This window comes from Dromiciops gliroides, chromosome 1, assembly GCF_019393635.1.
Source record: "Dromiciops gliroides isolate mDroGli1 chromosome 1, mDroGli1.pri, whole genome shotgun sequence".
NCBI classification, from domain to species: domain Eukaryota; kingdom Metazoa; phylum Chordata; class Mammalia; order Microbiotheria; family Microbiotheriidae; genus Dromiciops; species Dromiciops gliroides.
In genome coordinates, this window is record NC_057861.1 from 433648628 (window position 1) to 433936985 (window position 288358).

The following is a 288358-nucleotide window of genomic DNA, read 5'->3' on the forward strand; positions in this document are numbered from 1 at the left end:
AAGAACATTAAGTTTAGGCATAATGAGGGGCAGAAACCCAACAACTTCTGTATACTCTTACTGGTAAGAGGTTTATGGGAAGTATCATTTTTCCCAGGTAAAAGGAAGGATTGAAGAATCATGAGAAATAAAAGTCTCCTGTAAGACTTAACTCTTCTCAGCAATACAATGATCCAAGACAATCCAAAGGACTCATGATAGAAAATGCTCTCCATAGCCAGAAAAAAGAACTGTGGAATCTGGATGCAGATTGAACCATACTGTTTCTACTTTTTGGGGTTTTTGTTTTTCACTTTTTTGTGGTTTTTGCCTTTTATTCTGATTCTTCTTTTACAACATGACTAATGCAGAAATATATTTAATGTGATTGTACATATATAACCTATATTAGATTGCTTGCTGTCTTGGGAAAGGGGGTCGGAAGGGAGGGGGAAAAATTTGGAACAAGAAATCTTATAAAAACAAATGTTGCAAACTAAAAAAAAAGTCTCCTGTAAAAGAGCAGGGTCGGGGGGCAGTGAGGTGGAACAGTGGATAGAGCACCGACCCTGGATTCAGGAGGACATTTACTAGCTGTGTGACCCTGGCCAAGTCACTTAACCCCAATTGCCTTACTAAAAAAAACCAAACCAAAACCAAAACAAAAGAGCAGGGTGGTCTCTGTTAAGCCAATGGCAAAGAAAGGATCTGCTACCGTGAACTGAATATAACTGTGAGCAAGTGAAGCTTTGCCTGGCTCACTAGACCCACTAAGAGTGATCTGCCTGCATAGAATTTGCTGACTGCCTAGATGTATCTGTTTTCCATACTGAAAGACATGGTGAGGTTATTCTTTCTTCACTCTTTCTCCCATCTCATTGTTGTCTGGACAACTGGCATCTCTACCCTCAAGGGTTCTTTAGTCCCCATTTTAGCTTTGTTCATTTGCTATAGGTCGTTTCATGGGGGAAGGGAGAACAGGAATATCTCCAGATAAAGATTTTTGTTGCATTATGATGGAACATTTGCTAACAAAGAGTAGACTAGGGGGCAGCTAGGTGGCGCAGTGGATAGAGCACCGGCCCTGGAGTCAGGAGGACCTGGGTTCAAATCCGGCCTCAGACACTTAACACTTACTAGCTGTGTGATCCTGGGCAAGTCACTTAACCCCAATTGCCTCACTAAAAAAAAAAAAAATTAAAAACAAAGAGTAGACTACATAGTGGAGGCAAGGTCAACAGGGAACCTGAGGCTAACTGCCTCAGACTTAACTAGGAACCTAAGTGACAGTTCAAAATAGGGACTCCACTTCCTAAGTATTTGAGAGCTCTCTATAAGTTTATTACTTCTTCCCTTCACCCAAGATTTCTTAGGAAAGGGTGAATGATTATTTGGGGATAGGGGTGGTATATAAGTTGGGGGTAGGGGAGAATTTCAGATCCAGACTGAACTAGATGTTTGCTCATGTTCCTAATAATTCTGAAGTTATGGGATTCTTGAATTTAGAGCCCAGATACTGATCCATGTATATTGTATTTGAGCCAGAATCAATAGATGTAAATCCTACTCTTAGCCACTTTGATGAGAAAGTTCAGTGTGGCAGGCAGCTTGTCATATTTAACTATGATGCCAAATCTGTTCAGATACCTACAATTGGACTTTGTCATTCTATGTGTTCTGGGATGTCATGATTTAAAAAATTTTAAAAATAACACTGTTAGGATACTCTTGAAAGTCAAACATTGGAATTTAAATGATTAGAATACATGCTTAATCATTATATCTTATTCTGATGATTTGACAGAAGGAATTTTGAAGGGGAATAGTCCTGGCAGAAATAGTGGTCTCTTCGTGGGGGGTATTTTGTATGTGATACAAAATGGTACATTAATTATTACTTTAATGAATTCTTTCAGAAGGGAAGGGTTGAAGTGTTGTGGGTCCATTGTTCAAGAGAAAATGATGTTCAAATTAGCATTGGGATACAAGATAGGGGTGTTAAATGTTTCCATTGGGACAACTGATTAAACTGCTAAGATAATCAGCTATGATTCTAAGGCTATCTCTTTTCATACAATTTTTTTGGGGGTGGGGCAATGAGGGTTAATTGACTTGCCCAAGGTTACACAGCTAGTAGGTGTCAAGTGTCTGAGGATGGATTTGAACTCAAGTCCTCCTGAATCCATTGCCAGTGCTTTATCCACTGTACCACCCAGGTGTCCCTCACACAATTTTTATACAATTTTATACAATTAATCCATATGTCTTTATCACTCAAGATACTTTCTAAAACCCAAAGTTTTGTGCAGGGTCTGTGACATTGCAGCCTGTTAGAGAAAGATAGTCAAAGAGAGAGAAATGATCTCTTTAGTAATCCATCTAAAATCATCTGATAAATCATTAACATGTATTTGTCATCATATGCAAAAAAGAGCAATTCTTGATGTACTTTAAAACATGAAATTTTTAAAAACTCAGCAAGTATCCATCTCTTCTTGCCTTTTGTGAAGGTGCTGGTGGGGAGTAGTTTGGGAGAAATCTAGTAGGTTTTAACTGATCAGGAAAGAGAGTGGGGTCCTAGTCAGAGTTCTGCACAGATATGTTCACCCTAAAATGTCTGTTATTATATTAAAAATATTTACTTATATCCAATGTTGTAGTCATACATGTAATATGCTTCAAAATGGGGGAGGGCAACTAGGTGGATAAAGTGCCAGGCCTAGAGTCTGGAAACCTGAGTTCAAACCTGTTCTCTGACACTTCCTAGCTTTATGATCCTGGGCAAGTCACTTCACCCTGTTTGCCTTAGATTCATCAACTGTCAAATGAACTGGAGAAGGAAATAATAAACCACTCCAGTATCTTTGCCAAGAAAATCCCAAATAGTGTCACCAAGAGTTGGAAATGACTGAACAACATCAACAACAACATGGAATTCTGCATCCATATCCTCATCATGCCATTCAATGGACCAGCTGCCTGGGTGCCTTCAGTCACTGCAAGAATATGTTCTGGTCCCATTTAAGCAGCCAAGAAGAACCAAGCCCAGGATACTCCACAGAACACAAAGCAACAGTAGGACTCTCTCTGTTTCTAACATCTGGATGGTCAGATTTCTAGCTCAAACCCTTCTCTTCCTCCTTTAGTCAGATGGGTTTGGTAGAACTCCAGAAGGAAAATAATAATTCCCAGGGGGAGATAAATTACTCTATAATATGAGAAGCAAAAGTAATAGCCCCTAGTAGAAGCTGCCAGTACAGCACCAACTCACAGGACAGCCATTGTTGTGCAGAAGCACAACACCCTCAGAAGGTATAGAACCTCCTCCTCCCTGATATTACAGTGGGTGAGGGTAGCAAAAATTGTGGGGGATTTTCCATATGTTGTCACAAGGTAGAATGGGAGAATTTTCCCATTTTATGTTATTTAGGGGCATGACGTAGATGGGGAAGAGCGAGTTCTCCCATTTGAAGTCATCTAGTATACAGGTCTAATAGTTTAAGTGGCAATATGGGAGCTTAGCTTTTGTTTTGGGTAGTTTGGCTGAACCCTAAGCTTGTGTATATGTGTATTTATTTTTCGGGTGCTATTCTAAAAGCACGAATGGCATGCTCAGGCTGACATTAGCCTTTGTGGAAGAAGCTGGGGACCCTGCTTCTAGGGCATGATGACATGGAATAGAAGGGTCCTGCTCCCTGCCTTGTACAATACACAGACATTCTGCACCTGGTTCCAGTTATCTAACCATATGATGAAGATTGAGGCTTCTAATTGGTGGTTGAACTGGAACTGGCATATATTCAATTGACACTAACTTACCAAAGTGAGATTTTGCTTCTTTTCTGCCTGGCTATGTTCAAGTGGGAAAGCAAGGGCTGATATCACCCTTTGGTGAGGAGAAAGGCCTCAGACTTTTATCTCCCAAGGGGGTGAGTGCCATGTTTCTCATGTTCATATGGCCCTACTATTACTTCTATCTCTTTTGTTTCTTTTCTTCCTGGTTTTAGGTGAAGTATTGTAAATAGTTTTGACTTCATGAACTTCTAACAGTTGGAATAATTAGTGCCCCAAATTAGAAAGTAAGAGTTTATGTTGGAACTTGCCATAATCTGGACTGTGGGGCATCCTGGGAGATTGACCTGTTTGACTCAGATCAAAGGCAGTCAAGAGGAAGTTACAAAGATTCATCCTTTGGTTATACCAAATTTGGAATTAAATTTAGTTTTGTGAATGTTATATGGAAAGTGCTTTAAGTTTGAGCATATTCTCCCCAGGGACTGAAGTGATATAGGGAAGAGTGTGCCCCAGCGGTTGAGGAAAAGTTTTGTGCTTCTGTCCTTGCTTCTCAGTAAGTATACCTTATTTAAGATAATTAATTTGATTATCAAACTATATACCTTGATATTTTGTGATTTTATGCAAAAGTGGTTAATGAGATGGCAGAAAACTTTAAAATGTGAATTTCTCTGATATCTGAGATTTATAGGGAACTGATATAAACATATAAAAACAAGAATCATTCCCCAATAGGTAAGTGGTCAAAGAATATGAACAGGGTATTTTTCAGATGAAGAAATGCAAGTTGTCAACAGTCATACAAAATAATTCTCCAAGTCACTAATAATAAGTGAAAATTAAAACAGCTCTGAGGTTCTACCTCAACCATCAGATTGGCAAAGATAACGAAAAAAGAAAATTATACTTATTGGAGGGCTATAGAAGGATAGATAGATTAATGAACTCCTGGTGGAACTGTGAATTAGTTTAAGCCTTCTGGAAAGCAATTTGGAACTACACTCAAAAAGTTATTAAACTGTGCATACCTTTTGACCTAGTAATACCACTACTAGGCATAAACCTTAAACGAAGTCAAAGACAGAACAAAGGAGTCTATATGCACAAAAATATGTATGCACTTATGTTGTAGCAAAGACCTGGAACAAGAGCAGGTACCTATCAATTGAGGAATGACAACAAACTGTGGTACATGAATGTGATGGAATACTATTGCTCCATAAGAAACAGTGAATAACAGATATGGAGAAACCTGAGAAGACTTGTAGGAACTAATGTAGAGTGAAGTGAGCAGAATCAGGAGAATAATTTAAATGATAACCACTATAACACAAGGGAAAACAATTTTGAAGACCTCAGAACTCTGATTAACACAAAGACAAACCAGGACTTCAGAAGACTGACAACGAATCATACTTACCACCTCTTGTTAGAGAGGTGATAGACTAGAGATGCAGAATGAGACATGCATTTACATATATGGCCAATATATAGTGTTTTTTTCCCCATCTACTATACTTATTTGTTATAAGAGAGGGTTCCTAGGATAGGGGAAGAGAGTTGATGGGTAGTAATGGAGATGCAAAAAAGAAAGAAAGGAAGAAGAGTGCATCAATGAAATATTAAAATACATAGAGAAGAGCAAAAGGAAGTTCAGAAGGCTGTCACAGATGAGCTGGGCAATTTTGTTATTGTTGTATAGAGTGTAGTAACATATGCTTAAAACTGTATGTGATAGAATTTCACATCATATCCTTTTGTTTTGTTCTTTGAATATTAAACTACTCATATTTTAAAAATTAATAATAAAAACAAAAATGTGTGAAGTACTTTGGTAAGCTTTGAATAGGAAAAGCTACTGGTATAGTATACAGATTTGGATAAGACATGGTCCCTCCCTTCAAGGAGCTACTATAGAGGGGACCCCAAACATCTTAGTTCTAATTGCACTTAACCATGTTTACCGAATGAATGTGCACCTAAATAGTGCACAGTAAATGCCACAGCTTTGTAGCTCTGCATGCTGATAGAATAAAGCCTGCTAATTACACATTTGTCTTTTCAGCTCCAGCCTGACTCATAAAAATCATAGCCACATTTTAAAAATTAAAGGTACTCTCACAGGTTGGAATTCTTTTATGATAATCAATCATGATATGAGAAAGAAGTTAATACCCTGTCTTGTCTAACCATGCTATTTTTTTAACCTGATAAACTTCACTGGCATAGGGGGCATTTATCAGTGCAGATCAGCACTTGCTCTATAATTTTTAATCTTGACAGAGTCATCTGGGGACACAGTGAGGTTAAGGAATTTGCTCATGGTCACACAGCAAGTATATGCCAGAAAGAGGACTTAAACCCAGGTTTTCTTGACTCTGAGATCAGCTGTCTATTCACCACCCCTCTTGCCTCTTAACTATGCTAAAACTATCGCCCCCCCTTCCCCTCTTCTTTCCAAAGACCTTTATTAAGCACCTACTGTGTATAAAATACTGTGCAAGGCTCTGGGGTAACACGGTTTATTAAGATATGGTCTCTGTCTTCATGAAGCTTATGATTGTAGAAATTATATGTTAGAAGATAAGCAAGGAATATTTTTTCTTTGATTGCATGCTTTTGTCACCCCAGTAATATGATGGATTTAAAAGAAAAAGAATCCATGAATCCTCACAAAACTCTGATGGTATTCAACAGTGCTTGGTATTTGTGTCCAAATTTTATATATATTTTTGCTGATAGAGATGCTCATTGTAAAAATTATTGTAAGATTTTGTACCCGGGAGACTTGCATTTCCACTTCTAAAATGTTTTTTCACAGCCTCCTGATCGACAGCTAAACTCTGAACAACAACAATAGCATATATTGTGCAGTCTAGCAGGGATATCTTGCAAGCATCCTGGGGAGAAAGGCATTATAATTAAGAACTAGACATGTCTAGACATCTGATTTTCAGCTACTGAATGCAAAGTGTTTTTGCAATCATTCTCTACTGATTTTATGGACTTCATTATAAGACGTCTCTTCAGTAGTTTACAAGGTACCCAACCACAGGTGTCATGAGCAATTCTCTAGAGGATGTTCATCACCAAATATTAATAATCTGATAATTTTTTACACTTGTACAGTACTTAAAACTTTTCAATGTACATCTATGATTTACCCTTCTTATAAAATTAAGCTTTCATTTTAATTTCTATTTAGATAAAGGCATACATCAGTCTACAGTTATAGTTAGCCCATATATAAATGAATTATACTGTGATCTTAGGCTCCTAGGCAGATATTATATCAACAAATAGTATGGTGATTTATGGGTGAAAAATATTAGCTGCCTGAATGGATCTTTCTGTCAAATATAGAACCCTAGGGGAATGGGGCTGATGAATATCAATGATAAATGAAAATCAATAGATCCCAAAGGAAAAACCATATTGTGATGAGGACACACTTCTCCCACACAGTCCAAGTTGTGATGAAAGACAGTAAAACCAGGAATACTTCCAGGTCAAACAAAAGTTTATTGAAATACAAAACCCAAAGTGCAAAGCAGGAAGGGAAAACTGAGTTCATAGTCAAAGTTCCAAGGTCAGAGTTTATATGTAGCCTTGAGAGTGAGTGACTGCAAAGGGGAATAATTCCTGCCTCTGTAACTATTTTTGTGTGACCTTGGGCAAATCACTTAACCTCTCTGGCCTTTAGTTGTTCATTATAAAAAGAGGGGATTGAACTAAATGGACTATGTATCCTTTCTAGTTCTAAATCCCCATTCTGTAATTTACATTTGTGAGAAGAATTATCTCATGCATTCATTGTGCTATGCTGCCTTTCAATCATGCTGTAACACTATTTTTCTCCTTTGCTTTTTCTTCCACGAACATTTATTAAACACCTACTATATACAGAATACTGTACAAGGCATTGAGGGAGACACAAAATTTATATATGATCCCATCCTTCATGGAGTTTATGACTGTAGTTGTTAAATATTAGGGTACATGTTTAAATGATCACATGCCAATCACTGTAATAATTAACCATTTTATAGCTATGTATATGCATGCGGGTGCATGTGTGCATTTCTATTAGTGGTTCATAAACAACTGCTACTTGCAAAGATGATCTAAATTGATATGAGAGAGGAGAATGGATGGAATTTCCTTTTGGAGCAGGCAGGCTTAGCAATGGTGAGAGATCTAGTAAAGTGGAAAAAGTTAAGCTACCTTAGTTGAACACCATCAGAATGGTTAAGTCTTGTGATATTATGGATCAGGGACAGTGTTTCTACCATCTAGTTCTGAATACTAGATAGAATTCCATAAACAGATGAAGATATCATAAAGACAACAGCACCACATCCTAGCAAACCTTGAAATGGTGAGTTCATGAATTACTGTGTGATCAGACAAAAAACTGAAAGGTGGAACCTGACATTCATTAGAGCCTACGTTGTCCTCCATTCGTTACTTCTTTTATTTGGATCAGGTTGTATGCCTCTGAGATCTGACTTAGTGGATATCACTCACTACCCCTGCCATTTGGTGAAATATGTTAGCTATCAAGAATAAAGTGTATCAGTCTGAGATGGGGAGACTGTCCAGAGATCTCTAGTTGTAGTGAAACTCTAAATCCTCATTTTTCTTAATAAGAAATAGGACTCCAGGGGAGAGATGGAAGGTTCAATGAACTCCTTCTGTCAATTGTTGTCTAGAAATTCCTACAGAGTCAACAGGCCTGGTTAATAAGTATTCTGGCTGTCCAGAATAATGATAGCTACCATTTACATAATACTTTAAGGTTTACATAGGTTGCTTCATTTGACCCTCACAACAAGTCTGCAAGGTAGGTGTTATTATTCTGCCCATTTTGAGATGAGGAAAATGAAACTGAGAGAGATTAGGTAATTTGCCCAGGCTCACACAGCTACTGAGTGTCTGAGACTGGATTTGAATTTAAGTGTCTCTGACTTCAAGTCCAGCATTTTTCCCACTTATGCCAGCTAGAATAATCTGACATTTGGTTCATCAGATGGCCTATGCAGGACTAACTTCACTGCCTTAACATTGTGGAAAAATATCCTGTTAGACGCTCCTGGTCCTGGGGAGGAAGTTTGGGCTTAGGTCTGGTGTGGAGTTATGGTTGCTTATGACATATCTTCTCCAGATAATTTTTCCAAATATAGTTCTACTGAGTCCTACAGAATAATATATTGGTTATATACCACCTGACAACAAATTTCCAGGTATACTGGGAAAGGAAGGGAGAAAGAGAATGTTATATTAAGATTCAGTACCTTAATATGATTCTCTACTTTAGAACTCAGGGACTATCCCTTGGGTCATAGGTTCTGACCAAATGATTACTGCAACTACTACCAGTAGGGAGATACAGAATTTCAGGGACATACATTCTCAATAACCTGGAAATGAATTTGTAGTGGCTTGAGTTCCTCAAAACTGGGACTCCACAATGCCAGGTAGGGATAGAATTTAGTTTGATTTTGATGGGCAGGTACATATAGGTTATAGGGAGGAATGTGAAGATTGTTGGTCTGGGGCTTGGTAAAAAGGAATCCCCACCCTCTTTCATCATAATATCAAAAAGGCTAGTCCATGAGGAGTTCCATATCTGGGTCACAAAAGGGCCTGGGTAACATGGGTGGGCCTAACCCAGTGTCCCACAAACTGAACACATTCTCACCCCTGTCTTTCATTAAACTACCAGGAGGAAGCCTGGGCAAATGAGTACTTTTTGTTGCTCCTGAGTGAATATAAGTTCTTTTTGAACAGGTGTTATTTCATTTTTTGTTTTTGTATCTCCAGTTCCTAATGTAAAAAAAATTATTAACTGTTTACCTAACTAATATGTAAGCTTATAACTGTAAGCTATATGAAAAATTATAACTAGCTGAAAAATTATAACTGACCTGTAAGTCCTGCCATGGTTGCCATTCTTGTAAAAATTATTTAAGGGGCAGCTAGGTGGCACAGTGGATAAAGCACCAGCCCTGGATTCAGGAGGACCTGAGTTCAAATCCAGCCTCAGACACTTGACACTTACTAGCTGTGTGACCCTGGGCAAGTCACTTAACCCCCATTGCCCTGCAAAAAAAAAAAAAATTTAACTGGGTCCTAATCTGTGAACTCCCGGCTGGCTGGCTATGGGGCTATTAGTTACCTACCTGCCTGGGGGTTTAAAAAATCCCCCAGGTTCATTAAGCCCCGTAAGGGGACCCAACCTGTAAGGGCCTGACCCTTCCCCCACTGCCTCTCAGACTGATAAGCAAAAGCCTTTTTTTTTTTTTTTACTTAAAGCACAGGGTTTATTTATGAAAATAAACTTAAGAGTTGAATACAAAGAAAAGAAATATATGACCTGACTGCCGCCACCCATGCTCACAACCCCCCAAGCACGTCTCCTTTCTCAGTCCTCTTACTGACCCCCTTTCTCAGTCTTCACTACGTCCCTTCACTCTTCCTCCCTATGACCTTTTTGCATCTCTACTACATTCCCCTTTCACTACCCCCACCTCCCCTTCCTGAATATAAACCCTTCTTTCTCACTGGATCCTCCGCCTGAGCCATGCTCACAAGCACCAAGCTGGCTGAGCCCAAGGCTCAAGGGGGCCATGCCCCTCCACATACCCAGGGCCTCCCTACGGGCCATGCCAGAGGTCGGTCAGGGTGAGCCCTGAATCTCTGGGTATATCTCTTCAGGGAAGAGGGAGCTGGGCCTTTCCCCAGCTGTCCAACCAGGTTGACTGCTCCCGAAGGCTCCAAGGCCCATGAGGCTTCTCAGCTCAGCCTCTGAAGCAGAGGGGAAGGGGCTCCAACCTCAGAGAAAAACCCTGAGAGCCCGGGGCTAATTTTAGCTACCCACACTAAGTATAATACCTGCTATGTAGAAGGCACTTAATAAATGCATTATCTCAAACTCAACATATCTAAAAGATAATGTATTATCTATACCTCCAAAACTCTTTGAAAACAAATGTCCCTATTTCTTTTGAGGTCCCTCTCCCTCCATCATTCTAATCACCCACTTTTGCAAACTTCAGCTCACCCTCACTCTCCCACATATCAAATATCCATTGAGTTGCCTAGTCTTGTTGATTCTCCTTCCACAATATCTTTTGTATTTACCCCCTTCTTTCTACTCTAGTTCAGGCCCTCATCACTTCTCCTTTAGACTTTTGCAATAACCTCCCAATTGGTTTCCTTGCCTCTAGTCTCCTCTCTCCATCCATCTTCCACAGAAGTTGAATTTCAGCTCTCTTACTACCTAAGTGATTTTGGGAAAGTCAGTTCACTCCTCTGATCCTATTTCCTCACCTATAAAAAAGGAAGAGGTTGAACTTGATGATTTCCATGTTCTACTCTAGCTCAAAATCTGTATTCTTTGTTCATCATCTTTAAAATTATGGTCTCTCAGGCCACTCAGACCTTTGAGATCTAGTATCCTGTTATCCAGATGTTACACTATCTCAAAGCGTAACTCCAACCAATATTCATTTTGGCAGCTATAACCTGTTATAGCCTTTTAAAGTCATGGAATCTGTTAAGGTGAACATATACTAAGGGAAGCAGTAGGTTTAGAGGATAATGATTTGTCCCACATGACTTCTTTGCTCTAGTATTTTTTTATGATAGAGGAGTGCCAGCCAAGTCCTCCACCCTATTTCAACATGTGGGTATTACCACGGGCTAATACTAGGTGTAATCCATTCCTCATTTATACTGGCATTGCTGAGGGGTCAAAGAGCTGCTAGACTTGCTCTCATGTAAAATTATGTCATGTTTTCATTTACCATAGCCTAAATTGTCCATGCAAATTCTCATTGCTCAGATGCAGGATCATAAATAAATTAGATTGGGCCTGAAAGAAACAAAGTAGGAGACTAGGAAAAATTGTAATAAAGAAGGGAAAACATGTGTGAATATAAAGCAATGAGACTAATTTTCAGAAGAGGTCTATATATCATTACTTTAATAGTCATACCTTGTACAATGAACAGCTTTTCTTTGGGACATTGAGTCTCACTGACTAATCTGGCAAGGATGCATCAATCAAACAATCCATTGATTTAGTGACTATGCAGGAAAGGATGATTAAAATTCTGTGGGTTAATATTTTTTGAATATATTAGCGCAGTTTGGCTTAAATTCCGATGAACAATGCTGGTGTGATTCTCCAGTGTTTTCTTTCCATTATTCTTATTCCCTTTCCTAACTTTCCTTTCTAATAACTCTGTGCCTTTTATCACTTTAAGAAAAAAAAACTCCATCTCCATTTTGGTATTACAGAACATATTAAAACTTTCATTATGAAAATGGTGATGCAGTTATACAGAAAAGAAATGTCCCAAAAAACTGACTAGAAAACTTGCTGAGAAAAACAACTGTGGGATGCCATCCAAAAAGATGTAAAGTCAGCTCAGCCCACCTTCAGAGAAAAGCCAGCTGTCAATCAGGATATTGGAAAACACATAAAACCCTGAGGCTTATTACTCTATTACCTTTTGTCTATTTTGTACTCTTCCCTCTCCTGTGGCTAGCAAATTCCCCCCACTAACAAGTAGTATGGCTTAGTAATTAGGACTCTAAGATGGCAGAAGAAAGTCAGTAGACTCTTGGAACTCATGACATGATCTCTCCAAAAAAGTAATTAGGGCTCTAGAGCCTGAACAAGGAAGACCTGGGTTCAAATCCCATCTCAGACACTAGGGTTTGTGATCCTGGGCAAGTCACTTAATGTTTCTGTATCCTAGTTTACTCATTTGTAAAAGGTTAGACTCAAATTCCTTCTAAAGTTCCTTTCATCACTAAAATCTATGATCTTAATTCTTGACCACCAAGCAGGTGGTCCCTATTATTCTTTTTTTTTTTAAGTGAGGCAACTGGGATTAAGTGACTTGCCCAGGGTCACACAGCTAGTAAGTATTAAGTGTCTGAGGCTGGATTTGAACCCAGGTACTCCTGACTCCAGGGCCGGTACTCTATCCACTGTGCCACCTAGCTGCCCCAATCCTTATTATTCTAAACATCTACTGCTCTAGATGAAAGACCCTGTCCTGTAATATCCCCTTCCTTAATCTCGTTTTGGTTGTTTGTTTGTTGTTTTGTGAGGCAATTGGGGTTAAGTGACTTGCCCAGGGTCACACAGCTAGTAAGTATGTAAAGTGTCTGAGGCCAGATTTGAACTCAGGTCCTCCTGAATCCAGGGTCGGTGCTCTATCCACTGCGCCACCTAGCTGCCCCTACCCCTCCCTTAATCTCATCTCAATCCACCTGAGCTTTATATATTTCCTCACTCCTTATTCCTCTTTGACCACCCTTTCTACTGTTTGCTCTGGAATTTTGCTTTTGTCTGCTCCTCTAACATTCCTTCTTTTTCCTGCTGCTTTTTGAAACCTGGTTTTCATTTCCCCTGAAATTACCATATTCCTTACCACCCTCTCCAGTGCTAGCCACTACTTTTATCATCTTCCTTGATTCAAAGAACCAGTAGGAGAAGGAATTTATATATCTTCCTTGTTTCCCACTGCCACTTCTGGATCTGGTACCATCACTCGATAATTTCTCAGCACCTTTCTTGAGTCTTGTAGGTATCATCTAAACCTCCTGGGCATTCTACTTTGTTCAAGGATTTTAGCATCTGGCCTAACAGTCAACTTTTCTTCCTGGTCCATTGCCATCATACTTAGCAATTTTAATTCTCACGTCCATGACCTTTCTAACTCCTTTGTTTTTCAAGTCCTTAAACTTAACTCCTATGTTCCAAATTTGCCATTTACTTCTGCTATCCAGAGGGATGATCACACCTTAGACAGTACTATCACTAAAAACTATACAACTCGAAATCTTAAATTTGCTTCTCTGACTACTTCCACCTCAACATCACTTATATTCACTTCATGATCTTTCAGTCACTCTCCTCCCCACCTCTTATCTATGTTCACTTTCTACGCTTCAGTCTTGAGCCTATGCTTGGCCATCTGGGCTCTCCAGAAGACCTCCATTAAAGGCAGGGATTGAATAAGTAAGGAGAATTCAGGACCCAATATCTCCCCATTCTACTTTTGTTAAGAAATTGTTTTTTTCCTTATATCAAACCTAAATCTGACTCTGAGTAATGCCCATTTTCCTTCCTTATTGAATTTCATGACTTTTAAATTTTAAGCCAACAAAGCTATATTTTTAATATCTGAAGCATTTCTATATTATAGGTACATATAGATGAAACTATACTTTTCTTTTTTCCTTTAAAAAAAAGTATTGTATTTTTTCCAATTACATGTAAAGTTTTCAACAACCGTTTTTGTAAGATTTTGAATTCCAAATTTTTCTCCCTCCCTCCCTTTCTTACCCCCTCCCCAAAACAGCAAGTAATCTGATATAGGTTACACAGTACAATCATGTTAAATGTTGTGAGAGAAAAATCAGAATGAAAGGGAAAAACCACAAGCAAGAAGAAACAAACAAAAACAATCCAACAACAAAAGTGAAAATAGTATGCTTCTATTTGCATTCAGAGTCCATAGTTTTTTTCTGGATGTGGAGAGCATTTTCCATTATGAATCTTTTGAAATTGTCTTGGATCATTGTATTGCTGAGAAGAGCTTATGTCTATCACAGTTGATCATCATACAATGTTGTTGTCACTGTGTACAATGTTCTGGTTCGGCTCACCTCACTCAGCATCAGTTCATGCAAATCGCTCTAGGTTTTTCTGAAATTTGCCTGCTTATCATTTCCTACAGAACAATAGTATTCCATTACATTCATATATATATATACCACAACTTGTTTAGCCATTCCCCAATTGATGGGCACCACCTCAGTTTCCAACTCTTTGCCACAAGAAAAAGAGCAGCCATAAATAGTTTTGCACATGTAGGTCCTTTTCCCTTTTTTATGATCTCTTTGGAATATAGACCCAGTAGTGGTATTGCTGGGTCAAAGGGTAGGCACAGTTCTATAGCCCTTTGGGCATAGTTCCAAACTGCTCTCCAGAATGGTTGGATCAGTTCACAGTTCCACCAACAACGCATTAGTGCTCCAATTTTCTCACATCTTCTCTAACATTTATAATTTTCTTTTTTTTTTTTGTCACATTAGCCAGTCTGATAGGTGTGAGGTGGTACCTTAAAGTGGTTTTAATTTGCATTTCTCTAATCAATAGTGACTGAACACATTTTTTCATATAACTATAGGTTGCTTTAATTTCTTCATCTGAAAATTGTCTATTCATATCCTTTGACCATTTCTCAGTTGGGAAATGATTTGTATCCTTATAAATTTGATTCAGTTCCCTATATACTTAACATTGCCCTCTATTTTTTCATTCAATTGGATTTGCTTTACTGTGTCTTGATTTCTCATAAGGTCACTTAGCTTCCATTTGTTCAATCCTAGTTCTTAGGCAATTATTTTCTTCAGACAGCTTTTTTTATCTCCTTTTCCATTTGCCTTTTCAAGCTGTTGACCTTTTTCTCATGACTTTCCTGCATCGCTCTCATTTCTCTTTCCATTCTTTCCTCCCTCTCTCTAAATCTTCCTTCTATCTCTCCTACTTTCTCTTCAAAGTCCCTTTTGAGAGCTTCCATGGCCTGAGACCAATTCATATTTTTCTTGGAAGCTTTGGATGTAGAGGCCCTGAGGTTGTTATCTTCTTCTGAGGGTGCACCTTGATCTTCCTTGTTGAAGAAACTTTCTATAGTTCTCAACTTTCTTTGTTTGCTCATCTTGCCATTTTTTACTTGACTTTTAACTTCCTACTGGGGGGCCCTGCTTCTAGGCTACACTACTGTCCCCAGCTTCAGAGGGTCCCAGGTGTTTGGGTTTGAGAGAGGGCAGGTTTTTCTCTCGCCTGGCCTGTTCTCTGGTCTGAAGATAACCTCAAGCCTACTTACTAAACAATCAAACAGCAAAGCTTTCTGTGGTGTTGTTCTTAGCTTCGATGAGCCTGCGCCCCTCCCCAACCTGGGCCTCCCACCACTCAGGATTTCTTCCTGGTTCCCTGCTGGGGAAGGACAGCTGAATTCCTCCCTAGGTCTTGCTGAAATCCCTGCACTTTCCCCCGGGCCAGCTGTTCAGCCCTCTCACCCAACCACAAGCTCAGTTCCAGAAGATGCTGGTGCTGCAGCTGATTCAGTGGCTGGGGTTCCTCTGGTGCGGCATGCCTGGGGTCTTTGTTGGCGAGATCGCGGGGTTGGATTTTACCAGTAGCTCAGCATGGTCCCCCTTTAATCTGTCCGTGGCTGGAAAAAAATCTCAGCCCATATTTTTGTGGGGTTTTCTGCTCCAGGGGTTCTTTTAATGCTGTTTTTGGGGTAACTGTATCAGGAGAACTCTGTGTGTTTAATGTCTTTCCTCTGCCATCTTGGCTCCACCCCTCTCCCTATATACTTGAGAAATGAAGCCTTTATCAGAAACACAGGCTGTAAAAATTATTTCTTAGCTTTCTGCTTTTCTTCCAATCTCTGTTGCATTGGTTTTGTTTGTGCAAAACCTTTTTAATTTAATGTAATCAAAATGATCCATTTTGCATTTCATATTCTCTATCTCATCTTTGGTGTTAAATTCTTCCCCTCTCCATACATCTGACAGGTAAACTATTCCTTCCTCTTCTTATTTGCCTATGGTATCACCTTTTATGGCTAAATCATGTACCCATTTTGAACTTATTTTGCTATATGGTATAAGATGTTGGTCTATGCCTAGCAGTTTTTGTCAAATAGTGAGTTCTTATCCCAGAAGCTGGAGTCTTTAGGTTTATCAAACAGTAGATTGCTATAGTCATTTACTAATGTCTCTTGTGCCTAACCTATTCCACTGATCCAGCACTCTATTTCTTAGCCATTAGCAAATAATTTTGATGGTTGCCGCTTCATAATATGAACCTACACCTTTCTAAGGCTTATTTGAGAGCCTTTACTAGTTTGTTGAAACAGGCTAGGCTGATGTTTTCATAAGCCAGTAGAATCATAGAACTAGAGGGGACTAGAAGTGCTGCACAATATAGAAACCAAAGGTCAGAGTCTGAGAAAGTCTTTCACAGAATCGTTGCCCAAACTGGAAGGGACTCAGAGCCCATTCTAGTTTCACACGTGTGTGAACCACAGTAATTTCCATAACATCTCCAACAAGCACTCTCCCACAGCTCTTCTCTTCTATTCTGTGACTCTGGCCTCCCCACTGTTCCATGAACAAGACACTTTGGCTCAGATGCAGGCATTCTCTCTGGCTGTTCCCTCTACCTGCTATACTTTCTCTCCTGTGCTGCAACTACTGACCTTCCTGGATTCCTTTAAGTTACAACTAAAATCCCACCTTATTTTTTAAAAATTATAAAAGTATTTTACTATTTTCCAGTTACATGTAGAGATAGTTTTCAACATTTATTTTTATAAGATTTCTAGTTTCAAATTTTTCTCCCTCTTTCCCCCCCTCCCCAAGACAGCAAGTAATCTGATATAGGTTATATATGTACAATAACATTAAACATATTTCTGCATTAGTCATGTTATAAGAGAAGAATCAGAGCAATAAGGAAAAACCTCAAAAAAGAAAAACAACAGCACTAAAAACAAAAGAAATAGTATGGTTCAATCTGCATTCATATTCCACAGTTTTTTTTTTTTCTTCTGGATTTGGAGAACCTTTTCCATCATGAGTCCTTTGGAACTATCTTGGACCATTGTATTGCTGAGAAGAATCAAGTCTATCACAGTTGATCAACACATACTGTTGATGATACTGTGTACAATGTTCTCCTGGTTCTGCTCATCTCACTCAGCATCAGTTCATGTAAGTTCTTGCAGGTTTCTATGAACTCCTCCTGCTCATTGTTTCTTACAGCACAATAGTATTCCATTATATTCATATACCACAACTTGTTCAGCCATTCCCCAATTGATGTGTAGCCCCTCAATTTCCAATTTCTTGCCACCACAAAAAGAGTAGGTATAAATATAAAATCCCACCTTCTACAAGAAACTATCCCCAACCCCTCTTAGGTCCAGTGCTTTTCCCTCTGTTAATTCTCTCTTAGTTATCTTGTATGTAGCTTGCTCTGTATACATTTGTTTGCATGTTGTTTCCCCATTTGATTGTAAGCTCCTTGAGGGCAGGAACTATTTTTTGCCTCTTTTTAAAAAATTGATTGCCTTGTACAACGCCTGGTATATAATAAGTGCTTAATGATTGGTGAATTGAATGTTAGGCACTGCCCCCGCCTGTTCCAAAAGACCTCCCCATTTCACTTTTAATTGAGTTAGTTTTTCCTTTCTGTCAAACTTAAACCTGTTCCTGCTCACTCATTGCTCCTTCCTACTCCTGTGCTCTGAGGCCAAGCAGAACCCCTCGAGCCCTCCTCCTGTGACAGTCCTTTAAGCAATCCAAGGCTGCCATGTATGATGCTGCTTCTCATTTTCCCCCACTGATCCCCCCCCCCCCCCAAATCCTCAAGTCTCAGAAGAGGTCAGCGTTGGCAGTCCACAAGACCACCGCCACTATGTCAGCCACAGTGGGCAGGGCCCAAGCACGAGGAAGTCTCACGAAGGTGGCGAATTCCGAGAAGCGCCCGCCCCTTCTCGTCACTTCCGGATCTCCGAGGAGTCGCTGGTTTCTAACTGGGCTCTACTCAAGGAAGTACTGTCGAGCCCAGAGTCTTCCCACGTGCTCCTGACTCTACCCAACCCCCACCACATTCCCCCTTCGAGACCCCGAGGGCAGCCGAGAAGTGTGGGCCCACCACTTTTTCCCGGCCCCACCCTCCTCTTCGTAAGAAGCGGAGGCGTGCGCGCGCTCCTCCGGCTTTTGCCCCCTCCCCTTTCTTCCCAGCCGCCCTACTCCTCCTTGCGAGGAGCCCAAGGACGAGCGCGCGCCGCCTCTTCCGGCCCCCGCCGTTTTGCAGGAAGCCGAGGCTCGAGCACGCTTAAGGGGGCGGGCGCGGAGCCTCTCGCCACGTCTCTTTCCCGCCCCTCCCTAGCTCGCTGGTCCCGGTGCGGTCCGTCAGTGTATCTCGAGGCTGTCCTCGAGGTTGAGCGCGCTGACGGGTCTTGAAGAGAAAGAGGAGGGAAAAGGGGGGGACTGCTGGGGCAGGCATGGAGGAAGAACCGGCCCGGGGGTTAGACTGGGACAGTGACGAGACGATGGTGGAGGGCTCGGTGACCGAGAGCGAGCGGGAGGATGAGGAGCTGCCCCTGAAAAGGTGACGGCCCAGGCGGCGCCCTCCTCACCCCACGGGGCCTAGGCTTGCTCGGGGGCAGGTGCGGGCCGCCCATCTCGGCCAGCGATGCGGTTCCAGGCGCTGCGCTTGAATTTCACAGCCGACCGTGTGGTGTAGCGGGCCGAGTCCGCCCCAACCGAGCCACGGGGCGGGGGAGAGGGGCTGCGGGCAGAGGAGCTGGGTGCAAATGCTGCCTCTGCTGCTTGTTCCCTGTTAGAACGGAGGCTGGTCATTTAATCTCCTGAGCCCTGTCTTCTCATCTGTAAAGCAAGGGGCTGGGGGGTTTCGCGGTGCCCTGTGCGGACTAAATGGTCTCCGAGGTCCCCTCCAAAGCTATGGTTTATCGAGGGAGGCTCACTTTCTGCAGCTTAATTTTGGGCATTGTACCCTAGTACAAGATAGCCAAAGTTTTCCATCAAAGGATGCTTTCGTGTGTGATGGGGAGTAAGTTTTGGCATATGCAGAGTGCCAAAGAGCGTCATCACAGTAGCATTGATATCTTTAAGGTTGGCAAAGTGCTTTATAGATACCTCATTTTGTTCTCAAAAACAAACAAAAAAACCCCCCAACACCAACCCTAGGAGGTAGGTGCTGTAATATACATTTTACAGATAAGAAAACAGGTAGGCAGAGAAGTGAGTTGCCTGGGTCACACAGATAGTTGATGACTGAGGCCAGGCGAACTCAAACCTGGGAATGATTGGTGGTAAAAGGTTGCTACCAAAAAAGCCAAACTTGTCACAACCTAAGATTTTTTTTTTAATTTAAAAGTAAAGTCCTTTCCTTTTTATTTAAAAATAGAAAAAAATTCTACGAAATTTATCTAAAGCTTCAGGATGTTATGGGCTGCCAACCTGCCAGTGATGGACCTCTCAGATCTGCAAACGATCTGTTATTGTATGTGATCGCTGGAACCTATCAGATTTTATATTCCTCTGGTATATATAGCCTTTGAGAAGCAAGTTACCTCTAACACTACAATGAAGCAAAAGTAGAGCAGCCAGCAGAATCTAGGTGCCTTTATGCTATGAAACCTTGCCGTTCATGGTGTATCAAATCTCTCAGCTCTGACTAAAAACTAAAGCGACTCCAGTACGATGAAGATGTCCAATTATGTTAGATATCACGCCCTTGCTCTGCTAAACAAGCATTCGGCATGACCCATGTTTAAGGTTTTATTCTGCTGGTAACTCCAGCCCTAAATTTTATTGATTTCTGCAGTGTTTATAGCTTTCTCAGATACTGCTGCTGTCTGAAAGCAATTATTGGTGGTCAAGAAATAAGAATAACCCCTTACAAGCAACTGGCTGCATAGTAAAATGGCAGGTACCCTAGCAATGGTCAATAATTCTTAGTGGTGATTTATAGGGTTAAAAAGAGAGAGAATTCTTTTATCACATGACATCTGACTACTATTTGCCAGCCCTGTTCCCTGTACTCAAAAATGTAACATTGAGAGGCACTGAAAGATGCTTTCTGATTTAATTCTTGTATAGCTTAAACAAATTCATATTGTAACCGTTCATTAGGACAAAGGTTTGTATATATATATAATGCCTAATCCTATCTCCTGAAAAAAAGGGGGATATAAAGTAAACATCTGCTACAATATGATTTTTCTATATTGTAGGATTAATCCTGTACTTCAAACCTTTATATAAGGAGATTATGTTGTATTCATATGTGTACTGTTTGTAAAAATCTTCTACAAAGGTTGTTGTTAAACATTTAAAGGAAGAGAGAAATAGGAAAGATAATTTGGGAAATATAAGAAGACTTGGAATTAATAATCAAAATAAATAAACTAAATGAAGTAGCCTTGGGGGCAGGAAGGGAGAAAGTCAAACAGAAGGATTTTGTACTGATTAAAAGTAAAATGCTGCTGCATACTATTTTTAGAATTATCACACTAAATCAGAGGCTAGTACTATGAGGATTGCCAATTGTTAGGCATTACATGTTCTTGTTTTGTGTTTTTTCCTCAAAATAAACTTTTAGACTTCATAAAAATCACGAAAACTCATATCTTAGAAAAATGATTCATTAGAACATTTATAGTTTATTTTACAAAAAAATAAAGAAAAAGAAAATAGAATAAAAAAACAGATGAGAGTTAACTCTTATAAATGGAATTTGACAAAATATACACCTCGAGTTTTTAATCTTAAAATTTCCTCAAAAGATGCTTGTGGTAATTGAGAAATTTGAAGGAGAAACAAAAAACAGGAGCCACTGGCCTTGTTGGTACTGGTACCTGTGCATCCTTTGAAAGAATGCTCTCCTCTCTTCCCCAAAGAAAGACATATTTTGTCACATCCTTTTAAATACCCAGAGTAGAATAGCAAGAGATTTTTTGAACAAAAGATTACTCTTCTATCTCCCATTTTATTATAAACTTCTAATAGTGGAGGTATACATTTCTGAAAAATATTTTGGAAATGGAAATCCTTTTTCCAACTGAGTTATACATTTTGAAAAATGTTAGTTGGAATGGTAGACTTTGGTTACTATATTGCTTTCTTGTTAATCTAAGAAAAGTAGAATAATTTGTGCCTTTTGTGTTCATTGGAAGGTTATTTTTTGCTCAAGATTCATCTTTTATATCTGATCCCAGTTTTCACTCTGGTCTCAGAGGAATATATGGAGGTAAGAAAGAATTCTTTTAGTAGGTAGAGCCTTTTATTCTAATGGGTACTTTTTAATTAATCTGTTATAACTTTAAATAGTTTTCTTACAGGTTTTTGCAATTGATCCTGAGGAAAAGTTGTTCCATTGCTTCTCTGTAAGGGCAGATAAGGTCGGAAGGCACTCTACATTAACCCACATTCTACCTATTTTTACAGTGGAAAACATTTTTAATATACAGTCTCCTTTTCCTAGGCTGAAGTGAAGGTCCATAGGAATGCCTAGGATGGGGGAAAAGTCTCTTCCTCCTTGCTACTTCACTCACTGAGCACTGAACTGACTTTAAAAATTCCGACAATTCAATTTGTTGACTAATGAGATGGGGGTTGGGGAGGGAGCACATGAGGTAGGGGGGAGGTGGGAGGAGACTTCAGAAACATGCATTTTTCTATTTGCTAGTTATAGGCAGCTCCAAGGTTAAGATTTCTTCCTGTGACTTTTGACATCATGAGCTTTAAAGGGTATGGAAGCAACTTTTCCTAAACATTTGTGTGTCTTTAATTCTTTCTGCTCTCTTGGCTCTATCCTTTCCTTGGTAGACAGGGTTATTTAAATATGATGGAATAGCCACTAAACAGGCTTCAGCAGATCAGGGTTGCTCCCCTATTATGAGTTCTATGATCTTGTCAGATACTTATTCAACAAACATTTATTTGCTATATATGCAAGGCACTACTCAGTGCTAAAGGTAAAAACAAAAATTTCTGAAACAGTCCCTGCCTTCAAGGAGATTTACCTTCAACTGGGGGATGCACCATGGGCATATATAAAATATGTTCAAATTATTCAAAATAATTTCAAGAAGGAAAGAGCACTAATACCTGGGGGAACAAGGAAGGTGGTGACAGCTTGGTTGTTGAAGGAAGATAAAATTAAGAAGTGGAAGTGAGGAGGAGCTGCATTCTACCTTTGCAGAAGCATGACAGTGGGGGATAGAATTTTGTGTAAAGGAGCAGCTAGCATACCAATTTCACTGGAATGAAAATAAGACTGCAAAGGTAGGTGGGAGCTGTATTGTATTGGGCTTTAAGTGTCAGGTTGAAGATTTTCCCCTAGAGGGAATAGGGAACCACTGAAGATTTTTGATTTTCGAAATGAAATAGATATGTTTTAGGAATAAAGAGGTTTTAAGAGGAAGGGGACTAGAAGCAGATCAATTTGGAGGCTATGGCAGGAGTCCAGGCAAGTGGTACAAGGCATCAGAATTATAATGAATACCATGTGGTTAGAGAAGAGATGGATGAAAGAAATGTTATGGAGATAGAAAGCTGGGTAAATGATAGGATATGAGGTTAATGGGATGAGAAGGCAGTAATACTGAAGCAGTATACTAAGGTTGTGAACATGAGATATCTATAAGGATGGCAGTGTCCTCAATAGAAATAGGGAGGTTTCAAGGAAGGGTGAGTTTTGGGGAAAATTTCTATTTTGAACATGTTGAGTTTGAGGTGCATGGAAGAAATTGATAAAAAACTTAATTTCATCATTTCTATAATGAAGTTGATGATACATATTCAGTTTACCCCACAGGGTTGTTGTGAGGAATAACATGATATCTATAAAAAGACTTTTGTGAAATGTGCTATACAAAATGTAAGTTATTAGTTTTATAATTAAGGACTGGGGTGAAGAACTTCCATAAACCAGGCTGGACAAACTCCCAGGGTTCCAGACCACTAAACAGATAAAATTTTAGCAGGCCACCTCTATTCTCTTTTGCAATCTGACAAGATGCAAAACAGTACAGTTTACCCCCACAGACTTTGTTATGTAACAAGTTTATTATAAACTACTTTTTAGTTTGCTTTTTAAAAATTTTGGAACTTGTATGACTACCTTAGCTAAAGTATAATTTTGATAACTATAAAGTCATAGGCATAAACTCTTTGTGGATACTTTAGTATAATTCTGCTCTGTGGCCACTCTTAATCCCTCTTAAAAATGCATGGAATTGGTTTAAAAAAATGAAATTCTGGGTGGGACAACAAAGTAATCGTAACTTGACATAATTCTTGTCCGCAGTTAGAAGAACAATTTAAAGTACTTGTCCTACTGGTGGTGAATCAGTAGCATTTTTTTCTTCCTCTCTTTAAAATTAATTGATTGGGGCAGCTAGGTGGCGCAATGGATAGAGCACCAGCCCTGGAGTTAGGAGGGCCTGAGTTCAAATCTGGCCTCAGACACTTAACACTTACTAGCTGCGTGACCCTGGGCAAGTCACTTAACCCTAATTGCCTCACTAAAAAATAAAAAAGTAAAATTAATTAATTGAAGAAATCATTTTGAAATATCCCTTCCTATAATGACAACATAAGGTTAAATTTTAGTACTGAGCCACTTTGTACCAATTTTGGCTCTTGGTGCTGGATTGCCCTTTTCCCAGGAAAGGTGCTGGATAGTCCACTGTGGGAACTGCTAACACCATCCATCATTTGCTCCCTCCTTTTTGGGAAGATCTCTAAATAGTAGCCCTGGGTAGTTTGAATAATTTGTTTTAGTTGCCCTAGAAGAAAATGGGGAATAGAATGACAAATAGAAAGCTGGAGTGGCTTTCTGTACCCCCATAAAGTTTGATTGTATGGGCAAATACAAGTGGGAAACACACTGCCCAAGCACTGGAAGAAGGAAGTGATAAATGCTATAGACTAAACCAAACCAAATACCTATTTTGAGTGGAACTAGAAAGAGGAAATCTGAATGATGGGGAGTGGCAAAGCAGAGGAGTAAAGGGTAAAAAGGATCCAAGGGGGCAGCTAGGTGGCTCAGTGGATAAAGCACCAGCCTTGGACTCAGGAGGACCTGAGTTCAAATCCGGCCTCAGACACTTGACACTTTCTAGCTGTGTGACCTTGGGCAAGTCACTTAACACTCATTGCCCCCCAAGAAAAGAAAAAAAAAAGTATCCAAGATGCTCACTGGAATCTGAAAACAACAAAAGTGACAAGAGGTATCCATGACTGAATTGGAGCTACTCTAGCAATTTGAAGGCTCTTTGTACATGTCTGAGGAGTTTTAAAATGAGGAGATAATCATTTTCTCCTATCCATTTTAGTTCCTAGATTTGAGGGCAAAGGCTTACCTAAATGAGTGATTATGTGACAAGTCAGGAAGCATTAGGAAAGGGAAAAGGAGAAAACTCATACACAAAACTTAAATTTCCAGTGAGATTTATTCAAGGATATTCTGTACAGAAGAATGGGTCAGGAGGACTGGAGATGGATGAGGGGTAGTATGACTCTCAAACTCTGTGACCAGATTGGGGTAGTTGTGTAGTAGCGCCCAATATGGCTTCTTAACTTTCCCCTTTTGCACCGGAAAAATTCTATCTCTGGAGTGGGGGCGGGGGGTAACATATTTCTATTTTAGGAATAATCCCCCCTTTCTGAGAGTTCTAAGATAGTGATAGACATTTTGAATATTGTAATTGGTTGAAGGGGATGAGAATCATAGTATTAGAATGTCCCCCTCTTCTATTTTGAAATGGACTGAGGAAGGACTTTTGAAGGACCTTATTTGTTGTACTAGATGCTATGAGACTGTGTCCAGATGGAAATTTACCTATGAAGGTATAATTGGGGAGAAGGGGAAAACCTTTTTGGTTCTTTTTAGGGATGAAAACAAAAGGAAGAAACAATGAAAGCTACATAGAGTTACACAATAATAGCTAATTGATTATGGCATGAGTGTTCTGAGGAAGTTCTATCTCCTAGTTACCTTATGTTATTCTCTCAAGTGAGTATTAAAGTCCCTCTAATGAAGTTTGCTTATAGTTTTTTGTTTTTTCTCTTGAGATTAAACAAATGAATGCTACAGGGGAGGAGAAAACAAACTTCCAATATACAAAGCTCCTAACATGGAGTAAAATACCCCCAATATGAATATAGTTATGAATAAATTAGTATATGCTTATATATTCTTTAGTAAGCAATATTAATTTATTTGCATAACTCAGAAAAATGGCAATTATAACATTTTAAGAAGCAAACATATATCCTAAATATACATTATAAGATAGGTTATAGGAACTACCAAATAAACACTATATAAAATGGTTTGTGATGTAAGGGAAGAAGAATGTAATCCCCTGTTCCCCAAGTCGGTGGATGTAATCACAGAAAATAGTCATACACAATGAGTTTTTAATGTGTAAATATTATGAGGTGTGACCAATTCTGATTGAATTTAGAAAGGAACATCTTGATTGGCTGAGGAAATAAATTAGCTGCACCTTTGTGGGTTTTGAATTGGTAAGCCCTGAGGAGCTCAGGATATTCCAGGCTTAGAGCAGTTGTGGAATGAAATTTCTATAGTTGGGGAGGAGAGAATTTCTTTTTCTTCTTTTCCTCAAAACATCATGTCATTAAGCAGCAGAGGAAGAGATACTCCTTTTGGCAGTTGAAGGATGGGAAAGATTGTAGGCCAAAAGGAGACTGTATCCAGTGGTAAGTAGGTGAAATAGAAGACACGATAGCTCTTAGCAAAGTCATTTACTAAGATGGTATGACAAGAACAGTACAGCAATTAGCATTCCACCCATAAGCCTGAGGCCAGAGGGGTACATGGCATTGAAATACAGATCTTGGACAGATGTGAATTCAAACAGTCATCCAAGGGAAGAACCAGCTTCAAAGAGCATGACCCCTGCCAATCAACACTTGGGTGGGGGAGAAGAGCCAGTATTAGCCTGAGTGAGTCTTCTGTGAAAGGAAAAGAAATACCAGACACTGATAGTTGCCTTTTCCAGGCATGTAATCTATACAATTATTTTATTACCATTGGATTTGGATTTTGACCCCACTTTTCTCATGTATTTTTGTGGGACAGTATACCTCAGGTTTAAAGGGAGAATGTTTTTGTAATTATTATTCTTGCCATGCCATCTTAGTAAATGCCTTTGCTAAGAGCCCTTTGTATCCACTGCTTTGATTGTTCACTGGAAGCACACTGGTGATGGCATATAAACCATGGGTTATCCCAAGAACCTGAGGGCGCAGCTACCTTCTTGAGACCCGACCCCTGAGTGCATATGCAAGTAGGGGGAGTAACCTAGAGGGATACTACAATACTAATCATAGTTTAAGGGACCCCACAACAATAATCCCTGTTGGGGAGGGAGGAGTGTAGCAATAGAACAGAAGAATTAATGGTGAAAGAGTGATGAGATGTAGAGTACTGAGAGGTAGGAGCAAATTTTGGGCTTACCTTCCTAGGCTTCACTCAGGATAGTAGTATATTGCATAAGGATTGTCCATCTAGCTTTCTGGCAGGTTGATGATGTCTCACTTGGTGGGGGTGGTCTCTTGATTCTTGGACTCAGAACCATGCCTTTCTGTGTCCTTTATTCTATAAATAAAAATATTCTTTAAAGATTTGTGGTTCTGAGTGCTTCTGAGGGAAATTGATAGTTATTCTTGGGGAAGTGCATGATATTGAAGTTCTTAGTTTACATCTGGGTGGAGACAGTGAGCCAAATAAGTTAGAAGTGGAGCTCCAAATGTACCTGAGCCCTTTATGCCAGGAGGAGGCCTTTCATGTAAGAATCCCTACTATATTAAATGTATATTTATAAAAGTATATATGTTAATGAAAGACTACACTAAACCTGCTAGATGTGAAGGAAAAAATAAGTATTTATATAGTGCCTACTATATGCTGGGTATTGTGCTAAGTATTTTACAAATGTCTCATTTGATCTTCATAACAACCTATGAGGTAGGTGCTCTTCTTATCCACATTTTTTACATTTGAGGAAATTAAAGCAGGCTTGTATAGCTAGTAAAGTGAGGCTGAATGTGAACTCACATCTTCCTGACTCCAGGCCCCAGACTTCTATTCACTGGGCTACTTCACTGTCTCATAAATAGATGAATAACATCACATAAATGTCACAAATATATAAATAACTTTAGATAAATACTAGCCTTTAGTTTTGTTTCACTTTTGACACCACGTAGCACACAATTTCCCCCCATACTCTTTCTCGATTAAAAAAGGAAGGGAAGGTAGTCAACCTGTGCAAAGATTTTGAGACGGGAGATTAAATACCTTGTATGAGAACCACTAAAAAGGTCAGTTTTTCTGGATATTAGGGTACTAGAAAGGAAGTGATGATTGAGATATAAATAAGGATTAAGAGGAGGGATGAGGATAAGTTGTTAAGGGCTTTAAAGTTTATATTTGATCCTTGAGGCAATAGAAAGCTGCTGCTGCTACTGTTGTTTCACTCCCTCTCTGACTCTGTGACCCCATTTGGGTTTTCTTGGCAAAGACACTGGAGTGGTTTGTCATTTCCTTCCCCAGTTCATTTTTACAGATGAGGAACTAAGGCAAACCAGGGTTTAAGTGACCTGTCTAGGGTCACACAGCTAGTAAGTGTCTGAGGCAGTATTTGAACTCATGATGATGAGTCTTCCTGATTCTAAGCCCAAGGCTCTATTCACCTTGCCAACTAGTTGCCCTGGAGAGAGATGTTGGGGTTTATTAAGTAGGAGATTGCCATGGTCATACCTATGCTTTAGGTAAATCCCTTTAGCAGCCTTGTGGAGAATGGATTGGAATTGGAGAAGCTTTTAGCTGGGAGATCAATTAGGAGGCTTTTGAAATAGTCCAGTTGAAAGGTGATAAGGGTTACATTGAGGGGTAGGGAATGGCTGTATGAGTAGGGAGAGGGGGTGGATATGAGAAAGATTACTATAGAGTTAGGAATGACAGGACCTAATAAATGTCATTAGATATGTGGGACAAGTGAGGAGTTGATGTCCCTGAGGTTTTGAACCTGTGTGCCTGAGAATTAGGAAAAGGGAAGTTTGGAAGGAGGAAGGTTTTGAAAGGAAAGATGAGTTATATTTTGGGCATATCAAGTTTGAGCGGTCACATTCACCCTATAATATCCACTAGGTAGCTCATGTTACATGATTTGAGAGAAACAAGGGCCAAATCTGATGATTAATAATAATCACAATCATAGCTAGCATGTTTATAATGCTTTAAGGTTTTTAAAATGCTTTACATAGGTTTACTCATTTGATTCTCACAACAAACCTTGTAAAGTGGTCCTCTTTACAAGAGGAAAATGTGAGCTGATGAGATCAAGTGAGATAGTGTACAGAGAAAAGAAAGGATGGTCTAGCAGAGTCTTGGGGTACATCCACAGTTAGGGGGCATCATATGGATGATAAGCCAGCAAAGAAAACTGTGGGGTAGACAAAAAGGTAGGATGAGAATCAGGAGACAGTAATGTTTTTTTTTTTTGGGGGGGGTTGTTTGTTTTTTTAGTGAGGCAATTGGGGTTAAGTGACTCGCCCAGGGTCACACAGCTAGTAAGTGTTAAGTGTCTGAGGCCGGATTTGAACTCAGGTACTCCTGACTCCAAGGGCTGGTGCTCTATCCACTGCGCCACCTAGCTGCCCCGACAGTAATGTTTTTAAAACCCAGAAAAAAGAATATCCAGGATGAGTATGTGATCAACAAATTCTAATTCTGTAGAGAGGTCAAGAAGGAAGGGGGAATTAGAAATAGCCATCCAATCTAGTTAAGAGATCATGGATAACTTGGGAAAGAGCAGTTTCAGTTGAGTGATGAGGTTGGAAGCCAGATTGCACAGTATTTGGAAGGGGAGAAGAAGTGGAAGTAATGAATATATAGAGAGCTTTTTGTTTGTTTGTTTTTAAAGGAGTTTGTCTGAGAAAGTAGAGATAGATGTTAGAGGATATGGTAGGATATAGAGAGGTATTTTTTGTGTGTTTTTTTTTAAGGATGGATAAAATGGTCATGTTTATTGGCACTAAGGAAGGAAGAATCCACAAGGTAGTGTGATAATTGAAGATGGGGAAAAGAGAATGGGGGTAATATGCTGGAGAAATTTGGAGTGGATAAGGATTGATGGTACTTTAAAGAGACTGGCCTTGGTGAGGAGAAGTGCTAGTTCTATAAAGTAAAGAAAAGAAGTTAACTGAACAGTAAAAAGAAAGTTTTTTTTTCTTTTTCTTTTGGCTAGGGTCAGTTTGCAAAGAATTGGAGAAGGTAAAGAACTAAGGAATGGGTGCAGTATTTAAAGATTTATTTTTAAAGCCAGTTTCATGTTACAAATACCTAGAGAAATAATGACATGTTTATATGCTACTATAAGGGCTTATAGAACTCTTCTCATAATAACTTTGTGAAGTAGATAATACAAATAATATTATCCCCATTTTTCAAGTGATAAAATTAGGATTCAGGGAAATTAAGTGATTTGCCTAGGATCACACAGATAATCGGGACTCAAACTCAGAGCTTCCTGACTTCAAATATAGAGCTTCTTCCATTACACCATTAATATCTTTTGTATGAATATAATGTTCTAAACACTCAACACAGAAAAATGAATGAATGAAAAAGCATTTATTAAGTGCTATGTGCTAAGCATTGCAAGACAGTCCCTGTCCTCAAGGAGCTTACGTTCTAATAAGAGAGGACAATACATACCGAGGCATGGTGACAAAGGAAGAGTGTTTTGGTCATGGTAGTCAAATTCATAAATGGTAAGTGGAGTCATTTAGCAAACAATTGAAACATTTCTTCCAGGAATGGCAATGTTGATTTGATTATCATTCCCTGAGCTAGAGGTAGAAGGGAGAGGGGGAGGCACAGCATATAACTGTTGAAAAGATGAAAGAGCAATAATGATAGCAATAGCTACCATTTATATAGTGCTTTAATGTATGTAAAGCACCTTATAAATATTATCTAATTTGATCCTCACAACAACCCTGAGAGGTAGGTGCTATTATTATCCCCATTTTACAGATGAGGAATTTAAGGTAGATGAAGGTAAAATGATGTGTCCTGTCAGTTTTTCGTGGCGTACTGTAATTTGCCACCACGTACATTTTTCTCTTTTCTCTCACTCTCTCTTTGTCCTCACCCTTTTACCATTCTTCCCTGTCTATGCTTCTGAGTGACACTTGAATCACAGCTAGGGTTATTTAAGGGCTAAGCAGATTGCTGGCTTTTAACCTAATGCCAACTCTTGCTGAATTTACAGTTTATGATGCAATGTCTTAATGGCATATTCTTTTGAATGCATTTACCAAGGTGATAGAATACCAGGGAGCAGTTTTATGTATATAACATTTTATGACATGGAAGGTATTTTAACATTTTTAACTTCTAGCTGACTTTTGGATGGGATGTGGGGTGGGGCAAATTGGATTATAGGGTGTGGTGGTAAATGTTTAAAAATTTTATTCATGACACATTTTTAAGTTTAAAACTCATCACTAACATTTTCCCTTACTTTGTTAGACAGTCCACAAAACAAAACAAAAAAATCAAGTCCTGATTAGCTTTTGGGATTGCTGAGGTATAAATGCTCACACTGAAGATTTAATAGTGGCCCTCAAAGCCGTTTGGTGTTGGCTTGAGCACATTTCTGGAAAGATTTTCTCTTGGCTTTTCTTCCCCCCAAGAACAAAGAACACAGGGATGTATTGGCTGGGTACTACTATCGTGTTGATTTCCTAATATCAGTTCCAAGTAACAAACACCCTGGGGAGATTTTTTTCTGTATGTAATTTGAAGGTACTGTGTCCTCTGAAATTTTCCTCCTCAATATGGATTCTTGCCAATCAATCAATCACAAGCATTTATTGGGCATTTGTACTAGGTGCTATGCTAAGTTGGAGATACAAAGTGACAAAGTTCCCCTCCCTAAAGGACCTTTAACACTGTAATGGAAAAGGTAGTACAATAATAAAAAGGCACCTAAAAACAACTGAATAGATGAAAGGTAAACTTAAAGAAGCCCCTTGAAGCTATGGGCCATAGGAAAGGCCTGTTGCAGAGAGTGACATTTGAGCTTAGTAATTTAACCTGTAAATGTAGCCATTACGATTCAGGAAGACTAGAGACTTGATTTCCCCCCTATATTATGAGAAATTGTGATTGGTGTTTTCAGTCATAGCAACTCACAGAAACCAACTGCTGAAGTCAGTCAGTACAGCCATTTTTCAGTTGGGTTCGACCCTTTGTGACCCCTTTTTGAGGTTTTCTTGGTGAAGACAGTGGAGTGGTTTGCTATTTCCTTTCCCAGCTCATTTTCCAGATGAGGAAATGGGGCAAACAGGGTTAAGTGACTTGCCCAGGGTAACACAGCTAGTAACTGGTCAGATTTGAACTTGAGGCTTCCTGACTCCAGGCTCATCACTCTATTCTCTGTGCCACCTTGCTGCCCTAATTGCTAATGAAGCAGTTCTCAACCTTTTTGGTCTCAGGACCCCATTTCATTCTTAAAAATTATTGTCTCCTTCCCCACCAAGTGCTTTGTTTATGGGAATTATATCTACCCATATTTACTATATTAGAAATTAAAACATCTTATTATTGTGAAGAATTTTCACCTCATCCATTGACCCACTAAAATGTTCTTGGGCACTCCTAGGTGTCTGCAGTTCACACTTTGAGAAAGACTATGCTAAGGCATGTGGGGTTGCAACCAACATTCATAGAGGGGTCCCCAGAATTATGAAATCCTGGATCTTTGGAGTCTAGAAGTGTTTAAATAAATATGCTAACATATGTTTGGAGCTTGAACTAGGCCCCCTAAATAGAACCCAAACACATTGTTTTATCTGAGAAGTAAATCTTCAAGTATTGAAGGACACAGCTCATACATCTTTACTACAACAGAAAAAGAAAGCGCTGAGGCTTCACTTTTGTTACATGTCTTCCTAGTCGATGATTAAAATTTGGTCATAGAAAAGTGACAGTTAACAAATCATGGATTACAAAATGAAATTTAAAAGTACTTAGGACCTGTGGTGAACTCCTTGGGTCATTGTAAGAAGGAAGGAACTGCTATAAATAATTTTGTGTTTGTGTCATTCTAGAAGCATCCTCTCCAGAGATTCATCTTGTGTGCAAACTCAAAGAGTATTTACAAGAGCAGATGAATAAGCACATGATAAAACCAGTATGTAGAAGAGATTTTTATTATTATAGATATGTAGGACTGTTGCTGAGTTGTCACTGATTAATGTTTTGAAGCACCAACTGGTATTTTCTTTTGTGGAAAATGTAGAGTGAAAGTGCCTTCACTCTTTCCTGTTTTTGCCTCTGCCCCTCTTTTCCCTCTTATTCAGTTTTCTCGCTACCAGAGCCATAACTATTGATTTTTGCACTCAGGACAAGAAATGTTTGTGAGGGGCAGGAAGGAGGTTAAGAAGATCATCTGGAATGTGAACACTTTTTTTTTTTGCAGGGCAATGAGGGTTAAGTGACTTGCCCAGGGTCACACAGCTAGGAAGTGTCAAGTGTCTGAGACTGGCTTTAAATTCAGGTCCTCCTGAATCCAGGGCCAGTGCTTTATCCACTGTGCCACCTAGCTGCCCCTGAATGTGACCACTATTAAAAGGAAAGCTGCCCCCAAATAGTGGAAGATACTTTTGGGAAAGCTGCTATCTGGGAGTGGGGTCAAATTGGGGAAGAGTTCATGTATGATGTGGCTATTTGGGGAGGAAACTTGTAAAGATCCTCATTTTAACAGTGTATTTTTGTTAACTGAGTATTATGCTCAATTTTTTTCAAAACTACACTGAAAGTGCTATTATTGCCCTCTAAATTTTGAAGTCCTGGGGCCAACCCTTGGTCACCATACCCTAGTTATTGGTCGTCTTGCCCCTCTTATCTTTTTCATTCCATCCTCTATGATTACTGTGTGAAAATTTGTTGTTCTTTGCTATTACTTTGAGAAAACTTGTTGTAGAATAAGATTAAGTACTATTTATTTTTCTCTTCTTCCTGTCTTTGTTGGGAGAAGAAGAAGAATAAAGGTAATGGAAGTGATTTTAGGTCATCATGATATTTAATACTCAGAGTCATAGCTGGCTTGATCTATATGTGAAGCATGCTGGATACATTTTGAGGAGTGTGACTAGAGAGAGAGGAAAGAAATAAGCACTTATTAAGTGCCTGCTAGATGCCAGGCATTGTGCTGTCTTTGGTAGACCTCTGCAAATATAGCTCTCCCCAGTCTTTAAATTAAACTTTAAATCAGTAACACTTAAGCCTGATTTTGTCCAAAGATTAGCACACCAGTCATCTTCCTGAGAGGTAGGTATCTGGACAGGTAAGTTTTGATTTGGGGCATAAAATTGTTTTCTAGGGAAGGGAGAAGGAAAGTATATATGTTTACATATTTGCTTACTAAGTAGAATTCTTTTACATTTGGTTATATATCATTTACCTGAAAAATCCTATGATTATCATTGTTTAAAAACATTTATCATGTGAGAATGGAATTTTAGACATTTAGATTTGAAATATTATTTATTTATAAAAAAGAGTGGGAACATTAGAAGTTTTTTCTTATTGAAAATCTAAAATCACATTTGTTCCTACTATCTTAAATCAACAAATAGACTTCTAAATAAATTATTCCTTAATGTTAAGAACAAATATGGACATCTCAGCCACGAAGGACTCTATGGAGAAAGAAAAAGAAGGTTATTGGCAGGAGTTATCTCCTTTGAGGCTAGCTTGTTATCTACATTATTTTTTGTACTTTATGCAGATAAAGGTCATGTGAGTAAGTAAGGCTCAACAAAATAAGTGGGCAACTTCTTCAAGATGGTTGAAATGGCATATTGTAGGATTGTAAATGCATTGTCTTATATGACCTCTGAGGCTTCTGGTAACATTTTATAAATATGCCTTGTCAGAAGTCTTTTCCTGACAAACCTTTTTGGCTGCAAAAGTCCAGCTGACAAGGAATTCAGAGAATAATTTCTTCTTCAGAGCTGAGGAACAATGTGGTATCACTAAAAGAGGCAGCAGGAGAGGCAGTAACTTAAAGCAGAATCTTCAGACAAGTAGGAGATATCTGGTTTGGTCTTTTGGGACCACTCAGAAAAATTTAAGCCACAAGCCTTGCAGTAGGGGTGATATGGACCTAGAGGCATAGAAAGGAGTATCATCCCCATATATGTTGAAACACAGAGAACTTGCACAGATATAGATATGATGTATTTTTATTGCTTATTTCCATGGTTCTATTTAATATTGTTCAGGAAGTACTTAGACATTCGTAGTCTTAATGGCTTTATTTTTGTGATGGCATGGCCTTATCTAGGTAGCCCAAAGACAGGACATCTTCAAACAAAAGTCTTTTTCTGTCAATCCTTTTTTGGCATTTAAAGTAATTACTTTTCTTAGGAATGGAGGAACAGTGTAATATTGCTAAAAGGAGGTAGTTGAAGAGACATTTGATGGTACATTAAGAAAGCATTTTATGGAACACCCCTTTCCTTTAGAAAATGACAGAGTAATATGTTGCATAGCATGTTCCTGAAAACTGGACACATTTAACCCAATATTTAGAACTCCAACACATGCTTTGAAATTAAAGATTGTCAGCATTAAAAGATTGAATTAATATGTTTACAATATTATGAAGTTTTAGCTTAATATACTTCAGTTGTGAGTTTTTTGTTTTTTAGTTTTTGCTTTTTACCACAAGAGGATATAACTTTGAAATCTTGGAATTTGATAGCAAACCCATGAGTAGGATGAATACCCAGAACCAAAATAGATGAGTTAAAATCACATGACATCTTTTACTTGCTTGCCCCTTTCCTTCCTAGCCCCTAAGAGCTCCTCAGAGTAAAAGAAAGGCTTAAAAATAAAATCTTAAGGTTTTTTTTTAAATTTGGTGTACATTAACTAAGTAGATAAAACTACCATTTCTTTCAGCTCTCTGAAGGGGGAAATGAAACTGAATTGTCTCAAGCTCTAACACAGTGAGTAGAAAAAAGTCCCTGTCCAGTTATATTCTGGGTAATATACATATGAGTGTACAAAAATCTATGATATTTCAGTACATTTATGATCTCATTTATGTTGGATACTCCCATGAATGAATTAATGAATGAAAGACATGTTTATATGCTTACTATATCCCAAGCATTGTATTAAGCCTTGGGGATACACATAGAAAAAAAAGAAAACAGTGAATTCATAGTCTGGGGTCAGAGCATTTGGTTTCCAATTCTGTCTCTGACCCTTACTCCTTGTATAATCTTGAGCAAGTCACAATGTCCCTGGACCCCAGTTTTCTCATCAGTAAAATGGGATTGGGAGGGGAGTGGGGTGAACTAGATAGCCTCTAAGGTCTCTTCTTTATATTCCTCATCTTCTTATAGTATTTCATTATATTCATATGTCACAAGTTTATTTGGCCATTCTCCAATTGTTGAACATTTAAATTGTTTTCAGTTTTTCATAATGAGAAATAATCCACTAAATATCTTTGAGCAAATAACTTAAAAATTTTTTGATAATGCTTTTAGGGTATATTATCAATGGAATAATTGGGTCAAAGGGCATGATTAGTTTTGTAATTCTTTTAATGTACTGCCAGGTTGTCACCCCTACCTGCAAAATTCCACTCTACCACAGTCGTTCTGCAAAAATTGCCATTCTACCACAGCCATATGAGCATCCCTCCCCCTCTATTATGAAAACTAAAGGAGTTTGGAGTATAAATTGAAGAAGGAATTAATGGAATTTAATGAATGTAAACTCCACATTACTATTGGACATTAAGGAAAGTAAGGGGAAAGACTATAATGATTTCTTTTATTCTGCTAATTGGTCACAAACATTTTTTTGTGATTTTTCAGATTTGTCAAAAGATGACATTACAATATATTTTTCTACCAGTCTTATCTTTTCACATGAATCCATATTAATATGAATATTAGTAAAATCAGTATTCTTTCCTATTTATCACAAGTTGTTACTTTGCTACTTACTATTTTGTCAGTGAATAGACAAATGTTCTGTATCAGGGCTATTTTAAAGCATCATTTCTAAACATAGAGAAGAATGTACATTTTGTTACAATAGCTTAGTAATACTATTAAGATCATAGTTTGATATAGAACTGGAAGGAATCTTAGCCATCATTTAGTTTGACTAATTCCTTCATTTTGTAGATAAGAAAATTGAAGTCCATAGATTTGTAATGACTTCTTTAAAGTCACATGATAAGCAGCAGAGACAGGATTCAGACTCAGTATTTCAGGATGTCAAATGTAACAAAGTTTGAAGGATTCCTGGTATATAATGCCAGGGCAGGTAGTAGCACAGGAGAGTGAGTGCTGCACCTGGAGTCAATAAGACCTGAGTTCAAATCCTGTTGCAAATACTAGCAGTGTGATTTCAGGTAAGCCACTTTAACTCAGCCTCAGTTTCTTCTTTTATAAAATGATGGTGATAAGAGCAATTACCTTACAGGATTGTTGTATAGATCAAATGAGATAACACATGTAAGGTACCTTGAAATCCAGAGAGAATTATAGAAGTGCCAGCTATTGATTTAAATAGTAAGAACAAAAGGCTACTTGATTACTTTTACATTATACATTAGGCTGACAGAGTGATATATTGGCTACTTTTTCTCTTAACTCTCAATTTTCCAGATATAGATGATCCAAATTATAGATTAACTTTATCACTTATTTTTCTTTCTTTACTGTTTCCTCTGGTTTCTATTTTATATTCTATTTCATATTGTTAAGATGAACTTTTATATCATCAGTGACTTTTTCATACATTGAGCCCTATAGATCTTGACCATGGAGAGATAAATAATTAAACTGGTAATTCAGAATGGATGAATGGGTGGGTGGGTGGGGGAGGAGATCCCCTCAAGAAAAAAGAAAAGAAAAATATCCAAAAAACCTTAGGGCCTGGATAATTTGATTTTTCTTGTTTACACTCTCTCTAAATATTTGTTTGATAGTCTGCTCCACTTTGACAATCACTTAAAATGGACATTGAAGTAAATTGGTAGAGTAATAGAGTGGATAGTAGGGCTCAATAATTCTTTCAATGGAAAAACCTCTTGATATTGTATTGGAATAACCATTTTTACTGTCCACTGTCTTTTAGAGATGAGATGGATTACTCACTCTTCACTGAAGAAGGCCCCCAAGATGATCAGGTGTTGGACTCTGAAAACAGTTACTCTGCAGGTATGTTGTTCATGGGAATTTGAAGTTTGACTTTGTCTAAATATAGAAGTGTTGAGTGAATTTATTTAGAATACTTCTGTTTTTGCCATCCTGTGTAGAAGGATATCTTGAGGAATTAATCAACAAACATTTATAAGGTGCCTAGTATAGAAGATATAGACACCTCCCTATCTTCTTCTCCTCCCACCCCTCAAAACCAGTTCTTATCCTCAAGGAACTTGGAATCTATACAGTGTATTAAGTGGTGTGGGATGTAAGAGAGTGTATAGAGTGTATATTATACATTATGTATAACTTGAACATCTCCTGCTTTTCCCTCAGCTTCAGTCCTTGACAGTCATATCAGAATAATTTTGAGGTAGCATGCAAGCCTTAGCCAAAATATTTTTCATGCATTCAGGCAAAAACATTTATTGAGTACTCACTATGTCTAAGGCACCAAGCGAGTGGAGATGAGGGGATAAGATGTCAAATAATAAGAATAAGAATAAGTCATGATCCTGTTCTCAAGAAGGTTATAATTTAATAGGCCTATTTCTCTCCCTCATTCTGATTCTTTCCCTACTCAGTGTAAGAAGAGTAACAGAATTCCCTTGTCCATGCCTCAAATCTTTTACAACTCCAGTGGCCCTCTACAGCTGACCTGTTGATTTCTGCTGCTGTTGGGACACTATTGGCAACACCCTCACTGCACTTTTGAAGTTAAAAGCATGTTGTATTCTAGTTCCCTAAATATGTTGTGCATGCAAGGGGTGTCACTTTATGGTGCTCTGCTAACCTGAGCTTATGTGGCTAGAGAGAACCACAAAATTTTGTAGTTGTCCCTGGCCATATCAATCAACAGGCTCCTACTTTGTGCCAGTCCAATTAAGCTCCTACTTTGGGCCAAGCACTGTGCTAGGGCTGGGGAAATGAAGAAAGAAATTAAACAGTGCCTACCCTTAAGGAGCTTATATTTTCTCAGAAGAGAAATGTACACATTTGAGTTCATATGAAATAAATTAAGGTAATGCAAGAAGCTCTAATGAGTCAGGGAGAACCAAAAAAAGCCTCATGAAGGTAATTACATTTGAGTTGAGCTTTGACAAAAACTCAGATTTCTGAAAAGTGCAGGTAAGAATAGAGAGCATCCTGGGCATAGAGGACAGCCTTTGTAAAGATATGAAGATGGGAGATGAAAGAGCAAAGGCCAATTGGATTGAACCAGAGTTCCTGAAGCAGGGCATTTCCCTGCTCCTTTCAACTAGACAGACTGCATTTCCTCACAGAACTGTGGATCAAACCATTTGTAGTAACAATTTCACACTATTGATTTCTAAAGCTAATCCCTCTTCAGATCTGCACCTTATTATACACTCGAAGGTCAGAGATCACTCCTATTTTGGAATACAGACCAGTGATTTCATTAGCATAGGGAATTCCTGAAGAGAAAACTCCCTCCACCAAGACTGATCAACACCTGCTCTGCAATTTGCAGTCTGAGAGGTTTTTGTGAGGCACCAGGAGTATGTGACCTGCCCTGACTCCCAGGTCACCCAGCCAGACTATATCAGAGGTGAGACTTAAACCTCATCTTCCTAATTCTAAGGCTGGCTTTCTATCCATGATTCCATGCTACTGAATTGAACCATGAATTCCATATACTCTTACATTTAGTTATTACACTTGGATATTTGTAATAAAATAGCTGACTGGCATTAAACAAGTGGGTTGTTTTTTTAATTTTAGATAATTAAATTAATTAAAATACTGATTATTTTAAATTGACATATTTGGCATTTCTGTATTATGTCACAAGAGTAATAACCTTATATGTATTCCATCTTAAGTGATGGAAAATGTACATCTTCTTTACAAGAATCTTGGCAAAGAACAAAAATCACTTCACTAAAATACCACTCTAAGGTCTCATTGTGATGTGGGTGCTCAAAGGTAATGCCAACAGGGCCCAAGATCAGGAAAGTATCCTTACCAAGCTGGAAGAACTTCAAGTATAGGCCTAGTGACAGATTGGGTGTTTGCCCTCTGAGGCCAGTCTAGCTACGGAGAGGCTGGGCAACCAGGGAGTGAATGCTTATCAGTCATAGATATTCAGGAAAACCTTTGACTAAGGCTTAGAGTGGGGTCACAAGCTGCATTAGTGGAGGGAGTACTCTCCTGAACCCTCAAAGAGTACCTGAAGATATCATGCATCCTTTAAATATTGAATAAATTAAAGAATAAAAGCAGCATTTAAAATATTGTTTTTCTTCCTTTATTTTCTACATGGTACATTAATGAACTTTTCTAGCCTGGAAATTGGAATTTCTTACAAATATTTCTTTAAAATTAATAATATTAAATTATTGCAAATGATTTTATATGTGATATATGAAATATTTAAAGTCTAAATGATTAACATAATTATTTTGGTAGTAGTAGTTATTAGAATCAGGGAAGAAGGTAAATGCCTTTTAGGGCTCTTTCTTTTTAACTATTTAGAGAAGATGAGAAGAAAGTAGAAACAGAACTATTGAGTATATGATTCAAACTCGTTGTTTAGGACAATATCATCCATAAACTCAGAACATCACAACTGGGTGGGGGCAGAGCTTGGGCATTGTGATATAGAGGAAAGATCATTGGCCTTAGATTTAGGAAGACGTGTTTGAATTTCAGTTTCTAGCTCTGTGTCCCTCAGCAAGTCATGTTACTTCTTAAAGGATGTTTCCTTGTTTGTAAAATGTGGGCTAATAATATGTTCATTACCTTACAGGATTGTTTTGAGGATCAAATGAAATAATGTATGCAAAATACTTTGTAAATCTTAAGGCACTATATTAAATGCCCACTATTAGCATCTGATCCAGTTCCTTCATTTTACAGGAAGGGAAACCCAAAGGTAAAATTCAGAGTTAGAGACTGTTATGTAAGACCACCTTGACAACAGATAGTTTAGAGAAGTATTTCTCATATCAGCATTAGATATTAAATGCGTGGAGATTAAGTTGCAGTTAACGCTTCCATTAGATAGAACCCCATTGCTTAAACACATAGAATACTTCAGCAGGAATCAGTAGGTGGATGTTCCCCACAGTTTGTCACCCCTCAGGCCTTTGATTGAAAGTGTCATGGTCATTAGCCTTTCAGCTAATGTTTTGAGCTGATTTCATGTAGTGTGGTGAAAGAAAAAAGAATGCATTTAGGGGAGCACTAGCACGGTGGAGCTGACCTTCTCAGGCTAAAGGAAAACAAAAGGTTTATATACTTATTCAGTGCCTTGGAGAACATTTTACAGAGCAGTTGGGATTTCTGAGGAAACACAAGTAGTGTTCTATCAGTTTAAATAATGTGTTCTGAATTTAAGCAGGAAATTGTGTCTCTGCTTCACTCTGGCTATTTAGATAAAATGCAAACTGAAATAAATTGAGGAATATAAAAATAAAGCTGATCTTCCCCAATGCCCCTCCCAGATTATACAAAAATCTTTCTTTCCATATCTCCTACTACTCCCCTTCCAAATTATATTCCAACCTTATTCAGTAAGCATTTCTAAAGTACCTATTATGTGCCAGACAATGGGAATATAAGTATAATAAATGAACTAATACTCAAAAAGAGCTTATATCCTAATAGGGAAGAGAACAAGGACATATATAAGTACATAGAGAATAAATATAAGGCGAATCAATACAAATAATTAAGAAGTAGTTGAAATTAAGGTATTGCTGTGTGTCCTTTGTTTCTTGAAGAGGGCCATGATATTGGTATGGATTTAAGTGAGAGAGGACTGTACAAATTCACCAACCTCACTTTCTCCTCCAGAGCCATGTGCATCCAGTGGCAAGATATATATCAGGATGACTGGAGATGGCTCTAGTGGGGTTTAAGGCAATTGGGGTTGAGTTGCCCAGTCACACAGCTAGTAACTGTCTGAGGTGAGATTTGAATTCAGGTTATATTCTTCTGGACATGCAACTAAATTCCTTTTGTCATTCTATAGGATGCTGCTTGTGTAAGCTCTGTTACTGGCTGCCAAGCTGAACTAGAACTTTATTATATCCACAGTGAAGGAGAAACTGGAACTGAATAAGTAGGAGTGGATTATTTTTGTTTCATGTGGTAAAATTAGGATGGTGTCAGGCCAAGTCTACATAGTTGAGCTTGCTTGAGGATAATTGAGGCAAAATTAATGTTTTTTCTCTGAATTACACTCCCCCAAGTTTTTATAGTTGTGAATATCTTGCCTTAACTGACTCTTCCTCCTTTCCCCCTCTTTCTTTCTTTCCTTCTTTCTTTCTTCTATGTAGATAAACTATTCCAAGAAAGATATTTCAGAAGAACCTGCCAAAGCTTTTGGGACAGAAATGATATGGCAGGGGATAAAGTTTTAACATAAGGACAAAAATACATGTGCTTTAATAAAGTTTATTCACCCCCACCCACCCAAACTGTTGCTCTTATTATAGGATTTGATGCAGAAGATCTTGGATTTCTACAAAGGCCAGAAAAGGTTAGTCTGTATGTGCATCCTAGGCTACTTATGTATGGCATAGATTTAGAGATCTAAAAGAGAGCATTTATTACTTGGCGCATGACTTTTATTAACAAATTTTAATCAGTTCCTTATATATCTTGGAAATGAAACCTTTATCAGAGAGGCATGCAATAAATATTTTCCCTAGTTAATTGTTTCCCTTTTAATCTTAGCTGTCTTGATTTTATTTGCACAAAAACTTTTGGATTTTATGCAATCAGAATTGCCACTTTATCTTCTATGATCCTCTCTAACCTTTGTGAACTCTTCCCTTCTTCTAAAATATTAATGGTAATTTCTTTCTTTCTCCTTTAATTTGCTTATTATGTGACCTTTGGAGCTTATCTAAATATATGGAGCTATGGCTAATTACTGCCATTACTTTCCAGTTTTCTCAGCAGTATTTTATGAAATTTATTTTGCTTGACTGTTTATTTGTTACAAGAGTTTTATTTTCCTTTTTTATTTTCAGTAGGGGGAGGAGTGAAAGGGAATGAAAATAAATACTTGTTAATTGAAAAAAATTAAGAAAAATAAAATAAAAGGGATCTTGATAAGTAGAATCTAGTTTATTCCTTATTTCAGGTAGTATCATAACTGAATCATCCTGAAGAGAAGATAATTTATTCTTTTTTTTGTTTGTTTTTTTTGCGGGGTAATGGGGGTTAAGTGACTTGCCCAGGGTCACACAGCCAGTATCAAGTGTCTGAGGCTGGATCCGAACTCAGGAACTCCTGAATCCAGGGCCAGTGCTTTATCCACTGCGCCACCTAGCCGCCCCCTAATTCATCCTTTTTAAATGGCATCCAGATACTTTAGTAGTAATTAAATTTATAGTTATACTCCCCCACTGTCAGGAAAATTTTCCTTACCATGTAATTTGGTACATTGAAGAGACCACTGAGTTCAAGTCCTGGTTCTAATTTACCACATGATCTTTAACAAATCACTTAAATTCTCTGAACTTCATACTCTTCATCTCTAAAATGAGATAATACTTATACTGCTTGTCCCATAAGATTGGGATACACATCTCAATAGAGTCTTTGCTTTCTTTTGACTAAGGGTTTCTGGTTCCTAACTTTGTTTTACCTATTAATCATCTTCATTGATTTTTCTGTCTATTGTATGATCATAAGCTCATATACTTAAAGCTAGAGGAGACCTTAGAGGTCATCTAGTCAAACCCCTCATTTTATAGATGAAGAAACTGAGTCTCTGAAAGTTTAAGTGATTTGCTGGAGTCACATGGTTTGAGACTGAGTTTTAATTTTAGGAAATATTCCAAAGTCATTTAGAACCAAGTTTTGTACATGAGGTCAAAATGAGTTTTCATTTTTGGTCCAAAATGAGTTATAACCACAAAATAAGGGGAGAAAAGTGCTAAATTGTGTGGAGCAAACTATAAGTAAAATAGGACTGGAGAGAAAGGAGAGGTTTATGTGGGCTAGAGTGGTCCCTCCAAAAGAAGGCTTTATGGAGGAGATAAGACTTGAGCTGGGCTTTAAAGGATATAGACCAAGGTCTAGGTCTTGAATTTCTCTACAAGTTTTCCATATCATTCTGACTTCATGCTAATTTACACTTCAGTTGCATGAATACATATGGGAATATATTCAGGCTTATAACAGGATTGAGGTTATCTATGTTTCCTCACTGAAGGTGATGGAATATAAATAGGGGATGGAGAATCAATGGATTTATATTTTTCTTATTACATCAAATTAACAAATAGCCTTTGAGGGTCTCCTATGTGCAAAACACCCACTTTACCACATGAGAAGGCCATGGAAGTTGTATTCAGCTCTTTAACATTCATTCTATTTTGTTTTGTTTTAATTTTTATTTAATATTTTATTTTTCCTCATTTACATGTAAAAATAATTTTTAACATCCATTTTAAAAACTTTGAATTCCAAATTCTCTCCCTTCCCCCCCCCCCCAAGGTAAACAATTCAATATAAGTTATACAGGATGGGCCAAAAGTCATGATGTTTTAATAACTGTGAAAAACCTTTTTCCTTATTTTTTGCCATTTATAAGATTTGATTTTTCACATGTAATATACCTATATGTACTGTATACATGCTATGGTATTATAAATTGAAAACAAAAAATAAATGAGTTATTAAATGTTGAAACCCCTTCATGACTTTTGGCCCACCCTGTATGTGTGTAGTCATGCAAAACATTTTCATATTAGTAATGTTGTGAAAGAAAACAGATGAAAAAACTCAAGAAAAATAAAGTTAAAAAATTATGCTTCAATCTGTATTCAGACACCATCAGTTCTTTCTCTGGGGATAGATGACATTTTTCATCATAAGTCCTTCAGAGTTGTCTTGGATCATTGTATTTTTTAGAAGAGCTAAGTCATTCACAGCTGATTTTCTTACAATATTACTGTTGTTTTGTACACATTACATTTCATTTTGCATCAGCTCATGTAAGTCTTTTCAGGTTTTTCTGAGAGTATCTTGCTGATCATTTCTTATAGCACAGTAGTTTTCCATCATAATCACATACCACAATTTGTTCAGCCATTCCCCAATTGATGTGCATCCCCATAATTTCCAATTCTTTAACACTAGAAAAGAGTTGCTATAAATATTTTTGTAACTATAGGTCCTTTTTCTTTTTGTTTTTTATCTCTTTCTGGATATAGACCTAGGGCAAAGATTATGCATAGTTTTATAGCCCTTTGGGAATAATTCTAAATTTCTCTACAGAATGGTTGAGTCAGTTTACAACAGTGCATTAATGTCTCATTTTCCCCACATCCCCTCCAAAATTTGTCATTTTCCTCTTCTATCCTATTAGCTGATCTACTAGGTATGAGGTTGTACTCCGGAATTGTTTTGATTTGCATCTCTCCAATCAGTAGTTAGAGCATTTTTTCATATGGCTATAGATAGCTTTGATTGTTTCATCTGAAAACTTCATATCTTTTGATCATTTATCAATTGGGGAATGACTCCATTCTCTATATATTTGAGAAATGAGGCCTTTATCAGAGAAACTTGCTTCAGTGTTTTTCACAGTTAACTATTGCTAACTGTATTTCCCTCCATCCTATTCCCTCCCCCTGTTTATTTTATTCTCTCTCTCCTTTTACCCTGTCCCTCCTCAAAATCTCTCCCACCTCTCCCAATCTGGCCTTCCTTTTATCACCCTACCCCCTTCTTTTATCCCCTTCCCCTTCTACTTTCCTTTAGGGTAAGATAGATTTCTATACCCAATTGAGTGTGTACATTATTCCCTCTTTGAGCCAATTCTGATGAGATTAGGGTTCACTCACACACTTATCTTCCCCTCTACTGTATAAGCTTTTTATTGCTTCTTTTATGTGACATAATTTACCCATTCCACTTCTCTCTTTCCCCTTTTCCCAGTGCATTCCTCTTTTACCCCTTAATTTTATTTTTTTAGATATCATCCATTCATATTCAACTTATATGTATGCTCTCTGTATATATGTGTGTGTGTGTGTGTGTGTGTGTATATATATATATATATATATATATATATATTCCTTCCAACTGCCCTAATAATGGGAAAGTTCTTGTTACAAGTATCATCTTCCTATGTAGGAATGCAAACAGTTTAACCTTTTAAAATCCCTTATGATTTCCTTTTCCTGTTTAGCTTTTTATGCTTCTCTTGAGTCTTATATTTGAGAGTCAAATTTTCTATTCAGCTCTGGTCTTTTTTTTAGGAATGCTTCAAAGTCCTCAATTTCATTAAATGTCCATTGCCCCCCCTCCAAAATATTATGCTCAGTTTTATTGGGTAGGTGATTCTTGTTTCTAATCCTAGCTCCTTTACCCTCTGCAATATCATATTCAAAGTTTTGTAATTCTTTAATGAAGAAGCTGTTAAATTTTGTGTTATCCTGACTGTGGCTCCATGTTATTTAAACTGTTTCTTTCTTGATGCTTACAGAACTCTTGGGAGCTTTGGAATTTGGCCATAATATTCCTGGGAGTTTTCATTTTGGGATCTCTTTCAGGTGATTGGTGGAATTTTTCAATTTTTATTTACCCTCTGGTTCTAGAATATCAAAGCAGTTTTCCTTGATAATTTCTTGAAAGATGTCTAGGTTCTTTTTTTGATAATGGCTTCCTAATAATTTAAAAATTATCTCTCCTGGATCTATTTTCTAGGTCCATTGTTTTTCCAATGAGATGTTTCACATTGTTATATTTTTTCATTCTTTTTGTTTTGTTTTATTTTTCTTGATATCTCATAAAGTCATTAGCTTCCATTTGCTCAATTCTGATTTTTAAGGAGTTATTTTCTTCAGTGATCTTTTATACCTTCTTTTCCATTTGCTGAATTCTACTTTTCAAAGAGTTTTTTTCTTCAGTCATTTTTAGTGCTTCTTTTTCCATTTGGCCAATTCCACTTTTCAAGGCATTCTTATCCTTGTTGGATTTTTGTGCGTGCCTCTTTTATCATTTAGCCTGTTCTGTTTTTTAAAGTGTTATTTTCTTCAGCATTTTTTGAATCTCCTTTACCAAGCTGTTGACTGTTTTTAATTTTTTTGCATAAACTCTCATTTTTCTTCCCAATTTTTTCTCTACCTCTCCTACTTTATTTTTGAAATCCTTTTTGAGCCCTTGCATGGCCTGAGACCAATCCATATTTTTCTCAGAGGCTTGGGATAAAGCAGCTTTGATTTTGTTATCATTTTCTCAATGTGTTTTGATCTTCCTTGTCACCATAGTAACTTTCTGTGTTTAGAATTTTTTGTTATTTGCTCATTTTCCCAGCCCATTTCTTGACTTTTTACTCTTTTTAAAAAGTAGGGCTCTGTTTTCATGGTGAAGAATACACTGTCCCAAGCTTCAGGGGTTTTGTGCAGCTGTTTTCAGAGATACTTCTAGGGACCTGTAAGTTTTTAGTTCTTCTAAGGTGGTATGATCTAAGGAGAGGTGTGTTTACTACTCTCCTGACCTGTGCTCTGGTCTGTGAGTAACCACAAGCCCTCTTTTATGTCCTGGAACTGTGAGGCCTGCTCCACTGAGGTCATAAGCTCTGGTGTGCTAGTGCTTCTCCTCACCCTGAGGCTGCCACTCAAGGCTGAGTGAGTATGAACAAAGCAACAGAATCCTGCCCCCAGTGCCAGGAAAAAGACTCCTGTAATTTCCTTCTGATCAGTTGTTCAACCCTCTTACCATCTGTGTGCTGAGAGTTCTAGAAGCTGTCACTACTTCTGCTGATTCAGTGACTCCTAAGGCCTGCTCCTGATTTGCTATGGCCAGGTCTGTGTGGATGGCACTCCACTCTCACTCCAGTACAACAGACCTTTTCTGCTAACCTTCTAAGTTGTCTCTGACTGGAAAAATATTTCATCCTATCCTTATGTGGGTTCTGTGTCTCCAGAAATTGTTTTATGGAATTATTTAAAGGTATTTGGAGGAGCTTGGGGGCAGAGTTCAGATGAGTCACTGCTTTTATTCTACCATCATGGCTCCACCTCTTTACCATTCATTTTGGAGACAGTTGCTTCTTTCTTTCTTCCATTAACTTGGGATTACTTTTTAAAGTTCACAAAATAAATGTTGTTCTGTTTATATTTGTCTCTATGGGAAGCTCTATATACTTATTTCATTTTCATTGTTTCAAACATTTTTGAAAATCCTATTTTGGAAGAGCCTGGCAAGACTTGCAGTTTTTTTGAAGATTCTCAGTGATGTCAAATAGCCTTGTCTTAAGACTGGATTTGGATTTTAAGAAATAGCCCAAAGTCATTTGGAACCAAGTCTGGTGCATAATAAGGTCAAACAGTATTATAATTTTTGTTCTGAAATGAGGTGTGACAACAAATAATCAAATTAATTGTGTATGATAAGATGTCTCTAAAAGGAAAGTTCAAAAAGGGAGATCCAAAAATGTTTTGAATAATAGTAGCATTGTTGGAATTAGGTTATCATCTTCTGGTGACTACTTTGATTGCTTAAATTCATGAGAATATTTTAATTAATGTAACACCAACTTCAATGCCTCTCATCCTGAGACTATAGAAACTGTTACTATCTTTTAAAGAGGTCGTTGAAGCTGCTGTTACAGTAGAATTATAGAATGCTAGATTATGAAAGGGGACCAATAGAGATCATCTAATTCAGTCCTCTCATTTTATGATTGATGAAGTATAGAGGACCAGGGGTTGGGGGTGAGTTGTTAAGGGACTTGACCAAAGTAAAAAAGCTAGTTGGTGGCAGAACTGGGATTAGGACCCAAGTGTTTTTTTTCCATTACACCATAGCTACCTTCTGGTTGTTATTGTTAAATATCATTATTTGATTATCACCAATTCCTTGTCTCCTCTTTTCCCCTGAAACATTTTGTTTTTTGCCTATTTTACTTAGAATGCTAAGATGAGAAGTGTGGAGAGAATAGGTGAAAAATTTTATGGTTTAAAAAAAAACCCAAACTTTATTGAGGGAGGGTTAATTAAATTGAGGTTTGGAGCCAATGATACTTGAGATTATCTATTGATTTCACTTATACATTGGATGTCTCCCCTGTTAACACATGTAATCAGAATTTGCCTGAAAAGATAACTTTCCGTCTGTGCTTTTCAGCCAGACATTTCCACCTTGTATTCACTGCTAATTGCTTAATTACTTAGCCTAGTAGACATCCCTATATGTTCTGGATTACTAGCAATTTCAGGTGGTTGTATAAAGTGTTGATTTTATTAATTGTCCTGTCTGTTCAGTGTAGGATATGCAATTTAGTTGGAAAGTAAATTGATAAGGTGGTGTGTGTGTGTGTGTGTGTGTGTGTGTGTGTGTGTGTCTGTGTAGGATAAGTTGTATTTTTTTTCTAGTATTTACCTGCAAGAGTTGAACTATGGTAAGGTTGTTGTAGACTTCTTTTGCATGTGCTATAATACTGGAACTTCTATTTGGAATTCATAGGAATTAAGTGATGGAGATGACTCCCCTGAAATTAGCCTACTCTCAGGTGCTGTTATTACAAGTTATGGTACAGTAAAAGTAAAGAAAAAATCATCAGAGAATATGGAGGGATCCAGTGTATTGTCAGAGTCTCTAAAGACAGTCACATTACCTTCAAGAGAAATCAAGGGAGAAGATATTCCCTGTGAAATGTTGATGCCCACAATAGAAGACTCTTCAGGATTTTCAGAAAGTATTCTGGGTGAATACCCATTTATAGTGAATGAATTTGAAACTAGAGAGTTGTTGAAACCCCTGAGTGATTTGGGGAGTCCCAAATCAATGTCACCTTTAGATCATTTGCTGATCTGTCAGGAAGATGGTCTGTCAGAAGACATGCAAGAAAACGAGAAAAACGATGCATTACCAGCTGAGCTGCTGACAGCCCTGAACACATTGTCGGAATCTATGGTGGAGTCCATCTGCCAAAGAATGGAAAGAGGCAGTGGGCCCTGTGCTGAGGATGAGTGCTTAGGAACAGAGCCCAGCATTTCTCAGACAGATGATGATTGTACACAAATAGCAGGAATGAATTTTGAATTTCAGCATTCTGTTCAGCCATTTGGACAAGGTCCCAAGTTAACTGAGCCTTTGTTTAAGGATATAACAATGCAGCAAGTAAGTACAAGTTTTAATCCTTTAAATTTACTTTTTATAGAAGTTAAAGTAGTAAGCCCTTGATTAAACATTGACTCTAAGCTAAATTAAATTAAAACCATCCGCTACTAAATACCATTACCCCTACAGGGCCATTGTCATACTGTCTCTCATCTGTTGGAAGAAAGATGCTTGTTATAAGCTTCTCAGCCAAAGGTCTTTCTTCATTGACCGTAAATGAGTCTGACCTAAGTAGAAATTCAGGAAGAGAATAGAGGAAGTTTTCTTCCCAACACATCTGTGAGGACTTATTGCTTACTTTCTCCTGGATAGGAATAGAAGAATTTATGATCAGGATTTTCTCCTGTGAGCTCGAAAAGACATTAACTTGTGTATTTTGTGTAATGTGTATTTTCGGATGTGGAATAGAGATAAACTAGCCTACACCATCTCTGGGAAACAGAGTAATAGTTATTTGTATAATTTCCCATGGAGTTAATAGGTTCAAGATTGGTTTAGATCAGGGCTTCTTAAACTTTTTACACTTACAACCCCTTTTTGCCTGAGAAATTTTTATATAACCCAGGGTATATAGATATATAAAATAGGTATACATAATCTTTTACTATTGCCAAATTTTTGTGACCTCCCTACATTGTTATGCAACCCCATATGGGGTTGTGACCCATAATTTAAGAAGGTAGGGTTTAGATGAATTCATGGATGACAGAGCCATAATAGAGAAGGAAAGAAAGCATGGCATAGAGGTTAGAACACTGGAATTGGGATCAGAAGACTTGCGTTTGAATCCTAGCTCTGATACTTATAACCTGTATAACCTCAGGCATGTCACTGAACCTCCCAGGCCTCAGTGTCCTCATCCATAAAATGAGAGGTTAGGCTAGAAGGTCTCTTAAGGCCCTTTCTAGGTTTAAGTATGATTCTGAGTTCTACATGTAATGTCATGATTTGCTGTTGAGGAGACACAGATCACACTTTAGAGTCAGAATCAGGAAAGTATCTACTCTTAAATAAAGAGTGTCTCTTTATGAGAATGTCTCTCACATAAAGCAGCTTGTGATGCTACTGTTAGAATTAAAATCTGAGATTGGACGAACTTTTGATCTCATGTATTATAGGAGCAGTTCTTGAACATTTTGGTTTCAGGATACTGTTCCACTCTTTAAAACTATTGAGAACTCTAAAGGACTTTTGTTTATGTGGATTTTAGCTATTGATATTTACCATATTAGAAATTAACACATAAATTAAAAATATTTATCAATTCATTTAAATTATAATAATAAAATCGTTGCATGTTACAATATTTTTATGGACAATAACTGTTTTCTAAAATAACATTTAATGAGAATAGGGGAATTTTTACATGTTTTTATAAGTCTCTTTAATGTTTGGCTTAATAGAAGACAGCTGGATTCTCATAGCTGTTTCTGCATTCAATCTATTACAATTTGATGTTTGGTGAAAGTATGTGAAGAAAATCTGGTCTTTCAAAGATATGTAGTTGGAAAAGGGAAAAGTATTTTACTAATCAAATAGTGTCTTATATTTTTATGGAAATAGTTTTGATCTTGAAGACCACCTAAAAGGATCTTTTGAGGATCCTTCATGGATCCTCAGACTATACTTTGCTAACCTTTGTATTACAGCATTTAGTATGGTCTACTTATGTGTCTCTGGATGAAGCAGTTCTCTTTTTTCACTTGCCCATTTTATCCCTTCAGGTTGATGCTGTATAATGTTAAAGGAATGTAGAGTAACCCTACTTTCACCCATTCATTCCTTTTGAAATTTAAGATCATTGTTATGATTATCTTACCCTAAGCTTTTTTTCTGAAATTTTAAAATGTACATCATGGGGGGCAGCTAGGTGACATAGTGGATAAAGCACCAGCTCTGAATTCAGGAGGACCTGAGTTCAAATCTGGCCTCAGACACTTGACACTTACCAGCTGTGTGACCCTGGGCAACCCCCACTGCCTCACAAAAAAATTTTAAAATGTACATAATGTATTGACACAATGTTTTGCAACATAATTGTATTTTTAAGTACATCTGTGCAATGCTTTTTCTTTGTTTTTTGTTTTTGTTTTTGTTTTTTTTGCAGGGCAGTGAGGGTTAAGTGACTTGCCCAGGGTCATACAGCTAGTAAGTATCAAGTGTCTGAGGCCAGATTTGAACTCAGGTCCTCCTGAATCCAGGGCTGGTGCTTTATCCACTGCGCCACCGAGCTGCCCCCAAATGCTTTTTTTTGTAAAGAGCATTTTATTTTTATTCCTAACAGGGGAACCCCAATTATCCCTGTTTTCTTACATCTTTTTTTTTTTTTTTTTAGTGAGGCAATTGGGGTTAAGTGACTTGCCCAGGGTCACACAGCTAGTAAGTGTTAAGTGTCTGAGGCCGGATTTGAACTCAGGTACTCCTGACTCCAGGGCTGGTGCTCTTATCCACTGCACCATCTAGCTGCCCGTATCCCTGTTTTCTTTCAAGATTTTCTTTAAAAATTTCCAGCTTTATTTATGTTGGTGTCTCTTTTCTTCTTTAGGATAAAGAAGATCCAAATTCATCTGAACGGGAAACCATAGCACATCAAAATATTGCTTGCTTTAATGGGCTTAGTAAAGAGGGGGATTTAAATTCCATGGAAACTAATACTGTCATGGAAAATTCATATATGTTAAGGAGATCAGCCAGACTGAAAACAGTAAGAGCAGGAGCTACCCTGAAGAATATAGATGAGGCATATAAAATGCCAGAAGAGATTCTACAGAAAACAGACAGTACACTCCCAACTGAACATTTCAGGTATGCCGCGAAATTATGGTTTGGGGGGGGGCGGGGAGGTTTATGGGGTTTTTTTTATTTCACCTAGGCACTGGGTCAGTTTTGCAGATAACTGTCCTTGAGGAGAAAGACATTTTTGGGTGGGTCCAGAGTAAAACAACATCTTTTTATTTATTTTTCCTATTTATGTTGTTATTCAGAGTGTAGCCTAGAGTAGTATATCTATCTAGGTCTAGGTCTAGGTCTAGGTCTAGGTCTAGGTCTAGGTCGAGAGAAAGAGAGAGAGAAAGTGGGCCTCAAAGCCAGAAAGACCTCTGTTCTAGTCCTGACTCTGAACATAATGACCATGTGACCTTAGCAAGTCACTTAGCCTCTTTGTGCTCTAGGCCACTTTTTTTTTTTCATTTTTCAAATATTTTATTTTTTTCCAATTACATGTAAACTATTTTTAACATTCTTTTTTTTTTCATTTTAAGTTTCAAATTCTCTCTTTTATTCCTTTCCCTCCCCCCTCATTGAGGAAAACAAAAACCAATTTGATATAGGCTATATATGTACAGTCTTGCAAAAATATTTCCATATTAGTCATGTTGTAAAAGCAAACACAGATTCCCCCCAAACCCAAGAAAAATAAAGTATTTTTAAAAAGTATGATTCAGTATCATTCAGACTCTGTCAGTTCTTTCTTTGGAAGTGTATAGCATTTTTCATCATGAGTCCTTTGGAATTATTTTAGCTCATTGGATGTCTTAGAATAGCTAAAGTCATTCATAGCTGATCATCCTTACAATATTGCTATTACAGTGTATAATGGTCTCCTGGTTCTGCTCATTTCATTTTGCATCAGTTCACATAAGTCTTTCTGGGTTTTTCTGAAAGCATTCTGCTCGTCATTTCTTACAGCTTAATAGTATTCCATCACAATCATATTCCACAACATGTCCAGCCATTCCCCAATTGATGGGCATTCCTTCAATTTCAAATTCTTTGCCACTGGAAAAAGAGCTGCTATGAATATTTTTGTACATAGTTTCATTACAACTCCACCAACAGTGCATCAGTGTTCAAATTTTCCCACAGATGATGTGCAAATTTAGAGGACATCTCCATACCAAATGTTCACATGGACTATTTGTACCTAACCTGTGGTAGAGCCTTCTAAGCTCATCTTGGTCTGATCAGCCACAGCCTGACACATTGTACATTGAGCTTGTGATGTCATTTTGGTACTCTTCAAGTATGAAGGACAATGATTAAGTATCCCAACTTTCCCAAATCCCTTCCAGCATTTGTCATTTTCTTTTTTTATTTTCTGTTATATTAGCCAATCTGATAGAGATGAGTTAGTACCAAAGAGTTGTTTTAATTTCCATTTCTTTTACCGATAGTGATTTGGGGAATTTTTTCATATGATTATAGATATCTTTGATTTCTTCAACTGAAAAGTGCCTGTTCTTATCCCTTTTTTTTTGTTTTTTGTTTTTGTTGGTTGGTTGGTTGGGATTTTTTGTTTTGTTTTTGTTTTTTGGGGTTTTTTGTGGGGCAGTGAGGGTTAAGTGACTTGCCCAGGGTCACACAGTAAGTGTCAAGTGCCTGAGGCCAGATTTGAACTCAGGTCCTGCTGAATCCAAGGCCAGTGCTTTATCTACTCCACCACCTAGCTGCCCCCTGTTCATATCTTTTTTTTCCTTTACCCTAATTTTTCTTTCTTTTTAGCATTAACAAACATTTATTTTATTTTCCATTTACATGTAAGGGTAGTTTTCAACATTCATTTTCATAAGATTTAGAATTCCACATTTTTCTCCCTCCCTCCCTTTCCTCCCCCCTCCACAAGATTGCAATGAGGTTATATATGTACAATCCACAAGTGTTCTTTTTATCAGTTCTTTCTATAGGGGTGCATAGTAAGCTTCCTCATTAGTTCCTTGGGATTGTCTTGGATCATTGCACTGCTGAGAGTAGTTAAGTCATTCACAATTGCTCATTGAACAACACTGCTGTCACTATGCACAATGTCCTCTCAGCTCTGCTCACTTCACTATACATCGATGTTCATTAGTCTTTCAAGGTTTTTCGGGGATCATCCTGTTTGTCATTTCCTGTAGCACACAAGACCATTCCACTACAATCATATAACACAGGTTTTTCCATCATTCCTCAATTGATGGACATTCCCTTGATTTTCAATTCTTAGCCTCCACCAAGAGTTGCTATAAATATTTCTTGTACAATTTTTCCCCCTTTTCTCTTTTTCATGATTACTATTGTTAACTTTTTCCTTTCCATCCTAGTCCCTTCCCCATGATATTTATTCTATTATCCATCTTCTTTCATCCTATCACTCTTCAAAAAGGATTTGCTTCTGTCTGTCCCCTCCCCCACTCTGCCCTTCCTTCTTTTACCCCTCTCTCTTTATCTCCTTCCCCTCCTATTTTCCTGCAGGGTTAGAGAGATTACTCCACCCAATTGAGTGTGTACATTATTCCCTCCTTGAGCCAATTCTAATGAGATTGAGGTCTTTGAGCTAATTTTGATGAGTGTTAGGCTCATTTACTGCCCAGATTAAATAGATTACTCCACCCGGTTAGGTGTGTCTGTTAGTCCCTCCTTGAGGCAGCTCTGATGAGTTTAAGATCTTTGAGCCTTTTCTGATGAGTGTAAAATCCATTTACTGCCCTGATCCTCTCCCATCTCTTCCCCCACTCCATAAGCCTTTTCCTGTTTCTTTCATGTAGGATTTCACTACTGCCCTTCCCCCTCCCCCAGTGAATTCCCTTCACCCCTCAATTTAACTCTAAAGATGTCATCACCTAGCTAAGTGACACAGTGGACAAAGCATCACCCCTGGACCCAGGGGGATCCCAGCCAAAACCTGGCCTCAGACACAAGACAGTCGCCCTCTGTATGACCCCAGGTATATCCCCCAGCTCCAATTTTTTTATGGTTCTCTAGGGTCTTGTATTTGAAAGTCAAATTTGCCATTCAGTTCAGGTCTTTTCATCACAAATATCTGAAAGTCGTCGTTTTCATTAAAGTCCCATTTTTTCCACTGAAAGATAATGCTGAGTTTTGCTGGGTAGGTGATTCTTGATTGTAATCCCATTTCCTTTGCCCTTTGGAATATCATATTCCATGCCCTCCAGTCCTTTAATGTAGAAGCTGCTAGATCTTGTGCTATCCTGACTGGGGCTCCATAGTACTTGAATTCTTTCTTTTTGGCAGCTTGCAATATTTTCTCCTTGACCTGAGAGCTCTGGAATTTGGCTATAATATTCCTAGGAGTTTTCCTTTTGGGATCTCTTTCTGGAGGTGATTGGTGGATTCTTTCAATTTCTGTTTTAGCTTCTTCTTCTAGAATTTCAGGGCAGTTTTCCCTGAGAATATCTTGGAAGATGGTATCTAAGCTCTTTCCTTGATCAGGGTTTTCAGGTAGACCAATAATTTTCAAATTATCTCTCCTGAACCTATTTTCCAGGTCGGCAATTTTTCCCAGAAGATATTTCACATTGCCCTCTATTTTCTTATTCATTTGGATTTGCTTTATTATGTCTTGGTTTCTCATAAACTCACTAGCTTCCATTTGGTCAATCCTAATTCTTAGGCAATTATTTTCATCAGAGAGCTTTTGTACCTCCTTTTCCATTTGACTTTTCAAGCTGTTGACTTTTTTCTCATGTCTTTCCTGCATCACCCTCATTTCTCTTTCCATTTTTTCCTCTACCTCTCGAATTTTATCTTCAAAGTCCTTTTTGAGCACCTCTGTGTCCTGAGACCAATTCATATTTTTCTTGGAAGCTTTAGATATAGGGGTCCTGATGTTGACATATTCCTCAGAGGGTGCCCCTTGGTCTTCCTTCTTTTTTTTTTTTTTTTAAAGTTTATTACAATGTACAATAGACTAAGATGACACAATCTTGACTGCAGGTGGCAACAGATGTTGAAGTAGGAAATGCAGATGTCACAAAGCAAGAAAGAAACCAAAAGGAATCACCATCTTATCTACACAGGAATGTCTACTTTTTGCCAGATTTCTTAATTCCACCACTGGCAAGTGGTCCCTTCCCAGCAGCTTTTGCTTTTAACTCTTCCAGTTTTTTCTGTTCTTCTTTTTGTTTTTGTTTGAAAGCTATATCTTCCTCATCCATTTCCTTGGTTTGCTTCTTGGGCTGTTTCAGAGGCTTCTTCTTACCACCCTCGCGACCCGACATCGTGCAAGCTGCTCGGCTTCCCCAACGGTCTTCCTTCTTACTGAAGAAACTTTCTATGGTCCTAACCTTTCTCTGTCTGCTCATCTTGCCTTTCTTTTACTAGACTTTTAGCTCCTTAAAGTGGGGCACTGTTTGCAGGCTGCAGTATCCCAAGCTTAAGAAGTCCCAGGTGGTATGATTTAAGGAGAATCAGGTTCTTCCCTCACCCAGCCTGTTTCCTGGTCCTAGATGACCCCAGACCAACTTGCCAATCAACTAGCTTTGTGTGTTGTGGTTGTTAGCTCTGACAAGCCTGTGCCCCTCCCCAACCTGGGCCACTGCTACTGGAGCCTACCTCCTGGTTCTCAGTAGGGGTGCAAAAGCCAAGTTCTGCCTTAGCACCAGCATAGACCCCTGTAGTCTCCCCCCTGCCCAAGGCTCAGCCCACTCACCAGACTGTGAGCTTAGTCCCAGACGACACTGGTGCTTCAGCTGATTTAGAGGCTCTGGGGGTCTGCTTCTCTGGGGAGGCCTTCCTGGGACTGGATCTGTGTCAGGGTGACTGTGGGGTTGGGCTCAAATTCTGTATCAGCACAGCAGCTCCCTCCTTCTGACCTTCCAAGCCGTTCTTGGTTAGAAGATGAGTTCAGCACATTCTTCTGTGAGTTTTGTTGCTCCGGGCATTTTCCTATGGTGTTATTTGGATGTTTTTTGGAGTGATCATGTCATGAGTTTGAGAGCTCACTGCCTTTCCTCTGCCATCTTGGCTCCGCCCTGGAAGTTGTTCATATTGTTTTGACTATCAATTGGGGAATGACTTCCATTTTTATAAATTTGACTCAGTTCTATATATATTTGAGAAATGAGGCCTTTATCAGAGAAACCTGCTATAAAAATTTGTTTTCAGTTGCTCACTTTTCCTTCTAATCTTGACTTCATTGATTTTATTTGTGCAAAACCTTTTTTAATTGAATGAAATAAAAATTATCCATTTTATATATCATAATCCTATCTCCTATTTGGTCATAAATTCTTCCCTTATCCATAGATCTGACAGGTAGATTAATCCATGCTTCCCTAATTTGCTTTATGTTTAAATCTTGTACCATCTTTGACTTTATCTTGGTATAGTGTGAGATGTTGGTTTATATTGAATTTATTCCAAAAAGCTTTCCAGTTTTTCCAATAGTTTTTGTTAAATAGTGAGCTCTTGTCCCAAAAGCTTGGATCTTTGGGTTTATGAAACACTTGATTACTATGGTCAATTACTACTATATATTGTGTACCTAATCTGCTCCACTATTCCACCACTCCATTAGCCAGTACTAGATTGTTTTGATGATTACTACTTTGTGATTCAGTTTGAGATATGGCTAAGTCACCTTCCCTTACATTTCCCCCCATTAATTCCATTGATATTCTTGACCTTTTGTTCTTCCAGATGAATTGTGTTATTTTTTCTGGCTCTATAAAATAATTTTTGGTAGTTTGGCATGACACTGGATAAATTAATTTAGGTAGAATTGTCATTTTTATTCTATTGGCCTGGCCTACCCATGAGCAATTAATATTTTTTCTAGTTGTTTAGATCTGACTTTGTGTGAAATGTCTTTTATAATTGTGTTCATATAGTTCCTTGGTTTGTCTTGGCAGGTAGATTCCTTGGCAGGTATTTTATATTGTCTACCATTATTTTTGAAACATGATCTCTTGCTGTTGGATTTTGTTGGTAATATATAGAAATGCTAATGATTTGTGTGGGATTATTTTATATCCTGCAACTTTGCTAAAGTTATTTCAACTAGTTGATTCTCTAGGATTCTCTATACCATCATATCATCTGCAAAGAGTGATAGTTTTGGGGCGGCTAGGTGGCACAGTGGATAAAGCACTGGCCCTGGATTCAGGAGTACCTGAGTTCAAATCCGGATTTCAGACACTTGCCACTTACTAGCTGTGTGATGCTGGGAAAGTCACTTAACCCCCATTGCCCCGCAAAAAAAAAAAGTGATAGTTTTGTTTCTTCATTGCCTATTCCAATTCCTTCAATTTCTTTTTCTTCTCTTATTGCTATAGCTAGCATTTCTAGTATAAAATTGTGTAATAGGAGTGAAAATGTGCATCTTTGCTTCATCTCTAATCTTATTGGGAAAGCTTCTATCTTATTCTCGTGACAAATAATGCTTGCTGGTAGTTTTAGATATATTTTACTTATCATTGTCAGGAGAGCTCCATTTATCCCTATGCTCTATAGTGTTTTAAATAGGAATGTGTGTTGTATTTTGACAAAATTTTTTTCTGCATCTATTGAGATAATCATATGATTTCTGTTTTTTTTATTGATGTGATGTGTTTTGCTGACAGTTTTACTAATATTGAACCAGCCCTGTATTCCTGGTATAATTCCATCTGATTGTACTATATGATCTTTGTTATATATTGCTGTAATTTCCTTGTTAGTATTTTATTTAAATTTTTATCAGTATTCATTTGGAAAATTAGTCTATAGTTTTCTTTCCCTGTTTTTGTTCTTCCTTATCATAGTCAACTTATACCTGTGCCCTCTGTTTATATATACTCCTTCTATCTTCCCTAATAATGATAAACTTTTTAGTAGTTACAAGTATCCTTCCATGTAGGAATGTGTTTAGCCACTTTCTTATGATTTTTCTTTCATGTTTACCTTTATGCTTCTCTTGAGTTTTATATTTGAAAGTCAAATTTTCTATTCAGCTCTGATCTTTTTATCAGGAATATTTCAAAGTCCCCAATTTCATTCAATGTCCATGTCCCTCCCTAAAATATTATACTCAGTTTTATTGGATAGGTGATTCTTGGTTCTGATTCTTGGTTCTAATCCTAGTTCCTCTGCCCTCTGGAATATCATATTCGAAGCTTTGTAATTCTTAACAGAGAAGCCACTAAATTTGGTGTTATCCTGATTGTGGCTCCATGTTATTTAAACAGTTTCTGTCTAGCTGCTTACAGTAGTTTCTTCTTGACCTGGGAGATGTGGAATTTGGCCGTAATATTTCTGGGAGTATTCATTTTGGGATCTGTTTCAGGTGCTTATTGTTGGATTCTTTTGATTTCCATGATTTCATGATTCTTGAAATATGATGTCTAGGTTCTGTTTTTGATCATGACTTTCTCTCCTTGTCCAATTTTCTAGGTCAGTTGTTTTTTCAATGAGATATTTCACATTTTATATTTTATTCTATTTTTTCATTCTTTTGGTTTTGTTTTATTGTTTCTTGATGTCTCATAAGGTCATTAGCTTCTGTTTACCCAGTTGTAATTTTTAAGGAATTATTTTCTTCAGTGAGCTTTTGTACCTCCTTTTCCATTTGGCCAGTTCTACTTTTTAAAGAGTTCCTTTCTTTAAAAAAAAAAATTTTAATTTTGGGGGGGCAGGGCAATGAGGGTTAAGTGTCTTGTCCAGGGTCACACAGCTAGTAAGTGTCAAGTATCTGAGACTGGATTTGAACTCAGGTTCTCCTGAATCCAGGGCCAGTGCTTTATCCACTGTGCCACCTAGCTGCCCCTAAGAGTTCCTTTCTGCAGTGAATTTTTGTACCTCTTTTTCTATTCAGCCAGTTCTGCTTTTTAGGGAGTGGTTCTCTTCAGTGGATTTTTGTGCCTCTTTTATCATTTGGCCTGTTCTATTTTTTAAGTTATTATTTTCTTCAGGGTCTTTTTGTTGTTGTTGTTGTTATATTTTGTGCCTCCTTTACCAAGCTGTTGACTCTTTTTCATGATTTTCTTGCATCACTCACATTTCTTTTCCCAATTTTTCTTCTACCTCTCTTATTTGATTTTTTTTTGGTGGGGCCATGAGGGTTAAGTGACTTTCCCAGGGTCACATACCTAGTAAGTGTTAAGTGTCTGAGGCCAGCTTTGAACTCAGGTCCTCCTGAATCCAGGGCCAGTGCTTTATCCACTGCACCACCTATCTGCCCCATTTCTTATTTGATTTAAAAAATCCTTTTTGAGCCTTTCTGGGGCCCAAGACCAATTCACACTTTTCTTTGAGGCTTTGCATATAGCTGCTTTGATTTCATGATCTTCTTCTGAGTTTGTGTTTTGATCTTCCCTGTCACCATAATAGCTATCTATTGTAAAGGTTCTTTTTTTGTTATTGTTTGCTCTTTCTTTCTAGCTTATTTCTTGATTTTTAACCTTACGTTAAAATTTGGATTTTCTCCTAGAGTGGAGAAGGCACTGTTCTATGCTGTTTTCAGAGTTAACTCTGGGGGTCTGCAGTCTCTCAGTTCTTCCGTAGTTGTATGATCTAAGGAGAGGTGTGGTCACTGCTATCCTGGCCTGTGGTTTTATCTGTGAGCAACCACAAGCATTCTTTTCTGCCCTGGAACTTCAACCAGAATCCCCACACGTGCTAGTGCTTCTCCTTTCCCTGGACTGCAACTTGACCATATATGGGCAATGCAACAGAGTCCTGATCTGATCGCCAACAAAGGGTCCTCTTTAATCTTCTTGGGGGGCAGCTAGGTGGTTCAGTGGATAAAGCACTGGCCCTGGATTCAGAAGGACCTGAGTTCAAATCTGGCCTCAGACACTTGACACTTACTAGCTGTGTGACCCTGAGCAAATCACTTAACCCTCATTGCCTCGCAAAAAACCCAAAAAAACCAAAACAAAAAACTAAAACAATCTTCTTGTCAGTTGTCCAAACCTCTTACTGTCTGTGGGCTGAAAACTTTGGAAAGGCCACTGCTAGTTCGGTCACGCCAAGGCCTGCTGCCTTATCTGTACTCCATTCTCATCTTAGCAAGACAGACTTTACCTGCCAATCTTTCAAGTTGTTTTAGGCTGAAAAATTGTTTCACTCCATCTTTTTGTTGGTTCTGCTGCTCCAGATTTTGTTTTGAGGTGTTACTTTAAAGTTGTTTGAAGGTGAATTTGGGAAAGTTCAGGTGAATCCCTGCATTTACTCTGCCCTCTTGGCTCTTCCCTCTCCAGGATTAATCTAGGCCACTTTCTAAGACTAAAGTTGCAGAGGAGGTGCTGAGTTGCTTTAGGAGAAGGAATTCCTGATTATCCCAGGTTATCTTTATGTTGAGATTCCTGCTGATGCTTTTTTGTACTCCACATTGCAGACAGAATGGCCTATTTTCATTGAGAATGGAGCTTTAGAACAAATGATAACACAGAAAAGTAAACTTCTACCCTTGGTAGATGAATCCCACCTAGTCAAGGGGGTTGAAAAATACCTATAATTTTGTGGACAGAGACAAGACAGCTATAGGATATATATAGGAATCTTAGGAAGACTATGCTTTCTGAGAGATTCCTTCCTGCCTTCTTGTTCTTTTTTTTTTTTTTTTTTGCAGGCAATGGGGGTTAAGTGACTTGCCCAGGGTCACACAGCTAGTAAGTGTCAAGTGTCTGAGGCTGGATTTGAACTCAGGTACTCCTGACTCCAGGGCTGGTGCTTTAACCACTGCGCCATCTAGCTGCCCCTAGGTTTTTGGGGTTTTTTTTTGTTTTTTTGGATTTTTGCATCCTGCCTTGTTCTTTTTTTTTCTTTTAATTAATAAAGTATTTTTTTTTCCGTTACATGTAAAGATAGTTCTCATCTTTTGTTTATACAAGCTTTACAATTTCAGATTTTTTTTCCCTCCCTCCCCTCCCTTCCCCCTCCCCTAGACAGCAGGTAATCTGATATAGGTGTTATATATATATACACACTGTAATGATTGGAATGATGCCACCTACTGGAGACTTGCTGTGGGAAAGCTCCACTATGAGGAAATGCCTCAGAGGCATTGTGGCTTTTCCTTGGCGTCAGGAAATGACGTTTGCTCATGGGTGCTGTCTATCAAGGCTACCAGCCAATCAACTTGAGGAGCCTCCTATTTTCTGGGAGGAGACAGGAAGGAGGAAAGGGAGCCTACCCGGAGAGCGCTGGGGCTTTTGGGATCCTGACTTGGTAGTGGTGGCGGCAGAGGACTTCACAGGAAATTTGAGGAAAGATAGGAATGCCAGGCTGTTGAAATTCTGTTTCTCAATCTTTTTCTATTTTCCAATAAACCCTTAAAAACCTAAACTCGTTTTTTTAGTGATTTTAGTCAGTTTCCCCCCAAAACTGGGGGAACAGATTAGAATCCACATTTAGAATCTTAAATTACACAATACACACACATATGTATATATGTACACATAATAACATTAATCCTATTTCTGCATTAGTCATGTTATGAGAAAAAATCAGAGCACTGATGAAAAACCTCAAAATAGAAAAAAACAACAGCACCAAAAACAAAAGAAATAGTATGGTTCATTCAGCATCTGTACTCCACAGTTCTTTTTTTTTTTTCTTGGATTTGGAGATCCTCTTCCATCATGAGTTCCCTGGAACTCTTCTGTACCATTGCATTGGTGAGAAGAATATAGTCCATCACAGTAGATCAACACTCAACGTTGACGATACTGTGTACAATGTTCTTCTGGTTCTGCTCATCTCACTCATCATCAGCTCCTGCAAGACCCTCCAGGTTTCTCTGAACTCCTCCTGCTCATCATTTCTTACAGCACAATAGTATTCCATTGTATTCATATGCCACAACTTGTCTGGCCATTCCCCAATTGATGGGCACCCCCTCAACTTCCAATTCCTTGCCACCACTTAAAGAGCAGCTATAAATATTTTTGTACATGTGGGTCCCTTTCCCCCTTCCATGATTTCTTTGGGAAAAAGACCCAAAAGTGGTATTGCTAGGTCAAAGGGTATGCATAGCTTTATAGCCCTTTGGGCATAATTCCAAATTGCTCTCCAGAATGGTTGGATCAGTTCACAGCTCCACCAACAATGAATTAGTGTTCCAGTTTTCCCACAGCTTCTCCAACATTTATTATTTTCCTTTTTTGTCATTTTAGCCAATCTGATAGGTGTCAGGTGGTACCTCAGAGTTGTTTTAATTTGTATCTCTCTAATCATCAGAGATTGAGAGCATTTTTTCATATGGGAATAGATAGCTTTGTTTTCTTCATCAGAAAACTGCCTGTTCATATCCTTTGACCATTTCTCAATTGGGGAATGACTTGGATTCTTATAAATTTGATTTAGTTCCCTATATATTTTAAAGATGAGGCCTTTATCAGAAGTACTGGCCACAAAAATTGTTTCCCAGCTTTCTGCCTCCCTTCTAATTTTGGATGCATTGCTTCTGTTTGTACAAAAATTTTTTAATTTAATGTAATCAAAATCGTCCATTTTGCATTTTATAATATACTCTATTTCTTGTTTGGTCATAAACTGTTTTCCTTTCCAAAGGTCTGATAGGTAGACTATTCCTTTCTCTCCTAATTTACCTATGGTATCACCTCTTATGTCTAAATCGTGTATCCATTTTGACCTTATTTTAGTATAAGGTGTAAGATGTTGGTCTATGCCTAATTTCTGCCATACTATCTTCCAGTTTTCCCAGAAGTTTTTGTCAAATACTGAGTTCCTATCCCAGAAGCTGGAGTCTTTGGGTTTATCAAACACTACATTACTAGTGTCATTTACTACTGCATTTCCTGAGCCTAACCTATTCCATTGATCTACCACTCTATTTTTTAGCCAGTACCAGATAGTTTTGATGACTGCCGCTTTATAGTAAAGCTCCAGGTTTGGTACCGCTAACCCACCTTTCCGTGAATTTTTTTTCATTATTTCCCTGGATATTCTTGATTTTTTGTTTTTCCAGATGAATTTTGTTATTATTTTTTCTAGCTCTATAAAATAATTTTTAGGTAGTCTGATTGGTATGGCACTGAATAAGTAAATTAATTTAGGCAGTATTGTCATTTTTACTATATTAGCTCTGCCTATCCATGAGCAATTGATATCTTTCCAATTATTTAGGTCTGATTTGATTTGTGTGAAGAGTGTTTGGTAGTTGTGTACATAGAGTTCCTGGCTCCCAAGTATTTTATATTATCTACTGTTACTTTAAAATGGAATATCTCTTTCTATCTCTTGCTGCTGGACTTTGTTGGTCATGTATAGAAATGCTGATGATTTATGTGGATTTATTTTATATCCTGCTACTTTGCTAAAGTTGTTAATTGTTTCAAGCAGTTTTTTTTTTTTTTTGCAGGGCAGTGGGGTTTAAGTGACTTGCCCAGGGTCACACAGCTAGTAAGTGTCTGAGGCTGGGTTTGAACTCGGGTCCTCCTGAATCCAAGGCTAGTGTCTTATCCATTGCGCCACCTAGCTGCCCCCTTCAAGCAGTTTTTTAGTTGATTCTTTAGGATTCTCTAAGTATACCATCATACCATCTGCAAAGAGTGATAGTTTTGTTTCCTCCTTGCCTATTCTAATTCCTTTAATTCCTTTCTCTTCTCTGATTGCTAAAGCTAACATTTCTAGGACAATATTAAATAATAGGGATGATAATGGACATCCCTGTTTCACCCCTGATCTTATTGGGAAGGCCTCTAATTTATTTCCATTGCATATAATACTTGCTGATGGCTTTAGGTAGATACTGTTTATTATTTTAAGGAAAGTTCCCCCTATTCCTAGACTCTCTAGTGTTTTTAAGAGGAATGGGTTCTGTATTTTGTCAAAAGCTTTCTCTGCATCTATTGAGATAATCATATGATTTTGGTTGATTTTCTTATTGATGTGGTTGATTATGTTAATAGTTTTCCTCATGTTGAACCAGCCCTGCATTCCTGGTATAAATCCCACCTGGTCATAGTGTATTATCCTGGTGATCACTTGCTGTAATCTCCTTGCTAATATCTTATTTAAGATTTTAGCATCAATATTCATTAGGGAAATTGGTCTATAATTTTCTTTCTCTGTTTTTGCTTTGCCTGGTTTTGGTATCACCACCAAATTTGTGTCATAAAACAAATTTGGTAGAACTCCTTCTTGTCCTATTTTTCCAAATAATTTGTATAATATTGGAATTAATTGTTCTTTAAATGTTTGGTAAAATTCACCCGTAAACCCATCTGGCCCTGGGGATTTTTTCTTAGGGAGTTCATTAATGGCTTATTCAATTTCTTTTTCCAATATGGGTTTATTTAAGGATTTTATTTCCTCTTCAGTTAACCTGGGCAGTTCATATTTTTGTAAATATTCATCCATTTCATTTAGATTGTCAAATTTATTGGCATACAGTTGGGCAAAATAATTCCTAATTATTGATTTAATTTCCACTTCATTGGTCTGCGTTGTTCTTAAAGTGACTTAGTTAACTTCCTTTAAGCTTTGAAATTTCTACCAAAATGTAGTATGATAACCTCTTAATGCTGCTTATAAAGAAAAGATTACATTAATTTTGTAAAAATCACATTTATTTTCCTAGAACACAAGATCCTGCTTTTCAGAATAACAGCGATGAGAAATCTGTGGAATGGAGCAAAAACCAGGTTTTATCAGCTTATAGCTATGACGAACAGATAAGAAAGAGCAGAAGAACTGAAAAAAACAGTAAGTTTTATTTTGGATATCTGTTTGCCAAAATGACCTCCTTTTGACAGAATGGTCACAGACCTCTTTTCAAGAGCAGTAGAATTTAGTAGCAGATCATATTTCCCCTTCTTGCTGTGGTGTTACAAACCATGCAAGCTCTACTCTTTTTACCTATTTTCTCCTCATTTTTTCAGGAAATAAAGTTTCTAAATAATTACAGAATAAACAGTATTAGGCTATGGTTCACATAAAAGCAATCTTAGGTATTTTAAAATAGCAACAGAAAATATTGATGGATAGTATCATATCAAGGCTTTTTAGAGTCTGATGGTAGTAAGTTATTGTTTTGTTTTGTTTTGGTTTTTGTATTCATAGCAGTAGAAGCACTTATGTGCTTAGGTACCATGCAATGATTTTGAATCTGGTAGTGGACCCTGGGAAATTCATCTAAAAAGCCTGTCTGTTCAGTTGAATTGCCATTCTGAAAATAAGACATATTCATTGGTTCAGGCTTAGGAAGTTTGTCAGGACCTAACAAAACTGAGTCAAGGCTTATTAGGAGTATCAGTTTAGGAGACCAGTTAAGGCTTCATATCCTCAGAGACAGAAAGGCTATATTTTATCATTCAAAGTAAAATGGAAAGCTGAAGTAACACATTTAGTGTTCCTTCCTCTTGGTTTAAGAAATCAGATTTATCCCTTAGATTAGGGTCAGGGCCTATGAAATAAGATAATATTTGTAAAGTGCTATGCAAATGCTAGCTATTATGATGATGATTTAGCTGTTGACAGTACTTCACTACTTAAGGATTTATTTTCTTTTTAGGTCTTTTAGAGTTTACTCTTACATTTTTCTCCAGTACCTTTGAGGAATTTCCTTTTGCTGCATAATGAGAGACAGCATGACAGAAAATCTGAATTTGAGTCCTGACTCTGACACATATTATCTGTATGACCATGGGCAAGTCACTTAACCTTTCACTGCCTCCAGTTGAAAGTATGTTACAGATGTGCCACCAATCTGCATTGGTAGAGGAGTTTACACACTGAAGATTCCTTACATGAAATCACAAATCTTGATCCAAACAAATGAAAGAATGTATAATAGCTAGTTATTATCTACGGGGATACCTTTCAATTAAGCTTAATGGTTTAAATAGCCAGTTTTAGGGGTCTTTTGTTGTTGTTGTTGTTTTTTTTTTTTGACAAAACATTTAAGAAAAGAAATTCTCAGTCTCCTCATGATACCTAGACTTAACAGAGAATTTTACAATTCAGCTACTGAAATTAGCTATAGCTTGGTGGTGCAGAGGTTAGAGTATCTAGCCTAGAGTAAAGAAGACTCTTTTTTCTTGAGTTCAAACCCAGCTTCAAATACTTTGTGATCTTTCACAAGTCACTTAACTCCTTTTAACCTCAGGTCCTACTGTATAAAATGAGTTAGAGAAGGAAATGGCAAACCATTCTAGTATCTTTGCCAAGAAAACCCCAAAAGGGGTCACAAAGAGTTGGATGTGTCTAAAAATGACTAAACAACAAAAGCAACAGGGACTTGGCAAATGAACTTAAAATTTCCCAAACTAAATAAGATATATTTGATTTATTTATTAGTAGTATGAAATAACTAGAATGATTTAAATTTAACATATAATTTAAATACTTGAAAGTGAAATATATTTTTCTTATATATGTAAATTCCACAAAAATATCTTAAGTCCCCTGATTTATGTAAATTTTGTAAATATATAAATAGTTATACCATAGGATTGCTCATTTTAAAAATTATTTCCTTTGTCATCATTTTTCTCATCCTCATAATAACAAGTACATGCAAGAATATTTTCAAATAGCAGAAACTTACTGAAATAGAATAAACTCGTTCTTTTAAGGTTTCTGACCCAAGAGCAAGGTAGCTTCATTCCAGACCCCCCTCATCTGGATTCTGAAATTGAATGTGTTACCTCCTTTAGCCCATTGTCCTCTGGTATTCAAATGATGCAGTAGTTATTTTTGTTCACTTAGAAATTTGGTATGTGTTTTTTTTTTCTCCTTTCCTCTACCTACAGGAAAAAGTCGTAGGAACATATCAAAACTTTCAAGTATTAATCGAAGAGACATATATGGAGAATCACCTCTGCATAAAGCTGCTCAGGCAGATGACTCAGTTCTTGTCAAGAAATACATAAAACTAGGTGGAAATGTAAACTTGCCAGATTATGCTGGTAAGTTTTACCCTCAAGCCAAATCAAGAAGACTCATGGTTCCTCATGTGATGTGCTTTGTAGTTTCTTGTTGAATCATATATGATGGTCTCTCTCCTCAAGGATCCGACAATCTTGTGTGAAGGGATAGATAAAGCAGAAATATAACTCATGGATATGATATCAAATGGAATGTAAGTGCAATAAAAGAAGTATGAAGTGCTTTGAAATACCCAAGGCAGGCTTCATGAGTTTTTGCAGACAAGGCAAAGCTGAAAATGGATATTATATTCTTTGTTTTTGTCTGAATTTTCTATAAAGTTTTCTAAATTGTATACTTCCATTTGATTGGGACATTAGGTTTAGAATATCCAAGAATAGTACTCTGGTGTTGTGGAAAGAGAGCTGGATCTGGAGTCAGAGGACCTAGCTCCTTTCAGATTCAATTCCTAAATTTGAACACAGGTTCAAATCTCGAATCTATTACTGTGTCACCTTGGGAAAATCACCTATCCTTTCTGGGCCTTAGTTCCCCTTGCATAAAATGAGAAGATTGGACTAGATCTCTAAGGTTCCTTCTGCCTCTAAAGTGTACATGTGTAACAAAGACAAGGTTCTTTGATTATTTCATCTTTTAAAAGCTGCTACATAGGAAAGGTAACTAAGGACCTTCCACAAATAAAAGCTTCTCTAGGCTGGTCTTGTTTAGATAATAATAATAATGGTCAAGAACAACAACAACCACAAAACTCCCAGGTATTTTTTTCTGTCACAACTGTAAAATTATGTGAACACTACAGTATTTTTTGTCCTTATTTCTACTATGGTTTCAGATTTTTGTCTTTCAGTCACTGTTTTCAGAGAAACCATAGTTTTGTACTCTTAAAAACCATACTTTTTGTATTCCACAAAACTGAGCTTGTTTGGTTCACCTAAATTGATGCTGCTGCTGACTTCCTGTTATATTTTATGTATAGAACATCCCTTCTCAGTGTCTAAAAGTCTTTTCCCAACCTTCTTGGGCTCCACTTCCTCTGGATTGTTTCCCATTCCTGTAGACTGTTTAATGGAATGTTCCTGGCGCTCCTCATCTAGGATTTCTGGGGAGAAGTGAAAATGTTAAGATATGACATGTTTCTTCAGTGATGTGACATCCTATGATTTTATAGGCTTTGAAAGGATTGACCATTTTTTCTGGTAATTCCCTGCTAAGTTCCCTAAAAGTTTTTGGTCACTTCAAAAAAGCATTTTCAAGTGGGTCTTTCAACTTCCTTCATCTCTTCTTCATAATGTTCATCTTTTGCTACATCCTTTATTAACGGAGCCACAAGTAATCACTCTGTGGTTTTAACCTTACTGATTTTTGTGAATTAATTTTTCAGATAAAGAAAACCTACACTGTTTTTATCAATCATCTTCACAAAAGCTTTCATTAAAAGCAAGTTTAATAAGCAGTGGTGGTAAGAAAAATTTCCAAGGCAAACCCATTGGTCAGCTTACTACATTTTTCTTCCCTGGAATCAGTTCTTTCCTTCAAGGTCATTTAAAAATATTATAGTGACTTTTTATGTCTCTGCTGTTCCATTCACTCACATGTACATACACAGAGGAGCAATATTTGGTATAGGATGGGAATAGAGACTGGCCCTGTGATTATATTGGAATAGGTATTGCCCAGGTGAGGAAACTCCACTAATGCAGGTCATCATCTTCTCTGTAATCTATAGTCTTAGAGAGTTGCTTAGAGTGGAGAGGCTAAATGATCTGCCTACAGTTTCACAGCCCGTATCTATCAGAGGTGAGACTTGAACCCATTTGTAATCTGAATAAAATAATCCTTTTGAGATCCCTACAAATAGGCCAAGAACATTTTTATACTTAATGCTTCTCTAGAGGAGTTTCATGTTTTGGACATATTTTTGTGCCCTTTCTCTTATAGAAGGTTCCAGTCTTTTATTCTAGAGGTCAAAAGTTCAGCCTGATTTTTGGAAAACTTAAAATTATGAACAAGATCATTTAGGCCTTTTTAGGTTGTTTAAGTAAGAATCTGAGGGTGGTAAGGTTACTTCAGATGGGGAGAATCACCACCTTCCTGTTCTCCTACCTTATCTCATCACCGAAGTCTGAAAAATAAGATTCATCTTCATCCAAATTCTAATTGTGTGAAACAGTGGCTAGAGAGCTAGACCTAGAATATGGGCGACCTGATGTCAAATCTGACCTCATACACTTACTACGTATCTAGCCAAGTCATTTAACCTCTGTTTGTCTTGGTTTCTTCATGTATAAATGGGGATAATAATATTATCTATCTAGCAGAGTTGTAGTGAAGCTAAAATGAGTAATATTTGTAAAGTGCTTTGCAAACCTTAACATTGTTATCTGCCCTATTAACATAGGTAGTTCTTTATTTTGTATCTAGAACAGGTTTTATGGTTGGAGGTAGATTTGGATATTATATAATATGTTTAGACTTGGAGATAATCCATAGTATGTTTCCTAAGCAAAAATAGCAATTTGTTGAATGGTCTTTTTGTTCTCTCAATATCATAGGAACCACAACAGGTGTGTGAAAAGATCCATGTATCCATCCAGTTAATAGTCTAATACATGTAATGTAGCACAAGCGAGGGGCCCCAAGCCTTATCCTGACCACCAACCGAATAGTTAATATGTTTTTAAAAATACAAAAGTAAAGTTAAAAGTAAAGTCTTAAATTATTGAGATATTAAAGTTAGCTCACTTCATACACAGTAGAAAACATTCAGACGATTGACACATTTGGGAGGCTTACTTTGAATTTGAATAATGCAAACCAAAAGTACGAAAAAGGATTAGAAACAATAATGATCTTTGCCAAATAATGACTAGAACATGAGAAATACATTGAGGGTATCATTATATAAGTGAACATGTATGAAAATATCAATTTTCTCTGTTTCATAGCACATAATAATAATGATAATGATACAGCCCTGCAAGAGCAAGCCAACTAGTGACTTATTCCTACCCTGCTTTCACCACCTCTCTGTTCTGAACCTAATCATACTATATCATTTTGCATAATTTATATCAAATTTATATCAAAGTTCATGTCACTGAGTAATGATGAATAATAAAGAAATTCCATTTGCATTTTAAAAAATCAGCAGTAAAAGATAAATGCACCAAGAAGTTTCCCCATAATAAAATATAAAAGTGCATTTTTTAGCTAGCACCACCCAGGGAAATTGTTGGTGGGATGAGGAATGAGAGTTGTTTCTTCTCCAGTGATTATCCCCTAGGACACAGACTTTTTTTATCATTTCTTCTGAACCCTTCCTCCATAGGGTGCTTATTAGTGCTCAACCCATCCCTCATGGAAAATTAAAATCTCATCTGTTTGATTAGATAACACAGTCAGAAAGACTAACAGACTAGGTCTAATGACCTTAAGTCAGATCAAGGGGGAGAGTGACAGGATCTAGAGATTTGGGTCAAGAATACAGTATCAGAATGGGAAGGCAAGCAAATTAAACCAGAGGCAGAAGCTCAGCAGTGGAAGAAATATCTTAGGCTATTTATTAGCACAACCTCTATCCAAAAAAGGAGAATTTGATTTAAAACATCCAAGCTTTTGCTTGAAGATTTCTAGTACGAGAGAACACACTGCTTCTTGAGGTAATCTATTCCAATGTTGGATATCTCTGTCTAATAGTAAGGAAGGCTTTTCTCCGTGCATAAAGCTGAAATTTATCTCTTTGCAACTTCCATCCATAGCTACTAGATCTTTTGTCTGGGACCAAACAACATAAGTTGAATCCCTTTTCTACTTGACAGTCCCTCAAATACTTGAAAGCAGTTATAGCATCCTTATGTCTTCTTTTCTTCAGCATTGCATTCAGTGCTTTCTCATGCCTCATTCGGCATTATTTTAAGACCATTCACCATCCTCATTTTCTTCCTCTTAACAATTCCAGTTTATCAATGCCTATTCTAAAAAGTGCTATCTAAAACCTAACACAATGCTCCAGTCATTTCAGTCATATTTGAATTTTTGTGACCTCATTTGGGGTTTTCTTGGCAAAGATACTTTAGTGCTTTGCCATTTCCTTCTCCAGTTCACTTTATAGGTGAGGAATCTGAGGTAAACAAGGTTAAGTGACCTGCCCAGGGTCACACAACTAGTAAGTATCTGAGGTCAGATTTTAACTTGTCTTCCTGACTCTAGGCACTCTATCCACTGTACCACTTGACTGCCCTTAGACTTAAGAAAATATAAAATTATGTTAACTTTTTTGACTTAAATTGCACATACTATTGACTCATATTGATATTGCAATCTGCTTTTTAAAAAAAAACAACAACTAAATCTTTTCTAGATAAACTACTACAAACCTACCCTTCCATCTTCTATGTGTGATTACTTTTCGAACCTAGATGTAGGACTTAAATTTGTCCCTATCAAATTTCATCTCATTAAATTCAGTCTATCTTTTTAGCTTGTAAAGATATTTTGGTTCCAGCCTCTGTCATCCAGATTATGAGCTAGCCTTACTCATTTTATGTCCTTTTCAAACTTTATAAGCCATTTATATTTTTATTCAAGTCAAGGATAAAGATGTTAAAAAAACAGAGTCAAAAGTAGATCCTGAAAACATTCTCCTAGAGATCTCTTTTGAAGGTGATATGGATCCATTCATTAAGGATGGATTGTTCCCTTCTCCAGTCTATGACATCTCTTTTGTTTCCATCATCTTCCAGAGATCATGGATAGGGTCCCAGTAATCACATCTGTATCTTATGGTATAGTTCATTTGGGTTCGGTGACTTGAATAAAAAGGCAGAGAGACGCTCTTACTCTTCCCCTCCTTTATCTTGGGATTTCAACTGCCTATCCACAATGTTTCTTCTGTTCATTCCAGCCCAAAGAATACTTTCTTTGCCAAAGAAAACAGAAGCAAAATAAGAATTAAGTAATTCTGTGGTCGATTATCGTCATCCCATCTGCCCCAAGCAACAGTCTTTTCTATTCTTTAATCTTCTTTTCCCCAATATAGCTAAAATGTCTTGTTCTGCATGCAGTCATAGATTTAGCACTGTAGGGAGCCTTGTGGGTATGGCGCTGATCCTGGCCCTTTACTTTAAAGATGAGAAAACCAGGCACTGAAAGGTTAAATGACTTACTTAGGGTCACACATATAGTAAATATCTGAGATAGGATTGAGTCTCATTCTACCCACTACACCAGGCTATCTCCATGGAGAGAAGATGCAGATCATGGGAGTTGTAGGTGACTAACTGATAGGTCAGAGTATCTGAGGAGACATCAACATGTATATTGAAGTCCCCACATATGAGGGCAAGGGGTTGGGGTGGAGAACGCTGTAAGCCAGTTGATGAAATACTTGAGAAAGGAATTACCACTATGGAGGAACAGGTGAGGTGATATCCAAAAAAGCTAATGTTACATTAGTCTGAATTAAGACAGGCATTGTCTACTCTGCCCTGATCAGAACAAATCTGGAATATTGTGTTTAGTTCTAGGTGCTGAACAAAAGGAAGCCCAGAGAAGCAGCAGGAGCCCAGCTGTTTGCTAGGAACTGAAAAATGTTAATTATTCTGAAATAAAGCATTGTGCAAAAAAAAAGTCTTAAACTTACCTTAGTTGTTGACTCCTCTTCATATCTTTCACTATATGATACACAAAGAAATCATTCCTAAGATCAAAGAATTAGAGAATGTTGGAACTAGAAAAGGAACCTTAAAGATGATTTAGTTCAGTCTCCTCAATCAGCGAAGGCATGGAGACCCAGAACCCAATTCTTCTGACTCTTTGTCCGCTTCCCATTCCTCTACACCCTTGTTTGGGTTCTGTTTTTTCCCCCTAAAGATCAGAAATTATGCCAAGAAACAACATAAATAATTAGCTATTGTTTAGCAAAAATTTTAGTCACAAATTGATGTGCCAGTTGTGAAGTTGTCTTGTGTTTCATTTTCTTGTTTAAAAATCCATTTGGTAGATTTATTTGTGAGTATTTAAATTTGAGCAAGCCTTGTTATAGTGTAAATATGGGTATTTAAAAACAGTTGGTTTACTTTTTTCTGTTAAAGTTAGAGACACTATCACAATATACCTGGAAGACAGGATATGACCATGAGTAGGACTGAATGGACTGAGTAACAAGGTGCCCTTGTAAGACTTACTTTCCACATCAAAACAAACTATTTTTTGAAAAGAAAAAACATAAGCTCAGTGGTTGGCTTGAAAAAAGCTTATTAACATGCTAGGTTTAAACATATTAATTTTCCTTTGATATAATAGGCTGGACTGCGCTTCATGAGGCAAGTGTGGATGGATTTTATAAGACAGTCCTTGAGCTGTTAAAAGGCGGAGCTGATGTAAATTGCAAAGGGATGAAACAGATCACCCCAATATATGATGCTGTGTTAAATGGGCATTATAAGGTACTGAAAATGTTTTTCTCTTAGGGATAAATGCTATAATTAAGAGGCTTTTCAAATTAACATGACAAATCTATAAAAGATGTGATTTTTTAGTGTAATTTCATTATTAACAAAAATACTTAAATACTTTAGAATTGAACAAGACTTTAGTAGCCATCTGATCCAAATCTCCCATTTTACAGATGAGGTCATTCAGGTCTAGAGAAGTTAAATAATTTGTCCAAGGTTGTACAGGTCATAGAGTAGTCAGGATTTGAACCCTCTGTCTCCAAAGCCAGAGTTCTTGCTACCACATCATATTATTCAGTTTTTCAAGGAACCATGATTTCATTGGTTTGAGAGTTTTCTCCATTGATGAGGGATATTGTGGGGGCAGCTAGGTGGCGCAGTGGATAGAGCACCAGCCCTGGATTCAGGAGTACCTGAGTTCAAATCCAGCCTCAGACACTTAACACTAGCTGTGTGACCCTGGGCAAGTCACTTAACCCCAATTGCCCCGCACAAAAAAGAAAAAGAAAAGATAAAGGCTGCAAATCCTCTATGCCTTGGTAGCTGATTTTCATGAGATGCAGTACTTTTTAAAAAGTGACCTGTTAAATTTGTTGATGGTGAGAGACTTTTCTCCTTAGCAATTAGGCAATTAGTACCTCTTAAGCTTCTACGTGCCAGGCACTGTGCTAAACACAGGGAATAAAAAGAAAGCCGAAAGACAGTCTCTACTCTCAAGGAGTTCACTTTCTAATCGGGGGACACAACACGAAAACATTATGTACAAACAAGAAATGTACAGGATAAATTGGAGGTAATTAATAGAAAGAAGGCACTAGCATTAGTAATTTAAAGCTGCTAGAAATTTCACTTTGCTGCCACAGTCTTCAATAACTCAGGATTATCTCTATACCAGTAGTTGTCATAGACTGGTCTAGGGACCCCTAGAAGTCCCCAAAACTCTTTCATGGGACCCATAATGTCAGAACTATTTTCATAATACTATGATACCTCAATTTCTAACATGGTAAATAACAATAGATATAACCCGCATACACAAAATCTCTTTGATGGAGGCCCTCAGTAAATTTTTTTTTTGGGGGGGGTGAGGCAATTGGGGTTAAGTGACTTGCCCAGGGTCACACAGCTAGTAAGTGTCTGAGGCCGGATTTGAACTCAGGTACTCCTGAATCCAGGGCCGGTGCTTATCCACTTCACCATCTAGCTGCCCCGGCCCTCAGTAATTTTTAAGAGTACAAAAGGATCTTGAGACCAAAAAGTTTGAGAACCCATCACCATTGAAGGAGGACTTTAATAAAGGATCAACAACAACAACAATAAACGTTGGCATTTATAGAACAATTTAATCCATCATCTTATTTGATGTTCCCAACAAGTTATGTTATTGAATAGTCAAAATTTGGTTTTGAAATTTCGAAGATGATTTGAAGAGTAGATTTATCATTAGTGGAAGCCATTTTATTTTTTAATTATACAACTTGCAAACTTTTAGGTACTCCTATAGCATAGAAGTAGATTCTGATTTGCCTAAGCAGCCATCCAGAAAGGGTGCCCCAGAAGTATGGTTGAGTAATTGCAAGAATCAATCCCTCTCCACTGCCATCCCTTTTTAAACCTGTTGCCTTTCTCTTTTTGTGGGGCAATGAGGGTTAAGTGACTTGGCTAGGGTCACACAGCTAGTAAGTGTCAAGTGTCTGAGGCCAGATTTGAACTCAGGTACTCCTGAATCCAGGGCCGGTGCTTTATCCACTGTGCCACCTAGCTGCCCCTCCCCTTTCTCTTTTGGCTAACTTTTCTCAACCATCACCTGAACCCTTATTCCATTTTGCTTCTCATCTAACTCCCTACAGAGCAGATATTTACAACAGACCTCTCTCCTCATACCAGCTCCTGTGGTGAAATGTCCAGTATAACCTGAGTTTCATTTTCCTCTGAAATGTAAATTAATTCTAACTTCAGTTCTTTGTGTACAAAGACCTACTGTTTATCAAGTGTAATGGTTTTCTGCTCAATATCTGCTTTCTTGTTATTAATACTAAGGAAACAAATCTAACCTTGAAAAAGTTCTGGGGTCACGGGGGTTGAAATATTGCTGTTCCATTCTCCATTACAGGGCTCTTCTGCTTTGGACCCAAGCATGTAGTTGGACCAAATTCAATACTGACCAAGAGCCTAGTCTCTACTGAGAAGGGTTAGGCTCCCTTTTCTCACATTCTTCATTCATTAAAGACCCCCTCTTTCTAGGCCTTAGTGTCATTTGAAAAACAGCAGATAGTGTGAAAAAGGAGTAATGTATATAATAAGACTGGAAAGGTAGGTTGGAGCAAGCTTGCAAAGGGTTTAAATGCCAAATAGAGGAATTTGCATTTGATCCTAGAATTAATATGGAACCAGAGGGGCACATTGAGCTTGGAGTGACATTCTCAGACCTGTGTTTTAGGAACACCACTTTGGCAATTACGTGGGAGATCAGTTGAAGAAGAGAGAGACTTGAGATAATGGGACCAACTAGAAGGCACTTAGATCTAGAGTGATGGCCGTTTGAGTAAAAAGACACAGTGGAGGTAGAATCAATAAAATTTGGCAACTGAGTGGATAGACGGGCTAAGAGAGAGTGAAGAGTCATGGATGATTCCAAGGTTGTGAACTGAGAAGTATGCTGGTGTCTTTAGCATAGATAGCAAAGTTCAGAAGACAGATAGGTCTTGGGGAAAAGATAATGAATTCTTTTTTGCACATGTTGAGTTTCAGATGTCTACAGGATATCTAGTTTGAAATGCATAATAAGCAGTAATTCAGTCAGATAGGTATTGGGCCTGGATCCTGGAAGATTCATCTTCATGAGTTCAAATCCAGCCTCAAACACTTACTGGCTGAGTGATCCTGGACAAGTCACTTAACCCTATTTGTCTCAGTTGGAGAAGAAAATGGCAAACTACTCAGTATCTCTAAAACAAAACAAAAACTGGGATCCTGAAGAGTCGGATATAACTGAAAACAACAACAAAATATGGTTGCCCATGACATAACAGGGATGACTGAATTAGGATGAGCTGTGGCGGATCCCATTCGTGACCTAGTGGTCAAGTCACTGCTGGCTGGAGAGAAGGAACATAGGCCACTTGAAATTTAAATATCAAAACTTTACAAAATTGGCTTAAGTTGGGTTATAGGTTAATTTCCTGTCACTGTCTGCATTGTAACTTTCAAATCTTGTATAGATTCCTTTGACTCTTAGTTCTCTGCTCAGCAACCAATCTTCTTTGTATCAGTTCTTGGATCGGCAGATACTCTGGTACAAACTTGGCCTGGAATTTATTATTGTTATTGTTTTTAAATTTTAGCTTGTTCTCGTAACTTGACTCTTGTCTTCTTGGTACAAGGAAGGGATTACCTCCCTCACAGGGCAGCCATTCAGAATGTTTCCATATTGCAAATGTTTCTAATGTTGCTGTCATATTAGTGCTGTTTTAGGCAGGACTTGACTGTAGTCATTTTTCAAATATTTAAAGAAAACCACCATGTCTTCCTTGTATCTTCTGTTCTTCAGGCAAAATAGCTCTAATTCCTTTAAATGATCCCTCCTGCCATGATTTAGAGATGATTTAGAGTCCTTTTATCATCATCCTGATGACTCTCCTAAAGATAAACTGTAGCTCAACAGTGTCCTTCCTAAAAGGTGAAGATTGTAGCTGAATGATAATAGTAATAGCTAACACTTACATAGTATCTGTTATGTGCCAGAAACTATACTCAATGTTTTGCAAATATTATCTCATTTAGTCCTCACAACAACCCCGGAAGCGGTAGGTGCAATATTCTTGATAAAGTTTCCTCAGGGTAGAGAGTACAAAAGTATTATCAAGTCCCTTGTATTAATCAATATTAATATTCTATATGTGCTATCATCTCTCCATGTTGCATCTAAAGGTATTTTGGATGGTGACTTCATTACGTGCTTTACTGAAGTCTAAGTATATAACAACTTTGGTACTCCTTTGATTTAACAAACCTGTCAAAAAAGGAAATGAGTTTAGTCTGGCATGGCCTATTTCCTTTCAAACTATTCAAAAACTCTAACAATGTATTCAAACATTTTTACCAGAAATGAAAATTGAGCATACTGACTTAGAGGTTGAAGCATTGATTTCCCCCAAATCTATCTCAGATAATTTTTATTGTTCCTTACTGAAACTTTTTCTAATAGGAGAAGTAATAACAACTGAAATTTATAGAGCTAGGTGGCACCATAGTGCACACAGTGCTGGGCCTGGAGTCAGGAAGATTTATTTTCAGAGGTTCACACCAGCCTCAGATACTTACTAGCTGTGTGACCCTGGGAAAGTCACTAAACTCTTGTTTGTCTCAGTTTCCATAAAATGAGCTGGAGAAAGAAATGGCAAACCACTCCAGTATCTTTCCCAAGAAAACCCCAAAATGGGTGATGGAGAATTGGACATGACTGAAAAATGACTGAATAACAACAAAACTACTAAGATTTCATAAAGTGTTTCCCATACACTATTATAAATTATTCCCATACATTGGGAAGCCCTGTGGTACAATGGAAATTGTGCTGGATTTAGAGATCTGGGTCCAAACCTAGGCTCTACTAGTATCTTCCCTTCCTTTCTATCTGTGTGACTGTGGGCAAGTTATCTCACCTCTTTGACCCTCAGCTTCCTCATCTATAAAACTGAGAGAGTTGGACAAGATGACTTTGGAGATCCCTTTTAGCTCTAAATCTTCAATCCTCAGTTTATTAATATTGCCTCTGTAGTACAACACAGTCAGATTACTTTCCATGGTGTTGAACTATCTCAACTCCAGGATAACACTATCTATTAGCAGGGGCCAGCATGCTACTGTCTATGGTACCAAAGCAACTAACTATGCACCAAGGGTTCTGACCCGTGCACCAAAAATAAAGTGTGCCTCCCTCTAACAAACTGCTCTGCTCTCCATAGTATTTGCTTCCTTAGCGTGACAACAGCTCTACCTCTTTTGAAGGGAAGATAGATTAGCTACATCTGTGAAACCTGATAAGAGTTTACCATCGCTTCTTGGATATATTAGCACTAGCTCACTAGATTACTGAACTTTTTTCTTCAGAGTAGTGGCTCTGAAAGATTTAACTATGCATTCATACCCCACATCCCCCAGGGACCTGATCTGCCAAGGACGTTTGTCCACACAAGTTTGTGGTAGGTCCCTCTCCCCTGGAATCATAAGTAGTATGTACACTTCATCTGCCAGGGTTGCTCATTTTAGACCTGATTAGATTTTTTTTTTTTTTTAGTGAGGCAGTTGGGGTTAAGTGACTTGCCCAGGGTCACACAGCTAGTAAGTATTAAGTGTCTGAGGCTGGATTTGAACTCAGGTACTCCTGACTCCAGGGCCGGTGCTCTATCCACTGCACCACCTAGCTGCCCCGACCTGATTAGATATTAAACCGGCCTCAATGTTGGGGACTGGAAACCAGGTTTTCCTACCTCTGCTGCATTTAGGGCATGTGTCATTGAGTGAGGTGCTTGATCTCCCAGTGTTCTTGGTTACTTTCCAAGACTATAAGTTGTAGAGAAGATGACAACCTTCATTGCTGGAGGGGTTTCCTCCACCAGGAGTTCATTATATCAGTGAAATCACAGATCCAGTCCTTATCCTTATCCTAGAGTTGTCTTATCTTCCATGTTCCTGGGAGATGGGGATTATCTGTGGCATCTTCCTTGGTAAATATATATCTGAAAATTTGGAGGGAATTGGTGGCTAATTCACTTGTATGTCAGTGGTCTTTGATAAACATTGGCTCTCATGCTAGTCTAGATTTCTCCCTAAATCACAAGATTCTTAGGATTCACCTGTAGATATCAGTTGAGAAAGCTACCCAGGAGATAGATACCAACCATCATAGTATGTGACCTTTTTTTATTTGGTATATTTTAGTTGGTTGTGCATTATTTTTTAAAAATTAATAAAGTATTTTATTTTTTTCCGTTACATGTAAAGATAGTTCTCAACTTTTGTTTATACAAGCTTTACAATTTCAGATTTTTCTCCCTCCCTCCCCTCCCTTCCCCCTCCCCTAGATAGCAGGTAATCTGATATAGGTTATATATATACACACACATATATACATACATATATATACATATATATACATGTATATATACACATAATAACATTAATCCTATTTCTGCATTAGTCATGTTATAAGAGAAAAAATCAGAGCAATGATGAAAAACCTCAAAATAGAAAAAAACAACAGCACGAAAACCAAAAGAAATAGTATGGTTCATTTAGCATCTATACTCCGTAGTTCTTTTTCTTTTTTTCTTGGATTTGGAGATCCTCTTCTATCATGAGTTCCCTGGAACTCTTCTGTACCATTGCTTTGGTGAGAAGAATATAGTCCATCACAGATCAACACTCAATGTTGATGATACTGTGTACAGTGTTCTTCTGGTTCTGCTCATCTCACTCATCAGCTCCTGCAAGACCTTCCAGGTTTCTCTGAACTCCTCCTGCTCATCATTTCTTTTTCTTTTCTTTTTTTTTTTTAGTAAGGCAATTGGGGTTAAGTGACTTGCCCAGGGTCACACAGCTAGTAAATGTTAAGTGTCTGAGGCCGGATTTGAACTCAGGTACTCCTGAATCCAGGGCCAGTACTCTATCCACTGCGCCATCTAGCTGCCCCCTGCTCATCATTTCTTACAGCACAATAGTATTCCATTGTATTCATATACCACAACTTGTCCAGCCATTCCCCAATTGATGGGCACCCCCTCAACTTCCAATTCCTTGCCACCATGTAAAGAGCAGCTATAAATATTTTTGTACATGTGGGTCCCTCTCCCCTTTCCATGATCTCTTTGGGAAAAAGACCCAAAAGTGGTATTGCTGGGTCAAAGGGTATGTGCATTATTTTTTAACCTATGCCTTCTGTTATTTTCTCCATTTTGCAATTGGGAACATGAGACAAAGGCCCAAGGAAATGGAGGGACTTGGAATAAAAGGAGGAATTTTGACTAAATTGCCAGTTGGCCTCATAGCTTCCTGTTTGGTGCTTGGATTCCCTAATCACGTTGCTTTATGGGCACAGTGCTTGAGTCCTTTTACCCTCATATTTTAATAGCATTATTTGTTTTTTGGTTTTTGTTTTTTGGTTTTTTTAAGTGACTTGCCCAGGGTCACACAGCTAGCAAGTGTTAAGTGTCTGAGACTGGATCTGAACTCAGGTACTCCTGACTCCAGGGCCGGTGCTCCATTCACTGCGCCACCTAGCTGCCCCATAGTATTTTTGGTTTGTTTTTTGCAGGGCAATGATGGTTAACTGACTCGCCCAGGGTCACACAGCTCGTGTCAAGTGTCTGAGGCCAGATTTGAACTCAGTTCCCCTGAATCCAGGGCCAGTGCTTTATCCACTGCACCACCTAGCTGCCCCTTAATAGCATTGTTAAGACTTTCCATCCTTGAATATAGTCATTCTATTACTATACCCAAACAAGGTATATCTGTAACAGGGGAGGAAGCTGATAAATGAAGCAAATACTTCAGAGAACAGCTATGAAGATTCATAAGAATGTCCATTCAGGGAAAAAAATGTTCACACACATACATATTTGTATATATTTGCATGTGTCTATGTGCCATGTGTGTGATGAAGGTGTGAGTATGGGAGAGGGAGGGTTCAGGCAGCACTCTAAAATACACCAGAAAATTTTTTTTGATCAACTGAATCCATAAATTCGCTTAATGAAAGCATGGTACCCCAGATTTTGAGTAGCCCACTTGTAGATGAAAGGGCCAGAAAAAACAATTGAGGATTGGCAAAGACATTGGGCTTGCCCCTGCCTTTCTCTGCCCTCTGATGTGGAAAAATGGGATTGAGTGAGAATTTGACAATGTGAGGACCAACCGTGGTTGAGTTGGTAGAGAAGGGATTCAGCTTTTGAGGATTTGTCCTTACATCTCTTGCAGAGTATAGCAAAGGGAAAGATATTTCTTCTCAACCGCCACCTTTCGTGGCAATGGCATCCTCCCACAGAAGAACATCTAAGGCTGTAGCTTAAGAAGAGAATTTAAGGTCATGTCTTCCTGAACCCCAGCCTCCTGTGTTAGTAGAGAAGAAGTTTAAATTAAGAGAGGTTGGTGGAGAGTTTATCAGAGTCTAAACTCTGAGGAAAGAGAATTGGGAAGGCTTTATTCCTTTTACTTTAAGTACAGGGTTAGGCTTCTGGTTCTTTCTGAAAGAAATTAGAAGTAAAAAAAAAAAAAAAAAGAAAAGAAACTAGGCAAGGGCTAAGGCATTAGCATAACCCCGGCCAGGGATTTAACCTTAGGTAGTAGCTGAAGGTGGCAGAGACTAAAGCAATGAAGACATCTTGCCTATCAAGGAGCAGTTCAGGGATAGATAGCCCTGTTGTTGAAAAGCTATCAGGGGTACTACAGCATCAGAGATATGAGTTTCCCTAACTGTGGGCTCCATCATTTATTAAGCACTTACTATGTGCCAGGGCACTATGCTAAGTACTTTATAAATATTATTTCATTTGATCCTTGCAATAACCCTACCTATGAGGTAGGTGCTATTATTATCCCCAGTCAAGGTAACTGAGGTAGACAGAGGTTAAATGACTTACCCAGAGTCAATGCAGCTAGTAAGTGTCTGAGGCCAGATTTGAACTCAGGTTTTCCTGACTCCAGGACCAGTGCTCTAGCTACTCCACCAACTATTTGTCCTCTCTTTTCTCATTGATGGTATGTGTGTTTACAGAGGAATGTGTCTCAAGGGTAAGGGGGGGATGTTTATCTTACTATGCTATATCAATGAATGTCTTTGCTGTGAGTGACTTCGGTCCTCTGGCTGATGAGCAGATTATTAAAAGGTAAACACATTGATGTTGGCTTATGAGGTATAGTTTTAAGAATTTCATGAACTTGGGGTAGCTATCTTTCAGGGGACCTGGCCTGGGACCTGTGAGTTGGGAAGTACTGTTAGGAAGATTAAAAACACAATAATTATATTATTAAAACCAGGGTCTATTTATAGTAAAATGCTAATGTGACTGTCCTTGCTCCTCTTATCTTTTTTCTACATTCTCCTTCTCTTAGTGACCTCATCAGCAACTGTGGGTCTAATTATCATCTCCATACAGATGCCTTACAGATCTATTGATCATCCTCAGTCTCTCTCCTGAGCTCTAGTTCTACATGACAACTCAAAATGGATATAGAAACATATAAAACTTAATATGTCCAAAACAGAATTTATTATCTTTGCCCCAAACCCATTCCTTTATAAAAAAAAATCCTTTATTTCTGTCAAGAATACTACCATTCATCCTGTCTCTCAGTTTAATAACCTCAGCATTATATGCCACTCCCCACTATCCCTTACCCCACATATTCAATCATTTGTTAAATCTTGCCACTTCTACCTTTTCAGTGTCTCTCTCATCTATCTCTCTCTCCCTATTTACACAGCCACCCCCTTAATTCAGCCTCTGTCACCTCTTATTCGGACTACTGAAAAAAACTGCTAATGGTTTCTCTGCCTCAGGGTTCTCCCCACTCCTAGCCATCCTTCCACATACCTACTGAAGTGATTTTTCTAAAATTGAAGGTCTGACCAAGTCACTTTATTTTTCAGTAAGTGCCAGTGGCTCTCTATTAGCTCTAGAATAAAATATAAACTCCTCTTTTTGGCTTTTAAAGCCCTTTAAAATTTGGATCTAACATATTTCAATCTTCATTATACATTGCTCGTTTTTCTTACATTCCTCAGACATGATGCTCCTCCCACCTCCTTACCTTTTCCCTGGTCTCATCCTTGCCATTAATATACTCATTTTTTACCACTTGCCTCATAGAATCACTCACTTCCTGCAAGACAGCTCAAGCACTACTTTTTGTAGTCTTTTCTGATCTTCCCCAACTGCTAGTGCCCTCCCTTCTAATTGCCTTTTATTTAACTACCTTATTTTTGTATTTATTTTATACATATTTATTTTGTGTACATATGTATATTACATATGCACATCCAGCCAGTTCTACCGTAATACTTGTTTCAACACAATTGAGGTAAGGGAACATTTTGAGCAGAACTAGAATTTTGAATTTGTTTCCATATAAAAAAATCATACCATTTCACAATAACTCACAAACTGCAGCCCTCCAATGCTCACTTCAATAAGCAAACTTCAGGTCTTTGTCAAGGCAAAGTGTCATATTTATTGTATACCTTCTGGTATAGCAGGAGCTTTGAGCAGAGAAGGGTTGGTCTTCATCATCCTCATTCCCTTCTTCCATGGCCTCTGACTGGAGTTGCAATCTATTTAACCTTGCTTTGGAAGCCTTGAGTGCTAATTGAGTGGCAGCACAGGGCCAAGAATGCCCTATCACTATTTATCATAGTATTTATCTTCATTTATAATAATAAATATGGTATTTATTAGCAGTCTAATATACATATAATCGTGCTACAATTTATTAGGTACCTATACATATATACAGATACACCCATATGTATATATGTAAATATATATACATATATACATATATAGGGACACAGATACATACACATACACATCCATGTTGTCTCTCAATAGCATGTAAGGCTGGTGAGAGTAGAGATTGTTTTATTTTTTTGTCTTCTGCTACTTACCTACTGGCAAGTAGTAAGTGTTTAAAAATGCTTATTAATTGATCATACTACACAAATATTATTTCTATATTTTGTACAAATGGGAGTGATTTTGAAGAAACCAGGAACTGCCTTAAGAGAGAGCAAGTAGGAAAGACTCAATGGCCACTTCTTGGGACATTAGCCAATAGTCTTATTCAGGTATGGGTTGGTTTAGATAAAAGCTTCTTAAACTGTGGGTTGTGACCCATTATGGGGTCATGTAACTGTGGAGGTTGTGAAAAATTTGGCAACAGTAAAAGGTTACGTATATCTATTTTATATACCTATATAACCTGGGTCATGTAAAAATTTCTCCAGCAAAAAGAGGTCACGAATGGAAAAAAGCTAAGAGGGGAAGCTAGGTGGCGCAGTGGATAGAACACCGGCCCTGGATTCAGGAGGACCTGAGTTCAAATCTGGCCTCGGACACTTAACAATCACTAACTGTGTGACCCTGGGCAAGTCACTTAACCCCAATTGCCTCACCAAAAACAAAACAAAAAAACATCAAAGAAAGCTAAGAAGTTGTGGTTTAGATGACTATGAGGTCCTTTCTAGCTCTGAGCTTCTGTGGTATTGATCAGATATGTAAATGAAGCAAAACTAAGAGTGCTAGCTAATATTATAGATGACAGAATAGCAATTCAGATTATCTGGACAGGCTGGATCACTTCTTCAAAGGAGATATTTCCTCTTTGTTATTCTGTTGGTCTATAGGTAGATATTGTTTTTAGTAGTTCGGACCCCTCCCCTCACTCTGTACCAGGGGACAGAATTTTTGTACATAGTACTTCTTTAAAGACCATCCCCACCACTATCGCAGAACTATGTGGTCCTTTGGTGCTTGGCAGTGACTGCAGGTTAAAGGTTGTTAAGTTAATTCTCTAGTGTCATTTCAGAGGAGCAGCAATAAGTAAGGGTGTCTGGTACCAACAGAGGATGGTAGCACTTATACACTAGCAGGTATTGATGCTGCACTACAACCTGGGAACATGGGCCTAACAACTTAGTGCAGCTGTTTTCTTCTACGTCATCAGCTAGTGAGACACAAAAAAATGCTTCTAGGTTTTGAGGAGGGAAAGGAGTTTGAGTTATAAAAAATAACAAACGAATGGTTTCTAAATTATTGTTTTATTTTACAATACATATATGTTACAGCTAAGCCCACATGCTGTTGATATTGTTGATAATAATGTGTTTCCTAGCTATAGTTTGAATGTTAACTGGTACATACGCAAAATCTATGTTTATATACTTACTATATATGCATTAAAAGAAACAATTCATGCAAACAAACTTCCTCTAGGTGGCAGAATTACTTCTTCAAAATGGAGCTGATCCATTATTTAAAAATGACTTTGGAAAATGTGCTTTGGATGAAGCTAGTGACCCCCATATGAAGCAACTACTTGAACGTTATGTACATCAACCCAGAAGATGTCCTACAGAAGGTAAGCATAAACTGCATCTCATCATATAGAAACAGTTACAGAAAATTTATTTTCATTTTCCCTTGAAAAGCTTGAAAAATATGCAGTAATTTGATATTTTAAATAATCCTTATATGATATAAACTTTTTTTCTCCTATATAAGATTATAGGTTATTAAAATCCTAGGACAAAAAAATTTGCTTTAGGTGACACTTAGGTTATACTTTCCCCTATTGTTGTATTTAGAGCAATGGTGAAAAGTATGCCAAGTTTAGTTCCTTTTCAGATTATAGCATGTAAAATAAAATGATGTGATATGAACCATATATTTAATTATATTTCCTTTAATGAACATTTCTGAGAGTTATTTTTTTTAATTACCTAGGAGTGTGTACACCCATTTTTTAGCCTTCCCATTTATTCTTTTTTTTTTTATAACAGTATTTTATTATTTTCCAGTTACATGTAGAGATTGGTTTGTTTTTATAAGATTTCTAGTTTCAAATTTTTCTCCTTCCCTCCCCTCTCTTCCCACTCCCCAAGACAGCAAGCAATCTGATATAGGTTATATATGTACAATCACATTAAATATATTTCTGCATTAGTCATGCTGTATAAGAAGAATCAGAGCAAAAAAGGAAAAATCTCATAAAAGAAAAACAAAAAAATAGAAATAGGATGGTTCAATCTGTATCTAGATTCCATAGTTTTTTTTTTTTCTGGATTTGGATAACGTTTTCCATCATGAGTCCTTTGGAACTATCTTGGACCATTGTATTGCTGAGAAGAGTCAAGTCTATCACAGTTGATCAATATGCAATGTTGTTGATACTGTGTACAATATTCTCTTGGTTCTGCTCATCTCACTCAGCATCAGTTCATGTAAGTTCTTCTAGGTTTCTCTGAAATCTGCCTGCTTATAGTTTCTAGTAGCACAATACCATTCCATTCCATTCATGTACAACAACTTGGTCAGCCATTGCCCAATTGATGGGCATCTCCTCAATTTCCAATTCCTTGCCACCCCAAAAAGAGTAGCTATTAATATTTTTGTACATGTGGGTCCTTTTCCCTTTTTTATGATCTCTTTGGGAAAAAGACCCAATAGTGGTATTGCTGGGTCAAGGGGTATGCACAGCTTTATAGCCCTTTGGGCATAATTCTAAATTGCTCTCCAGAATGGTTGGATCAGTTCACAGCTCCACCAACAATGCATTAGTGTTCCATATTTTCCCTTTTTGTCATATTAGCCAATCTGATAGGTGTCAGGTGGAACCTCAGAGTTGTTTCAATTTGCATTTCTCTATTCAATATTGATTTAGAGCATTTTTTCATATGGCAATAGATAGCTTTGGTTTTTCTTCATCAGAAAACTGCCTGTTCATATCCTTTGACCATTTCTCAATTGGGGAATGACTTGGATTCTTATAAATTTGATTTTGTTCCCAATAAATTTTAGAAATGAGGCCTTTATCAGAAATACTGGCTATAAAAATTGTTTCCCAGCTTTCTTCCTCCCTTCTAATTTTGGATGCATTGCTTCTGTTTATACCAAACCTTTTGAATTTAATGTAATAAAAATTACCCATTTTGCATTTCATAATATTCTCTATCTCTTGTTTGGTCATAAACTGTTCTCTTTTCCAAAAATCTGAGAGGTAAACTATTCCTTCCTCTCCTAATTTACCTATAGTATTACCTTTTATGTCTAAATCATGTACCCATTTTGACCTTATTTTAGTATAAGGTGTAAGATGTTGGTCTATGCCTAGTTTCTGCCATACTATCTTCCAGTTTTCCCAGCAGTTTTTGCCAAATACTGAGTTTCTATCCCAGAAGCTGGAGTCTTTGGGTTCATCAAACAGTACATTACTAGTGTCATTTACTACTGTGTCTCCTGTGCCTAACCTATTCCAATGATCTACCTCTCTATTTCTTAGCCAGTACCAAATAGTTTTGATGACTGCCACTTTATAGTAAAGCTTCAGATTTGGTATAGCTAGCCCACCTTACTGTGTATTTTTTTTCATTAGTTCCTTTGATATTCTTTACCTTTTGTTTTTCCAGATGAATTTTGTTGTTATTTTTCTAGCTCTATTAAATAATTTTTGGTAGTCTGATTGGTATGACACTGAATAAGTAAATTAATTTAGATAAAATTGTCATTTTTATTATATTAGCTCAGCCTATCCATGAGCAATTGATATTTTTCCAATTATTTAGATCTGATTTGATTTGTGTGAAAAGTGTTTTTTAATTGTGTTCATAGAGTTCCTGGGTTTATATTATCTACCATTACTTTAAATGGAATTTCTCTTTCTATCTCTTGCTGATGGACTTTGTTGGTCATGTATAGAAATGCTGATGATTTATGTGGATTTATTTTATATCCTGCTACTTTGCTAAAGTTGTTAATTGTTTCAAGTAATTTTTTAGTTGATTCTCTAGGATTCTCTAAGTATACCATCATATCATCTGCAAAGAGTGATAGTTTTGCTTCCTTCTTGCCTAGGGAAATTGGCCTGTAATTTTCTTTCTCTGTCTTTGCTCTGCCTGGTTTTGGTATTAACACCATATTTGTGTCATAAAACGATTTTTTTAGGACTCCGTCTTCACCTATTTTTCCAAATAATTTATATAATATTGAAATTAATTGTTCTTTAAATGTTTGGTAGAATTCACTTGTAAACCCATCTGGCCCTGGGGATTTTTTCTTAGGGAGTTCAGTGATGGCTTGTTAAATTTCTTTTTCTAATATGGGCTTATTTATGGATTTTGTTTCCTCTTCAGTTAAACTGGGCAATTAGTATTTTTGTAAATATTCATCCACTTTATTTAGATTGTCAAATTTATTGGCATACAGTTGGGCAAAATAGTTCCTAATTATTGCTTTAATTTCCACTTCACTAGTGGTGAAATAACCCCTTTCATTTTTGATACTGGTAATTTGGTTTTCTTCTTTCCTTTTTTAATCAAGTTAACCAAAGGTTTATCTATTTTATTGTTTTTTTTTTCCATAAAACCAGCTCTTAGTTTTATTGATTAATTCTATAGTTTTCTTGCTTTCAATTTTTTAAATTTCTCCTTTGATTTTCAGAATTTCTAATTTAGTATTTAATTGGGTATTTTTAATTTGTCCTTTTTATGGCTTTTTTAGTTGCATACCCAATTCATTGATCTTCTTCCTCTTTCTCTTTTTTAATTCATGTAAGCATTTAGAGATATAAAATTTCCCCTAAGTACTGCTTTGGCTGTATCCCATAGGTTTTGGTATATTGTCTTATTATTGTCATTCTCTTGGATGAAGTTATTGATTGTTTCTGTGATTTGTTGTTTGACCCACTCATTCTTTAGAATGAAATTATTTAGTTTCCAATTCATTTTCAGTCTACCTTTCCAGGCTTCTTTATTACATGTAATTTTTATTGCCTCATGATCTGAGAAGGATGCATTTACTATTTCTGCCTTTCTACATTTGACTATGAGGTTTTTGTGCCCTAATACATGGTCAGTTTTTGAAAATGTGCCATGTACTGCTGAGAAAAAGGTGTATTCCTTTCTATCCCCATTCAGTTTTCTCCAGACATCTATCATATCTAACTTTTCTAACATTCTATTCATCTCTTTAACTTCTTTCTTATTTATTTTGTGGCTGGATTTATCTAATTCTGAGAGGGGAAGATTCAGATTCCCCACTAGTATAGTTTTGCTCTCTATTTCCTCTTGTAGCTCATTTAACTTCTCCTCTAAGAATTTGGATGCTATACCACTTGGCGCATACATGTTTAGTATTGATATTACTTCATTATCTATCATACCTTTTAGCAAGATGTAGTTTCCTTCCTTATCTCTTTTAATTAGACCCATTTTTGCCTTTGCTTTGTCTGAGATAAGGATTGCTACCCCTGCTTTTTTTACTTCAACTGAAGCATAATATATTTTACTCCAACCTTTTACCTTTACTCTGTGTGTATCTCTCTTCTTCAAATGTTTTTCTTGTAAATAGCATATTGTATGATTCTGTTTTTTAATCCACTCTGCTATTCACTTCCATTTTATGGCAGAGTTCATCACATTCACATTCACAGTTATTATTACTGTCTATTTCCCTCCATTCTATTTCCCTCCTTTGTACTTTTCCCCCCTTCTTTCACCCTATTCCTCCTCACCAATGTTTTGCTTCTTACCTCTGCCTCCCCCAATCTGTCCTCCCTTTTATCAGCCCCCCCTCCCTTTTTTTCCCCTTTCCTCCTCTGCTTCTGCCCTCCCTTCTATCAGTGCCCCCTTTTTCCCTTACCCTTCTACTTCCCTAAAGAATAAGCTAAATTTCTTTCTCCAAATGAACGTATATGTTATTTCCTCTTTGAACCAAATCTGATGAGAGTAAGGTTGAAACAATGCTCACACCTCCCTTCTTTCCCTCTGTTGTAATAGGATTTTTGTACCTCTTCATATGATGTAATTAACCCAATTCCACTTCCCCTTTTCTCTTCTCCCCATAAACTCCTTTTTTTCACCCCTTAATTTTCTTATATCATCACATCAAAGACAATTTATATTTATACCCTCTGTGTATATCCCTTCTGTCTGCCTAAATATTTATATATATATATAGTTCTCAAGAGTTATAAGTATTATCTTCCCATGTAGGAATCTAAACAGTTTAACCTTATTGAATAACTTTTTTCCCTGTTTACCTTTTTCAACTTCTCTAGAGTCTTGTATGTTAAGATTGAATTTTCTATTCAGTTCTGGTCTTTTCATGAGGAAACCTTGAAAGTCCCCTATTTCATTGAATGTCCATCTTTTCCCCTGAAAGAGAACGTACAGTTTTGCTGGGTACTTGATTATTGGTTGTAATCCAAGTTCCTTTGCCTTTCAGAATATCAAATTCCAAGACTTGTGATTCTTTAATGTTGAAGCTGCCAGGTCCTGTGCAATCCTGACTGTGGCTCCATGATATTTAAATGGTTTCTTTCTGGCTGCTAGGAATATTTTCTCCTTCATCTAATAATTCTGGAGTTTTCCTTTTGGTGTCTCTTTTAGGAGGTGATTGGTGGATTCTTTCAATGACGATTTTATCCTCTGATTCTATAATATCTGGGCAGTTCTCGATAATTTCCTGGAATATGATGTCTAGACTCTTTTCCTGATCAAGGCTTTCAAGAAGTCCAGTAATTCTCACATTGTCTCTCCTATATCTATTTTCCAGGTCAGTTGTCTTTCCAATGAGTTATTTCACATTTTCTTCTATTTTGTTCATTCTTTTGATTCTGTTTGACTGATTCCTGGTGTCTCATGGAGTCATTAGCTTCCATCTGTTCAATTCTAATTTTTGAGGCATTGTTTTCTTTAGTAAGTTTTTGTACCTCCTTTTCCTTTTGGCCAGATGAATTTTTTAAGGAATTGTTTTCTTCAGTCAATCTTTGTACTTCCTTTTCCAAGCTTTTGAATCTTTGTCCTTCCTTTTCCAAGCTGCTGATTCTTTTTTCATAATTTTCTTGTGTTGCTTTCATTTCTCTCCCCATTTTTTCTTCTACCTCTCTCAATTGATTTTTAAAATCATTTTTGAGCTCTTCCAAGAAGGCTTTTCGGTCTTGAGACCAATTCATCTTTCCTCTTGAGGCTTCACGTGTAGGCAGTTTGAGAGCATTGTACTCATGTTAGTTTGTATTTAGCTCTTCCCTTTTGACACAGAAGCTCTTGATGGTAAGAGCTCTTTTTTGTTTCTTACTCATATTGCAGCTTATTTTTTTAAAGTTGAGGTCTACTCCTGGGGCACAAGGGTCACTTTTTCAAGCTTCTTATGCTGGGGGAGATATTTCATATTGCCCTCTATTTTTTTTATTCAGTTGGATTTGTTTTACTGTGTCATGGTTTCACATAAAGTCACTAGCCTAATTCTTAGGCAATTATTTTCTTGAGAGAGCTTTTCTATTTCTTTTCCCATTTGGCATTTCAAACTTGACTTTTTTCTCATGGCTTTCCTGCATTGCTCTCATTTCTCTTTCCATTCTTTCCTCCATCTCTATAAATGTTCCTTCTATCTCTTCTACTTTCTCTTCAAAGTCCCTTTTGAGTGCTTCCATGGCCTGAGACCAATTCGTATTTTTCTTGGAAGCTTTGAATGTTGGAGCTTTGATTTTGTTATTATCTTCTTCTGAGGGTGTATTGTGGTCTACCTTTCCCCCAAAGAAGTTTTCAATGGTCTGCTGCTTTCTCTGCCTGCTCATCTTTGCCTCCTATTTCTTAGCTTTTAACTCTTTCTTAAAGTGTACCGCTGCTTCCAGGACACATGCTGTTCGAGCTACAGTGTGGCCCAGGGGGTGATTTGGCTTCTTCTCAGCCTGCCTGGCCTGTAAGTAACCATGGCTACTTTCTCTCTGACCCAGAAACAGAAGTCTGATTGAACTCTGATTCTCTATGGTCAGAAGCTTGGCATGCCTGTGCCCCTCCTCCACTGGGCCACCACCACTCGATTCCGGCCACTGGTTCTGAATCAGGGCACTTTGCCCCAACTCCAGCAGAGACTGTCTTCACTTCACCCCGGACTACCACCAAACCAGTCTGCGATCAGAGCCTCAAAAGCTGCTGATGCTGAAAACTCTGAGGCACTCTCCTCAATCCTAATTTTTAAGCAATTATTTTCTTCAGAGAGCTTTTGCATTTTCTCTTCCATTTGCCCAATTTGGCTCTTCAAGCTATTGACTTTTTTCATGATTTTCTTGCATCACTCTCATTTGTCTTTCCGTTTTTCCTCTGCCTCACTTTATTTTCAGAGTCCTTTTTGAGCCTTTCTATGGCCTGAGACCAATTCATATTTTTCTTAGAAGCTTTGGATGTAGGAACTTTGACTTTGTTATCTTCTTCTGAGGGTGTATTTTGATCTTCCTTGTCATCATAGAAACTTTCTAGGGTTAGTATTTTTTTTCTGTTTGCTCATTTCCCCAGCTCCATCACAGTCACATAACACAACTTGGTCAGCCATTCCCCAATTGATAGGCATCTTGGAGGGAATATTTTTAAAGGTATCATAAAACTGAAAAACCCAAACCAGCACAATCTCTTCCTACCATTTTATTTTGAACCCAGCTCTATGCCCATCTGCACAGTCAAATAAATGAATAAAACCTCCTTCCTTTTTCTCCTCTTCTATATTGATACATGCCAATTCAATAGACTCATTTTCCCATTGAATGCCAATATTTTGTCATGGTATGTTTTTAATCTTCTTTGTTTTTTCCAGTATAACTTATTAGATTGTTTGCTTTCATATAGCCTGAGGGGCTTCTATTTATATACAAATAGTGACACTGAATTCAAATCCTATCTCAGATGCTTACTGGCTATCACTTAAGGTAAGTCAAGTTAGTGCTCTGAGTCTCAGTTTCTTCATCTGTAAAATGGGAATAATAATAGCATCTACTTCACAAAGTTGTTGTATGGATCAAATGAGATACCTTATGTGAAATGTTTTGCAAACCTCAAAGTGCTATATAAATGCTAGCTACTATTATATACACATTACTGTATATGCATTGTGTTACAACTTGTATTCAACAATTGGCTAAAATCTAACATTAACCTGTGCATCTATTTGATATACATTGTAAAACAAAATAAAAGGAAAGAGTTCCCTTAAGGTAAGAAGTGTTTAATTTAATCAGCAAAGATACAATTATGACATTGAAAGTGTATTCACTCTTCCTCTGGAAGCTTTCTTGTGTTATAGAATGCTGAGAAGGCCCTCAGACTAGTTAATATTCAACATTAACTTCATATTGAACATTAATTGTACATATGACCATAAAGCAAAGCTTATGGAATCCATCTCACATCATGGCAGACTGGCTTTATGGGGAAGAAGCAGTACCTCAACAGAGGAGAGAGAGATTCTAGGAAGAAGATGATATAAGGACATGGCGGAGTCACAAACTCCAGAATTTTTCTTTCCCTTTGGGAACTCTCCTTGAAAGGAATCTGGAACTAAATGTCCTTTCTCTCAAATCTGGAAACCAGAAGATTGAAATCTCTCCTCTTCTAAGCTCTCTCCCAACTCTGTCCTTCATGCAGGCATAGAGCACAGAACAATCAGTCTCCATCAGTGAAGAGTCTTATGGGTTCCAAGTAGTTAAATTTTTTTAGGAAGTGCAGACCCTTTTTACTAGGAATGTATATTTATATCTGTAGCCCCTCAGGGATCTTTCCTTTACTTGCATGTGGCTATCCCAGACAAACTACCCCAGGTTTGAGATGCCCTGTGAGTGCACATCCATTCAAAACTGTAGCTCATGAGCTCACATATAATGCTTGCTTTTACTAGTTAGCCAGTGGGCACAATTCAGAGTAAAAACATTTAATGAAATGGTATAGAAAGAAAAATAAGAGGAGGAATTCCCTCATAAACATTTGTGTTTACATGTAGGGAATATGTATGGCTCCAGTATATGCATGGAGGAGCAACTCATGCCTCTGACACTATAGGGTTGCTGTGGCCTTTAATGATGTCATCGGTAATGCTGCTCCTGTGGGACCTGCTTTCTACTGAGCTCAGGGGGTATACATTCCCTTGTTAGGCATGTAGAAAGGAAAGAACATTTACATGGTGGCTACTGTGTGTCAGGAAGTATGCTAAACACTTTGTAAATATTATCTCACTTGATCCTAACAACAATTCCACAAAGTAGGTAATTTGATTTTATAATTGAGGAAACTGAGGCAGAAGGTGATTGACCTACTCAGGGTCCCACAGCTAGTGAGTATCTGAGGTCAGCTTTGAACTCAGGTATTCCTGACCCCAGGCCTAGTGTATAGCCAGGAATTGTGTCTTGAGTGACCACTACTTGATAATGCTCTGGTGGTTTTGTGGTCACTGCTGGATACTGGACATGAGGTTATACAGGTTCTCTCTGCTTCTGGTTTCTGACTTCAGCAGAAATCCTAAGCTAAAGTACTCTCTTGTTACCATAAGAGAAAGAGTATAATTCTGCCATCTCTCTTTTAGCTTAAAATCAAAGGCTTAAGCTACAACTCTGTTAACAGAAAATTTTGTTTGGCCTTTGCTCTCAATAATACAGCAAATACAGAAAGAGAAATTTTAAAGGAGTTTATTGTCTTATCCAAGGCAAAAGTGTGGTGAATGCAGCCGGAAACAAAATTCAAACCTTCAGGTGTTTTGTATAGAGAACTTTTCATAATAAGAACAGGACAGTCCTGATAAATATACATTTCCAAAAGAAGATGGGCCATTATATCTTGCCTCTTCCTTCACTGCCATGTTGTTGCTGTTGGTGTTGGTGTTGGTGTTGTTGGTCCTTCATTCTTAAAGAGGACCATGACATCAGGGTGATGTTATGACTTGCACTGAATTAGATTTAAGTGAGGGAGGGCTGTGCAAGATCACCAACCTCACTCTTTCTTCCAGAGTCATCTGAGTCCAGTGGCAGGATATATATCAGGATGACTGGAGATGGCTCCTGATGTTTGAGGCAATTGGGGTTAAGTGATTTGCCCCGGATCATACAGCTAGTAAGTGTTCGAGGTGAGATTTTAACTCATATCTTCCTGACTCTGGGGCCAGTGCTGTATTCAATGTTCCACCTACCTGCCCCACATCATAGGGAAGTGAGATTAGAGGTAAGAGGGATGGGATAAGAGTGCATATGGCTATATGCTGACTGGGGTAATATATAGGGCAAAGAGATAGGATCAGAATACGTGCTACTTCTCTTAACCAACTGGTTGACACTTATCCAGAAGACAAGCAAGACTGGAAACAATGGGGTCACTCTGATTGATTCAGCACAATTTCAATAATTCTCTCTGTGGTGCTAATCATAGTGCAGCACCCCATTTAGCCATATATCAATTCTCTATCATTCTGCAACATCCCAATCTCTGTTACCTGTAAATGTGGGAGTTGGTTTGGGAATCCATTCTTTGCACCAAGGGAGGTATTGTAAACATAAACAGCACTTAATCCCTACGAGGACACACAAAAGAAAACCCACAGATACTTTAAACAATGGAAAGTTCTGTTCCCTAAAACGTATCTGTAGCCCATAGACTTTGGCGGTTCAATATAGTCATTCTGTGGGCATTCAAATGTTAGGGCACCCACTTTTGTCTCCCCTTTCATCACAGATTCCGTCCATGATGAATTAGATTCTTGTCAAGAAAGGCAGATAGACTAGAGGAAGGGCCTATGAATAAACACCATGGGTAAACCGTGACAAGCAAATATGCAGCACAAGGGTCTTGGTTCCTATAGTAGCATCAATCCAAGAAAAATGATAAGCCATTTACAGAACAGGTAACAGTTCCATAACATGCACATGACCAACATAATAGGCAAAGTTAACAATAGGTGAATAAAGAAACCCAATTATAGCAATAGATTTAGGGCTGTCGCATCCTTTTGCAACATCCATGATCTTCAGGGTTCTGTATGGATCAGCAGGTGTGTGAAAGTATTTCCTCAACTATCTCAAGGTTCCAGGTCACTTTTGAAGATTTTCTAGATAATGCTGCTAAGTCCTGCTAGTATTAAGACTTTGTGGGCGTCAGAACCAAGATGGTAGAGGAAGGGCTGTGACTTTCAGAGCTCCCGACAGATCCGTCCACATACCTCCAAAAAATTCTGTAAGACAATTCCTGGAGCAGCAGAACCCACAAAAAAACAGAGCTAGACCATTTTCCAGCCAAAGATGGCTTAAAAAGGTGACAGGGAAGGTCTGCTGTACCAGGATGAGAGAGAAGCACAGTGTGCAGTGCAGATCCAGCCCCACTCAGGCCACACCTCTGGAACCTTGGAATCATCAGTGTCAGTGGCTTCTTCTGAAACTCAGCTCACAGATTAGTGAGGGGGTCTAGTAGTTGGCTGGGGAGAAATAATAGGGGTCTCTGCTGGAACAGAGGCAGGAGCTCTGTGGTATTACTCATGAAGCAGACTTGAGTGGCAAAGGCCCAGTGGAGGAGAGGGGCACAGGTACACCAAGCTTTTGACCATAGAGAATCAGATTTCAGTCAGATTTCTGCTTCCAGGTTGAAGAATAAGCAGGCCTATGGTTACTTACAGGCCAAGTGGGCTGAGAATAAGCCTCTCCTTAAATTGTGCTACCTGGGACCCTCTGTAGCTTGGGACAGTGCATCCTGGAAGCAGTGTTCCATGTTAAGAAGGAGTTAAAAGCCAAGAGGTGGCAAGGTAAATCAAAATACACCCTCAGAAGAAGATAACAAAATTAAAGATCCTACAGCCAAAGCTTCCAAGAAAAATATGAATTGGTCTCAGGTGATGGAAGCACTCAAAAAGGACTTTGAAGATAAAGTAAGAGAAGGGGCAGCTAGGTGACACAGTGGATAGAGCACCGGCCCTGGATTCAGGAGTACCTGAGTTCAAATCCGACCTCAGACACTTAACACTTACTAGCTGTGTGACCCTGGGCAAGTCACTTAACCCCAATTGCCCAGCAAAAACAAACAAACAAACAAACAAAACAAAAAAGATAAAGTAAGAGAGGTTGAAGGAGAGGAAAAAATGGAAAGAGAAATGAGAGTGATGCAGGAGGGTCATCAAAAAAAAAAAAAAAAAGGCAACATCTTGAAGAGCCAAATTGGCCAAATGGAAAAGGAGGTACATAAACTTTCTGAAGAAAATCATTGCTTAAGAATTAGGATAGAGCAGATGGAAGCTAATGACTTTATGAGAAATCAAGACACCATAAAGCAGATCTAAATGAATAAAAAAATAGAGGGCAATATGAAACATCTCCTTGGAAAAACAGCTGACCTGGAAAACAGATCCAGGAGAGATAATTTGAAAATCATTGGACTACCTGAAAACCATGACCAAAATAAGAGCTTAGAAGCCATGCTCCAAGAGATTGTCTGAGGAAATTGCCCAGATACTCTAGAAGCAGAAGGTAAAATAGAAACTGAAAGAATCCACCAATCACCTCCAGAAAGAGATCCCAAAAGGAAAACTTCTAGGAATATTATATACAAATTCCAAAGCTCCCAGGTCAAGGAGAAAATATTGCAAGTAGCTAGAAAAAAAGGAATTCAAGTACTGTGGAATCAGGATAACACAAGATCTAGCAGCTTCCACTTTAAAGGATCAGAGGGCTTGGAATATGGTATTCCAGAGGGCAAAGGAACTGGGATTACAACCAAGAATCACCTATCCAGCAAAACTGAGTATAATCCTTCGTGGGGGGAATGGGAATTCAGTGAGAGAGAGGACTTTCAGGCAATCTTGATGAAAAGACTTGAATTGAAGAGAAAATTTGACTTTCAGTTACAAGACCCTAAAGAAGCATTAAACGGCAAACAGGAAAAAGAAATCAAGAGGGATATTAAAAGGTTAAACTGTTTACATTCCTACATGGGAAGATGATATTTCTAACTCATAAGAACTTTCTCAGTATTAGGGCAGCTGAAAGGAAAATACTTAGAGATCACAGGTGTGAATTGAATATGAAGGTATGATATCTGTAAAGCATTTATTTTTTGTTTATCCTTGTTTTTTGTGGGGCAGGCAGGGTGAGGTGGCTTATGTCTGGGGACAGATTTGGGCTCAGGGTCTCCTGGGTCCAGGGCTGGTGCTTTGTCCACTGTGTCACCTAGCTGACCCATGATGATATCTTTAAAATAAAGTTAATGGATAAGAGGAATACACTGGAAGAAAGGGAAAGGGAGAGGTGAAATAAGGTAAAGTAGCTCACATAAAAGAAAAAAGAAAAAGTTTATGGAGTGGAGAATAAGATGGGGAAGGAGTGGGGGAGTGAGTGAGCCTTATTCTCATCAGAATTGGCTCAAAGAGAGAATAGCATACACGCTCAAGTGGGTATAGTAATATATCTTGCCCTGAGGGAAAGTGGGAGGGGAAGGGGATAAGGGGGGAGAGGGGAAGGAAGAGAGGGCAGATTAGGGGAGGGAGTGGTAAAAAGCAAAACACTCTTGAGGAGGGATAGAGTGAAAGAAGATAGAAAATAGAGTAAATATCAAGGGGAGGGAATAGTATGGAGGATAATACAGTTAGCAATAGTAATTGTGAAAGAAATGATGGGCAGAATGCTATCAGAACGATGTATGAAAAATGTAATCCATCTGCAAAGAAAGAACTGATGGTATCTGAATACAGATTGAATTATAATTTTTTTGTTAGTTACTCTTCCTAAAGTTATTTTGTTTGTTTTCTTTCACAACCACAATGTGAAGATGTTTTGCATGATTGCACATGTATAAATTATATTGAATTGTTTGATTTCTTAGGGAGGGGTGAGGGGGAAGGAAGGGAAGAAGGAAGAAAATTTGGAACACAAAGTTTTTACAAATTAATATGAAAAAATTGGGGTTTTTTACATGTAATTTGGAGAAAATTCTGAATAAATAAGCTAATTAATTAATTAAGAAAAATAAACCATATCCTTGAAGAAAAAAAAAGACTTTGTGTAATTTGGTAAATTGTTACAAAATATAATCAGATTGGCCTTCCCAGTAATTAGTCCATGTGGAAAAATCCTATTCAGATCTTATGGAATAAAAGGACTATAAGAAGAACACCAAATTAGGAACCTATAATTCACCTGAAGCTTCATAGAATTTCAGTTTTATACCCAGACCTTGTTTCTGGTGTGGGCAATGCTGCCTATGGACTGAAGAAAGAATCTTAAAAGGATGCATAAGTACCTGACCTGAAAAATTAACCCTTCTGTCCTTTAATATTATCTGATAGATACTTCAAAATAGAAAACAATACCTCAAAATTTCTTTACAAGTATTAATGTAAAATCCTTAATCCAGTTTTTAGAATTTAGTCACTAAAATACCCAAAGCCTATATTTTCCCACTAGGAAGCTACTTGTATGTGTGTGTGTGTATACATTCTTTAGCTAGTTGTGTGTGTGTGTGTGTGTACATATATACATATATATATATGTAATATTCTTTAGGTTTCTAACAGTTTAATCTCATTGCTTTCCCAAAGCTTACTATCCCAGTAAAATTTCTGTTATATTAATTTTTTCCAAAACACTTTTGCATTTTTGCCCCATCCTTTTCTTTGAGGATATATATATGTGTGTGTGTGTGTGTGTGTGTGTGTGTGTGTGTATATACATATACACACATATACATACATACGCATACATACACACATGCATATACATATATTTCATATCATTCTGAAAGAGTAAAATACTTCAAAGGCCTAATGTGATGCATGAATATTTAACTAATTAGCAAGAGGATGGCAAGCCTAACAACTCATTTACTTAGATTTTCAGGATATGGAGTTGATAAAAAAATTCAGATTAAAAGTAGTAAGATCTTTCACACTTGCATCCTGTTATAGTAACTAAGATGTTTTAGTATTAATATATAAATTCATAGGTTAGTATTTTAATGACAAACTTCCACTGTTTACCTCCCTTAATATTAGAAATGTGCTATGAAAGGAAAGGGGAAGGACATGGTTATGATGAAATCAAGGGCACAGACTGATCTGATAATGGAAGGATTTATCAGGAGGGAAGAGGCTCCATATATTTTCTTTTTTTGGTTTTGTTTTTTTGGTGGGGCAATGAGGGCTAAGTGACTTGCCCAGGGTCACACAGCTAGTAAGTGTTAAGTATCTGAGGCCAGATTTGAACTCAGGTCCTTCTGAATCCAGGGCTGGTGCTTTATCCACTGTGCCACCTAGCTGTCCCCAGCACAGACTGATCTGACATGAGCCATAGCTGGGGAAAACTCCCTTAGTTCTGTTTGATTCCAGGTATAAGTCATATTTATCAGTTAATCATGTAACAGTCCCACATTTATTCACAAAGTATCAAAGCCAGGCTCAGAATTTCCCAGGTAGGAAACTTTCCTATTCAGAAAGAAAATAGCAAAATGGGGAAACTGAGTCAAGGAGATCCTATTTTTGTCCACATGAGGTTGTCCCTTCAGTTCGACCAGACACAGACAGCCACCTGTAGTAGTCATCAGCCTATACTCCCTTCTGGCAGTGTATGGGATTCTCCTTGAATGGTGCATTATTGGCTTAATTATCAGTTTAGACAATCACACCTGAAATCAAAATACAGTCTTATGAGAGTTTGCTTCAAATAGCAAAATTACATTAATCACAACTTAGGGTTCGGTTATTATCACTTTTCTCATATTGTAAGAATAATTAATACATATAAAGACATTTATCCTTCATTTATAACATAAGAATAATTTAATTCTGGAATTTCATATATACAAGAATATATGATAGTTGACCCCATACCCTAGAAAAATGTTGACCACAGCAAGCCTCCAGCTTGTACTGCCTGTTACCTCCTGAAGCAAAATGAAGTCTTTGAATTTAAGGTTTATTTTAGCAAATTGGCTCAAAGGTACAACTCCAACACATACTACTTATTAACAGTTACAGTTTTATAAATTTTATATAAAAGTGATAGCCAAGTAATATATCAGATAAAGCTCACTCATACTTGTAGGTACCCCTGATACTTTGGTGGTGAGTGCTTGTGATGGAAGGGCCACCCCAATTTTTCAGTAAACCAATTCATTATTTCAGAATTTCACAACACTTAGCAGTTTCTTTCACAGAGCTGTTAAGATTTTATGACCTCCAAAGGGTATGAACAGGCAGTTTTCTGATGAAGAAATCAAAGCTATCTATTCCCATATGAAAAAATGCTCTAAATAACTATTGATTAGAGAAATGCAAATTAAAACAACTCTGAGGTACAACCTGACACCTATCAGATTGACTAATATGACAAAAAGGGAAAATAATAAATGTTGGAGAAGCTATGGAAAAATTGGAACACTAATGCATTGTTGGTGGAGCTGTGAACTGATCCAACCATTCTGGAGAGCATTTTGGAATTATACCCAAAGGGCTATAAAGCTGTGCATACCCTTTGACCCAGCAATACCACTTTTGGGTCTTTTTCCCAAAGAGATCATAAAAAAGGGGAAAGGACCCACCTGTACAAAAATATTTATAGCTGCTTTTTTTTTTGTGGTGACAAGGAATTGGAAATTGAGCAGTTGCCCATCAATTGGGGAATGGCTGAACAAGATGTGGTATGTGAATATAATTGAATTCTATTGTGCTGTAAGAAATGATGAGCAGGAGGAGTTTAGAGAAACCTGGAAGGACTTGCATGAACTGATGAGTGAGATGAGCAGAACCAGAAGAACACCATACACAGTATCATCAACATGTGTTGATCAACTGTGATAGACTAGATTCTTCTCACCAATACAACGATACAAGAAAGTTCCAAAGGACTCATGATGGAAAAGGCTCTCCAAATCCAGGAAAAAAATATGGATGCTGATTGGATCATACTATTTCTTTTGTTTTTGGTGCTGTTGTTTTTCTTTTTTGAGGTTTTTCCTTTTTTGCTCTGATTCTTCTTGTATAACATGACTAATGCAGAAATGTGTTTGAGGTTATTGTGTGTGTATATATATATATATATATAACCTATATCAGATTACCTGCTGTCCAGGGAAGGGGGGGAGGGAAGGGAGGGAGGGAAGGAGAAAAATTTTAAATTGGAAATCTCATATAAATAAATGTTGAAAACTATCTCTACATGTAACTGTAAAATAATAAAATACTTTTATTTTTAAAAAAAGATTTTATGATCTCCTCCCCACCCCCCCTTTCTCTCTCTATGTGGAGCAATGAGGATTAAGTCATTTGCCCAGGGTCACACAGGTAGTAAGTGTCAAGTGTCTGAGGCTGAATTTAAACTCAGGTCCTCCTGAATCCAGGGCCACTGCTTTATCCACTGTGCCACTTAGCTCCCCTGATTTTATGACCTTTCTCAAGAAGATCTGAAGGAACTTGGCAATTTTACAGTTAAGGAGATTTTACAAGGTCTTTGTTTTTTATTTTTCCCACACAATAAGTTATTATTCTTCCTTTTAAACCAAAATATATCCAATTAAATACTTGTAGATTTTAACTTGATGACAATATCCTGTAATAATTTAACAATTTCACAGGATCCATATCAAAAGAGGAGCTAATTTTCTAATGATGCAGTAGCATCATCCTCTTTTCTTCTTTTTTTTTTTTTGTGTGGGGCAATGAGGGTTAAGTGACTTGCCCGGGGTCACACAGCTAGTAAATGTCAAGTGTCTGAGGTCAGATTTGAACTCGGGTCCCCCTAAATCCAGGGCTGGTGCTTTATCCACTGTGCCACCTAGTTGCCCCCAACCATCATCCTCTTGACAGCATTTCTTATATAATGTTTTTCTAAAATCACACTATAAGAAGATTTAGAAATATAATAATAACATCTACAATACATGAAATAAAACTTACTGCCAGTAAAATGAAAAATTCAGACGAATCTCAATTTTCCCAAGGGCTATTCACTGTGAACACTTCAAATTACAGGGCTAACTACTTTCAGTTGACAAAGATTTAAAGAAACAGACTTGTATTTTCAACCTTCTTTGGGGATCCATGAAGATTTTCTGAAACATGGAAATTGCAAACATAACCTTTGTTATGTAGTAATGAAATTATGAATGTATATTCCTTTGTGAGGGTAGGTGGGAAGGTAAAACATATGGGGGATTGTTCAGACAGTCAGAAATGTAAGCTGGAGGGGAATGAAGACATAGTAGGCTTGGACTTGCTCCTTAAAAATGGAGGATGGGGAGAGGCAGAGCCAAGGTGGCAGAGAGAAGCCAGTAAGCTGCCTGAGCTCTCCCAAGTTGCCCTTAAAAATGGAGGATGGGGAAGAACCACTTCAGAGAAAGAGGCTCCAGAGGTAGAGAGTACTTCCAGAATGAGAAGTCCAGGAAAGGCCTTTATGAGTTGCTGTGGCAAAAACAACCAAGAAAAGCCACCTAGTGGCTACTATTCTGATGATTAGACATTTTTTATTTTGTTTTTGAGACTGGTTCTCTTTTTCTCTTCCAGGCTAGAATATGGTGGCTATTCCTAGGCCTGATCCCAGTATTGATCCACATGGAGGTTTTAACCTTCTCCCTCTTTCCAATCTGGGCTAGTGGCTCCACTGCTAGGGGATCACCATATTGATGCTGGGCTCAGTGAATACACCCAGTGAGCTTTAGTCCTATTGCAGCTCAGAACTCCACAGCTCAAGCTATCCCCCAGTCATATCTAGAATTTTAGCCTTGTGCCACCATGAAGGGCTGAGACTTTTAAATATAACTAGACCTCTATAACGAGATTCACACTTACAACCTTTCCAACTGACAGAACCCTCAGTTATTCCCATTCCGTGATGACATACTTGTGAAGAATTTTAGCAAGGTGTTCAATATATAAAATAGAGATGATAAAATAATTTCTTCTCATTGTTATCCCAGGGATCAAGCCATTTTTGTCTCTAGCTTAGTGAAGGACTTTAGACTTTTACAATATTTGAGCCTTGCTATAGGAAAATTCAGCATGTGGAAATTTAAACTTATTGAACAGATTAAGGGGTTCATATCATTATTACAAAATTATTTATTCAACAAATCTTTTTAAAAATAGGATACACTGAAGAATTCCATTAAAACGGCAAGCTTGCTTTTTAATACATTTAACATGTGATTTGAGCAACATACAACCTTACCATTGTTGTGTCGTTAGATGTATCTATATAAAAATTGTGCTTAATTCAAAATTTCATGTGGTTTTTATCCAATTTCAGCCTTGTCTGTTATTTTATATTTCTGGTTAGTGCTTTGTAAAGATGTTGTTTCATTTAATTATCCTAAGATTATATTTAACTACTAATTGAAGCTGAAGATTAGAGAATGTGGGAACCTTGATTGTATATGCTGATTTTAAAATCAAACATATGTACATAATGTCATTGAGTCCTCCTGGTTTTATTCTTGTTTTCACATAGCTAATTATTTTTAGGTTTCTAAAAGTCTAGACTAGTCTGGTTTTTTAAATACTATATACATTTCAGAAGATAGCTTCTTTTTGACTCACAGAGCTATCACCTTAGTTCAGGCCCTCATCATCTCTTGCCTAGAATATTACAGCAAATTCCTAATTGGTCTCTCTACCTAAACTTCCTTCCCACTATAGTCTGTCCTTCATACCATTGCCAAGCTGCTTTCCCTTAAGTGCTGATCTGATCACATTACTCCCCTGACTTAGTCAACTACAGGCTCTCTCTGCTGCCTTTAAGGTCAATTATCAACTCCTCTGTTTAGTTTTTAAAGTCCTTCATGACCTGATTCCAACCTATCTTTCCAACCTCATGGAATGTTACTCCCTGTCCCACATTCTGCAAATCAGCCAAACTGACCTTATCATTATCCCTCAAGCACAGCCCTTCATCACCCACCTCTCATCTTCTTCCCTTTGCATTATTAGATGAACCCTATGCCTGGAATGTACCCCTTCCTCACCTCTACCATATAGAATCCCTCTTCCTTCTAGACATAGTTCAAGGACTACCTTCTACATGAAGCATTTCCTGATAACCCTTTCTTCATAAACCACATTGCATTTAATGACTTCATTTTTATTTGTATTTATTTTCTTTATATTTATTCTAGATATACTTATATATGGATTTGTTCTCTTTCCCATTAGAATGTAAACATCTTTTGAGTAGAGATCATTTTGTTCATTGTATTTGTATGCCCAGTATCTAGCATAACGGGCCATACTCAATAGATCTGTTATAAATGCTGGTTGGTCAACTGATTGATTGACTCTCTTTTTGTTTCCAGAACAAAGAAACAGAAGTGAACTGTCACAACCTGAAGAGACATACCAGCAGAAGGTAAATCTATATTTAGGAATAAACCTTTTCCTAATGGTATCCTTGTTTTATGATTTGCCACAAAGAAAGAGGACAGTTCTCCTGATGCATTCTTCAAGAACACAGTACATCCAGCCTTATACAATAGACAGTTGTGAGTAATTTTATAATGTCACAGTAGTCCTGTGTACATTAGAACATTTTGTGCTACTAGTTTTGGAAATGGTTGAACAAATGAAATAGGAGGGGTCGTCTTTCTCTTTGTTCCCTTAATGATCTGAGAGTCTTCTAGATCACTTCAAGTTTCCTTTGGTTGGAGGGCAGCATGTGATCCAATGGTGACAGTCTCTTGTGGATTGCCATCAGTACTTGGGGTTGTGGGTTACAAAGGTCAAGAGTCTTCAAATCCAGCCTCAGACACTTGTCACCCTGGGCAAGTCACTTAACCCCATTGCCCCACCAAAAAAAAAAATGACTGGTATGGTTGATACCAATCAGACTACAAAGGTCAAGGGTACTGCTGGTCTTCTTTATGCAAACTGGATTTTTAAAAATTGATTCTTTTTATTCTTTATACCACATTCATTTTCTGTTATGCCCTCATCACTACACACACACACACACACACACACACACACACACACACACACACACACACACACACACACACATTGAACCTTCCCTTGTAACAAACACAAAGGAGAGCAGCTCAGTAAAACTGACTGATAGAATTTTGGTGTTTAACAGATAGCTTCATTTCTGCTCTCCTTTAGAGTGGTGGGACCAGATGCTTCAGAACATTGCCCTCTTCCCACTCTTCTTCATCTATTTCCTTTTTCCTGTCTTTTCCTTTTCTTCTCATCTCTGAAATCTAAAGTGGTGAGTGGAAGGAAGGATTCTAATTCATGTGTGTGTGTGCATGATGACTTGTCTTCTTTGACAGTGAAGAAAGTAAAATTATTCTATATCATTTAATAATTGATTCCATTCTGTAATTGACCCTATTCTGTATGTTTATCCCTTGGTCATTTTTCCGTTCTGTCCAATTCTTTGTGACCCCTTTTGGGGTTTTCTTGGCAGGGATACTGAAGTGGTTTGTCATTTCCTTCTCTAGCTTATTTTACAGATGAGGAAACTGAGGCACATAAAGTTGAGTGCCTTGCCAGGGGTCTCACAGCTAGTAAGTGTCTGAGACCAGATCTGAACTTAGGGAAGAGGAGTCTTCCTGACTCCAGGTCTGGCGCTCTATTCACTGTGCTAACTAGCTGCCCTTATTCTGTGTTACTGCTTCATTTTTGTCAGACCACACTTTATTCTTGAATTAAGCTCAGAACTGCAGTTTTCCTTCAGAGTTAGTTTAAAGGTAGGGTTGGAAGGAAAAGTTATTATCATTTATGCCATTAGTCCCTGGGATATCTGCTTGTTGTCTGTAAGCCCCAGCCAGCTTAACCTGGTACCATCCCCCATAAAGTATACTTCCGTCCTTGCCTGTCCTTGTGCACTTAGAGGAGATTTGATCTTCTCCCAGGAGACAAGAAGACCAATGGTGCTGATCCCCTAAGAAAGATTATAAGAGACAGATGAGTCCCATAAAACAATTAACATTTCTTAATTGTCAGAGAAGGGTGTGAGTATCCATGCCTAAATGCCAACCCACTTTTCTTAGTATAGCAAATTATAATGTTCCCCAACAGCTTTCCTGCTTGTCAGATAAGAGGGTCTCCTATTTCTCATTGGAGTTACGGGCCTTACAGAGGTGGCCAGTCTGACCCACTTGTTAACAGTTAATGCATCACTTAATAATTTATTTTGTTTGGAGCATGTGCCTGAGTTTACCTTTTAAAATTTATTCATGGCAATGGGAATGTAATTCCCAAGAGTTTCTTTCTGGGAATGTAAGTATGCTGTTTGGAATAAGAATGGCAAATTCAAAACCCTTTAGATATGTAACATCATATCGAAGTTTAAGACAGAAAGTGGAGGGAATTTAGTGAATTCTTGAAACTCTTGTTAGCCTTGATGAGGCTCTTCTTAGTCACATCCCTGTATGAGTACAAGTTTTTCACCACTCACAGAGTGGCAAGAATCTCTGGATCAAGCCTTGGCCTTCAGATTGTTGTTGTTTGTCCTTCGTTCTCAAAGAGGATCATGATATCAGGGTGATGTCATGACTTGCACTGAATTATATTTGTGAGAGGAGGCTGTGCAATCATCAACCTCATTCTCTCCTCCAGAGCCATCTGGGTCCAGTGGCAAGATATAGATTAGGATGACTGGAGATGACCCCAGAAGTTTAAGGCAATTGAGGTTAAGTGACTTGCCCAGGATCACACAGCTAGTAAGTGTCTGAGGTGAGAATTGAACTCAGGTCCTCCCAACTTCAGGGCCAGTGTTCTGTCCACTGTGCCACTTAACTGCCCTGGGCCTTCAGGAATGAGGGCTAATAGCAAGTGAGTGGCAATGACTGAGGGGTTCTGGGATGAGTGAAGATATCTCAAAACCGAGCATTTGTAGTCGATAACCTCTTTCACATAATTATACTTTGGGGAATTTATTATGCTTGGACAGACATTTCAGAGTTTATTATAAACTACTCCAGAGTATTCAGTGTATCTGCTACTCTACTTATTCTTGGATGAAATTACATGGGGAGGAGGAGGTGGAAATAAAAATATATTTAACAAGATAGTTTCTGAGGATTCCATGCTGGCAGGACTGATTCTCATTTTCAGTCTCAAAGTCGTGCTGGGATGGGGTTGTTTTGATTTGGGTGAAGAACCATAGCCTCAGCTCCAGTACAAGTCTCTCAATATTCACTTTTTTTTGTTGAACATATAAAGAATATGACCAGGAAGATCCTGGGCAAGATTAACAAAATATTAGGAGGGTTAACAAAATTTTATTCTTCCATTAGTGCTAATATCCCTGTAGAATGTATAAACATCCCCTTTGATACTGGATTTGAGACATTGTTCTAATATTGATATTCTCTCCATGATAGAGTATGAATGACTAACTTTGCCCTAGGTACTTGGGCCTGAAATCACATTGAAGATGATTGACTCATAGCATTTGAGGATAATGGATTAAGTGATGACTCTTTATACACCATTAAAGGGTTGTCACCATTAAAGTTGGTCTATAAAAATTATAGTGGAAAAAATTTGAGATGTAGAGAAAAAGCTGAGATATTGTAATATTGGGAGGGGGGAGCAGAGAGTTTGAGAGCTAAGAGACAAAGAAAGAAGGGAGGAGATGAAGATTCTGGTTCTTTGAATAGAAGCCTGCATAGACCTCTGACCCATTCAGGAAATCTTCTGGCCTCAGAAGAGGAGGGAATGTACCTAGCTCAAGAAATGTGAGCTACTAGAGACAATGACAAAGTAGTATGAATTCCTGGGCCAAGCCCAGAGCTGCAGAAATGAGAGCCATTAGCAGGGGAGTGACAGTGACTAAGGGGTGCCTGAATGGCTTGGAAAATCTGAAATCTGAGTGAGCTTATTAGACATAGAAGGACTTTCTAGACCATGCCCAGCTCCTGAACCAAGACTTCTGAAGAGGAGGAGTAAATGGACAATGCTCAGTTCCTGGAGTAATTAGAAGTTGAGGGCCAGGTATGGACTGGAGCTGAAGAAGAACAAAAGAGACAGCCATCAAGGTAGCTAAATGGTGCAGTGTGTTAGAATACCAGACTTGGACTCAGGAAGAACTGAGTTCAAATCTTGCCTCAAACACATATTAGATGTGTAACCCTGGGCAAGTCATAAACTTCTCGGTTTTCCCACCTGTAAAATGGGGATAATTATAATGCCTACCTCAAAGGGTTGTTGTGAGGATCAAATGAGTTAATATAAATAATGTCTTTTGCACACCTTAAAGTGGTAATAGCTATTATTATTATTGTTATTATTATTACTAATACTATTAGTATATGAACAAAATAATTCTAGACCTTGTACTTATGTGGACCAAAAAGGTCCTGTTGGGAAAGAACGTTTAACTTATTAATGCCTACTGCTTCTCTTTCTTTTTGATGGGTAGGAGGAGAAGAGCTCAATAGAGTAATATTATATCTAGAGAAGCAGTTAACAAAAGGTGATTTGGGGACCTTTGGGGAGGGTCTCTAAGACCCTTGGTCAGTGAGGTCAAAACTATTTCTCATTTCACATTACTAAGATGTTTTCATTTCTTTTTTTAAGTTTAATTTTATTATTTTCCAGTTACATATTACATATAAGGATAGTTTTCAACATTTGTTTTCATTGGACTTTCAGTTCCAAATTTTTCTTTTCACCCTCCCTCCCTCCCCTCCCTCCTCCCCAAGATGGAAAGCAGTCTGATATAGGTTGTATATGTACAATCACATTAAACATATTTCTCCATTAGTCATCTTGTGAAAGAAGAATCAGAGCACAAAGAGAAAACCTCAAACAAGAAGGAAAAAAACAGTCCAAAAGTAGAAACAGTATGATTCAATCTGCATTGATAATTCACAGTTCTTTTTTCTGGATGTTGAGAACATTTTCTATAACGAGTTCTTTGAAACTGTTTTGGATTGTTGCACTGCTGAGAAGACCCAAGTCTCTCCCCATTGTTCATCACACAATGTTGCTGTTACTGTGTACAATGTTCTCCTGGTTCTGCTCCTCTCAGTCAGTATCAGTTCATGTAAGTCCTTCCAGGTTTCTTTGAACTCCTCCTGCTCATCATTTCTTATAGCACAATAGCATTCTATTACATTCATATACCACAACTTGTTTAGCCATTCCCCTATTGATGGGCATTCCCTAGATTTCCAATTCTTTGCCACCACAAAGAGAGCTGCTGTAAATATTTTTGTACATGTGGGTCCTTTTCCCTTTTCTATGGTCTCTTTGGGATACAGACCTAGCAGTGATACTTCTGGGTCAAAGGGTATGAACAGTCCCATAGCCTTTGGGCATAGTTCCAAATTGCTCTTCAGAATGGTTGGATCAGTTCATAGCTCCGCCAACAAGGCGTTAGTGTTCCAATTTTTACACAGCTTCTCCAACACTTATTTTCCCTTTTTGTCATATTAACCAATCTGATAGGTTGTGAGGTGGTACCTCAAAGTTGTTTTAATTTGCATTTCTCTGATCAATAGTGATTTAGAGCATTTTTTTTCATATGGCAATAGATAGCTTTGACTTCTTCATCAGAAAACTGCCTGTTCATATCCTTTGACCATTTCTCAATTGGGGAATGACTTGGATTCTTATAAATTTGATTTAGTTCCTGATATATTTTAGAAATGAGGCCTTTATCAGAAATACTGGCTGTAAAAATTGTTTCCCAGTTTTCTGCCTCCCTTCTAATTTTGGCTGCATTGCTTCTGTTTGTACAAAAGCCTTTTAATTTAATGTAATCAAAGTCTTCCATCTTGCTTTTCCTAATATTCTCTGTATCTTGTTTGGACATAAATTGTTTTCCTCTCCATAGATCTGAGAGGTAAACTATTCCTTCCTCTCCTAATTTATCTATGGTGTCACCCTTTATGGCTAAATCTTGAACACTTTTTGACCTTATTTTTGTATAAGGTGTAAGATGTTGGTCTATTTCTAGTTTCCGTCATACTGTCTTCCAGTTTTCCCAGCAGTTTTTGTCAAATACTGAGTTCCTATCCCAGAATTGGGAGTCTTTGGGTTTATCAAACAGTAGATTGGTATAGTCATTTACAACTGTGTCTCCCATGCCTAACCTATTCCATTGATCCACCACTCTATTTCTTAGCCAGTACCAAATAGTTTTGATGACTACTGCTTTATAGTATAGCTTCAAATTTAGTACAGCTGGCCCACCTTCCTGTGCATTACTTTCATTAATTCCCTTGATAATTCTCGCCTTTTTGTCTTTCCAGATGAATTTTGTTATTATTTTTTCTAGTTCTATAAAATAATTTTTGGTAGTCTAATTGGTATAGCACTGAATAAGTAAATTAATTTAGGGTAGAATTGTCATTTTTATTATATTAGCTCAGCCTATCCATGAGCAATTGATATCTTTCCAATTATTTAGATCTGATTTGATTTGTGTGAAAAGTGTTTTGTAATTGTGTTCATAGAGTTCCTGGGTTTGTCTTGGCAGGTAGACTCCCAAGTATTTTATATTGTCTACCATTGCTTTAAATGGAATTTCTCTTTCTATCTCTTGCTGCTGGACTTTGTTGGTCATGTATAGAAATGCTGATGATTTATGTGGGTTTATTTTATATCTTGCAACTTTGCTAAAGTTGTTAATTGTTTCAAGCAGTTTTTTAGTTGATTCTTTAGGATTCTCTAAGTATACCATCATATCATCTGCAAAGAGTGAAAGTTTTGTGTCCTCCTTGCCTATTCCAACTCCTTTAATTCATTTTCCTTCTCTTACTGCTATAGCTAACATTTCTAATACAATATTAAATAATGGAGGTGATAATGGACATTCCTGTTTCACTCCTGATCCTTTTGGGAAGGACTCTAACTTATCTCCATTACATATAATGTTTGCTGATGGTTTTAGGTAGATACTACTTATTATTTTAAGGAAAACTCTACCTATTCCTATGCTCTTTAATGTTTTTAATAGGAATGAGTGTTGTATTTTGTCAAATGGTTTCTCTGCATCTATTGAGATAATCATATGATTTTGGTTAGTTTTGTTATTGATGTGGTTGATTATATTAATAGTTTTTCTAATGCTGAACCAGACTGTTTTGGCTCTGCCTGGTTTAGGTGTCAACACCATATTTGTGTCATAAAAGGAATTTGGTAGAACTCCTTCTTCACCTATTTTTCCAAATAGTTTTTATAGTATTAAAATCAATTGTTCTTTAAATGTTTGGTAGAATTCACTTGTAAACCCATCTGGTCCTGGAGATTATTTCTTAGGGAGTTCATTGATGACTTGTTCAATTTCTTTTTCTAAAATGGGACTATTTAAGGATCTTATTTCTTCTTCAGTTAACCTGGGCAGTTTGTCTTTTTGTAAATATTCATCCATTTTATTTTATTTTATTTTTTTTAGTGAGGCAATTGGGGTTAAGTGACTTGCCCAGGGTCACACAGCTAATAAGTGTTAAGTGTCTGAGGCCAGATTTGAACTCAGGTACTCCTGACTCCAGGGCTGGTGCTCTATCCACTGTGCCACCTAGCTGCCCTGTCCATTTTATTTTGATTGTCAAAATTATTGGCATACAATTGGGCAAAATAGCTCCTAATTGTTGCTTTAATTTCCACTTCATTAGTGGTGAAATCACCCCTTTCATTTTTGATACTGGTAATTTGGTTTTCTTCTTTTTTTAATCAAATTAACCAAAGGCTTATCTATTTTATTGTTTTTTTCATAGAACTAGCTCTTAGTTTTGTTGATTAGTTCTATAGTTTTCTTGTGTTCAATTTCATTAACTTCTCCTTTGATTTTCAGCATTTCTAATTTAGTATTTAGTTGGGGATTTTTAATTTGTCCTTTTTCTAGCTTTTTTAGTTGCATGCCCAATTCATTGATCTCCTCTTTCTCTTTTTTATTCCCGTAAGCATTTAGAGATATAAAATTTCCCTTAAGCACTGCTTTGGCTGCATCCCATAGATTTTGGTATGTTGTCTCATTATTGTCATTCTCTTGGATGAAGTTATTGATTGTTTCTGTGATTTGTTGTTTGACCCACTCATTCTTTAGAATGAAATTATTTAGTTTCCAATTCATTTTCAGTCTACCTTTCCAGGCTTCTTTATTACATGTAATTTTTATTGCCTCATGATCTGAGAAGGATGCATTTACTATTTCTGCCTTTCTACATTTGACTATGAGGTTTTTGTGCCCTAATACATGGTCAGTTTTTGAAAATGTGCCATGTACTGCTGAGAAAAAGGTATATTCCTTTCTATCCCCATTCAGTTTTCTCCAGACATCTATCATATCTAACTTTTCTAACATTCTATTCATCTCTTTAACTTCTTTCTTATTTATTTTGTGGCTGGAATTATCTAATTCTGAGAGGGGAAGATTCAGATTCCCCACTAGTATAGTTTTGCTCTCTATTGGCGCATACATGTTTTTGATACAAGTATTGATATTACTTCATTATCTATCATACCTTTTAGCAAGATGTAGTTTCCTTCCTTTTCTCTTTTAATAAGATCTATTTTTGCTTTTGCTTTGTCTGAGATACGAATTGCTACCCCTGCTTTTTTTACATCAGCTGAAGCATAATATATTTTACTCCAACCTTTTACCTTTATTTTGTGTGTATCTCTCTGCTTCAAATTTGTTTCTTGTAAACAACATATCACAGGATTCTGATTTTTAATCCACTCTGCTATTTGCTTCTGTTTTATAGGAGAGTTCATCCAATTCACATTCACAGTTTAAATTAACTGTTTATTTGGGGGCAGCTAGGTGGCGCAGTGGATAAACCACTGACCCTGGATTCAGGAGGACCTGAGTTCAAAGCCGGCCTCAGACACTTGACACTTACTAGCTGTGTGACCCTGGGCAAGTCACTTAATCTTCATTGCCCCTCAAAAAAAAAAGAAAAACCTGTTTATTTCCCTCCATCTTTGTTTGTACTCTTTTTTCCCTTCTTTCACCCTATTCCACTTGACCGGTGTTTTGCTTCTGACCACTGCCTCCCTCAATCTGCCCTCCCTTTTATCAGCTGCCCTTCTTTTTCATGCCCCATTTTCCCCCACTTGTGCCCTCCCTTCTATCAATACCACCCTTTTCCCCCTTCCCCTTTTGTTTCCTTAAAGAGTAAGCTAAGTTTCTTTATACAAATGGGAGTGTATCTTATTCCCTCCCTGAACCAAATCTGATGAGAGTAAGGTTGCAACAGTGCCCACCCCTCCCTTCTTTCCCTCTATTGTAATTGTTTCTTTTTGTGCCTCTTCATATGATATAATTAACCCCATTCCACCTCCCCCTTCCTCTCTTCTACCTAGTCTTCTTTTATTCTGTCTCTTAAATTTCTTTATATCATCACATCAAAGTTGATTTAATAACAATACCTTAACAGAGAGACAGATCCCAAGGGTTAAACGTATTGTCCTCCCTCATAGGAATGCAAGCAGTTTAACTTCATTGAACAACCTTCTCCCCTCCCCCCCACCTTGTTTACCTCTATATTTCTCTAGGGTCTTGTATTTGGAGATCAAATTTTCTGTTCAGTTCTGGTCTTTTTCTCAGGAAGCCTTGAAAGTCCCCTAATTCATTGAATGTCCATCTTTTCCTCTGAAAGAGAATGATCAATTTTGCTGGGTAGTTGATCATGGGTTGTAATCCAGGCTCTGTTGCCCTCCTGAATTTTGTATTCTAAGCCCTGTGATCCTTTAATGTTAAAGCTGCCAGGTCCTGTGCAGTCCTGAATGTGGCTCCATGATATTTAAATGGTTTCTTTCTGGCTAATTAGAGTATTTTCTCCTTCACTTGATAATTCTGGAGTTTGGCTACAATATTCCTTGAAGTGTTCCTTTTGGGGTCTCTTTCAGGAGATAATCGGTGGATTCTTTCAATGGTGATTTTATCCTCTGATTCTACAATTTCAAGGCAGTTCTTGATAATTTCCTAGAATATGGTGTCTAGACTCTTTCTTGATCATGGCTTTCAGGTAGTCCAATAATTCTCAGATTATCTCTCCTGGATCTATTTTTCAGGTCAGTTGTTTTTCCAATGAGGTATTTCTCATTTCTATTTTTTCAGTCTTTTGATTCTGCTCAGCAGATTCTTGGTGTCTCGTGGAGTTAACAGCTTCCATCTGCTCAATTTTAATTTTTAAGGCCTTATTTTCCTCAGTAATCTTTTGCACTTCTTTTTCCATTTGGCCAATTTTTTCTCCAATTTGGCCATTTTTTTATCTCATTTGGCCAGTTTTGTTTTTTAAGGAATTGTTTTCCTCAGTCAATTTTTGTGCTTCTTTTTGCAGTGTATCTCTCATTTCTCTCATTTCTTTTTCCATTTTTTCTTCAACTTCTCTTATTTGGTTTTAAGCCTTTTTGAGCTCTTCAAAGAAGGCTTTTTGGTCTTGAGACAAGATCATCTTCCCACCTGAGTCTTCACTTGTAGGTGTTTTGACCAACTCATCTGAGTTTGAGTTTTGGTCTTCCCTTTCGCCATAGAAGTTGTCAATGGTAAGGGTCCTTTTTTGTTTCTTGCTCATGTTGTAGCCTATTTTTAAACTTATCAAGTTGAAGTCTGCTCCTGGGGCACTAGGTTCACTGTTGCAAGCTTCTTACTATTCTCAGCTGCCCTACTCTCAGCTGTGTTGAGTTGCAGCAGTGTAGAGCTGCCCACTGAGCCAAGCTTTGCTGAGCTGAACTGCCAGTTGAGACAAGTAGTGCTGAGTTGCCCTCCCCTTTCACCCAGGTGAGAAAGACCTTTCCTGAAGTCTTCTAAATTCTCAAGTAGCAGGATTGTGTCTTTCTTTTTGTAGGTTCTGTAGTTCCAGAATCTATTTAGAGAATTGATTTAATGTTGTTTTTGAGGGAAATATGGGAAAGCTCAGGCAAATTCCTAGCTTCTCTCTGCCATCTTAGCTCCACCCCTGGAACTTCCGATGTTTTAATTTCTAATGCGGTAATTATCAATAGATATAACTCACATAAACAAAAGCACTATGGAGTCTTTAATAATTTTTTATTTATTTATATTTATGCCTTGTTATTCTAGAGGAATGTATAGGTCCCAGGAGAAGCCTGCACTCACCAGAGAGGGAAGGAGAGTTGTTTTGACTGTTTATGGGCTTGGATATGAGTCCTTTGGGTTTTATGTTTTCTCTTGGATGAAATAAAGGCTGTCCTATATATATTATTAGCCTGAATGATTACATGGGAGCTGACGGATCTCCTAACTTTTCTGTAGAAAGTCATATATAAGCAATGTTTGATGTTTCCAAAATAGAGCTGTCACTGTGCACAACATTCTCCTGGTTCTGCTCACTTCACTGTCATTCCATTGCTAATGGCTCTCATTTCTTCAGCTCTGGGCTTGGCCCAGGAGTTCATACTACTTTGCCATTGTCTCTAGTGGCTGACATTTCTGGAGATATGTACATTCCCTCTCCTGAGGCAAGATGATTTCCTGAATGGATCTGAGGTCTGTGCAGGCTTCTATCCAAAGAACCAGTCTTCATCTCCTCCCTTCTGTCTTTGTCTCTTAGCTCTCAATCTCTCTGCTTCCCCCTCCCAATATTACATATCTCAGACTTCACATAAGTCTTTCCAAGCCTTTCTGAAATCATCCTGTTTCTCATTTCTTACAGCACAATAATATTCCATTACAGTTATATACTACAGCTTGTTTAGTCATTCCCTAATTGATGGGCATTCCTTTGATTTCTAATTCTTAGCCACCACAAAAAGAGCTGCTGTAAATAGTTTTGTACAAATAGGTCTCTTTCTCTTTTGGGAGATATCTTTGGGATATAAACCTAGCATTGGTATTGCTGGATCAAAGGGTATGCACAGTTCTATAACCCTTTGGGCATAGTTCCAAATTGCTCTCCAGAATGGTTGGATCAGTTCGCAACTCCACCAACAGTGAAGTAGCACCCCAGTTTCCCCACATTTTCCCCACATCCTCTCCAACATCCAATATTTTCCTTTTTCGTTATATTTGCCACTCTGAAAGATATGAGGTGATACCTCAGAGTTGTTTTCATTTGCATTTCTCTGATCAGTAGTGATCTAGAGCATTTTTTCATATGACTATAGTTAGCTTTGATTTCTTTGTCTAAAAATTGCCTGTTCATATCATTTGACCATTTATCAATTGAGGAATGACTTGTATTTTTATAAATTCATCTCAGTTCTCTATATATTTGACAAATGAGGTGATACTTGTTTCAAAAATTCTTTGGCAGTTTTCTGCTTCCCTTATGATCTTGGTTTCATTAGTTTTGCTTGTGCAAAAGCTTTTTGATTTTGTACAATCACAATTACCCATTTTACATTGTGTAACGCTCTCTATATCTTCTTTGTCCTAAAGTCTTCCTCTGTCCATAAATCTGACAGATAAACTATTCTATGCTCTCTTAATTTGCTTATGGTATGACCCAATTTTGACCTTATTTTAGTGTATGGTGTAAGATGTTGGTCTATACCTCATTTCTGCCATACTGTTTTTCAGGTTTCCCAGTTTTTATCAAATAATGAGTTTTTGTTCCAAAAGCTTGAATCTTTGGGTTTATCATATACTAGATTACTATAGTCATTTACTATAGTGTAATTTGCATCAATGCTATTCCACTGATCCAACATTCTATTTCTTAGCCAGTACCAGCTTGTTTCAATAATTACTGCTTTATAATACTGTTTGAGATCTGGTACTGCTAGATGACCTTCTTTTGTATATTTTTTTCATCGATTCCCTAGATATCCTTGTACTTTTGTTCTTCCAGTTGAATTTTGTTATTATTTTTTCTAAATCTATAAAATATTTTTGATAGTTTGATTGGTCTAGCACTAAATAAATTAGCATGTAGGATTGTCATTTTTATTATATTGGCTCAGCCTACTCATGAGCAATTAATTTTTTACAATTATTTAGGTCTTACTTTATTTGTGTGAAAAGTATTTTATAGTTCTGGTCATATAGTTCCTGGGTTTATCTTGGCAAGTAGACTTCCAAGTATTTTATATTGTCTACAGTTATTTTAAATAGATTTTCTCTTTCTATCTGTTGTTGCTGGACTTTGCTGGTAAAATATAGAGATGCTGATGATTTATGTGGGTATTTTTTTGTATCCTGCTACTTTGCTAAAGTTGTTAATAATTTAAAGTAGTTTTTTAGTTGATTCTCTAGGATTTTCTAAGTCTGACATATTATCTGTAAAGAGTGATAGTTTTGTTTCTTCATTATCTATTTTAATTTCTTTAATTTCTTTTTCTTCTCTTATTGCTATAGCTAACATTTCCAGTACAATATTAAATAATAGAGGTGATAATGGGCATCCTTGCTTCACCTCTGATTGTACTGGGAAGGCTCCTAGCTTAGCCCCATTACAAATAATACTTACTCGTGGGTTTAGATAAATGTTACTTATCATTTTAAGGTAAGTTCCATTTATTCCTATGCTCTTCCAGTGTTTTTAATAGGAATGAGTGCTGTATTTTGTCAAAGGCTTTTTCTGTATCTATTGAGATAATCATATGATTTCTGTTAGTTTTGTTATTGATATGGTCAATTATGCTGATAGTTTTCCTAATATTGAACCAGCCCTGCATTCCTAGTATAATTCCCACCTGGTCATATTGTATGATCTTTGTGATATATCGCTGTAATCTTTTTGCTAGTATTTTATTTAAAACTTCTGTATCAATATTCATTGTAATTACAGTTTAGAACACAAACTCATTTGTAAAATCTTATGGGGATGGCAAAGGTTATAAAATAAATAAATGTGGTGCATCTAATAGAAGACTGTGGAAGATTGTAAGTGTTTTTTAGAAAACTGTTGTTTTGGTCTGTATTTGCATAGGGAAATCACAGGATCATAGAATTAGAGCTAATAGGAACCTTAGAAGCCATTGAATCCAACCCTTTTTTTTTTTACAGATGAAGAAACTAAGATCCAGAGAGATTAAATGCCTTCTCCAGGGTCACAACTAGTAAGTGTATGAAGCAGGATTTGAATTTAGGTCTTCTTGTCTCCAAGTACAGTGGACTATATTTATACTACTCCACAGCATTCCTTCTATCATTGTAGATCACTGACTCATCTATAATTTATATTATTAGGGAGCAATTTGGGGGTTGTTGTTATTCAGTCATTTTTCAGGTATGTCCAACTCTTTGTGACCCCATTTAAGGTTTTCTTGGCAAAGATGCTGGAGTGGTTTGCCATTTCCTTCACCAGTTCATTTTACAGATGAAGAAACTGAGGCAAACAAGTTAAGTGACTTGCTCAGAGTTACACTGCTAGTAAGTGTCTAAGGCTGGATTTGAATTCAGGAAGCTGAGTCTTCCCGACTCCAGACCCAATACCCTATCTACTATGTCACCTAGCTGTCCCAGTTTAGGGATAAGGTAGAGCAGAGTGACTTACCCATGGTCACACAGTGAGTATGTATCAAAATCAGGACTTAGCTAGAAGTCTACTTGACTAAAGTTGGCTTTCTGTCCATCATACCACACTGCTTCTCATAAAACAGCAAAAAGTGGTGGGTAGAAAAACAAATTTGTACACCAGGGACATGTCAGCCACCCAGATTATTTATCTCAAGCCCTTGGTAATTTATAGACCTACCCCAGCAGATTTATGCTTAGCATGTCATTTCTACTAATTAAAAATAGATGATTGGTACAAGAAAAACAAATTTGTAGAAAGGTTAGCATGAGATCCAGTTAATCCAGGTCATTCCAAGGTTGTTTAAAGATAAAGCTGGGGGCAGATAGGTGGCGCAGTGGATAGAGCACTGGCCCTGGAGTCGGGAGTACCTGAGTTCAAATCCGGCCCCAGACACTTGACACTTACTAGCTGTGTGACCTTGGGCAAGTCACTTAACCCCAATTGCCTCACTAAAAAAAAAAGATAAATCTGGATGGGACAAAAAGCAGATTTTTAAAAAGGAACAGATATATTAGTATTTTGACAATTGTTTTTCATCAGTGACAGTGGCTTTGCCACTAGTACTCTAGTATCTCAGTCATTGATGTACTATATAAGAAAATGGAAATAGTGCTGAAGTAATGAAGACAGGAGGTAGAGCAGCAGGACTAGGCTGAGGATATACAGAGACGATCTATGCTGGAGGCATTATAATTTTTCAGCTTTTGAGGGATGAAATCTTCATGTATTTCTGAGGAGGGGTGGTATTACCATCAAAAAGGCAATCAAGGGAACCTACAAATAATAACTCACCTACATACCTACCTTCTTATATCTATAAAATGTTTATGAGAATGAGCTGTATGTTTACATCATATTCTTGGTAAAAATATGAAAAGGGAATATGTTGGCTCTTGCAAACAGTATTTTATAAGAGAGTCACAAAATTGACAGCATGGTACAGAAAGTATAAAATCTCACTGCATTTATTGTCATTAGTTATAAAATATCATTTGTTTCAGAAGAGCAAAATGCATTCTTTTAACCCCATTTATTTAGAATTGTATTTTTTACCAAAATACATGTGTAAAAACAAATTTTAACATTGATTTTTAAAACTTTGTGTTCCAAATTCTCTTTGTCCCTCCCTCCCGACCCCACCTTAAGAACTCAAGCAATTCCATATAAATTATACATGTGTAGTCATGCAAAACATTTTCACATTCATCAAGTTGTGAAAGAAAATAGACAAAAAAACTTTAGAAAAAGGAACTAACAAAAAAATTAAGCCTTAATCTGTATTCAGATACCATCAGTTATTTCTCTAGAGATGGATTGCATTTCTCATAAGTTCTTCAAAGTTGTCTTGGATCATTGTATTGCTGAAAATAAGTCATTCACAACAGATCATCTTACATTATTGCTGTTATTTTGTATACAGTACATTTCACTTTGCGTCAGCTCATGTAAGTCTTTCCAGGTTTTTCTGATAGCATCCTGCTCATCATTTCTTGTAGCACAATAGTGTTCCAACATAATCTTATCCCACAATTTGTTCAACATTCCCCAATTGATGGGAATCTCCCCAATTTCAAATTCAACTTTTTGGTTTTTTTAAATCTCTTTTTGGATAACAACCTAGTAGTGGTATTACTGAGTCAATTAGTATGCATGGTTTTATAGCCCTTTGGCCATAGTTCCAAATTGCTCTACAGAATGTTTGAGGGGCAGCTAGGCGGCACAGTGGATAGAGTACTGGCCCTGGATTCAGGAGGACCTGAGTTCAAATCCGGCCTTAGACACTTGACATTTACTAGCTGTGTGACCCTGGGCAAGTCACTTAACCCCAATTGCCTCATCACCAAAACAAAACAAAAACCCAGAATGTTTGAATCAGTTTATAACTTTAACAAGAGTGTATTAATGTCTCATTTTCCTCATATCCCCTACATTTGTCCTTTTCTTCTGCTGTCCTATTATCCAGTCCAATAGGTATGAGGTAGTACCCAGAATTGTTTTGATCTGAATCTCTCCAATCAATAGTGAGTTAGAGCATTTTTATATGGCTATAGGGAGCATTGATTCATTTCATCTGAAAACTTCATGTCTTTTTATCATCTATCAATTGGGGAATGGCTCTTATTTTAACAAATTTAGCTCAGTGTTTGAGAACTGAGGCCTATCAAGCAAACGTGCTTCACATTTTTTTTTACAGTTACTGTTGCTAACTTTATTTCCCTCCATCCTGTTCCTACCCCATGACATTTACTCTACTTTGTGGGGCTGTCAGGGTTGAATGGCATGCCTGGGCTCACAGGGTTGATGAGTGTTAAAGAAATTGGGATTATAACCAAGAATCACCTACCCAGCAAAACTGAGTATAATCTTCAATGAAAAAGAGGACTTTCAGGTATTCATGCTGAAAAGACCTGAACTGAATAGAAAATTTGACTTTCAAATACAAGACCCTAGAGAAGCATACAAAGGGAAACAGGAAAAAGAAATCATGAGGGATGTTACAAGGTTAAACTGTTTACATTCTTATATGGGAAGATGATACATCTAACTCCTAAGAGCTTTCTCAGGATTAGGGCAGATGATAGGAATAAATTTAGACAGAGAACACAGGTGGGAATTGATTAAGAAGGGATGATATCTGTAAAGCATTTATTTTTTGTTTATCATTTTTTTGTGGGGTGGTTGGGGTTGACTGGCATGCCTAGGGTCACGGGGTTGGTGAGTGTCTTGTGTCTGAGGCCAGATTTGGGCTTGGATCCTCCTGGGTCCAGGGTGGGTTGCTTTGTCCACTGTGTCACCTAGCTGCCCCATGATGACATTTTTAGGGTAAAATTGGGGAGGAAGAGGGGTAAAATCTCACAGGAAAGAAACAGGAAAGGGTTTATGGAGTGGGAGGAGAGATGGGGGAGGAGTGGAGCAGTAAATGAGCCTTACACTCATTAGGATTAGCTCAAAGACCTTAATCTCATCAGAGTTGGCTCAAGGAGGGAATAACATACACACTCAATTGGGTGCAGTGATCTATCTAACCCTGCAGGAAAGTAGGAGAAGGGGATAAGGAGGGGGGTGGTGAAAGAAGGGAGGGCAGAGTAGGGGAGGGGGCAGTCAGAAACAAAGCACTTTTGAGGAGAGATAGGGTAAAAGAAGATAGAAAATAGAGTAAATATCATGGGAAGGGAATAAGATAGAGAGAAACAGTTGTTAATAGTAATTGTGAAAAAATTTTGAAGCAGAGGCAAGAGTAACATAAGATGATGATTGATTGGAGAATTGATGATGATTGAAGGAAGATTGACAATGATGAGGTTTGACTGAGGATGGTGATAAGGATTGATAGGTAATGATGTTGGCAAAACTTATGGTACTTACTTTGCTTGGCTATTGTGAAGAAAATTCTTTGTCAAGTATAAGGTACTATATAAATGTTATCTATTACTGTTGTTGCAATAATCAACCTCATGGGTTTATTGTAAGGAAATCTCTCTTCAAAGTACTATATAAATGTAGTTTACTATAAAAAAAATGATGAGCAGGATACTATCAGAAAGATCTGGAAGGACCTACATGAGCTGATGCAAAGCGAAATGTACTGTATACAAAATAACAGTAATATTGTGAGATGACCTGCTGTGAATGACTCAGTTATTTTCAGCAATGCAGTGATCCAAGACAACTCTGCAGGTCTTATGAAAAATGCAGTCCATCCATAAAGAAAGAAATGATGGTATTTGAATACAAATTGAAACAATTTTTGGTTATTTCCTTTATCTGGAGTTTTGTTTTTCTCTGTTTTCTTTCACAACCTGGCTGATGTGGAAATGTTTTGCATGACTGCTCATGTATTGCTTATATTGACTTACTTGAGTTCTTGTGGGGTTGGGGAGGGAGGAAGGAAGAGAATTTGGAACACAAAGTTTTAAAAAATTTGTATTTTACATGTAATTTGGAAAATAAAATTCTAAATATAAAATATTAAAAAAAAAAGAAAGATGTACGGAGGGAGCAAGTAGGAGTCGGCCTATTATGGCTAATAATTACATTGTACAAGAAGTGATGTTAAAGATACCACCCAGAATAACAGCATCTCAGAGTTGAGAGGGGGCTACCTAGTCCAACTGATAGATGAAAAAAATTCCTTTTATTACATGCCTGATAAGTATGCATCTAGCCTTTGCTTGAAGACTATCAGGGAAAGGTAACCCACTACCTCTCCAGGCAGTATATTTCAGTTTTGCATAGTAAGAAAGCCCTTCCTTTGATCAAGAATAAATTTACTTTTATGTGGCTTGATCTCTTTACTTTTTGTCATTTTCTCTGAGGTCAAGCAGAACAGATTTGATCCTTCTTCCATATGATAGTCCTTCAGATATTTGAAGACATCTGCCATGTCTTCTGATCTCCAAGTGTTCTCTTCTCTAGATTGAGAAGACTGAAGAAGAGGTCCAGGAGATGTATGATTAGAAAAGGGGTGGGCTGGTTGTTTAGCAAGAGGGATGGGCTAGCAAATGGACAGCCAGAACACAGTGCTGGTGGCAGCATATTATTTTAAAACTTATGAAAACAAAAAAAACTTCATAGCAGGGGCTCCCTTAGGTTAGGCAGACTTCTTAAGGAGGAGTGATGGGAAGAAATAGATAAGAAAAGCTGCACAAGAGGAGAAAGTGTGGATTGGTTGTGATTTGAAGGGAGACCCATATCAATGAGATTTTGAGTTCACGATGGTTCCTAAAGCCATATAGGGATTATTTTGGATTTGTATGGTGATGATCTGATTCTTAGGCTACTTAACTGTAAACAGAAAAGCCTGAGAAAGGACCAGAAATGTGGTTTAGGGCACTTTATAAAAATAGGATCATAGCGCTAGAGCTGGAAAGACCCTCTAGTCTAACTCCTTCATTTTACAGATGAGGAAATTAAGGCCCAGAAAAATCAAGTGGCTTGCCCAAGGTCACCCTGGTCTAAGCCAGGACCAAATTCAGGTCATGCAACAACAATTTCAGTACTCTCACCATGCTGCTCCCTACTGTTTTGGAGAAATTCATGTCTTTGCAACTTACCCTAGGGAGTATATTAGGTGGGGGTGTGCTGGTAAATGTTTAATGAACAGCTTTCGGAGAAAAAAAACACACACATGCATATGACACTGTTAAGTATAATCTGTGCTATTAAATTTTTGTCACTTTCTTAAGTCTAGACAATTGACTAAACAATAAATCAAGTCCTAATTTATAGCATTTGCTGATATCCATGCTGTAAATACTCACATTGAATTTTTTTTTTAAGTGAGGCAATTGGGGTTAAGTGACTTGCCCAAGGTCACACAGCTAGTAAGTGTTAAGTGTCTGAGGCCGGATTTGAACTCAGGTACTCCTGAATCCAGGGCCAGTGCTTTATCCACTGTGCCATCTAGCTGCCCCTCACATTGAAAATTTAACAAGTGGCTCTCTTAATACAAACTGGTTCTAACACATCCCAGATGGATGATGGGAAGTATCTGGCTTAGATTATATTAATTTTCACCTAAGATCTATAAAACACTTAAGATCATCAAGAAGATTGAGAAAAAAGACCATCATAGAGATATGTTTCATTTGTTCAGCCATTTCTAAGACTAATCACACCTCTAAGCCGATCTTGTTCCTATATGTAAACTGCTTTACTTGACTACAACTAAGAAAATTCTCTTATTAAAAACAAAAACATTTATGGCTTAGATTTGGTTTAGGAATGACTTCACAGAAATCCCTACCCTGTGAAAGTCATGCTTTTGTCTTGCTCATTTACTTACTCAAAGGTGTGTGTGTGTGTGTGTGTGTGTGTGTGTGTGAAAGAGAGAGAGAGACACTTATTGAGATTATTAACTTCTCTTGCATTTGAGGGAGGTATGCGATACATAGTTACCCCCAGAGTTGTTTCCAATTTTATTTCCTCTTAACCGTCTTAGTTTCCCTCTCCTTTTTTGGTCTTTTACCTTTGCTTATGTCTCTGTGCATTCCCACTTTTGTTTTTCTGTTATCTCTAAATGATGATAGCTACAGAATAGGTGACTTATAGAGTTGAAGTATCTAACCTAGGAGTATGACAATAGTCTTGCAAAGCCATCTGCTTTGAAATGTGTAGATCCAGTAAAATACAGGTTGTGGTTTTCTTTTCCCATCTATTTAGTTTTATAAGTCTACTATGGCTTAAGTAGAAGGATTTTATTATGTTCAGTAACACCAATAGTACTAAAATACTAGGGGAAAGGGAGCAAAAGACACATCAGAGAACAAAATAACAAACCACACACTGAGCCCATTGTGTTTTGCTTTTATTTCTCCTAGTTGTATTCTTTTCTGAAACATCAGGTTTGGGTTGGCTCAGCAGGCCCTGTGGCCAAATCAAGTTATAACAATTTAATGAAGTAGTAAAGATTTGCCAACAACCCAGTATGAATTGAATATACAATTGTAGCTGAAAATGAAGTTAACCATATATTTTGTTTCTGCAGAAACCAGAATGCAGTCCCAGAAGCACTGAGTATTTTAATAATGAGAACTCCAGAGGAATAAAGGAGATAGAGGTTTCTAAAAGAAACAAAGGGGATTTATTGAGGAATAAAGGAATTGCGAATGAAAATCACCAGAAAATATCAAGGAATCAAAAATTAATTCCAACTAGGAATAAGCAGTCAACTGTTGATCAAATAAGTGCCAAAGAACCCCCAAAGACACATATGCGGGATGACCATGAGCCCAAGAAATTTGTGCCCATGGGAGAGAGAAAAACTCTCTCAGTTCCTAAAAGAACTGAGATGAGTGGTAGAAAGGACAATTCAAGGATAATGGTGGCAGCCTCTTCAAAAAGAATAACTAGATCTCTTGCTCATCAACAGCAGGATCCTGAAACTTTTAGTAACCTTTCAGAAAAGTCTGGTACACTGAATAACTCAGTAACTCTGATGCTAAAAAATCATAATAGTGAAATTTTTTCAGCTTCCAAACTAAGAGGTACTAGTGAAAATGACACAACTTCACTGACTCTAATGACCCAGGAAGAAGCCAGCCAGAGCACAGGGCCAGCTGACTGTCAGAAAGGACTCGATTTCTTAGAATCAGAAATTGTTGAGCCTTCAGAAGCCATCCCTCTCTCTAGGCTTCCCTCTTGTGAAGAAGCCAAGTTACCATTGGCCACTGAAGGAAATGATTGCACTGTTCATCATAAGAAACCTGTTCCTTGTGAGACCAATGACTGTAGTCACCCAAGTCAGAAAAGTGAGAGTGTGACAGACTGGGAAAAGTGTTTCCTTTCCTTTGTAGATAGAAATGTTGACAGTGACAATGATAATAATGATGATGGTGATGGTGGATGTATCTCTGAGGGGACTGTATTGCCCGAAAAGATGACTTGGTTTGTAAATGATGAAAACCAGAGTAATTGTAAAGCAAACTCAGAGCATGAAGAAAAGTCAAGTTCTCAACACTATTTACTTTCTGAAACTCAATCTTTACTCCAGGAAAATGGTTTTCAAGCAGGTAGCCTCACGATGATTTCACAACAGGACATTAACTTATCTGATTCAGATTGCACTGTTATTTCTGAAAGGTACATTGTAAATGATGGACAGAATATTAAAAGAACTACTTCTCATGTTGACCCTGAGCAGATTCCCCTAGCTAGTATAAGGGCAATGTCAGTGCCTGACTTATCAGGGCAAATTAGTGGAGTGGAAATATCCAGCAGTCTTCACCATAATAACAGCACAGCACCAAGTTCTGTCGTTAATCAGACAGATGAGGAGAGAGTGACGAATTTGAGGGGAAAGGAGAGTTCAGAAAGAAACTGCACTGAGAAAACTCAAGAGGGCCATCAGAACAGTACTGAGTGCATTGAACAGTCTTGTGGAAACGAAGCAGCTAAAATGGTAAAAAAGCCATTAGAACTTCCAGGGAGTGAGGCAACTCCAAATAAAAATGTGCAGTCTACCAAAAACATGAATGAGGATTTAAGAGACGCCTCACACCTTAAGAAAGGGATAGAGAAGACAAATACTTCCCAATCAGGTAATATTAAAATTATTATTATTATTTTTATTTTTACAATATTGCAGTTTTTCTTAACCTTGAAATCTTCCAGTGAATTCCATGCCGTATGTAACCAACCTGACAAGTGTGACATGCACCAGTGCTTGCCATGTTCCCTCTCCTGGCTGATAGCTAGTGTGTATATAACACTTTATGGTTTGTGAAGTGCTTTACAAATATTATTTCATTTTATCTTCACAGAAACCCTGGGAGGTAAGTGCTATTGTTATCCCTATCTTATAGAAGAGGAAACTGAGGCAGATGAAAATTAAGTGACCTGCCTAGGGTCACCCTGCGAATAAGTGTTTTAGGTCAGATTCTAACTCGGGTCTTGCTGACTCTAGGTCCAGCTCTCTATCTACTGCACCACCTACCTGCCCAAAGTGTCAGCATTTCCTATGATGAAGACCTATAAAAAGACAGTTGTTACATTGGTATTGAAGAAGTCAGCAATTTCTATCAGTCTTTAACTTTGCTAAAGTAGGCTAAACCAGAAATTCTAAACATATTTCTGCAGTAGAACATTATCTCATTTTGTTCAGTCACAGAATTACAGTATCTCAGATTTAGTAGAGACTCCAGAGACCATCATGTCCATTCCATACCTCCCTTATACAAGCGCTCATCATCTCTTGCCTGGATTATTGCAATAGCTTTCTAATTGGTCTTCTTGCTCTAAATCTCCCCACTCCAAACCATCCTCCACTCATCTGCCAGAGTGATTTTCCTAAAGTTAAGGTCTGACCATGTTACTACCCTATTCAATAATCTGGCTCCCATTTACCTTCAGGGCCAAATATCAAGTCCTCCATCTGCCATTTAAAGTACTTTATAACTTGGACCTTTCTACCTTTCCAGTTTCCTTATACTTTCTTCCCTTCCATGTACTTTACAATCTAGCTACAATAGCCTGCTTGCTGTTCCTTGAATATGGCACTTCATCTGTCCTTCATGCCTAAGAATACTCTTTCTCCTCACTTCTGTCTCCTAGCTTTCCTAGTTTCCTATAAGATTTGGTTCAGATCTCTCCTTCTCCCAGAGGCCTTTTCTGGTCCCCAAACCCATCCCAATCTCTTCACTCTAAGATTATGTTTATTTTTCTCTCTGTGTATATGTATACAGATATCTATACATATATGTATGTATATACATGTTATATAGATATTTAGATATATAAGTACATATACACCCTATGACTTTCTTCAAATCATTGAAAAAAAAGTTACACTACATAGGAGGCAAGCACAGATCTTTAGGGCATTCCACTGAGGAATTCCTTGCAGGTCAAAACTAAACCATTAAAGAAGACTCTTTGGGTTCTGCCACTCAGATAGTTCTAAATTCAGTTAATAATACCATCATCTAGCTTGCCATCAATTTATTTTGTCCACAAGAACTACATGAGACTTCATCATATGCTTTCCAAAAGTTAAAGTAAGCCATCTACAATGTTCACCTGATTTACTAGTTGTTTTTATTCTATCAAAAAAGAAAATAAAATGAGGTTAGCTGAGCATGATCTATTCTTAATGATATATTATGGGCTCTTTGTGATCATCACTTTTCTAGGTGCTCATTAACCATCCTTTTAATAATATATTCTAGAATTTTTCCAGGGATTGAATTTAAGCTCACTGCCCTATGGTTGTCAGGCTCTGTTGGGAAAATGTTTCCCTTTTTCTAGTCTTTGGGGTACTTCTTATTTTTCCACAGCCTTTCACATATCATTAATCATTAATGGCTCAGCAATCCATAAACCAGTTCTTTCAGTACCTTAGCATAATTTCAGCTGGACTAGGTGACTTTAACTCATCAAGGTAAGCTAGGTGATTTCTTATTATCTTATTACATATCCTCAGTGTCAGTTCCTCATTATTCCTCAATTTATTCTGTAACTTTAGGATCCTTGACAGAGAACACAGAAACAAAATAAGGGTTGAGCAGCTTCTACTTCTTTCTGGTCAATTATCACTCTCCTATCTACCCATAGGAAATAGTTCTCCCATTATTTCTCCATAGTCTTTTTTTTCCCTGTGGGAAGTATTTCTCTTTCTTTAGAATTTCATTCTTCAGAGTTTTTTATCCCTTCTGGGAAGACTTCACCATAGAATTCTAGTAGATGGAACATACTGCCTATCTTTTCTCTGAATCCTTTGAAATTTTCTCTTCCAAAATACATTTATGGCCTTTCTCTCCTTTATCACAACTTCTACTATGGAGTGGTCACTTTCCCTGTACTGTCATACTAGATCATAATTGTTTCTAGTGACTATAACTTTCACAGTACAAAAGTTCCTTCAAAGAAATATCTGTGTTTTGGGACCCTTACAAAGTGTGAATTTTTATCATCTATTAATATAACTATTATTTCTCAAACTAGTGGGAACCACACACACCATTAATATCCCACATTTTCCTGTTTTTCAGACAAGGAAATGACTGATAATGTAAACAGAGAGCAAAGCACTGAACGAAGCCATGAGGAGGCAAAAGAAAAAAGAAGTCCAGATACTCACATGCCTAGAAATTTACAACTATGTGAAAAAAGAGTTCAGATTAAAAGAAAAAGACAAGATCTTCAAGAGACTACCAATAGTCAAGATCTGAGTTCCCGTATAAGTACAAATAAGGATTTACAGAATCAATCACAGCAAGAGGATTCTCCTGATCCTAAAACTTCCACAATTCCAGGTTTATTTTTAACTTGTTGTTGTTTTCTTCCAAACTTCTTTATTTCTGAAGAGGTACCACCATTCTTCTAGTCTCCCATTTTTATAACCTATGAGTTATCCATAATTTGTCATCCCCCTTCAGCTCACATATCCAATCAGTTGTCAAATCTTGTTTTTACCTTCACCGCAACATCTTTTGTATCTGCCCCTATGTCTCTACTCACATAGTCACCACCCTAGTTCATTCTCATACCACCTTTTGCCTTTACTTTTGTAAGAGTCTCTTAATTGACATTCCTGCCTCAAATCCCTCCCCTCTCTAATTTGTCTTCTTTACAGCTGCCAAAGTGATTTTCCTAAGATACAAGTCTAACATCACTCCCCAGCTCAGTGAACTCCAGTGGATCCCCATTTCAAGGATCAAATACAAAACCTTGTGTTTTATATTTATAAGCCTTCACAACCTGACTCTAATCTACCTTTCCAGCATTACTAAATATTACTCCCCTTCCTGCACTCTAAGATCTAGTCAAATTGGCTTTCTTTCTGCTCCTCACATTCAACACTCCTTCTCTCATCTTGATACCTTTGCAAACACTGTTGTGCCTCCATTTCTTAGAAACCGTTATTTCCTTCAAATTCAAGTGTCACCTTCTTCCTTAAGCCTTTCTAGATCCCTTGAGCTGCTAGTGTCTATGAAACTCTATTCTACCCAGCTACTTTGTATTTATCTTATGTCCAATTTGTATATTCTTATTATATGTGCACATATTGTCTCCCCTAAGAGAATGTAAGTCCCTTGAGGGCAGAGACAGTTTCATTTTTGTCTTTATTTTCCTAGAACCTAGCACAGTTTGACACCTAGCAGGTGCCAAATAATAATAAATTAAATTAGTAAATGCTTGTAGATTAATTGATTCTGAGGATCATATGAGATGATGATGATGATGATGATGACAGCCAGTATTTACAAAGTACTTCAAAGTACTTTAAAGCACTTAGCAAATAGTATCTCATTTGATCCTCACAATAATCCTGGAAGGTAAGTGCTATTATTATTATTCCCATTTTACAGATGAGGAAACTGAGACCAGCAAAATTTAAATGACTGGCCCAGGATTACCCAGTTTGTTAGTATCTGAGGTCAGATTTGAACTCAGATCTTCCTGAATCCAGATCCAACTCTCTATCTACTGCAAGATCTGGCCATGCTATGATAAAAGTAGTACTGTAATAATAGTACTCTGATCAATGTCCTGACTATATAAGGTTTATAGATATTCACTGAGTGTGTCTTTATGAGTCAATTTTGCTTTTCCCAATGGTCTTAATAGTCAAGTAATATGCCAGTAATTTAGTAGATCTGTGATCTCATCAGTGTGGGTACTATACCTATTGACATATCACAATGTCAGTGCCTTCCTATTTGGTACCATTTGGGTCCATGTTTTTCAAACTAGACATATGATTTCATTGCTATAAGGAGTCTCCAGTTAGGAAGCTCATGCTATCGATGCAGTTCCACATCTGTTTTGCCATTTACAGTCCTAGAGAGTTATCTGGGGGTGCTGAGAGATTCAGTGACTTGCTCTGCATCACACAGTCAATATGCATCAGAGGATATTAGCCCGGTTCTTCTTGATTCCCAGGCCTTCTATCCATTGTGCCATGCTGCCTATTTTTTTCCCATATTCTACTATATATTTTCCATAGAAGGCCTACCCAGTGCACTAGAGACCTTCCTCAAGGTCTTTTCTTTATTAATGTTACTCTGTTCCTCCCATAATATATGAACCAACTGGACTCAGATCTCACATTTAGAGTCTAAAGTCTACTTTGGCATCTCAATGGTTGTGGTAGCCATATGTGGCATTTAGGATACCAACAGTTACTTTTACTGTAGCACCTCTGCCTCCTTTTCCACTACTCTAATATAATCCCTGAAGAAGTAAAAGAAGACCACCCTGGGTTGAGGGACATTTTGTACTTTTCTTGGTAATATGGGTTAGCATGGCCAATGAATTCATCTCCTAGTGGCCAACATCCTGGCGATGAGCCTCACTATCCTTAGTTAGAGGGGTTCTCCAGCAACATGTGATATTTGTCTCTGGGACCACACTCAAAGCCTTTCCACTTCTCTGACTAATGAGGACTGGTGGCCTTCTTTCTAAGTATATAAGCCACTCAGAGTCCTTTGACTATGGGACTCAACTCCAACACTCTGAAAGTGGGAGATCACAAAACCTTCTAGATTATAATCGTACCTTGTAGTGGTAGCCATTAAATACTGATCTGTGTTGACAGCCATTAAAAATAATGTTTCATGATTCTCTATTAATAGTAAGTCATTATGAATGACAGAAAACATTCTACATGGTATATTATCAGTTATATAAGAATTAAATAGATAATTTGTTTCCCCCATCTTTTCCCCTCACACACATTCATATATTCTATATTTGAACACGTGTGAAAAAAATATGACAAAGATAAAAGAGTACAGGATTTTTTTGACCACACCCTTTCAAGCTGAGGGCAGAGTTCAGACTGCTGCCTTTGTAGAGGACACACTACTAAAGTACTTGTACCAGGGCTGCTATGTCAAATCAGAATATCAAAACACTCATTTGGACTCCACTGGCTATGTTACATTGAAACTGGAAAGCTTGCTATCCACCTCAAGAGAGAGAACTGATGAACTCTGAGTGCAACTTGAAATATAATTTTTGAACTTTTAAAATTTTTCTGACTTTTTTTGCAATATGACTAGTATAGAAATGTTTTGCATGATTTCACATGTATAACCTATCATATTGCTTGTCTTTTCAACTTGGAACTCAAAGTTTTTTTTAAAAAATGTTAAAATAAATATTTTTTTTAAAAAGAAATGGGAGAGTTTGAAATTTTGACTGGACCTTATTTTCCTCATTTGTAAAAACAAAGAGGCCAAATTAGCTGACTTTCTAGGATCACTTCCATCTTGACATGTTCCTATGACCCTCTTCATAATGTTCCTCTAGCCTTGGAGCCATCTTAGAACCTGCTTTGTGAATTTTGGGGAAGTTCTTTCTTGAAAGTTAATGAACTGATAAAAAATTATGAAATCTCTGAGGTGGTGGACCTATAATTCTAAGTTCTTATTTTTGAAAAATCTCCTTGGTACATACCCTTTTGGTTACAAAAGACCGATTGTGTCCTTATGAAGTCTGTGAACCATTCCATTACAGTTCTTAGGCAATGAGGAACTCAACTCCAACTTTGTCAGTATTTTTTAAAGCTGCCTCATTGTGGTCATTTGTGCTGATTGTGTTGAAAGATGGGGAAAGATAGTGAGTCAAGTGGGACTTGCTTGTAAAAAAGTAGTGAGTCTACAAGAGTCTGATTTTCCTGAACCACATCCCCTGTGGATCTGTTTGTGTTCCCTTGTATTGTGTGTACCCCTGGGTAAGTTTCAGATGCCTCATTATGCTGCCAGCTGACCTGATTCCTTGGCATAGAGGCCACAGAAAGCCTTGGTAATGGTGAATTTGTCACACAGTCATTGATGATGTCCTCATCCTTGACAGTACTTTTAAAGCTTTTTTAAAATTCTCTTAGGTGTGTTTATGTAAGAAATTGTGGGACTATCAGCGATCACTGGGACCTGAGACTCAAACCATTCTCCACAGAGACCAGCTATTTGAAGCAGGAACAGTGGGAAGCAGCTGTGTAATGCTCTTGGGCCATCATTTTCATCTCCCTCCATCTAAAATCTTAGACTTCTTTTCACCCTCTCTCCCCCCATCCTCCTTGCCAGTGCCCTTTTGTATTGTCTTCCCCATTAGAATGTCAGCTCGTTGAGGGCCGGGACTCGCTTCCTTGTATTTCTATCCCCAGTGCATAGCACAGGCCCTGGTACATAATGAGTATTCAATACACGGTCCATCTATTCATCTCTGTTTTTCTAACTAGCTATCATGTTGGAAGTTTTCTTTTCATTCTCCAATAAGTCTCCTTTATAGCTTTGGGGAAGTCTGAGACCCATTGCTAGGTCCATCCCCTCTATTAAGGTCCTCACATTTAAAGTAAAGTTTTCCAAGTCCTATTAAATATGGCTTGGCTTGAGGCTACAGAGGCTATATCACTAAACCATGTAATGTTCTGTGGCAAATATAACACTTTTCAGGAGTTTTGTTAGTTTTAAAGCATTTCCATTATGATTTTTTAATCATCTGACTGCTTCTAAAGGGCATGAGGCCACATACGCAAATGATATTTCACTAAAGACAAAAAAAGGCCAGGAGAAATGAATTACAGTAAAGCCTCATTAATCCAAATTGTAAGGAATTATGAAAAAAGAAATTTCAGATGGTATGCTTTATTTTTTATAACAGAAAAACAGAGCATATAATAGGCTAGAGAATAGAATTTGCCTTAAATTATACTAGGAATATGAGGTAGAAATTACCTGGTGTTACACAAAATAAGACTTAAACCTATGAAATCACAATGTAACTTTAGGAAAGGAAATTTTTTAGACTACCACTGCCAAAAATTTTAGATCCATTTTAGGTGTCACCACTATGAAATTATTGAGAATAGTGATGAATGTTGCACTAGAATTTTAAATGGTTTTTAATTAGGAAGATGATGAATTAACTTAATGGAAAGTAATATTCTAGATGTGTATAGTGAGATAGATGAAGCATCGCTATTTTTTCCCCAAAGCTAGAATTCAGAATAATGTGTGTGTGTGTGCATTTGCATCAAACGCTCTAGTGAGGTATTTGCTGCAATCATGGATCAGCATGACATGGTATGAAGAGCCCTAGACTCAGAGCCAGAAGACCTGGGTTCATGTACTGGCTCTATATAATCTCCTTATGTGAACAACACTATTAACAATCATGCCATGGATCAATCACCGTCACTCTGAGCCTTAGTTTTTCTTATCCATAAAATGGGTGATGGATGAATGGATGGATAATGCATTTATTAAGTGCTTCCTATGTTCTAGGCACTGTACTAAGTCCTGGGATACAAATACAGTCAATCAAGATAGTCCCTGCCCTCAAAGAGCTTACATTCTAATAAAGAAATAAAAGGGCTATTCCTGGGGTTAAGCTGTTCCCGGGATTAAAGAGCAAGCAGGATTGTGGTTACTTATAGACCAGAGCACAGGCCAGGGGAGTTTAGAATGTACCTCTCCTTAAATCATACCACCTGGGACCCCCTGAAGCTTGGGACAGTGTGCCCTGAAAGCAGTGCCCCACTTTAGAAAAGAGTTAAAAGAAAAAGGGTGCTAGAAACCAAGGAGTTGGGTTAAAGAGGTACATGATGAGGAAGTATGTAGTAGGCCCTGGCAAAATAAGGTGAAAATTTACCTATCCAAAGTAAGATACCCAGTGATGGAGACCAAGTTTCTTTAGGGTGGAGATGGTCATAAAAAAGTGTAATAATATTGATCCCTCTTAGAGGCAGTGTTGCACAGTGGGCAGAGCTGGCTTTTGATCTAGGAAGATCTGGGTATAAGTTCCACTTCTGACATACACTGGCTCTAGGATCTAGGGCATGTCACTTAACCTCTAAGTACCATAGACAAAGACCATAAGCAGCAGACAAGGTCCCAGCCTTTTATTGGTAGAAGGAGTTTACTGGAAGTTACCAATAATATCAATGCAATTACAGGTTTGGTCCCTATCCTTGTCCTGACCTACCTCACGGGGTTATTTATGTGAAAAGTGCTTAGTCCATGTAAATGTGAATTACTATTATTATTATATCCTTAGAATTTACAGCATTTGGCAAAGAGGGTACGGTCTTGCCTGACAAACCTAGTTGTGGGGCAGTAACTAAAGTCCAAAAGAGGAATGCCAAAGGCAAAAGTCGTCTGCATTTAGCTGCCAAAAGAGGAGATTTGTCGCTAGTCAAAGCACTAATAGAATCTGGAGCCTATGTAAACCAAAAGGATAATGCAGGTTTGCATCTTTATATCTTTCTAGTCTGCTTTATAATTTGAACCCCTTAAAACATGCATACGTCATTTTAAATTTGGGCTTCTATAACCAAAGACAATGGACAATTAATATATGCCCCTCCCCATCCACCTGTGAGGCAGTATTGGGACAGAGGGGATGTTGAGCTGGAGATGAGATGGAATGCAATAGTTAAGAATGAAAAGCAGCCAGCTGTGTTCAGGATCTTACAGGGGATGAGAATATGGATCAGCTGGGGTGGGTTAGGAGGAGTACAAGATGACCAGATCCATGGTCCTAGGTAGATGTAAGGGGCTAAAATTCTAGCTATACTATCTAAAATCTAATGAGAGGTTGCCAATAAATTATAAGCCTTAGCAAGAGTATTTAAGTGTTTAAGTATTTATTAAAGAGCATTAGGATCAGAGAGAAAGGTAAAAATCTAACTATTTCTAAGAGACCCCATCATCTGACCCACCATGGCGAGGTCAGGAACCAAAAGAGGAAAAAACTTCTGCCAGCATCCACTTCCTACTTCGTGTCCTCCTCCCAGAAATGGGAGGCTCCTCAAGTTGATTGGCTGCTGGCCTTGATAGTACCCACGAACAAATGTCACTTCCTGACACCAAGGACCTTGACCACATGGCTTACCCTCAGACGCCTTCTTCTCATGGCGGAACTTTCCTACAGTACCTCTCCAGCAGGTGGCGTCATTCCAATCATTACATGGATAAACCTCAAATCTGGGAATTTGGTGGTCCATAGCTTTAGCCCTTAATGTTGACCTAATGGACCATCTCCACCCCTCCAGAAACCCACAACTTCTTGCTGATCAGTTAGAAGGATTCCCTTCATCCCTAAGGCAAGGCTCTTCTATAGTTAGCTTTCCTGTTCCCTTTGGCAAAGTGGAAAAAGCCCTATCTGAGAGCCAACCCTGCTTCATCAGTCACTTCATCTCCCTGGGCATCCATTTCCTGAATTGAAAAATAAGGATGGCCTCTGAGGTCCCTTCCTGACCCAGGTCTGTGATCCTGTGATCTCACAACCTCATTTACACCTTTCCTGATGGTATGCACTCCACTCTAGCATTCATGCATCATCATTATTCCTTTGGAGTCATGGCTGCTTCATGCATTGATTAAAGTTCTTAATTCTTTCAAAGTTGTTTTTTCTTTAGAATTTTGTTAATGTATAAATTGTTGTCCTTGTTCCACTTACATCATTCTGCATTAGATCATTCAAGACTTGCCGGGTTGTCTGAAACCATCCCTTTCTTCATTTCTACATTGAGATCATGAACTGTTTAGATAGTCTCCATTGATGGGCATACCCTCTTAGTTTCCAGTTCTCAGCTGTAACAAAATTATTATAAATATTTTTAAATGGATGGGTCTTTTCCTTATTTCTTTGATGTCTTTGGAGTATAGGCCTGTTATTGGTATTGATAGGTCAAAGGGTATACACAATTTAGAGACTCTTTGGGTCATACCCTGTTTGAAGTCTAGATGTAGAGGAGACAATGAACTTTGAAATACATACATACACACATACATACATACATACATATACACACACATTCACATATATGTATGTATACACATATATGTATGTATACACATATATGTATATATGTGTATTCACATATTATATACAATATTTTTAATGAGATCAATGTGTTCCTGAAAAGAGAGGTATATGCTTCCTTAAAGCAAATATCATTATCCATTTTCATGCTTCTCATATACAGAAAATTCCCAGACTCTATTAATAAAAGAGGATTGTAACAAGGAAATGTTCTTAAGCAGTGATTCCTGCAGGGTGTATGATGTGACTCTAAAGCTTATTTCCTTTGGTTTTGTTAGGATGGACAGCACTTCATGAAGCAGCTAATAAGGGATTTAATGAAGTGATGGTGGAGTTATTGAAAGCTGGTGCTAATGTTAATAGTGAAAGCCTGGATGGGCTTTTGCCCATTCATAATGCTGTTTCAGGCAATCATTTAAAGGTATGGTGCACATCACATTTGCATTTTTGTATTTTTCCCTCTAGGAAAATGGGAGGGGGAATTGATTTTTAACTGAGATATAAAATGTATTCTTAAAATACTGTACATGGAAACCTACTTGAAATGATAAATGAACATTAGAATTTGTATAAGGACTTAAACATAACTGCATTTTAATAAGACTGACTTTCCTATTTGCTTTCCATAGCACAAAGCACATTCTATGTCAGACCAAGCCCAAGAAGCCCAAAGTACAACATAGACATTAAAATACAAGTTACAGATGGTTACATTTCTAGTAAATTCATATTTAACTTCTTTTAAATTATTTGTTTTGCAGATAATTAAATGAATGAAATCCATGGTGCTATTTATCAGAATTCCTTAGTGGGTTTAGGGTTTTGATGAAATGGAAACCAACAGGAGTAACCTGTTTCTTTTGGTTTTGTTATTCTGGTTTTTTCTCCTTTGTTTTCATTCATCACAGCTGTGATAACAATGCAGAAGGAGAGAATTCCTGAAAGGACCCAAGATGTTTCAAGGAAACCAGATTCTAAATACAGAGTCTAGAAATCTGTTAGCTAGAAATTAATGTTTTGTTTGGAAAGCTGGGGTGGAGACTTAGAGAAATAAGATAACTCAAAAGCTTGTAGGAAAAAAAATCTTGGCTTAGTAAAGCTAATTGCATGATCATCCACTAACCAGCACGTGAACACAGAGGGGATTCTTTTGACTATTAACTGACAGTATCTTCAAATATTATCTTAAAAGACCTGCCTGGGGACCTCTGTTTAAAGTATCAGGATGATATGAAGGTCTTTACACCACTGACTACATATAGTAAAAGTGTTGTAGCTCAAGGGGCAAAGATGCAAAATTTTTAATTTGTAGAGTTATAAAGATAGCAGGTCATGGTTGAAAATTAAGAGTAATGCCAGGGGATGGCCTAATGTTTGAGGGTGCTCCCTTTACCCAAGTACTTTTTTTCTTTGAGATATGTAAATTAAGAAAGCATTGGTGGGGGCAGCTAGGTGGCGCAGTGGATAGAGCACCGGCTCTGGAGTCACTAGTACCTGAGTTCAAATCCGGCCTCAGACACTTAACACTTACTAGCTGTGTGACCCTGGGCAAGTCACTAAACCCCAATTGCCTCGCTAAAAAAAAAAGAAAAAAAAAAGAAAGCATTGGTGAAATCATAAGGTTATTTGGTCGAGGGAATTAGAGATGGCAAAGAAGGAAGAATCATTAAAGGAGGTGCAATAATGGTAATTAAGAAAAGTGTTATTGCTGTGAAAATGGCAACCAAGATAAAAAGAGACTCATTATACTGTTCCCTTTTCTCTTCTGCCCCTAAATGCACATGTAAGAAAACCAAGGGTTGAAAATTAACCTCAGTACATTACAGCAGGGCATGATTAATATAAAAAGCACTAAACTGGGAGTTAAAAGACATGTGTTCTAGAAAGGCATTTAACTTCCCTTTCCTACTTTCCTCACATTTAAAAAAAAGAGTTATACCTGTACTAGATTGTCCTCATGATTCCTTCTAATTACAAAAGTCTGTGAATGGTGATGTGGGTATATTTTCTTTGGTGTTCGTCTCTCATCCTCTTATCCTATCTATAACATCATTTCTACTTGAAGAAAAAAATCCTGTAAAAATACACATACATGTGGTATCTCACACCTCTCACAAAGGGTGTGTGCACACATACTTTTTAGGCTGACTTGCTTACACCAGCCTACCCTCACCCTGGGAAGTCTAGGTTCCCAGAGAAGGGTCGTCATCTTAGAATCACACTTAAACTCTTTTAAAGTCCTAGAGGTAATCCCGTTGTGAGGGAATATACATACCTTCTACACCCATCATAGCTCTCCAAACTCCCACAAGCACAGCCACTCACATTTATGACATCATAGATTTTAAAGTTACCATTTACTTAACAATAATTATTGTTGTTGTTCAGTCATTTTCAGTTGTCTGACTCTTTTCAATGCCATTTGTGGTTTTATTGGCAAAGATACTGGAGGAGTTTGCCATTTCCTTCTCCAGTTCATTTTACAGATAAGGAAACTGAGGCAAACAGGGTTAAGTAACTTGCTCAGGGTCACATAGCTAGCTAGTAATTGTCTGAGGCTATATTTGAACTCAGGAAGATGTTGTTTTGACTCTAGGCCCAGTTCTCTATCCACTGTGCCACCTAGCTGTACCAACAATAATTATGTATATTATATAATAATAAAATTACCATGTTATACCATTATATAACAAGATTACCAATTACCCTTATATAATGAAATTGCCCCTTACTTAACAATGAGATAAAGACAATAACATCACAGGAACTCATTTAAAGCATATGTAGTGATAGTATATACAATCCCGGTCTACACATAAACCTGTCACATGTTCCTACCAATATATTCAATATCGATGGGGACAATAGGCATACTATTAGAAAAATCTGTCAAGTAGGCCCATGAGTGTGGAAATCCCATGTGCTAGGAATAACTCATAACTCTGAAAGTATCAATGTCCTTTTTCTGACTCATGAACTGTCCAGAATTTTTTTTGATTAATGCAGCTTTAGTGTTCATCAGATGTTTCCAAATTTGAGTTGAATCTTCCATGCTATGCTTGATTAATATGTCACTAAGCACATTGTCTAACCCAACTATTCAGTCTACTCCTTAACTTCTTGGACTCTAAGCTCTTCCTCTGGTTAACTGAACTTACCCCTCAATAGCAACTTTACTCTATTACTTTTGGCTTCAAGCTTAGCTGATTCAGTTCTGAAATATGTCCTTTCACCTCTTCTATCTTTGTGGGTTCAAACTCTGGGTCCTCTCTGCTAATGACTCTGCCTTAGCTTATGGTTAGGAATCAAATACTCATCTTCTCTCTATGATCAAGTAAATTACATTTGTCCCAAATTGTAGAACAAGTCTGGGGTCCATTTTACCCCGATTAATAATTTTAAAAGCCCTCCACTTCTTTATATATATATATATACACACACACACACACACACATCATTGAAGCATGTTATGTTCTCCATTCACTCCAATATTAAACAGCTTGTCACATTCAAAATGAGCAACTGCTGTCTTAGAACTGAGTTAGACTGAATTTTAATAACTGATTCTTTTAGAACTCTGAGCATGCCTATATTCCAGACAAATAAACTGTTAGAGGCAGACATGTTTCAGACTCCTGTACATAAGTTTTTCTTTTAAACATTTTCCTATACTCTAGAAGTACATTGAGTTCAGAGTTGGATTAGTGTTTACAGGGCCAGCTTTGGAGTCTGGAAGATCTAGGTTCAAATCCTGCTTCAAATATGTATTGGCTCTTTGAGAATGAACAAAGCACTTCTGTGACCCCAGTCAAATCTCTAAGACTAAAAATTAAAGAGGAACTGATGATATACATAAGTGCCTATAGTATGTTTCCATCCCAGATGTTCCCCAACAATAACGAACTCACAGATCCAGCAAAAAAAAAAAGGGTATGTGATATATGCCCTATATCTATCATCTCCATTTCGCTTCTCTTCACTTATATTTTTTCACCCTTTCCCTTTCCTTTCCCCCTTGACAAATCCTATATATTTTTTCATCACTATTGACTTCTACTTCTGATCTACTCCCTCACTCTTCTTTTTATTTTTCTAAGATGGGGTGGGCAGCTAGGTGGCACAGCAGATTGCTTGTCCTGAATTCAGGAAGACATTTTCCTGAGTTCAGTTTTGGCCTCAGACACTTAACTAGCTATGTGACCCTGGAAAAGTCACTTTACCCTGTTTGCCTCAGTTCTTCATCTATAAAATGAGCTGGAGAAGGAAATGGCAAAACTCTCTAGTATCTTTGCTAAGAAAATCCCAAATGGGGTTATGAGTGAGACTCAACTGAAAAATTACTGAACAAAAAAAGGCACTGAGAGAGAAAAATGAAATGAATGAATAAAAAGAATGGAATGAAAATAGAATAAAAAAGAAAATTATGAAGACAGAAGCAGTGCAAATGGCAATCCTTTGTGTATAGCAGGTATCTCACTGGACTTCTTTGATTTAAAAAAAAATCATTCTTTGTGTGGATTTGTTTTAGAGTTGGGATGACCAGGCATTTAATTTGTGGGGTTATCTTTTTTTTTATGTTAAAATGCTATAGCCTGATCGTCCTTCATTTGTAGAACCACTGAAAGCTACCCCAAAGTCCAGACTTGCTCTGTGCCACTGTTCCAACAAAACAATTTTGATAATGTATTAATGGAAGAGGGTTAAAAAATACAGGGCTTTTAAAAAATAAATAGGCAAAATTCATGATTGCCTACATATCATGATTTGAGGGATCCAGAAATTTTACATTTTAAACCCATGTTTAAAATATCTCCATCACCACTTGCCAGTAGAAATTTACTCTTTGGATAATCATATTGGTTCCAAAAGTATTCTTCTAAAATTTATATGCACCTGAGAGGTTGTGAAATGACTTTATAACTGTATAAGTTTTCTGTTTAAATGTTGCTTGTTCAGGAAAAAAGTATTGCTTATTTGGGAAAATCACTTGTCATAAGCTGAAATTTTTGTAACTCCAAGCTTTTTTCCTAAAAAGTTGCTGGTTGCTAAGGGGACCAGTATATATAAATTACTAGTAAACATTATACCTAAAAGGTAGATTCTGCTTTTTAAATTTTTTTTCAGCATAAACATCAATCAATATAATATTTGGAAATATGATACACAAAATAGAATAAAAGAATACACATCTAAGCACAAAATGATACCTTCTTACTTGTATTTATTCACAAATCACTACTTAATATAATCCCATTTTTCTACTTGAATAGAATGCTTCTCAACCTGAATCTCTATACTTTGTTTTGTTGGTTTTGGTTTTGGTTTTTTGGTGAAGCAATTGGGGTTAAGTGGCTTGCCCAAGGTCACACAGCTAGTGTTAAGTGTGTGAGGCCAGATTTGAACTCAGGTCCTCCTGACTCCAGGGCCAGTGCTCTATCCACTGTGCCACCTAGCTGCCCCAATCTCTATACTTTGAATCAAAATCACCCTGGAAATTTTTCAGGGTAGTTTGGCATTAAAAGCCCTTGCAGGCTATTTTTCTTATCATTTGGTGGCTTTACTAACTACATAGTAGCTCTAAAAGGTCTTTTCCCCCTTAAAAAATAGATAAATAGGGGTACTAGGTGGTACAGTGGATAAAGCACTGGCCTTGGATTCAGGAGGAGCTGAGTTCAAATCCAGCCTCAGACACTTGACACTAGCTGTGTGATCCTGGGCAAGTCACTTAACCCTCATTGCCCTGGCCTCCCCCCCAAAAAGATAAATATAAATAAATAAATAATCCATAGTCCTGCTGGCTTCTCTCTTCCTGACTTTACCTATCTCTCCATTTATGCTCACAGTTATAAAAAGATAATATATACATAGTATAGTTTTACATTGGTAGTTTGGATCCTCTGACTCACCACAATCAAAAGACAATTTCTCTTTTGAGAATTAAAATTTCCAGGCTAGCCCACAAAGGCCTAATTCATTTATAATGTACCTGAAAAAAAAAGGAAAAGACCATCGTTTTAATTAAACAACCATTTATAGTAGTTTCTGTAAGGAATGTATTTTCAGTTACAAGTACGGGTTTCAAGAAAGAATTTCCTACTTAGCAGTCTTAGGGGTTAGAGGTTCTTTGTTATTTTTATTTTTGGATAATGGGGGTGAGGAATGGAAATAGACGCTCTCAATGAGGAATAACTTAACTTTCACATCTTCATAAGATACAGAGCTTCTCAAGATCAGTTAATTCGGGAGCAGCTAGGTAGCACAGTGGATAAAGCACTGGCCCTGGATTCAGAAGAACCTGAGTTCAAAGCCAGCCTCAGACACTTGACACTTACTAGCTTTGTGACCCTGGGCAAGTCACTTAACCCTCATTGCCCCGCAAAAAACAAAAACAACAACAACAACAAAAAAAAATCCACCAAGATCAGTTAATTCCCAGCTGTCCTAGATTTGGAAATAAAGAGCAGTGGCCCCATGGATGTTCTTAGACTCCAACTCTGACACTGTGTTCTAATTATTTGCACATCAAGTGTAAGTATTTTTTAGTGCTACTATTATTTAGCTGTTTTAAGGAAAAGTTCCATTTTAAGTTGGTTTTTTAAGGGTAGTATATTGAATAGACTATTCATTTAGCAGAGAAACACATTAATCTTTCTCTCAGCTAACAGTGCCTTACAGGAAATTGTGGTTTCACTGTTCAGACCACAGGACCATAAATAGGGCATCACTCAATGTGCTACTGGTAGAAATACATACTAACTGCAGGCAGATGATAGGAGTCAAAATAATTGAGGACTAAACTTCAAAATGTAAACCTATCAAGTGATGATAGTAAACATTACACAGAGGTATATTCATCCCTTATTAGCCATTAGTACTTTATCAATAATTAATACATCAGATTGTGTTCCAGTATGGCTAGCTGGGACCTATAGGATAGGTATCCTTTGATGAGAAGGAAAGAAAAGGAATAGATTGTTTGCATGGAGTGCTACCCGGTGGGGTTAGAACTGAAAGTAACACTAATAGGAAATAATCTGGGCAACCAGGAATTTGTAGATGTGTAGAAAGCCTGAAGGAGAAGCTGCAAAGAGAGGGTGCTAAGAAGGAAGGAAGAAGATGCTCAAGGCAATTTTTACCCGTTTGACCACTTCCTCCAAAGGTTTCAATAGACTTTCTGGATATTATTTGTTGTTGCCTAGGGAGCCTTTGTTGTCAAACCCACACATATTTGCTGTCTATCCCAGGGTGATTGATGTTAGAAACTTCAGGATGAGAGGGAAGGAATAATACAGGTGATGGGAGAGATCTTTGGAGACATAGGCTGCACAACTGTGACAGTTCTAAAATTATACCACATAGGTAGCTGCTTTGGGCCAGTGTTGAACTGTGATGTTTATTCCTAAGAACTGGTCATTGCATAACTTTTCAAACTTCACAAATGACCAATATGCAGGTCTAACCAATACAATCCATTATTTACCACAGTTCATTTTAATGTATTTAGAGCAACTATCGCAATGCTTTCAAGACCTTTCTGTTTAGCTGTTTTACAGAAACAAGCCATTTTAAAGAAATGGATCCGTTTGGAGTTATCATTGTAGGCATCAAAATGCAGGTGGATGTTTTACTGACCAGAATTCTAAAACTTAGTTTTAGATGTGATGATAGCAGTTATTACTAACGTATTATGAAGATGACAACCTTATGAACCCTTTCTAGGCTGCTGAGATCCTTCTGCAACATGGTTCAGAGCATAATCAAAAGGATGGGGATCAAAAGAGTGCTCTGGATAGAGCAGATGATGAAAAGATGAAGAAGCTGCTAAAGTCTTACAGTGGAAATGAAACTGGAGAGATTTGTGACACTAAAGTCACTGGTATGTAGTTTTTTCTTACAGAGTTTTATATATAGTGTGTATATATGTACATATACACATACATATATATAAAGATGTGTATATGTGTACACACATAGGTATGCAACCCATATAACCATATGTGTCTATACATTGATGCAGACATGTGTACACCTATGTATATGCACATATAAACACACATGTATGTATGTGCAAAGACATGTATTTGTGTGTGTGTGTCTTTGTTCAGGGCAGAGGTTCTTAACTTTTTTGTTTGTGTCATGGATCCCTTTGGCAGTCTGTTGAAACCTTAGAATAATGATTTCCTACCTACATTCATAATTGAAAAAATATAAATTTCATTTAGAGATTAGTAAAAATCATTTTTCCCATGCAAGTTCACAGACTTCATGAAATCTTTCTATAGACCCTTGGCGATCTGTGAACCCCAGGTTAAGAACCGCTGTTTTAGGGAAGCAAAGCTTGTACTCTTTAAAATGCTAATATTGTTGGTTTCTTATCAGGGACAGGTGTTTCTTATATTTAGTTGGGAAAAGCTCTTGCTTATTTTTGGAAATGAGCATTTCTACATTTGGTTGAATTTCCAGCTCATTAGTTCATATTGGATTGGTGTTATATTTTAAAATGAAATTCTAATAATTGTTCCCTGATCCCTGAAATATTTCACACACACACACACACACACACACACACACAAAAACCAATGGGATATGTTATCTCCTGTGTTAGCATGTAAGCTCCTTGAGGACAGGTGCTATTCCTTCAATTGTATACCCCACTACTTAGGACAGGAGTGTAAGTCCTTGATAAATACTTGTTGGTTGATTGAGGATTTCTTTGGGGATGCTTCCCAGACATATGTGGTAACCACTAATAGCTACAATTTTTTAAAGTTCATAATCGATAAAGATTACAAAGCTTTGGAACTTACTTCCTTAAAGTAAGGAAACCGGGGCAGCTAGGTGGTGCAGAGGATGGAGCACTGGCCCTAGATTCAGGAGGACCAGAGTTCAAATGTGGCCTCAGACAGTTAACACTTACTAGCTGTGTGACTCTGGGCAAGTCACTTAACCCCAATTGCCTCGCCAAAAAAAATTTTTAAATTTAACAAATAATTTAAAGTAAGGAAACAACTTTAAATTTTTGGATGCATATGTGTGAGTTTTAAGGGTAGATGTGAGGCATTTTTTCTTAAAACTTGTGGGTTACCTATATTATAACATCTTTTAAAGATTTTTCAAAAAGTCATTAAATACTTTCAGGGCTTCTATTTTCTCATCTATAAAAATAGAGAATTAAATGAGATAACCTCCAAGGTCCTTTCTAGCTCTGAATCCCATAAGCTTATAAAATGCATGGACATTTGAGATTAATCTAATTTTTTAATTTTATGTAGAAAACACCACAGATTATGCCACCTCTTCCCTTACCTTGCCGTTGTAGCTATTTCAGTGTGAGCTGATCTGGTCTTAGAGGAGGGGAGAAAGTATTAGATACTGCTCACTGTGTTTCCATACAGAAGCACAGTGTGGGCTCTGCACTTCATCAATTAGCATTCCTAACATAGAGTGAGTTAGAGAAGAATGGGGAACTTTAATTTTGAGCTTTACAATCAAATAAGCTCCTGGTAAGTATGTCTGAAAGGTTTAGTGAGGAAAATAGTTAAACTCTACAGAAAAAGGAATTCAGATGTCATTCTTTTAGACTTGCTGTTTGAAGGAAGGAAGGAAGGAGACAACCATATATTAAACACTATGTGCTAGTGTTAATCTGAAGTTAGATTTGAACTCAGTTCTTCCAGACTCCAGGATCAGCACTCTCTCCATTATGTCAACTAGCTGCCTCAAAAACATAATAATAAAATCCTAAATAAGGAGTATGTCAAAGAACAAATCATAAAAACAATAATTGAGAGAGAAAATAATAATTATAATACCACATACCAAAATTTAATAGAATTATAAATTTAGAGAGATATATAAGGGACTTTATACGTTATAAAGTTCAATACCCTCCTTTTACAGATGAGGAAACTGAGGTTGAGAGGTTAAGTGACATTTCCTGGATGCAGCTAAATCAGAAATCAGACAAATATAAATCCATATCTATATATAATTGAACAAACTTTATTAATTTAGTGATAAAAGATTTATGGTATATACATTTGTGGCATGTATATGTGTATTTTTGTGTATATACAATATATGTGTATGGGGTATTTCAGGAAGGACTGACACCTTTGGTGTGAGGGCTTGCTGCTTCCTTTTCAGGTTTGCTCATTCACCTTTCATGTCTACTTCTCACCCAACTTTCACCTGTGGTTCCAAGAAACTGTAGCATATGCTGCAGCAGCCATATCCCAGTAACTTCTCAGCCAACCAGCTAAACCAGGTTGGGGATAACCAAAAGGCCTCAAACCATTGGTGGGTTATGGGGATGTCTGCCTCAAGCATGTGAAAACTGCCCCTCATGGAATGGGCAGATGAGAACAATTTGTTACAAGAGCCATTAAAGGAAGGTGAAGCAGGTGTTGTAGAACACTTAGAGTTTGATCAGACATCAGAGACTCCAAGGTCATGCACTGCCTTCTCCAGTCATCCTGACTTTTGTCTAGTCACTGGATTTAAGTGATTCTGGAAGAGAGTGAGGCTGACAATTTTGTGCAACTCTGTCTCACTTAAATCTCACAAGTCTTCATCCCCTTCGATGACATTGGTCTTTTAAAAAGAAGGATGAACAACAACAGTACATAACTACATAGAATTGAAAGGACCAGACTACATGTTAGCTTTGGTTGCGAAAATTTCTAAGTCCGATGAAGAAAAGAAACAGAGTCTCCAAGGTGAAAAGATTAGGTTTATTGAGAGAGGGCCTATCTCACAATAAAGCCGCTCTCAGGTAGGAGTAGGACCTGAAAGATCCCGAGCTGTACCAGGAGATGGTATTTATACCCCATAGACTCCTCCCATTGCACCCTCAGAGAATTGCAAATGGTACAGGAGAGGATACATTGAAACTTAGACATTATCTTATTGACAAAGGCCATCTAGCCAAGGAATCACAAGAGGGAAACATTTAGTCCTAAAGTATATTTCTAAAGAACCATGGTTAGGTCTTTCATCCTGAAGCATACTTCTAAAGCAATAGGCCATATATGTTGATGCTGATTGGTTCCTTCAGCTTAGTAGATACTATTTTCAGGGTTGTGGTTAACCACAGTGCACCTTTTGAAAAGGGACATCACTACAAAGCTGATTCATGACCCTTAGTTGAACATGTGGTCAAGAGTCAAGTTTACAAGTACCACATTGAATCAAAGAATATTCAGAAGACAGAAAAGAACAAGTTACACAATACCTATGTTCTGTGCTAGCTTATTAAATTCCAAGATATTAGAGAATACTTAAAATTGATTAAATCACATTTAGGATTAAATAAACCTCAATTTGTAATCTATAATACTGATTATTATCATAGTTAAATCTCTCATATCTAAAGGGTGGGGGGAAATCTCACTCACACTATTACTTTCTATGTGTACTTGAAAGCAATTCAACTGGATTTCTTGAGATGCATTCTATAATATAGACTGACCACTGATTTAGAAAAGACTTTACTTAATTAATCTGAATCAATATCAGTCAGTTAGCCAATAATCAAACATTTATTAAATGTCTGCTGTGTACTAGGAACTGCACTAGGAGACCAAAAGGGACAATTGTAGTTGGGACACAAAGATAAAAATGAAAGTCCCTTCTTTCAAGGAGGTTACAGTCTGTTATTAAGGGGCAAAGCATGAGCACATGTGAGTGTATATAAAATAGAAACAAAATAAATATAAGGTAATTTGGTGGGGTGTAGGGCAGGAAAATCCTGTTATCTGGGGGAATCAGGAAAGGCCTAATGTACATCAGCTTGAGCTGTGCTTGAAGAGAATTGGCCTAATATGATTGCCTTAAGTAAGATCAAATTTTTATGCTTAGTTGCAGACTTTGTTCAGTGGTGTCATTCCTATTTCCATTACAGCAGGTAAAGAGGAGTTGAGTTCTTATTTCTCCTCATTCTATTTTCTTATTTTTCATAAAAGCAGAAAAACTTTCTTCAAGGTCAAAAAGACAAAAACAACATTCTTGCTGCAAATCTAAACATGCTGGTCCACTTTCATTTTCACACCAAGATTCAACAAGAGAAAGAACTCCCATGGTGAGTGAAATTTATATCTTTCATATTCCTCAAGACAGAAAATGCCAGTCCTGTTGTGCTAACCAGAATTACTTTTGGGGTAGCATTTGCTGAGTCATAAGAAAAAGCTGAAGACATTATTCCATTTCATTTAAAGCATGCAAAAACAGAATGCCAAGAAGAAATTGTATAATTAACTCTAAATTATACATACTATTTATTGGAAGGGATCATTAGTTCACATAATACAGAATAGTAGTTAATAAGCTGATGTTTCCATCACTCACCTTGACTTCTCTGTCCTTCCACCACTGGCTTCATCCCTTAGGGTTTTTTTGGTGAGGCAATCATAGTTAAGTGACTTGCCCAGGGTCACACAGTTAGTGTGTGTCAGGTTTCTGAGACTGGATTTGAACACAGTTCCTCCTGATACCACAGCTGGTGCTCTATCCACTGTGCCACCTAGTTGCCCCCTTCATCCTTTTCTCCCCCAAATGAATGATTGCAACAGTAAGTTCTTATAATATTTCTGGGTGCTATACTACCCCTGCATAGGTGAGCCTTCACTAAGCTAACAGTCAGTCAGTCAACAAGCATTTATCAAATTCTTACTATATGCCAGGTATTATAATAATAATGATTGACATTTACATAGTTTTTCAAGGTTTGCAAAGTGCCTTACAAATATTATCTCATTTTATCCTTACAACACCCCTAAAAGGTAAGTGCTTATTACCCCCACTTTCCAGATGAGGAAGTAGAGTCAGATGGTGGTTAAATTGCTTAACCACCACACAGTTAATAAGTGTCTGAGGCTAGATTTGAACTCCAGTTGTCCGGACTTCAGGTCTAGCACTCTACCCATTCTATCACCTAACTGCTAAGTATTGAGGAATATAAAGAAGAGCAAATGCACCATCCCTACCTAAGCTTAACATGACTATGTTAGCTAAGGTCAGAATTTTATAATTAGTGGCAAAATTTGTTCAACTCTGAAGAAGCTCACATTCTAATGGGGAAGATAAGATGCAAGATATAGTCAAAATTAATGGGAGGTTCAAATCCAGCCTCCGTCAATAGATATTTATTAAGTGCTAGAGACTATGCTAAGCACTTGGAGTACAAAGAGAGGCAAAAAAATAATCCTTGCCTTCAAGGAGCTTACAGTCTAAAGGGGGAGACAAGCAAACAAATATGTACAAACAAGCTATATACAAGAAAAACAGGAAAATAATTAAAAGTGGGAAGGCACTAGAATTAAGAAGGGTTGGTTGGAAAAGGCTTCCTGTGTTCTTGTGTCAAGGAAAACATGCATACATAACTTAGAAAAGAGAAGGCTAAAGCTTTATCTATGTTAGACTTCAGGTTTTTTATGGTTTTATTCAAAGAATGGCGAATATATAGATATATATACACACACATATCTGTTAGCACATAAATATTATAACATGCAGGTTTAGGTTAGTGATAAGAAGGTGGACTTATATCAAAAATGTACACAGAATGGGGCGGAGCCAAGATGGCGGAGGAAAGACATTAAATGCACAGAGCTCCTGATACAATCGCCCCAAAAACATCAATAAAAGAACCCCATGGAGCAGAAAAACACACAAAAATATGGGCTGAGATTATTCTCCAGCTATAGATAGATTTTAGGGGGCCGTGCTGGACCACGAGTAAAGTCTAACCCCACGATTGAGCTGACAGACACACCAGACACGCTGTCGGAGGAATTTACCCCAGAGCCTCTGAATCAACTATAGCACCAGCATCTTCTAGAACTGAGCATGCAGTCAGGTGAGAGGGCTGATTAGCTGTATGGGGTGGGGCGGGGAACTGCAGGGGTATCAGCTGGGACCAGGGGAAGAATTCAGCTGTCCCACCCCAGCGGGGAACCAGGAAGAAATCCTGAGCTGCGGGAGGCTCAAGTGGGAGAAGGGCGCAGGCTCGTCAAAGCTAAGAACCACACCACAGAAAGCTTTGTTGGTTGGTTATTTAGTAAGTTGGCTTGAGGTTATCTCCAGACCAGAGAACAGGCCAGGCAAGAGAAAAACATGCCCTCCCTCAAACCAAAACATCTGGGACCCTCTAAAGCTGGGAACAGGAGTGGAGCCAAGAAGTAGGCACCCCCCCACCCCCACCCCCCCCCCCCCCCCCCCCCCGCCCACCAGTGGAGAGTTTTAAATCACTTAAAAGATGAGCAAGTGAAAAAAGTTCAGACCTATAGGAAGCTTTTTCAGTGACAAGGAAGAAAAATGCACACAGAGACCTTGACTTTCTGGTAACATGCTGGGGAGGGGAGAGGGGCTCTTTCAAACTGACACTGTTCACAGTCAGGCCTCTCGGCTCTGTAGCCATGGAACTTTGACATTCAGCCCACCTAAGGAGAATGCAGCATTGAGGTAGCTTGCTTCCACTGCCGTCATTCTCATGAGACTGATTAGTACAGGAAAACAATTTATTAATTTACAATGAAGGAGATATCTTTCTTGTGACTAGATATTTGTGTTCTCTATCGAGGGCACTACTTTCCTGGTGTCTAGTTACTGGGTGTGAAGTTTTCCATCCCATAATAGGGCCAAATTTGTAAAGTGTGCTCTCTAGCTAGTTAGTCATACCTAGGCATGATGCCTGGAGTTTGGGCTGCTGCCACAGGTTGAACAGGGGCATTCATTTTTGCAGATAAGCCAACCAACTGGGCTTTTTCAAGGGATGACTAACATAGTGATATGATAAAACAACATAACGAAGTTTCATAGTTATACTTATTTTAAAAAACATAACTGATATAGCTCTTTAAGGTTTACAATGTGCTTTACATATATCTCATTTGATCCTCACAATAATCCCAAGGGAGGTACTACAGGTGTTAAAATCCCCATTTAACAGATGAAGCAACTGAGGCTCAAAGTCGTTAAGAGGCTTACCTATAGTCACACTGCTAGTTTATGTCAGAAGTCAGATTTGAATTCAGGTGTCACCAGTGGCTTTTCCACTTATACCCTGCTTCCTCCTTTAGAAAGATAACAATATAAGGCTCTAACTACTTACTATTACCTTCTGCATAGCAAATTTGAGTTCATATGTACTATGGAGCAATAACAGAAGAAGTAAGAGCATGTAGTTATAATATTAAGTAATCTTAGTTAAATTCGGTTACAGTATTATTAACTACCACTTAATTCACATTTCATTGTCCTTAAAAGAAACTTCTTGCTTTCTTCCACTTAACAGTGTTTCTAGCCACTTAAAACCTCAAGTACCCTCTTTCAAATTTTTGAAGCCTGGCTTGCTAAAAAGCCCTTAAAAATTCATATTATAATTCCCAAGACTATTTTTTATTGATTACATTTTACTTTGGCTGCTTCCTGATGACATCTAGAGAGGGAGGTTCATCACATTAGCGGGATGACTCCAGATCACACTGTGAAATTGTTGCTTATGAGAAAGTTTGCTGGGGACATCTAATGCCAACCATCACACGTGGATCTTCATTAGTTGTAATTATTCAGGATAGCACTTCCTTTCATCAGTGGTTTGTTCTTTTCCCGATCTTGTCCCTAGATTTAGAAATTAATTTACTTTGGGACTTGTAAAGTTTTCTTTACTTGTTGTTGCTGTTGAGTCATTTTTAGTCATGTTCTTCATGACCCTTCTTGAGCTTGCCTTGGCAGAGATGCTGGACTGGTTCACCTTTTCCTTCTCCAGTTCATTTTCCAGATGAGGAAACTGAGGCAAACAGGGTTAAGTGACTTGCCAGAATCACATAGCTAGTGTCTGAGGCCAGATCTGAAATTAGTTCTTCCTGACTCCAGGCTCAGAACTATCCACTTCACCACCTAGCTGCCCTTTGTTTATTTCCTACAAATCTGTACATGAGTATGGCCTGGGTAGGGAGGAAGTGGAAGGGGAGGGAAATTCCCAAATACCTGCAAGGAAGTAGAAATGATAAAAAGAATATAGAAATTTTTTAAAGCTTTTAAAATGAGAAGAGAAATGGACACTAATTTTTTTTTAGAGTTTGGAAATTTAGAAAATTAAGTATCAGGGCAGCTAGGTGGCACAGTGGATAGAGCCCCGTATTCAGGAGGACCTGAGTTCAAATCTGGATTTAGACACTTTACACACTTACTAGCTCTGTGACCCTGGGCAAGTCACTTAACCCCAATTGCCTCACCAAAAAAAAAGAAAGAAAGAAAAAGAAAATTAAGTATCTTTCTTTTTTCTTTCCCACCTCTGTCTTTAGTGAGGTTAGTATTATGTCCAGGGGATCTCCAAAACACAATTGTAATCCATGTATACAAAAGCTAAAAAGAATGTAGCAGAATGTGGTCCCACTGAAAAATTTGGGGAGAAGAAGCCTGGGTTCCCTACCACCAACTCCACCATGTCAACTTGTAATGAATCAGAATTGTTCAATGAATGTTTTGGTATTACCAGATGGTGGTGGTGTTCATTTGTTTCAGTCCTGTCCAATTCTTCATGACTGGATTTGGGGCTTACTTGGCAGAGATATGGAGTGGTTTGCCATTTCCTTCTCTAGTTCATTTGACAGATGAGGAAACTGAGGCAAACAGGGTTGAGTGACTTGTCCAGGGTCATACAGCTAGTAAATGTCTATGGCCAAATTTGAACTCAGGGGGATGAGTCTTCCTGACTCCAGGCCCAGCACTTTAGGACACTACAACTAGGTTACTATTTGGACTCTAGAGGTCACAGGAAGATTAAAAAGAACACAATAGAAGAACTTCCTGAGTTGTCTTTTCCCTGTCTTTTATTTGAGGGAGCAAAAAGCTGTACTGGATGCACTTATTTTTGTTGTCTAGTCCAGAGGAGTGACAACTAATTTCCATTACTAAGGAAGAGTATTACGAGGGTAGAGGAGAACTGGAAGCACCATAAACAGAAAATAAGCCCTTTCCTCTTTGGCCCAATATTCTTGCATGTCCCGCCCAAGATTGCCCACTGCTTGACGCTGCTTACTCTCTCTTCACTTAATTGAAACTCCCCTCTCAAAGGATCTTAGATTTAGAAGCAGAAGAGACCTTAGGCATCAGAGTCCGCCTATCCACCACCTTCATTTTACAGATGGGGAAACTGAGGTGGTTAAGTGACTTAACCTAAGGACACACCAACAGTGTCAGGGCTGGGATTCAAACCCAAATCTTCTTACTCCATCCATATTCAGAACTCTCCATTAATACTACATTACTTTTCTGCATCTTAATCTTATTTGCCTCTCTTATTCTTTCATGACTTAGACTTTCATAAACCCTTTGGGTCACTCAGTATGACAATTCATTAATCTGCTATGATCCTAGAAACACAGAATAATAGAGAGAGAGAAGGAAGCTTAGAAGTTATAATTCAACTTCCTCATTTCATCGATGAAGAAACCAGTTCAGAGATGTGTACTCCTAGACAGCTAGGGAAGTTCTCCCATTGTACTCAGTAACTTTTCTGTGACCCCTTGTCCCTGTACTCAAAATTATACCTCACTCCCTATTCACAGTAAACTGATCAAAGGGTTTATTGGACAATACTGATTCGTTACAAGTCTACACGGGGGTGTTGATGGTAGGGAACATAGCTCTCTCCTTACCATATTTTTAGCTATACCACATTCTACTACCAGGGGCATAACTTTATATTAAAAAATGGACTAAAAAATGGGACTCTTTTTAGCTTTTGTATACATAAGTTGTAATTGTGTTTTGGAGGCCCCTGAACATGATCCTAATAACCTTATGAAAGACGAGTGGAGAAGTGCCCAAGATCACACGGGTTGCTTGCTGTGGAATCGAGACTAGAACCCATGCTAAGGGGCTATTAAGAAAAGCTTGGGAGAGACCCCAGTCCCCCTAGACTCTTGTCAACTTCCCCCACCCATAATCTATACATTTTAAGACTGTCTTTGTTCCCAAGCCTACACTAAATAAGTGTTGCCAAACTCCACTAAATGACAAACATAGCCAATGAGTACTCCCAGCTAATGCCAGTAATCTGTTGTGTGTGCTTTTAATAAGTGTTTGTAATTAACTTTTCTATTAAGGCTATATGAAAGAATTAAGTTTTTAAAATTGATAAGAACAGAATGATCCTTAACATGGACATTCACACCATCAATGTGATTTTTATTATATTGGGGTCAGGATTTGTTGTTGCTGCTATTGTTCTGGACACACATCTCCCAAACTATTAAATCATTATTTAAATTATTGGAGGGGGACAATTTAGTCTTTACACTTTTTTCCATCACACATTACTTTTCAGGAATGTGTACACAGTTCTGATCCCTTTATTACTCTGCTCAGTCAACTCCTGTTGTTCCCTGTTGCTTCAAACATCAACTACAGACTCCTCTGTTTGGCACTTAAAGCCCTTTACCACCTGGTTCGAGCTACCTTTCCAGATTTATTCTACCACATTCCGCTTTGTACCTCCTGTGGTGCAGCCACACCACCCTGCATGCTCTTCCTCCTACATAACGCTTCACAGCCTGAGTCCTTGCCTTTGTGCGGGCTGTGACCTCAGGCCCTCCCCTCTGTACCTGGCCCTCTCAGAATTTCTAGTTCCCTTCAGAGTTGAGCTCATGGCCTACCTTCTCTACAGGTTCTCTCCTGAACCACCCAGCTCCTAATGCCTTCCCCCAAATTACCTTGGTATGTACAGGTAATGTGCATATATGTATAGACATATAATGTGGTATATGTATATATGTATGTACATGTCATTTCTTTGATAAAATGTGAGCTCCTTGAAGACAAGCATGTTTCATTTTTGTCTATACACAGAATGGTGCCTTACATATACTAGCCACTTAATAAAGACTTGTTGATCAATCAGTGCATCTAATGTATAGAACTAGATTAAGAAGTGCATTAAATTATTTTTAAATCTTCAAAATTGGTTTACCTAACTGTAGATACCAAAAAATAAAGTGAAGTGGATTCAGATATACTTAGGTGACATAGGGGAACCACCTAGAATATTCTGCAGACCTTTTTTGTTTTTATATAGTTTTTTTTAAGTAAGACTGCTTTCAATTGTTGTATGAAAAAAATACCCCCCTGCCGTATTGAAATTTGTGTTATTTGTATCTGATAGCATGAGTCCATTTGTACCATTTTACAAGACATAGAAGAAAAGCAAGAAAGCCTATTGCTGTTTGAAATAAGAACACCCAAAGATGCTGGTAATTATGAACACAAATTCATTTTTATTAATGTTATAAAATCCAAGGTCAGTTCTAGAATGTATTTTTCTTTTAGTATTAAGGAGTAGCATATGTCTCTGAAAGAAGTTGTTTGAAGAATTATATGTATCAATGTAAAATAAAGTTACTTCTCAAGTCTGACAGTTTGAGTGGGAAAACGGGAGAGTATTAAAGGTGCCATGAATAATGGCTAAAATTTAATGTCTTAAAATTAATGGTTGAAAGCTGTGTCATCACATTTAAATATACAGAGATATGCCTAAACAGTTGGTAGGGACAGTAATCTGATAGCTGTCGAGGACAACTGTCCAGAGTGGTCCTCAGCCCTGGACACATAAGTAATTGAAGAGATACTCAGAATCATGATTGTGGATAAGCCAAGTGTAGAGACACGAAATAAGATAATGTCTGGAGAACAGGTTGTATTTACCTTTGGCTGCTCAACTTCACCTGGTTAAAGTGACCACTGAAGACAGAATGAATAGGGGGATGTGTAAGAGTAGGTGTAACTCATTTATGCACTTTCAGATGGGGCATTCTACATTGTAAACTTTGCTATTTGGTCATCTTCTTCCATAGATATGTCCCTACCACCCCAGCACCAACAGTTTGGGGTCTGATCATTGCTCCTATTCCTTTATGGCTCAAAACTTTAATGAACAATTACAAGCTGTTGAGGATTTTAGCTGTGTTTTCTCGAACTGCTTACACTAGCTCCTTTCACCTGAATTCATTGTGCTGCTAAAGCTGGATTTTATTAATCCCTGAATTGACATTTTATTTTTGTGGTTTCTAGACCAATACAGTGAGAAGATGTTACAGATTAAGGATATTATGGACAGTGTGCTTGCCAAGCAGAAAAAAGAAAGGGATGATCTTGCTAAGAAATACAGGCAAGTAAAAAAGGAAGATTACTTTTAAGATAAACATTTTAAGAGTTTTAGAATATTAACAATAATAATTAAACTTGGCCACCTCTTGTCAAAGATGTGAGAGACTTTAAATGCAGAAGGATACATTTTCAGGCACAGTGTGTGGATTTGCATTCCCTTTGACCATAGTTGCATGATCCTAGGTAAATCACTTAACCTGCCTCAGTTTTCTCATCTGTGAAAAGATCAGAGTGGACTTGATAATCTCTAGGGTTCCTTCCAGCTCTAAATTTCTGTACTCATGATTATAATTATTTGTTAAAAGGAAGGCCTTTTATATTGCAAGTACAGAGTTTTGGGAGGGGAATGGAGGTGATGATGGTGTTACAAAAGAAAAAGAGGAAAAGACATCAGTTTGAGACATCTAAAAATACACAAAGGAGAGCAGAAGGAAGGTCAGAAAGGAGAGTCTACACACAAGCAGGGCATTATAGGGACTACCATGTTAGACTCTATACATGATACTTTATGATAAAAAGTCTTTATGATTAAAAAAAGAAATTAGAAAAAATGATTAAGTTTAGAATGGTTTTCTGGTAACCACATTTTGTATTGCTGGACTTTTTTTTTTTTTTTAGAAAACATTCATAGTTCTTGAAAGCACTTAAAGAGATCACCTAATCCATTCCCCTCTCTCTAAGTAGAGCTATACTTAAATCTTTCCAGAACCATATTTTGAAATTTTCAAATAATAAAATGAAAATATTTTCAGAGTAAAACATTTGCACTAAAAACATTATAAAAGTATTGCCATTAATTTCATATATATATTCTTTTCTATAATAAGCCCACATTTTGTGCATTTTTCTTTTAAAAATTCTGGTTCCTTGTGATTCTGTTGATATATTGTTATTAATGGTCTGTATTTTGTGCCTTTACATAGTTCTAAACTCTTGCTATTCTAAAAGGATTTTGTTCCTACTATATTTAACATGTAAATTTTATGATCCGTTCATGGAGGGAGGAGAGAGAGCTCATTTACCCTCTCCCATAGAATTAAACTCCTTGAGGTAATGGCCATTTTCTTTTTATATTCATGTCCTCAGCACTGAGCATAAAGCTTCACACACATGTGTATGCTTGTTGAATTGAATTTGATTGAATTTCCTTTTACAGGATATTCTTGTTCTTACTTCCCTGTAGTCTAACCTACTTGTATTCCAAATTCTGTATTACATCTTGCTTTTGTAGCTCCTTGGCCTATATACTTTACTAGTATTACCTGTTTCTACTTATATTACAGTGGTATGATAATTAATAACTAGGACAAAGAAAAATAATTACATTTATAAGCACAATACATTTTACAACTTTTATATTTTAAAAATGAAATATGGATTGTGATCATTTTTCTACATGATTTCACACTGAATTCAGAAGATTTTGATAGATATTCTTTAATCCATCATAAAACCATATTTTTTAACATTGAATATTAACTATAAGTCTATCCTTGATTATATAGACCCTAGGTTTTCAGTGGGATTCAAATCAGGAAAGTTCCCACTTAATCATGTTTTCCTCCATTTCTCAGATAAATTTCTTAATCTTTCATAATGTGTGGTATAGTGGAATATTATGTTGTACTAGTACATCTGTTTGGGAATTTATGCAGTTTCATAATAGTTCTGCTTCTCAATATAACAGTATATTTGTTCATTTTTCCTTCAACAAGGATAAGATTTCCAGGCCCTCTGGAAGTTTAAAAAATCCCCAAAACATTTTTGGGGGTGATTGCTTTATAGTCTTATAAAGATACCCACATCTTACTGGTTCACTTAAACTTCTAAGCAATGGTTTTGGTATTAGCTTGAATAAAAAAAGTTAATCTTATTAGTGAAAGTTACTTTTTTCCAGTCTTTGGCACTCCAGTCTTTCTATTGTCTTGCCTGTGACAATTTTTTCCCCTTTATAGTAATGGTTAATAGCTGGGTCTTTTAATTTGTTTGGTTTAAAACATTTAATTTGGTTTTATTTTTAGTTAAAATATGGTTTTTATTAAGCAAGGAAGAAAAGAAAATTTTAACATGCTGCATGCTACTATCCAGCCTATGCTGAATAGGACACCAGATTGTAGATTGTGTGAGTTTATGTACATTTTAAACAAAGGCAGTTAAGGAATTTTGGAGGGAAAGATGATCTTAGTCAGTGAGTTCCATTCTCTAGGGGAGGGGAGAGTGAGGAATTTCAGGATTCAAGGAGGTAGCCTTTGATACACAAATCAGAAAGCATCCTTGTGATAAGCAGTTCACAGTTCAAGGCTTAATTAGGAAATGTCTTGATCAGCAAACTGAGGCAAACACACTTAAATGACTGGCTCAGGATCATGCAGCTAGTAAATAGCTGGGGCTGGATTTGAACTGGGGTCTTCCTGACTCCATATTTGACCCTGTATCATCTGTGTCACTTGACTTTGCCTTGTACACCAAGTGATTAATATTTGAATATTTTGGTTTAACACTTTCAACAACAATTTTTCAATACTCAGTTCTATTGAGTGTAAAGTAAGGTAGGAACTTAGGGAGTATAAAAGGTTTCCCTGAAAAATATAATTAATGATGCAAACTTTGAAAACTTTGATTAAAACATGTAGGCATGTGATTGGTATATTGTTTATATTTTTTTAATTGGGAAGATGCATTAATATCCTAATCTTTTGATATTAGATACAGTATATTTCTGTTGAGAGACATGGGATGATGCTTCTATCTGAAGATTTGCTAAAGTGTTTTGCAAGTAAAACAGAGTAATTTGCAAGTACTGTATGCACTACTCTTATGAGTTTGAGTCAGTCATTATGGATCTTATTTGGACCTTCCATTTTCTTGGTTTGTGAATAAACTAGAATTTCAATCATTAAAAAAAAAAAGCTACAGCTTTGGCTTTTTTCCTTGGAGTAATATCCATTCTGAAAAATGACAGGATTTAAAAAACACACCAAAAGAAAAATAAAGCATGTGGTACTGGCAAATGTAACGATTGGAAGGGCTAAAATTCTAGCTAAACTGTCTAAAATATCTAATGAGTGGTCGCCAATAAATTATAAGCTTTAGCAAGAGTTAGACTTTTAAGCATTTATTAAGGAGAATAAGAATTTGGTAAAGAGAGAAAGGCCTAGATTCCTATCTATTAAAGGGAGAGCACATTTCTAGCTCCCTTCTCCACCAGAGTCCAAAGGAAAGAGCGCGAGAGTGAGCGCCAGTTTCTTCCTTCCTCCTCCCACTAGTCCGCGTCACTTCCTGATGCCAAAGAAAAGACTCCTGGTCTTGCCCTCAAAGACCTTCGCTTCATGGGCAGAACTCTTCTACAGTAAGTCTCCAGCAGGTGGCGTCATTCCAATTGTTACACAAAGAAATAACCAAAGGTAGGAAAAGCAATTCAATCTGGTTTCCTCTGGTCAAGGTCAAATATTCTGACTTAGCCTCATCTCAGTAAAAACATACACATGATCACTGCTGTCACAAAATTAAAACACATCAAAATTATTGCTTGTTCCGGATAATTTATAAACCAATGACATTTGGAGCAAGTTTATTATGTATCATGTACCTGTTTGTATCTTGTCTTTTCCCAAACACTTTTATTTTACCAATACTTCTAAATATCTTCTGTAGTTTTATTCTCCAATTCTTTTGTTTACTTAAACACTTGGAGGGATCCAGTGGATCCATAGACATGAGCACAGCAGCACAGATCACAACCCATACAAAGTGTCAGCCTTCTTGCTCTAGAAGAGTTTAGTAACATGTAGTCCATCCCAAGTAGACTCCATTCTGCTTCTGCTTATAGGGATGGTGTTCCTGGGGTTACATTAAGGATATGAAAGGAAGTTAACAGCACCCATAAGTTTAATTAGACTGGTTCACATTTTTGTCTGCCAGTGGCATGGACTGTCTACAGAACAGAGATTTTGATCTGTCTGTTCAGCCAGAAACCATGTGTCAACTTCTAAAGTGGTTGCCTGGCAAGTCAGCAAATGAGCACTACCCTTAAGTGAACTTTGGGGGATACTTGAGTCTCAACATGGGGAAACACTCTCCTTCGTTGCAACCCAAGATCATGTTGAAAGTTGAAGATTTCTTATAGTTTTTGCTATGGGCATTATCTAGTTATACTCAAATTCTGATTAGTTGTCAATGACCTGATTTGTTTACCAATTAATTTGATTGGTGCCTTGATGAAATAAACTAATGAAAAGGCCATTTACCAAATTTTCCAATTGGAAGTCTCTTCTATCTAGGGGTCCCATATGTTTACCAGTTATTTATGAATACATACATGTTCTTTACCATCCTATGCCATACATATGCTTAATACTGAAAAACAAGTTATGAAAAGCAAATATAAAAACACTTCATCACAAAGTGGTGGCCTGAAATAAAATGAAGTCAGTTATGTTAAAGTAACAAACTTATTCTCCCTACATGACCCCTACCTGTCTTCCTAATTGAGAACCAAAAACACCCCAAATTCCTGTTACCACAATGTAGACTTAACCAAAACAAATTCCTGCATTTGCCATGTTGTATGTATGTGTATGTGTATATATGCATGGGGGGAAAGGAAGAAGCGGGGCAGGAGAGAGAGAGAGTCATATTCTGTACTCCAAGTCTTTTACCTCGCTATCACAATATGGCTAGCATATTGTAATCATTAATCCTCTGGAATCATGGCTAACGATTTCAATGATCAGAGTTCCTAATTATTTTAAGGTTGTTTGTCTTTATTATGTTATTGTCATATAAATTGTTCTCCTGATGTGCTTACTTCACTCTGCATCAGTTCATAGAATTCTTCCCAGGTCTTTCAAAAACCATTTCCTTCATCATTTTTTACTCCATCACATCCACACTTGCTCAGCCATTTCCTAATTTATGGGTGTCCCCTCAGATTTCCATTCTTTTTCTACCTCAAAAAAGATCTGTAAATATTTGTATATATCCTTAGGACTTCCCCTTTAGGATTATATTCAATTTTGCTAAGCAAGTTACTCTTGCCTAATCTTATATAGTCTGTAAGCCTATTTCCTTTGCCTTTTGGAATATCATATTCCAAACTCTCCACTGCATTATGGTGGTTGCTGCTAAATCATGGGTAATCCTGATTGTAGTTCCTTGGTACTTGAATTCTTTTTTGTCTGACTGCAATATTTTTTCTTTTATTTAGAAGCTTTGGAATTTGGCCATAAGTTTCCTAGAAGTTTTCATTTGGGGGTTTCTTTGAGAAGATGCTTGGTTGGAGTCTCCGATTTTTACTTTGCAATCTAGTTCTAAGCAATCTAGATGGTTTTCTTTTAAGATTTCTTGAAATGTGATGTCTAGTCTCTTGTTTGGGTCATGGAATTCAGGTAGGCCAAAGATTCTTAATATTTCTTTCTCCTCTGTTTTCCAGGTGAATTGTTTTTGCTGTGAGATACCTTATATTTTCTTTTTTTTTCTAGTCTTTTGACTTTGTTTTAATATATCTTATTGTCCCATGGAATCATTGACTTCCATTTGATCCATTATAATTTTCAGGGAATGGAGCAGCTAGGTAGCTCAGTGGATAAAGCACTGGCTCTGGATTCAGGAGGACCTGAGTTCAAATGCAGCATCATCCATTTACTAGCTGTGTGACCCTGGGCAAGTCACTTAACCTTCATTGCCCTGCAAAAATAATAACAACAATAATAATAATAATTTTCAGGGAGTTTGATGTTTTGGTAAGGTTTTGTGCCTCTTGTGTCAAACTATTAATTCCCTTTTCAATTCTTCCATAACTCTCACTTTTTCAATTTTTTCTTCTAGTGGCCTCATTTCACTGACAACCCCCCCTCCCGCCCCCAACATTTTTATCTTCTTTAAAAAACTTTTGTTTAGGGGCAGCTAGGTGGCACAGTGGATAGAGCACTGGCCCTGGAGTCAGGAGGACCTGAGTTCAAGTCTGGCCTCAAACACTTGCCAACTTACTAGCTGTGTGACCCTGGGCAAGTCACTTAACCCCAATTGCCTCACTAAAACAAAAAAAAAAAACCTTTTGTTTTACATATTCCAGGACTTCTAGTTGAATTTGTACCCACACTGTGTTCCCTTTTAAGGCTTTGTTTGTAGATGTTTTGGAACCATCTGGGAAGTTCTGCTTATTCAAAACTGCAGGTTTCCCTTTGGGGTAGAATTCCTGCCCTGGTTATATTCCTCTATAGGTCTCAGACTGGGCTAAAAACTGAAACTGAGAACCTGATCTGCTCCTGGAATCTGAACCCCACTGCTGCTGCCTGATTCTCAACCTACTCTTCCCTCTGCCTAGGGCCTGAGATCGGTGTGGAGGTTGGGGAAGATTCCGTTTTCCTTCCTCAGTACACCCTGAATCTGTGACCCAGGGCTAGATAGTGATCTACAAAGCTACCAGTTAGCTCAGCTGTCAGCTGTCCCCAGCCTGGAGGTGTCTTGGTACGTGTATGGGACCTGCATTTGTCCTGGTGAAATTGGAATACTCCCTATGCAGGGCTCCTGACCAGACCCAATCCCCAGTGTCTGCAGACCTTTCTGTCTCCCTAAGCACCCTGGCCTGGCAGTATGACTCTCTGTGACTTTTTCTTGGATTTCTCCATCAGAATTCAGTTGAGTGCATTTTCTGGATGTGTTTGGAGGAATTTGGGGAGGAGAGTTTTCTGTACTGCTTCCTGCTACTCTGCTATCTTTCCAACTCTGTCTTTTCCATGTGATCAGTTATTATTGATCCACCCTGAATAGTAGTCCTATCTCTCTATAGGAGGCCTAATAATATTCAAGGGTTACATGAAGTTAGCTGGTTATTTGAAATCTATCCCTCCACTGATCCTCTTTTCTTCAATACAGTTAGGGTTTTTTAAAGCTTTTTTTTTTGTTATGTTTAGCCTTCTTCACCACCTTCAGGTCATTCTGAGTTTTTATAGAAATATGGCCATACTTTCATCCATCCTCCATTTTATCCCTTTGCTTTTATTTTCTGTAGATACTTACTCAAATGGATCTATGGTCATATCAGTTTAGGAGTTATCTCCAGTGACACAGATAGCAACTCTTCTGTGCCTGTCTATCTCTATGCTACTCTTGTCCGTGTCTTTCCAAAAGTTCACCACAGGGGCTCCACCAAATGTTTTAGGGACTTTTCTTTCTCCCAACATTGAAAGGAGGACAGTGGAGCACTCTAACCAACTATTTGTCATGCTTCACTCTTGCCATGTGAACAGTCTATCTTCTATTTGTGCCATATAATTCTTCAATTACATCTTTTACTCCTGTTCCTCCTTAGAGTTCCTAATTGGTTGTATGTTGACACCTGCTCATATCTACAATTCAATTCTCCCTTGTCCTCCATGTGATGCTCATCATTAGTTCTTCAGGATCAGTGATATCTCAGGTTTTTATGTCACAGAGCAACACCAACTAGTATTTTTATTTTATTTTATTTTATTTTTATTTTTTAGTGAGGCAATTGGGGTTAAGTGACTTGCCCAGGGTCACACAGCTGGTAAGTGTTAAGTGTCTGAGGCCGGATTTGAACTCAGGTACTCCTGACTCCAGGGCCAGTGCTCTATCCACTGCGCCACCTAGCTGCCCACCAACTAGTAGTTTTAAAAATACAGCCCTTTACTGTTCTTGGAAGCTTGGGATCATAAGTGCTTTGCAGTTTCCTGAAAGCAATCTTTCCTAAAAGCAATTTGATGAAAGCAGTGGGTTTTTGCAAAGTGCTCTCCTCTTCCTTTTTAACTCTGGGCCCAACTCACTGTCTATCTATATTGTCTGTCCCAGGTATACATACACTAGAGTTTGGAGATAACTCTAGAGGATTCTGTTCCTATGCATAGGCAATAAATATTCTTTATCCATTCGGTCTTTGACAGGCCAAACTCCTTTGAGTGATTATAGATATTTTCCAGAAGGCTCTGCAATGTCTTAGGTCTTGATGCAATCAGTACAATGTCAAGTGAAAACAAGAGCTTCTGAAGGACTTTACTCTCCAAGAAGAATCGTTCCTTCACTGTGCTAGATCTCAATCAAACTGAGGAATATTTTTGTTGAGCATATATCTCACCCAATTTATGTCACCTGATATTTATCTTTAGGGGATCATTGAACAAGATTATGTCTTACTACATTTTCCAAAGAATTCTGAATGATCTAAATATATGGATGGGAGAAAACTTATTGGAAAAGGGCCTGTAAGATGGTATCTTGTACTACCTAATGGTAGCACAAGTTCCTTAGCCAAAACTATTCAGTAGATTACTTTTTCCATAATCAATAAATAGTAAGAACAGTGCGATCTTATCTGTGTGCCTGTGGTAATACATTCATGAGGGCATTGAGGGATCCATTTACAAAATATCTAAAGGAGAGGAAGACACCAAAGACATGGAAAAAATCTCCAACCTTATTAATACCAAAAAAGTGACATCAAATGCCAGACTATATACCTGCTCTCCATGCCCACACACCAGTCTATTTAAAATCTATACGAGGGTCATCTGTACTCAAATTAATGGTGGTAATAGTAGGGAACAAGTAGGCTTTCACAAAAGATGTTCAACAATTGACTGGATCTTTACTATCTCACAGTTGATTGACTGATAATAGAGAATATAAGATCTTCCATAGGTGTCTTTTAAAAATTAAGTTGGTCACTGATTTGCTTCAACCTCTTTACAAAATTTTCCCTTAACACACTTCCCTTCATCATCATTTTCACTTATACCTATCATTTTTGAGTTTCCCAACCTTCCAAGGCTGATTTCCTTGGTAGAATCTTGGTCACGAGAGCCTAACCATTCTTTATCTGAACTCTTTGAAATCTATCCTCCTGAAATCTAGGATACATGTCTGAATATACCTATCTTCATTTCTTCTATCACAAATTACAGTTGGAATGGTCATGTCTCCACAAGGTTCCCATCATTCATTTCCTTCCCAACAACCAATTTCTCTTTGTTGGTACCAATAAAATCCCTAATAAAAGTTGTCCTTGTTAACTTTTCCACCTTTTGAAGGAAGAAATTATCATTTAGTCAAATAAAGAAATTATTAGCTGCCTTGCTTTGGGTAAAGAGACTGTTCCAGCAGATAGCCAGATAATGGAAGTATCCCATTACTCATATATAATGCATGGCTTTGATCTATGTCTAAACTCGTCTATTTTCTCTTTCCGTGCAATTGGCCTTTAGAATAAGAACAACGCTGCTTCTGTTTCTGCCAGTGTTAATCTTCAGCCAAAAGCTTTTTTTTTTTTAACCTGCTCCCCCTGCCCCAGTGACTTCTGAATTTCCTCAAAGGGTATAACTTCTTTTAAATTTTAAAATTTTTTTCAATTAATAAAGATCTGTTCTCTTTTCCTTCTACTTCCCTTTACCCATTAGAGAGAAAAGGAAAAACAAAATAAAAGTCTTCTAACAAATAAGCATAGTCAAGCAAAATTAATTCCTAGATTGTCATGTCCAAATAGAGGTATCTGTACCGTAAGTACTTCACTTCTCTGTCAAAAGGTAAATCCTTCGTGGCAGCTAGGTGGCACAGTGGATAGAGCACCGGCCCTGGAGTCAGAAGGACCTGAGTTCAAATCCGGCCTCAGACACTTGACACTTACTAGCTGTGTGACCCTGGGCAAGTCACTTAACCCCTATTGCCCTGCCAAAAAAAAAAAAAAAGGTAAATCCTTTACATGAGTTCTCTAGTATCATAGTTAGTCATTGAAAAGATCAGAGTTCTTAAGTCTTCCTAAGTTATTTTTCTTTATAATGCTATTGTTATTATATAAGTTTTCTTTTACTGGTTCTTCTCATTTCAGTTTGTATCAGTTCATATAAGTTCTTCCTCTGAAACGATCCCTTTCATAATTTCTTATAGCACAATAACATTAAGTTATATTACCTTCATATACTATAATTTGTTAAGCCATTCCCTGATTGATGGGTACCCCTTCCATTTCTATTTCTTTGCTATCACAAAGAACTGCTATAAATATTTTTGTAATATGGGGTATTTCTCTTTCTTTGATCTCATAGGTTGTTGATGATGATGATGATAAATGGCATTTATATAATACTTTAGGGTTTGTACAGTGCTTTACAAATATTATCTCATTTTATCTTCACAACAGCCCTGGGAGGTAGGTGATAGTATTATCCTCATTTCACAGGTGGGGAAACTGAGCATGAGATAGGCCAAGTGACTTGCCCAGAGTCACACAGATAATGTGTCTGAGGTCAGATTTGAATTCAGGTCTTCCTGACTCCAGGTCCAGCATTCTATCCACTGTAATGTATAGTACTGACCCCCTCAACTTTCTCCTCTTATCTATAAAGTTCCTTTTAAATACAGTATACTGTTCCAAAGGCATATTCCAATTATGTGGAAAGTCTCAGTGCTATCTGTGGGGTCTAATTTGACTCCATGTATTAGGATCTATAGTTTCCTAGGTTTTGTGCATTTGTACATAGACATCTGAGGTCATGAGTTTTATTGCTGGCTACTTTCTTGGACTTTGTCTCTTAAGATTTTCCAGATAGCTCTATTGCTATTTTTTACCTATGTTCTACTTATGCTTGGTGGACATACATAAGGCAGTTTTCCCCATCTCCCTTCGTCTTACTCTAAAGCTATTTTCATTTGATTTTCAAGACTACAGGCGAATATAATCTTGTTTGCTCTTCTTAATTGTCCTTCATTCTGGAACCCACTATTCCTATATTTTAAGCCAAAGTTAAGAAATCCAAATCTTGTTCTCAGACATTATCTTCTTAATCAGCTTTTCATTTCCCAAGATTTCTGTTCTTTTCTGGAGTTCTTGCCTCAATAAGCAGAAGTGATGGAAACATCACCTGTTGACATACGTGTATATATAGTAATACAGGGTGAAGAAAGCACAACCAAAAGAACATCTAGTTACTATAGCCATGTAAATAAAGTTAATGTGGAAAGACAACAAAATCCTAGCCAAATGCAATAATATCCAGCCCTGTTAGTGATAGTAAGACTGCACATGTAAAGGTCATGTCCCTCCTTTTTGTTAATGACTGGTAAACTATTATTCAGAGGGTATACTTGATAAAGGGGCCTGTTTGAGTGTTTGTTGGGAACCATGTGTTACATCAAACCAAAATATAAGAATAAATATAGCATAACAATCACAGAAACCCCCTGTACCCCTTTGATCTTCAACTTATTACCCAAGACTTTAAAGTCTTTAGTAATATTTTCTAGATTCCTTATGACAATACCATTTGTACCTTTATGAGTCAGGAAATTTGTCATCTGGTTTGACAGGGGGAGGGGGATACTTCTCTGTAACATCCAGGATTCATGCCCTCAGAAAACAGCAGATTTCTCGGTTGTTATCAGATCAACAAATAGCTGCTTCCTTACTCATTACAGGCAGGCGATCATCACCTATCACTACTCATCTCTTCCTCCTCTGATCTTTACTGTATGATCTCTTACTTGACAGCATTTATAGAGCCATGTCATCATTCTTTAAAGGTCAAGTTCATTTTTCTTTAGAAAGAGCCTCATATTTGTTCCTTAGCTATAACTGTTCAACAGTCCTTTTCCCCTTTCTCTTATGTCTTGTTTTTCTAACCCTCAACCTCATTGGCCTCTTCAGATCCTGTTTCTTTTCTGTTTTCATATTGAAGCCTTTCTTCTACAATTTTAAGGAATAGTCCTTTGTTCCCCTGACAACCTGAAGAATAGACAGTAATTTCTTAAGCACCTATCTCTTCTCTTCTAAGAGAGAAAGCAGCCTGCACTTTGAGCATAGATAAATCACTTAGCCAAACAGAAATACAAACACAGGGGGCGGAGCCAAGATGGTGGAGGAAAGTCATTAAACACACAGAGCTCCTGATACAATTACCCCAAAAACAGCAATAAAAGAACCCCTGGAGTCAAATACTTTCTGGTAATCAACAAACAGTAGACATAGATCTTTACACTCCTCCATCAGTTATGTGACTACAAAAATACCATCTCCAATATAAAATATATGTAAAAATCTTTTCTCTTATGTGAACAGTTTTCATAGGAAGGAATTTAATCTATCTACAACCTCAACTATTATGACCAGTGATTTGGAATCATATCCCAAAAGTCACTAATGTACAGATTAGTACCTTTACCCAGCAATCTCATTATTAGGTCTATACTCACAAAAAAATCAAAGAAAGAAGAAAAGAATCCATATTGCAAAAATATTTATAGCATCTCTTTTTTGTAGTGACAAGGAGCTGGAAGCTAAAGGGTTTGGTTCTTTCCCATCAACTAGACAATGGCTAAACAAGTTATGGTATATAGTCATGGAATACTATTGTACTGTGAGAATTTATGAAAAGAACAGTTCCAGAAAAACCTGAAAAGACTTCTGTGAACCAATGTAGAGTGAAGTGAGCAGAGCCAGGAGAACAATTTACACAATAACCATAATATTATTGGATAAAGACAATTTTGAAAGATATAGTAATTCTGATCAATGCAGTGACCAGTCATGATAACAGAGGACCAATAAGGAAACATGTCAGATACCTCCTGACATAGAGGTAATGGATTCAAGATGCAGAATGAGATACACAGTTTTGGACATAGCCAATGTGGGAATTTGCTTTGCTTAACAATACATATTTTGTTACAAGGACTTGATTTTCTTTTGGGACAGAAAGAGGTGGAAGGAAGAGAAAATAAATGCTTGCTAATTGAAAACCATAAAATAAAATGTTTTTTTTTTAAAAAAACCTACCTATTGGGGCAGCTAGATGGCGCAGTGGATAGAGCACCGGCCCTGGAGTCAGGAGGACCTGAGTTCAAATCCGGCCTCAGACACTTGACACTTACTAGCTGTGTGACCCTGGGCAAGTCACTTAACCCCCATTGCCTCACTAAAAAAAAAAAAAACAAACAAAAAAAAACCTACCTATTCCTTTTTCATGTTCTCCCTTTGATGCATACCCAGACAGTCCTAGTAAGAATTTTACAGAGGTGAGAAACTAATGTTTTGTGTAACTGGTATCTTTTCTTTTTTTAAAAAATGTATTTACTTTATTTTGACATTTGTTTTTTAAAATTTTCTATTTCCATATTCTCTCCTTCCCTCCTACCCCTTCCATATCTATTGAGAAGGCAGGCAATAAATCAATTACACATGTGAAGTTATGCAAAACATATTTCTATGTTAGCCATGTTATAAACAAAATAAAACAAAAGCAAGAAAAATAAAGAAACTGAAAAGAATGCTTCAATCTGTACTCAGAGTTAGTTTATCAGTTCTCTCTATGGAAGTGGATAACATTTTTCATCAGGGGTCCTTTGGAATAGCTGATATCTTTTCATTAAACTTTTTTAAAGCAATAATACCACTATGATTTTCCCATCCTTCTGGTATCAGCTCCTCTTTGGGATATTGAGATTGGATCCCCAAATGTCTTTAAAATTACATCACCTCAAGGATGGATTTCCTGCATACTTATACCAACTTTATTTTCTTCAGTGCAATTTCTACTTCCTTGTATAGTACATTGTATATTGAATTGTTAGAGTCCAAATGTAGTAGTTCAATGGTTGTTGATGATGAGACTAGATTGCTATAGATATGATAACAGATCTGTTCCATTCCACATCTTTTTGTTGTTTACTCTCAGTTTCATCTATAAATATTCTAGGAATGATTTGACTTGGCTAAATTTCATGCTAATCTTTTGGCTGGTTTGCTTCTCTCTCTAGTCCTTTGTGTGTGTGTGTGTGTGTGTGTGTGTGTGTGTGTGTGTGTGTGTTTTGTGAAGCACTATTTAATATTCCATTGTTCTCTATAAAATGTAATAAATAAGATTGTATTCTAAACTAATGTTGACTGGCCTACTGTAGCTCTCTACTTGTCAAGGAGATCAAATATTTGCTGATCAAGTCAGTTTCTGGGTTCTAGACTTGTAGAAATTCTTTTACACTGGTTAAAATTCCCTAAGACATAGCAATAATTCAAGAAACATTCAATATGTGTCAAGCACTGTTCTATGCCTTGACAATACAAATACAAAAATGAAATAGTCTCTGCCCTCAGAAGATTACATTCTTCTATATATTAACTATCCCTTTTAGCTTTGTGCCATCTGAAAATTTGATAATCCTTCCATCTATCCCTTTATCCAAGTCAATGATAAAAATTTCACATAACCTACAGACTGTCTTCCAAGTTGACCTTTAATAATTACTCTGAGTCTAGCCATTTGACTACCTAATTGTACTATGGTTTAGCCTATATTTCTCCATCTTTTCACAAGGATAAATTTGTCAATTGTGTTGCTGAAATCTAAGTATATAGTTGTAGCATTTCCCTAATCTATAGTCTAAAAACTGATTAAAATGGAAATAGAGTTAGTTTGGCATAGCTTATTCTTGATGAAGCCAAGCTTTTTCCTTGTGATCATCAGAAAAGTAGGAGAAAGATAAATCCAGTTTTTCTGATTGACAGCTTTATTTTTTTTCTGTTTCCCTTTTTAATGAATAGTTTGTTTAAATCACTTTATGTAGTGATTGAAATTTTTCTCATCTTTATCCTTTGTCCTATTTTAGTGCCTCATTGGGTCATGAGGCAATACTAGGTTCTTGAAGGCCAACTGAGTTGAAAGGGTGCTGGATTTGCATGCAAGAAGACCTGGGTTTAAATCCTGGCTCTGTCTTTTTTACTACCTTCTTTGGACCCCACTTTCATCAGTGACTAAATGAGAAGGATGAACTAGAGGATATCCAAGATCTCTTACAAGTCTAACTCTATGATCCTATAATCTAATGATCTTAAGCTCTGGTGGGTTCTTACAGGTTAAAAAGACTTCAAATATGGATCCAGAAAAAGACTGTGTCTGGATCTTCAAGGAAGACTCTAGCTAAATATGGAAAACATCATGATCATCAGATTGGTCATTGGGTAACTCTATGGCAATTCATGAAACAAAAATACAAATTGTTTCTCAATACTATGTAACCCCTTTCTTCTCTCAGAGTGATGTTTCCATAGTGGCAAAAAGGGGACACATGGTACTAAGAATTCCAGTTTTTTAGCCATCTACAAACATTCATTTAAATGTTGTTCAGTGATTAGAGCAGCTGGCCTGGAGTCAGGAAGATTCCTCTTCCTGAGTTCAAGTCCAGCCTCAAACACTAGTTGTGTGACCCTGTGCAAGTCATTTAACCCTTTTGGCTCACTTTTCTCATTTGTAAAATGAGCTGGAGAAGGAAATGACAAACCACTCCAGTTTCTGTCAAGAAAACTCCAAATTCCATCATCATTTTAGATGACTGAAACAACTCAACAACAAATTCTCAACAAACTCAACAAACAAAAGTTTGAGACTTTCAGTTCAGTTCAGTTGAATTCAACAAACATTTATTAAGTATGTATAGTTATCCTTTCCACATCATGGGGGTTAGGGGTACAGTGCCCCCACAATCTGGAAAATCCTTGTAAAAATTTTTGGCCTTCCCTTCATACTAGAGAACAGTCTGATTTTTTTTTCTTTTTCTTTTACGGAGTGTTTACAGTACCTTATTGTAAAATTTGGGTTAAATATTTTGTTAGAGACTCTGTGTCATCTACTGACCTTTGTATGTCATCTGTGGCTTCAGCAAAACTCCCCCAAAATTATCATTTAATTTATAATGCCAACCTACCACATAGTAAAACCAAGATGAGGAAAGTCACAGTGTGGAAGGGATAATTGTACTATGTAACAGGTGTCAGGCGTTAGGAACACAGATGGAAATGGAACAGTCTCTGCCCTCAGTGATCTTACATTCTGCTGGGGGTAGTGGTGTGGTTGATGTAACCTATACACAGATAAATAAATATAAAACATATGCAAAGTAATTTTGAGGAGAGGAAATCTAATTTTGAGGGGGGGAGAGAAACAAGATAAGTTTTTGTGAGTGGTGGCACTTCAGTCAAGCCTTGAATAGAAATAGAGATTACAAAAAACAGAGGTGAGGAGAGAGAGCATTACAAGCATAGAAGTATAGCCTGTGCATGTTTGCAGAAGATGGGATGTTGTGTGGGAAAATACAAGTAGATCAATTTAGCAAGCTATGGCATAGAGTACATGAGGAAAAGCAATGTAAAATCAGTCTTGAAAGATAGGCTGGGAAATCAGAAAATTGGGGGGGGGGAATTTATAGACAGTTTCTTGGATAAAGGTCTCATATCTCAAATATATAGAGAACTTTGACAAAGTTATAAAAATATGAATCATTCACCAATTGATAATGATCAAAAGATATTAACAGGAGTTTTCAGAAGAACTCAAAGCTATCTAAAGTAATATGAAAAAATCCTCTAAAAATCACTATTGATCAGAAAAATACAAATTAAAATAGCTTTGAGATATCTCATACCTTTATCAGTTGACTAAAATGATATAAGGGGGAAATGATATAATATGTTGGAGGGAATGTAGAAAATTGGGACATTAATATACTGTTAATGGAACTATGAACTGATTCAACCATTTTGAAGAGCAATCCGGAATTATGCCCAAAGAGTTAAAAAACTGTGTATACTCTTTGACCCAGCAATACCACTATTAAATCTGTTTCCTAAGGTGATTGGGGAAAAAGCAAAAGAATCATATGTTTAAAAACATTTAAAGCAGCTCTTTGTGGTAACAAAGAACTGGAAATTGAGGGCATGCCCATCAATTGCAGAATGACTAACCAAGTTATGGTATATGATTGTGATGGAATACCACTGCACCATAAGAAATGATGAGCTGGGGGCAGCTGGGGGTGCAGTGGATAGAACACTGGCCCTGGATTCAGGAGGACCTGAGTTCAAATCCAGCCTTAGACACTTAACACTTACTAGCTATGTGACCCTGGGCAAGTCACTTAACCCCAATTGCCTCACCAAAAAAAAAAAAGAGAAAGAAAGAAAAGAAATGATGAGCTGGTTGGTTTTAGAAAAACATGGAAAGACTTGCACAAAATAATAAAGGGTGAAATGAGCAGAACCAAGAGAACATTATATACTGTAATAGCAATATCATTTGAAGAATAATTATGAACAAACAGGTTGTTCTGTGTACTATAAATACTCAAATCAACTATAAAGGACCTAAAGGAAAATGCTATACACCTCCAGAGAAAGAACATCTGATAAATAGAAGTATGCATAGTACAGTTTTACATATATTTATAAATCTGTATCAAATGGTGGCCTTCTCTAGTGTGGGGATGGAGGGAGGGAGATAGTTTGAAACTTAAAATGTAACCAAAGGGGAAAAAAAGAAAGAAAGATTGGAACATGGTTGGGAAGGGATTTAATTGCCAGATGAATTTGTATTTGATCCTAGAGCCAATGGGCATCCATTGAAAGTTCTTGAACAAGGGGAGTGACGTGATCAGACCTGTGTTTTAGTATTTCAATTTGTGTGTGAGAGGGGAGGGCCTAGAGGCAAAGAGACCAGGTAATAGACTATTGCAACAATCCAAAAGAGGTAACAAGGACCTGAATTGGGGTTTTGGCAATAATGGTAGAGAGGAGAGGTTGGGATATAAAAGGCGTTGTGAATGTAGAATTGATAAAATGTGTCAGTTGACTGGACAAGAAGGGCAAAAGAGAGGGAAGAGTCTGTAGGGGCTTTGATATTGTGAGCCTGGATAACTGGAAGTATGATACTGTCTTCTAAAGAAGCAGGGAAGTTAGGAAGAGATGTGGGCTGGGTTTGGGGGAAGGGAGGGAGGACTGACGAGAGCTGTTATGGCTATGTTGAGTTTTAAATGCTTTGAGAGGACCAGGATCCCCTGTTTTCTTGCAGTGGGAGCTAGTTTTCTCTAAAAAGTAACAAAACTGTCCCTCCAACTTGATTAACAACTGCTTTTGATGCAGCTTCCTGGTCACTTAAGGATATAAAAAGTGGCACCAATGTGGACTAGGAGCTCCTCCATTTTGTCACTCACATGAAGACCATGTGAATCAGCCCTGCTGACCAGAAGTGTTTCCATATGGAAATGAGGAAGTTCATGTCCAGACAAGCTAAATGTTACTGTATCTTTGTTGCATTTTTGTGCTATGTTAGGGCAGAGTAAACCTTTTGTTGATTTTTTTAATGACTTACAAGGGCCTTATTTTGTCCCAACATCAAAAATGAACTAAAAAGAATACTGGTGTCTGACATTAAGCCCATCTTTTTTGTGTGTTTGTGATTATAGAAAACATTACCATATTAATCATTTTGTGTAAGGAAATTTGAATAAAAAAATGAAAGAAAGTGAAAAATAGCCTGCTTCAGTCTGTTCCATCAATATCAGTTCTTTCTTTGGAGGTGGATAGAATGTTTCAATAGTCCTTTGGAATTGTCTTGGACCATTGTATTATTGATAATAGTCAAGTCATTCACAGTTCTTCATCAAACAATATTGCTATCTCTATGTACAATGTTCTCTTCGTTCTGCTCACTTCACTATACATCAGTTCATACAGATCTTTCCAGGCCTTTCTAAAGTCATCCTGCTTGTCATTTCTTATAGCACAATAATATTCCATCATCATCATATATCATAACTTGTTTAGCTATTCCTCAATTGATGGACATTCCTTTGATTTACAGTTCTTAGCCACCACAAAAAAGAGCTGCTATAAATATTTTTGTACAAATAGGTCTTTTTCTCTTTTGGGGGATGTTTTTGATTAAGCCCATCTTTAACAAATGTGTTTGGTATGCAAAAATGGAGATGCCTAACAAGCTATTTATGTTGCCGTGTGACCGTGGGCAAGTCACTTAATCCTGCCTGCCTCAGTTTCCTCATCTGCAAAATGAGCTGGAGAAGGAAATGGCAAACCACTCTAGTATCTTTGGCAAGAAAACTCTAAATAGGATCACAGAGAGTCAGACATGTCTGAAAACGGACTGAAAATTTTAACTGGAAACAAAAGAGGGTTCACGTTGTGTGTAGGATGTTACCGTGTTGTTGTTTTAAAGAAGCTTTGTATATTTTTTCCTTTTCCTTTCTGTAGGGCTTCTGTGGAGTCTTTCAAACATGGGGCACTGAGAGAACAACTGGCTAACTTGGCCACTCGACAAAAGAGCCTTTTAATGGTGGCCCAGAAGCAAAAGAAGTTAAGCCAGAAAATACAAAATTATAAGAACACAAGAAACAGGTCTGGTCTGAGTGTGAGGGGAGAATCATGTGATTCAAGGAATTCCAGTGAAAATGATGAGGGCAGCTACCCTACTCCTGTGGAAAGAACAACACAGCCTGAATCAGTTTCTGTACCTGTGGGGTCCCCTGCCAGTCTCATGAGTGGAAGTGGTCAAAAAACACATTGTGCTACTGAAAATGGGCAGGAGGACAGCCAAAATCTAGACAGCTGTATAAGTGAGAGAGGGGTGTATAAGAAATTAGCTGAGAGTGATTGTTTTTCTTTTAATGAACTAATCTCTGAAGGAAAACCTGGAGATCATAGGGAGAGGATATCAAAAAGCAATTATACTCATGGCATTGAAAGGGTTAAACTTCCTCCCCTGCCAGTGATTTCCAGTGCTCCAACAGAATATTTACAAGAAGGAAGTTATACTTCAGTAATTACAGCCAAAGGAAGCAAATCTCCAAATCCCTCTGCAATAACTGAAACTTTAAATGTTTTAGAGACCACAAGTACAACTGTCAAAAATAATACCCATCAGCCAAGCATGGTTTGTCAGCTGGCTCTTACCAGCTGTCTTTTGCCAGGAAACATGGCTAAGAAAACAGTTTCTCAAGACCCACCCAGGGCAGTATCTGAATTTCTAGTGCAGTCGTTTATTACTCGTCAAGAAAATGTGCAAGTAAACAGTGGTGCTTTACTTAGAATGAAACCAAATCATACAGAGTCAAGACCAGTTGGTGCATTTTCAGATAACAATCAAATTAGTTTCTCTTCAGAATCTGCCAATCAGAATAACAAACAGGAACCTTTAAACTACAGAGCAGAGATGAAAATGAAAAAAACCCAGATCAAGGAACTGATTTCCCTGGGAAGAATTAAACCAGGAAATGATGTTTTGGAATTCAAAATGCAGGTAACTATCACGGGTTTAAACTCTAAAACAATGTCAACATTGGAAGATTAATGTAGTCATATTTTTTTAGGCCAGCAGGGTACTATGGTTCTTCACTGAATAGATGTCACAGTATTCTTGAGTGCCTAAATATTCCTGCTCATTACTGTGGTTTCTATCCCTTATATCAAGAACTGAAGCATCTTTTGGAGTACTTTGAGTCTACTGCTTCTGAATGAAAAATCATTCTGGAACATCTTTTACTTGCCTATTATTTCCTGTTCTTGAAGTAAAAGGTTGGAATGATAATGTTTTGAAGGTTTACAATGGTATTGATATATATTATTTCATTTGATCTCTTCCTTATAACAACCAAAAGTAGATATTATTTTACAAATGAGGAAAGAGGCCAGGGAAGTATAAGTAATTTGCCCGTGGCCACATAGCTAGGAGTATCTAAGAAAGGGTTTGAACAGAGGTCTTCCTGACTCCAAATCCAGCACTCAGTCATCTAGTCTCTGCAAGGACTTCTCATTGCCCTGGAACAAGCTGTGTGCCCTACAGCTTGGTGGCACAGTAAATAGAACCCTGGGCCTGGACCTAGTTCAAATCCAGACTTAGATACTTATTAGCTGTGTGACCTTGGGCAAGTCACTTAATTTTCTTCCTTGTTGTTCAGTTGTTTTTTTCAGTCATGTTTGATTCTTCATGACCCCATTTGGGGTTTTCTTGGCAAAGATACTGGAGTGATTTGCCATTTCCTTCTCCAGCTGATTTTACAGATGAAGAAACTGAGACACACAGGGTTAAGTGACACAAATAGTAAGGATTTGAGTCCAAATTTGAACTCAGGAAGATGAGTCTTCCTGGTTCCTAGCCCAGAACTCTATCCAGTGTGTTGCCTAGCTGCCCCTTTTTCTGCCTCAGTTTTCTCAAATGTAAAATGGAGCTAATAACAGCACCTGCTTCCCTGGGTTATTGTGAGGACGATATAAGATAATATTTATAAAACACTTATCACAGTGCCTGGCACAAAGTAGGTACTTAACATAGTAAGTGTTTAATAAATGCTTGTTCCTTGCCTTTGCTGCTCCTATCAGAAAATAAGGAAGAAAACTTTCTTTTTTTCTTCTCTCCTTTGTCCTCTACATTCCCAAACTACTTACTGTTGAACATTATTATATTGTGCTGTTACTTATCTTTTCATATTTTTGTCTTGTCACTCCAACTATCTTGTAAGCTCTTTGAAGGCAGTGACCTCCCATATTTTTCATTAACTCCTCTAATAACTAGCATAGTTGTCTTTTACAAAAATTAGGATTTTAAGATATGGTTTTGATTCCTTTGTGCAACCAGACTTCTGACTAGCTCTAATGGAAAGCTTCAGCCACCATTTCAGAAAAGGTTATAGATCTATAGATTTAGAGCTAGAAGTATCCTTATAGGTCACTGAATCCAACTCCCTCATTTTAGGGGAGAGGGACTGATGCCTGGAAGGATTAAGTGACTTGCCCAAAGTCACACAGGCAGTAGGGGATTGGGTTGCATTGTTTCAGAAACCCATGAAAGCCCTTACCAAGTAGCTTTTCAGTAACCATATTATTCATAGTCAATAAGCATTTATTAAGCACCTACTATATGCCAGGAATTATGCTAAGGCGAAAGTGAGTTTCTCCCCTTGAGCTCACAATATAATGGGTTTGTGAAATTATAGATCCAGTGGTGGCTTCCTGAATTGTCTTTGGCCATACTTCCCTTCATGGGGTTCCAGGACAGAACTGTTCCTTTACAGGGGGAAGGAATGCAGTGAAACATAAACACAATGCATTTAGATTATCTTTGCTCATTGATATTTGGAAACTACCAATTTACCCACTAAATAGTAGCCTAGAGGGCTGGGAGGATTAATGCATCTTCCAAAGGTATCATTTAAAACCAAAGAGCAGCTTGGGTATTGGAAGCATCTGTTAATGCAATATATTTTATGCATATAGAGACAAAGCCAGGTTAAAGGAAGAAAAAGTTTCTGTTAGAAATATGGCCAAAGGATCTACTCTCCTCCAGCAATCAAATTTTGAGAGCTTTCCTCTGACTTCAGTGGACTCTTAGATGCAAAAAATACTCCCTCAGAAATGGAATTCACTAGCTTAATGTTTCTTACATTTATGTTCCAGGCTTTTTGTGTGTGGCATATGCAAAGATACACAGAAATCCAAGAGTTTTACATTTAAAAAAAATAAGAGTTCTTATAGAACTTGAATTATAAGAACATAAGTTTCTGCATTTATAAAATGAAGAGATTAGATTAGATTATTCTTAGAATCCTTTCCATTTTAAAATACTATGGACCATGTAGTTATCCATGGTGACTAGTGATGGGGGCTCCCTATTTGAAGAAGATTTAGAACCATAGGACTATAATCTTTAAGGTGAGATCTAGAGCTGGAAGGTACTTCAGAGGCTATCTGATCTAACAGCCTTTTTTTTTTTTTAATGTGAAAACTAAGGCCCAGGGAATCTAACCTACTTGCCCAGGATCATCCAAGTAGTAAAAATCAAAGGTGAGATTGAACCCAGATCCTTTGATTCCAGAGCCTGTGTTCTTTCTACTTGCATCACATTTTAATAGAAATTGGAAATAGAGAAAGTACATGGCATTCATTTACCTGAGACAAAAACATTTGGAGGAGGAGTCAGAAGTAGCAAGGGTAGTCATTCAGTCCATACACATTTATTAAGTGCTTACTATGTGCTAAGCACTAGGGATACAAAAAAGGGTAAAAGACAGCTCTTGCCCTCAAGGAGGTCAAATCATAATGGGGAAAACAAGAAACAAACAATTATGTATGAACATGCAATATATAGGATAATATAATAATAATAAGAAGAAGTAATTAAAAGAGGAAAGGTACTAGAATTAAGATGGGTTAGGAAAAGCTTCCTGTAAGATTTTAGTTGGGACTTGAAGGAAACTAGGAGATAGAGATGAGGAAAGAAAGAATTTTAAGCATGGAGGACAGCCAATCAGTAAACATTTTTTATGCACCTACTGTGTGCCAGGCACTGTATTAAGTGCTGGGTATACAAAAATAAGGAAAAGACAATCCCTGCCCTCAAGGAGCAGACAATCTAATGGGAGAGACAACATACAAACAAATATACAAGCAAGCTATATAACAGATAAATAGGAAATAATTAACAAAGGGAAAACACTAGAATTAAGAGGAGTTGGGGAATGCCTCCAATAAGAGATGGGATTTTGGTTGGGACTTAAAGGAAACCAGAAGGGGCACCTAGATGGCGCAGTGGATAGAGCACCAGCCCTGAATTCAGGAGTACCTGAGTTCAAATTCAGCCTCAGACACTTAACACTTACTAGCTGTGTGACCCTAGGCAAGTCACTTAACCCCAATTGCCCCGCAAAAAAAAAAATAAATAAATAAAGGAAACCAGAAAGGTTGGTAGGCTGATGGGGGAAAAGAGAATGAGAAGGGGGTGGGGAGTGTTCCAAGCATGGGGGAGGGCTAAGAAAATGCCTTGAGGGTCTTATTAGTGAAACAGCCAGGAGGCCAATGTCACTGCATAGAAGAGTTCATAGAATGGTATAAGATATAAGAAGACTGGAAAAGCAGAGGGAAGGGGGAGGGAGGGTTAGGTTTTGAAGAGCTTTGAATGCCAAGTAGAGGATTTTGTATTTGACCTGAAGGTGATAGTCATTAGAGTTTATTGAGTATTCGGATGACATGGTTGGATCTGCACTTCAAAAGAATCACTTTAGTGACTGAGTGGAAGATGGATCAGAGTGGGGAGAGATTCCAGACAGGCAGACCTACCAGCAGGCTCTTGGTGTGAAGTGATGAGGGCCTGCACCAGGGTGGTGGCAGCATCAGAGAAGAGAAAAGGCAGTATCAGGGACATGTTGCAAAGATTAAATTGACAGACCTTGGGAAAAGATTGGATATCTGAGGTGAGTGATAGTGAGGAATCCAGGATGACTCCTAGGATATATGAACCTGAAGGACTGGGAGAATGGTGTTGCCCTCTATAGGAAAAGGGAAAGTTGGACAGTGAAGGAGGAAAGAATGAATTCTGTTTTGAACATTTTGAGTTTAAGGTGTCTTCAAGAGGGGGCGGCTAGATGGCGCAGTGGATAGAGCACTGACCTTGGAGTCAGGGGTACCTGAGTTCAAATCCGGCCTCAGACACTTGACACTTACTAGCTGTGTGACCCTGGGCAAGTCACTTAACCCCCATTTCCCTGCAAAAAAAAAAAATGTCTATAGGACATCCAGTTTGAGATGTCTGAAAGGCAGTTGGAGATCCAAGATTGGAGGTCAGCAGAGAGTTTGGAGCAAGATAGGTAGATTTAAGAATCATCAGCATAGAGATAGTAATTAAATCTAATGGAGCTGATGAAATTACCAAGTGAAATAGTATAGAGGGAGAAGAGAAGAGGGCCCAGGACAGAACCCTGAGAGACACCTTAGAGGACATGATCTAGAGGACGATTCAGCAAAGGAGACAGAGAAATAGCAGTAAAAGAAGTAGGAGGGGGGCAGTTAGGTGGCGCAGTGGATAGAGCACCGGCCCTGGATTCAGGAGGACCTGAGTTTAAATCCGGCCTCAGACACTTTACACTTACTACTAGCTGTGTGACCCTAGACAAGTCACTTAATCCCAATTGCCTCACAAAATAAAAAAGAAGAAGGAGGAGGAGAACCAGGGAAAGTTGGAATGGGGGTGTTGAGGAGGCTACAGGCACAGAATATAATCTGACTGAAGGGACAGTTGTTCCCAGAGAGGGGGCACCCATCCTCCTACAGTGTCTGGGCCTTACTCCTGTGGCGACTAATGGGAAAGGCAGGACCTTGGAGAGGTGACCCACAGAAAGGGGAGCCTGGGAGATAATGGTCTAGGGCTGGTTGTACCACATGGTAACTCAAGCTGTGGAAATACCATGAGGTAAAGTTCAGAGACTGTAGTCCCCCATCACAGTAAGGACAGACATTTCTCCACATGTCAGCAAAACTCTGTTCATTCCAGGCTAGTTATAGGTTTGGGCACGAAGGTTGGTCTCAGTGTCACATGACTAACTTAAAAATTAACATACACCCAAAAGAATGGCAAGTACAAAAAATTACAAATTTTATCTAGTATAACAACGGGTTGCTCACCCTTGATTCCTAAAGTCTGGACCTCTTCTTCTGTCATGCTCCCTGAATTTGTTGGTAGTTATGGTTAGGGCCTGGTTTCCTCTTTGGACACCACATCTTCCTCTAGTCCAAACAATGGTTTAGATCAGCAATCCTGGCTACTAACCTTGGTTTCTGCTTTAGGCATTGCTTCTGTGTGGCCCTTTCAGTTACAAGACCTGTATCCCAGGCCAATGACTTTTATTGGCTCATTCTGGGATTTTTTCCTCCACTCTCACCCAAAATCTTTGCCATAATGTACTGGATGAAGTATCTCTATGGCTCTTCTAACCTAGAAAGAACCATAAAATCACAAATTTAGAACCAGAAGGAACCTTAGAGCCACCTAATCCAACTCGTTTGCTTTATCAATGAGAAGACTGGGTTCTAAGAAAAGCAACAGTGGCAGTATTTGAACCCAGTTCCTCTGACTCCAAATCCATTGATCTTTTCACTCTACCAAGTCTTCAGTCATGGCTTCAGTCAGTGCCATGAAACTTAAGTAGCTTCAGCTCCTACTACTAAGGAGTAGCTCAGTCAGCTCAAGTGAGGCCATTGTAAGAAAATACTTATATTCTGAAGATTATGTACATCACAACTAAGGCTGTGCTATCTGGCAACTTGTCAACCAGAAAGGTCTAGAAATCTGCATTTTGAGTAAGCCTGGTCTCTTCTTCCCAGGACGTATGCCAAGGCTAGCAAGAATGGATGCAAAAGTAGTCTGACAGCCAACAGAAGCAGCTTTTGATGTCAAAATTCTCTCTACCCTTGTCACATTTTCCTGTAGTATTATTGCCTTGTCACATTCTGTTAGCTGCTCTAGGAGCTGGAGAGCAGTGTATTCTTTTTAGATGTGACACTTCTCTAACTTTTCTACAAATAGCAGTTTAAAAAGAAAAGTCCGTAGTGGTACGGTAGATTGAGAGCCTTCAAGTCAGAAAGACCAACACTCAAATCCCTCTTCTGATACATATTAGCCGTGTGACCCTAAGCAGTGTCCCAGGTAACTTGTGATGTATGGTTCAGTGGAAAAAAGCAATTCCTTTGAGGTCAGAAGAACAGCATTCAAACGCCACTTCTGATGAAGAGTATTTGTAAGCAAGGAACTTAATCTCCCTAACCCTCAGTTTCCTCATCTGTAATGTGAGGAGTATGGACCAGATGATCTTTGATTTCCTTTCCAGCTCTAGATTGAAGATTCTATGAAGTAACAGAATTATTGCCTATCTATATTGGTAGAGAGAGGTTTTTTTTTCTCCTTGGGATTTCTAATTGCCAGTGAAATCAGCATGATTTCAAAAGGATATTTATGAAGTAGTTTTATTTCCAGTACATTCTGGCAAAGTAGTTTTATAGGCTTTGCCTTTATGTGTTAATATTTTTAGGTTTTGATAAATTCTCATTGGAACTTGAAGTGACTTTTGTTTGTCTAGGTGGCTTCCTATTTATTGCTCAAGTCAATAAGTATATATGAAGTACCTGCTGTGTACTGGGTGCTGTACTAAGCACTGGGGATGGGATGAAAGGCACAAAACAGTCCCTGCTCTCAAGGAGCTCATAGTCTAATGGGAGAGGCAACATAGGAACAAGTATAGAACTTTACTTTGGTATTGTCCTTCTAAGGGATTTGTGAGGTTTTGGTTTCATGCTATAGCCTAGAACCAGGGTAGAGACTAGGTTTTAGGAAAAAGGGAAGTGCTGAGTGAGACCCCTGGAGATAATAGGAATTAACTCTAAGTTAATAGGCACTTAATACTGAATGACAAGGGCCATTAGGTGGCACAGTAGCTGGAGTACTGAGTTGTAATCATGAAGATTCATCTTCCTGAATTCAAATCTGGCCTCAGAAACTTATTAGCTGTGCGACCCTGGTCAAGTCACTTAATCCAATTTACCTCAATTTCCTCATCTGTTAAGTTAGAGAAAGGCATGGCAACCCACACCAGTATCTTTGCCAAGAAAACCCTAAATGGGGTCATAAAGAGTTGGACACAACTGAAAATAATTAAACAAAAAAACTAAATGACAACCTATGTCATCCTCCCTCATTTGAGGTATTATTGTCTTAAAATCAACTTATTAAAAAAATCAACTTATTTATAGGATGAGAATGCTGATTATGAAATTTATAGATTTTCTAAGTCCTCATATTAGCTTCAGTAATTCAGATTTTAGCTTGTTATCTATAGTAATTTTAATGTTGTTGAAAATTTCCTAATGCTGCTTATGCTTAAAGGACATCACTTTAATCTCTTTTCTTTTTCAAAATTTTCATTTTAGGATGCCACCTACAAAGCCAGTATCTTACCGAATGGTAAAATCAAGTCAAAAAATGGCGAGATTTATAAAAATCCAATAACCTGGATCAAAGCACTTTTAGGAAGTAACATTTCTGTGACCTGGAAGTATGTGTGGAATAAGGTAGGTCCGTAGATCATCCTATTCCCCACCTCCCGTTTAATATTCATAAGAAAAAGTGCTCTCTTAACAAAGGTAGGATTTTTCTATATATAGCAGGTTTCCCCCCAACTTGGAGTGGCAATGCCAATAGATCTGGAAGTGTGAAAGGGTAGCCTAATTGAGTTAGTCTGTCACATAGAATCTTAGCTAGGCATTACAGATGGACAAAGAGCTTGATCCAAATGAAAATATTACGTTTTAGAACATGTTACACTTTTAGTGATCTCATACTACTTCTTGACCTTCAAACAAACTTTTTTTAAAAACACCAGCCTGGGATTCTATGACTCTGAATCATGGGACACCATGATTTTAGATCTCAGGGGTAGCAACACTGCATGTGACCTAAAGGACAGTGGATTGTGAATGGTTCTAGGTGGGCTTCATTAGATTCCCAGGGATGATGCGTGTAAATGACATAAAGTCATTTAGGACGAACCAGAAAAGGAAATGAGTTGGTCATATAGGGATAACCAAAATCTTGTTGCACTAAAATATGACAAAATACGAAAAGGCTTAGAGGGAAGCCTCCAGCATGTTGCTTTGTCCTCCATGTAGAACTTATGGAAGGGATTTGAAAAAAAGAAACCTCAGGGGAGAGGTGGGGGCCGTTAAGCCCTGAGGGGAGGAAATGCTCACAATGAAGATACCATCCATTAGAGTACTAATGAAATAGAAGTTGGGAGAAGTTGGGAGGATGAATGGGGCAGGGTGAAAGTAATGAGTTCAGTTGAATAACAAGCTGTCCACCAGTGGGACATCCAGGTGGAGAAGACAGGTCCAGAAGACAGGTACTCAGGAGAGTGGCTAGATATATAGACTTGGGAGTCATTTTCCTCTGAAGGATAATTGATTCCATGGGAACTGATGAGATCATCAAAGGAGAGTATGGAGAGAGGAGTAGAGCCTTAGGGGAAGCCCACGCCTTGTGGAGGGAGAACGAACAATGATCTGGCAAAGGAATTTGAGAGGAATGGTCAGACAGGTAAGAAGAGAACAGGGGGACAGGAGAGGAGGAGTAAAAATCCAAAAGAAGAGCGTGATCAACCCCGCCAAAAACTGCAGAGAGGATTAAGGAAAGACCATTTAGCACCAATCACTGGCTTCCTGACATGTTATCTCTTGTCAGGGAAGAAACAGTAACAAGGGGAAGAATCAGAGAGGGGCAACTAAAAGTAGAGGAAAACTCAGTTCTGCACTGTGCTAGGAGACAGAAATACAAAGACAAAAATAAAATGTCCCCTGCTCCTAAGGAGCTTACATTCTCCTGGGGTGGGTGGGGAACAGCAAATCATAAATACAAAATATATACAAATCATGGACCCCACTGTGAGGACAGAGAAAACTAAATACTAGGGGAATCAGGAATGGCCATTTGTAGGAAGTGACAACTGAACTGAGCCTCAGTTGAAGGGAACAGTGTATTCCAAGAGGTAGGAGAGAAGAGGCCATGAAGGATAACCCGGGCAAAAGGGAGATGGAAAGTCGTGTACAGGGGATGATTGCTTTGGCCGTTGGGGGGAAGGAGAAATGTCAAAATCAACCTGGAATGACTAACTAGAGCCCTTCTATGAACAGGTTTTTAAAGGCCATAGGGAAGATCTGTGTATTATTTTAGAGGGAACCACTAAAGATCCATGTGCAGGAGAGGGATGTGGTCAGAACTCTGCTTTAGGAATTTTGCCTTGGTAGCTATGTGAAGCATGGACTGGAGAAGGGGCAGAATGGAGGCAGGGAGACCAACCTGAAGGCTGTTGAAGTAAAGGAATTAAAGTGAGGGTTTGAGGGGAAGGGGGGCCATGTGGGTGGGGGGAAAGGGAAAGAGGGGAGAGATGGTGTAGATAAGAACTGGCTGACAAGAATCGGCAATAGATTGGTGCTGGAGCAGGGGAGGAAAAGTAAACAGTTGAGGATAACTCTGAGGTGGTAAAATAGGGTGAATAAAAGCATGATGACACCTTTGATGTGGACAGGTAGGTGACACAATGGATAGAGTGCTGGGGCTGAAGTCAGGAAGACCTGAGTTCAAATCCAGCTTCAGACACTTACTAGCTGTGTTACCCTGGGCAAGTTATTTAAGCCTGTTTACTTAAGTTTCCTTATTTGTAAAATGATCTGGAGAAGGAAATGGCAAACCACTCCAGTATCTTTGCAAGAAAATCCCAAATGGGGTCATGAAGAGTCAGACTGAAATAACCAAAACACACCATTGATAAAAATTCAGAAGTTGGAGGAAGAGTGGCATTCATTCAGTTATTCAACAAACATTGAGACAAACTTCACAATTTTGCCTTAGGCTAGCCCATTATATGCAAAATGTTTTTTCTTTTATATTCCTGTACTTCTAGTGCTTTTTGCAAATATTGTTTCACCTGAAAATATTTCCAATCTCAGGGGAAAAAATTGAATCTTTTTTTGTTTCTAAATTAATTTTTAAAAGAAAATGCATAAATTCTATTTGAGGATTTGCTTTGAAGTGTATTAGATGTAAATAAAAGCAAAGACTGTTCCCTCTGCACTCCACTCCTAAATATGGAAAACTTGTAAGGCTTTACTCTCTGCAGTTTGAAGTGGTCTTGACTTACACTTGATTCATATGTTCAAAGATTCCCATAATTAGTTTGAGGCAGCTGATAGCAATTAATTTTCCATAGATTTGATAACTTATTAAAAAAAAAGAATGAGGAAATCAAAAGATTCCATTTAACTAGCTCACTCTAATTTAGGTCCTAATGAGAGAGAGGCCCATATCAAGGAAATAACTGTTTGCTATCTCTTTTTCTTTTTATAATTTAAAGGTCCAAAAGATGCATGCTATATCTTAAATTGCTTTTTAAATGTATATTATCACATATAGTGAAATCTTTACTGCTAACAATCCATAATAATGATTGATATGATAATCTGCAAATCACTTTGGAAAAACATTGACCAATGAATCAGTTCTCATCTGGCCTTGGGAATCATTTTCTTGGTTTCATATTTGGGGCAGGGGAGGGGGGAAAGGCAAGAAGGAGGGTTACAGATAGGTTATGCCTGTCTAGGCATAGAAGACCGCCCCCCTTACCACCTCTTCTCTTTCCTCAAAGGACATCTAGTCCGATCCTCATTTTACATATGATGCTTTAGTTAAAGCCAAGGGGGTGAGTGTATATGAAATGACTTAATGAATGCTGGAATTGCCCAAGATCACACTGTGTGACAGAGATAGGGTTTCAGCCCAGGTGCTCTGACTCTGGCTCCAGTTCTTTCCCTGCATCACTCAGAAACTCTTGGAGAGGCTGCCCTGGTTCTAACCAAGGAGTTTATATTTTCAGTGATCCTAGTAAAACAGCATGAGTCTTGGGAGACAGGATCACTGCCATACACAGGGGCACTAGGTGGTAAAGTGCACAGAGTGCTAGGCTTGGAGCCAGGATAACTCATCTTCCTGAATTCACATCTGGCCTCAGACACTTACTAGCTGGTCAAGTCACTTAACCCTGTATGCCTCAGTTTCCTCATCTGTCAAATGATCTGGAGAAGGAAATGGCCAGTCACTCCAGTGTCTTTGGAAAGAAAACCCTAAATGGGAGAGTGGAGAATTGGACACAACTGAACAACAATAGCAACATACACAAGGAGAGAAACTGTCCTTTTACTGAGTGGATACTTAACAAGTATGTTTGTTGAATAAAACTGATTAGAGCAAGAGTGCACCTAGTCATTGACAGTGGATTCCCCACCCCCACCTCACCAAATACCCCTGCCCTCATCTTAACATAATGTTAGGAAAATCAGAGCCCCTTGAGCCAGCGTTGACTTTGCTCATGAACAAGCAGATGAGTGCCCAGAGAGGTAGCTTGGGGTACGAACTCTGTGAAGCCAGCCTTCGGCGCTTCCTGCCTGCCTTCCGTCATGTGGCAAATGCCAGAGCTTCAACTAGAGTCAGACCCAGTTTGCTGGGTACATGAATTAGAGATTGAGTCATATGCAAATGTGTGCTGCTGCTAGCTTACTTCTGACTACAACTGGGTTGAATCAAATTAGGGCCCTAATGACTTCCTTTTAAAAAAGGAAAAGAAAAAGTACAATGACTTTTTTTGTTCTGCTTCTCTTGGAACTCCTTGCTGTGTTTGGGGAGGCAGCTAGGTGATGCAGTGGATAGAGAATTGGACTTGGAGCCAAGAAGACATGAGTTCACATCCTTTCTTAGACATGTACTGGATGGCTGTGTGACCCTGGGCAAGTCACTTACCTTCAGTTTCTTCATATGTAAAAATGCACCTACTTCCCAGAGTTATTGTAAGGATCAAATGAGATACCATGTAAACCACTTTGCAACACTTAAAGAGTTATATAAATGTTAACTATCATTATTTTTAATACTCTTGATTACCCCCTCCTACTTAGTTCCTTCTCCTCTTTATCTGTAATATCCAGTAGTAAGAGTTGTCCAGATACATTTGATTGGTTTTACTGTGAGAATGCATGTGACATGTTCTCATGGTTTTCCTTACTTTCTAAACATGACTTTTTTGTCTCCTTTACTGGCTCCTTATCTCTCTGCTGTTTAGACATGGTTGTCCCCCAGGTAAGGATTCTCTCCTTGGTCCTTTCTCTATATACTCCCATCCATATCCATGACTTCATTTTATCACTTTTATGTAAGTGACTTTCCGATTTGTAGTCCCATCCCCAGTTGTCCCTAGAGTCCAGTATTTACAACTGCCAGGTGGATATCATTATTTGGACTTCACTAATACATTAAATATATCTGAAACTAAATTCAATCTCTTCCCCCACAAATCTTCTTCCTCTTTGATAACACAGATGTCTTCCCAGTAACCAGGGGTCCTAATCTTGGGCTTATCTTTGACTCTTCCCTTTCCTTTGCTCCATCTCACCCCCACAACTAGTTAGTGGCCATGTCTTATTGCTTCTACATTGGCAATAGCTCTCAGATCCATTCTGTCTTTCTAATTCTCATACTTCAGTTACCCTGCTTCAGGCACTCATCTCTTCTCTCCTAGACTATTGAAATAGCCTTTAGAGGTAGAAGCAACATCCGCTACTAATATTGTCCCATTGCACAGCTAGAAATTTACCACACATGGCCTAAGAAGACTGGAAAGTCCCTGCCAAATAGGCTAGTTCTGCTCTAAAAAGGCAATGAGACTTAACTGATCCAAAAGACTAGGGTTAGAAGGACTGACACAGCTCCCCTGTGTCACCTAGAGCATAAAAGCCTAGTGCATGAGTATTTGGGTCATTTCAGGCTTATTAGACTTTCCACAGTCATAAGCATCAACACACCCTTCTGACTGGGGGTACCAGCAAATGTAGAAGCAAGGGGACTCATGCCCAACATTTGTATTCAATGATTCAATGTTGTGGCTTTGCTAGATTTCTTTTCGATGTTATTGTTGAATAAATTTTCTTTTGTTAAAGGTTCTTTGTTCTGGAAGTATCCTATAAGTCTGAATCAATGAAGCAACCCAAGTCTGATCTGACCCAGAGCACCCTCTAGCAATTCTTGACTATTCTTCAATCCATCTATCGCACTATTGCTCATGTAATCTTTTGCTCTGACCACAACATTCTTTTCCAAATGCTTCTGTAGATCCCCATTACTATTAACTAAAGTGTAAACTCCTTATTCTGGCATTCAATTTCCTCCATGAGTTGACTCAACCCTGTCTTTTCAGCTTTATCTCATATGACTCCCATTTACTTGCTGTATATTACAGCCAAATAGAACTAAATAGAACCCTTTCTCATGCTGGTCTATCCTATCTCCCTTCCCCATCTCTGTCCCCTTCCTCTGGGCCCAACTGAGGGGCTACATCCGTCACCAAAGTTTTACTACCATGTGCTACGTGATGGACATACAAAAACAAAAATGAGATAGTCCCTCTCCTCCAAGAACATACATTTTATCAGGAGAAACAGTATGTGCAAATTTAATTGTCATCTTGATTACTCTGGTCCACTACTGCCTGAAGTCCAGGTGTGTTATATTTTACCCCTCCCCAAGAACTCTTCAATACCCCTCAGGAAACTTGGGGAGTCTGCTACTCTGCATTTTCTCTGCTACTGGCTCCAATTCCCACCAATGGTGTTCCCCCAGTTTTAGGAGTTCCTCTACCACCAGTTCAATTTAACCACTTACCAGATTAGCTTTTATCAAGGAATATTTATTTCAAAGCTATAGTTAAAAAACAACCATACAAACATCCCCCAACACCTGGAGGCATAATACCCTCCTACATCACCTCAGTCTCTAGGGATAGGGAGGAGAATAGGTTCACAGCGGAACTCAGTTTCAAGTCTACCACATTCCAAGTCCAAAAACACCTTTGGGCTAGAATCTCTGAAACTGGATTCTCAGAGCTTCCCTCCTGGTCTAGCCAACCTCCAACCTAGAATCCTGCATCCTGGCTCAAGTCTAGGTTCAGTAAGGATTCCACATTGCATCTAAAACTGAAAGGACAAACAGAGCAAAATGCTGACCCCATTTCTCAGGGCCAGAGGGCCTAAAATGTGATTGGGAGGGATGGAAAGGTAGCTGCCTTCATTAATGGTGCCTGTGCTAATGCTGAACACGACCTTCTTTCTCTCTGGATGCTGCTAAAAGCAGGAAAGAGACTGTTCCAATCTGGTAGTTTTAAGGACTCAGCCCATTCCAGTTAGGCAGCCCAGTGGCAGAGGCCCCTTCTGTCTACGTGGTAGACAAATACAAGATGTTTTCCCAGAAGTAGGTTCCCAGTGTCTACTGGGTAGGTGTCTCCATGTTAGGTGATTTGGGCATGCTCAGAGCATTACATAAGTAAAGTCAGAATATATACAAGGTAATTGAGGGGAGAGACACTAAGAGCTAGAGGGATCAGGAAAATCTTCATCCAGGAGATGGCTCTGAAGTTAAGCTTTTGAAGGAAGCTATCTTAAGAGGAGGGGGCTGCCTGGGGGACAGCCTATGGAAAGACACAAAGATGGAAGATGATGCAATAGTGTGTAACCACAGTTTCTAGCCTGGATCATTTTGCATGACTCCTAATTAGCAGAGAAAATGATGACTCAATGCTACCTACCTGGGAGAGGGCAGAGCCTGGGAGAAAAGAAACATTCCTCATTCTTGCTCAAATGGGAGAGAGACCCTGATGGGGAAATTTCCCAAAGATTCTAGGGAGGCAAGCTGGAAATCAGAGACGTGTTAAGGCACCAGCTTCCTCTTCTACATTCTGCAGTCACACTCACTCTGCTAAGCACTTTACAATTACTGTCTCATTTGATCATCACATCAACCCTGGGAGGTAGGTACTATTATTATCCCCATTTTACAGGTGAGGAAACTGAGTGACACACTGCATTTACCAGATTCTTCCTTGTGGGATAATTATTTGTGCGCGTATTATTTCTCCTTGTTTATTTATTTATAAGCAACTTGAGAACAGAATATCTGCTTATCTTTGTATCCCAAGGATCTAACAGAGTATCTTAAATGTAGCTGACAATACATGTTTGTTGAACTGAACTGAAACTTACAGTTGCCAGCATTGACTAGAAATCTTGATGCCAGCTTCTTCTTCTACAGTCTTCTCTTTATCCTTCTTAAAGCTGTTCCCAAAGAGAATTTGAAACCTCATATATCTCCCTCTCAGAGCAGGAATGAAGAGTGTCTCTTCTCCAGAGTTCTTGCATTAACTTCTCCCATCACGAAAACTTTCAGTGTAATCATCATTCTCTCAACCAATTAAGAGAATTTTAGACAAAATATTCTGGGTTTAAAACCTAGATTACACAATGAAACTCTGGAGTAGACCTATTTGGTTGGATTGCACAGCTCATGAAGGAGAGTAATAAGCATAATCATAGCTACCATTTATATATCCCTTACTCTGTGCCAGGCACTCTGCTAAGCACTTTACAATTACTGTCTCATTTGATAATCACATCAACCCTGGGAGGTAGGTACTATTATTGTCCCCATTTTACAGGTGAGGAAACTGAGGCAAACAGTGTTAAGTGACTTTCCCAAGGTCACTCAACTAGGAAGTGTCTGAAGTTGGATTCAAAATCAGGTCTTTCTGACTCTGGGCCAGGTACTCTATCCATGGTATTCCCAAGCTGCTAATTGTATAGTTGATCTGGAAAAGTAGATTGTATATACCGTGAGAGATTTAAAATGTCAAAAAGAAGAATTTGCATTTTAACCTAGATTAACTTTTTGTCTTAGAGCCACTAGAGGTTTATTTGTTTGCTTTGCAGGGCAGTGAGGATTATGTGACTTGGCCAGGGGTCACACAGCTAGTAAGTGTCAAATGTCTGAGATTGGATTTGAACTCAAGTCCTCCTGAATCCAGGGCCGGTGTCTTATCCACTGCGCCACCTAGCTGCCCCACCACTAGAGTTTTTTAAGCAGGAGAGTAATGTAGTCATACCTGCGCTTTGGGAATGTCACTTTGCAGCCTGAAGTATGGGAACTCAATTAGGAGACTTGCAATAGTCCAGGCAAGATATTGTGAGGACCTGAACTAGAGTGGCAAGTGTGTGAGTAAGAGATAAGGGAGAACATATGCAAGAGATGTGGAGCCAGAGAAAGGGAAGAAATGTGGAAAGCCAGGGATGATACAGAGGTTTTCACAATGGATAACTGCAAGGATGGTGGTGCCATTGATAAGTATAGGGGAGTTAGTAAAGGAAAAAGTTTTGAGAGGAAAGATTTCTGTTTTGGACAGTGAGTTTGAGATTCCTATGGGGCATCCAGTCTGAAATATCCAGTCAGACAGTTAATATTTAAAGACTAGAGTTCAGGAGCAAGACTAGGGTTTGGTATTTAAATCTGGAAGTCATCTGTATAGGGATGATAATTGAACCTAATGAGATCACTGAGAGAGAGTGTATAGAGTGGAGAGAGAAGAGGGACCAAAATAGTGGAGGGCTAGTGGACAGATAATTCAGAAAAGGAGAGCACTCACTTTTCTCAGATTTCTCACAGAACACTGCCTAGACCTCTACACTGCATTTACCAGATTCTTCCTTGTGGGATAATTATTTGTGTGCATATTATTTCTCCTTGTTTATTTATAAGCAACTTGAGAACAGAATATCTGCTTATCTTTGTATCCCAAGGATCTAACAGAGTATCTTAAATGTAGCTGACAATACATGTTTGTTGAACTGAACTGAAACTTACAGTTGCCAGCATTGACTAGAAATCTTGATGCCAGCTCAGCATCGCTCTGAGGCCTCACTATCCTAGACTTCTGAATTGCTACAAAGAAGGGTGCAGAACTCATAAAGCTTTTTGTAAATATACATATATGTATATATGTATAAATCATTGTCCTGTAGTGAGCTAAGAACTCAGAAGGTCACATTAACTCTTTTTGGGTTACTAAAGCTGTCATTTAACACTCTGTGGTACTAGCTGTGGTCACTTAAAAGAGAGCCCAACTGGTGTCAGTGCACTTCAAATGAAGATGTCAAGAGCTAAGAAAAAGCATGCTGGGTCTGGGCCCAGCTCTGTCTCCTAGCTCACCAGTCCTTCAGTGAGGATAATGGGAAGAGCTGGAGAGTGGTTTTGTTGAACAAGCCTAACATTATCAGTGAACAACTGAATCACGGATAAAAATAATCCATACTTTCTGGTTCTTGGTTGTATAACAGAGATGGTAAAATTTTATTCAGGGTCCTCCTATCTGCTTCTAGAAAAGTCCTAGAGATCTATGTGTGATTGGATAATTTTATTCATATCAGAATGGACCTGAGTCTTACTTATGTACCTAAGATCTGGATGGAAGTTGTAACAGAGGCAAATTCAAGTTTGATGTGAGGACTTCCTAACAATTAGCATTATCCAAAAGTGGAATGAACTGCATTGGGAATTAGTGGAGTCCCCCTCACTTGAAATTGGTAAGCAAAGGGTAGAGGATTAGTTATTGGAGAAGTCATAGAAAGGATCCTCTTCTAGATCTAGGTTGGACCAAATAGCTTCTGAGGTCCCTTTCAACTCTGATTTTCTGTGATACAGACCCAAGGCTACCTCAGAGTGTTGTTTCTGTTTCAGGATACATCCAACAAGAACTGGAGCCTTCTTATCAAAGAATGGGTCTAACCTTCTGGGAATGTCTTTTCTTCAGAGTCTAAAGTGAGGCAAAGACTCCCTTAGTCCTTGAGTCTTCCTGGATGGTACATGCCAGTCTGTTGCATACCTACCATTTTTGCCTCTGTCTAGACTCTGACCCTGTGGAATGATATCCCAAATAAAATCTGAACAAATATTTTATGCAGTACGCAAAACCGAAACCCAGATGGATAGTCTTTTTATGTTCAAGGTCAGACAGGGAAGAGACCCAAGATTGTGGGCTAGAAGCAAGCAATGTAGCCAAGATCCTATGAACGAAACTCTGCTAACCAGATATAGAAAATGCACCAGACTGAATACTGATGGGGAAATCCCAAAAAAGTCAAAGTGAGTCAGTTGCGTAGCCCAGGTCAGCATAGGGAGACAGGGAAAGTCTGCTAATACTGAGGGGTGGGTTAGATAAAGAGCACACCACAGAGAGCCCTCAAATGCCCAGGGAGAGACAAAAGGAGGTCCCAGGCCCATATAGGGCACCCCTAGACCCATACTGGGGCACAGCGACTCAGAGAAGTGTGAATTGGCAGTTTTATCACCCACCACCTAATTCTAGGTCACAGATCCAAGGTGGACTGAAAAATAGACCTGGTCATAGTGTTGTTTGTTTTTTTTTAGTGAGGCAGTTGGGGTTAAGTGACTTGCCCAGGGTCACACAGCTAGTAAGTGTTAAATGTCTGAGGTCAGATTTGAACTCAAGTACTCCTGATTCCAGGGCTGGTGCTCTGTCCACTGCGCCCTGGCAAGTCACTTATTAACCCCAATTGCCTCACAAAAAAAAAAAAAGTAAAAAGAATAACTGACCTAGGGGGCAGCTAGGTGGTGCAGTAGATAAAGCATCAGCCCTGGATTCAGGAAAGCCTGAGTCCAAATACAGCCTCAGACACTTGACACTTACTAGCTGTGTGACTCTGGGCAAGTCACTTAACCCTGCAAAAAATAATAATAATAATAATAATAAAATTTTTTAAAAACCAATTGACCTAGAAAGCAAATAAAGGAGAAAAAAATCATTGGGCTATCTAAATGATATGACCCCCCCCAAAAAAAATAGCCTAGGTATTATATTTCAAGAAATCTTAAAACTTCCCAGATCTCTTAGAACCAGAGGGCAGAGTAGAAATAGAATCCACAATTACCTCCTGAAAAAAACTTCAAATGAAAATTTCAAGAAACATCATAGTCAAAATCCAGAACTTTCAGTTCAAAGAAAAAAAATATGGCAGGCTGCCAGAAAGAGAGAATCCAAGAACCAAAGAACCACAGTCAGCATCACCCACAATTAATCAACCACCACTATAAAGTAGCAGAGAACTGGGAATATTTTATTCCAGAAGGCAAAGGTTATTAAGTTATAGCCAAGAATAACTTTCCCAGAAAAACTGAGGCATAAAGCTACAGGGGTAGAAATGGACTTTTAAATGAAATAGAGGAAATCCAAGCATTCCTAATGAAAAGACCAGAGCTGTGTAGAAATTCTGAAATTTAAACAGTAGTTAAGGGAAACAAAAGTAAACATGAATGTATGATGATCATTGACTAAACAAGCATACACTGCTTACATTCTGATATAGGGAAATGATTCATGTGTTTCCTCTGAGCCCTATCATCATCAGTAATCATAGAGGGAATCTAATTAAACAAAGCCTGGGAGTAGTTCTATTATATCTTGATAATCTTAAGAGAAAAGTGGGAAGCAAGTGGAAGAAGAATACAATGAAGGGGAAAGAAGGTTGGGGAAAATTATCTCATGTAATTAAACACAAGTAGATATTTATACAAATAAAGAAAAGGGGGTGTGGGAATAGCTGACACTTCAACCTCTCATCTGAACTGGTTAAAGGAAAAATATACACACACACACACAGAGTTAGGTACAGAAATACATTCTATTCAACAAGGAAATAGGAAAAGAAAAGGGAGGAAAGGGAATTAGAGAATAGATTAAGAGAGGGATTAGTTCTAAGCAAAACAAATTTCAAGTATTTACAAAATATTTATTACTTTTTTGAAGTGCCAAATAATGGTAATCTGAAAAGGGACCCATAAATTGGGGGATGGATAAACAAGTTATGATTGGTATTATTTGTCCTTTGTTTTTGAAGAGGACCAATGACATTATGGGATGGTGTCTTGACTTGCATATGAATTGGATTTAAGTGAGACACAGTTGCACAAAGTGATCAGCCTTACTCTCTCTTTCAGAGTCATTGAGATCCAATGACAGGACAAAAGTTAGGAAAACTGGCAATGGTCCAGGATGCAGTGAATGACCTTGACATCTCTGATGTGTGACCAAGCTTTAAGAGCTCCCATAGTACCTGCTTCAGCTACCTTCATGGCTGTTTGAACAAATGGTCTCATCCAATCATTACACCTAAGGGGAAATTTTCATATGTTTAGCATAGACTAACTCACCAATGGGTTTGAGGCCTACTGGTTACTCTCAACCTGGTTTAGCCCATCTGCCAAGATGGTTTTACTGGGGTGTGGCTACTGCACATCCTACAGCTTCTTGGAGCCACAGGTGAGAGAAGGGTGACCAGTTGAGCACCAAAGGTGGATGAGCAGCCTTGTAAAGAGCTTGGCAAGCCCTCATACCAGAGGTGCTAGTCTTCCCTGAACACTCCATTCTGTTGTATTATGAGAAATGATGAAGAGAAACTTGGGAAGACTTATATAAGCTGATGTAGAGTGAATTGAATAGAACCAGGAGAACAATTTACATAATGATAGCAATATGGTAAAGACAAAGAGCTTTGAAATATTTAGGGACTCTTATCAGTGTAATAACCAACCACAGTTCCAAAAGACTAATGATGCAACATGCTACTTACTTCCTGATAGAGAGGTGAGGGATCCAGAATGCAAAATGTGACAAATGAATAAACAAATGTGTGTGTACATATAGACATACCTATGTATACAAACATATAAAATATATATATATACATATGTGTATTGTATATGTTTTGATTGATTATACATGTTTGTAACAGGGTTTGTTTTGTTTAGTTAGCAACAGGAAGGAAGATTGGGGTGGTAGGAGGATAAGAAAGCAGATTTTGTTTATTGAAAAAATATATAATTAAAAAATAATTTTAAAAACTAAGTCAGTAAATAAGCTTTATTAAGTTTCTGTTATTTGCCATGCACTGTGCTAAGTGCTGGGGATTGCTGTTGTTGTTTGTTCTTCATTTTTGAAGAGAACTGTGACATCAGGATGATGTCATGACTTGCACTAAATTAGATTTAAGTGAGGCAGGGCTGTGCAAAGTAACCTGCCTCACTCCCTCCTCCAGAGCCATCTGGGTCCAGTGGCAAGATATATATCAGGATGACTGGAGATGGCCCCAGATGTTTAAGACAATTGAACTTAAGTGACTTGCCCAGGGTTACACAGCTAGTAAGTGTCTGAGATGAGATGTTAACTCAAGTCCTTCCAATTTAGCAAGGCTCTATTCACCGCTCTATCCTAGCTCTCCTGCTGGGGATACAAAAAAAGGAAAAAGACAGTTTCTGCCCTTGAGGAGCTCACAATATAATGGAAGATACAACATAAAAACAACTGTGTAAAAACTATGTACAGGATAGATAAGAAGTAATCAATAAAGGGAAAACAGAATTAACTATATAGTTACTTAAATCATATTGCCAATATGGCACCAGATTACACTATATGGAGATTAGTTTATGGAAGAGAGGCGTTTTTGCTGCATGTGGAATTTATGTTTTGTGCTTAAATATGTACAGGTAACATATCTTGGGAAAGAGCTCTGTAAGTACATTACTGAAGAAGTGCCTATAGTTGTGGAACCAAATGTAGTGTTGCAAGAAAACCAGCCCTGTCTGCCAGGTATGTATATAGCAACACCTAACTTCCAGTCGTAGATGAAATATGCAAGACATGCTACCAAAGTCCTCAATTTCAACTGTAGTCTTTTTTACAAAAAACTTGTTATATTACTCACAGTCTTTTTCCCTGAAAGAATTTGTACTGAAAGTTCTCTCAGGCAAGGATACTTAACCTTTTTTTTTGGTCATGGACCCCTTTGGCAGTCTGCTGAGCCTATGAACTCCATCTCAGAATAATTTTTAATTAATTCTATTTTTTAAATTATTGAATATTTCTTTTTTCTCCCACTTTCCTCACCACAAAACTGGAGAGTAGGGGGCAGGGAGGAATCCTTATAACAAATAAGTATAGTCAAGCAAAAGAAATTCTTATGTCAGCCATGTCCCAAAATAAGTTTCTCATTATGCATTTTTAGTTCATAATTTCTGTCATGAAGTGGGTAGCAGTATTCATTATTGATCCTCTAGAATCATATTGGATCATTGTATTGAGCAGACTTCTTAAGGTTTTGTATGTTTTTATAATACTGTTCTTATGTTATAAATTGCTTTCCTAGTCCTCCTCACTTTATTCTGCATCAGTTCATGCAAGTCTTCTGAAGGTTTCTTTGAAAGTCTTCCAGCACAAGAAGAATATTTTTAATGGAATGCATAAAATACAACACATAGGATTACAAAGAAAACTCTACTGAAGTATAATTGTCAAACTATTTTAAAGAAAAAAATTCATAGATCTAAGTTAAGATCACCTGCATGTAGGTAGTTTTCTTTGTAAATATGTGTGTATGCATGTTCGACAGACAGAGACAAAAAGACTGAGAGATAAGAGTTTTCACCATATACCAAGTGCCTTCAGAGTATGCCTCATATCCTACTATTTGGGGATTAGACTACATACCTGAAACTGAATGTGGGTTCAGTCCAGCTCTCAGAGGTTCAATCAGCCCATGGAGTCTCAAAATTATAAGGGATTCCTGGTGTCAGTGGTTCAGACAGTAGAAGGCATGTGCCCAAAGAGATTCACATGAGGAGCTAGGAGCACCATAGGGTCTGTGCTTCTGGAGACTCTTATTAGGAGTTGAGTGTTGGTGTTGCATGGCAGAGTATCTTCTGAATAGGTTTTATTCCCATGCATCAAGGGAATAGACGACAAGGATGACGTTGACTGCTAGGTCTGTCTAAGATACAAGAACTGGACACCTATTATTTACTGAGGGAACTCTGCCTATACCTTTAACTCCCTGATGTTTGGAGTGACTAGCCATAGAAATTGATGTCACTGACCCTAACACCCTGTTCCATCATCATAGGAATTTAGCAGGTGGTTAATGGATTCTTTCTTGATCTTATGGCAGGAAAATCTCCAGCCTTGTTTTCATTGTAATTCAAAGTCTAAAGAGAAAAATCCCTTCCTCCTACTATTCACTCTTCTTTTGTTCCAGGTAGATGGTACAATGGATGGAGTTCTAGGCCTGGAATCAGGAAGGCCTGAGTTCACCTCCAGCCTCAGACATTTACTAGCTGTGTAACCTTGGGCAAGTAACTTAACCTCTGTTTGCCTCAGTCTCCTCAACTGTAAAATGGGGTTCATAATAGCACCTACCTCCAAAGCCCCCAGGGGTACCCGCTGTATCAATAGCAACCTGCACTTTATGCTAGGTCCCAGGATAGATCCTTTATTCTAGATCTCACCTCACAGTCCTACCTCTGGAAGACATCCCATCCCTGACAACCCTCTGGGCCAGAAGGAAGAACAGGCATATTCCTTGCTCCTCACTGCTCCTTACAGACTCCCTTTGCTGCCACCCTTTTGCCAGAAACTTTGCCTCCTCCATTCCATCAGTCCATATCACCCAGGCCAGTTCCTTGCCTCAGTCATCTACCAGCCCCCAGCTCATTCTCCCTTCTTTCCCAAGGAATTTGGTATCTGATTCATAGCATCCCTCTTAACCTCCACTCCTGTTTACATATTTGGGTGCTTCATTGTACATGGTGATGTCCCCTTAAAGAGCCTGGCTTTCAAGGTCTTCAACTCCCATGAATTATATGTTTATTCCATTTCAGCTACCCTTAAAGATGGTTACACCCTCGAGCTTTCCACCACCCATAATCTACATGATCTTGAACTTTGAATTTCCTCTCTCTGATCATAATCTCTTATCTTTCTATAACCTCACTTACCATTATTCTGCTGAACCTAGTCTTCATCACCAGTATCTACAGCCTGTTACCCCTACTCTGCTCTCACTTTCCTCCCATCATAGGTTTAACTCTATAGTTGAGCAGTTCATTTGTACACTGTCTTTTTTTTTTTTTTTTTTTTTAGTGAGGCAATTGGGGTTAAGTGACTTGCCCAGGGTCACACAGCTAGTTAAGTATTAAGTGTCTGAGACCGGATTTGAACTCAGGTACTCCTGACTCCAGGGCCGGTGCTCTACCCACTGCGCCATCTAGCTGCCCCCTGTACACTGTCTTTTACTCTTTAATCTTTTGCCTATTTGTCAGTCAGTCAAAAAAGAGTTATTTTATGCTAGACACTGTGCTAAGTGCTTGGAATACAAAGTAAGGCTAAAACATGTTCCAGGAGTTTACATTATAATGGAAAAGAAAATGCAAATAATGATATACAAATAAGATATATAGATGGAATAAATAGAAGGTAATCTCAGAAGGAAGGCACTAGCAGTGAGGTATTTAGGGAAAAACCCCCTCCTATCACTGCTTGTGCCTTGCCAAACCCCAGCATTGAGTTAACTGTACCATATTCCTTCTCCACTCCTACTCACATGTTGTTGAACAATACTAGAAGGTCACACAATCATGTCAATTAGTTCTCACTTCATGAAGTTATTGTGGGAATGAAGTGAACTATATATAATACACTTTGAAATACTATGCCAGGGGGCAGCTAGGTGACACAGTGGATAAAGCACCAGCCCTGGATTCAGGAGGACCTGAGATCAGATCTGGCCTCAGACACTTGACACTTACTAGCTGTGTGACCCTGGGTAAGTCACTTAACCCTCATTGCCCTGCAAAAAAAAAAAGAAAAGAAAAGAAATACTATGCCAGTTCCAGATTTTATCCCTTCTCCCTATCTCTAATTGCAATAGACTCCTGATTGGTCTTCCTGCTTTCAGTCTCCTCCCCTCTTTAATCCATGCTCCATATAGCTGCTAAATTAATATTCCTAAGGCAAATGCCCTTTACTACCTTACTCAAAAACCTTCATCAGTTTTCTGTTACCTCTAGGTCAAGAGAAAAGTCCTTAAACCTGGCATTTAAAGGCTTCTGCACTCTGGCCCCAGCCTACCTTTGCAGACATTATTTCACATTGTTCCCTTTTATATACTCTATATTCCAGCTAATCTTGTCAACTGAAATTTGTATGCCATCTGTCGCTTCTATGCCTTTGGCTGACCCCTATGACTGGAGTACACTCCTTCCTCATCTCTTCCCCCTTAGAATTCTTAGCTTCCTTGAAGCCCCCAATTGTTAGTGCTTTCTCCCACCTCAAATTATTTTATATTTGCTTATCTGTTTAAATGGTATATCCCCTTAATAGAATGTAAGTTTCTTGTGGGAAGGAGCCATTTCATTATTCATTTCCTTAGCATGCTTTGTGCACAGTAGGTACTTAATAAATTTGTGACAAATTAAAAGCAATGTACTACTATAGAATCTTGGCTCCTGATTTTGAAAGTCTTTTGTATATATCAGATGGAACTAACCAAGTCTTAGAAACAGAAACCACATTGTTCATCAGTAAGAAGAAAATACCTCCTTGCCAGAATTGTGCTCCATTCTCTAATTTTGGAAAATGTGAAGATGAAGGCCACTGGGGATTTTTGAAAAACAAAGCTGTGTTGCATCACCTTCTCTCCCCCTCATTCCAACAATGACATCCTGCTGGTTCCTCTTTTTTTTGTCCAGAGTCTTTGCCACACCATGATCATAAATGAACTGGGCAGCAAATCATTTATTGGACAGTGACTTTTACTTCATCCCCAGAATTCCCCTAATTCCATTGTTTTTCTTCTGACAACTGTAGAATTGGAAATTAGCTATACTACCCCTTCTGCTGCCAACATAAGCTGTTTCCTGTCATGATTATCTTAAAAAAAAAAATCCCAATTCTCCCTTTCAGATGTTTCAGGAAATGTTAATGCTAATTCGAGATTTGTGGGGGTGACATTGTGCTAACCAGATTCAGATGCTCTCAGTAACTTTGTCTATGCTGAGGAATTTACAAGCAGGTCCCAGCTGGCATTCTGGAGGCTTTGGGCAGGAGTTCTGCTATAACTCCTTTGATTTAGGTTTCGTATTTACTTGATCGCTTTGAGGTGGCTGACAGAAATCCAAGGATTTGTAAAGTTGGAAATTTTTAAACCTTTAATCATATTGGAAACAGAGAAAAGGGATGTGGAAAGCATTTGGAGGTGAAAGTTTTGCTCTCTCTTTTCCATATGAAAATATTGTCAAGTGATATCTGTTATAGAATAATCAGAGAGATTTAGTATCATACCCTTGACTGTAGAGTATATATAATATCATAGATGAGAAAGCTAAAGGGAAAAATCATTCTAGGTGGCCATTGTTTACTTCACAGCAAGAAGATTATCAGCCTTTTCCTTTTGCCTAACATAGATGCATAGGCAGGCTAATGCAGTAATCCAAGTTTGAGGTAATGAGGGCCTGCACACACACCCTTCCTTTGGTGGGGAGGAGGAGGAAAACATTTAAGTTAAAACCATCAGCCACAGCAACTGCATCTCATAGTGTATATCATACTTGGCAGCCATATTCCCCACCTCTCTGCCAAGAAGACAGAAATCTGATCCATTATCAATTCTCCTTACACGGGTCATTAAAATTAACCAGAGTTTGACTTCCTTTTACTGTTGTTTTTGTTTACATTATTGTAACTTTTGCATATATTTTTCTCTTGGCTCTTCTTACTTTGCTCTGAATCAGTTCAAATAAATCTTTCTATATTTCTTATATCTGTTGCTTCTTAGGATAAAATAATATTCCATCATAGTCATATATCATTATTTGCTCAGCAGTTCTCTACTCAGTCAGTACCTACTTTATTTCCAGTTTTTTGCCACCACAGAAAGTGCTGCTATGAATATTTTGATACAATGTATTATCTTACTGTGTTTATGTCTTTAGGGTACATGCTCAGCAATACTATTTTTGGGTCAAGGGGCATGTATAGTTTAGTTGTATTTCTCATTTTTTCAAAAGTTTGGAAAAACTCATAGCTTCACCAGCACTGACTTAGGAACTGTCTTCCCATGGCCCCTCCAACATTGACTCTTTTTGTCTTTTATTATCTTTGCCATTTTGAAGGGTCTGATGTGAAATGTTAGAGTTATCTTAATTTGCATCTGGTTTATCATTAGCAATTAGAGCAATATTTTATATAGTTATAGATATCCTGCAGTTCCTCCAGGGATATGACTTCCTTTGAGAGTCATATCCTTGGACCACCCTATCCAATCTATTAAGGAAAGACTCTTGGTCATGTATTTGTATCAATTCTCTATATATTTTGGTTATCAGACTTTCATCAAAGATTTTTAATGACAAGATTTTTTTCCTATTTGATAATTTCTCTTTATTCTAGCTACATTGATTTTGTTTCAAATGAAAGCTTTCTGATTTTATGTAATCAAACTCTTCTATTTTGTCTTTTACTATTTCTTCTGTCTTGTTTAAGAATTTCCTGTCAGGCAGTTATTAAAAGAGCTACCTCTTCTCTAATTTTTTATGGCGTGACCTTTTTTTCTTAGGTTACATATTCATTTGGAGCTTATCATCACATATAGTGGAAGATACCAGACAAAACCTAATTTTTGCCTGATTCTTTTCCAACTATCACAGCAGTTTTTGTCTTTCCTTCAGTAATTTGTTTTCCTGATCTTATCAAAAAGTGGCCGTGCATCTAAAATATAAAAGAAAACCTCCCCAGGCTTATCAAAATGGAGGACTACTACCTACTCCTAGTGATTCGTGTGAACACAATTAATACTGCCAGAAGAAACTTAAAAGTATTGCCAACACTTACAAAGTCTTAGGCAAGAAATTATAGAACATAGGGACACAAAACATGTTTTCTTCAATATTACCCATTGAAAGCAAGACATACAGAAGAGAAGAAAATATTTGAGAAATGAATAGCTGCTAAAAAGCTGGTATCTAAGAATAGGCTTTTTACTTCTGAACCATAACTTAAAATATACGGATGACAGACTCCTGGCCAGGGATAAAGTACGCCCACAAAGGCTATTAACTCTCTAACTGTAGGTGTCCCTCAGGGTTCTGTCCTGGGCCCTCTTCTCTTGTCTCTCTATACCATTTCACTTGATAATCTCATTAGCTCCCGTGTATTTAATTACTATCTCTATGCTAATGATTCTCAAATTTATTTATCTTATCCCAATTTGTCTGTTGACTTACAATCTCACATCTGCAACTGCCTTTCAGACATCAAGAACTAAATGTTCAGTAGGCCTCTTAAATTCACTATGTCCAAAATAGGACTCATTACCATCCCTGCTAAGCCCTCACCTCCTTCTACATTCTCCATTACTGTAAAGGGCAACACCATCATCCTAGTCCCTCAGGCTCACAATATAGGAATCATCCTTGATTCCTTCCTATCTCTCAGCCCCCATATCCAAGCTATTGCCAAAGCCTATTGATTTCACCCCTGCAACTTCTCTTGCATATTCCTCCTTCTCTTTTCTGACACTGCCATCACTCTGGTACAAGCCCTCATCACTTCATGCCTGGATTATTGCATTAGCCTGTTGGCAGATCTGCCTGCCTCCAGTCTCTTCCCATTCCAATCCATCATCCTCCATTCAGCCACAAAAATGAGTTTCCTAAAGTGCAGGTCTGATCATGGCACTCAGTAAACTCCACTGACTCCCTGTTGCCTCCAGGAGTAAAAACAAAATTCTTTCTTTGGCATTCAAAGCCCTTCGTAACCTAGCCTTATCCTACCTTCTGAGTCTAGTCTTATGCCTTACTCTCTGCCACATACTCTGTGATCCAGTGACACTGACCATCTGGCTATTCCATGAACAAGATACTCAATCTCTCAGTTCTGGCCACTTTCCATGGCTGTTCCCCATGCCTGGAATGCTCTTTCTTCTCAACTCTGCCTTTTGACTTTTCTGGCTTCCTTTAACTCCCAACTAAAATCCCATCTTTTACTGGAAACTTTCACAACTCTTCTTAATTCTACTGCCTTCCTTCTTCTAACTATTTCCTATTTGTCCTATATATAGCCAGCTTTGTATATATTTATTTGCTTATTGTTTCCCCTATTAGATTGTAAGTTTCTTGAGGGCAGGGACTGTCTTTTGCCTCTTTTTGCATTCCCAATGCTTGGCACAATGTCTGACTTATAGTAGTCACTTAATAAACATTGATTGATAGAATTTATTTGTCATGTATCTTGCCAATGCAATCAAAATCTTTAAAACTAAAAGGGTTAGAGAAGAGAGAAAATGGTCTATATATACCTATCAAGCTAGATACCCTAAAGAATAGCAATAGTGAAGGATGAAGAATAGCAGTTCAGTTATCTAGAGAAGTAAAATTCAAGAAATGAACAGCTAGTAAAACCCTTGGCCTCAAATATCTATACACAAATGCCCAACATTTAAGATCACAAAACAGAAAAACTAGAGATCTTAACACTTAAGAGGCAACCTCATTTGACATCACAGAGGCTTGGTGGGGTAAAACCCATGGTTGATAGGTATGCCTTATTCAAAAGGAACAGGATAGATAAGAGAGTAGGAGAAACATTTTATATTAAGAAGTTGTACTCATATGAAGCAATCCAGAAATCAGAGGGGCAAGGCATAGCATTTGGAGGAAGCTTCAATAGAGGGAGAAACAGAAGCCATTTTGTGAGTAGATGTTACCACACAACTCTGAAACAAAGAGAGAAGATAGATTGTGAGTTGGGAAAATAGACTATAAGCCTAGTAGAAGCATTCTATAGCACTGATGGGGAGATTTCAACTATCCAGACATTTGCTAGAGTTCTCTACCTGCTAAAAACAGAGCTTTGTACTTGCCTTAGTGATAATTTCATCCTTAAAAAGGTAGAAGAATCAACAAGGAGAAATTCTGTCTTGAAGCTGATTCTGTGAAGAACTTAGTTGCTGGCTGGTAGATAAAGGGAACTGTGGGAGGAAGCTACCCCCTCTGTACTTCATTAAAGAGAGTAATTCTAGGTATAATCTGACATACACCCTAGTTTCTAGGAAGGCAGATTTCAAAGAATTTAGAGGAAGGATAAGTAATATCTCATAGATTGAAACTTCACAGGGTAACAGTCCAAAAGAGATGGGAAACTCAATTAAATTCTGGAGACACAAGGGGACTACTCTCTTTCACAGAATCTGATTCTTTAGGCCATTTTAATATATTTAATTATAATGTTGGTAAAGGGGTTAGAATTGTTAACTCTTAGAAATTTCATAATAGTAGGGTGGTGATGGTGGCGGTGGTGGTAGTAGTAGCAGCAGCAGTAGTAATAGTAGTAGTAATAGTGATGATAGTAATGACAATGGTGATGATAATAGAACTGCTATTTGTCTGAAAGACCCAGAAAGACATGCATACTATGGCCAAGTGTATATTTAGAACTAGAAGACAATACATAAATCTTAATATTTTTAGTGGCTCTCTGCTAGACATTTTTCTTTTCATGTTTAGTTTGCCATAGGCCCTTTGCCTTAAAAACTCTTTATCTCTTCTTTAGGACAGACTTAGAGGGGGAAAATATTCCCACTCTCTCCAAAATTCTATCAACCTTTCAGCACACATTAAAAATGTCTACCACACAAAACTGCTGAATGGAAATAGCCTCTTGAGAAAGAACAAATTCCATCTATTTACCTTGGAAGGCATCTTTGTATATTTCTGTGCTCTGTCACCATGGTTTCCAGGCACTCAAACACATTAGCTTCAATTTATTCACCTGTGAGGGAAACACACTTCTCTTCTATTCTTTCTCTTCTGGAACTGTCATTTAATGTACACTAATTAGGACATTTCTTTGATGGGGACACATGATGCGAACTCATTTGAAAACAGAACAGTCTTTTCCAAGAAAGTCAGAGCCGTCCTTTTCACGGAGATAGTTCATGACCCAGTGGCGTGCTATTGTAAATCAACATCTTTGAAGAAAGACTTTTCTTCACTTAATACTGCAATTTTAGTTTATTTTCCTACCCAAATTTTTTGTAGTGTAGCACACAGATTAGCATATCTCTCTGTTTTATGAGACTAAATACTTCCCAACATCTAAGCATCACAGACTAAAGGAAGAAGTGTTCCTATAACACCAATCTTAAGATCCACAGGGATCGTAAGCTACTTAAACTCTTATTTATTATGCATGCTACTCTGGCTATTTTGCTTTTTTTTTTCTCTTGTACTTTTCTTATCATCCCATTGTCGGAATTCATAAAGTACAGGGAACCTCATTTAATCGTGTTTTTTATACAGATGATCTTACCCAAGATGGCTATTTGCTATTGTTTGCTCAAAAGGAAAACCCCCAGAATATAACCTGAAAGTTTCCTCTGTGAAGCAGAATAACCATTTCCTCTCCAACTAAACGGACCATCTTTCTGGATAGAAATTTTCTCAGAGAAGTAGAGTTAGGATTCAAATCTAAACATAAGGTCCAGTTCTATTTGATTGGTTCACATGTAACCAACCATACATGTGCTTTTCTAGTATCTTAGCTTTCTTAGCTTCCTTTAGATCTAAGCTTAAATCATACCTTTTGCCCAAGCCCTTTCCTAGTTGTTTCCTTTTCATCCCCAGTGACTTCCCTCTGAGATACTTCCATCTGCTTTGCATATATCTTGAATGGTAACTTAGCTATTTATGTATTGTCTTCTCCATTAAAAGCTGAGCTTGTCAAGGGTGGAAAATGTTTTTGCCTTTCTTTGTGTTCCCAGTGCTTAGCACAATATCTGGCAAATGGTAAATACCAGATAAATGCCCATGACTGACTGACCAACCCTATGAAATAAATCCAGATTAAATTTTCATTTTAGTTTTATAGATCAGTCACTTAGCTCTCCATCACTAAAGATATCTCCCAGAATACCTTTCTACAGAAGGACAGTAAGCTTTCTATTAGAGGAGACATGATAGACTATTTTCTCCAACGTGACTTGGGAGGTTGTATTTTGTAACCATCTGTCGAAATAATTGTTAAGTGGTTTGCCTTGGATTAGAATTACATTCCTGACTATAAATGGGTTTGTGTATGCATAGACATATGTATATATTTTCCATTTAGAATGAGTGAGCAAAAGTTCATTTTGTAATTATAATAAAAATGTAGCCTAACAAAAGTTCTTTGGAACAATTTCAAATCATGTTAATTGAATTAATGTATTTCATAGGTTCATAACATTTCAGGAATAACACAGAATCATACTAAAGTAAGTCACTTAATCTCTCTAGGACTGTTTTCTCATCTGTAAAATGAGGCAGGGTAGACTTGATAAACTCTAAGGTCCTTTCCTGCTCTAAATCTATGAAAATTTAATCTGGATTTATTTCATAGGGCTGGTCAGTCAGTCACGGACATTTATCTGGTATTTACCATTTGCCAGATATCAGAGGCAGAATATGAATCCACGTATTCCTGACTACAATACCAGTTCTCTCCCCATTACATTACATATTTTTGTGTCTACAAATACACATATAAAGATAGCTTGGCACTATTTCAGTGCCACTGGAGACCACTTTTTGTCCAAGAAGAGGTTTTCTTAACCCTCCCACTTCACTTATTTCATTGCCACAGGCTTTTTAAAAAGATTATCATCATCCCTTTTTACAGAGAAAGAAACTGAGTCTCAGTGATTTTCTTGGGGTTACATTGCTAGGAAATACTGGAGACTAGATTCAAGCAAAGGGGTCTTAACCCCAAACTTAGTGCCCTTTACACCAAACCCACTCCTTCTCCATATAATAAAGATTCTACTTCTTAGAGTTACAGGGTTAACAAATGCCTGCCTGCCCACAGTCTTTTTCATTTTGCTCCATCTTCTGAAACACCACATTTTTGTTCTGTCTGCTCTATTTTCAACATAACATCAGTGGGAAAAGCAAGCATGTTGCTCCCTTTGGAGCTCCTGCCTACTGTTTTGTACCTTGGTTGGTGATGTTCTCTGTGTGAACAGCATGATAATGATATATTGTTAGAAACAAAAACAGGACTCCTTTGGTGCTCCTGAACTTCGTTTACAAGGGATCTCGTGTGTCCTCATTTAGGGCTGTTGAAAATACAACTTTGATGGATTGTTACTATACTTCCCACTCCTTTGATTCTCCTAGGTCCATGATAACTCCTACATTGGAGATGAATAAAGCCTTTGGCCTTTCACATACTGCATATAGAATATCTAAATGGAGCATGTTATTTAGCCACTGTGACAAAATCAGAATCACAGAGTTTTAGTTTGAAATAGGGGCTTCTTAACCTGTTCTGTGTTGTGGACCCCTTTTGACAGTCTGCTAAAGCCTATGGACACCTTTTTCAGAATATATTTAAATGCAAAAAATAAAATATATAGAATCACAAAGGAAATCAATTATATTGAAATAAAGCTAGTTGACACAGTGGATAGAGAGCCAGGCCTGAAGTCAGGGAGACACTTACTATCTGAGTTACCCTGGGCAGGTCACTTGACCCTTTTTACCTCTGTTTCTTCATCAGTAAAATGAGCTGGAGAAGGAAACGACAAACCACTCCAGTATCTTTGCCAAGAAAACCCCAAATGGGGTGACGAAGAGTCAGACATGTCTGAAATGACTGAATGACAACAAAAGTTATCATAATATTTTTTTTAAAAACCAAATTTGTTGATCCCGAGTTGAAAACCTCTGGTTTAAAGGGACCTCAGAAACCATCTAGTCTAACCCCATACCACAGAGGAATCCCCATAATAACATAGATGACAAGGAGTCATCCAGCCTCTGCCTGAGGACTTCCAGTGAATGAGAATCCACTGTCTTCTGTGGCAGTCCATTCCACTATGGCACAACTCTCAGTCAGAAAGTTTTTCTGATAGTAAACCTAAATTTTCCTCTTTATATTATGTACCCCGGTTTCTGCCTTATGGAACCAAGCAGAACATGCCTGTTCTCTCTTATGCATGATGAAGCCAGCTGTCATGCCCCACCTGTGCTTCCCAGTCTAAATGTCCCTAGCTCCTTCAATTAATCTTCATGTCACATAGACTCAAGTCCCTTCAACATCCTAGGTGAGGGCGATGTCCTTCTAAAATTGTGGCATTGTGAACTGAACAAAACTCTCCAGAACAGTGCTAATACCTCTTTATTTCTGCAAACTATACCTCTCTTTAAAAAAAAAATAGAATTTTAATTTTTTCCAATTGTATGTAAAGACAAATTTAAGCATTCATTTAAAAAAATTTTTTTGAGTTCCGAATTTTCTTTCTCCTTCCCTAAACCCTAAAAAAGTAAGAATTTTAAGTAAGTTATATATGTGCAGTCACATAAAACATATTTCCATATTAGTCATGTTGTGCAAGAAGAAACAGACCAAAAGGAAACAATAACAAAAAAGATAAAGTAAGTGAAAATAATCTGATTAGATCTGCATTCAGACTCCATCAGTTCTTTCTCTGGATGTGAAGAGCATTTTCCATCATAAGTCCTTTGGTATTCTCTTGAATCATTTTATTGCTGAGAAGAGTTAAGTCATTTATAGTTGATCATCATGCAATGTTGCTGTTACTGTGTACGGTGTTCTCCTGGTTCTGCTCACTTCATTTTGCATCAGTTCATATGTTTTCCATATTTTTCTGAATGCCTGCTCATCATTTCTTATAGCACAATAGTATTCCATTATATCCATATACCACAACTTGTTCAGCCATTCCCCAGTTGATGGGCATTCCCTCAATTTCCAGTTCTTTGCCACCACAAAGAGAGTTGCTATAAATATTTCTGTACATGTGGGTCCTTTTCCCTTTTTTATTATCTCTTTGGCATATTGACCTAATAGTGGTATTTCTGGGTCAAAGGGTATGCACAGTTTTATAGCCCCTTGGGCAAAGTTCCTAATTGTTTTCCAGAATGGTTGGATCAGTTCACAATTCCACAAACAATGCATTAAACTATGCCACTCTTAACATATCTCAAGGTCACAATAGTTATTTCAGCTACCACATCCTATTGCTTACTCATATTGAACCTATTATTAATCCATTAAAGCCTCCAGATCTTTTTCAGGCAAAGTGATGTCTTACCAGGCCTCACCCATCCTTTATTTGTGATACTGATATTTTTTACCTTAGTCATATAGCTCCCACAAACATTGTAGCTATGTGAATATAAGGAATACCTAGCTATTCCATTTTTTAAGATAAGATGACTCTTATTACATAAGTATTAGTTATTTTTACTATGCTCTAAACAAACCAAAAATAATTGAAAAGAAGGTTCTGTGATCTATTATAACATGCCTATACCTACAATACTATAACATCTGGTTCAATAAAGAAGGAAAAACCAGACTTATTTGCAAATGCTGGCTTCTCTTTAACATTCTAGCTAATGCTTCTTTTTTCCTTAAACTGTCATGGGACTGAATTAGGGACAAAAGGATCAAATGATATCTAGTATCAAAGATAGTTATTAATATCAGCAGTAACAACTAACAACAACAATAAGCTTTGGTGTCTGAGTTTTTATCAGTAAAGTGCTTCCCCATTTTCTAGATTTTAAGGGTTTCTCATTAAGTCAGCAAGCACTTATTAAGGGCCTACTTTGTGCCAGGACATGCCTGTGTTTGTAAAAATCAATCAAGGGGCAGCTAGGTGGCGCAGTGGATAAGGCACTAGCCCTGGATTCAGGAGGACCTGATTTCAAATCCAGCCTCAGACACTTGACACTAGCTATGTGACCCTGGGCAAGTCACTTAACCCACATTGCCCCACAAAAAAAAAATCAATCAATCAATTAATTAATTGACTTCTAGATTTGTGAATTCAGCAGCTTTGGGGTTTACTCTACCACAAAATCTAAACACTCAAGATTATTCCACATCTAGGATCATAGTTGCCAATATCTCTTCCATAATATCCTATTATATATGATATGGCAATAATATCCTATTTGTTTAGGTCCAAAGTACCTTTGGAGCAGCTTCTAAAATAGTTTAATTATTCAATTAAGAAGTAGTCAATTTGCTAAATCACAGTTTGGTGTGCCAAAGAGGATTTTATCCTGGGAAGTCTGAAAGCAGAACCTTGTTGAGTTAGTGGTATTTTTATACTCTGTGAGGTGTGATACAACCAGGGTGGTACTGGAAGAACTGCTGTTGTAGGACCAGAGTCCGAGGTGTTGGGGCCTTCTGCCATCTGACCCAGTATATCAGGTGCCTCCTGCCACCAGCTCATTATTCTTCTTGCTATTTGGTCATTTTCATTCATGTCCAACTCTTTGCAACCCCGTTTGGGGTTTTTTTTTGCAAAGATACTGGAGTGGTTTGCCATTTCTTTCTCCAACTCGTTTTAAAGATGAAAAAACTGAGGCAAACAGGGTAAAGTGATTTGCCTGGGGTCACACAGCTAGTAAGTATCTGAAGCCAGATTTGAACTCAGGAAGAGGAGCCTTCTTGACTCCAGGCCCCATCAGTGCTCTCTATTCACTGCTCACCTAAGCTGCCCCTGTTATTATCTTTAGATATCCCCAACTTCATATGAAAGTAGCTACAATCAATCAGCCCCCACCTTTTTTCTTGAGTTCATTGTTCTTGGAACTTTGTTTTTAGGTACATAAACTGCTCACTATAATATGAAATGCAATATTTGCATGATACCTGTGTTATAATTAGAACAGTTTTTCTCAAAGGTAACCCATGACTCCTATAAGAACAGTCAAGATTGTCTTAACAAGGCAGCCTGGAATAATAGACTTGGAGTCAGGATGGTCTAGATTTGAATCCTAGTTTATATACTTAACTAACTTTGTTACCCTGGGCAAGTCATTTGCTCTCTTAGTCTCATTTTCGTGATTTGTGAAATGGGGATAATAATGCTTGTGTTGCTTATCTCAGAAGGTTGTTGTGAGAATCAAATGAAATATGTGCTGAGCACTTTGCAAACCTTAAAGTGCTAGGTAAATGTCAATTTTTAATCACCATTGTTATTATCATTCATCGACATTACCTGAATTGGATCGATCTTCCACAAAGTCATTTTTAAAAGAAAGTGTTAGGAAGGAAAAAATAAAGCAATTTGAGTTATTTGGAAAATCCATTTCGATGACCATAGAATAAGAGCTGTAAATCAGAGTATTAGAAGTCAGAGGAGCTGGGTTCTAGTCCCAATCCTTGTACTTACTATTTGTGGGACATGAGTAAGTCACAGTCTCTATGGGTCTCAGTTTTATCATCCATAAAATGAAGGAGCTAGACTAGATGATTTCAGATGTCCCTTCCAGCCATATATCCTGCAGTGCTTATTAATGGCCTCCAGTTAAATCTTTGGGAGTATTGCCCTTGAAAGACAATGCTATCAATCTCTTGCCAGGTAGATATCTTTTATATTGTTTTTCCAATACAGAGGATGAATTCAACACAGTCCCATATATTCCATTGGAGATAGTTAACAGGTATCAGAATTTCTGTCTGTATGAGGATGAAATCCTTGACCCTGATGATATTAGTGCCAGTCTCTCACTAGTTGAGCCAACCAAGCAGACAAATCTGAGATTATGGATTTTACACCTTCTGGTTTATAACATGGGGGGAAGCTCGGTGGTGCAGAACAAACAAGAGGGTTCACACAGAGGTGGTATTTGCTTGCCAACAAAATGGATTTAGCCCAGTGTCAAGAAACTAGTTGGAATTTATGTTCAAAAGCCTTGTGCCAGTGTTTAAAAATGTTCTGGGAGAAGAAATTCAACTCCTGAAACAGCTTCTGGAGAAGATTGTATGAGAAACAGTCTGTAAAAGAAGGCAGTTTGTGAACTCAAGCTGGTAAGGAGAAATATTTTATCTAAATGAAGTTACACCTCACTAGCAGCTTCCAACAGCAAGGAACAAGAGGAAGGGATGTTTCACACTTAAACAAATTAACATTAAAAATAAATTGGAAAGATATTCCAATTGGAGAAAAGCGGTCGTGTTGATTATACACGTTCAGCATAGAGAGACAGGTAGAAGGTGCATTCATTTGGTTCCTGCTTCTGCCGTGTGGAAGGATCTCTGAGGGAGCAGACACCTACAGGGAATCATTTCAGCAGGAGACTGACAGGGAAGGTGAGCCTTATTGCTTAGGCTGAAGTCCTAGAATTAGCACCTGAAAAAAGACTGCAAGGACTTTTGGAGCCTGCTGAAGTCACAGAGCCAGAGAGGTGTAGACAAGCTGGCAAGGCTAATTACTGCAAGTGGATGAGGAAAAGATGGAAGGATTTCTCTCACTGGAAGCATAAAATTTATTTTCAATTGATGGGTTCATAATAGCTAACAGTTAGGAAGATGGCAAACTATAGTTGTTTTTTTATCTGCTCCATACATACCAGTCTTAAATATAGTTTAGTAATATTATTTAGATTTCCTTGTTGTAAGAAAAATTATAGTTTTTTAGATAGGGAAATCTTCATTTGATGATCATTTTATATGTCCATCTTTGTTTCTGTTAATCATGCCTGCAGAACTATAACTAGCATAAGGCAAACAGTATTTTTGCTCTTGAGCACCAGCATCTAACAGGGAGGGCTTCCTCCCCAGGGCTTCCACACTTCTTTCCTTGTTGGGGTTGCTGTCTCCAAAGGAGATATCCTCTGTGCCACCTCAACAACTCTTACCCTCTACCCCTCCCCTTGTCTGTACTCCTAGCCACCACCATCCCCCATTTCTGCTAGTTAAATACCTGCATGCTTGTAGTCTAAACCTAGTTCTTAATTTCACTTATCCAAGGAATTTACTTCCTCTTGGTGGCAGCAAACCCAAATAACCCTCTCAGGTTGATTTATGTAAACTTAACCACATAAAATGTACATAATGTCACATCAGGTAAAGTATTGGAGCTACTCTGAGTATGGGGAGAGAAATACAAGCCAAAAAAGAGTCCCTGCCTTCCAGGATCTTACATTTATGTGTCTTGACACATAAAGGGATGAGGTAAAGGTGAGGGAGAGTTAAACAAGGCTGCTAGAGAGGAGATGCATAACTCCAGAGTCAAGAATGGATGTCCTAGGGGCAGCTAGGTGGCTCAGTGGATAGAGCACTGGCCCTGGATTCAGGAGAACCTGAGTTCAAACCTAACCTCAGATCCTTGACATTTACTAGCTGTGTGACCCTGGGCAAGTCACTTAACCCCAATTGCCTCACAAAAAAAAAAAAAGAATGGATGTCCTAGATGCAACATGAAATGCCAGTCCAGGCCAAGAACTCACCAGCCAGAAGAGAGAACCCCATACCAGAGATGATAGCAGACTGCAAGGAGGCAGAAGAGTCAGGAATTGTTTAAATACAGCCTTTCAGGGCACTCCTCACCCCTGCTGCCCATAGGATGCCTCTTGTCTCTCTTTACCTCTCTGCTTCCTTGTCTCTAAAATGAGGAAGAGTGGGTCAGATACTCTCTTCACAATCTAGCTCCTTCTCAATTTAATATTCACTTACTATTGATAGCTGTTATTATTTTTTTTTTAGAGAGGCAATTGGGGTTAAGTGACTTGCCCAGGGTCACACAGCTGTTAAATGTTAAGTGTCTGAGGCCGGATTTGAACTCAGGTCCTCCTGACTCCAGGGCTGGTGCTCTATCCACTGCACCATCTAGCTGCCCCGATAGCTGTTATAAAGTGCCAGTGAGTCACATGTAGCTGAATAACGTTAGAGACTGTTGGAAGCATGAGTCATGCCCTAGGCCTGAGGAGTGGTAAAGACTATTTGCCGAACCTGGTAAATTCAGGCTTCAAAGGAACTCAGGACCACCCCTGCTTTTAATATATGTTGGCCTCCAGAACTGGGATAGGTTTATCACTGTCCTTGTTAGATAAATTAGCAAACAATTAAGCACCCACTAGGTGCCAGGCACCTTTGTCCAGGTGCTGGACAAAGACAAAGATGAAACAATTCTTAACCTCAACATGTACATATATATGCATGTATGTGGTGTGATGGGTCTCACAGTGGGTATATACACAATGTGTATGTATGTTTGGAATGTATATACATGTGTGCACACATACATTATTAGTATGCTGTCTATATAGTATACTATTATATATGCTAGTGTATATACACATATATACTAATATACTATTATATATAATAAAGTCATATATATTATAGTATTCTAGTATACTATAATATAGTATACTAGTATACACACCACACACTAGTATACTATATATATAGAGAGAGTATACTATATATATATATATATCTGTCTATCTATCATACTATATATAGTGTGTATGTGGTATGTATAGTGTACTAGAATACTATAATATATGTGACTATTATATATAATAGTATATTAGTATATATGTGTATATATACTAGTATATATAATAGTATACTATATAGACAGCATACTAATGTTATGATATTTTATATATATATATATATATATATATATATATATGAGGCAACTAGATGGCTTGGTGGATAGAGTATTGGGCCTGGAGTCAGGAAGACCTGAGTTCAAATTCAGACTTGAGACATTTACTAGCTTTATGACCCTGGGCAAGTCACTTAGTCTCTGTTTGCCTTAATCCACTGGAGAAGAAAATGGCAAACTATTCCAGTATTTTCGCCAAGAAAACCTCATGGACAAAATTGGCATACCGTGGCCCACAGGGTCACAAAGAGTTGGAGATGTATCTATGTATTGTAATATACTGGTATACTATATGCACACATATATACACCTGTGTATATACACATATATACTAGTCTACTATACATACATATATGCATATACACATACTTATATACTAGTATTCTATATATAGTAGTAACATATTCTAGTATACTATATATGTAGACATATAAAATGTATTGTATACACATGTATATACTAGAGTAATATATGCTATGCTACATTATGTGCAACAACATATATGATACATGTTAAGGCTAAAATTCTAGCTATACTGTCTAAAATATCTAATGAGTGGTCGCCAATAAATTATAAGCTTTAGCAAGAGTTAGACTTTTAAGCATTTATTAAGGAGAATAAGAATTTGGTAAAGAGAGAGAGAAAGGCCTAGATTCCTATCTATTAAAGGGAGAGCACATTTCTAGCTCCCTTCTCCACCAGCATCCTCAGGAGAGAGAATCGGAGCGCTAGGCTCCCCGCTTCTTCCTCCCACAAGCAAACGTCACTTCCTGACGCCAAAGACTCCTGGTCTTGCCCTCAAAGACTTTCACTTCATGGCAGAACTTTCCTATAGTAAGCCTCCAGTAGGTGGCGTCATTCCAATCATTACATACAGCATATATCATACACTATCTACAGTATACACATATGTGTATTTGTACACACATGTATATGTACTAGTATGTATAGATGTGTGTATATACATGCATGTTTCTGTATACATGTTGTCTCCCTTATGATTTCCTTGAGGACAGGGACAGTTTCATTTTTGTCTTTGTATCCCCAGCACTTAGCATAGTGCCTGTAACATGGTGGGTGCTTTAATACATGCACACATATTTAGCTATAAAACTTAAAACTTCACTGAGATTTTTAGGACATTGTGTGTACAGATACGTAGATAACAGTTTATGCAATATATGAAAATAAATACTAAGACATTTCAGGTAGGGACTTTAGTAGTTAGGGGGATGTATATATAGAAGGTAGCATTTGAACCGAGTTTGGGCAAATTGCATTAACATTGTCCGAGTGTGTATATTCATTGTAGTAACCACAACCAGAAGATTTAGTTTCCTCATCTGTAAAATGGGGTTCAGAACAGCACCTACCTCACAAGGTTGTTGTGAGAACGAAATGAGATTATATTGGTAAAGAGCTTAGCCCAGTGCCTGACACATAGTAGTTACTCAATAAATACTTATTTTTTCTTCCTTCCTAATCTGCCTTATTCACAGTTAAGCAACCAGCCCTGATTTGTAGCATTTGCTGACTTCCTCTGTGTAAATGCTCACAACGAAGCTGTTAGCAATATTGCTGGGACTCATAGCTGGAAGCTAAGAGTGAGGGCTGGGAGGTAATGGAGCTATTTCTGAATACCATATCTCTGTTCCATTTTGTTGCATGCATGCTGTGTAGGTAATGAAAATACAGTTAGAAAAAAATTTTGTTTTGGTCACAAAACCTGATATGCTTGCCCTCAAACTGACCCAACTTTTAAGTGCTAATGATTTTGATTTTTTAGAGCCCTTAGTAATATTTTGTCAACTTTTCAAACAGGACCTTCCAGTGATTCAGTACAAAACTTCACACATTATCTTCAGCTAAATGAAATCTTACTGATCAGCAACCAAGAACTTCTTCCATGCCATATAATGGAGCAGCATTGGAAATTCTATATGACAAGCATGGACGGGCCATTCTGAGATCTTGAATTACAGTAGTGTGCCTTATTTTGTTTAAATTTTGTTTGTTTCATTTGTACTATGAATCAAAGTTCAAACTTTATCTTGTGGCATCTGATTAGGGTTATTTTGACTTAAAATTGTGCAGTTAAAATTCCTGAGATCTGTGTTATAATGAACATATTCTAATGTTAGGAAATGTTAAACTTTCTATTATAATTAATTATACTTTTTTGCCACTGAAATAAAGGCATCTTAAAGATAACTAGGTCAATTCTTGCATTCTGTTTTCTTCATTCATATAAACAAACATTATCTTGCCTCCCTCAACCTAGCTCCCTACATCAACCTACCTTCGTTTATGTTTTCTGAAATGAAAATTCTTTTGTGTGAAATAAATGGTATATCTGGAGGGTCCAATAGAACAGGACATGAGAAGAGCTCACTTTTTTCCTTCCCTTTACCCAAATCCCAGCAGATCTCCCTTTTCCTCTCCATCCATGTAGGCAATGTCCTATCTCCATTTTAATGGGAGAGAATCCATAGTACTCTACTCTGACTCAAGCTCACTTCACCCTCCCCTACTACCAAGGGTCATAGTTCAGGGATACTCTGCCCCCCCCATTACCCTCAGCTACAGAGAGGGCATGGTCACATGGCATTTTGATGGGCAGGGAATCACCAACTACTAACCATCCAGTAACACAGAATACCAGTGGGTCTTACCATCTTACTTGACACTGAACCCTCCAAAACCCTAGACACTATTTGTCCTGATGCTATACTCTAAGGACCAACAGGCCTTTCCATCCACTTGCAGATGAACTCACCTAGGCAGCACTTAACATAGTGCTTGGCATAAAGCAAGTGTTGATTTTTTTTAATTTAGTCATTCACCGAATAGAATTTACTACCTACCTTAGCATATGGACAGATGTTAGATAATTGTAATCTTTAATGCTGCCTAATTCATTTTTGGTCTAGACCTATAATTTCATTACTGTTTGATATTCCAAAAAATTCTACCACCAAGGAAGATCAGCAACTTATCTGCAAATTATAATTTTGGAGAGGGGTCTAGGTGACCAAGACATTGAGTGACTTTCCTTGTGGTCACATAGCCCATCTGTCTCACATAGTTAAGACATGATCCTAGGTCTGCCTGACTCCAAAGACATCCTTCTATCCACCATGCTACACTATCTCACTATTCTTTGTGAGAAAAATACGACATTTTTAATTGACATTTTTGTGGGGTTTTTTGTTTGTTTTGGTGAGGCAAATGGGGTTAAGTGACTTCCTCCAGGTCACACAGCTAGTAAGTGTCAAGTGTCTGAGGCCGGATTTGAACTCAGGTCCTCCTGACTCCAGGGCCAGTGCTCTATCCACTGTGCCACCTAGCTGCCCTTTTAATTGGCATTTTAAAGACTTGAATCTTTGAAAAATTCTTTCAATTATAATTTTTATAAGTAATGCTCAGAAGAGTAGGATATAATAGAAAGTCCACCCAACAATCATTCGATAGTAAAACTGGCTCAAAAAAGTAGCTTCACTCTATGTTAAACTCACAAAATTCAAGGATCATCAGTATTTGCCTGGGACTAGGATCATAGTCTAGGGCTAGACAAGACCTCAGAAGCCATCTAGTCCAACTCCTTTCTATTGTATTGTAATAATGTTCTCTTAGATTATATTATATAATATTGTTACATGTAATGATCATAGCTTTGTAAGGAGATACTACGGTAGTCCCTATTCTCTAGAGTTTGATTTTGTTCAAGAAGATAATAGCTAACATTTACCTAGAGCTTACTGTGTACCAGGCACTATGCTAAGTACAACTCCTCAATTATAATGGTAATTGTTCAGTAAATGCTTTGGGGGTTAAAATGAATTATTACATCCTATGCCCTCAAAGATGGGATCCCAGCTTTGGTACTGAATATTGACCTTACACTTAACTTCTTAGGCTTCTGTTTCTCCATCTATATGTTAAGAAGACTAAATTTTTTCACTAGTCTCTGAGAAGTTGCCAGCCTGCTTTGGTAGAGAAGTGTGTCACCTGCCTGTATTACTGAAATCATGGGCCCAGTCCCATATCCCCAAGACCATTCCAAGAGCCTGGGATGTTATAAACAATAGGAAAGGTCTTCTCCAGTGTTCCTCAGCTTTCAAGTGATGCATTGATTCTCAGTGGGGAGAATGTTAATCTGTAAATTCCTTATTCTGAATTTCACATTTTAGCCTTCAAGATCTTATATTTGATCTATGTCCAAATAAACAAAATGCATACTAGACTTTAGGTCAAGAAATATATTTAAAATATTGTGATTCATCAAACTAGCATTAACTCTCTTCTACTTTTACAGTTGTACTGTATGGGCCAAATTCAATATGGGGAGAGTTAATTGGGTGGCTTGCCATAATATTGGGGTTCAGGAAATAATGGGAGACCTCTGGGTCCAGAGTTTCCTCTCTTCCAAACTGCCTTTTGCTTAGTTATTTCTCTCAGACTGATAAGAAAGGAGATTAACAGCCTCTTTCCCACAAACAAATCAGGTTTTATTAATGGGAACTAAATTTTCAACACAAGTGAAGTTAATAGAGCCAGGGACAATGAGAAAGGGGATAGAGGAAAGGAAAAATATGACCCAATTCCCAGAAGGTTAGAATCTAAATCTCTAGGATAAAAAGTCCCCCAGGTACCTCGAATAAGCTTTGCTTCCTCAGCTACTCAGAATAGCTTGGCTCGAACAAAAACTGACTCAAACTCTAAGCTTGCTTCCAGCTCATCTGGCCTAAAGAGCCAGCCTTGCCTCAACAACACAAACTCACCACCACCTGGAATCTGTAGTTCTAAGGAGAATCAGCTGTGCAGTGTCTCCTGGTTTGGTCTGAAGGTCAACCACCAACGCCTCCTCTCTCTCTCTCTCTCTCTCTCTCTCTCTCTCTCTCTCTCTCTCTCTCTCTCTCTCTCTCTCTCTCTCTCTCTCTCTCTCTCTCTCTCTCTCTCTCTCTCTCTCTCTCTCTCTCTCTCTCTCTCTCTCTCTCCCTCTCTCCCTCCCTCTCTCCCTCTCCCTCTCCCTCTCCCTCTCCCTCTCCCTCTCCCTCTCCCTCTCCCTCTCCCTCTCCCTCTCTCTCTCTCCCTCTCTCTCTCTCCCTTTCTCCCTCTCCCCCTCCCCCTCCCCCCCCTCTCTCTGTCTCTCTGCCTTTCTTTCCCCTTCCTCCCTGAGTTCTCTCTCCCCTCTTCCTGCCTCTCACCCAGGAAAGGAGGTTCTTAGCCATGCTGAGTCTCCAATTGGTTCAACATAACCCCCGGGCTGTCCCCATTATAATTTCGCCAGGCCCACGTGGGCTTGGGGAAACTCCTAAGTGGGATTTAGGTACTTTATTGGATACTTTGACTCAATAAATGTTCGTTGTGTTATTCAGTCCCACCTAATATACTTGACAAATCTGATCAGACTTCCTTTTCAAGATTACATCTTTTCAGTCTGACCAGAATGAAGCGAAGATGCGGTCATAGAAACCCCAAATCACAATTAATTTCTTACAGTACCAATTGTGTCTTATAAACTACAACTCTTCCCTAACAGTGGGGAAGACATTTTGCCTAAGTGGAATAGCTTATGTTATTATTATTATTTTTTTTTTTTTGGTGTGAGGCAGTTGTTGTTAAGTGACTTGCCCAGGGTCACACAGCTAGTAAGTGTTAAGTGTCTGAGGCTGGATTTGAATTCAGGTCCTCCTGAATCCAGGGCCAGTGCTCTATCCACTGTGCCACCTAGCTGCCCCAGCTTATGTTATTTTGACAAAACCCTAGACACTTACTATATTTTAATAAGTGAACCAGAGGTCCCATTACCTTCATTCTTAAGAAGAGTCTTTACTGTCACCTGTCAGAAAATATGGATTCTAATATTTGAAGGTCTGCCAAAATGGATCTTGTAGTCATATAATAGTTCCCTAACACAGTGGTCTCTACTAGTATTTTCTTGAGGACCATTTATGAAATGGTAATGTATATCTGCCCTTGAATGCAAGAACAGACTATGCAAATTTACATTTGCTGTGAAGCCAGCCAGGACCCCACACTGTCTTAGAGACCCTTGATTCAAAAGACCACATTTCTCTAGAGCTGCAGGTAACTTTCTTAAGGCTGTTTACATGCCAACTTCTATATAATTTATATGTTTTTAAGCAGACTTTGCAATCTATTTACAGGCAGTTTTCAAGTTTAAATGGTTTTATTGCTACTTTGAAAAATGTCATTTCTTGTTTTTCTCCCCTTATTGCTTCTCACCTTCCCACTGTGATTGAACCATATACCCTGTACTGGTGGTGAACAGCACAAGTGTCAAACTCACTGCCCACAGCTGCCAAGTGCCTGCTGAACCAGATGAAGACAGAATTGGGAAATGTTTAACAAAATAAATAAAAATACAATGCAACCTAGATAATGCTAATTTATAGTTTTGTGAAATATTTAACAAAATAAAGGTACAATAAATACAATGTAGAAAATGTTCATTTGTGGTTTTCTAAGTCACCACATAGCCCATAGGAATCCAAGTTCAACCTCACTAGAACTGTACAGCATGGAAGGTGGGGGCCTGTAGCCACAATTTGAAGGAAGGGAGGACATTTGCAGGACACTGGAAACCTTTACTGGGCCACAGGTCCCCCAAATATATAGAAATGAAGATGTAAATATTGTTGCTGCTTTGGATTCCATGCATGACTCAAGAGAATTCAGCGGTATGACAACCTTTCTGGCTTGTGTCCTATGACTGGCTTTGCTCAGAGTGTATAAGTGCCTGACCATATAATACCACTGGCAGAATAGGTGCCTAGTAGGCTCTGCTCTCACCATTAAACTCACGAGGATGTTAGCTCCTTCACCTGGTTGCTCTGAGGCAAAGTGGGAGGAAGAAAGGTCTTCTCCTATGTTCTTCAGCTTTCGAGTTATAATGTTTCCCCTCTTCTGCTGCAAACTACGTTCCTTTAATTACTTGCTTTAATCTTTTTTTAAGGTGACCCTGTGCCCAGTGACTCTTTTTCTTGAACTCCTGATTGTTACCGCTTTCCCTTTTGGATTTTGCCTATTAAGTTCCTTTTTCTCTCCTGCTTTTATCAGGTTATATAATTTTTCTCTATCTTTTTCTTTCTCAGTTAGTCAAGTAGATTCCCCCTTCCTCTGCTGCCTTTCAGCTAGTCCTATTCAGTAATTAAAAAAAAAAAATGTTACTCCCCTTTCCAAAAAGGATTTATTTTACTGTCTTCATTATCCACCCTCTCTTTCTGTCTACTTTAGATCCTCATTCTCTGATTTGAGATCTCTCTAATTATCTGGTCTCTTTTCTCTGTATTTCTTACACAATCAAAGCTTCCAAGGTATCCATCCTAGGGTCTGCCCCCAGATGCATTTTGCCACTGCTTTGTAGAGCTTACCCTATTGATTCCCTTTTTCCATTGTGCCTCACTCCCAGAACAATGCCAATTATTGGGAGCGTCAGAGGGATATGACATTATGGTAGAGCTCTGCCCCTCCCCCAGTTCCTGATTATGCAGCCCACCACCGATCTCTACCTTCCTTTAGTTATCTTCCCCCCCCCATATTTGCCACATGCTTTTCCACTTGTCAGGTGTCACTTGCTCCTAGGGCAACTCTTCCCTCTTCCAATGTAGAACTAGCAGACTTTTCAAGCACTAAATCCCCCCAAGCCACATCCAATGTAAGGTCTCCATCTTGGTTCACAGACCATCTCTCTTCACCCATAGGAACATGCACTGGTGAAACGCCCCCCTACCACCAAAGTAAGGCCTCCTTCTTTTCCCTCCTCTTCTTAATCTTCCACCTCTCCTCCTCACCCCCCACCCCCATAGGCTCTTCTCTTTCTAAGACCACAGAAATCAACTTACCCTCATTGTTAGACCCTGTCTTGATTCTAACACATCACACACTATCCACCTTCTCCCTTCCCTCTCTTCATGTGCCCTCCCATGTTGTAATGTAGTTCCACAGGGGAAAAAAATTTACCTTTAGGCAAGCTGTTGGAGGCAGATAGGTGGCTCATTAGGGGGATCTGACTCAGACACTAGCTGTGTAACACTGGGCAGGTCACTTAACCCTGTTTGCCTCAGTTTCCTCATCTGTAAAATGAGCTAGAGAAGGAAATGGCAAACCACTCCGGTACCTGTAACGACTAAACAGTAAGAAGTCAGGCTATTGCCAGCCTCTGTCTATAAAGCACTGTTACCTATACCAGATTTCCACCTTCATTCAATTTCCTGGTGTATATTTAGAAAGAAGTCTCTTACTGATCTCTCTTCATCACTCTGTTGCTGTTGTTGTACTTGTCTGCTGCATTTATTCACTCCTGTATTTCTGTTACTTGGGTGTTCAAAAAGCAAATGATCTCTTCGGTTCTAGTTTTCTTGTTAAAAATGTTTCAAATGCCTCTTTATTATTGAATGTCTATTTTTTTTTCATGTGTGGTTAAGCTCAGATTTGCAGAATACATCACTGTGGGCTGCATTCTGAGCCCCATTGCTCTTTGAGACACATTTTTTCACTTCCTCTTATATTTTCTGGTGGGTACAGAATAGTTTTACATTATTCAAATGTTCTTTCCTCTGTATTTGAAGGTCTTTCTTACAAAACTGTTTCTGAATTGAATTGTTAAATTTAACCACTATGTATCTTGGAGTTTATAGCTTTGGGTTTTCTTCTGGAAGTTATCTGTGAATTCTTTCAATTTATATTCTATTTTCTATGTTCAGAAATTCTGGGACATTCTCTTCTAATATTTCCTTCATTATGGTATTAAGGTTTTTTGTCATACCACATTCTTCTTGGAGATTTATAATCCTTAGATTGTCTCTATGCATTCTGTCTTTAAGATTTATATGTTTTGCTTGCATATAGTGAGTGTTTTTTCTTCTTTTAATTTTGTTTTGTGCTTCTTTTCTTCTAGATTGTCCTTAACTTCTGTGTATTTGCATTCCTGATCTATTATTCTCTTTTCTGTTTCTTTGGTGAGACTTGCCATTACAGATTCCAGTTTTTCTATTCTGTTCATTGTTTTTGCTGTGCAGGACATAAATTCTGCTCTTGTTATTCTCATTTCTCTTTTGAACCACTCAGAAATAGTGTTTTGTGGTTCATGTTCCACAGGGTCCTCTGCCTCATTAAGTTGTTGGATCATTTACCTTTTTTGCAATATTTATTCATAGATGCCTGAACTTGTTTACTAGATCTGGAGGCCATATTTCCTTCTGTTGTTGCTAGTTTTCCTGTTGATTTATCTGCTTGTGTTCAAGATTTTTTAGTTTTCTCCTTCTTAAAATCTTTTGTTATTTTCAGCCTTCCCCACTCTCCTTACTTTTATCATTCACTTGCTGACTCACTCCCATCTGATTGTTGTTTCCTTGGGGTCTAGATCTTAAACATCTCAGCCTCCTCCCACAGTTCACCAGCCTGGGTCTCTGCCCCAACTGCCTTTTTGTGGTCAGAATTGGCCTAAGTTGGATGCTATGCTCTTTTCCCTTGGGCTTAGTGAAGTGCTACAAAGCATCCGCCCCTACTACTTTCCTCTCTTCCCACCTCCCCCCACCACACACACACAAACACGGAATGGTGTCATGTCCCATTCCCTCTCTTCCTTAGATTTTTGGCCCAGTCCAACTCTGCTAGTGTTACAGGATTACTGGCCTGGCTCTGCCTGGGCAAGTTCTACATGGTTGTCTACCCCAGCAGTATAGTGTTTTGCAGCACTGATGCTATAAGATTATAACCTCCCGCCAGCTTTTGTTCTTAAGGTACTGCAGCTGTCTGGCTCTCTGTTGCAGTTAGGATAAATTACTGCAGCCTGGGGCTGGGGTCTCCGTGGCACTGGAAAGGGGTGGGGTTGGGGGTAGGGGTGGGGACATCACGTGGGATTGTAAATCTGTGTTGTATCCTTGGATATTTGAGTACACCCTTGATGTCAGTAGCTTGGGAGGTGGGAGAGGGACACTAAGTAATCTCGGGATCAATGTCAATTGGTTTATTGGTTTCAGATTTTGGTTTTTTGGTGAGGCAATTGGGGTTAAGTGACTTTCCCAGGGTCACACAGCTAGTAAGTTTCAAGTGTCTAAGGCTGGATTTGAACTCAGGTCCTCTTGAATCCAGGGCCAGTGCTCTATTCACTGCACCACCTAGCTGCCCCTGGTTTCAGATTTTTTTTTAACCTTCTTTTGGATTCTGCATGTCCTAGACCATGGAAAAAACTGAAGTTGCTTTATCTTTGGTACATAATTTCTGTTTTGTCTCATAGGGTCTGACCATGGGGATCAGAGAAAATGTCTAGTCCTCCATCCTGGTGCTTGTGTGACCTTGAAGCCGTTTTTCAGCTTTCATTTGCAATTATGCTTCCATGAAGGAAGAGAAGGATATGCCTGACATAGACTTGGTGAATGGATATATTTTCCCTGAGCTATAGTGATGGTTGATAATAATAACAGACTTCATCAATATAGAACTTCAAGGTTTGCAAAGTGCTTTACAATTACCTCATTTGATTCTCACAACAATCCTGGGAGTTAGGTACTACTATTATCCCTATTTTACAGATGAATAAACTGAGGCAGACAGGAATTAAGTCACTTGCCCTGGGTCATATAGCTACTAAGTGTCTGGGTCAGGTTTGAATTCAGGTCTTCTTGATTCCATATCCAACACTATATTCACTTTACTATCATCTAGCTACCAAATAGTAACCTTTCTTTTCTTTTCCTTTTTCTTTCTTTCTTCTTTTTCTTCCTTCCTTCCTTCCTTCCTTCCTTTCTTTCCTCCTCCTCCTCATCTTTCTCCTCCTCCTCCTCCTTCTTCTTCTTCGAGCAACTCATGAGACTGTCTACCTATTAAGGCTCAGAGGAATTATATACACTATACTGGTGAAGAGAATGTCACACCAATGAAATCACAGTTCTTTTGAAGCATTCTTCTTGATATCAGTTAGCAAAGGAGAATTAGAAGGAGCAGTCGGGGTGGGGTGGGGGGCGCGCAGCTAGGTGGTGCAGTGGATAAAACACTGGCCTTGGATTCAGGAGGACCTGAATTTAAATCCAGCCTTAGACACTTGACACTTAACTAGCTGTGTGACCCGGAGCAAGTCACTTAACCCTCATTGCCCTGAAAAAAAAAAGAAGCAGTCAGGTAGATAGGAGAATCAAAAGATCATAGAGCTAGACCTTTGGGGACCTCAAAAGGAACCTCAAAGATCATCAGGCCAGGGGCAGCTAGGTGGTGCAGTGGATAAAACACCGGCCCTGGAGTCAGGAGTACCTGAGTTCAAATCCGGCCTCAGACACTTAACACTTACTAGCTGTGTGACCTTGGGCAAGTCACTTAACCCCAATTGCCTCACAAAAAAAAAAAAAAAAAGATCATCAGGCCAACCTCCCTCATCTCACAAATAAGAGAACTAGAGTCCAAGGAGGTCAAGTGACTTTCCCAAGGTCACTCACATGCTAATAATCAAAGAGAGGGATAGGCTTTTTAAGTATTTTATTATTTTCCAGTTACATATAAGGATAGTTTTCAACATTTGTTTTCACAGGATTTTTAGTTCCAAATTTTTCTCCCACCCTCCCTTCTCTCCCTCCTCCCCAAGATGGAAAGCAGTCTGATATAGGTTGTATATGTACAATCACATTAAACATATTTCTACATTAGTCATCTTGTGAAAGAAGAATCAGAGCATAAGGGAAAAACCTCAAAAAAGAAGGGAAAAAACAGTCCAAAAGTAGAAACAGTATGGTTCAAGCTGCATTCATAATTCACAGTTCTTTTTTCTGGATGCTGAGAACATTTTCTATCATGAGTTCTTTGAAACTGTTTTGGATCATTGCACTGCTAAGAAGAGCCAAGTCTATCACCATTGTTCATCACACAATGTTGCTGTTACTGTGTACAATGTTCTCCTGATTCTGCTCCTCTCAGTCAGCATCAGTTCATGTAAGTCCTTCCAGGTTTCTTTGAACTCCTCCTGCTCATCGTTTCTTACAGCACAATAGTACTCCATTCATATACCACAACTTGTTTAGCCATTCCCCTTGTATTGATGGGCATTCCCTCAATTTCCAATTCTTTGCCACAAGGGATAGGTTTTGAACTCAGCTCCTCTGACTCCAGAGCCAGAGCTCTTTCCACTGTACATCACTGCCTTACAGTGAGGGGAAAAGATCAATTTCTTTTTCTTTTTCTTTTTTTTTTTTTTTGGCAGGGCAATGAATGAGGTTTAAAGTGACTTGCCCCGGGGTAGCTAGGTGGCGCAGTGGATAGAGCACCAGTCCTGGAGTCAGGAGTACCTGGGTTCAAATCTGGCTTCAAACACTTAACACTTACTAGCTGTGTGACCCTAGGTAAGTCACTTAACCCCAATTGCCTCACTAAAAAAAAAAAAAGTGACTTGCCCAGGGTCACACAGCTAGTAAGTGTCAAGTTTCTGAGGCCACATTTGAACTCAGGTCCTCCTGAATCCAGGGCTGGTGCTTTATCCACTGCACCACCTAGCTGCCCTGAAAAGATCAATTTCAAAAGAATTACACAGTGGTAGTGATAGAAAGACAGGAAATCATGATCCAGAACAAGAATTTCAGAGTTCAGGATCTTGAAAGTAGAATAGTTTGGGGTGATGGTGAGACAGATTTAACCTTTCCTCTGGATTGCTGAGGTAGAGTTGAAATGAAAGTCATTGGAGTTGAGGTGACTGGAAAGTCATAGTATTATCATCAGCAAAACTTAGAAACCACCAGTGGTGTTTGGGTGGAGAGGAAACTTTAAGTCTAGTGCTGAAGTTTCTGGAGGGTTGCATGATGATGTGAGCATCCAGGAGAGAAGTTTATGGCAGCCATGAAGATGAGGACAAGATGATATAATTAGATAGCATGAAATTCTATGGAGGAGAAATTGCTAAGAGGTGGGGGCAAAGCAAATGACAGTAAGAAGCAAAGAATATATAGTCTCCTCCCCCTGACCCTGTGAGTCAATGCATGAGGGAAGGAGCAGTGGAGAAGATGGCAAGGGATGCGGTATCTTTGGGGTAAAGCAGGTCCCAGTATTGGAGGTTAGAGAAGTATAAAAGGAAGTGGCTAAGGATCATGAGGAATTTGTTAACTGACACATTTATCTGTACAATCCTGGGAAGTCACTTAATTTCTCTGGACCTCAGTTTCCTCATTTGTAAAATAAAAAGGCTGGATTAAACACCCTTTAATATCCTTTACAACTTATACATCTGAGGGGGCGGCTAGGTGGTGCAGTGGATAAAGCACCGGCCCTGGATTCAGGAGTACCTGAGTTCAAATCCAACCTCAGGCACTTGACACTTACCAGCTGTGTGACCCTGGGCAAGTCACTTAACCCCCATTGCCCCACAAAACAAAACAAAACAAAAAAACAAAAACAACTTATACATCTGTTATCCTATGGGATTCCAGAGGGCACAGTGGCTGGGATGGACAGAGGAGGAAAGGGCTGGGGAGGTAAGGGGAGAGACTGGGAGAGGCCTCCTAGGCAATTGTAGAGGCCTGAATGACAGAGATCAAAGGAATAAGGAATGGGGATTTACTAACTCCAATGTATGAGAGTACCAAGGAGGCAGAAGCCTATAGAATAAATCAGACCTAATGTCAGTGACAGAGCCTACTCATATCTTGCTTCCCAGGTAAAGTTCCCATTTATTTGAAAAGTAGCTGGGAGGAGCCAAAGTTATAGCAATGGGAGGATGCTGGTAGATTCATCAATCATAAGGTCTTTGTATTTAGATCTAGAAGGGGCTTTAGAGATTACCTAATCTAACTTGTTTATAGGTAGCAGCTGTGTCACTCACTCACACATCTAGGGGATCCAGAATAGCTTTCTAAGATTCAAGGAATTCTAAGGGACCACATTCACTTGAAATGATACCTCATGAGCCCCCATCAATGTATCTACTGTTTTTCTAGTTAGCCAGAAGATAGAGTTAGTTCAAAGCAAAGGCATTTAATTAATTAGTCTGGTAAGAAGATCTGCATTAGAATATTGCCCCCATGCACAAACATATAAATCATCAAGAGTTCATAATTGAGGGGGCCATACGTAAGGAACATGTATGAATGTTCCTTCTTCTGAGACTTCAGAATAATCACACTGCTTATTGGTCCTGCTCTTGACCAGGTCTATTGCTCCAAAGGGCTCACTAAGCTAATTCCTAATTTACTAGAGTATGATAACTAGAACCTGTCCTGAAAGAAGCAAGCTGGTAGCTCTTTAAGTCATAGCCACCACACTCAACTAACAGAATCCAGACAGAATGTTCACAGGCTAAGATTAGGGCTTTTTTTGTAAAACACACACACACACACACACACACACACACACCATGATCTCTGACTTGGCTGCAGAAAACTTTGAGGTAGGACAAAAGATAACCTAATAGACAAGGTCAGTGTTGTCCATTTATGGAGCCCACATTCCTGGTTTGTTTTTGTTTTTTTTAAATGCATATTGCTCAGGAGTAGTCTATTGTATTCTGGCTAGTGAAAAACCTTAGGCTTCATACATCTATATGAGGAAACAGAGGACTAAAGAAATTAAGTGACTTGACCAAGGTTGCACAGCTATTCAGTACCAGGATCCCATCTTCCAGGGCATGGAAGCAATAATTCAATTTAACTTAAAAAAGCATTTTACTCCTAAAACTGAAGAACTACAATCTTCTCAGAAAAAATAAACCTACCAAACTCTAGAGAATAGGGTAAAATATCCCAGTATCTCTTTACAAAAGTGTAATTAGAAAATTACTGATTTTAGAGAAAAGTGAAATCTACTCCACAATGTTATATAATAGAGCGAAGATAACATCATTAGAATATGATATAAGAATGACATTCTAAATGTAATCTAGGAAAAAAGAAAGTCAAAACCTAATAACTTCATAATATGACAGAATCTGAGTGAAAAGTGACCTCAGAGGTCGTCTAGTTCAGCCATCCTGCACTTTTTGGCATGTTCCATCTTCATATGGCACCTTCTCCAAAGATCTCACTGTCCCAGGCACTCTTTTCTGAGCATTCTCTTATTTTGTCTTTTGCTTACTAAAATTTGACACCTGTCTCCCCGCAGAAGTGAACCTATTTCTCTAGATGTGGTGTGACCAGGGCAAGGTGCAGCTGAACCATCAACTCTACATTCTAGACACTTTGTCTCTCTTGATGCACCTGAGGATAGTATGCTTTATTACCAACTCTCTCCCTGGCTTCCCTCTCTCCTCAAACTCCTTTACTCATTCATTCAATTTTGACTCTACCTAACCATTTCATCACCCAGCCCATATCTCTCCATCTTGTCCACAAGAATACCATGGCAGATCTTGCCAAATGTTTTGCTAAAATCTGGGTATACTGTGTCTATTTCATTACCTTAAGCTACAAGTCTAGGAGATTTGTCCAAAGAGGATATGAGACGATTCTGACAATACCTGTTGTTCAGGAAGCCATGCTAACTTTTTAATGATTACTGCTTCCCTTTCTAAATGCTCATAAACCATTTGTTTAATAATGTATTCTAGCATTTTGCTAGAAATATCATTCAAAATCCCTGGTCTACAGTTTACAGATTCTACTTTTTTCTCTTTTTTGAAAACTGGTTAAAGATATGTTCTTCTCTAGTACTTCTGCACCTCTCCTGTTCTCAAGATCTTTCAAAGATTACAGACAATAACTCAAAAAACCCTCTGATCATTTTTCCTATACCCTAGGATGTGGAGGGTCCATGCCTGGTAATTTGGACTCACTGAAGTCAACTTGGTGGTTTTTTGTTAACCATCTCCTCACACCATCAGTTTCAACTCCTTGCTTAAGCAATTTTGTTCTATACTTCCCAAATCAAAGAAGTATCCTCAGAGACTCCTCTTCTCTTTAAGAGTACCCCTCTTCTCCAGAAGCCTGGAAAGTGACTGAAAAAAGCCAATTTCAGAAAAAATGGTGGAACCCCAAAAATGTGACTGATAAAAGGAGCTGACACTCAGAGTCTCCCAGCAACAGTGTCCTTAGGGGCCATCTTCACCCTCTGAGAGAAACAGACCCCCATCCAAACTGAGATTCTGATACAACAGAGATCAGGCAGCAAGGAATGGGGGTAAATAAAATAGTACTGAGCCTTCTGAAGGTAGAGAATTGGGAATAAGCACATCTTCAGCAAGGACATCATACAAAAATCAATAGAGCGATTGAGAAAGACAAAAGCCAACTGAGGGGAAGAAATGAGCCAGCATTACAAGAAATGTTTCCTGTTTTCATTTAGAGAATGAAATATAGAATACTTCCCTAATCCTTCAAGTTCTTTTGATGTTGTATCTGAAGCATAACACCCAACAATAAGTCAGCAAGAAGGCATTCTTTTAAAAATACTGATTTTATATTGCAAATTTAACAGTCCTTCTGACAAATTTGTGTGCCATACCTATTTAAATATGTATACAATTTCTTCATTTGATAAAAACAATTACCAAATGAACAAGGATTTGTGGATATAATTATGAAGAAGGATTTCTCCAACATAATTCAATGAATCAATATTAGCAAAGCAAAATTAGTAGCATGTGCTATGAATGAGAATGTGGAAAGTCTCACCCCAGACATAGACATTACAATGGTTTTCTATATAACAAGATTCTACTAGTATTATATTCCAAAGGTATATTTCTTATCTAACACCAAATATGTGAAATAAACAACCTACACAAGTAAACTCTTAATTTTATGCAATTATTCTAAAATATAATTTAAACATCAACCTCAAAAGATGTACTTGGAAATAAAAAAACTAATCATTTATTGCCTTTAAATCCTTTTCAACATGTTAACACCAGTTTCTCCATCACAACCAGAACACAACATAAGTTAGCATTTGTGCAGTTTTTTTATTTATTTTATAGCCAACAAATTGCAACTGCAATCTCAGTATGACAGTACTTTAGAACAAAAGAAAATGAGTTATAATTGCCTAGAGAAGATGAAGATCATACAAAAATCTCTGCAAAAACAGAAATTTAGCAACTCCAAGGATCTCCTACAGAGTTCTGAAAAGCATCTGGAGAATAAATGAAAATATCAAATAGGCAAGCAAATAAATTAGAATTCTTAAGGAACAAACCCTCAAATCAAACTAGAATTTAGAGACATTAGAAGGAAAAAAAGAAACTCTATCTCTGAATTCTCTGAAAAACAAAATAATAGAATTGGGAAGTAAAAATACAGATAGGAGGAAAATTAATAGAACAAAATCACAAAACAATAATGTAAAAATATACAACTCTACAGAACAAGAACAATGAGCCTGAAAATAGTATGTAAAGAGATAGTCTCAAGATTACAATTCTTCCAGAAAAACATCATGAAAAATAAAAACTGACTACCACATGCCAATCATACCCACAAAATTGTCCAGAAATATCAGGAGCACCTGGTAAAGTTAAGAGTCAGATAATTCCCAGGACACCAACAGAAAGAAAATTCAAATTTAAAACACCAGGCAACATTTAGTCAAATTTCACAACTAAAACAACAATAAAAAAACAAAAAGCCATGAAGACTGAAAGGAAAAAAATTCTTCAAGTTCCAAGAAGAAAGTATTAAAATAATACAGAATTATTCTGTGGTTACAAGAAGGCAAAGGGAAAATTGTTACAGTTTATTTTAAAGAGTAAGAAAAAAGTCTGCCACCCCAAAATAACATCCTTCTGTCTAAACATCAAAGAAAACAACTGAACATTTAGTAAAAGGGAAGAATTTGAATCATGACTTCAAAAGAACCCAAAGGTAAATAGGGTATTGAACTTGTAAAATGACTAAGCAGCAGGAAGTTAAATACTTTCAGATAACAATGAAAGAATAATAAATGACATATTTATTTTCATGCAGCTAGGGGTAGATAATGTAAAGCCAGAATAGGCATGTTTCTGAAGCTGTTTGATTTTCTTTTTTTAAAAACATATTTCACATATTGAGTGACAGAGATATGGCAAATAGTATCAACATGCTAAAGAGTTGAAAGAGTAAAGAAAGGTGTGATGGAAAAAATAAGATGGAAAGTAGGTGAATGGAATGAAGTAATATTTCAGTGGGTAAAACTTCATCCTTTCACCAATGAATCAATATTACAAGTAGTAGGCTAATTCAGAAGAATGACTCGTTTGGGGAGAGGAGAGTGTGAAATAGGGCTCACAAGTAATGAATCACCAAAATTCAAAGAGAGACAAGAAGCTTTCAATTTCAACCCTTTGCATATGGCAGAGTATAGATAGAATATTAGGAGGCAGAACACAGAGGAAAGGGTAGAAGCTGAGGATAACCAGCATAAAGGAAATAATCTGGCAGCATTGCACAGCTGAACCCACAAAAGTGAGAAAGGCTGGAACAAAAGTCTTTCAATGAACCCTTCCTTGTAGCATTGAACAGTTCAGGAGATCAGTTCCTGTGAGAGTAATTGGTTGGATATTCAGAAAGGCACAGCTTGGAGAAGGCACAACAACAGTTCATGGATTCAAAAGGAAGGTGACATGAGGGGGTGGTTAGGTGGCACAGTGGATAAAGCATCAGCCCTGGATTCAGGAGGACCTGAGTTCAAATCCAACCTCAGACACTTGACACTTACTAGCTGTGTGACCCTGGGCAAGTCACTTAACCCCCATTGCTCCACCAAAAAAAAAAAAAAAAAAAGGAAGGTGACATGATATCAGAAGGCATAAACAATTAGGGGAAAGATAAAGAACAGCCCTAGGCTTCCCCTTACTAAGATTATAGTATTCTTCTCACGATACCCTACTGCTTAGCATTATATGAATACATTCTAGAAAATCCTGGAGTAGGAAAGGGGTGAAGAGAAAACATTTGCTGAAAAGGAGCATTACAAATTAATGTCAATGAAATGGAAGAATGGTTGGGATGGAGGAACAGGAAGGATTTGGCATTGAACTCTGAGCAGGGAAAGGGAAGAGTTAAGCAAGTGAAAGAGAGAAAGAAAATACTGTAATAATAAAAGTAAGTACAAAAAAAAGTAAGTGCAAGGAGTATGGGGTTGAATAAGGTAATAAAAGGGAGGAAAGGCAGAGGAAACAGACCAGATTCAGATTATAAGTAAAAGAAACATTACAAATTGTGCTGCCTTGCAAAAAGAAGAAAATTAATATCAATGCAGAAAATTACACACACATAAACACATATATACCTTTACATATATTTATACATACACAATGGAAGAAAACAAACAATAATTATAAGCCTAATCAATGGATTTCATTATATAACAATAAAGAAAAATTGAAAAGAATTTAAATTTTTAAAAAAGAAAAGGAATTGAAAAATGGATACCCCCCCAACAATTTGCTGTATATGAGAAACATAATTTAAAACATATATTAAAATACGCATATATACATAAAGTGAAAATGGTGGAATAAAACAAAAGCTCTTGTGCTTTAGGCTACTCTAAAAAAGTAGGCATTGCAATCATAACCTCAGGTAAGGCAATGATAAATATTGGTAAAGGCATATAAAGACAAACAGCAAAACTACATTATACTTAAAGGCACCATGGAAAAAACAATATTAAATGTATATGCACCGAATAGCATAGTAGTTGATTCTCAGGGGGAAAAAAGGCTAAGTGAGTTGAAAGAAGACTGATAGTAACATAACAATATTAGGAAACTTTAATATTTCTCTCAGAGCTGGATAAATACAACAGAAAGATAAATAAGAAAGAAAATATAAGGCTGAAAGAATAGTGTAATAAACTAGATTTCACTTATCTATGATGACTTCTGAATGGAGATATAAAAGAATACAGATAATTCCCATTATTCCATGATAATATTTTAAAAATTAAATTGTTTTAAATTACCAAAATTTTTTTTCTCCCTCTCCCCTCTCCTAATGAAAAAAAATTAACATATTGATCAGTGCGTTTCATTCCTCATATTTAGTCCATTATATCTCTGTCAGGAGGTAGGATTCTTCATCATCACTCCTATGGAATTTTGGTTGACCATTGCATCTATCAGAGTTCTTAAGTTTTTCAAAATTATTCATTATTATAATAGTGTTGTTATAGTAGAGATTATTCTCTAGGTTTTGCTCACTTCAGTCTATATCAGTTGGGTTTCAGAAAACTATCTCTTTCATTATTTCTTATAGCACAATGATATTCCTTTACATTTAAATAACATAATTGATTCAGCCATTACCCAAATTATAGGCTCTCCCTTATTTTCAGTTCTTTGTTGCTACAGAAAGAGCTCCTGTAAATATTTTTGCACAAGTAGGACCTTGTCTTCTTTCTTTAGTAAAACATGCACAGTTTAATAACTTATTGGCTATAGTTCTAAATTGCTTTCCAGAATGGCTAGATCAATTCACAGTTCCACTAACAATGCATCAATGTGTCTATTTTACCATGGCCCCTCTAACATTTGTCATTTTCTTTTCTTTTCAACTTTGCCAATATGATGGGTCTAAGGTGTTCTATGGTATGTTACCAAAAACCAATGATCATATACTAAGCTAAAAGGAATTAAAAAGAAATGTTAACAGATATTATAAATGCATAGAAATGTGGTATAATTGTTATAAGTAACTCCTAGATGCACAAACTCCCTTTACCAATGCAAGAGAGCCCTTTCTCTGCATCTTAACTTGCTGCTTAGGAGACTAGGAGGTTAAGTGCCTGGCCAATAGTCAAATGGGCAATATGTGTCAGAGTCAGGACTCAAAGTCTTCATGACTCAGAGGCTAGCTTTGTTTCTACTATATAATGCTGCCTCGCACATATTTTAGATACAATACAACAAAAATAAATAAGAGAAATATGAGCAAACTGTGCAAGCTTAAATGGAGACTAATAATGTTGAAAAATATATCATAGGAACAATAAAGTTATGCTAAAAATAGTGATAACAATGAAATAATATACCAAACCTTTGGAGCTATAGTCAAAGAGATGCTTAGAGGAAATTTTATATCTCAGAAAACATTATAAGAAAATAGAAAAAGTATCAATGAACTGAACATATGAATAAAAAGTTTTGAAACCAAATAAATTAGCAACACCAAAATAAAAATAGAAGAAATCTTGAAAATCAGAGAAACAGAGAAGTTTAAAGATAAAAACTACTGAACTGATTAAAAACTAGGAGCTACTTTTTAAACACGAGCAAGATCAATAGGCCATTTTAAACTATTATCCAACCTAATTGATAAAAAGGAAAATCAAATGACCAAAATAAAAAATTATCACAATGAATTCACAACAGAATGAAATTTAAAAATTACCAAAAATTATAATATCTAACTATAATTCAAAAAAACCTGAGAATTAAAGGGAAACTGATAAAAAATAAATGCCGAGACAAAACAAGAACCCAATTTTGGTAAAAGAAACTAAGCAGGCTATTAATTAATTGAGGGAAAAAAAGCTTCAGATGAATTTAAAAGTGAATTCTATCAAACACTAAAAGACCAATTAATATATATGCTTCGGGGCAGCTAGGTGGCACAGTGGATAGAGCACCGGCCCTGGAGTCAGGAGGACCTGAGTTCAAATCAGCCTCAGACACTTAACACTTACTAGCTTTGTGACCCTGGGCAAGTCACTTAACCCCAATTGTCTCACTAAAAAAAAAATACATATGCTTCACAAATTATTCTCAAAAACAGAAGACACTCTACTGAATTCCTTTTATGAAACAAATATTGTTCCAATACCCAGACAATAAAAAGTACATAAATAGAACTATAGAGCAACTTCAATAATTAATATATATGCAAAAATTATAAATAAAATCCTTACAAGGAGACTAAAGAAATATTTACAGAAAATAATTCATGATGACCAAGTTGGACTCAGATCAGTAATGCAAAAATAGTTCAACATCAGGAAAAACAATTAGCATTTTTAACCTTACAAATGAACAAACAATGCCCAGCCTTGTCATACTTTTTTTCTTATCTAACCAATCAGTTGTTCCATGTTCAGTTTTAACCGTTGCTTCTTTGCCCACATAAAGATTCCTTGGGAGATAAGTAAGATGATCTGGAACTCTTATCTCTTTGAGGACTTGCCACATTTTTTGTGATCCACACAGTCAAAAACTTTAGTGTAGTCAATGAAGCAGAAATAGATGTTTGTTTGTTTGTTTTCTGGCACTTCCTTGCTTCCTCCATAATCCAGCAAATGTTGGAAATTTGGTCTGTAGTTCTTCTGCCTCTTCAAAAACCAGCCTGTTCTTCTGATAATTTTTGGTTCTCTTATGAATATGAATACAAGCTATGGATAGATTTAGGGCATTAGATCTGGTAGGTAGAGTGCCTAAAGAACTATGGACAGAGGTTCATAATATTATACGGGAGGCAGCAACAAAAACACATTACAAGGATTTTGTAGAAGAATCTTATTCGGTTATTGGACTACGTGGCCCCTGAGGTCCATTCCAGCTCTGGGATTCCACAGTTCTATATATGCCCCAACCAGATGACTAATGATCCCATTATTTTGGCATCTATGGTTCTTACCATAAGTGTCTAAACTGGCATTCTGATTTACACATCAGTCTTTTGTGAATCAGTTCCCTAAAGCTTGATCACCACTACCTAGGCCAAGAAAATCAGCTTTCTGAGTCTGCAGAGCTGATGACCACACATTGGGACCTTGAGGTGACCTCATCAGGTTGCTGCCAGTGGAGGAAGGTCCAGTTGATACAGCCAGCCAACCCCCCTCTCCTGGTCAGAGTTCTACATTTATACTATCCAGATTGCCTGATCTACCTTTAATTGAACAATTTAGATACATTAATTTCATGTTACCCCTCAATGTACTCAATAGTTATTTCTAAAATTTAAATGAGGAAAAAAATATTAGTACTGCATATTTTTATGTGACCTTTTTTCTATTCTAGTTCATATATGGAGAATTATTTTAAATATATCATAAAAATCACCAGAGGGTAAATATGCTTAGAATTCTTGTTAATAAAACTTAAAAGAGATGTATTAAGTCATCCTATATTTGTTCCTTTGAGATCAAAGGCAAAGGCTTCAGGGTGGATACCCTTCCAAGAAGGAGCACCTAGCATTAAAGTGATACAACTAACAGTGAAAAGCTCACAGAGTGCTACCGTAAGCCCATTGTTATAAGCAATTTTTAAATAATCTCAATGTTCTTATGATTTGATGAAAAAATTTAAGATATTTAAACTATAGATCTTTTATTGTAATAATTATGTATATGGAATTGCAGAAGTCCTACATTCTAATTTTGTGACACAATGAAGCTTTGTGATTTCTATCTCTAATTTACAATTTAAAGTTTTTAAACTTCATTTTCTGTTTTAAACTACTCTTAAGTCAATATTGTAAAATGGAAAAAGTCTAAGTGATGGCACCTTTTTCCTACCTCTAGGATAACTAATATAGAGGGGATTGAACAGAGTCAGGCTGTGCGTAGCTTTCTCCCATTTTGTCTCTGCATTAAAATTGGACAATAGATAAAATTTTCCCTAACTACTCTTACATAGTAAGGGAGCTCTGGGAGGGTAAGGGAGAATCAACTAAGAAGGGAGGGAAAGATAGGGCTCAGAAGAAAGGAAATTAAAATAGCTATTAATATTAAAATACTTATTTTTAAATGACAGGTAATAAGACTGTGCATTTAAAATATGTTTCATATGACAAGACAGTTCTCCCACCAGAATCAATTCTTCATTTGAATTCAGAAGACTAAGTGTGCTATGATTTCAGCATATTTGAAAGCTACCATTTTCAATCCAGTCCCACCCAGAAACTAATTTTAAGACATTATGTTGCATATATTTATCACTTCAATTCAATTCAATAAACATTTATTAAAAACCTAATATATACAAGGCACTATTGTGATGATCAATGTTCTTGTTCAGTCCTTTTTCAGTCGTGTCTGACTCTTCATGATCCTATTTGGGTTTTTCTTGGCAAAGATACTGGAGTGTTTTGCAATTTCTTTCTCCAGCTCATTTTACAGATGAGGAAACTGAGGGATACAGGGTTAAGTGACTTGTCCAGGGTCACACAGCGAGTAAATGTCTGAGTTCACATTTGAACTCAGGAAGATGAGTCTTCCTGACTCCAGGCACAGCACTCTATCCACTGTGTCATTCAGATGCCACTCCTCCACTCTTCCTACATGGGCAAGGAATGCAACTTGGGCCCCTGAGGATCCCTTATGTGTATAGTATGCCTTAAAGTCTGAAGATTGTTTCAGATTATTACATCTGAGATCAGGCAAAGTACTTAGGTCAGGACCAGACTTCTTGGCACACATGACTGATCCAGAAGTAGGTTACTTGGAATGATGGATGGCATAATTGTTCTTTCTCTTGCATCCTATCTTGAGGCAATAGTTGTCTTCCATATCTTCTTGCATATGCATGTCCAATTATGAAATTAACTTTTAAATTCATAGACATCTTTTTTTAAAATGTTCAGTTCCAAATTTTCTCTTCTCCATCCTCTCCCCCACCCTTTGAGAAGACAAGAAATATAACACCCATTACACATATATATTCATAGACATCATATATTTATGTAGCTTTTATATTCAGTTGTGTATGTGTATATATTGACTGCAGTTATATATCCTATATGTAGTTAGCTTCCATACTTCATTGTATCTTTACATGTAAATATCCTTGGATTTTTTTTAACAGCTTGATATATGTATGTACCCACCTGGCTACTCAGAACAAAGAAAGCAAAATAACCACCCCAAGGGGGGCAGCTAGGTGGCGCAGTGGATAAAACACCAGCCCGGGATTCAGGAAGACCTAGGTTCAAATCCAGCCTGAAATACTTGACACTTAGCTGTGTGACCCTGGGCAAGTCACTTAACCCCTGTTTCCCCACAAAAAAATTAAAAAATAACCACCTCAGATCTTGCATGTACCAGAGACTGACTTAATATGGAGGTAGCATGAGAGCATTCAACTCAGAATTTGGGGATCCCCTGAAACCTACCAATCATGATACATATAATACATGATGTTGCACTGGTGAGCATGTTCTTTTCTAATGAGACTACAAAAGGGATGAATTAAAGAGAACAAGTGGGTTATCTTAACGTTTGGCTCCGTAGGTATTGGTTCTTAGTTAGATAGTATTTTTTTAAGTAATAAACATTTTTATTTATAGTTTTGGGTTTCAATTTTTATCCCTCCTTCCCTCCCTCCCCTCCCATTTCCCTGAGGTGGTAAGCAATTAGATCCAGACACATGGTGGTAAAAAGTATTAAAAACCAGGATATAAATCCTTGTTTTAATTGATATCACAACTGCCTCAACTCTATATTGCATATGGGTATAATTATCCTCCACAAGGTTAAACATGTATGAATATGTAAATCATTATCACATTAGTCATTTTGTATAAGAAAACTTGAATAAAAGAAAAAAATAAAAGAAAGTGAAAAATAGCATGCTGCAGTCTATGTTCCATCAATATCAGTTTTTTCTTTGGAGGTAGATAGTATATTTCATCAATAGTCCTTTGGGAATGTCTTGGATCATTGTATTGTTGACAATAGTCAAGTCATTCACAATTCTTCATCAAACAATATTGCTGTCTCTGTGCACAATGTTCTCTTGGTTTTACTCACTTCACTATACATCAGTTCATACAGGTCTTTCCAGGCCTTTGTGAAATCATCCTGCTTGTCATTTCTTATAGCACAATAATTCCATCACCATCATATACCACAGCTTGTTTAGCCATTTCCCCAATTGATGGGCATTCCTTTGATTTCCAATTCTTAGCCACCACAAAAGATCAGCTATAAATATTTTTGTACAAATAGGTCTTTCTCTTTTGGGGGATGTCTTTGGGATATAAACCTAACAGTGGTATTGCTGGATCAAAGGGTATGCACAGTTTTATAGCCCTCTGGGCATAGTTCCAAATTGCTCTCCAGAATGGTTGGATCTTTTCACAACTCCTATTGGTTCTTAGTTGGACAAACCTGCTATATATCTAAGTTTTTATTACGGGGATCCTGGGTGTGGCTGGTGGCCTATGGGGCTTGGATACCAATCTATCCTTTCTTTACAATCTTCATTAAATGATTTAATCCTTGTGGTGAGGCTGCTGAATAGTACCTTTCCTCAAATCATTAAAGAACTTATGAATGAATTCTCAAAGGTATAAACAATTATGCTAAGTACCAAGCATAAAAAGTCCCTGCCTTGCAGTTTTCAGATGAAGAAATTAAAGCTATCTATACTCATATAAAAAAATGTTCTCAACCACTATTGATTAGAGAAATTAAAACTACTATGAGGTACCACCTTATATCTATCAGATTGGCAAATATGACAACAAAAGAAAAAAGAAAATGAGAAATGTTGGAGATTTGGGAAGATTAGAACACTAATTCATTGTTGGTGGAGTTGTGAACTGATCCAACCATTCTCGAACTATGCCCAGAGGGCTATAAAACTGTGCATACCCTTCAACCCAGCAATACCACTACTATGTCTATATCCCAAAGAGATCATTAAAAAGGGAAAAGGACCCATGTGTACAAAAATATTTATAGCTGCTCTTTTTGTGGTGGCTAAGAATTAGAAACTGAAAGGATACCCATCAACTGGGGGATGGTTGAACAAGCTGTGGTATGTGAATGTAATGGAATACTATTATGCTGTAAGAAATGATAAGCAGTGGGCAGCTAGGTGGCGCAGTGTATAGAGCACCAGCCCTGGAGTCAGGAGTACCTGAGTTCAAATCCGGCCTCAGACACTTAACACTTACTAGCTGTGTGACCCTGGGCAAGTCACTTAACCCCAATTGCCTCACTAAAAAAAAAAAAAAATGAGCAGAAAGATTTCAGAAAAACCTGGACTTACATGAACTGATATTGAATGAAGTGAGCAGAACCAGTAGAACATTGTACAAAGTAACAGCAACATTGTATAATGATCAACTGTGATAGACTTAACTCTTCTCAGCAATACAGTGATCCAAGATAATTCCAAAAGACTCATGATGGAAAATGCTCTCCAAATCCAGAAAAAGAACTAAGGAGTCTGAAGGCAGAGTAAAACATACTATTTTCACTTATTGCTGTTGTTGTTGTTGTTTCTTCTTTCCTATGATTTTTCCTTTTTGTCTGATTCTTCTCTCATAACATGACTAATGTGGAAATATGTTTAACATGATTGTACTTAATAACCTATATGAGATTGCCTGCTGTCTTGGGGGAGGGATGGAAGAGGGGGAGGGAGAAAAATTTGGAACTCAAAATCTTACAAAAATGAATGTTGAAAACTATCTTTACATAGAATTGGAAAAAATAAAATCAAATACTATTTGAAAATTTAAAAAACAACAACAGGGGTGGCTAGGTGGCACAGTGGCCCTGGATTCAGCAGGACCTGAGTTCAAATCTGGCCTCAGACACTTGACACTTACTAGCTGTGTGACCCTGGGCAAGTCACTTAACCCCCATTGCCCTACAAAAACAAAACAAAACAAAAACAAAAAACAATAACAACAACAACAACAACAACAAAGTCCCTACCCTCAAAGAGCTTATTTATTTAGTCAAGTCAGGTGTTATATCCAAATCATAATTCCAGATCCATTTCATTACCAAATCAACATAAAGCTTTACATAGGGCTGTGTAACCTGAGAGTTTTCAGTAAATATTGATTGATGATCAACCTCTATTGCCCCGGTTTAAAAAAAAAAAAAAGCAGGCTTGTCATCCATCTACTGTGGAGGCTCTGGATTGACAGACGAATTTGAATTTTAATCAGTAAGCATAGGAAGTCACTGAAGACTTTTGATCTGAGAGGCAAGATGCCCAGTTCTGTGTGTAAGGGGCATGCTGTGTGTGTGTTGTCCATATAGGTTATGTATGTCCACATTGGTCCACAGGAAGGCATGAATCTTAGGAGTCTCTTCCACCTACCCTTCTACGAGGGAAGACTCCTACCCAGAAGGGAATAGGAAATTGGGGCAAGAAAATGGACACTCTGCTTTCCTCAGACAGGGGCACTGGGCCAGTATTATTTTGATCTGCCTTCCTAAATATTGTTATGCTAGGGGAAATAATTTTAAGGTTCAAACTGCTTTCTTGATCACTATCCCTCATTAGGGAAGGAGTGTCCTGTGACATTTTGAAAGTTCAAGAGCCATAATTTCTGGGTAATTTAATAATTTATTAATAAGGCTAGCATGCTTATTAATTTTTTTGAGGGGCAATAAGGGTTAAGTGACTTGCCCAGGGTCACACAGCTAGTAAGCATCAAGTGTCTGAGGTCAGATTTGAACTCAGGTCCTCCTGAATCCAGGGCCAGTGCTTTATCCACTGCACCACCTAGCTGCTCCATGCTTATTCATTTTTAAAAGGTCAGTGGCCCTCTCAAATGCCAAAGACCCTTAATGGTGGTAGGTTCACAGTTTATATAGTTGGAATAGTAGGTGTTCCTAAGGGTGGCAATCAACTCTGATTGGTTAATAATGAGAGGATGAATATTACAGTGAGAGGTGGGCTCTATTACAGTGAGGATCTTGAGGTACTTGGATCACCCAAGTCTTGGTCAAAGAGACATCAATTTACATATCACCTGTCTGACAAAAGGGAGAAGCCACATTTTCCCAGACCTGTCTGAGTCATTGCCCAAGATTTCCTGCACTGGTTGATTTCTGGATGAGGAAGAATAAAATGGGAAAAGCCTTGGTTTTTATTCAATAAGTAGTTATTAACATGAGAGAAATAATTATTTCTCTTGATCCCAAACTATATATCAAACATAATGAGTGAATAGCCAATAAACCCATTTAGTCAAACAGAAAGCAAAAGAAATCAGGGAAGTTATATAGATGAGAATATACTGGATTATAGAGAGAGAATGAGCTCTTCGCCTTGGAGTGAGATATCTAAGATCAAATGAGAACTTTAGATTTCGTCCAAGAAAAAATTCCCTGAAGTCTCTAGTGTGGTAAGGTGGAAATAAGGACGTGATCAACATGCCAGCTCCCCTACATGTTGGCTTCTTTCCAGAGTCTTTCTCTACCCTTAAGGACCTCTCCCTAAAGAGAATCTGGAATCTGATGTCTTCTCTCTTGAAGTTGCAAGGCTGACATAAAATTTCTCTTCTCCTAAGCTCTAACCAACTCTGCTTCCACCACAGGCATAGAACATTGAGCAATCACTGTCCATCCATGTGCAGTCTTATGCAAATGTACTTGAACCCCTGGCTATATATGTAATAGAGTCAGCCTTGGCCCCCATCAATTATTCCCTCTATTGTAGGAGGTGGTTTCCACCACCCTGGTTCCATTAAACATTAAACAGATTAACTTGTATGCCGAAATATTTACCTCAGAAGGTATAAAAGTAAATAATACATTTACTCTCACCTGTGGAAAATCAGGTAGTAATCAGAGCACTATGTGGGAAACACAATTATCTTACCCCTTTGCACCGCCTCAGTGTCTGGGAAGAGAAAGCAGATTAAGTTCATGACTTAGTTCAGTTCCCAAAGAGAACAATTCAATTCCAGCCCCCCTCTCATGCTTGAGTCCTAGGCACCCTGGCTTCTCAGGGTTTCCAGGCCAGGCTGGCTAGCTGTGTCATCCCACCTGCAATTCTGGCTCCAAGGTGGTCAGGACTCCCAAGTTCAATGGAGATCATCTCCAGCATTCAAAGGTGGGGAAGACAAAGATTTCAGAACAGTAACAAACCCTCAGGCCTAATGGGAGCAAGCCCTTCCCCTCTCGCTGATTCAATTCATATCATTTATGCTTCTGGTGAACTGTGATCTTCACCCTCTGGACACAGCAGAGAGACCAAAAAGAGAGTGGTAGGAAAAGAGTATGACTGTGCAGTCTTATAAGGTTTAAAGATGCAGTCAGCCAATCAAAGGGGGTTACTCTCACCCCAAAACCTATGTATCAAAGTGGATAGTGAAACAGAAATCAGAAAATATACATAGGAGAATATATACCAGGCAACACAGAGTGAAGGAATTCTCCCACAGGAATCAAGGTGACTCAGCTCCAACAAGAGAGAGTCCCGGGTCTCACTCAAGAGGAAAGCTCCCCCAGATCTCTGGTGTAGCAAGCTGAAGAAAGGGACAAGATGAAGACTAATAGCTCCTCTCATGCCAGCTTCTTCCCAGAGTCCCTTCAGCCAACTGAAGTACAGTTAGCATGGTCCATCTTCCCTCTCAAAACTGGAAGCCAGGAGTACCTGAAGAGACAGAAGACATTCCCAATAGACCAGAGTCTGGAGCATTCCTCTCACTCCTGCCCACTCTGCTCTTCCCCATACAGGTGCAGGTCATGGGTCTCCACCAGTGAGAAAAGAGTCCCATACCCAGTGGACTTTGGGATTCAGGTTACCCTGGGTCAAAACTCTGTAGTCCCTTGCAAAGATCAGCTGGGCAAGTCCAAAACCTGTCAGTAAACAGTTTAAACACAAGCACTTTGAAACAATTATAGTGCTTTTCCTGGCTGGCTAGGTAAGGAAACTTCCTGTAAATTTGAGAATTATTGGCATAGAGGTGATAATTAAGTCCATGGGAGCTGAGGAGATCACCAAGTGAAGTGGGATGGAGATGAACTCCTCCAGGGTGCCTTCCTTCCCTGGACCCACACTGGCTTCTCAAAGTTAGATCAGGGGCAGCTAGGTTGCCCAGTGGATAGAGCACCGGCCCTGGATTCAGGAGGACCTGAGTTCAAATCTGGCCTCAGACACTTGACACTTACTAGCTTGTGTGACCCTGGGCAAGTCACTTAACCCCAATTGCCCCTCAAAAAAAACCCAAAACCCAAAACCAATAAAAAGCTAAATCAGAAGATTTGAACTTCTTCATGACCAAAGCTGTGTTCTCTTTGCCAGTACATCCAATATCAGTATGGCCATCAGATCTGCAATTATAAGAAGAGGTAGATCTGGTGCCAGGATGATTATGTGATGAAACTGTTCTCACCGAGCTTTCATATCCTCTGTTCCCTTGGTCTTCTCCCTCTCCAAGGGGAATGGTATTGTACACTGCTCTCTCACTCTCTCTCACCTGATTATCTCAGGGTCTGTGACTATAGCTCAGCACTGATGGTGCCATTGCTTTATTTTGTTCCTGGAGCCCACACTGGAGAAGGCCTGAAGCTTTCCCAGGGTCAAGCCCTGCAAGTTGTATTGATCCTTGAAGCTCAGGAGGACCTGTCTCAACCTACACATTGTTGGCAGTCATCACTGTATCTGCATAGCTCTGTTGATATCAGATATACAAGGGTCATGTACAGAGCCAGTGTCATTTCCCCTACATTCTCAAGCTACCTGGTATTTATCTGTATCAGTTTCTGTATACTTTACTTCACCCTACAGAGGTATTCAATAGTCTCTTCTCCTTTTTTCTCAGTATGAGGCAAAATTAGCATAGGAGTCTTCTGATCCACCCCTCTCAAACATCTCAGCTAAAGTTTGTATACATTACTGTCAGAAAACATGTGGCTATTCTTCTATGACATTATCTACTACCTTTGTAGCCAGCTTCCTTAGGCCATCTGTCAGACTCATCATTTTGTCTGACTTGGGTCTTCCAAGTCCCAGATGAATTTTTTTGCCTGTCAAACCCATCTCCTAATTTCATCCTCCTGGGGAACATGGTTCATGCCCAGAGAAAATGTCAATTTGGGGTATGGCCTCTACCTTACTTATAAATGAAGTTCTTGGATGTAATTTTGATATTCAGTTTCTCAGCAGGAATACCTCCCTTGATTAAAAGGCTCCTACTTCTTCAAGCAATTTCTCATTCTCAGAGGGTAGACAAGTCTGAAATTCCCAAGAACAGCTTCTTACTATCAATTTCTCAGGTATTCCTACATGAGCAAAATTCTTAGGTAGAATTAGGAAAACTGTCTGAGTTCTATCACCTGCCTTAACATCAGTGACCTTAATTGTACTATCTGATAATCCTTTCACTTTTCTGCCCAGTATTCTGAAAAAGTCTACATTGTTAAGGTCTGGATTTACTGGTAATATTAGGGCATCTCTATGCTTTTGAACTGCAGAAGTAAGACAGTGCCCTTCAATTACCTTACTTGGTTCCTGTCTTTTCTAGAGATCTCTCCATGTGTGCTCATTTTAATACACAAATATGAATGTTATTAATAACTGTACAGTATTATATCAACAATGGCCTCATACATTAGTGTGATGATTAAAAAAGTAGAGAGATGTAATTTCTGGGTAATTTAATCAACCACTTTTGTTAGGAATTATTCGTTTGAACATGGCTAGAAGTTGAAAATGTTTTTATTATAAATAACTTACTTGATATACCCATTGGCCAACATAAAATTATGAAATTCCTGGTCTATAGGGTTCTAAATTTCATTTTCTAATGACAGAAAACTAATTGTGCCAATATTCCTTTCCTTAACACAGAAGACAATTATGATATTTTGAGCTAATTCTGTTTTCTAAATTTTTCTTCCTCCCTCCATCCTCAACTCTCCCTATGAAATCAAGCAATTCAATATTTGTCATACATGTGCTGTGATGCAGAACATCTTCACCTTCCTCGGAAGTGTTTTGCTTTTTGCAGATCCCTCCCCAAAACTTCCTTTCCCTTCTTCCCCTCTTCTCCCCCCTCTCCATCTCCTTCCCCTCCCACTTTTCCTCATGGCAAAAATATATTACTATACCCACTTGAGTATGTATGTTATTCCCTCTTTGAGCCAATTCTGATGATAGTAGGGTTCACTCACTCCCCCACTCCTTCCCCCTCTTCCCCTCCCCCAGTCTATTCCTTCTACCCCTCAACCCTATTTTAAAGATATCATCGGGGGCAGCTAGATGGCACAGTGGTTAAAGCGTTGGCCCTGGATTCAGGAGTACCTGAGTTCAAATCTGACCTCAGACACTTAACACTTACTAGCTGTGTGACCCTGGGCAAGTCGCTTAACCCCCATTGCCTCACTAAAAAAAAATACTCCAAACTACAATAACAGATATACTAAGAGATATAGAGTCCAATTACCTTACCAGCCAATCTGGGTGATTCAATAATGTTGAAGAATCTCCAAAAAAAAAAAAAAAAATCAAAAGAAATTTGAATAAAATAAATGTCTTGGGGCAGCTAGGTGGCGCAGTGGATAAAGCACCGGCCCTGAATTCAGGACTCCCTGAGTTCAAATCCAACCTCAGACACTTGACACATAACTAGCTGTGTGACTCTGGGCAAGTCACTTAACCCTCATTGCCCTGCAAAAAAAAAAGAAAAGAAAAAAAAAAAAAGATGTCATCATGGGTTAGCTAGGTGGCACAGTGGACAAAGCACCAGCCCTGGGCCCAGGAGGCCCAGAACCCAAATTCAGCCCCAGACATAAGACAACCCATCCTTTTTGCTCCACAAAGAACAAGGATACACAAAAAATAAATGTTTTACAAATACCATCCCTTCATATTCAGTTCATACCTATGTTCTCTGTGTATTCCTTACTGAAAAAATTCTTATGAGTTGGAAGTATTATTTCTCATGTATGAATGTAAACAGTTTAAGCTTTTAATATCCCTCATGATTTCTTTTTCCTGTTTACCTCTTTATGATTCTCCAGGGTCTTGTATTTGAAAGTCAAATTTTCTATTCAGTTCAGGTCTTTTCATCACAAATGCTTGAAAGACCTCTTTTTCATTAAAGTTCCATTTTTTCCTCTGAAAGATTATACTCAGTTTTGCTGGGTACATGATTCTTGGCTATAGTCCCAGTTCCTTTGCCCTCTGGAATATTATATTCCATGCCCTCTGGTCCTTTAATGTAGATGCTGCTAGATCTTGTTTTATCCTTATTGGAGCTCTACAGTATTTGAATTCCTTTTTTCTAGCTGCTTACAATATTTTCTCCCTGACCTGGGAGTTCTGGAATTTGGCTATAATATTCCTGGAGGTTTTCCTTTTGGGATCTCTTTCAGGAGGTGATCAGTGGATTCTTTCAATTTCTATTTTAGCTTCTGCTTCTAGAATATCAGGGCAATATTCCCTGAGAGTCTCTTGGAGGATGGTGTCTAAGCTCTTATTGTGGTCATGGTTTACAAGTAGTCCAATGATTTTCAAATGATCTCTCTTGGATTTATTTTCCAGGTCAGCGGTTTTTCCAAGGAGATATTTCACATTGCCCTCTATTTTTTCATTCAACTGGATTTGCATTACTGTGTCTTGGTTTCTCATAAAGTCAGTAGCTTCCATTTGTTCAATCCTAATTCTCAAGCAATTATTTTCATCAGACAGCTTTTTTATCTTCTTTTCCATTTGACTTTTCAAGCTGTTGACTTTTTTCTCATGATTTTCCTGCATTGCTCTCATTTCTCTTTCCATTCTTTCCTCCCTCTCTCTACATCTTTCTTCTATCTCTCCTACTTTCTCTTCATAGTCCCTTTTGAGAGCTTTCATGGCTTGAGACCAGTTCATATTTTTCTTGGATGCTTTGGATATAGGGGCGCTGGGGTTGTTTTCCTCTTCTGAGGGTGCACCTTGATCTTCCTTGTCACTGAAGAAACTTTCTATAATTCTGAAATTTCTTTGCTTGCTCATCTTTTACGTGACTTTTAACTCCCCACTGGGGGGCCTTGCTTCTAGGCTACACTACTATTCCCAGCTTCAGAGGGTCCCAGGTGTTTTGGTCTGAGGGAGGGAAGGTTTTTCTCTCACCTGGCCTGTTCTCTGGTCCGAAGATAACCTCAAGCCAACTTGCTGGTTAACCAGCTAGCGGAGTGTTGTGGTGGTTTTTAGCTTTGACGAGCCTGTACCCCATACCCCCATTCAGTTTTCTACAGAAATCTATCATATCTAACTTTTCCAGAGTTTTATTCACTTCCTTAACTTCTTTCTTGTTTATTTTTTGGTTAGATTTTCTGAGAGTGGAAGGTTATAAAGTCCCCCCACTTTTATAGTTTTATTATCTATTTCCTCCTGTAACTTATTCAAGTTCTCCTTCAAAAATGTGGATGCTATACCATTTGGTGCATATATGTTAAGTGTTGATATGATTTAATTCTCTATAGTACCTTTCAGTAAGATATAGTTTCCTTCTTTATCTCTTTTTATTAGATCTATTTTTGCTTTTGCTTTGTCTGAAATCATGATTGCTACCCTTGCTTTCTTTGCTTCAGTTGAAACATAGTAGATTCTGTTTCAGCCCCTTACCTTTACCCTGTGTGTATTTCTCTGCTTCAAATGTGTTCCTTATAAACAACATATTGTAGGATTTGGGGTTTTAATCCATTCTGCTATCCATTTCTGTTTAATAGGTGAGTTCATCCCATTGACATTTATAGTTATGATAACCAGCTATTTATTTCCCTCCATGATATGTTTCACTTGTTTATCGCCCCTCTCTCTTAACCCCCTTTCCCTCCTCACAAGTGTTTTACTTCTGATCACCACCTTCCCCAATATTTCCTTCCTTTTGAGTCCCTCCTCCACTTTTTGTTATCCCCATCCCTCTTTTACTTCCTTATGAATAAGATACATTTCTATATCCAACTGAGTGTGTATATTATTCTTTCTTTGAGCCAATTTTTTTTTTATTGAGGCAATTGGGGATAAGTGACTTGCCCAGGGTCACACAGCTAGTAAGTGTTAAGTGTCTGAGGCCAGACTTGAACTCAGGTACTCCTGACTCCAGGGTAGGTGCACTGCGCCACCTAGCTGCCCCCTCTTTGAACCAATTTTGATGAGAGTAAGGTTAAGCTTTGCCCACCACCCCTTTATTCTCCCCTCCATTTTAATAGGTCTTTCATGCCTCTTTTATGGGAGATAATTTGCCTCATTCAATCTCCCTACTCCTTCTTCTTCCAGTGTAATTTCTTTCTCACCTCTTTATTTTGTCTTTTGGAGTATCATTCTATCACTGTCACCTTATAATCACACTCTCTGTCTACCTATATTCCTAATTTTTCTTATAAGTAAAGTTGTTAAGACTTACAAATATTATCTTGTCATATAGAAATATAAACAGTTTAAACTTATTGAAATTTTTACTTTTTTTTCTTTCTTGCTCCTTTTTTACCTTTTTATGTTTCTCTTGAGTTTTGTATTTGGAGGTCAATTTTTTTATTATTATTCAGCTCTAGCCTTTTAATAAAAAATGCTTGAAAGTCCTCTCATTAAATATCCATATTTTTTCCCTGAAAGAATATATTCAGGGCAGCTAGGTGGCGCAGTGGATAGAGCACCGGCCCTGGAGTCAGGAGTACCTGAGTTCAAGTCCGGCCTCAGACACTTAACACTTACTAGCTGTGTGACCCTGGGCAAGTCACTTAACCCCAATTGACTCGCTGATGGTGGGGTTTTGGCCTTCTTCTTGAATTGCCCTAGGAAGGGGTATACCTTCGTTGTTGGCTTACAAGGCCAATATTTTTGTTAAATTACTTGGACGTCTTCATTTAGGTTTTAGTAAATAATTTTCGAATAAACCTGCTAGGGGTATTAGGATAAGAATGAGGAGGAAGTATAATTTATAAACAAAGAATATATTCAATTTGCTGGGTAGGTTATTTTTGGTTGTAAACCTAACTCCTTTGCCTTCTGGTATATCATATTTCAAGCTCTCCACTTCTTTAATGTGGAAGCTGCCAAATCCTGTGTAATCCTTATTGTAGCTCAAGGTATTTGAATTGTTTCTTTTTGGCTACTTGCAATATTTTCTCTTTAATCTGTGAGCTCTAGAATTTGGCTATGATGTTTCTGGAAGTTTATATTTTGAGATCTCTTTCAGGCAGTGATCAGTGGATTCTTTCAATTTTGATTTTGCCCTTTGGTCCTAATATATCAGGGCAGTTTTCTTTGATAATTTCTTGAAAGATATTGTCCAGGTTTCTTTTTAGCATGGCTTTCAGGTAGTCCAATAATTCTTATATTATCTTTCTTGTATCTATTTTCTTCTTTCTTTTTCTTTTTTAAAATTTAATTTGTTTATAATTATCTCCCTTCCTCCTTCCCCACCCTCACCTCTTTGAGAAGGCAAGCAATTCAATATGCCATGTAGTCATGCAAAAAATTTCCTGGATCTATTTTCTAGGTCAGTTGTTTTTCCAATGAGAAATTTCACATTTTCTTCTATTTTCTTATTTTTTTGTTTTTATTGTATCTTGATGTCTCATAGAGTCATTAGTGTCCATTTGTTCAATTCTAATTTTTAAGGAATTATTTTTCTCAGTTACCTTTTGTACTTTCTTTTCCATTAGGCCAATTCTGGTTTTTAGGGATTTATTTTCCTTGGTAAATTTTTGTATATCTTTCCCCATGCTATTGACTATCTTTTTCATAATTCTCTTGCATTGTTTTCATTTATTTTCCTAATTTTTCTTCTACTTCTCTAATTTGCTTTTCAAAGTGCTTTTTAAGCTCTTTGATGAATTATTTTTGGGTCTGAGACCAAATCACATTTTTCTTTGAAGTTTCACCTGTAGCCATCTTGGCACTATTATCCTTCTCTAAGCTTATGCCTTGATCTTCCCTACCATGATAGTAACTTTCTATAGTCAAACTTTTGGCCGGGGTGGGTGGTGGGTTGGGGGGGTTCCTTTGTTCATTTTTAGTTTTTGTTCTGGGACTCTGGGTCTTACTGGTGGCTTTCACTGGGTTGCAGGACTTAGCTGCTTGCTTTCTCTACAGGGTAAGCTTCCCTTCTGGTTTGTATTGGGTGGTTGGTTCTCCCTGTTGGCCTCCTCTGGGTGTGGGTCTTGCTGCTAGATTGCTGTAGTAACTAACAGTCTTTCTGGTGCCTGGCCCTGGAGAAGGGATCTTACTGGTCTGTTCCAGGGGTAGTGACCTGCTGCTGCATTGATATGTTAATAGGGCCTCTCTGTTAACAGGCCCTAGAGGAGTAATTTTGTTGCAAATCTGCCCCAGGGTGGGGGCCCTGCTGCTGGATTGCTATGATAACAGGGTCTCTCTGCTAGCAGGCCCTGGAGGAGCAATTTTGTTACAGATCTGTCCAAGGGTTGGAACCCCCTGCTGCTGGTTTGCTATGGAAAAAGAGTCTCTCTGCTGCTAGGCACCAGGGGTGGGATCTTGCCAGCCTTGGGGGGGGGGGGGGGTTCACTATTGGTCAGCAGTGGTGTCAGGGCCTCCCTGGTGGCTTGCGCCAGGGGTGGGGTCTTGGGGTGGGGCCTTGCTGTGCAGCTCAGGCTGCTCACTTGCCTAGAGGGTGGCTGGTTTGCAGGAGGGTAAGGCCTCACTTCAGGATTGCGCCAAACTAAGAGCATTGTTGTAGGCTTCCTGCTGTGAGCCGCTGCTGCTCTTGGATCTTGCTCCTCTTCCACCCAAGTAGGGCAGAACTTTCCTGATGGGCTGGTTAACAGCTTCCCTGCTCTTGTAACAATTCTGTATGGAGCAAACTGCCTCAGTTTACCCAAATAACTCGAGGAGACCACCAAGTCAAGCAGAGACAGATTTATTACATTCCCATGGGAATGGGCAAACTCAATGCCTGAGCCGAGCTAGCTAATACATGCCTTGACCTTTTATAGGAGAAGTCCCCATGCACACTAGGGCAAGCTCACAATCTAACATCCAATCCTGTCTTACCCAGGGTGCGTTTAGCTCGTGATCAATGTATGGAGAGATGCATACGTGTTCCAGGAACGAGGGGGAAAAGGGGAGGGGGAACAAGGTCAAACCAAAGGAAGAGGAAACAGGGGAGTGACAGATGTTTCAGATCTCACAGTTCCCACTGACTCCCCTCTCCTGGCCCCTGTCTCTAAAGATATTCAACCTGAATAACAGGAAGAGTCACTCAGGTGCTTCAGCATTGTTCTGTAGTCGTGTTAATTCTAGAAGGATGACAGAGTTAAAATTTATCTTCTGATATGTTGGGAAGAAAGGAATAATCCATTGTTGGGACCCCAGGGCCAAGGGGATTCTGTTCTGAGAAAAAAGAGACATGTCACTTAACATCTGGTCTCAACTTAATTGCTGCATCCTGTGCCGAGCCCTGTCCTTTCTTCTTGAGTCCCGAGTATTGAATTGGTGGGCAAACTCCCCGACCCACTCAACAGGGACTGGGGTTCTGACACATGATGGATTACAGACAAAACTAATATGTAGCTGACAAGTGGGGAGACTGAGCAGAAGTAAAAATACTGTTAATTGGCAATAAAACTTAAAGGAGACAGTGAGAATTTGACAAGCAATAAACTTCTAAACGAACTATACTGGGGCAGGGCTGGGTACCTTCCAGACCCCATCCTCAGAGTTTAATCTGACTCAAATCCATAATCATCTCATACAATTCCAAGGCAGTTTTCTAGTTGTTTAGAGGAGAAATTTGGGAGGGCTACAGTGGGTTCCTTCCTCACTCCACCGTCTTGGCACTAGAAGTTCTTGTTTTCTCATCTTGATGTCAGTTCCAGGTAAAAGTCATAAAAATGACCAGTTGTATCGATCCAGGCTTAAAGTCAGTGAGGTGGGATATTTTCCTTTCAAAAAATGTTATGTTGAGGGGCAGCTGGTGGTGCAGTAGATAAAGCACTGGCCCTGGATTCAGGAGGACCTGAGTTCAAATCTGGATTCATACACTTGACACTTACTAGCTGTGTGACCCTGGGCAAGTCACTTAACCCTTATTGCCCCACCAAAAACAAAACACACACACAAAAAAGAAAGAAATGTTATGCTGGGGAAAGTGAGTCAAGAGAATTCTACCTCAGATCATACTAATAGTCATTCTCCCAACCTTTCCTATGAGGGCTTTAGCTGCAGTTTATTCATGTAAAATGCCATAGGGTTACTGGCCTCATGGATCATTGGCTCAGTAGCATTCCTTAATGATCATACCTAGAGCCAGACTCAGCATAATAACAGTTAACAGTCCTATAAGGTCTTAAATAGCAAGTTCCAATAATCAGGGCTTCAGGTGGATTCAGCTCTCAAGGGTAACATATGTTTATTAATAAGATAGTAAGTATTGACTATAATCTCTCATTTGAAACAGTACAAGATTCATCATTTAAAAAATCACATCTTGATATAACAACTACTCATGATAAGTAGATTTTTTTCTCATAGCTAGGTTCAACATTGCACAAATTATTCAGCTTTAAGATAATAACAACAAAAGAGTTGAGATGTATAAATATAATAATCCCAAATTGTATACAGAGAATATATTAGACAATGTTTCATATAATAAAATATAGTATAATAGTATGTAGTAAAATATGTTCAGTTATTAACCATGTTCAAATAGACATAAACAGAGATTACTGTGATTAAATAACAAAAATAAGTAAAATCAGATTCCCAATTAAGATGGCAGAAAATAATTCATAAGTTACTACTCTTCACTAATATAACTGTCTGTACTGAAATCCTATTCTTTAAAACAAACAAAAAAAAACAACAGGTTCCCTACTTTAACCTCAAAACTTAATAGTCTTTCATCTTTGTTTCACATGCTTGTTTATCTTTGTCTGATTATACTCATATTCTGAAAGAATGAGATACTTCAAGAATTGAATCATCCATATGACAAGTTCAAGCACTAATTTAATTCTTGCTTAGGCCATGAAATGACAATATATTAATATCAAAACAGCAAGATCTTTCCCACCTTACAGCTTATTATGGTAATTTAGATGCCTTAGTATTAATCTAATACCTAATAAATTTAGTATTGCAATGGCAAACTTCCACTTTGTCTACCCTGATAATAGAAATTTGCTATGAGTTATAAGCAGGGATTTGGTTATAACAGCATCAAACCTGATCTTCAAGGCCTACACTACTATAAATAGCCTAGAATATGGAACCAGTTGGACAGATTTCTTGTATGGGTATGTCTAACCTTTCCCAAGGTAACCTCCCTACCTTATTCTCAAGGACACTGGCCTTAGATCTCATGTAGATTCCATTGAGCTACTGGCTGCTAATGTCTCTCTTAAAGAGCCAATGGGCAGGTTCAAAGACACAACAAACCTAGGAATGAAACTCCAAGAACATTTAGGTCTCCTGCCCCCAAAAAGTTTTCTCCTCAGACAATAAAATCTCACTAATCACAGTAGGTTTGGACATAATTATTATTAATATCAAATTATTGTAATAAATCAGCTTACAAATAAAATTTAGTAAAGATCACACAAAAGATTTTTACAAAAGTTTTTTTAACTTAAACATTCCTTCCTAAAATTATTTATCTTTCTTAAAAACAGCTTTAAAATTATCCTGTATTTCTCTCACACCCTTCCTTATAAAAATAGCCTTTTGAATGTTAATATACATTTTAAACAAATTACTGAATCCTGAAGTGATTACATTTAAGGCTATGATATAAAAGCCCAGACCAAAGTGTCTTACAAGACAAAAAAACCACCACCACCACCAACAACAAAAAAACCCAAAAACCTTTTTTTTTGCAGTTTTAAACACATTGCCCTAATGTCAGCTATATTGGGGTGGGGGTGGGAAAAGATAATTCTCTAGATTTAATTTTAACATAACCTACAAACTTTAGCTTTGGGATCTAACTAAACCTGAATTCATCTAACTTTGGAGTAACAAAAAAATCTCTTAACTTTTCCTCATCAGCCCTTGCTATCTTTGGGCTGCTCAGTCAAGATCTTTATCAGTATAAAGCTGCTGCCAGAGCTTCATCCAAAGAAAAAACTTGGCATTTTTACTCAGAGAGAAAGATCCCTTCTGTTTCCACATCACAAACTAACTCCTGGGAGAGTTTCACCTGGCTTTTTTAGGTCCCTAATTTAACAAGTTCTTGGGGCTAAAGTATTAGATGACACTTGGCTGGGATTCTTTCCCAGAAGCTACAGGTTTAAAAAGTTAATTGGAGGGGCAGCTAGGTGGTGCAGTGGATAAAGCACTGGCCCTGAATTCAGGAGGACCTGAGTTCAAATTCTACCTCAGACACTTGACACTAGCTGTGTGACCTTGGGCAAGTCACTTAACCCTCATTGCCCCACAAACAAAAAAACAAAACAAACAAAAGTTAATTGGAAGACCAATTTTTATTCTTACTCCTATCTTTCAAATTTAGGCAGACAGAAAAACTTTATCTGTAAAACAGTACAGAAGACATCTATTACTTGGAATGTGTATAATTAAAAATCTGTTATTAAATATGTCATGACAAAAGCTTGGCCATGTATTTTCATGAAGGAACACATTTTCATTAAGTCTTTGCTATGTTGCCCACAAGTTCCTATTACAGAGCTAGTATCTGAAAAAAATACCCTATTGTAAATGTACAGAAACGAATGGCTAAATAAAATTTGAAAGACTTCTTTAAAAAAATAAAAGTACTTTCCAGAATGGAGAGACAAAAACTTCTTCTGTAACAAAAACTGACCACAGGGAGGGAAAATCCTTGAAACAAGACCCTTGGAGCTGCAGTGGCGACATCCCAACCAATGGAAGTCCTGGTGGGATACCTTCCACTGCTCATACCCTCTTTCCTTCTTTTAATAGTGGTAGTACCCTTTTAAAAAAGCATTCTAATATATATATGTGTGTGTGTGTATATATATATATATATGTATATGTATATAGATATATAGATATAACCTATATCAGATTACCTGCTGTCTAGGGGAGTGGGGAGGGAGGGGAGGGAGGGAGAAAAATCTGAAATTGTAAAGCTTGTATAAACAAAAGTTGAGAACTATCTTTACATGTAATGGAAAAAATAAAATACCTTATACAAGAAAAAAAAAAGCATTCTAGCCTCATGGGGAAGGAATGGAGGAGTGTAACAGTAAGGGATCCTTTTCTATCTTTTTTGTGTTCTTAAGAAAGGTTTTTTTGGTTTTTGGTTTTGAAAATATGCAAGTTCATATATATGTGAAAAGAGCTGCTATTTCAAGACCTGATGTAGAGAAAGTTCTAAATTGAGAAGTTTTCCAACATCAGACTAATTGCCTGAAGCAATGCCTATTCAAATACAAAGGACCAGATAAGAAATCAGACAAAGGAAATGTCCTCCAGATTGACCATCATGAAAAAATCAGTCTGAGAAAAAATCCAAAGTTTCTCACACACACTGTGAAAATTGGAGTGATTCCCCCTGCTGGAGAGATACTGTAGGAAAACTCTGCCATGAGGAGAAGGCATCTGAGGGCAAGCCATGTGGCTTGGAAAGTCAGTTCCTTGACATAAGGAAGTGACTTTTGCTTGTGGGTACTGTCGATCGAATCTACCAGCCAATTAGCTTGGAGCTGTGTGTGTGTAGATGGGCTGCTTTCCTGTTTTCACAGGAGGCTTGTGGGATGAAGAAGGGGTGAGGTGCTCTCTCTCTCTCTCTCTCTCTCTCTCTCTCTTTCTCATCAGGACCTCATGAGGAGTGGAGCAGAAATGCTGGCTCCCTGAGATAGATAGATGTAGGCACCTTGGCCTCTTTCTCTCTCCTCACCAAATTCTTATACTCCTTAATAAATGCCTAAAAGTCTAAATTCTTGCTAAAGCTTCTAATTCATTGGCAACCACTCATTAGATTTTTAGACAGTCTAGCTAGAGTCTTAGCTACCTTACAGACAGCAACTATTCAGATGGTGACTATTCATACACACACAAAAATTATTGGCATCCTAATAGTAAACCAGGTTATTTGTAGAAAATTATTTTTATATACACTCATTCCAAGCCAGCAAAAGTATAAGCACAGCTAAAACAGTGTGTGAGGAAAAATCACTCCTCAATAATTTCTGGAATTCAGGAGTGGTGATGTGTCAAAGGCTCATTTATCTATCTATCTATCTATCTATCTATCTATCTATCTATCTATCTATCTATCTATCTATCTATCTATCTATCTATTTGGTGAGGCAATTGGGGTTAAGTGATTTGCCCAGGGTCACACAGCTAGTAAGTGTTAAGTGTCGAGTCCAGATTTGAACTCAGGTCCTCCTGACTCCAGGGCCAGTGTTCTATCCACTGTGCCACCTAGCTGCCCCTGAAAGACTCATTTATTGTCATTCTTGCGAGAATGGGCCACCCTGTGTCCAGCTGGTGGGTGACCAAAAAAATGGATGCTCACAGACCTTTTATCTCCTAATTTCTAATGCAAAATGGCCCCTCCCATTTTTCATCATTGGTCTGATTACTCAAGGGTTACAATCTATGGGCAAAAACTAGCTAATCAGAACACAGTATTTCTTAGCCAATGGAGGAGATGATACAGGGACAATTCTTCAATTCCTCCCTTATGTGGACACAGCTCAGGAGTGGACCTAATCTGAACCAGCTCAGGGTTTCCCTGAACCATGTGATTTTGTTTGCCAGGGATACCTAAAGTCAAATCCTGCCTCTAATGAACAAGATTCATTATGGGTATCACTCAATGGCTTCAAGTAGTGCTCAGTTCTACACATCTGGCGATTGCCTTCTCAACAGCTCCCTCTCTCCCCACCCCTGGCACCTGCCCACTTCATAGAAAACCACCATTACCCACATTCTGACAATATCTCCAATACAATGAACTATTAACTGTTAGGCCCTTATCTTTTACATGTTACAAATACAAATTTCCTGATAGAGCATCATAACTTTAACTTTAAAATGAGACCAGAATTGACTCAATTCCTATAGAACCTCGATTGATAATTTCATCTTTGTATTAATTCACCCAAGAACCATTTATTCCAAGCATTTCATATTTCAACAGATTTTACTTGACTTTAGTTTGTATGAATCCCTCAAATTCCTTAACTAGATGGCCAAATCAAATTTTGCAAAACAATGCTAGAGCAGCAAATTTCTTTCTGCCATTCCCCCACTTCCTCAATCTAACCACAGCATGGGCTTCTAAATTCCAAGCACAAACTTACATTTTTAAGTTTATTTTTTTTAATTTAATTTAATTTTTTTTTGTGAGGCAATTGAGGTTAAGTGACTTGCCCAGGATCACACAGCTAGTAAGTGTCTGAGGCTGGATTTGAACTCAGGTACTCCTGAATCCAGGGCCAGTGCTTATCCACTGCGCCATCTAGCTGCCCCACAAACTTACATTTTTAACAGAAGCTTGAACATGTAAGACAATTTTCACACATTTACACAGAGACAAGACACATGAAACAATCCCATATAATTTCTTTTTCAACCCAATTTTGACTGGTCAAAGGAGCTCCAATAGGCCAATTTAGTTTGCCATTATTTTTCATTTTAAAACAATTTTTGTGCACATCAAAAAATATGTTTCTTAAGCATTTGCAATGCAACAGATCCACAAGGGGGCCCAGCTAAACCAGATAACCTGAAACTTGCCTGCCCCAACCTTTCACCCTGAGTCGATCCTAGCCCTGAAAAACAGCTCATGATGGTGCCCAATGCGCTCCAGAGCCCTTCCATGGGTGCAGACAACCCCCCCCCCACCAGAGCCAAGCAATTCAAGGCCAGAAACTGTCCCAGGAAGCACGGCTCAGTGACCAGGCCCCCCCCCCAAAAAAAAAAATCCTTCCCCAAAACCTCCACATACCACAAAAAATTCCCAAATCACTCCACCACAAAAAATTCAAAAGGTAGCAATATATCAAAATCTTAGGCACTAGATGCCCACCAGATCCCTCCCCTCACATAGCAGAAACTGCCATGTGGAAAGAGTGGGGGAGAGGGGGTTAGAATACATGGCATCCTCCATTCTGATTTTAGCCCCCTGTACCCAAATTCAAAACTCATTCATCCCAAAATATTTTATCCCGTTTCAGTCATTTTCTGCTTCTTCCATGACAATCACAAACACTTAAAGCACAGAACACATTCTTTTCCTTTCAGGTTTTCTTTTTTTCACTGTCAGTATAAATATGGTTCAATATCTTTCTACTCACTTGACCTGTTCCCTAGAAGGGGCTTGTCCTTTTAGGGATTTCTTAAGATGCCACTCTTACTCAGTTCCTTCAGCACTATCCTTAATGACTTTTCTAATTCGGGGGAGTTCCCTATAAACCACCCAGCCTACAGACTCAAACAACTTGACTATAATCTGAAAGCCTTCAGGTCTACAGACATGAACTGCTTGACCCCACCAGGGTTTTGCCTCAATCTCCCCCAGCTCTCTTAACCACCCGGGAAATACTAAACAGCCCTTTCCTCCCATGGGATCCATATGCATAGACTTGTGGCTTGAAATTCCCCCCCTCCAAATCCAATAAATTCTTACCCGCTTTATGAGCTCACTAAATCCTTCTGCATTTGCAACATCTCCACCCACTGAAGTTCCTTCTTGGAGCCTCCAGGGGTCCACTCCACTCGACCACTGATAATAGTTCAGTGAGATGTCCTGTCAAAAAAGCTGGACCCAGAAGCTGGAAGCTCCTTTCAAATCATAATTTCATAATAAATCTTGGCAGGACCTTCAAAGTGTGAGGAAAAATTACTCCTCAATAATTCCTGGAACTCAGTGATGGTGATATGTCAAGGGCTCATTTATTGTCATTCTCATGAGAATGGGCCACCCTGTGTCCAGCTGGTGGGTGACCAAAAAAATGGAGGCTCACAGACCTTTTATCTCCTAATCTCCTAATCCCTAATGCAAAATGGCCCCTCCCCCTTTTCATCATTGGTACAATTACTCAAGGGGTACAATCTATGTGCAAAAATTAGCTAATTAGAACACAGTAATTCTTTGGCAATGGGGGAGGTGATACAGGGACAATTCTTCAATCCCTCCTTTATATGGACACAACTCAGGAGTGGACCTAATCTGGAACAGCTCAGGGTTTCCCTGAACCATGTGATTTTGTTTGCTGGGGTGGGATTGAGGGGAAGGAGAAGGAGACATTTTTCCTCAAACAGGTCCAAAGGAGAGTAATTTGAATGGTGACTATTATATTCTTATTGAGAGGAGACCAATTCCCATATTCTCACACAGTGGACCTTATAGGATTTAAGGTTGGAACTTTTAGTAGTCATCTAATAAAAGCCTGAGATAGGGGGCAGCTAGGTGGTGCAGTGGGTAAAGCACCAGTCCTGGATTCAGGAGGACCTGAGTTCAAATCTGACCTCAACACTTGACACTTACTAGCTGTATGACCCTGGGCAAGTCACTTAACCCTCATTTCCCTGCAAAGCAAAACAAAACAAAAACAAACAAACAAACAAAAAACAAATAAAAGCCTGAGATGATTTGACCTAAAAGGTATATTCAAGTAGCACAATTTAGAAAACAATAGACTGTCCTTAAGGAAAAAAAAATACTGAAGAAGCACAAAAGGACAAAGATAATTGTCCTGGAATTTTAGAAAACCTAGCAAAACCCCCAGAATTTCTTGTAAAAATAAGTGACCAGAAATTATATTTTTACAGAGTCTCTATCTGTAACAAGACACCTACACCCTCCCGCCCATACCCTGCACGTGTAGCAGGGGGGTGTTTTAGTGTGGCTTGGGGAGAGGGTGAGCAGAGTAGAAACTCCAAAGGAGTTTCATTCCTACTGGAGGGGAAGTGGGAAGTTGGGGCCAGAACTTTGGCTTCTTGATTCTGAATGAAAGAGGTTTTCATTGCACCATATACTTTTTCCATAAATACCTGTTGATTAATTAATTAAAGTTGGCATAATCACTCTGAATAATGGGCAATCTAATAAATCTTACTATTTCTTCCCTTGGTTATTATCTTTTATGCTGGAAGAGGATCAAAATGATATCCATATGTCAGAATCAAGTTACGGTGTTTCTGGATGTGGCTGATGACACCAGTATGAATGTGAAAGGTGCTACCACACAGATTGGACACAAAGAGTCCATATGAACATTTGGAGTGGAGATGTCTCTAAATCTGTACATTTCTTGTTTCTTTTGAGCTATTGCAATTATGCTTTGCTCATAGAGCACAGCAGTTCCTCTAACGCAGGCACATCCCATGCCATTGTCTCCCATGTCTCACAATCAACTGCAAAGTTCTTCAGAGAGACCTTGAGGGTGTCCTTGTATCACTTCTTTTGACCTCCATGTGAGCACTTGCCTTCTGTGAGTTCTCTGAAAAATAGTCTTTTAGGCAAATGTACAATTGGCATTTGAACTACATGTCCAACCCATCAGAGTTTTGCTCTCTGCAGTAGAGTTTGAATGCTTGGCAGTTCAGTTCAAGAAAGGACCTCAGTGTCTGTATTCTTATCTTGCCAGGTGATCTTCAGGCTCTTTCTAAGATAATTCACATGGAAGGGATTCAGTTTCCTGGCATGGTGCTGGTATACTATCCAGATTTCACAGACATACAACAATGAGTTGAGCACAATGGCTCAGTAGACCTTCAGTTTTGTAGGCAGCCTAATACCTCTTCTCTCCCACACTTACATTTGGAGCCTTCCAAACACTGAGCTGCTGTGGATGAGTGTGAGGACAGGAAATGGTCTCTTCTCCATAAGGATATAACAGTCACCATTCAAATTACACTCCTCTGGACCTGTTTGAGGACAAAGGTCTCAGTCCCCCTCCTTCCCCTTCAACAAACAAGATCACATGGTTCAAGTAGCCCTGAGCTGGTCTCCATGAGGTCCTCTTCTGGGCTGTGTTCATATAAGGGAAGATTGAAGAAATGTCCCTGTGTCACTTCCCTCATAGGCTAAGAACCCAAAGAATAATTATGGAAATTAGGGTTAAGAATATTGCGTTCTGGTTAGCTAGTTTTTGCACATAGATTGTAACACTGAGTAATTGACCAGTGATGAAAAAGGGGAGGGTCCATTTGCATTAGGGACTAGGGATTAAAACAGGGCCTTAGAGCCCCCATTCTTTGCACCCCCCAGCTGCACACTGGGGTGCCCATTCTCTCGAGAAAGAATAAATGAGCCGGGGGCAGCTAGGTGGTGCAATGGATAGAGCACTGGCCCTGGAGTCAGGAGGACCTGAGTTCAAAGCCAGCCTCAGACACTTAACACTTACTAGCTGTGTGACCTTGGGCAAGTCACTTAACCCCAATTGCCTCACCAAAAAAAAAAAAAAGAATAAATGAGCCTTTGCCATTGAGTTACAGAGCATTATTGAGCAGGAGTCATTTCCCTCTCAATAAATTAATTTAACTTGGAAGTATAATTTCTACCCTTAGAAATCAAATCAAGAACTTCACTTTAATGAAAAATATGGATTCAGAGTAGACTGGATTTACTCATTTTTTTAAGTTGTAACCCAGGAAATTTCCTGGATGTATTTCATCTTGATCAAATCCTGAATGTTCTGGAATCAACTCTTGTGAAACTTTTCCTTGCAAGGAAGTTCCAGGTAGAAAAACAATCCACCTGGCCTGAGGTGTTTTCAGTAGGGAGTTCCAATGGGCTCCAGACTACATTATGCTTCTTTGTGAATGCATATATTGAATAACCAGACCTGAGTACTGTTTTAAGTTGCTTTGGTCTTACCAATCTAGCTCTATTCCTTCAAACTGTATTTTTCCAGTTTTTCCCCATCCCTGACCCAAGTCTCTCTCTGTGTTAAACTAAAGCATTGGGGGAGGGGGGCGGGGAATTGGAGGGTGGCGGTTGTGTGTTAATGAGCCAAAGATTGTGGCAATGTACTGTCTTAACTTAATCAACAGAGTATGAACATGTGCACTCACACACAAATTTCTTTGGAGCTATTTATTTCCTACCCCTTCTTCTGATAAAATAACAACAAAGGGAGTGGCTTTGAGGTCCTGTGAGGTAGACTTGTCCCAGATTTAAGATGTGAGTCCAGAATGCAATCCCTTTTTAAATTCCTTTGGGTGCTTCCCAAGCTCATATTTGCTCATTCACATTACTTTTTCAGGTGTCTTAAGGGAGGACCCCAGATGCCAACACTGAAGCTAAAAACAGATAATACCATGTCATTGTTGAAAGATTAAAATTAATCCCTTCAGTTGTGTCAAATGGGAAACCAGGTGGTATATAGGGCACTGGTTAATGATGTTTTTAAAGCTATCTGTAAAGGGCCTTTGCCATGATGGCAAGAATGTTGGCAGAAGCTGCCACCATTCTCCTCCCTTCAGTGTCTCTATTTTGCATGGCCTTGCCACTAGTCTTGGTAGGAGAAAAGAAAGAAACTGATGGAAAAGGGCACTGGTTCCTCCCATGCTCAAAAGCCTCAGTAGGATGACTGACTGTGTGAATATGTGTTGGAGGTGGGAGATGGGGGTGGGGGAGAGCAGGCAGAACTGTCTAAGTATAGTCTTTTTGGTTCTCTCGATCGTTGGGATTTTTACCAATGAAGCAAACAGGGTTAAGTGACTTACCCAAAGTCACACAGCTAATAAATGTCTGAGCACAGATTTGAACTCAAGATGAATCTTCCTGATTCCCAGCCTAGTACTCTATCCACTGTGCCACCTAGCTGCCACTCCTTCACTCTTCCTACATGAGCTATGGCTGCAACTTGGGCCCCTACTGACCTTTTCTGCTTTGTATTTTTAAGAGATGGAACATCACTGTTAGGAAGAACATAAGTAGGCCTAGAGTCTAACTTGTGAAGTTGAAAGGTCTGGAGGCTATGGGCCCCATTTGATTGGAGCTGGCTAGCTGCAGAAGACATTTTTACATCAAAGACAAACATTGACAATAGTATTGGCCCAAGCCTGGCCATTTTACCCCCAAATGTGTACTGGGAATTGCTTGGACAGTGCAGATCCAAAGTAAAATACAAATACCTAATTAGCATAATTAGTTCAACAAATTGCTTTATGTTTTAAAGAGATTTAAGTGTTAGCATGCCAAAAGATGATAACGGTGGAATTAAGTTAAATGACTGAATCTTGTGTTATGAGGGAAATTGATGGGGCGGTTGAGGCAAGGATTCTTAGGAATTCCTCTTTAAAGAATTACACCCTCTTGCACACAAATCCAATTAGAATAAAATAATAGTTTATTAGGTGCTATGGAAAGGAAACCAAGAGAGAAATCCTTAGACTTCTCATGGGGAGAAGGCATGGCCCAGAGGCATGGCTCTCTGAGATAGATACCTTTCTCTCTGAGCAGGAGACAGGCAAATACTTTTATAGAGGACTATCACCTCCCTTGCTCTGGATTCTATAATACTGTTACTATTGCTCATCAGTTCTCAAAGTGTGGTCCAAGGGCCCCTGAGGGTCCTTGAGACCCTTTTGGGGGGTCCATGAAGTCAAAACCATTTTCATAATAATACTAGAATGTTTTAGTTTCTAATATTATGGTAAATATTGATATAAAAAAGCTCAGGGTGGGGTGGTCCTCAATTATTTTAAGAGTGTAAAGGGAGGGGGCAGCTAGGTAACTCAGTGGATAAAGCACTGGCCCTGGATTCAGAAGGACCTGAGTTCAAATCCAGCCTCAGACACTTGACACTTACTAGCTGTGTGACCCTGGGCAAGTCACTTAACCCTTATTGCCATGCCCCACCACCGCCCCAAGAAAAGACAAGAAAAAAGAAACAAATGTTAAGGGCTAAAATTCTAGCTAGTCTGTCTAAAATATCTAATGAGTGGTTGCCAATAAATTATAAGCTTTAGCAAGAGTTAGACTTTTAAGCATTTATTAAGGAGAATAAGAATTTGGTAAAGAGAGTGAGAAACGCCTAGATTCCTATCTATTAAAGGGAGAGCGCATTTCTAGCTCCCTTTTCCACCACCCAGGAAAAGAAAAAGAGGCAGAGTGCCTGGCTCCCCATTCCTCCTCCTACCAGCAAACGTCACTTCCTGACACCAAAGACAAGATGCATGGTCCTGCCCTCAAAGACCTTCCTTCATGGTGGAGCTTTCCTATAGTAAATCTCCAGTAGGTGGCGTCATTCCAATCATTACACAAAGGATATTTGTGTGGCCACTTCGAAGAGTGTAAAGGACTCCTGAGACCAATGAGTTTGAGAACCACTTAACTTTTTAGCTGCTGTGTCACATTCATGACACAGTGAAATAAAAAAGCTCAGGTCTTTTTCCTATGTATTATTGCCAGTTGTAATTTTTCCCATCCTGTACTCATACAACTGATATTGTTCAAATCCAAGTGATTGAATTTACATTTAGTTCAATATTCCAAGGGATTCATAATCTCATCTTTGTAGATGCTCCTTCCAAAAGCATAGATCCATATCTATCCCTACCTTCTCATCATGTGTAATTCATAAAGGCAACCAGGTGGTACAGCACACATATCTACTAGTTGTGTGACCCTGGGTAATTCCTTTAGCTTCTCTAAGTCTCAGTATCCTCCTCTGTAAAATGGGGATAATAATGGAACCCATCTCACAGGGTTGTTGTGTGGATCAAATGAAATGATATTTGTAAAGAGCTTTGCAAACCTTAAAGCACTACATAAATATTAGCTATCGTTATTTTCCACATTATTCAGTAAATCCAATGCACCAAATCTATACGACACACTGTAGACATTCATCTTCCTGTCTGTTACATTGAATCTCTATTAAATTTCACCTTATGAAATAATAATAGCTAACATTTATATAATGTCTTAAGGCTTACAAAGCTCTATATGGGTAGATACATGTATACACAATTTTTTCATATATCCAATGTTGTAGCTTGTCAAGATACTTTGGGATTCTGATTCTGTTCTCCAACAAGTTTTCTAACCCTTCCAGTTTCATGTTATCTCCAATGCCAGCTCATACCCATCAAATTGACTAAGATGCCAAAAAAAAAGAGTGACAAATGCTGGAGGATATGTGGGAAAATAGGTACACTCATGCATTGTTGGTGGAGTTTTGAACTAGTCCAACCATTTTGAAGAGCAATTTATAATTATGCCCCAAAAGCTATTAAACTGGATATACCCTTTTGTTGGGGGAATGCAGTGGGACCCCAAGAAACCTAATGATCCCAACCCCCAAGGAATCCTTAAAACTTCCCCGGGGGGAAACACCTCAGGAATAAGGTATGTTGAGCATGACCCTGGCATGCTAATAAGCAATATCAAGGTCTGCAAGATGATATGCAGGATATGGATGGATCCTACTGATACCCCATTATTAAAAGATCCCCTCACAGTTATCTTGCCCTTCCCCCCACCTTTGTTTTGTAAAGATACAAAAGACCAGGTCTTCTCTTACTCCAATGGGACAGTCACCATAGTGATCTGTCTCCCAGCCATTTATTCCTTTCTCCTAATAAATTTCTTTTCATTTTACAAAATTCGTGATGAGCCTCCAATTCTTTGAGTGAGCTAGCCCCCCAATCTAGATCGCAAGTCTCCCCACCACTTTGACCCAGCAATACCACCACTGGATCTTTGCCCAAAGAAATTAAAGGAAAAGGACCCCCTATGTGCAAAAATATTTATATCAGTTCTTTTTGTGATAGCAAAGAATTGGAAACTGAGGGGATATCCATCAATTGGGGAATGGCTAAATAAGTAATGGTATATGACCATGATGGCATACCTATTGTGCTATAAGAAATGAAGAAGATGGTTTCAGATTGATGCAGAGTGAAGTGAGCTGTGATGATTTTTAAAATTCTGAGAGACATTGTTTCTGGGTAATTTAATCATTTTATTAATGCCAGTGTTATAGGCCCCTGGGTACCTCAGAAGTTTTCTGGGGGAAATCAAGGAACCTTCTCCTAGAGAAACTAAACCAAAGGACAGACACACCTAAAGAGATAAGTAGCACCAGATCAGGATTGAGTTAGCCCCAGGACTAACCCTTCATTCCATTCTCCCTCACCCCTCAGGGAGATAAGATTAGGTGTGGCTGCTGCCTTTGTGGCATGGGGGGGACAGAGATGGCTTGAGAGATCCAGAGCCACCCCTCACCCAACTTTCCCCAGCCACCACCAGTGGGGGATGGTCCTACCCCAATAAAGGAACTTTCCAAAGTCAGATGATCACCTCATGGGACCACCATGATCCTCTATATAAAGTATTTGCCTGTCTCCTGCTCAGGGAGAAAGGTATCTCAGAGAGCCATGCCTCTGTGCCATGCCTTCTCCCCATGAGAAGAAGTCCAAAGATTTCTCTCTTGGTTTCCCTTCCCTAACATGCAAATAAACTATTATTTTGTTCTAATTGGATTTGTGTGCAAGAAGGTGTAATTCTTTAAAGAGGAATTCCTAAGAACCCCCACCCTAAACCCCCATCCATTTCCCCCATAACAGATAGTAATCAACTCTATTGGGAGGTGGGCTATATTAAAATGAGGGTCTTGGGGTACACGACTTAGGTCAGGGCTTTTTTTCTTTTAATTATTTTTGCAGGGCAATGAGGGTTAAGTGACTTGCCCAGAGTCACACAGCTAGTAAGGGTCAAGTGTCTGAAGCCGAATTTGAACTCAGGTCCTCCTGAATCCAGGCCCCCGTGCTTTATCCACTGCACCACCTAGCTGCCCCTGGTCAGGTCTTCTTAAACGTTTCCCAGTCACAACCCCTTTTTGCCCAAGAAATTTTTACACAATTTTGGGGCATATAGGTATACAAATCAAACATTTACTGCCAAATTTTTAGAGGCCCACCTCTACATTCAGTTAGGCAACCTACAGCTTAAGAAACTTTGATCTAGGTCACTCAAATCTTGCTCAGAGAGACATCAATTTCCATATCACCTGTCTTGATAATAGGGAGAATCAATGTTTTCCCAGACCTGTCTGAGAAAACACAATGAGTAGGAATATGCTCACTAGCCCAAACTTAGAATTTCTTTTACTGTCTGATTAGATCTTGGCCTGGGTAAATCTTTTTTCTCTTTTTCCTCTTTTTTAACTTTCTTTTTTCTTTTTTTTTTTTTTTTGCGGGGCAATGAGGGTTGAGTGACTTCCCCAGGTTCACACAGCTAGTAAGTGTCAAGTGTCTGAGCCCACATTTGAACTCAGGTCCTCCTGAATCCAGGGTAAATCTTTAAGAGAGATTTCCCACACTTGGTTGGTTTTTGGATAAGGAGGTAGAAAAGGAGAAAATACTAATCCTAATACAATATTAAATACTGCCACTAATATGATAATTAGTTATTAAATACAAGAGAGAAATTTACACAATAACAGCAATATTATAATAGTGATCAACTGTGAAAGACTTACTAACTCTGATCAACACAAGGACTCACCACAATTCCAAAGGGCCCATGATGAAAAATGTTATCTGCTTCCAGAGAGAAAACTGAAGTGCAGATTGAAGCATATTTTTCTCTCATTCTTTCTTTTCCTTGTTCTTCCCCCCCCACCCTTCAGATTATAGCTAATAGGGAAAAATTGTTTTGTATAACTTCATATTTATAGCGGGTTTTCTTGCCTTTTCAGTGGGTAGGGAGGATGTTGTGGGAATGCAGTGGGACCCCAAGAAACCTAAAGATCCCAACCCCCAAAGAATCCTTAAAACTTTCCCAAGGGAAAAGCACCTCAGGAAGAAGGTGTGGCCAAGCTGCAAGATGATATGCAGGATATGGATAGATGCTACATATCCTACTGATACCCCGTTATTCAGAGAACCCCTCACAGTTATCTTGTTCTTCCCCCCTTTGTTTTATAAAGATACAAAAGACCAGGTCTTCTTACTCTAGTGGGACAGTCACCATAGTGATCTGCCCCTTTCCCCCACCAAATATTCCTCTCCCAATAAATCTCTTTTTATTTTACAAGATTTGTGATGAGCCTCCAATTCTTTGAGTGAGCAAGCCCCCCAATCTAGGTCTCAAGTCCCTCTCAACAAGGAAATGGGGGAGAAGAGAATCTAGAGCTGAAAATATGATTGCATTTCATGTTATCCCCAAATCTGATGAACATGCCATCAATGGCTTCATCCATCAATCAATAAGCATTTACTAAGCATTTATTCTCTGCCCAGGTACTCTGCTAGGTACTAAGGGTACAAAGACAATAATGAAACAACCCCTAGTCTCAAGGAGCTTATATTCTGTTGGAGGAAGACAACAAGTATATTTATAAGTTTATACAGCATAAATAAATATAAAATAAACACAAGGTCATTAGGGAGGGAGGGCACTAGCATTTAGGGGGAAATAAGGAATAGCTTTTTTCAAAAGAAACACAAAATTCAACAAGCTATCAAGAATCACATTGGGGGGCAGCTAGGTGGTACAGTGGATGAAGCACCAGCCCTGGATTCAGGAGGACCTGAGTTCAAATACAGCCTCAGACACTTGACACTTACTAGCTGTGTGACCCTGGGCAAGTCACTTAACCCTCATTGCCTTGTCCAAAAAAAAGAATCACATTAAACTGTTCAAAACTTCTAACAACCAGAGAAATACAAATTTATCCCATCCAGATCTTGTTTATACATAGCTGTTTACAGGTTGTCTCCCCCCTTAGACTCTGAGGCCCCTAAGAACAGAGACTGACTTCTATATTTCTTTGTATCACCAGCACTTAGTACATTGGCACACAGTAGGTACTTAATGAATGTTTATTGACTGACTGACAGAAATGGCTGGCACTTAGAACTGTATTAGCTTATGGGGCTAGCTTATCAGTGCATGGTTTCAAATTACAATATGCTGGAAAATAAATACCCATAGCTCCAAGGCTGGAAGCACTTGCTGTGGGATATACAAAAGCAAGTAAGAATCAGGAGTCCTGAGGTCCAACCCTGCTATTTCTGAAACAATCCACCCATCCAGTGCAGTGCCCCTGGTCTCAGCTGCTGGCATTATGTAGTATGTTGTAAACTCCACTGACATTTGAAAAATGTATAGATATGGGAAGGGCACATCTTACTAGGGCATCAGCCAATCGAAATCACTTGTTGCAGAACATGTCATTGGTCAGACTCTAAGAAGCCCCTATCCTAAGATGTAAGCCCATATACTGACTCCATATTAGGCCTATGTCCAGCATGTTCAATGACCCCCAGACCAATGAGGGGAGGTAGTTTTCCTCCTCCTTTTCATTCATTTATTCATTCACTCATTCATTTAACATTTAAGAAACATTTATTAAGCACCTGGCAGCCAGATGAGGACATCAATTTATACATTTTGCTATTATTAATTAGGATGTGTTTGAAAGAAAAAAAGCAGTAATATCCATCACCCCAAATAAGAGATCCCTGACCTCTTTATTGCTAGGCATGAACACCAATAAATCTGTCCCTAGCCTGATTACATGACTTATTTCTCTTGAGATAGTCTTGAATGATATCTCTAAAGTGGTGTCACAAGGCAGAAGCTGGGGGAAAGTGATGTTTTATATATATATGGTGTAATCAATGAGTTCTGGTTAGAGTATATCCCATAAAGCTTGGCCCCTTCTGGGGACATCTTTACCCTGATCCTTTCCAGTGGAATATTTGTTGAATAGGTAGTGTAATGGATAGAGTACCTGACTTGGAGTCAGGAAGACTCATTTTCCTTAATTCAAATCTGGTCTCAGATACTTACTAGCTGTGTGACCCTGGACAAATCACTTAACCCTGTTTGCCTCAGTTTCCTCTTCTGTAAAATGAGCTGGAAAAGAAAATGGCAAACCACTCCAATATCTTTGCCAAGAAAGCCTCAAATGGGGTCACAAAGAGTCAGATATAATGACTGAACAATAACATATAATAATAGTGATCATAATAATTTACTGGCTCAGTGCAGAAAAACATTTTTGGATGAATGCAACAAACCTAAAATCATCTCTTGATAACTGTTTCCCCTCCTCAAAACCCTGCTCCTTTTTTTTTCCTTTCTCTAAAATATGGCATCACTCTCCCTGGATTTCCTAAGGAGTATGGTATGGTCATGCTGTTTCTGAAGCAGCCAGCCATCTAACACAGTGGTCCAGGCCTCACCTGCCTGAACCCCTTGAAGCATGCTATAAACTCCACAGCCATAAATCCCCAGCAGAAAAGTTGAGTGACTTGTACATGGCAGCCAGCACATACACTGGCCTGAGGCAGCTTCAAACTGCAACTTAAAGCCCTAGTTGCCTTTCTCTGCTTTATATTTCTTTCCTGAGCATAGGTGGCCAAATGGCAAGACTGAGATGGATATTTCCAGCCTTGGAAGAAACCTTGAGAGTTTGAGAATTAAAGAGTTTCTGGATCCCTTAGCTGGTACCTGACTACATTGTGGAAATTTCTTTGTACATCAAAAGAACACTTTTTAGAGAAGATGACCACTACAGTAAAAGGAGGATGAGCCCCAAACCTGGCCTGGTTGGCCAAAAGACATAGAGCAAGAAGGAATTATTTGGATGGTATAGAGCCAATATAGAATGTAAAATGTCTATTACAGTCTTGTAAACGGCATCATGTTTTGGTGTTCTAAACATATACCTCCCAGGAAAGAATCAAAGAAGCTATAAGTTACTATATGGAAGGTCTATAATTCATGGTAGTGTGGAGCCATATATAATGCACACAAATAAAATGCTTCCTGGCTCCCTTTTCCATTTGGTTGCAACATTAGTAGATATTGATCAGGAAATCAACACAGCTTTCTTTTCTACCTGGTATACATAAAAGAAAGCCATATATAGGTGGCGGCAAACTTGTCAAAAGGCTAAAGTTTGCTGGATAAAAAGAATGTATAGGCAACATTAAGTATACATGGTGGGCTTTGGGACAGAACTGAGTGCCTGTCCATGTAATCACTAATGGACCCCCCCCCCAATAAGGTGAGTCTGGGAAAAGAAGCAGCAACAATAGCACCCCCAAGATGCCCATTTTGTAAATGAGGTAGAGGGGAGAATAGGCAAGTTTTCTTGGATGCTGCTGGGGCTGGGTGAAGTGGAGCTTAAGGAATTTGTGAACCAGAATGTTGCATCTCCGGCTTCCGATCTGTTCCAAGAATCCAAGCTAGGGTCTAGAAAAGGAGAGCTAGAAAGGGTTCCTTCCTCTCCCAAAGAGGAGTGTTTGTGTCACTTCAAGTGAGCAAAGTTGGTCACCTACTGCCCTGCATAAGAGTGTGTAGAGGGAGAAACTTCAAATATTTTTATTGTTATGGGCAAATTTGGTTTTAGGGGAGAAAACCCATTGCTAAATGCTAGCATATACTACAAAGCAGTCTGTTATAATCTGTGAATGCAGAAAATCAGCACTGGCCCAAATAAACTTAAAATTCTCCAGAGTTTTCCTTTAACGTGTTTCAATTCCTTAGAGCCCATTAATTAAACTTCCAGACTTCTCTGCCCTCAAGTTAGTTGCCTGCATAGGCAAATATTGAAAAGTTAATTATTCTAACCCCACTCTGGAGCTGGAAGTACAGGTGGGTTAAGAACGATAGTTGGTAGAAGCGGAAAACAGTTGTTTAGTAATAGGTGCTGTCCTTGGGCAGTTATCTTGATCCACTTCCCCCAAAGAGAAGGGTTTTCATCCCAACTAAGAGAGGAGACTCAGAGACCCACTTCCTTCCTTCTCTCCCCGTATGCCCTGCTCCTCCTCATCTCCCAAGCCCTGACCCTTATCTTCCTTCCTCAAAGTAGGTCAAAGGAACTAGAATCCCAAGGGCTCCCACTCCCCAGCTCCAGAACTAGCAGGTCCCTGTTCAGTGCTGCAGCGGTTACTTGGACTGTTTCCGCAATGTCCGTGGCTGTCCATTAAATATGCCAGCGAGAATCGGGCAGCATGTGGCAACCCTACTGCCGCGGCTGCTGCAGATCCACGGGGCTCCGGGCTGTCAGAAGAACCTGAGGCAGAGCTCACTCCAGCCTCAAATACCCGCAGGGCAGGGAGCTTGAAGACCGGTCTAGTCCTTCTCTAAGGTCTATCTCCTTGCTAAGGAAAAAAAAAAGCTCCTTCAATCGACCCTAAAGGTCAGTGGGAGAAAAGCAGAGCCGAGGTGTGTAACAGAATGGGAAGAGGTTCGGGGGAAAAGGCTGCTTTCCCAAACTTTCTCCTAAAGTGAAAAGGCAGGAGGAGGTGCGATGGGCCCCAGGTGAGATGGAGTGAGTGGGTGGCTGACTCAGAACCAGGACCAGGGCGCAGAGTCTAGTTTTGAGTTGGGGGCGCAGTGGTGTGTCTTGCTATTAGGGTGCCCCCATTAGCGCACCCAGCAGAATCAGCGGCCGCGGGAAGGCGAAGAGGAGGAGGAGACGCCGGCGCCCCTCCTTTTTTCCGACACGTCATGGGGTCCGCTGAGCTCCCCCGCCGCCTCCCGCCCACCCCAGGCGGAGACACCGAAGCAGCGTCCTCGCAGTCCGCGCAGAGGAGTGAGTGAGGGTGGGAGAGAGCCGGCGCCGCGGCGGCCGCTGTCGCAGCGGAGGAGCCTGCCGGAGAAGCGGAGCCCCGCCTGCCGCCTAGCTCTGCAGCCTCAGGGACCCCGGGGCTCGGGGTTGCCAGCACCTTCTTTCGTAAGTCATCTTGTGGGGGTGGCGCCGGAGTGGGCGGGAGCGGAGGGAGGAACGCAAGCTCCCTTTTCCTCTCCCTTCTTCTGGGGTCGCAGGGGGCAGGAGTAGGAGGATCCCTCTTACCCGCAGCCTGGAGGTCAGCTCCGAGGGCGGGAGCGGGGGGCGAGCCTCAGCTGGCTCCGAGCATTCGCGAGAAGCCCCCCGGTCCGCCTTCCAGGGTCTAGCCCTCAAGACTTTGGCTTGGGGTGCCGCAGAAAACTTTGGTGCGGCGCTCTGCTCCGAGCTGCTCTCCGCTCCTTATTCTGTCCGGTCCTCCCCTGCCCAGCTCTGCCCTGCCCGCACCTGAGAGCTCGGTGTGGACCTAGTCTCCGGGCCCTGCACTGCCAACCGAGAGGCGCGGTGGGAAGCGGTACCGCGGAGAGCGCAGGCTGGTGGGGCAGGAAACTGTCCCGGGTAGCCTAATGTCCTTAAGCCCCGGCGCCTGCTGTGCCAGCCCCAGCCGGCAGCTGGGTCTGGGCTTAAGGGGCTGCCTGCCAGGAGCGACGCTTCCAAGTGGAGCAAGAGCAGCAGCAACTTCTCCGCCACCGGGTGCAGCCACTAGCCACCCCCGCGCACGGACTACACACGGCTCCCCGCAGTTCCCAAAGAGGAAAAAAGGGAGAAGGAAAACGAAAGGAAAGGCGGGCGGGCTCGCGGAGCCCCGGGGACAGCTGAGGGCTCTCGTGCGCGTTTGCTGGAGGCCCTGGGATTTCGAGGGCACCTTGCGGGAATGGAGGAGGGGAATAGAGGGAATAGCGGAGCGATTAACTAAAGGGCAAGGACGCCAATTAACCGTCTAGCTTGCTGTCTTACTCTCCCCCCCCCCCAATGTTTTGGGCAGCCACTCCTCCCACCTGAGGCTCCTGAAGCCCGCCACTCACTGAAGCATGAAGGACCACTTTGCTTGCTTTTCCCTCGCGGTCAGAACACGTGCATTTGCTTTTCCTCTGTCTAAACGTGGCCGCCGAGTCTGGGGCAGGGGCAGAGGCGGGGGTGGGGGTGGAGGGAGTGGGGGTGCGGCTTGGCTCTATGTCTACTCCTCTTCGGAGCCTGGAGAACACCTGCTGAATGCTCCCTGACAGAATCAGTTCTTTCCAAGAAATGCACCCCTGCGGGAACCTCATCCTTTCTTCCTAGAAAGAACTGTAAACCCACTGAGGGTGGGGTGGGGTGGGGTGGGGTGGGGTGGAAGATTAAGGAACATTTATGTCACCTCTCAGATGTGAACGTTGTATTGTAAGTGAATTACGAACCGAATATTTTGTTTGTAGTTTTGAGAAGAGGAGAATGGTCAGGGATCAGGAAGTGGTTCTTTTCACTCCTTCTCCCAGACCGTAGTAATGTAGTTCATTCTTCCGAGATAGATAATTTGGTAATCTGAAACTGGAGGGAGGAAGTAGTTTCCCTGGCTGGAAGTGGCTACCCCGCTGGGTGCCTTTTTCTCTCTAATTCCATTGCAAATTAGCCTTGCGTTCCTGTCTCTCATTTGCCTGGGCACCTGGAACCTTGGAGTGAGGTTGGAGGAGGGGAAGGAGAACGGGAACCTCGGAAAGAAGGGTTGGACTGAAGGCACTGTGTGGTGTGGTGATTAAAGTTCCCCTCAGGAACACCTGGCTTCAAATTCTGCCTCTAGCAGTAGCTGTGTGACCGTGAGTTAGTCACACAGCCTTTCCCCAGGATTCAGTTTCCTCCCTCTGTGGCCTCCAACTTGAAATCGATGATCCTCTGAGCTGGCTGTAGGATTCCTCACCAAATATGCATTGGGTGACTGGACCCGTACCTGAGTCATAGGTTCTGTTGTTGAAATATAAGTGCATTAATTCATAACCTTCCTCTTGTAATTGTAACTGTCAGCAGTCGCGAGGGGTGGGTGTGGTAAAGTTGTGGTTTTGATTTTCATCTTAAGTTTTTCATGAATGGGAATTGTTTGTTTTCCTCCCAGGAGCAGCCTAATATGGAAAGCTTATTGTCAAAGCTTTGAGGAAGAGAAACAGTGCTTCCTCCCCCCCCCCCTTCGTTTTAGTGATTAAATATTAACAACCTCAGTGCTTTAAGAGAAAGAGAATTTTGTTCAAGTGTTATATATGATTTAGCAGGCTTTCATGACCCTTTTAAAAAACATACATGTATAATGTTCTTATTAGAACATCTGTGACTGTTAAGCAGCCTTTTACAAATCTTTTGTTAATAACTTCTCAAGGAAATAAGATCTTTAAAAATAAATGGATTTTTCCAGAGAACTGTTTCTTTCACTGCAGTGTATGTGATTCCTTTTCATTGTGTGAAATTACTAGGGAAGGTGGTAGTGTTGAATTACTAGTGTTTTATTGTGTGATTACTGTAATTAACACACAGAAATGAGCCCAGGAGGGGAAAAAGTGATATTGTATTGAATATCATATGAAAGGTTGAAGGAGATATTCATTCTGTGATTTCTTCAGTTTGATAATGTAGGTATTATTACTTTTGGTGGGGGGGGGGAATTCACAGGAGGTGGTAAATACTTAAGTCTTAGTTGATATTTAGGCAGACTTAATTACCTAGTTTCAAAAGTTGCACAGAAAGGGGTACAGGATGATGGCATAACTGAGTATTGCATTATAACATTCTATATCAAAATGGTAGAATAAACTTATGCCATTAACATTTGCTCTTGTTCATGTTTAATTCATTGTTCCCGATTTCTGTGGTAGCCATTTTTGAAAAGTTAGATCACTTCTAACATTTATACTTAGTAGGAAGAAGTTGGAGGAAATTTGGGTTTTTTTGAAAACAATGAACAATAGGCACAAGTAGAAAAGATTACTATCTTCTTTGAGCCAGAATTTAATTTATTATTCAAATGGATCTCATCTATTTGGGAGTTCCTTGCAACAAAACAGATAGCAACTTATCCATACCTAACCCCATCTTGTACTACTATTGTCTGTGTCCTCCCAAAATTTGCCACAGAGGGTCCACTCAATTTTCTGGAAGACTTCCTTGTTTTCTCTGGATATCCCAAAAGTGACAGTAGAGAACTCTGGCCACCCAAATACCTTGCTCTTCCAATAGGACCAACCCATCTGCTCTTTCTGTCAGACAATTCTTTGATGATGTCCTTTATTCCTTTCCTCAGAATTCTTCCTTGATTATAAGTGACAGCCTGTTCACACCCAACCATGCACCTTTCTGTTGTTGTCTATGCTGTCTATGTGATACATTGTTTTAACTTCTGGATGGAGTTATTATAGCTTTTCACATTTTTAAATTTTTCAATAACTTGTTTAATTCAAGATTAAATTTCAATTGTATATCTTATTTCTTAAAATTTCTATCCTTCCTTTTTATTGTAAATTCTGATATAAGTTGACGTTCTGACTGTGCACATTTAAATCTAAGATATATCTAATGGATAAATTCAATGTCGTATGTCTTTTCTGGTCAGCTTAAATATAGTCAGTTTCACTCTGTGTGGCATTTTTTATGGTGGCTATGTCCAACACACTAAACCAATACTTAATTTTAATAAAAACAATTGAAACGGTTTAGTGCTATTCCCTAAGTTCTTTCCAAAGCAAGAAAGTAATTAAGGTTTTGCAATAAAGCTTAGTAGTGACCCTAAACATTATTAGTAAGAAAAATCCTGCTGTGTTACATTGGCAGAGCAACTGTTTATACCTACCATAGAAAAGGATTATACTACATCGACCTCAAAGATAATTCCCACTCTGTTCCATTCAAAGAGGAGTAAAAAGAGTGTTGAGTTTGGCATCAGGGTGCCGGGATCTAAATGATAAGTCTGCCACTTGTTACCTGTGACACCTTGGTCAAGTAACATGTCTCTGTACTTCAGTTGCCTTTCCTGGAGGAAACTAGACTAGAGTTCCTTCCAGTTCTTCCTATGATCCTCTGAGTGTTTACTATTCGGCATCTTATACCTTTTCTTACCACCTCGTATTGGCACACAGAGTTCCCCATCCTTAGAAGAGACATCTCCATCTCTCTCTACCTGGCAAAATCCTTTTCTTCCTTCAAAGGCTAGTTCAGATGCTCTCTTTTCCATGAAGACTCCTGATTTCCTCCTTTCTATTCTAATCTTATGTTACTCTCTTTAATCTTTCCTATGCACTTAATCTTAGTTTATAGATGTTCTGGTATTTAACTGATTTTTTTTTTAACGAGTGCTGGTGTTCTTCAGTCATGTCTGACTCTTTGTGACCCCATTTGGGATTTTCTTGGCAGAGATACTGGAGTGGTTTGACATTTCCTTCTCCAGCTCATTTTACAGATGAGGAAACTGAGGCAAACAGGGTTAAGTGACTTGCTCAAGATCACATAGCTAGTAAGCGTCTGGGGCTGGATTTGACCTCATGAAGATGAGTGTTTGATAAATGGTTGTTGGATTTAATTAAATTATCAGTTAAATACAATAAAAACAAGTCTTCCTGACTCCAGCCCTGGCTTTCTATCCACTGTGCTACTGGGCAGTCCCCTCCCAAAAAATGGTCTCTGATACTCATAATTGTTAGAGCTAGAAGAAACCTTAAAGATTGTTTAATCTAACCTCTTTATTTCACATATGAAGAAACTGATATCCAGGGACCTTAAGAGATTTTTCCTTAATTACTCCCTTTTTCAGTATCAGCTTATGGGCAGGGACTTGCAAATAGCATCATTTAATAAATATCTGTTTAATTGAATTGAATTCCATATTTGTCTAATGAATTCTGAAGACTTGGGGAAAAAAAACCATAAAGCAAAACTGGATAATGAAATGTAACATTTATATATAGTGGGGCAATGAGGGTTAAATGACTTGCCCAGGGTCACACAGCTAGTAAGTGTCAAGTGTCTGAGGCTGGATTTGAACTCAGGTCCTCCTGAATCCAGGGCCAGTGATTTATCCACTGCACCACCTAGCTGCCCCCATAATAATGTTTAAGCCCCAAATTTGATACCCCAAGAAGAAATATGGAAGGGGACTGGAGGATTATGTCTTTAGGAAATCTGAAGAAATCCCATGATACCTATGGGGAGGCGGGGAGAAACCAGGTAAATTTTGGCTGTAGTTTCACTTAGGCGTTTTAGAACTCTGTAGTCTGCCTCCAGCCTATCTTTTCAGATATATTTTACATCACTCCTTTTTGTGTACTTGGGGCAGCTAGGTGGCACAGTGGATAGAGTGCCAGGCCTGGAGTCAGGAAGACACCTTCCTGAGTTCAAATCTGGCCTCAGATACTTAATAGCTGTGTGACCCTGGCTAAATCACTTAATCCTGTGTGCCTCCATTTCTTCATCTGTCAAATGGACTGGAGAAGGAAATGGCAAACCACTCCAAGTATCTGACTCCAAGAAATCAGGCTCAACTGAAGTGACTGCAACAAACAATAGCTTTCATGAACTCTCCCTTTCTATAGCCAAACTGGCCCACTTCCCGATCCCCAACTCTATCCCTTTGCCTGGTACTTGGAATGCACTCAATCTTTCCTCCACCTCTAAGAATCTTCTGGCTTTCCTTAAGGCTCAGCTCAGGTGCTTGATCTGTGAAGCCTTTATTTACTTATCTGTTTACTGGTTGTAATCTCTGGAAGAATGTAAACTCCTTGAGGACTGGAGTGATTTGGGATTTTCTCCTTGTATCTGTCTCACACAGTACTTTACAAATAGCTGGTGCTTGATAAATGCTTGTCAGATTCAATTAAATTATCAGTTATACACAATAGAAATTATAGTTGAAAAAATAAATCAAAGATCAGGCCTGCTTTAAGAATAGATAACAGATTGTGTGTGTGTTGTTGTTTTTTTAACTTTGTATTTGTTTTTGTTTTTTTGGGTTTGTTTTTTGTTTGTTTGTTTGGTTGGTTTGGGTTTTTTGCAGTGCAATGAGGGTTAAGTGACTTGCCCAAGGTCACACAGCTAGTTAAGTATCAACTGTCTGAGGCTGGATTTGAACTTGGATCCTCCTGAATCCAGGGCCAATGCTTTATCCTCTGCTCCACCTAGCTGCCCCGATTTTTAACTTAAATACTGTCAACAGGTCAGAACCTGCCTCTAAAAGAACAGAGCTAGAGACAAGAGAGTTGGAAATCAAACAGAAGGTTTAATTTCAAAGTGAGGGAAGCAGCTTGCAAGCAAGGAGGGTAGACACAGGTACCAGGCGGGGTCCCAACAGTGAGGCAAGGTTGTCTAGTGACAGAAAGTTCGTTCGTAGAAGGGCTTCATGTTGAGCCTTTTTGGTGGTTGCCCAAGCTCAAAGACCATTAGTTCTATGATTTAGTCACAGCAGTGTTCATCTAGAGTGCAAATGAAAGGATTGTTATTATGCCAAATTCAGGGCACAGTTTGCTTGCTGGACCTTAGTTCTGGAAAACATGAGGTCTCCTAATATCTTGTCAATACAAAACAAAAAAAGAAAAAAAAATCCATATACACAGGAGAATATGACATAAATATAATATGCAACAATACATAAATATACAAACAATATATAAAAATATGAAACAATAAATGTCCATTTCACAAAAACCTATCTTATAGATCCTACTCATTGTTTTCAAAGCAACCCAGCTTTTCTTTGCTTCCTTCTTTTGTTCTCTGCTGTGTACATAACTATTCACTTAATTGTATATAAACGGATAGTGTAGAAGTAAAAGCTTATCCTTTTGGGGAGCGCTTCTTATGCCTCTTTTTACCGTCCTTAGTACCTAGCATCCCTTGGTAGAGTTAACTCCTTTGTAAAATGAAAAGAGAAGATCAGATAATTTATAAGGTTCCTTTTGAGCTCCTGGTCCTTTGGTAAGATCTGTGACACAGTAGTTATCAAAAAATGTTCCCTGGTGACCATTCATTGCTAGAGTTGGAAGAGATCATGAAGGTTTTTTTAAGTCTAACCCCATTATTTTGCAGATAAAGAAATTTGAGAGTCATGGAAAGGCATTATATGACTTGCCTGAGACTATGCAGCTCATATGGGAGAAAGCCCCACCTACAGTCTAGGTCTCCTATCTCCCAGCCTTTTTCTCTTTTCATTGCACCATGCTGTTAATACTGAAGAATACAGCATCCTCCTTTAATCTTGTTTTCACTTGTAATTTGCTTAATATACCCTGCTTTTCCCCCAAAGTTCAGCTCCTCCATAGTCAAATGATGACAATTTCAGCAATTCTAAATCAGTGGGGTTACTTTACAGAAATAAAGACAGAACACCATGATATGAGAGAGCAATTGTTCATGGGTAAGCTGTAGCAATATAACAAAAATGACAATACTACTTTAGTCAATTTGCTTATTCAGTGCCATAACAATAAAACTACAAAAGGATTGCTTTAAAGAGCCAGGAATAATAATAACAAAATTCATCTTGAAGAACAAAAGGTCAAAACTCTCAAGAGAAATTATTTTTAAAAGTGAGAAGGGAGGGGGTCAAGTAGTGCTGTTGAAACTCTAATACAAAGCAGTAATTATCAAGATCATTTGGTATTCATTAAAAAATAGAAAAGTTCATTAGTGAAACAGGTTAGGTATACAACATATAGAACCCGTTCCCCGCCCCCCCCCCCGGAAAAAAAAGACTGCCAAAGTATTCAATAAGAACAATAAACCCCAACTATTGGGGTAAGGGCTCATTATTTAGCAAAAATAGTGGACAAAACTGAAAAGCCATCTGGCAGAAATTCAGTTTAGACCAAAATCTCATATCATATGCCAATACAGACTTCAGTTGAATACAAGAGGGAAAGGTGACATAGACAAATTAGAGGAGCAAAGAAGGAAAGACCGGGATAGGGGAAGAGTTCATCAGTAAGAGAGGATCCTAAAAGATAAAATGTATAATTTATGTTATATAAATTGTTTCCCAGAAATTTACCAAAATAAAACTGATGGAGTTAAAATTAGAAGAGAAACAATTAACTAGGGAAAACTTTTGTGCAAGTTTCTATGCTAAAGGTCTGATATCCAAGATATGGAAAAAAACTAATTAAAATAAATGAACAAGGGGCAGCTAGGTGGCACAGTGGATAGAGCACCAGCCCTGGAGTCAGGAGTACCTGAGTTCAAATGCGGCCTCAGACACTTAACACTTACTAGCTGTGTGACCCTGAGTAAGTAAGTAAGTAAGTAAATAATTAATAATTAATAATTAATAATTTAATTAATAAGAGCCATTCCCAACAGATAAATGGTCATTGGTAGTTCTCAAGAAATACATAAATAAATAAATAAATCCAAGCTACCAACAGACATATGAAAAAAGCTCTAAATCACTAATAATAATGTAAATTTAAACAAACATAAGGTTCCACTTCTCACCCATTGTGATTGACAAAGATGGCAAAAAAAGGAAAATAACAATTGCTGGAGGAGCTATAGAAAAATAAACACACTAATGCCCTTCCTTGTCGATGGAACTGTGAATTGATAGTAATTCTAGTAAGCAGTAGACAAGAGACTATAAGTAAAAATTACTCAGTTATGCATACTTATCTATGGCACCACTAGCCTTGTACCCCAAAGAGTTCAAAGAAAGAGGAAAAGAACTCATCCAAAAACAATTATAGC

The 288358-nt window shown here is 38.3% G+C and overlaps 2 protein-coding genes across 2 annotated transcripts; one reads left to right on the top strand and one right to left on the bottom strand.

The window, feature by feature from the left end:
- The first annotated feature begins 18881 nt into the window (after positions 1–18881).
- On the top strand, positions 18882–221709 carry ANKRD31 (ankyrin repeat domain 31). Its single transcript, XM_043975961.1, has 25 exons — positions 18882–18988; positions 21579–21652; positions 32560–32642; positions 35420–35466; positions 37622–37704; positions 42153–42196; positions 49147–49803; positions 52349–52608; positions 66104–66228; positions 68277–68432; positions 74716–74858; positions 86858–87002; positions 106711–106763; positions 127289–128840; positions 131289–131552; positions 137302–137490; positions 139350–139492; positions 146791–146947; positions 151038–151150; positions 158237–158324; positions 159142–159238; positions 178280–179324; positions 186776–186916; positions 200829–200931; positions 221411–221709. Exons 1-25 carry the CDS (start codon positions 18882–18884, stop codon positions 221554–221556), a joined length of 6015 nt encoding a protein of 2004 aa, XP_043831896.1. The 3' UTR covers positions 221557–221709.
- On the bottom strand, positions 56473–56817 carry LOC122734849 (translation machinery-associated protein 7). The gene has a single exon (XM_043975962.1). It carries the CDS (start codon positions 56796–56798, stop codon positions 56604–56606), a length of 195 nt encoding a protein of 64 aa, XP_043831897.1. The 5' UTR covers positions 56799–56817; the 3' UTR covers positions 56473–56603.
- Positions 221710–288358: the final 66649 nt, after the last annotated feature.

Bases quoted from the DNA above. Each gene is read 5' to 3' on its own strand.
- ANKRD31 (XM_043975961.1), top strand. From the start codon at position 18,882: ATGGAGGAAGAACCGGCCCGGGGGTTAGACTGGGACAGTGACGAGACG. The intron at 37,705-42,152 runs GTATGTTGTTCA...CTCTTATTATAG, and splicing joins TGAAAACAGTTACTCTGCAG to GATTTGATGCAGAAGATCTT. The intron at 87,003-106,710 runs GTAAGCATAAAC...TTTTGTTTCCAG, and splicing joins CAGAAGATGTCCTACAGAAG to AACAAAGAAACAGAAGTGAA.
- LOC122734849 (XM_043975962.1), bottom strand. From the start codon at position 56,798: ATGTCGGGTCGCGAGGGTGGTAAGAAGAAGCCTCTGAAACAGCCCAAG.